Raw genomic sequence first — 215,174 nt, 5'->3', positions numbered from 1 at the left:
GTTTAAAACAAGTCGTTCTTATTTCATTACTGTATGTGAAAGCAAACCAAAAATTGCTCATAGACTATTTTAATAGCTCAAAAGCAAATACAAGGAAATGGAAAGTAAGTTACAAAAAATTTTGTAATGGAACAAAAAATAACAATAAAAAATAACAGCAATTCAAAATACTAAAGAACATAGCATTAAAATGATAATGCCGAAAACTCCCCCACCGCCTCTAGGTTTTTTTGACATCTTAGAAATTATCTTACAGTTTGCACCTAGAACCATTGATATCTTTCAAATAAATCAACTTTGTGTATACCTTGACTCACATCATTGATTTATGTAAACTAGGAATACATTCTTCAAAAATCTTGCACCCTTTTCTGCTCAATGTTGGAAATTCAGTAGGAGATTACTGTTACATGACTGCACTGGTGAGTAAAATACTAATTAGGATTACTATAAGCGCCTCTTGTATAGGCTTAAAGAAGACCCAACTAAATTATTTATGTAATCACTTTGCTCTGGTATTACAAGTGTATCATTTGGTTGAGCAGTGCCAAGCCAGGCCTGGGTGATGCTGGGGATTGGTAATTGGATATGGGCCATTTCATAACTTGAAAAAAGACTCCATTCCCACTCTAGAGAACTGTGACAGCTGCTCAGTAGGTGATGTTAGAAGTGATTCAGTGTGTGTGTGTGTGTGTGTTTTAACCCTTCCTGTAAATGGCTATCTCATGTTACTCAGTGACTTCATAAACCCCCTCATATTTACCATTAGAAACCAAGCAAGAGTCATTGGATGAATCTACCAAGGAAAGTAACAGGTGAAATCAGACAGTTCGAGTTGTAGTCTCATTAAACTGAATTATCAGGTAAGGCTGCCTCAGTTTCCTCATCTGCTTAATAAATCTGATAATTCTGATCTGGAAAGAATGAAAACAATTTTTAAAACTACACATTATTAGTTGGATAATTACAAAAAACAATCTGGATAATGAGAAAAAGAAATATGGATTCATGTCACTCCTAGGAAAAACTAGAAATAGGTAATTATTTACTGTTTTCTAGATTTATTTAGATACATGAATTACACTTGCGTGGAAAATAGCTGTTTTTATTTTTGAGGAATTTCTAAATAAATATTAACTACCATGAAAATAATTACAAAAATAAAGACCAACATAACTTGATCAAAATAGAAAAAAACTCACTGTAATAGCACTTAGGGAGAGTTGAAATTATCTTTTTACTCTCATTTTACTATGATACAAACTGTATCCCACTTACATTTTAGTCAGTGCTTAACAGTATATATTTCTTTCAAGGTTTGGAATTCACAGAGTATATTCTTGAAACCTTTTAATTGAATGAATAAATGGCAATAGAGAAAAACTATTCCAGCCTTTGAATTATATTTGGTTATTCTGCTTGTCAGCCACCAGGGGGCACTTGAAGCCTGTGTTTTTTATTTTCTCTGGGCCTCACTGAAATGTGTTAATCATTTCAACAGGACCCAGCTGCAATTTAGGCCAGCTTTTTCAAGATGGAAGTGTAATTGAATTAAAACTTAACTTGAGGGCCTCAGAATGTGCTTCTGGTAAAAATTAAGATGAAGCTATAGTGAGATATTATTTTACTGGAATAATAATAATGTAGATATTATTTTACTGGTATCATTTTCTGAAACCAATTTAGTAATTCAGGCAGCAAGTTGATTTAAATAGCATATACAACTGAAATAATTCTATTTAAGCTATTTTATCAAAAAAGAACAGTATGTAAGTTCTTAATAAATAAAATTATTTCCAGTTTCTATTTTCCCTGTCATTATGCTCCTCTCTCAGAAAGCCTTTTAAAAGGGAATAATAGTTTTATTTTGCTTTTTCATACTATGTCACTTTATATATATGTATATAGAACATTATATACTGCCATACCCTGTGATCATCCAATGAACAGTGGCTTATAATGACAGTGGTGGAGAAAGCCAGTGAATGAAGGCAGATAGAATCTGCACTCATGGTGCAATGTTGCTCATAAAATAGTTTTGAGTAAGGAGCTGGTACATACCACATCCATAAATGCTTTGGCTCTGTGCCTGGGATCACCAGAATTAAGTGATAATAAATACCTTTCAGTTACTGAACACCTTTATATTCTAAAATTATTTGTGAAGGGCACAGCTTTGAGCTGTTTATCTTTTTTAAACAGCTACTTATATCAAAGTTGGGCTTTGATGGGGTTAGAGGCAAAAAGTAGAGTAGTCGAAATAAAGAAGTCCATTAAACCACAGCCTGTGCAATGTGTGGGTGATTCTGGTAGCGATACACACAGTGTAATTCGGGGAGTATTCAGTTTGGCTGATACAGTATGTAAGTGAGGGCTCTGGGCCTCTTAGTTCTATCATTATTTGTGCTTACAGACTTCACTGATTACTTAAATGTTCTACATGACAGTTGCCGATCAACAACACATCTCCTTTCTGATGGATAACGGGAATATAATCAAGTATGAGAATTATGGGCACTCCTCTTAGGAGGAGTGACAGAAAGTCAAAGTTACAGTAAAGGACTTTACAAGTCCTTATATATATAGTTTAATTTTCTCCTAGTAATGGAGCTCATAAAGCAGTTTGTGTATGGAATCCATCTCCCATATTTTACTCATCCGTAAACATCAGGGCTTCAGCAGACCTAGTTCATGAAAAAGCACAGATGATTTCACTGATCAGCTGCATTTCCTTTGTTCCTAATATAATTCTTTCACTTCATAGAGACTTTGTAGAGACCACCAGTCAATCAACGATGCCTTTCTCATTATTATCCATCACTCCCTTCACTATCTACTTAGATTTTGGTTTATCAGTCAAACTCCCTTATAATCACTCTTCTCTCTTCTTTTATTCTAATTACACACAGTCCTGCTTAAACCTAATTACCCTGAGAGCTTCCTTGCTGCACGCACCTGACCACCTGAACTTTGTTGAGGAAAATCACACAACCCTTCTGTAAGTCCCATTCTAAAATAACAACATAATCAAAAACTGGCATGAATTTTTCAAAAAATGTTAATGTCAAGAAAGGATGAAAGACTGAAAAAAAAAAGGAAAAAAGGAAAGAAAGGTGAGGAAATGTTCTTTGTTAAAAGAGAATGAAGAGACAGCAATTAAAGCAATGTTTAAATAAACAAACAAACAAAACACAACTATTGAAAACATTATTAGGACAACTGGAGAATTTTATTTTATTTTATTTTTTATTTATTTATTTTTTTATTTTGTCTTTTTGCTATTTCTTTGGGCCGCTCCTGCAGCATATGGAGGTTCCCAGGCTAGGGGTCGAATCGGAGCTGTAGCCACTGGCCTACGCCAGAGCCACAGCAACGCGGGATCCGAGCCACGTCTGCAACCTACACCACAGCTCATGGCAATGCCGGATCGTTAACCCACTGAGCAAGGGCAGGGACCGAACCCACAACCTCATGGTTCCTAGTCGGATTCGTTAACCACTGCGCCATGACGGGAACTCCAGCTGGAGAATTTTAAACATGCACGGTGGTATCCCTGCTAAAAGTCCTGCGTGTTACTGTTTGTACTCAAGAAGACTTACCTTGTTCCATGGTGATTTAGGGGTGAATTGTCACATTGTAACTAACTCTCAAATGGTTCATCAATAAGAATGCATATATTAAATATGGAGAGAGAAAGAAATATAGAAAATGAGAACCTCAGAATAGAAGATGTAGGTGTTTATTTCAGATACGATTGAAATTTTTCAAAGTAAAATTTTGAAAAGTAATAACCACAAATCTCAATGAACACTGTTCACTGCCCGACAACTCTGGTATATACATGTTCCCACTCCCCTGAAATGCCTATTTCACACTCCTCTCCTGCATTAACATCGCCTCATGTTTTATTAAGGAACAGCTGCAATCACTCAAGAACCCAGCATTACCCCATCACCAAACCTACCACTCTTCCCGAATCTGGACTCACAGGTCCAGCCTTTCCTCTACCTGTGCTCTGTGCTTCTCTCTTTCTCAATGATTGCCCTCCTGCAGTTGTTCCCCCCTCTCTTCTATCATAAGTTTCTCCTTTTATTGCATCAGCCCTAGCAGCATAATCACTTAATGCAGTAGCTCCCCTCTTTTATAAAAACCATGTCTTGATCACAGATTTCTCTCAAGGGACCACCCCATTTCTCTGCTCCCATTCAATGCAAGGAAGGCTTCATTTCTGAAGCTATGATCTCCACTTCTTCACTTGCCACTAATTCATTCATGGAAATTACATTCCAATGAAACTATTCACGTCAAGGTCAAGAGAGATGTCACTTTCACCAAACTCTTGTCAGCATTTTAACAAGTGGCCACTCTCCTTCCTTAGACACCTTCTTCCCTTGATTTCTGTGCTACAAAACTATCCAACTTCCCCCCCCCCCGCCGTCTTTCAGTCTTGTTTGCTAACTTCTCCTCTGCTAGACCCCGAACAGTTAAGAGTTCCTCAAATCCCATTCATGTGACTTAATCTTTTATCCATTTGGACTCTCTCCCTAAATCAAGGGTTCTTAACTCTTAGCATTACTCTAGCAGTAAAGTGAAACCTATGAATTCTCTCTCAGAATAATATATTTAAATGCACAAATTAAAATTCTTAGAATTACACAGGAAACTATCATAAAATATAATTATAAAACAATTCAAAATAAACGCATAGTATTCCTTTTTATTAACACAAAAGTAAGCAATGAATTGCAATTACAGGTAAGCTTCATGTCTTTTTTAAAAATAGTGTAAATGTTTATTCAAGTTACCTACTACTTGCACAAGAACATTAAATTTTGGGGTGGTGTTCAACAGGATATATTCATATATTGAACTTTCCACCAATTTAAAAGCTTTGTTTTAATGGGTACAAGTACCAAAACTCTTGATTGGTTAAGGGGTGTGTGTGTGTGTGTGTGTATCTTTAACTCCACATATATACGCAAATGGAGCTAAAGCTTCTTTACCTCACTTTACAAGTCCAAAAAAGACTTGTCTTAAAGAATACCAGAATTCTCAAAGGCTTTTTGAGTTTAACTGTAATAAAATTTGGTCCTAAGATCAAAGATCATAAGCTAGGACAAAATCTTTGATAGAATTTATATCAGAAAGAAAAGGTTTACAGTTCTATAGTCCAGCTTTAATACCATCAAGATAGAAGTAACTTCATACACAATGGAATACTACTCAGCCATAAAAAAGAATGACACAATGCCATTTGCAGCAACATGGATGGAACTAGAGAATCTCATACTGAGTGAAATGAGCCAGAAAGACAAAGACAAATACCATGTCATATCACTTATAACTGGAATCTAATATCCAGCACAAATGAACATCTCCTCAGAAAAGAAAATCATGGACTTGGAGAAGAGACTTGTGGCTGCCTGATGGGAGCGGGAGGGAGTGGAAGGGATCGGGAGCTTGGGCTTATCAGACACAATTTAGAATAGATTTACAAGGAGATCCTGCTGAATAGCATTGAGAACTATGTCTAGATACCCATGTTGCAACAGAAGAAAGGGTGGGGGAAAAATGTAATTGTAATGTATACATGTAAGGATAACCTGAACCCCTTGCTGTACAGTGGGAAAATTTTAAAAAATATTTAAAAAAAAGAAAAAAGATAGAAGTAACTTCAGAAGTAACTTCTGAAATAGTTTCTAGGTGTCCATAGGTTTCTCTTTTTAAAGAAATTGATAGTCAACACAGGATAAAGCATTCAAAGCATTTCAAAGTTTGGAAAGGATGTCAGCCTCTACTCTAGTTTTCCCTTTCAGCTGTTAATCCTAGAAAGCTTACAATGTTTTAATTTTAAAGTAGAAACCATAATTGGCTTGCAATGAAAGATTTATCTTATTCATATGGTTCAAAATAACTGACAGGTGAGCCAGCACATGGATAAATTATTCTTTTCAAGGAATTCTGAGTGTGGAATTTCTTTTCTTTCAGAAAAATTACAGCAACTGTCTTTAATTCCAACAAGCATTTAAGTCTTGTTCTCTGAGAAAGCCTGTGAACTATTTGGTAACGATGTATTTCATGTCCTGGTCCTCTTACTGACAATTTTTTAAATGCAATGATTCAGAGGAATCATCAGAGGACAATGCTGATGACTCATGATTGTTGGCAAAGCTTCTCTCAAGATTGTAAGAACAGTCTTAATTCCTGGTGCATGTCTGTGTAAAAAAACAAGTGAAGAGATCATGAGATGCTTCCTTGTCCATTAGGGTAGCAATACCAGACATATTACCAAGCATAGCTGGGATTAATCTTGTAAGGAGTATGTGGCTTTTTTTTCCAGTTGAAGATTTTTTTGAAAAATTAATTTTTAAAACAGATCAATAAAACAGCTTTTCACCATTTCCAACATGTCCACAGCCATGATGGTTTCCAAAAAAAAAAAAAAAAAAAAAAAAAACAAGACAGACTCACAAAATAAGAATCCTTCTTCCAGGTGCATACTTAAGAGGAATGGTGAGGCTATCAATTCCTCCATTGCTTGTTTCAAAATGCTAAGATATTTTGATAATTCTACAATGAATCAAAACATTTGACATTATAACTTTCCTAAATTTCTATTCATGTCAAACTTTGGGAGCCACTATATATATATGGCCTTAACTAGATTCAGTCACATATTCAGTCCAGATGGTCTCACCAACACCTTACTTTCTCAAAGCTGCATCCTTGAAAACGGCTCCCACTGTGAGAACACTGGGGAGAATGTATATTCCAAGGACACAGGTAAGGTGAGGAGCCTCTAATTGCTCAGGTCCACCTTGAGGGTCAACCACTGGTAACCAGTGATCATGTGTTTGATTCGATGACCTCTTCCAACAATTTCTGCTCCGTTTCAGTCCAAAAGTCAACTTAAACATTTTCAGTGCACATGGTTGAACTAAAGTCTCTCCCACTTTATAAGGTATTAGAGAAAAGAATTTCGTTAAATGGCAAATCCAAGTTTTGGGAGTATCTTAGCTCTTCACCTTGAAATCTTCTTGCATGAAAAAGCCTGGTATTTATTTACAAGAATATTTAAAAGCATTGTGGTGACACAAATGATAAAAGAACTAATATATGACCTGGAATTCATTCAAACTTAACATTTCTGCCCTGCAAAAGACACTGTCAAGAGAATGAAAACATAAGCCACAGACTGGGAGAAAATATTTGCAAAAGTTATTTCTTATAAATTGTCTTATATTTTGGATTCCAAAATATACAAAGAACTCCTAAAATTCAACAATAAGAAAATGAACTGGAGTTCCTGTCGTGGCTCAGTGGTTAATGGGCCCAACTAGTATCCACGAGGACGTGGGTTCGATCCCTGACCTTGCTTTGTGAGTTAAGGATCCGGTGTTGCCGTGAGCTGTGGTGTAGGTCGCAAACGTGGCTCGGATCCCGCGTTGCTGTGGCTGTGGCTGTAGGCCGGCAGCTACAGCTCCAATTTGACCCCTGGTATGGGAACCTCCATATGCTGTGCAGGGGCAGCCCTAAAAAGACAAAAGACAAAAAAACCCCAAAGAACTGATTTTAAAATGGGGCAAAAACCTTAACAGATGCCCCACCAGAGAAAATATACCATTGGCAAATAAGCCTATGAAAAGGTGCCCTACATCATATGTCATCAGGAAAACAGGTTAAGACAATAATGACATACCACTACCCATCTATTAGAATAGCCCAAATCCAGAACACCGACAATACCAGATGCAGAGGAAGATGTGGAACAACAGAAACCCTCAACTTATTCCTGGAAGGAATACAAAATTGTACAGTCACTTTGCAAGACAGTTTGGTGATTTCTTACAAAACTAAACATACTCTTATCACACGATCCAGCAATCACATTCCTTGGTATCTACCCAAAAGAGCTGAAAACCTACATCCACATAAAAACCTGTACAAAATATTTAGAGCAACTTTATTCGTAAATGCCCAAACTTGGAAGCAACTAAGATGTCCTTTAGTAGGTGAATGGATAAATAAACCATGGTACATCCAGACAACAGAAGATTACTCAGTGCTCAAAATAAATGAGTTATCAAGCCATGAGAAGACATAGAAGAAACTTAAATCCACATTATTGAGTGAAAGAAACCAATCTGAAAAGGCTGTATACTATATGATTCAAATTATATGATATTCTGGCATATGCACACTGTGGTATATGGAGTAACTGGCCAATGGGAACCTACTGTGTAGCACAGGGAACTCTTCCCAATATTCCATGATAACATATATGGGAAAGGAATCTGAAAAAGATTGTATGTGTGTATATGAATAACTGAATCACTTTGTGTACAGCAGACATTATCACAACATTGTAAATCAAATCTCTTTCAACAAAATTTTTAAAAATGAAAAAAAAGATATGATATTCTGGAAAAGGGAAAACTATGGAGAGAGTAAAATGATCAGTAGTTATCAGGGATTGGGGGAGGGAGGGATGAGTGGGAGTACAGTGGATATTTAGGGTAGTGAAACTACTCTGTATGAAACTTCAGTGGCGTATATACATGCCATTATAAATTTGTCCAAACCCATAGAAGTACAAGAATGAACCCTAAACTATGGACACATGTGATTATGTGTCCACATAAATTCATCAATTGTAACAAACGTATTACTCTGGTGGGGAATGTTGATAATGGGGGAGGCTTTGCATATGGAGGGGCAGGAGGTAAATGGGAAATCTCTGTACTTACCACTCTATTTTGTGAACCACAAACTGCTCTAAAAAATAGTCTTTTAAAGTATAATACCACTGCAGCCTTTATGTTCCATCACATTAACTGACGAACAAGTGTCTGAGGCAGGACTACGCTTGCGGTCATGTGTGGTCTTATTGTGGGTCTAATTTCCGTAAGTAGGGATGAGCGTAACTGATGTTTCAAGATATCTCCAACAAATGTAATATCATATGAAAATATCTCTGCTTTCCTCAGGTGACAAGTCACACATACTGATAACAGTACCACAGTTTGCCGTCTATGTTAATAATTGAAGGGAATGCAAATTTCCACTTAGAGGCAAGAGAAGATAAATCTGTAATTTTTTTTCCCATCCAAGTATATGCACATCTGCCCTCAGGGTCTTGGCCATTCTAATGGGTTTAAGATGGGTAACTCTTCCATTTTATTTGTTCACTTACTTGACATTTACTCTTGGTTTGTAAGAATAGTTAGCATTTGTTGAGGGCTTACCATATACAGGGCACTACTCTAAGAATTTTACATTTACTAAGTTTTACATTTACTTCTCAAAGCAACATTATCAGGTAAGTTCTGATATTCTCATTTTGCATAAATAGAAACTTAAGGCCCAAAGGTAGTCAGTAGCTTGTCCAATGTTTCTGGCTGCTGAGTGGAAGGGTGAAGGATGCAGCACGAGTCTGCCTTTCAGATCTGTGCCTTTAGTCTCCAAGCAACCCTTCTCCTAACCAGTGCCCTGAATTCAAGATGGACAAATCAGGAGTTTGGATCCCCTAACCCAGCAAAGAACCTCCTCCAGCCTTTCCACATCATAGCAAATGGCACCACATCCATGAAGCATTAACACTCAGAACCTACAACATCCTAGTCTTCACTCGCCCTGTGAATCCATTCCCAAATACAATTCCAAAAGTTAACAGCAGTGCTATCTCCATTCCACTGCCCATTTCTTATCAATTCCAATATTGCCGTTCTAGTTTCATCTTCACCATCTCTAGTTCTGACCCCCACAACAGCATCCTAACTGGCCTTATTTCCACCCTTATCTCCAATTTAATCTATGCAGCCACAGTGCATTTTCTGAAACACCAATAAATTAAGTCACCCATCTCACTTAAAGCTGGACAGGAGTTCCCACCGTGGCAGAGCAGAAACAAATGAGGTTGCAAGTTGATTCCCGGCTTTCCTCAGTGGGTTAAAGATCTGGCGTTGCGTGAGCTGTGGTGAAGGCTGCAGACATGGCTCGGATCCTGTGTTGCTGTGGCTGTGGTGTTGTAGCTCCGATTTGACCCTAGCTTGGGAACCTCCATATGCCACAGGTGCAGCCCTAAAAAGCAAAACAAAACAAAACAAAACTGGACAATTCCTTTCTTCAGTCCTAAAAGCTTTCCTCACTCAAACTTAGTTGCCATTTATTTTAAAAGGGAGGGAAGAGGGCAATCAGGATAAATTTCAAATCATCATATAAAGTCAAGATTAAAAGCCTTTTGTCTACTTCAAAACATCTGTGTATTACCCTTCGACAAGGGCTCATGGCATGTTGACTTGACTCAGTTCTGTACTAGGAAAAGTTTTCTCAACTAGGATTACCATGTAGACAGTTATTTGAGGAAGGGAGGCTTAATAACTTTGTGTCTAAGAAAAGTTGGGGGTCAATATAGCTTCCATATGTAAATTTACATAGGGTTTTGGAAAAATGAAGAATTACCAAGTGATTCAGCCCACCAAGAGTTAAATCATTTAAATGAATTTGTGCCACCTTATTAGAACATTTTACCCATTGTTGCATTTTTCAAAATGATCTGTCTCATTTTCCAGGTCTTTCAAATAAGTTATACTGCAATAAAGTGATTTTTTTCTTTCAACTTGTATATAATAAAAAATAAGCATGCACAACAAACTTTTGAGCCACAATATAGGACTAGTTTCTACTATTGGTCTATGCAGCTAGGTACCAAAAGGGTTCATTCATTGTTACAAATGCTAATTGGTTTTCCAAAACTTAAGAAAGTTGTATTTTTGCTGTAGAAGACAACAATGATGACATTGCTTGCTACAAATATCAAGAACATGTATTTATATCAAACATTGCATCGTGGATATAATGGCAAGCCTTTTCCATCCTGCCATTAACAAAATGTGAAAATAAGAGAAATAAAGAGAGGAGAATACAAAAATGCCCCTCCCCCCTCTAAAAGTATGATTTACTGATAAAAATGTTTCTAACTTTTGAGGGGCTACCAACAACAACTGACTGGCAAACTAAAGCAAAAGGAAATTTATAGGAAGAATATCTAAAACTCAGATTATCACTGGGAAACCTGGCAAATTGAAATCTGGGACACTAGTAGGAACAAAGGTACTTCCTAAAACCACAAGGAAAGAATCTCGGAAACAGTCCCTGTGTGAACAGTTTGGTTAGGTCACCTCCAAGGCAATGAACACACTCCAGAATTCATGCTCTCTTTGTTCCTCTGTTCAAGATTCACTGTCCAGGGAGAATAAGATTGTCCTAGGCTGGGTCACTCTCCTCTCCACCATTCCCACATACATACCTTCACTCAACAGACTACATCTAATGGGGAAGAGATTATTCCACAAAGGAGAAGTGGGGTGATATCAAAAAGGAAAGAGTGCCCCCCCCCAAATAACAACTGCCTACTACAAACAATGGACACAAAAATCCCCAGGGCATCAAAAACCAAATCCAAACCCACAGGCTTGCTTGAAAACAACAGTTTGTTCTATCAGTAGGTTTTAGAACTTCTTTACCCCTTCTTTATTTCCTGACTTTTTATGTGAAAATGCTGCTGCTCACAGTGTCATCTTAGTGTAGGCAAGTGATTTTAAAGTCTGGTGAGTAAACCACTAGTTTCCAAAAGCTGCCTCCTCACGTGACTGCAACTGCACGCCTTAAGCAGCTAAGGAAAAATGCTACCATTCTGATTTCACTTTAACTCAAGATCACCACCCTTGGTTCCCTGCAGCGACTTGATTTTTTTCTGGGCTATTGAGCCTCAAATTCTGCTGGTTTATCAAGATAGGTAGATTCTAGGACGATCGCCAAATATCTCTGCCTATTCTTTCAGCAACCCACTCCAATCAGGATTTCACCCCACCACTTTACAAAAACTGCTCTTAACAGTCTCCAATAAATTCCACGTTGTTAAAGCCAAAGGCAATTCTCTGTGCTCTTCTTGCTTGACTGAGCAGCAACAATCGATGGTTATTTCTTCTTCCTCTTTAAAATACTCCTCAGCTTGGCTTCCTGAATTTTCTGCACTCTCTTTGACCACCCCTACTCAGTCAGCTTTGCACATTTTTCTTCATCTTTCCTACTAGTAAATACTGGAGTTTCCCAAGGTTCAGTCTTCAGATCTTTTCACGTTTCCACCCATATGCTACTCTCAAGGTGATCACATTTGGTCTCACTGTTTTTAAGATGTATGCTCATGATTCTCAGATTGAGATCTCCCACCTGGATTTTCCCCTGAACTTCAGATTCAAAAAACAAACTTGCTATTTCACATCTCACTTGATGTCCTAATAGGTCTTAAGCTTGCTATGTACAAAAGTGAGCTCTTGACACACTCTCCCAAATCCACCCCTTCAACATTCTTCACCTGCAAATTGCCCCCATACTTCTGAGTATAGAAGCCAAATCCCTGCAGTAGTGACTGACTCCTTTTTTCTTAATCTTATCATCCATACTCCTCGTCAGCAAATTCTATTAACTCAGCTCTTAAGTATATTCAGAATCTGACCACTTCCTACTACCAATACTCTTACAATCCTAGTCCAAGTTATTAGTATTCTTGCCTGGATTATCTGCACTGGCCATCTAATTGGTCTCCCTGTGTTTTCCCTTGTTCAGTGCAACAAAAGAGCAGCCAGTGTTTCTTTGAAAAGATAAATTGGAGTATGTCATATTTCAGCACAATATCTACAGTGGATTCTCATCTCACTCAGAGTCAAACTCATGCTACAGGATCTTCCCCTCTTCCCATTACTTCTCTAACCTCACATTGTCTAACACCTGCTTGTTCTCACCACTCCAACCACAAGCAGCTTTCCTGCTTCTCACACACCAGGCACACTCCCTCCTCACTCACTGGCCTTTGTTCTTCCAGTTGCCTAGAATGCCCTCCTCCCAGATGCTCACCTGGCTAAGCAATTCACTTCATACCTTCAGACCTTTACTCAATTCACCTTCTCTGGGACAACTTCCTATTCACCCTATCTAAACACATCACACCCCTCCCATACACACACTCATTTTTTTCCCTATCTCTCTCTCTCCTAGTATATATTACTTTCTAACATTATATTACTCATATTTTGTTTATTGTCTATTTCCACTAAAAATATAAATTCTATGAGAAGAGATTTTTTTTTAAATTACTGCCATCTCCCGAATGCCTAGTACCCTGGATAACTGTTGAAAGCAAACTGTTGTTTTGCAGGTGCTTCATTTTGTTCACCATCTCTTACAATTAGGTCTAGATTCAAAATCAGGCCTAGACAATAGCTCATTTTCCAATTTAAGTGAATTCAGTAGCAAATTCCTTATTCCTCCTAGTTCTGCAAGAGTTATTACTTTTTCTTGTGACTTGTAAATCAAAGGATTAACAAATTTAAAACCTGTCTCTTTCTTCATCATAAGGGCAAGCAGGACTAGCTATGTAATTGTAAGATCCCAGACAAAATGAACATAGGGATTCCCTCATTCAAAAACTATTGAGGATTTCAAGATGATGATAACAGAGCATTATATCAAGCATGGGGCTTTATGAAACTGCAAGTCATATTCCCCTTATGCTGGTCCCATAGGCAAGTTTTTGTTAGAGGTAGACTGAAAAAAAAAAAAAAAACTTACCAAGGTTTGGTAGGTGGGGTTCTCCTTTCCATGTTTCCCCATGTCCTTTTGTTATAAGCAATATAGATTCTTTTTATAAGTTTGCTTAGTTCAATGATTCGTGATTAGAAATCACAACTTCAGGAGTTCCCATCGTGGCTCAGTGGAAACAAGTCTAACTAGTATCCATGAGGACCCAGGTTCGATCCCTGGCCTCGCTCATTGGGTTAAGGATCCAGTGTTGCTGTGGCTGGGACTTAGGTTCACATCTGGGGTTTCTGTGGCTGTGGCGCAGGCCAGCGGCTACAGCTCTGATTGGACTCCTAGCCTGGGAACCTCCATATGCTGCGAGTGCGGCCCTAAAAAGACAAAAAAAAACCCAGAAAAAAATCACAACTTCAGTATATTATATGGGACAAGATTTTTCACTTACTTCCGACTTCATAATACTTTTGAATGACATTTTCTACTTTTTTAATACTAAAAGCATTTTAAATATTCTTTTTAGTATCATTTAGCTTATGCCTCATACTCCATTTAAATTCATAAATTTAAAAGCATCTGAAAAAGTCAGCATTTTGAATAAAATTTCATTTAAATTATTTTTAGTGATGTCATCTGAAATTTAATTAAGTTTAATTTGAAAGCACCAGAAAGAAATCAAAACAACTACAAATAGAAATTCCCACATATAAATTTTATTTTTATTGTTGATATTGAAATATATACTTTTACTCATTTCATAGCTAATAATCTAAAGTGAATATTTCCGTAATGCTGCTAAATTATTATGACATGACTATGATTAACCAAATCTCACACAAAAAAATTTTAACTCCAATGAGATAGATATAAACTCCTGAAAAACAAGGAACTAATTTCATTTATTTTACTCATTTTAGTTCTCTTTTCTATTTCTCATCCCCCCACCAATTAGAGTTGTCAGATTTAGTAAAATAAATAAATAAATAAATAAAATACAGAATGCCAAGAGAAATACGAATTTCAGATAAATAATGAATAATTATTAGTGTAAGCATATCCTAAGCGTTGCACACCCTCACTAGAAATTCGCCCACCAATCTGGGCAGTGGAGGGGATCAGAGTCCCCTCCCCGTAGTCCCCCTGCGCTTAGGTGTATGGCCTTAGGCAAGTTACTTAACCTTCACCTTAGTGTAGGGCTTGTAACAATGGGGATAATAAGAAGAGAAACAGTCCTTTAAGTTTGGGAAGGTGCCCAGAGATCAATAAACCTCAGTATGATTGTCAATTAAAGGGACGGCATGAACTTACATGAATCTGAACGGGGTAATGTGCAGGGTTTGTGTATTAGGTGGACCTTGAGGCCCACCTGGGGATGACTAATAACCAAGGCAGACAGGCAGATGAAAGTACACAGGTCCAGCAACGGGGAAAAAAGAAAGAGGAAGGAAAGAAAGGAAGAAGGAAGGAGGGGGCAGAGATGAGGGGGGAGGGAAAAAAAGGCAGAATTGACAGAAATGTTGCCCATGGATGTTTTACAAAAAAAAGAGGGGGTGCTGTTACACCTTTGAAGACAGGTTTGGGGCATTAGCACCAAAGTTTCAGTGTGGAGGTTTAATACAGAGTGGCTGCGGCCCGCGGGCCTCCAGAATGGAGGGGTGTGCGTCTGCGCGCAAGCCCGGGGGCGCAGCGGCTGGCGGGGGCGGGGCGGGTCCTGGGGCGGCAGAGTCTGCGCGCGCGTGGACCAACAAGGCGAGGCGGACGCGCAAGCTAGCGGAGACCGGGCGCTGGCAGCGGACACGAGCGAGCGTCGGGCGTGGACTCTGTTGAACTGGCGCCGCGATGGAACACCTGTGGCTTTGGGGAACTTGGGGCCTTTGGGGGCTGCTGCTGTGCGTCGCGTACCCCCGCACAGGTAACCCAGGTGGGGCGCCAGGGAGGCAAGCAGAAGTCCGTGTAGAAACAACCCCTGCTGCTGGGGTCCCGGTAGAGGCGGCACCGCCTGGCTCCAGCCCTGGAACAGGGCTGCGGATGCGCTGCATGGAGATCCTGGGAACCTGGGGATCAGGGGGCAGGCTAACACTGAGACAGACAGACCCATGCACACAGTCATAGAAAAACAGAGAGATAACTGCTCTTGCCACCAGGGTTGCTGCTTGAATTATGGAACCTCACCCCCTCCATCCCAAGTGACTCAGTTGAAAAAGAACCACATTTGGCTGCGGGTGGGATACACAACCGAAGTCCTTTTCTCACTCTTCTTGGGTCCCTTCTCCACTCAGGGAGGACAACGTCTCCAACTAGGACAGGAATGGAGCTTTGTGGCAGGTGTCAGTCATTTCCAGGGGCAGCTGTCCTGTGCCTTCAAAGTAATACCCAGGAGAGGGCTGGGGAGACACTGATAAGATAAGAAATTGGAGTTGTCCATGGAGATAACAGGGAGGATAAACCTGAGATAGGTGAGGAGCAGTGTCTATGAGATAGGATCCAGCTCCCTCGCTGGAGTTTCCTACTCTTGGCTGTGGGCTGCTCATAGTTACAAATGTGCGCCAAGCAGGAACAGCCTTGGAGCTCTTGGCAAGGACAGACCTGAAGCAGCGTCATTGGGTGTGTGTGTGGGGTTGGGGGTGGGTGAGGGCAGGTAGCCTTCTTTATGATGGAGAGCTTTGCCATTGTAGGTGAAATCCACCCTAAGCTTTTCTCAGGCAAGAATGAACTAAGTCATGATTTCTTTATCTCATACATCCATTGCAGTTTCTGTGGCTTTTCTTTGTGCCCCCACTTAAATTCTTCCACCTATTCTGAGAATTTGCTGCTGGGTTTAATAATTACCACATTTGCATAGTTGAAGCAGAAAAGTCCTTCTTTGTTTTAGCCACTGTATATCTTTGTTTTAAAGCATTAATTTCAGTTTTTCAGAGAAGCTGCTCACTCAGCAGAGGCTTCCCTTTAGCTTTCCCACAGTGGGTTAGGTCTAGCTGATTCTTGTTTGCTCTCCAGATGCAGCAAGGACACCATTCTTTCAAAAACCAGTATGACCTAAGCAGTATGGGTGAAGTGTCCTTTCTTTGTAACCTATGGCCCCATGTGGTCTCTTCTATCACTCTGTACTGTCTAAGCTGAGCTTTTGGAGAGTCGAGGCTGTTACACATTTTTATATCCCCAGGAACCTAACACTGTTTGTTGAATGAAATAGGACCCTTGCATTAAGAATCACTATCATTCAGGAGGCTAAAAAGGTCCCAGAAATGATCTTTGTCACAGAAAACAGTTTTTTCTCTAAACACAACATTCTTTTTTGTACCTGGACTGTCTTTCAACTTACCTGGGTTTGCATTTCTTAGAGGCTTTTACAATGACTCTTCTCCACAGAGTTATTTCTCCAGCATTGTCTGCTGCTGTGTGGGCTGTTAGCTGTAGTTGTGGAACTACATGCAGCTAGTACAGTACTCATGAAATTAAGGGTTTAATAAATGTTTTATAATATTTAAGAATGACGAATAATCATGCATTATTCCTCTTCTTTGTAGCACATAAGAGAGTGCTTTGCATGATGCCAATGAGTATTAACTGAGTTAATGACTTAACTCCTTGTCAAGTCATTGGTTAGCAGTAGAACCAAAAGTAAAATCTGGGTGTATTTCCTTCAGTTCTATAATCTTCATGATGTTTGTCTTACATCATTGTAATTTGTGGTACAAAATATGCTGCTTAAAATGAAGTACTTGATGCTTTTACTTCTACTGTACTTTAATATCTTTCAGATGGCTCTAAAGTAATTCCCAAAGTCACAGAAATAATACCTAAATATGGCAGTATAAATGGAGCAACAAGGCTGACTATCAAAGGAGAAGGTATGGTTGCCTTTTTTTTTTTTTTCCACCAAGGTTGAGGTATTTTAAAGACTTTAACATTTAGAAATTAATGTTTTTTTTGTTTTGTTTTGTTTTAATACGCTAGAGTTACTTCCCCATTTGGCCAAAGTAGCTCTTTGGTAGTATTCTCTTTGGTAGCTGAGGGAATCTCTTTGGTAGCTGAGGGAATCCCCAATAGTTTCTATCAACCTGACCATCTGAATTTGTATTATAATTACTTGCTTAACTCTAAGATTTAGACAATAATGACTGAACTGAAAGGAACATCTTTAACCAAACCCTGCAATTACTTTGTTCTTCATGTGTCTAATAACCTTTATCTTTATAATAAATAGAACTTTTTGGGAGGTTGGGGAGTTGGATGTTTGTAAGAGGGTGTGATAGAGAAGTAGAATGATAATGAAAGGAGAAAGACAATTGAAAGCTAAGCTTTGGATCACTTCTGCCACCCACTCCTTATCACATGCTTCATCAAAGCATGGGTTATGTATGACTCCTTCTCTTTGCCTGGTCTTGGGATGAAAACAAAGTAGGCAGTAAGGGGATATATTTAATGAGCAACCGTTCCTAGGATTCAACAGAAATATGTGGTTCTTGTAGCTGTTAGGCCTTTACAGTATAAATGATAGTAGTATTGAGATACTTACGAATTTTTGAAGGATGAGAAAGTAATTTTAAAGAATATTGATAAAAGCTATTATTTAGTCTTTAGGAAGAGCAATGAGGAGTTTTTGGAGTCAGAGAATGGACAAAGCAAGATATTTAGTAATTCTGTCATGTATATTGAAATGTCTTTTAATACTTCTCAGTAAAATTTCTATCGAATTTAAACTCTCAATGATGTTCTTGAAATGGTGTGTGCCTCTAAACTGTAAATGATATGTTTTGGATTAAAGTGTTTTGTTTGTTTGTTTGTTTGTTTTTACAGTTAGACACCTGGTGACAATGTATTTGTTAAAGACTGTTTTTTAAAATTTCTTGGAGTTCCGTCGTGTGCAGGGTTAACGAATCCGACTAGGAACCATGAGGTGCGGTTCGATCCTGGCTTGCTCAGTGGTTAAGGATCTGGCGTGACCTGTGGTGTAGGTTGCAGACGCGGCTCGGATCCTGCGTTGCTGTGGCTCTGCATAGGCTGGTGGCTACAGCTCCAATGAGACCCTAGCCTGGAACCTCCATATGCCGCGGGGCGCCCAAGAAAAGGCAAAAAGACAAAAAAAAAAAAATTCTTTATGCAAAATTCCCTTATATTGAAAATTGTTCCTAAGATTTTTTGTAGAGTGTGCTTGAAAGCTATTGGGTATTTAAAATAATTTTTTTGAAAATAGTTGACTTACGATGTTGTGTTAGTTTCAGGTATACAGTGAATCAGTTATACATATACGTGTATCCATTGTTTTTCAGATTCTTTTCCCTCATAGGTTATTACAGACTATTGAGTAGACTTCCCTGTGCTTCTATCCCTTCCCAAAGCATTTCCCCTTTGGTAACCTTAAATCGATTTTGAAATCCAAGTCCATTTCTTTTTTGTAAATAAGTTCCTTTGTATCAATTCTTGCCCATATATAAGTGATATCATATATTTGTCTTGTTTGCTATTGGGTGTTTAAACAGAGATTTAAATGCCATGAGAGAAATGCCCATATCAAAACAAAACAAAACGGTAAAACCATTCAGCTATTTCCTTCTGCCTCAACATCTGTACCTTTTCTGATCCAGGAGTTATGGCTTGAGTTTAAGTATGTAGACTCAGATCATCCCTAGTTAGAAATAGGAGAAAACAAAACAAAACATTCCATTTTTTAAGACAGTTTGGAAGAACAGCCTTCTTAATATAGCTATAACCTTTGCTCTTTTGTGGACTTTCTGAGGTTCTTAAGCTCAGGAGTAATCCTCTTACTTATGAAGCAAAAAGTGTCATGGTGAATTTCTAGTTTTTCTATCGTTCTGTATTTCTGGATGCTTTGGGCAGAGAATTTTAGGATAATTAAATCCTACTTGAATTGCATATACCTGCACCCCCACCCTGATCTATCTTCTCTCTCCTTGCTTTTACCCCTGCTGTAGGTGTCTAAAATTATGATAGCTTATTCTTTCTCAGAGGCTGAGTCTAAATACCTTTTTATATAGGTTTGGTGGGCCCATGATATATACAGAATGTGTATAAAGCAATGATAATGAATTTACGAAACACGCCAGACCTCCAAAGCTGCATGAATGTGATACTTTGACAAAGTTTATTTGGAGGAACTATGTTTGCATAATTTGTCAGTGCTGTCTCTGACCCATATCTGCGTTTAGAATTGAATACAGGAGTTCCCGTCATGGCTCAGTGGTTAACGAATCTGACTAGGAACCATGAGGTTGCGGTTCGGTCCCTGGCCTTGCTCAGTGGATTAAGGATCTGGCATTGCTGTGAGCTGTGGTGTAGGTCGCAGATGCGGCTCAGATCCTGCGTTGCTGTGGCTCTGGCATAGGCCGGCAGCTGCAGCTCTGATTAGACCCCTAGCTTGGGAACCTCCATATGCCGCAGGAGCGGCCCAAGAAATAGCAAAAAAAAAAAAAAAAAAAAAAGAATTGAATACAGAGATAATTTATTTAAATCACTGAACACTTTCCAAGTGGAATTGTAAATGCTGGATTTCCTAAATGTTGGTCCCATATGACTTTTAAAATGTTTTATTTTTGTAAAAGTCATAATGAAAAATATATAGAAACGTTTGACTTGCGTTCTCTGAAATTCCACCCTCTGCAAAAATCTAGTGTTAATATTTTTGTGTTTCCAAATGACTTTTGTCTCTTTCCACACATAATGAACTTTATCAGCAAACATTTTCTACTGCATTTACTTTGCTCTAAAGGCCGTCTTCAGGAGCCAAAGATATATCATTTTACAGTTATGCTGCCCAAGGAAAAGTGTTTTGAGCCATGGCATGATTGTGGAGATAATTGTATCTCCTTCTAAGATGACTCATTTGATGAGGAGTCTTATCATTTCATAACTTCTTATTCTTAAGTAACATAAGTTCTGGGGTGTTTTTAACTTTATTGAGTTGATTACTTTATATTCATACCTTGTATTTCTCAATTGTCTTCCTTGATTTTTCTCTTTATTTAAAAAGATAAGTAAAATAGAGGGAGTAACATTTTACTTTGCACATATATTTTTGTTTAGTTGGAGTGGTAAATTATATAATTTTTATAATATTATGGAAAGCACATAGACTTTAGTTGGGTCTAACTGGCTTTTAGCTCCATCTTTGCCATTTCCCACTATGGGACTAGGGCAAGTGTCTTCTTTAAGCTTCAGATTATTCATCAGTGAAATGGGAGTATTAACGCCTAGCTGTTGGGGCTATTGTAAATATTGAAAAAGATGTTGTATCTAAGGTATTCATATAGAGTATCTGCTCCATCAGTTAGAGCTATTTTTTTTAATTTATTATAGTTGCTTTACAATGTTTTGTCAGTTCAGTTAGAGCTGTTTTATTTTCATTATTCTTTTGCATTCATGTTATAGGAATGGCTTCATTTTTTCTTCCTTCATCACACTGTACCTTTTTTTCCAATAGTTTTCAATATTACAACTTTTCAGTAGGTTTATACACTCTCAACTCTTGTGGGTTTTTTTTTTTTTTTTTTTTGGTTTTGTTTTTAAACTAGAGAAACCAAAACAGCCTGCATGTACATGACAACTGCTGGTTTTAACAACACACATTTTCTATGATAGCAGCACAGGCTGCTATCAGGAAACCCAGGTCTGCGTGCCTGGCAAGACTTGTCTCCAGTTTTTCTGCAAAAAACAAAAAAGTACATCAGCATGTCAGGAATTTCCATCTGAAGCCTCCACCTTTTCTGTTTCCAGGGTACACCCAACCTTTCCTGTAAGCTTTGTGCAGTGGAATATCTCCAGAGGAATCTTCTTTATACCAAATTTTTTATTTAGAGTATACTTTTAAACTAAAATTCTTTTTTAAAAGGTGATTCCTTTCTGTTTCTTTTCTTAACTCTTCAGAACTAGCTATAAAGTTAGAAATATTCCTATAGTTTTTTCGGCAAAATTTGTAATGAGAATATTTTTGAATCTTACTGATTTGGTTTTCCCATAGATTTTACTCCTAGGGTATACATATAAACATTAAAACAACTCTTAAGCTGGAAGTTCCCTTATGGTGCAGCGGGTTAAGGATCTGGTGTTGCCATAGCTGTGGCACAGGTCGCAACTGTGGCACAGGTTTGATTCCTGGCCTGGGAACTTCCACATGCTGCGAGTGCAGCCAAAAACAAAACAAAACAAAACCCCTGAGCTGAAAACAATATCATCTTTTGTTAGTATTTTTTTTTATAATTGTGTTTGTCTTAGGAATGCTGAAGAACAAATCTGTGTTATTGTCCCATCATTGATGTGACATGTGCCTAATGGGGAAATAAATACATGTATCACATCCTGAGCCACACCACAAGTAAACCTTCTATTCTTAAGTTAGTTGCCAGCAGCCCTTCTGTATGTTCCAAACTCAACATGAATTACAGGGATAAGCAAAAATTGGCAAAAGGAAGGAGTGGCTTTACAAATAGTTTGCTTTTCTGTGTTTTCATGTATCTTCTCACAGTTCCATTTGAGCAGTAACTGTCTTCCTAGATTCAAGACTGCAAACTCAATGCTAAAATCTTTCACATGTTAAATTGATATGTTCAGGCTTTAGCCTATGCTGGATGACTCCTGTTTAGTTAAGTTTTAAGTTTCAAAGAGGAGAGGGAGTATTTTTTAAAATCCCTACCCTTTGTTGAATTTTGCTTACTTTTTCTACATATAAAGAATAGGAGGGGAGCTAAGAACATAGGGTCTGGAGGAAGTTACATTTAGTAATGGAATAGCTTTGTCCTTAAACCTACTGAGCGGAGCCAGGGATAGAATTCGAATGCTCATGCATACTAGTCGGGTTCATTTCCACCGAGCCACAATAGGAGCTCTGCATTTTTTTTTTAATGCACCTGCATCATATGGAAGTTCCCAGGCCAGAGGTCAAATCAGAGCCACAGCTGAGGCCTACACCACAGCCACAGCAACATTGGATTCCAGCCGCATCTGCAACCTACACTGAGCGAGGCCAGGGATTGAACCTGCATCCTCACAGAGACAACACCAGGTCCTTAATCCACTAAACCACAATGGAACTTCTATAATGTGCATTTTTAAATATTATTTTTCTTTAGCGTTCCCGTCGTGGCACAGCGGAAACGAATCCGACTAGGAACCATGAGATTGTGGGCTCGACCTCTGGCCTTGCTCAGTGGGTTAAGGATCTGGCATTGCTGTGAGCTGTGGTGTAGGTTGCAGATGCGGCTCCGATCTGGCGTTGCTGTGGCTCTGGCATAGGCTGGCGACTACAGCTCCGATTAGACCCCTAGCCTGGGAACCTCCATATGCTGCGGGTGCGGCCCTAAAAAGACAAAAAGACAGTATATGTTAAGCATTTGTGATATTCAGAGAAAAGTTATACTTAAAAATACATATATTTGTACAACTCAGAATTTGGGAATTTTAGATTCCCTAAGTATCTGGGCAAAAACCATTTGTTTACTAATTTGACTTTGTTCCAAAAAATATAACCTGGACAACTTCATAGATTCACTCTACCTACTAAAATAGTATTTAATACCTTTTAAACGTTTTCAGAAGAGAATACTTAAGTTTAGGATTTAATTAATAGAACATTATTTAATCTTCAGGTTTATTTCAAAATGGAATGTTGTTTCAACAATATGAAATTCTTTCATGTGGTATTAAAATACTTGATTGATGTTTACTTACAAACCTAGTTTGAATTTTCATATATTTATAGTATATTAAAACAATTTTCTGCTCTGTTTCACAGTATCCATTCTCTGTTTGTTGGCTCATACCTGTCATCATGCAAAGATACTGTTATTTCCCCCACGTGAAAAAAAGCAAAAGCAAAATTAACTGTCCCCTTGATCCACACACCCCTCCAGCTACTCCAGTTTTCTGCTTCCCTTTCCAGTAAAATTCCTCAAAAAGGTTATCAATTTGCCCTCCATCTTCTTTTGAACCCATCCATGTCAAGCAACCATTTATTCATTTTTGCTCATCGAATTAGCATCTTCACGCCAGCCCCCAATCTATTCTCACCTTGCTCCCATTCTGTTCTTGGAATAGCAGCTAGTGAGTCTTGAAAAAGTGTAAGTTAGATAATAACCATTTCTCTGTTTTAAAGCTTCCAGTGCTTCCCCACTCATATAAATAATCTAAATGCCTCCACTTCTAGTCTCAACTCCTGCTACTTCTACTCACTCATACTGATCCAACATACTTGTTAATTCTTGAGTCCACAAACATGCTTCCCCCACAGGGCCATGGAACATCCTGTTCTGTTCTAACTAAAATATTCTTCCCATAGATATTCTTATGGCCTATACCCTCTGAAAAGCTTCCATGACCATCTGTGTTCCATGCCTGCTGTGTCTCACTTCACATCTTCTTGGCATCACCTCTGATTTCATAAATGTTGCAGTGTATTCCCTGGACTCTTGACTTACTTTCCATCATCAGCCTCCCTGGTAGGCAGAGCTGTGTGTAGTCTACATGGTTGGTAACTTTGTAAGGAGGAAAATGTGGGCCAAGGTAAAGACAGCCATCAGCTCCTGGGCTCTGCACATGACTTGATTAGTGGGTCAGGGGCTGACAGAAACAGCATTAGAAAATGAGAAATAGGGAGTTCCCGTCGTGGCGCAGTGGTTAACGAATCTGACTAGGAACCATGAGGTTGCGGGTTCGGTCCCTGCCCTTGCTCAGTGGGTTAACGATCCGGCGTTGCCGTGAGCTGTGGTGTAGGTCGCAGACGCGGCTCAGATCCCTCGTTGCTGTGGCTCTGGTGTAGGCCGGTGGCTACAGCTCTGATTCAACCCCTAGCCTAGGAACCCCCATATGCCGCAGGAGCGGCCCAAGAAATAGCAACAACAACAACAACGACAAAAGCCAAAAAAAAAAAAAAAAAAAAAAAAAAGAAAATGAGAAATAAGAAAGTCTTGGAAAGAGGCCTGTGAATACACAAGACAGTGAGGAAAAAACATGGAAATCTATAGGTCTCAAGCTAATTTCCACAAGGGAGTATCCCTGTCAGAGGAAACAGAACAACTAGATTGACTGGACAGGTCATTCAGGAGCTTTTCTGCTTAGCCACCCAAGTGCTTGTATGGTGAGCCTGTGAACAGAGGGCCATGGGAGAAGGCTGTGCCTGGGCCAATACCACCAGCTCCCTTCCACTAACCCTAAGCTACCCCTCACTGTTGCTGAAGGCTTGCCCTATCAGTAGCAGAGGCCAACACTGAGCTCTCAATAAGGACCGTCCGTCAAGAGGTCCACCCAGCCACTCAGTGACAAGTTGACTGCATCGCTCTCCTTTCCTCCTGGACAAGCAGAGATTCATTATTGCTGGAACTGACACCTACTCCAGGTGTGGGTTTTTCCTTTTTCCACAGTACCTCTGCCAGCCTCATCCTCTGGGAATATATAGAGCCCGATTTACAGCTGAGAGATTCCACAAAATGGTACCTCAGAACAAGAAACACATTTTATAGTGGAAAAATTGTGGTGATGGGCATATGACCATGAATCCTGTGTCATCCTGAAACATATGGCTTAATGGAGTTATGGGCCAGCCTACAAAAGGCAACACCAACAGCCCAGCTTGCCCTGTAGAACAGGGCACTGTCCCCCATCATATGCCATGTACACTGAGCCAATGGCAGATCCATACTGTTTCCAAACAGATGGAATACATGGAGCTGGGAACGAAGTGTTGCTCCCTGTCATTATCACTCCCAGGGATCCAAAAACTGAATCTGTTCATTCTGTCTTTGCAGTTTTAGGTTCTGCTGGATTCTGGGTCTGAATTCCCAGAGAGAGAATCCTTCTGCCAGGGGGTCCAATATGGGTTCCCCTGAATTGACTCCCACCACTAGTTCATCAGTTTGAATTCAGCAAACATATGTAGTAGGTTGCTAGAGATAATCAATTCTGATGATCATGAAGAGGTAGGGTTGCTTTTCCCTATGCAAATGAGAAAGAATTTGTCTGAAATTCATGGTATTCATGGGACAACTCTTGGCTTCCATGTCTAGTGATGACTGTGAGTAAGTAATAGGGACAAACACAACAAACATGGGCAAAGCAACTAAGGGCTCAGATCCTCAGGACAAAGGTTAATGTCACTCCATTAGCCCAAGTGCCAGCTAATGCTTAGGGAAATTGAGAGGGAACATGAATAATAATTATGGCCTCAGGAGCAGTTGCTTTACTCGTAGCCTGTTGCTTGTCCCGCTAACCCTCTTGTATTAAATCTTTAGTGGAGCTCTTAGTTGTCCACCGTCTTGTAGAACTGATAATGGATTGTACCTGAAAGGTAGGGCTTGAGCATGTTTGTATGGTACAAGGAGTCAGCTGTATCAGAGGCCTTTTTGCTCAGCCTCACATCCTCATTCTCACCTCTTAATTCTTCCCCAGCAGTGGCAAAAATTTCCCTATGGACTTTGACTCAGTCTGTGCTTCCAGCTCTAGCCTCCAGTTCTCACAACATACCTTTGTCCCAGGGCTTCTCTGATGCAGTGGCTTGGAATATTAGAACCCAGATGGCATATACCTATGTGTGGACTAAAAGTGCAAGAAAAGTCATTTCGTCCACAGGGAACCCTCAGCTAATGGGACTGGATCTGAATGCATTAACATTTCTTCCCATTGATTCTTTGATTCTGAGAGCCTTGTCTATATTTTCTTAGACATTCTCAGCAAGACTGAGCCCCAGCTGTCTTTAGGGTACCCAGGTTTGCTTCTTCAAGTTTTCTTCTCTCTATCCCTAATGGATCACCACCCAAATAAACTACTTGCAAGTCCTCACCTCAGATTTTGCTTGATAGGAACTGAAAGTAAAGACTCCATGCCTTATAAAATCCCTTTGTCTGCTCTTCCTATGCCCTTTAGCCTGCTGTTTTCATAGTAGTTATTCCCACCAGACACAGCATCTGGTGGGATATATTTGTGTATTGTCTTTTTCCTCCACCCCACCTCACCCTATCCTTGGAATATAAGCCATTTGATTCCAATGCAATTAACAACACCTGACAGATAATAGGTTCTCAGGCATTGTTTTTACGAAAAAATTTATTAAAGGCTAATTTTTATGTTCTAAAGAGGACTACAATCATAGAGATGAATATGAAATAGGTTAACTTCCTATATCACTACTATTCCTTAGTATTTATTCAGTGATTCAATACTAAATGATAATTGTTAGGTCTTTGAAAACAGGATTCTGTTAATAATAATTGAGGTTTTTTTTTACTCTTCCAGGTTTTGCTCAAGCAAACCAGTTTAACTATGGAGTTGATAATGCTGAGTTGGGAAACAGTGTGCAATTAGTATCTTCTTTCCGATCAGTTTCTTGTGATGTAGAAAAAGATTCAAGTCATTCAACTCAAATTACATGTTATACTAGGTATGTTTTAAACTATCTTTAATAACATCGTTTTCTTCATATCAGAATCATAGTTATGCTTATTAGTGTTGTAATAGTTTTATCATTCTGGCTATTACAATAATGTTTTCTGATTAAGAGCTATTATTTTTAATTTCAAGATATTTAGACTATTATATACCTTTATTATATTGTTATAATACTCTTTCCACATATTGACATGATCAAAATATATTCTATATCCTTTCCCAGATTATTAGAGCTATTATTTTATTATTATTGATCTCTTTTAGGAGATAAATGGCCACTATTAAATTGTAATGATGCTCCTCAAAGTATGAAAATTATGCTTTCCTGTCCGGTTTGATTAATTTGGCTCAGAATCTTGACATAGTCATTAAGATTAAAGATGATCGCTTCGTAGATTGACATTTCAAGTTCTTTCCCATCAGTCCAAATTGATGTTTGTTATTAGCAACTTAGGGGGAAAATTAATCATTTTAAATGGCAACTTTCAATGTTGAGACAGGCAGCACATGTTCCAGAGGATTCCATATACATTAGGCTTGTTGGCCATTTTTCAGCTTATTTAGGGAGAAATTTGATTAAAACTTTTGAAAAAACAAAGCATAGAATAATTGTACCACGGTGACATGTTACTGTCTTAAATGATTATTATTAATTTGGTTTCCTTTTCAACAAGTACCAATGGATTAGTCAGGATAAGCATTTGCCTGGTGTCCATGATGTTAGAATTTGCAGTACAGAGTTCACAATGGAGATCATCCTTTCATAATATAAAATGGTATTTAATTATACCATGATTAGGTTTTTAGATACTTCTTTTCAAAAATGCCATGTAGTCTGGGGCAACATTTTTCACTAATGCTATACATTAAATACAAGAGTTTTGCACTCCTGATGTGTTCTTCATTTGCCTTTCAGAGCAATGCCAGAAGATTCCTACACTGTTAGGGTCAGTGTGGATGGGGTTCCTATTACAGAAAATAATACCTGCAAAGGTCACATCAACAGCTGGGCCTGCAGCTTCAGTGTATGTAGCATCTCCTCTCTAACTTACATATAAATGATCTTACACTTTCTTTCTTGCAGAACTGTGTTTATATTTTTTAATTTTACAGGTTGTTATCTATTTCCACATTAAAAATTTTACTAGCTGGAGTTACTAGTGGATGGTCTAATGGTTAGGATTCAGCTCTTTTACCACTGTGGCCCAGGTTCAGTCTCTGATCTGTTAACTGAGATCCCACATCAAGCCACTGCATGCCACAGCCAAAAATTAAAAAAAAAAAAAATATATATATATATAAGAAATAAAGATGTTAATATATATAAAAAGTCACTAGCATGTAGCTAAGGATAATTTCACCCAGTTTTAATTATCTTCTATAGTAATGGAATTTTTTATCAATCCATGTGTCACTTTTTTAATTTATTTCATTAATGAATTAAACTTTTATACTTTCAAATTATTTTCTTGTTTACACTATTTTTTCTCTTCATTATTATTCTTAGTTTGATTTCCCTTTTTCTGTTTTCATCAGACTTAGCTTCATTATAAATAGAAACATAACTACTTTCCCTTTCTTTGTACTTTCTAATGCAGTTGGAATAAATGTAACTTCATGTAGCACAGAGTCATTCAAATTTTAGTTACTCTAAGTGTAAGTATTCACAATAGTTCATTTCCTTCCAAGGACCATCCCATATATATTTTAAGATATATTTGTGTTTTAAGTTGTCAATTACTGAGTGCTATGATATTATAATGTAAGAAGAAATGCTAAGGAAATTAGTAATGACTTCCATCCTCAAGAAGCATGTATGATTCCTCAATATCTTGGCTCCCTTCTCTCTCCCTAAAAGTGGAGCTGTCTTTTTTTCCTAGAATAATACACCTAAATGGACCCAAAGCAACTTAAATTCAGCAAATCTCACACTGGACTTCTCATAGTCCTCTGTAAGCCGACTTGTCTGATATTTCTCATGCATCTCAAGCCAGAAACCTGTTATATCCTTGGTTTCTTCCTTGACTTCATCTTCAGCTCCCCATAGCTATTCAGAAACCAAACCATGATGATCCTACCCTCTAATTAGCTCTGAAGTTCGTTGTCCCCTTATCTTCTTTCAGAGCCTTGGTTTTGATTCTGGTCTTATCATTTGTCACCCTTTATCACTGTAGCCTGTTGGTCTCTCTACCCTTCTTCATTGCACTGTTCAGATGCACCATTCAAAACCATACATATTATGTCTTTCCCCTGCTCAGTATCCCTCCTTCACCCATCATCTAAAGGTTCCCTTTGTTGTATCACAGCCTGGACTCAGATGTTTCCAGCAGTGTCTTCTAACACTCTCCCTGACCAAGGACCCATACTTCTTACTCATTTCTGCTTAGTGAATAAATCCTGCTCTTTGCTCAGGACTCTTTAAATTCCCCCAAGCAGAGCAAAGTGATTTCCTCCACTGTGTTCCTCAGTTGTATAGTGACTTAGTGCTAGGATTCAGGCTTCATATATAGGCTTCATCATTTACTCTGACATGGTCTCAGTGAAACTGTGCTTCAGTTTCTTCATTTTCTGTAAAATGGAGTTTATTTCATAGCATCATGTAAATGGAGGGTTAAATGATATGAATAAGAACGCAGCATACAGGAATTACCATATTTTAGTGTTTTTAATCTGTATATTCCATTTATTACTAATTTAGCACCTAGTCTACCATATAGTGATTATTTTTAATGTGTTATTTAATGCGTTCTGAGTTAGAGAGTTTTATTCAACTTTGTGTCCCTAGGACAAGCTTAACATTTAGCATTAGCAGAAGCATGGGTTTTATTTGCTGATTGATGCTCTATGTTCTTTCTCCAATTAAGAGAAAATTAAGGAAAAAATGTAATGCCATGCAATTGAATCTTCTTAAGTTATTTTTCTCTTTTAATAAATTCTAATTTTAGTGGGATATGGTATGAAAATATAATATGGAAAATTAAAATTTTTTGTTTAATGAAGTTATACTTGTACATAATGAAACACCGAACTGGTTCTACAAATTAAAAAAATAAGCAGCACCTCCTTGACCACTCACTCCATCTCATTCTCATTCTCCAGGGTCCTCCACTTTCAGTAACTTTAGCTATTTATTGTGATATTTCTAAAGAAGAAATATATTGTTTCTAATGTATGTACAAATAACATTTTATGTGATTTATTGTGATATTTCTAAATAATAGGCTTTTAGATAGAAATATATTTATTGTTATTTCTGAATATTTATAGTTTAACTCTTATCTGTTTAATTTTTACCCTGGAAGATGAGAATTTAGCACCTATATTCCTACATTTGTTAGCTAGTACTATGTACTCCCAAACTTAGTAGTTTCAAGCAGCAACAATTTATATTGCTTATGTATCTGTGGATCTGCTGTGTGGTTCTTCTGTTCTGAGCAGAGCTAGACTGATCTCTTTTGGGCTTCTCATATGTCTGTGGTCAGCTGGTTAGGTGGGAGGCTTTGCTGTTCATGGCCAAGTGCTTTTACACTTGTGGGGGCTTCAGCTGTTACAACCAAGCTGAGTAGGCTTTGTTCTATATAGTATCTCTACCCTCCAGAAAGTAGTCCAAATGTTTTCACATGTTGGAGACAGGGACTCCTCAGGAGAGCCAATGTAGGGAGCCTTTAGGCCTGTGCCCAAAATGTCATGCTACTTCTTCCACATTCTAATGGCTGAAGAAGTTCCAAGGCCAGTTCATATTCAAGGCTCCATTTCTTTTTTTTTTTTAAATTTTTAATTTTTTTTGTCTTTTTACCTTTTCTAGGGCTGCTCCCACAGCATATGGGGATTCCCAGGCTAGGGGTCAAATTGGAGCTGTAGCCACTGGCCTACGCTAGAGCCACAGCAATGAGGGATCTGAGCTGTGTCTGCAACCTACACCACAGCTCACGGCAATGCCGGATCCTTAATCCACTGAGCAAGGCCAGGGATCGAACCCACAACCTCACAGTTCTTAGTTGGATTTGTTAACCACTGTGCCATGACGGGAACTCCAAGGCTCCATTACTTGATGGGAGGAGCTACAAAGACATGTTACAGGTGAGGATTCAGGGAGGGGAATATTACAGCCATGTTTGAAATGAAGCTGCTACCCCTTCCACCTCTAATACTCACAGATATCTTCCCACCCCTTCTCTAAATTAGATATGCCCCAATTTTTGGTTAGATTATTGTTCATAACATGACTGTGTCTATATAAGTAATATTCAAAGCTAAATATTGTACTATGATTACATATTTCTCCTATGATATTTTGTTTTTCTTGGAGTTAATAATAGGCTTTTTATATGTGCATGTATTTGCCTAATTATCTCTGTATCAAACCCTCCACCAGAAGTATGATATTTTTTCCATATGATCAAACCATTAGATAATATATCAAATCATCTTTTCCTAGAAGACATCACTCCTGAATCCCTCTCTGTACTTGGACACGCTGTTCTCTAGATATGTAACACAGCAGTCATTCATCATGGGATCTCCCTTTATCAGCTTTCTGAGGACTTCCTGCCTCTCTTCTTCATTTAACTACTGCTTCCTAAATCCTATTTCTTCCTCTTTCTTTATTTTCTGTTCCCTCATATTAGTGGAGCAGTGTGTACTTAGAAAATGAAGTCCTTCTACTAATAAATTAAAATCCTTCCAATATTAAAACTTCCATGTGTTTGGTTGACAGTTTAGTTGGGTATAGAACTCTGGCTTGGAAATAAATTTTACCTGGAATTTTGAAATCATATCTCCATTTTTTTCCTGGCCCTGTGTTTTAAACTACCCATAGTTAAGGATCAGCTTTTTAAAAATTCCAATCTGCTTCAGATCAATATCATGTAAATTACAATAAAAGCTTCACAACAATGTTCAGTTGCTTTAAAAGTTCCTAAGTGCTTAGTTTTATTTTTTGTTCTTATCAAGGACCAATAATTGACATTTTGCACACTTTCATTGCATTGTTTAAAACCCTTTACAAAATTACATACCTGTAGTATCTAATCCTTATATAATTTTCTAATTTTATATTTAATACTTTTTATCATTATTCTTGACTGCTGCTGTTATTCAGATTAAGTATTCTTAATTTTAAGAACCATCCTCCTCCTTTTTCTATTTTCTATGAAATAATTTGCTCCATCATCTTCACTGATTCTTGTCTTCTTTGAAAATGAGATATTTAATTAATCTGCTTCTGATCTGGTTCCTCAAATTATAATAGTAAGTAGTGTGTTGTTTAATCTGCAGTCTTCAGTTATTTTGGGGCCACAGGTATAATTTCTATGAGGACGTTGTGTCTTAGATTGATTTGTGCACAACTTGTTAGTTCCTCTACATTTTCTTTTATTTTACTTTTAAAAGTGATATTTTGTCCAAAATCTGTTTGACTCTATGTTTACTTTTACGTAGGTTATTCATTAAACATTTCTAATGAGTCTGAAATCATTCTTAACCTCACATGTCAAAGTTTATCTGTCTTCTTGATGGTATGTAAAAATTTGTCCTTTGAAGTAAAAATCTGGACATCTTTCTTTTAGGTTGTGCCTGAATGAAAATTGGAGGGATAGCTGACATTTACTGAGAATCTACTTTGTGCTAGGTTATTTTGCTTATATAATTTTTGTATTGAGGCACAGGCCATCTTTTTCTCTACCAGCAACCTTCCTCCTTCAAAAAACTTCAGTTATTCCTTAAAATACTGCTCATGCTTCTGGCCTCTTTTGTTTTCTGAGGCATACTTGTGTTTCTGCAGATGGACTGTTCTTGATCTGTTTCTACTTCCTTTTCTCCTACATTATTTGTTTTTAGATGTAGATGTTGATCTGCATGTATCCCAGTTATTGAGGAATCTTTACTTGCCCATCAGATCTGCTTTTTACCTTTTTAGAATCAATTTTGGTTTTCAATTATATTTCCCTTCTGTGGTAATTATTTCTCATTTTGTCTTTAAAAAGAAAAGTTGGCATATGTTTAAAAAATAATATCCAAAGGTTAATATAATGTTGACTATCAGGTGTTGGTGTATTTTTTTGTATAGTAATGCTAGAAAATTATCATTAGCTTAGTTACTAAAGCTTACTTTGATGACCTCTTTCCAAGTTTTACTTGTATGTTTTTGAAAAATGATATTTTTTTCTTTATAAACTTAAAACTCAAAATAGGGTTTCTTCAATTTATTTCACCAAATTCTTAAGTCTTTACTAGAGATCCATTTATTACTGTGGTTTGATTTACATTTATCACAAAAGATGATGAATTTTAGAATTCTAAGTAGAAACACTTTGAAATGAAAGAGAATTTTTAGAGAATAAGGAAATGATTTTGAATAATTAGAGTAATTTTCTAAATTTTATTTCTTATATGTGAAAAGGAATATTTTGAGTCATATTATGGATATTGTTTAAATATGAATAAGAAGCAGAGATTTTCATAAAATTAGGAACAAAATAGAGATAAGACTGCTTATCAACAGTATTATTTTACAGGCAAAAAGTTTCAGAACTCCAACAATAAGGAGCATTACACCTTTATCTGGAACTCCAGGTCTGTTATATATGACAGCTGAAATATCTTTTTTGGTTTTTATTAATTAATAATTAACTTTTAGTATATAAATTTGTTACAAATTCTGTAAATTTATAAATAGCAAATTCTAATTCTAAAATAATCAAAAGGAAGTTAAAATGCTTTTCAATAACTGCATTGAATCTATTATAATATATTTAATTTGCCCTTTGTCAGACTTTGGCTGGCTTCCAGTGGTTATTACAATAACTATAGTTATATCAGTTTATGGTTCCAACAGGCACATGTGAAAATGCCCTTTTCTGTAAACTTGACAATTCTAGGTACTCATTTTTTTAAGAATTTATGTGAAAAATATAGTAGGGGTTTTTCCTATTTTTTTCCAACTTGATTTATGTAATTAATTTTGTATTTATTAACTGTTTGTATTTCTCCTTTTTGTAAATTACCAGTTCATCTCTTTGGTAATTTAAGGCTAGTCATTTTTTTCCATATTAAGTTATAAGAATTCTTTGTGTTTTAAGAATATTAACCATATATATGTCATGTAGATGGGAAATATTTTTTGAGTTTATTATTTGCTTTTAAAACTTATTAATGATATTCCTGTGATTCAGACAATTAATTGTTTTTATCAAATCTATAGATCTTAACCTTTGTTATGTCTCCCATTATTTTTAATGCTGTGGAAGATCCCATCATACAAATTATATGAATATTATATAAATTTTCACTTACTTTTCAAGAGTTTTTATAGTTTTATTGTTTATATTTTATTTTTATTTCACCTAGAATTTATTTACATTTTTTCAATTAAATCATCCAAGGACCAATAAATATTTATTGAATAATTAATCCTATCTTTTATGAAACACCTCTTTAATCTATAAGTACTTATAGATACCCCTTTTATGCTCTAAATATTTATTTGTGGTTTGTTGTATTTGTTGGAACTTTCAGAACAGTGCTAAGCAATAGTGTCAAACACAAGATATAAGTGTCTGGATGCAGGTTTTATTGCGAAAAACCTCTGAAGTTTTAATATTAAATATTAATATGGATAGATATTCTTATACAGAGCTTTTTCTTTTGTGTTTAGGTACATTAATAACAATCCAAGGCAGAATCTTCACTGATGTCTATGGAAGTAATATTGCACTAAGCTCAAATGGGAAAAATGTTAGGATCTTGAGGTAAATTTTTGATGTGGAAACATATTCTTATAACTCATAGATGAGATATGATATCTCAAGAATAAAAACCACTGCATACAATAGGTGGGGTTATCTCAGTCTGCCTTAAAAGACCCAAACTCCTGTTCACTTCCTATAGAAGGAAGTATAGCATCAGTATTATACCTTTCAAGGTGTTTCACGCTTATTGAATATGTATAAAATGGATAAATGGATGAAGTAAATAATAATTAAGATAGCACACATACATGTATCTATGAATTTTATAAGACATGTAATTTGAAATATTTTACTAAATGAAATAAAGGTGATTTATCAGGCATTCTCAATTAAATGAAAATAGAGGTAGAACTCAATTAAATCACATTTGTGTGCATCTGTAATATTCTGAAAATATTTATATTGATTCCTTATGTAAATAAAAGAACTACTACATAGAGAAACAAATATTTAACATTTTATATGGACAGTTTAGTATAAATAAAGATTTTGGGAATTCCTACTGTGGCACCGTAGATTAATGATCTCTCTGTAGCGGCTTGGGTAGCTTCTGAGGCACGGTTTTGATCGTAGGCCCAGTGCAGTGGGTTAAGGATCCAGCATTGCCACAGCTGTGAATGGGATCCAACCCCTGGCCCGGGAACTTCCATGTGCTGTGGGCATGATCAAAAAAATAAATAAATAAAAGAGATTTTGTCTATAGTTGAGTTTTATGAATAGCATATATTCTAAATCTTAGATCCAGTTTTTGAAGTCATCCTTTCCATAATGATGCCAGGAAATAGAAAGTTAACTTTCACAGTGATTCCTTTTTTCCCCACTGTAGCTGAAATTTACTTCTGTTTAATACAAAGGGGTGGATAGAAATTATTTCATGGAATCACAGAATCACAGTCAGAAGAGACCTTAAAGGTCAGGCTACCCAGCCATTATCCTCTAGGACCCCTGAGATACCGTGTATAAATATGGGGGGAAAAAATCACAAACCCATTAGCAGAGAAGGTGAAGGTTTTAGAGCTACACTAATCTCATTCTACCACATTCATTGTGACAGTAGAGATCCCAAGTTATCTCATTGTACCTGAATTCTCTTAACAGAAAGCAGGGGGCTATACCTGGGCAGGAAGTCAGGAGACCCAAGTGCTCAAGCTTCTTCTGCTTCTCACAAGTCTTGTCAATTTGGCCAGATTTCCAAATGCAGACTAGATACAAATAATAGAGGACATGAAAATTACTAAAGGACCAAGTGCCTACTGAGGAGCTTTTGGTCTAAATGATTAGTTGAGAAAACATTAAAATATATGTATTTAAGGCCAAAAGATCATCCCAGACCGCCGTGGAAATTATTGGATGTGGTTAAGAGCATACACCAGAGCAGAGGTGTCTTAGTTTGAATTCCTACTCTACCCCTTATTGGCGGCAAGTTTGGGCAAACTATGTAACCTCCCTGCCTCACTCTCTTCATATATAAAATAGGAGGATAATTGTTACTAACCCATAAATGTAGTTAAGTGCCTGTAAATGTCGGCTGGTAAATTTATTATTTAGTTGCAGTGAAGCAGGAGGTTAGGAAGAGGATATGAATTCGTAAATCTCTATAGTGGGCTCAGTAATTCAGTTTACATTTTATACTACCTAACATAATGATCAACGGAAAGAATTTGTGTGTGAAAGTATATTAAAAAGTTTGGGAGTTACTGATGTGACTCAGTGGGTTAATGATCTGTCATTGTCCCTGAGGCAGTGCAGGTCAATACCTGGCCCTCCACATAGGGTTAAGGATCCTGTGTTGTCACAGCTGTGGGGCAGGTCATAGCTGAGGCCTGGATTTGATCCATGGTCTGGGAACTTCCATATGCCATGGGTGCAGCTGAAAAAAAAAAAGTTCAAAGTTCTCTGCAAATAGAAGTTTCTATTTTTTTTATAATTCAGCTTTGTTGTCTGGCCTTATTTTATTGGGGGGTTATTCTGGGGTTGCAAAGAATGCAGTACCAGTCAGTTACCAGCAAGCCTCCAATCTCATTGAGTTCTAGCCTTAAAGCAGTAGGTTGACCTAATCAGCTGGGGAAATGGGAAGGCAGATTTTCTTCTCAGCTTCTAATCCTTTTCAGCTTCTTGTTCCCATTTCATTAGTACTGATGCTGTTAAACATTCTCTTCATCCTGATTACTTTGTTGGACCTCTTCTATGGACCTTGTTTAACCCCTTATGGCAATTAACTATAAAATTCATTGAACTCCAGATAGAAGAGTTTATCTACATTTTCTATCCCTCTAGTATTGACCACATTCTGACACAACAAATGTGTTATGATTATCATGTTTATTGTCATTTTCCCCCAGTTAAAATGTCAGTCCCATAAGGGCAGGGATCTTTGTTCTGTTCACTGATGTGTTCCAGTACCTAGAGCAAGAACTGTAACATAATAAGTAATCAATAGATGTTTGTTGAATGGGTGAGTGATGTATATTAATAACTGATTGATTGGGAGAAAAAAAGGTAAGGTGGCAATAAGCTTAGTGGGAAGAGACTATTTGGAATCTATATATTAAGTACGACTTGATCTTTTCCAATAAAATATTTATACAGAGTTTATACTGGAGGAATGCCCTGTGAACTTCTCATACCACAGTCTGATGATTTGTAAGTAATTCAAACAATTTGAAAGCTTTATAATACAGTATGAATTACAGTATTTTCTGTAGTAAATTATCAATCATTTATATAGTTAGATGTAACCTGATTCCCCCTTTCTCTGGTATGGTATGATATGAACTATTGTTTTCATCATTATGAGAAAGACATTAGAGAAATATCTTTATCAAATAATTGTTCTACTTGGTGGTGGTTTAAATTCTTTAAAAGGAATATCAATGGGGATAGCCAAATTAATTACAAAATACTTAATTGTTAAATGAAGTTTTATTCCAATAACTTCAACCAAGGCTAGGATATCTTTTCATTTTATAAAAATTTAGTTGTAGCAACAGCTTCTATCCTGATATATATTCTGAAATTCGTAAGATATTTTTAAGGGAAACACCACATTTTAAAACTTTAGCATCTATATAAATTTTTAAAATAAGCAAATAGGAGTTCCCGTTGTGGTGCATCATAAGCAAATCCAACTAGGAGCCGTGAGGTTGCGGGTTTGATCCCTGGCCTCGCTCAGTGGGTTAAGAATCCGGTGTTGCTGTGTGCTGTGGTGTAGGTTGCAGATGCGGCTCCTATCTGGCATTGCTGTGGCTGTGGCATAGGCCGGCAGCTGTATCTCCAATTAGACCCCTAGCCTGGGAACCTCCATATGCCGCAGGTGCGACCCTTTAAAAAAAAAAAGCAAATATATTTTATTAGGTATGGACTAAAACTGGATCACCCAAATGGAGACATGGGTTCTATGGTTTGTAAGACGACTGGAACTTACATTGGTAAGTGCTGATCATCATTCTTCACAGTTCTCAGAGATCCCTGACTCTCTTTTCCTTGTATTTTACTCTCTTAGACTTTCCAGTAGCCTCGTCCCTTTTTTAAAAATTAGCATTTCCTCTTTATCTTCACTTATTTTCAGTGTCAGTTAAGCATGTATAAATTACCTTTTTCCTTAGGTTTACATTGAAAGTAAGCATCTTCAAATTTCTTTTTCTTTCCTTCTGTCATCTGGGTGATGCCATTACTAATTTAGCTGTTTTCCCTTAGTCTTAATTTTACTGTTTGGTTTTTTTCCCCCTTGCTCTATGTACTTGAGACTCATAAACCTTTTAGCTATTGAATGAATTTTATTCCTTCTGTCTCAGGGCCTTTGCAAAAACACTGAGAATTTCAGATAAAATGACATGTCTTCAAATAAGCCGTCCTTGATCCCCAGCTTTACATTCTCAAAGTTCATTCTCCTTTTCCTTGATAGCTTTATCGCAGTGTTCAGTGCTCTGTGTCATTGCTTTTGACTGATTCTGTCCTCCAGTTGACAGTGTGCTCTGTGAGAAGAGCAAACTGTCTGCTCACCCTGCATCTCTCAAACCATAACCAAGTGTCTGACCCAATTAAATAGCTATTAAATGAGTGAAATAAAATTGAGGGCAACATGGTTACATATATGTACTTTTATTCTTCATTCATTATTATTTTTTTTGGGGTTTTCTTTGTTATAACCTTGAGACATCTTATTTTGTATATTTTAAAGTACTAGGTACTTCTTTAAGAAATTTCAATTTTCATTCTTTGAGGATTAATAGAAGTTGTATAATTACAGTTTAATTTTATATTTCTTCTCCTTGTTTTTAAATCAGCTTTGCAATATATAGTTATTGCTCTCCCGTGATTGAGAATTTAATTGATTGTGTAGTTTAATTAATTCCAGGTCATCACAATGTCAGCTTCATCTTGGATAGTGATTATGGAAGGTAAGTCATTTTGTAAATAATAATTTTCATAATTGATTCATCTGGGTAAACAAAATTAAAAAATGTATATTTACCTTCTGCTATAGATCTCAAGATTTTAAAATTAATCACTTTTTCCCCTGTATTAATATTTAAGAGGTATGTAACTCCCTTTCACTCATCTGTGCCTCAGGCATGGCCTTTCAATAGCTGGAAAATCTAGCATTACCTAAAATAATAAATTAAAAAAATATTTAATTGTAATATTGAAAAGTGTCATTTCATGTTTCATGGCTCTTATGTAATTAAAATTGTTTTGATAACTAAGTGATTAAATTTTGGTTTGAACTAAGGTCAGAATAAATAAAATCTCACGGTTACTATTACCTGATAATGGTTTTCTTTTAAAGTATCAGAGTTTCATACAGAGTTGTGAAAGATGGTAGTTACAGCTTTTAATTGTTCATATTAACAGCAGTGTTAATTGACTTGCCTTTATGATTTTTAATAAAACTAGAATTTATTTCCAGACATCCTACATCCAAATTTCAATAAGAAAGGCCATCACACGATGTATAAAAATATCAGAATATGCAAATCTTAACACATGTTGCATATTTCATAGATAATAATAATGAACAGTTAGTGGCAGGCATGGTGTTAAGCACTTTACATATATTATCTAGTTTAATACTCCCACAGAACCTATAAATTAAATGTTATCATCCACTCCGTATCACACATTGGGAAAATGAGTCTTAGGAAGATTAAATAATTTGCCCAAGGATATTCAGCCAGTAGGAAGCAGAGCTAGAATGTGAACCCATGCAGTCAGACTCCAGGGCCTGAGCCTTTCATTCCAGTGCTCTGCCATGACTGATGGAGACTTTCAGTCACAGAACCACATCTCATCACTGTTTACCATCCTGACCCAGGATTCTCTACCATGGTGGGATCACCCGCCTCCTGGGAGCATGTGCAGCTGTGGTGGGGAAGGGCATTTGTTGGCTGTACCAATAACTGGGGCATGTGAATGGCCTTTTATGGGCAGGATCACAGTGTGCCAAACCTAAGTGAATTGTTTTTCCCAAAATGTTATAGCCTCTCCCATTGGAAAAATGAGCTAGTTGATAGAAATCTGAATAAGTCACGTTATTTAGCCATCCAAATACTAATATATCTGTAGCAGATCAACAATAAAATAGGTCTGTTGATTTCTTTTTTGTCTCTGAAGAGAGACTCAGTGGTTAGAAGTTTGGAAGGAATGGCAATATTAATTAATTAGCTTAATTATCAAAGTAAATGTCATCCCTGTCCAGTGTTTGTGGACTGCAAGAGAAGGATGATATTTGGTCCCTGCATGGATGGAAATGCAGTTGAGCTGGTGAGACCAAATCCATTATCATTGTATTTATAGATGAGCTAATTCTAGACACCTAGAGGCAATAGCTTTACAACCAACCTATAAACCTGGGCTGGATACTTTATTATAAAACAATATATACTGTACCAAAATCATGAAGAATATTATAATCCAAGGAAAGCCAGAGTGGTGATATGTAAATTGTGCTAAGATTTACCTTCATGATTTATATGGGGCAAATGATTCAGAGTCCAATGACTTAACTGTAATTTTCTGCAGACTGCCTACTTACATATATCTTGATGAGAGAGGAACATAGCATTTTATTGAAAATATTAGAAAAACATGTTAGAAGCAACAATGATGGAGTTTTAAATAATTTCCTGAACTATGTGTAGTTCTTTTATACTCTCAATGTTATTCTTCCTAAGGTGAGAAAAACAAATTCTTAGTTCTGAGTCTGTACGAAAGGTACTAATTGCCAAATCCATCATATGTCTCTCAGAGAAATAATTATCCAAAAATAGAAGATCTGAGTGATCAAGCTAGAATGTGATTGATAAGTATGCATAAATCAATTTGCAGCATTAACATGCCCCAAATTTTCAGTTTTTAAAAGTCAGCAAATTTGCACATACATAGGCAAAATATTGCATAAAGTTGTTAATTATATGATCCTAAGTTATAATCCTTTTTTTTCCTTTTTTAAACCAATGGTTTTCCTTTTGTATTAATGTCTCAGAATTGAAGAAATTGTGTTTCTGTATTAAACAATCTTATAAATTTTACTGTTAAAAGTATGACATTAACTACCTAAAAGCCTAGTTTTCAGATTGCATGGCATTTTTTAAATGTAAAATCATTTTATAAGTTATAAAATCCATATTTTACAAATTTCAAGAGCATTCTTTAATATCAGGTGAACCAGTTGAAGACCATTGTGGCACCCATTCTGTGTTTCTTTTAATAGTTAACCTTCTTTCTTCTATTATCCCAAGTTCAAACAACAGCTGTTCCAAACTGATAAGGTTCAGATGAAGCTGCCTTAATTGAGAAATGCCTAGTCATTATCAATGAATTAGTGAAAATCACCTTAGTGTCATACAAAATAAATTACATTTAAATTTTATTTCTGGAGGCAATTTGCTCTCCAATTTAAAAAGCAGTTAATTTTTCAGATGCAGAATCTGTCCACAGACAACATTGTTGGAACTGGCATCATTTCAGATCTTTGAGAAATTGACTGAAAAGCCTATAGCATAAAAATATAAAATCCAGTATGAACTTCTTAAATAACTAATAAGCATAAAATATTGTATAGGATGCTTTAGTTTTGCAAATGCACATTATAATGCCTGCATTAGATTTTCAGGGAGTTAACTGTCTCCATCACAAGATTTGCCTTATCCTTTTCAGTTCCAGTTCAGGGCATTATAATTTGAATTTCTTAACTTTTCTGGTGATGAATTTCATGAGGTATTTTAGAGAATAGCATTTACTTTCTAGGACCAGTTTCCTTCCCTTCCTAACCCTCCAGGCTATGGAAGTGCAAGTATGTATCTATCAAAAATACAATAGGCTCTGTGTTTACTGAAGATTGTTGTGAACTTACTTACCCTCATGCATTTGTATTCTCATGCAAGTTAGTGGCAGGAGAGGAGAACTCTAGTACCCAGGGCTCTGGACTCACACTTCCTGGCTTCAAATTCTGTTTCTGCTACTGCTTACTCTCTTTATGATCTTGAGTAAGATAGGAAAATTGTCTGAGTTTTATCTACCACATAATGTAAAAATTAAATAGCATAATAAATTAAAAGCTTTAAAAATCTTAGCTTCGAAGATTAAACGACTTAGCATGTTACCTGATAAGTGTTCAGTGATGTTAGTTATCCTGATACTAAATGGGTTATAAGAGCATAAAGAGCCCCAGACTGGTCAGCAGAAGAGCCTAGCTTTTATGAAGGGCAATCCTCCTGGCTGTTTATTTTTTTATGTTAATATAAATTCTTACATTATTGAAGTATAATTTGCATATACGAATGCACAAATTTTAAGGCTGCAGTTCAGTGAGTTCTGACAGATGTATATTTGTGAATATGTCTATTTGTGTAATCAATAATCAAATCAGGATATAGAACATTTTTATCTTCCTCAGAAGTTCTTTCCTGCTCCTTTGTAAATTATGATTTCTATCACTCAAAAAAAAAAAAAAACCACCAATTTCCTAAAATAGAGGTCATTTTTAAAGCAAGAATTTTTACTTTTAACAGGAGTTTCCCAGAAAAAATGGCATATTTTGTTTCTTCTCTCAATAAAATTTCAATGTTTCAAACATATGCAGGTAAGTGACCTGTGTGTGTGTGTGTGTGCGCGCGTGTGAGAGAGAGAGAGAGAGAGATCCTTGATTTTATCAAATCAAATACAACAATGAGTGTAAAGTGTACTATATTATTTTATGTAATTCTAAGAAAGGAAAAACACCTAAGTTGAGTGTAGTAGGAAGCCCTGACATTCAGCTGGGATCCTTGAAAACTACATTTCTGGTGTAAGGTTGATTGAGAAATAAGCTTACCACACTAAAAGAGACAGCAGGGAAATATGTGCATCTCAACTTGAGCTGTTGGTCGATGGAGGGAAAAAAAAATCTCTGCTGTTAATTTAAACCAGAAGCCATAACTCTCTGAGATTTGTCCTCTCAGTGGGGTCCAAAAGAATCCTCAATCAGATCATAATTTATTTTAATTTAAAGAGATCTCAGGGTGAAAGGCAAGTGTCAAAAGAAAACCCAAATCCTCCTGTAAGAATTGTACTTCATTCCAGGTCTGAGGTGAATCAGATTTCAAAGATGTTCAAATGAGGGGGAAAAAAAATGTATGTCCTGAATTCAGTCAAATATTTTGGATTTTTATTTGGGTTTTTCTCAAAATTTACTTAATGTAAAACATATGTAAAATTACATAGAACTTTGATAGATTGAACTAATAAGAATAAATTATAGAATCTACCCATATCATTCACCAGGCTATTTTACCAATATACCTAAGACTTTTATATATAAAAAGCCACAAAGAATTCCAATCATGGTTAATGTATTGTGTGAGAAATATGTAAATATAAGATGTTGGCCCATAGATACAAGGTTCATTCTTCAGGAGCAGAGAGGAGAAGAGGCTATTCTGTCTTCCTGTTTTCTTTTGGAACCAAATATCTATGTTCAGCCCAGGTTTTCCTTATTTCCTGCATCCTTCTGTTACCAGTGTCTTATTAATACCAGTTATCACTAATGCCTGGTCCGCAGGAGATGAAGTCTCTGTGAAAGCCATGTTTATTGTCCTCTTTGCAGGACTGTATCAGAGACAAAAATAAGGAAACACCTGATTCATTCATTTGGTAATCCAATACCTATGCTGTGCTATGTACTATGGCTAGGTAATTTGGAAAATTTGTAAAAATCAAACATTTGGGGAGTTGCCATTGTGGGAAACAAATCTGACTAGGAACCATGAGGATGCAGATTTGATCCCTGGCCTTGCTCAGTGGGTTAAGGATCCGGCGTTGCTGTGAGCTGTGGAGTAGGTTGCAGTTGCGGCTGGGATCTGGCGTTGTTGTGGCTCTAGTGTAGGCTGGCAGCTGTAGCTCCGACTAGACCCCTAGCCTGGGAACCTCCACATGCCGTGGGTGTGGCCCTAAAAAGACAAAAGAAAAAAGGAAAAAAAAATCAAACATTTGGGTTTGTGTGCAATATTCATGACATTTTATTTCATGTGTTTCCCCTCCCTGCCCTACTAGAGGTCACTACGATTTCACCTTCACGAGGGAGCATTCAAGGCGGCACCATGCTAACAATAAGTGGACGGTTCTTTGATCAGACAGATTTCCCAGTCAGGGTTCTAATTGGAGGTATTTTTTGTGATTTTTTAATGTATTAGTTTATAAGAACAAAGTCTGTCTTTTCTTTAACAATATGTAAGGAGAATAAGTCTTCTCAATTAATGTCTTAATTTAAAATTAGCTTGGTATTTTCAGGTGGGCATTTGGTGCTTTTCCCACTGCAATTTACCAGTTAGGACCATTCCTTGCAGCTTTATGTGACCAGGATTAGAGCTCTGAGGTCAGCACCAAAGGATGGTGCATGGCAGCATCGTGGCTGCCATCAACAAATTCCTCACCGCACTTGCTGACACATGTACCTTCTGTTTAATACACTCTTAAATGCCCTTTTGAACTGTCATTATTTCTCAGTGGGTTAGCTAACTTTGGGGAAATTTAAAGTTGTTCTTAGGGATACTCTCTTCATCCTCTTGTCGTATACTGTGCCTTGTCTAGTTATCAATAGTTACTGATGACACTGGCCTTGGAAAGAGCATTAATTAATGTGTTAGACGTTCACAGATGCACTTAGGATTTGATTCTCTGGTTATTCATCAGTTTTGTAAGTCTGGTCCAGATCTGTTCAGAGGTAGGGAGCTAGGCAGCTCAAATGGAAGGTTGGGGATGAATGTAATAGTGGAGATCTTCCCACTCAGTTACAATGACCTTACCTACCTTGATGGGCAGGGGACAGAATGTCTGCCCAGGCACCTGGCACATATTTCTTCTGATAGAGCCCTCTGCTCAGGTACTTTCAAGTTTTAAGGAATCTTCCCATGAGCTAGCCAAAATGTGATTTCAGGAAAAGAAATTCATATAAAGCAACCTCATGTAACATTTATACAACATCTTTCCTATCCCCGTGAATCCTTGCTGGCCACCTGCATAAATATTAAAACTTAGGTCAAAGATTTTAAAATGTCAGAGTGCCCGTCGTGGCGCAGTGGTTAACGAATCCGACTAGGAACCATGAGGTTGTGGGTTCGTTCCCTGGCCTTGCCCAGTGGGTTAGGGATCCGGCATTGCCATGAGCTGTGGTGTAGGTTGCAGATGCGGCTCAGATCCTGTGTTGCTGTGGCTCTGGTGTAGGCCAGTGGCTACGGCTCTGTTTCAACCCCTAGCCTGGGAATCTCCATATGCCGCGGGATTGGCCCTAGAAAAAGGCAAAAAGACAAAAAAAAAAAAAAAATTTAAAAATGTCATATAAGATGTTATTCTGATCAGATATTATAAAGTATTAAAAGCAGGGACATAAAATATTTTAAATTTATAGGATGTGTTTTATGATCTCATATTATGATACAGCTGATATGTAAAGAGGCATTTCATTGCCATTAATGTGACAACCAGATTTGAAATTTTAAATCCTCAATAATTTCTTGAAAATAATGCTTGGTTTATGTATCTTTTCTTTGCTCCAAACAAAATGAGCTAAGTTGGTTTAATATACTGTTCAAATGTACTGTTTTCTAGTTCAGTTGTCTTGCCCCACAAAGCATTCACAATAGTGAAAGGAAGTGTCAAGGTATAAATGTTCCAGTCCACTAAACAAAACTTAGCAAAAATACCTTTCTCCATTTCTCTTGCTTCACTCTTCGTGGGCTGAGATTTCCATTTCAGTCAATAGTCAATGAGGGCTGACCTTACATGAGGCACTGTGAGGGACACAGGGGGCCTGAAATGTAGACTCTTCCTCAAGTCTAATTTGCTTATGTAGAGGTATAACCATTCTTCTTCAGACCCTTGTCTGTTTTGGTTTTGATCTTTCTATGAAAATACCATTTATAAATTATTATCCCTTTTATTTCCATTTGAAAAACTTGGACAAAAACTACCATTAACCTAAGAGGACTCTGATCATCTACTTCTGTAAATTCTGAACGTCTTGGATTATTCAGAAACTTTTCTCCAAGGAACAAAATATAAGGCTTCACTATGAACCCAGATAAAATCTTTTACAGTGACATCATTTAATCAAATTTTTAATTTTTTTTCTCAGAAATTATGAAATATTCTAACTCAGACTTGTGAGATTTTGCCAGGAAAAATGTTGCCTTGTGAAAGTACAACAATTAATGTGTGATAAAATTTTATATAAAAGAAATGAAGACCCAACTTTGCCTCTTACTTGTACAACTTGGTTTTAATTGAAAAAGCACTTCAAGATAGGCTGGAATGATGTGCATTCTGAAGCTCTGTAGTAATAGTTCTGCTCTTGATTCTCTGTAGGTCAAGACTGTGATGTTTTGAATGTCACAGAAAATAGCATATGTTGCAAGACACCCCCTAAACCTGATATTCTCAGAACTGTATACCCAGGTAAGTCACTGTATGGGAGGACCATTTCTATATTTGCATCAGAAGAATACTATTGATAGATATCTTTTTTTGGCCTTGCCTGCAGCATGTGGAAGTTCTGGGGCCAAGGGTTGTACTTGTGCCACAGCAGTGACCCAAGCAACTCCAGTGACAATGCCAGATCCTTAACCCACTGAGCCACCAGGGAACTCAAGTTTTAAGCCATTAATTGAATAACTTTTATTAGAATAATTAAAGCGAAGGTAATAATTATTATCTTTTTAAAAGCACTTACTAAGTACTATGTATTTTACATGATACCTAATCCCCATAGCAGCCAAGCAAATCACAATATTACTCTCATTTCATATGTGTAGAATCTGAAGTACAGATATGTGAAATAATAAGTACCTTGTAGGCTGTCTTAATAACACTCTATCCTCTAGGTACAGATAGAAGTAGAGGTATGTGTAATTGTTTTGTTTATACACATGCTTTAAAAATGTGAATAGAAATATCTATAATCACAATCCAAGTAAGAGGCATTGAGATACTGCATCAAAATTCCAATGAAAGTCTTCTTTTATTTTGTTATGTTCAGGTGGGAGAGGCCTAAAGCTTGAGGTATGGAATAATAGCCGGCCATTACATCTTGAAGAGATACTTGAATACAATGAAAAAACTCCAGGGTACATGGGTGCCAGTTGGGTGGATTCAGCTTCCTATGTTTGGCCAGTGGAACAAGACACATTTGTTGCACGCTTCAGTGGATTTTTGGTGGCTCCAGATTCTGATGTTTATAGATTCTACATCAAAGGTGATGACCGTTATGCTATTTATTTCAGCCAGACTGGACTTCCAGAAGATAAGGTATGGAAGCCACAGAGGACTAACTGATATTATGGAAACAATATGATAACCTTTATATCTATCCCATTTATTCCACACTAAAACCAATGAATATATTAAAAAATTTATGTGGTAAGTTCTTGGCTATTTTAATACATGTGATATGAACTCTAAAGTCATTATTATAGAAAATCCAAGGCCTAAAAGATAACACTTTCCCATTTTCTAAATTTTCTCTAATAAAGAAAAAAAAACACATAACACTTCAACATTAAAGATTGATTTTATTATGAAAGAATTATAATCACACATAGGAAATTTGGAGAAGAGTGCAAATATTTTACTAACTTACTAGATCTGTTTCACTGTTACTTGGCCATGAGATTAGTCTATTATTTCCTTTCTATATTTTGTTTTTTACACAAGTAGGGTCATGCATCCAATTTATAGTCATTTTTTTGTCATTTATTAGTATTTTCATCTATTATTAAATAATGTATATAACACCATTTTCATTGACTGAATAGTATGTTATTGCATGAATTTAATAAACTTAGGTAACTTACCCCATACTGATAAGTTTTTAACTTACTTCTGGTTTTTTTTTTGGCTGCACTTGCAGCATGTGGAAGTTCTGGGGCCGGGAGTCAAACACACACCACAGCAGTGACCAGAGCCGCAGCAGTGACAACGTCAGATTATTAACCCACTGAACCATCAGGGAACTGCTACTTCTGATTTTTTTATGACCACAAATAATATTCTGTTGAACCTTTGTGTTCATTAAATTATTCTGTATATTTTATGTTATTTCTTTAGAACAGTTTCACAAATATAAAACTAATGGACCACATCAAAAGAATGTTTTATGACTCACTATATGTATGGCAAGGTTGTCTCCCAAACTGGATGAACAAGTTTAAATTCCTGCCTGTAATATATGAATTCCAAATTTACTGTAGCTTTTCAGCATGTTTCCTTTAAAAATGGTATAGTCATTTCTAATGGGAAGCCCAAAGTCTTTTCTTTCTAGTATGCAGACCCATTTGGTGATCTTTATCATCTTTCAGACCTCCTTTTAATGACCTCATTTGGATTAAGTCCACGGAGTAAAAAGAATATTTTATTTAACAATCACAACCTTCCTCCCAGTATGCATCTTTAAATTTCCCATTTTCAGTGCTAATTGTGGAAGAGCTATGCTCTATGTGTATTCATGGAACAGTGAGGTTGATGTCAGTTAAGGATGGAAGAAGTGAAATGAGTTTTGATAACTTTTTAAAATTCCATTTCATCATGAATAACAGTTATCAGAAGAAAAATATTAACTATTTTTATATTTTTCTATTCATAAAATTCTAAGACTGACAAATAGTAAATGCTATAAAGTTTTACTAATGAGTTCTTTCTCCCCAACCCCACCCCTGCCTCTCTCTCTTTGTCTTTTTGGGATAAGGTAAGGATTGCTTATCATTCTTCCAATGCCAACAGTTATTTTTCCAGCCCAACACAAAGATCAGATGACATTCATCTTCAAAAAGGAAATGAGTAAGGTTTTTTCTTTTCTTTAAATTATTGTGTAGTATTTTAAAACTATAAATTTATATCTAAAATACTTCCAATTTGAAAAAAATTTTTGAAAAAAAGGAGTTTGCCTAGTGGCTTAGCAGTTAACGAATCCGACTAGCATCCGTGAGGACACAGGTTCTATCCCTGGCTTCACTCAGTGGGTTAAGGATCCAGCATTGCTGTGGGCTGTGGTGTTGGTCGCAGATGTGGCTCAGATCCAGCGTTGCTGTGGCTGTGGTATAGGCTGGCGGCTACAGCTCTGATTCAGCACCTAGCCTGGGACCTCCATATGCTGTGGGTGCGGCCCTAAAGAAACAAATAAAATAAAATACTTTCCATTTGTTTTATTGATAGAAGTAATATTAGTTTATTGGTTTAATTTATAATTGGTCATTCTCTATAATTTTTTTAAGTTTTGTTTATGTATTTTAAAGAATAATGACATTGAGCTAGCTAGGAAAATTTGAATCTAAATTATTCCTTTTGCAGAAATTACAATTTTGTGAAATTTACTTAATTCTACTTTAGTTTCTTACTAGGACCTTTTAATCAAACCAGCCATCTTGTTTCTCTGCTCCTATTTTCTCTATTACTAGAGAAAACTCATAAAACCTCATGAATTGGTGACACAGTTAATATATATTTAATAGTCACTAATTTATTTTAGATCCTAGGCCAGGTACTGGAAATTTAATACACAGGATATTAAAATATATTCCTTGTCTTTAAGAAGTACATTGTTTAGTGCTGAAAGGTCAATTCCAGGGAGAAAATGTAGATATTATTGAAATAGCTAATAATTGCATTCAAAAAGCCATTCAGGATTCCTATAAAACAAGGAGGTAAAAGACATGATATATGCAAAATAGCTAAGTTACATGGAGAACATCAAAATATGCATTGAAATAATCTTCCATTTACCATTTATGTCTGTTAGATTTTGCTGTATAAGAAACCATTCCCCCAAATTTAGTATCTTAAAGCAACCTAATTTTTGATTGGCTGGATAGTTCTTTTAATCCTGCTACTTTAGGTGGGGATTGATGGTCTAGGATGGCCTAATTCTAGAGCCTCCATTGTTGTGGTGTGACTTAGATATCTGGAATGTGTCACTCCACATGCTCTCTCATCTTCAAGGAGGCAAGCTAGCCCAGGCTTGTCACAGTATCCTAGCAATCAGGAAGGTGATTCCTATTGCACAAGTAGTTTTAAAACTCAGCTTATATCACATTTGCTAATATCCCATTGGCCAAAGCAAATGGTTGAACTTAGATTCAACAGGTGAATAAATAGACTTCACTTCTTTTTTTTTTTTTTTTTTTTTTTGGTCTTTCTAGGGCTGCACCCGCAGCATATGGAAATTCCCAGGCTAGGGGTCGAATTGGAGCTGTAGCTCAGATGTGAGCCATGTCTGTGACCTACACCACAGCTCACAGCAACACCAGCCAGATCCTTATCCCACTGAGCAGGGCCAGGGATTGAACCCGTGCATCCTCAAGGATACTACTTGGGTTTATTTCCCCTGAACCATAACAGGAACTCCAGACTTCACTCTTGATGGGAAGTTTTGTTTTGTTTTGTTTTAATTCTGCCACATCACCCTTCCAGATATTGATTAGATTATACTTAGAGTCAGCACCATGAGGATCTGATGGAGTTGGACAGAGAGGGTTGGGATCAGTGCTACCTGAGAACAGTCACACTTAGTGTCTCATTTAAGTCTTAAGAGTAATAGTATAAGGAAGGGATTCCATTTCTTTTTTCTTCTGCCTATTCTCACTTCTTTATGTATTTAAGCATTTTCTTTTTTAACTAAGATCGCTGGGCCAATTCAGAGTAAATGGAGTACCTTGTCAATTCCTTATTGCCATTGTTAATACACCTTCAGGCTTTGCTTTGACCTTGGAAAGTGAGTTCAGTTTACCTTCTTGGGGAGAGCACAGAAATTGCATGAAGTTGACTTGTGATACAACTGTTGCCTGGCATCTGTGCTTCTGCAAACTAGCTTGGAATTTACACTTAGAATGATGGCTGTGAGTTCTGAAATTGAGGCCACTCTAGCTGGTTTATTGTATCGTGGTCCCTGGAGCCTTTTCAAAGGTAGCTCATGTTGCCGGTTCATTCTACTCAAATAATAGAGCCCCACTTCTAAGTGCATATCTCTTTGGTCACCCCCTTTCTACTTTGAATTCTATCTCAGTTACTGATTTTTAAATAATTTTCAGTCTTTAAAACCTTAGTCTCTGTTATTCATATGAACAACCATAATACATATTTTATGAAGATTAAGTAGAATAATGTTTGTGAAGTGCTCAGTGTCTAGAACACAGAAAGTGCCTTGAACTATTTTTAAGCTGTCAGTAAGGATACAGAATTTAGTGGTTCTTCTTCAAATCCTGCTCTCCCTAATTAGTATTTTCCACCTTGATTTGACAGAGCTGGCAAATATGCCCCTAGAGCAGCCAAAAGCCTGATGTTATCCTCCAGTATCAGTTCTGTGAAGGGACTGACCCAAAGCCACATCATCCTTGCCAGATGGGTGGTGATAAATACCCCTCATTCACAGTCTTTGTGAGCTGTGGGTACTTATTTTTCATATACAAGAATATCTGTTGAGTGATGTGAGGCAGTTTAGAGGAGTTCCCAGCTGGCTCTCCAAAGATGGCAGCAGTGGTGTTATTGATAGAGATTTAGGTAGGGAAGCAGGAGCACCTGCGTTACTGTACAGGTAGTACACCTGTAGCAGCTGGCTAGAGAACATCTTATCCTGGATAGGGAGTTGGATGATGGACAGGGAGCCTCAAATCAAGAATTCCAAATATAAGGTGTGAATCCCATCCAGCTTGTTGGAGGGCTATAGTCACTAATCAGTAAAAGTTTCTTGAGTGAATGTTTTATTTCCTAAGTTACAAATGAAGACAGTGTTTAAGGAACATATGGTAGGGACTTTCTTCCCTGACAGGTACAACCACTCAGATACAAAATATATGATATGTCTAAGTTGGTCTGACATTTTCTCACACATATTAAAGTATTTAACCTCTGCATGTGCTTTGTGGTCTTATGCCAGGGAATTTGTATTATAAGCTACAAAGTCATTTTGTTTTAAGCTCCTTGAAAATAAAGGGTCTTATTTTTTCAATCAATATTTATTGACAAAACAGTGAATTAATCATGAATGGAAACAACTCTCTATCTCTAATGCAGATATTTTACACAATTCACTTTATTTTAGCAAACTGCTATGAAACTTTTGATATTTTAATGGTTAAAATCAGGGAGACTAAAATATTAATCATTTAATAGGCAGGTGTTTTATATAGTGTTGAAATTTGATTCACTGAAAGAAAAATTTATGAGAAGTGCTCTGGAGAAAACCAGTCACATTCTTTAGTTATTCTGTTTTCCAGATACTACATTGCAATCTTGCTGCAGGAGTACAGACTAAGTGCTTTCGTTGATGTTGGACTGTATCAGTATAGAAGTGTCTATACTGAACAACAAACAGAGGATGCAGTAAATGAAGAACAAGTGATCAAGTCCCAGTCAACAACTGTCCAGGAAATACAGGTTGGCTATAATTATAGATCCACTTTAAACCAAGTAAAAGTCAAAGGTAGGAGCTCTCTTTGGTTATTAATTTTATTAGGTAAGATCATGTTTGGAAGGGAAATGGCCATGGAAAATTATTGAATTGTGGCTTGGAATATTATTAATTACAAACTAAAAAAAAACACCTGTTATTTGATGACTTACACTTTAAAATAGTTGATCATTTTCAGTAAAATAGGGCAATATGGAAGCATGGAATAGCTGACTTTTGATGCTTTTAAAACGTTTTTTTCCTCCATATAATAAATATATGCTTTTTAAAATTGGGGAATAGGTTATAACATTGGAAGGCTGGGAAACAACCAGTGCAACTAATGAAGTCCAGAAGATCATGGTAACCAGTCCATGTGTGGAAGCTAATTCATGTTCACGTTACCAATATAGATTAGTTTATAATATGGAAAAAACTGGTAAGTTGTAAATAATAAAGGAGATTTTATTTTTCTTCATGTATAGAAAAAATATTAACAAGTATTTGCTCTAGTCAAATTCTACTACCTGGAAAATATAATTTTAATAGTATGCTAGACAAAGTAGCAAAAAATATGTATTATGAAGGAAAAATCTTCAGACTGGGATAGAAAATGCATCTAAAAAACAACTTTTGGGTATATACTAACATTTTCTTCTACAAGGATCATGGTAAATGCATATCTAAGTACATACAAGGAATTTACATATCTGTGACTCACAGTTGTAAGTTAATAGGAGTTAGATTCATCCTTATAGAGAGGTAAACATTTCTTTCAGTTTCTCAAATTGATAGGTCTGTGAGACACTAATTGATCTGTTAATAAAGACATTGTATTTCTATATTTTATAATAAACCCTGAAAAGATAATTTTTTGCTACTTTTTCTTTCAGTAAATAAATATTGATCCGTGCTTACTGTTCGCCAAATACAGTGCTTATTACTATGGAAACATTAAAACAATAAAATATGAACTCTATACTCAATAGATCACAATCCAATTAAATAGTCAATATTATTGAACTTGAATCAATTTCAGAACATAATTTCATTAAGTGATAACTTATGGTAAAGACTATAGGTGCTTTAAAAAATTCAAATGTAAGACATCAGTGCTGACTGTGGTAGTACAGGAATTTCAACCTGATTTTTTTCTGATTAAAGCCCCTAATCATCTTATTTTATTTTTCTTAATTCATCCAAAAGTCTGGCTACCTGCCGATGCTTCTGACTTCATACTGCAGTCAGCCTTAAATGACCTCTGGTCTATAAAACCGGATGCAGTTCAAGTAGTAAGAACACAAAATCCCCAAAGCTATGTTTACGTGGTAACATTTATATCAACTAGAGGTAAGCATGTATTTCATTTTGCAATTCTGTAAAGCTTTTTTTCTAGGAAACAAATCTGTGTCCTATTCAAGTCCACTGAAAAAGGTGAAGAGTTCCGTAAAATGACAGAGGAAAGGAAATGGATTCATAGCCTTGATCAACTTTAGGAGAAACATATGTAAATGGTTTATTTTTTTTCTATTGTAATTTAAATTTCAGTAGTATTTCAAGGAATATACAACTCTAATTCAAGAGATAAATACTACTATATATCTATGTGTTGTATGTATAGTAGTATATATACTACTGATGCACAAGCAGTATGATATCCTATTTCACATTTAGGAAAAATTTGTGAAGGTGTTAATTCTGGAAATGAAATTGAAGTAAATCAGTATTTCTCAGGAGACATTAGTCTGGCCGGATCTTGCCTGATGAAAGGATTCACTGGTCAAATCCATGTGGGAAACACTGCCTACCACAGCTCTCCTTGAAAATTGATAGAGCTCATTAGAATATTAAAATCCCCAAGGAATCCTGCAGAGAGGAAACAAACAAAAACAATAATAAAAACAATAACAACAGAAAAGCAGTGTACCTGTGTTTAGTGCAGTGTTTTCCAAAATTATTTGACCTCTTTACCCTTTTCAAGTAGTAGCTATTAACTTGTTATATTTTCAAGTCTTAACATTTTTAAGTTTTGGAGCTAAGTTTAGCAACCAGTTTAGGTATTTGAGATATTTAGCTCATGAAATAGGTCCCTGAATATGTGTTTGCTTTCTTTGAGCAATCACTATTTTCCTATTCATATAAGTAAAATGTTTTTTCAATGTTTATGTCTCATTCTATGATATTGTTAATTTAATTGTTGAGTGAAGAATGAAGCATATTGTTTAACATGAATTGGAATTCTATAACTGCCAAAAGTTTAGATTGTCAGAATGCTTTATAAATGAAGAGTTGGTTATCCTTGTTCTCCCTGAAACATGTATTTACATCAGAGGGAAAATTTAAGGCTTCAGCAGAGACCTTGAGAAATATGGTACCAAAATCATAATGGGCAGTCTAGGACTTCACCAAACAGAGAAGGTCAAGGAGATTCCACTGTTAAAGCATCCTCCCAAAGAAGAGAAACATCTGAGGACAAGGCCTTATTTCTCTCAACGTGAAATTATATAAATAAGTCTCACAGGCATGGGGTGGTTTCCTGGAATTCATCTATTTATGTCTAAAGAAAATAACAGATTCCTAGCCCAGCCCTTTACTCTTAGATGATGGAACTGGAACAAACCTAAAAGAATTTTTGTAGTGTTCTGTTGCTCATTGATCTTTACCTCATGGTCCCAATACTAATCTCGATTTAGCTTATAATACTTCCTTTAAGCCACAAAAACAGAAACTTAAATGTATAGTACTTTATCTGCTGTTTTGTATTTCTGCTATAGCTAAATCTCAAGTTCAAGGATCTGCATCTTCCCCATTCATCCTTTTTTTTGTTTGTTTGATAATACAAACTCCAAATAAAACCAATTTTGTTAAATCTGAGTTTCTTCTCTTTCTTTCTTCTTTCTTTCTTCCTTTCTTTCTTTCTTTCCTTCCTTCCTTCCTTCCTTCCTTCCTTCCTTCCTTCCTTCCTTCCTTCCTTCTTTCCTTCTTTCTTTGGCCTTTCAGGGCCACATCTGCAGCATATGGAAGTTTCCAGTCTAGGGGTTGAATCGGAGCTGCAGCTGCCAGCCTATGCCACAGCTGTAGCAACGCAGGATCCAAGCCGTGTCTGTGACCTACACCACAGCTCAAGGCAACGCTGGATCCTTAACCCATTGAACAGTGCCAGGGATTGAACCTGCATCCTCATGGATACTAGTCTGGTTCGTTAATGGCTGAGCCACAATGGGACTCTAAAACTGAGTTTCAATTGTGGATATATTGGTATTTAATTAATTATCTTCTTCGCATTCTGCTTGGTACTTCATTGCAGGAGACTTTGATCTGCTCAGTTATGAAGTATTTGAAGGGAACAATGTCACACTGGCTGTTACAGAGCAAACCAAAGGAAAACCCAGTTTGGACACATTCACACTGAATTGGGATGGGATCATGTCCAGACCTCTTATGCCACAGTCATCAGAAGCTGAAGTATGCTGTTAATTTTTTAAACAGAAAGCCATCACCCTTCTATAAAACACATTTTAAGGAGTAGTAATTTATCTCTTCCTTGGTATGGTGGGTTGAAGCCAACTCATAGAAAGTGCGGAAGGGAGGAGATACCACAGTGACAGAGGAAATGAAAGGGGAATTCTCAGGTCTGTGCCAACAGGACGCAGGTATCTGCTTATGGAGCCACTGTCCAGAAGGAGTGTTTGCTTGTGAGTTAGTGCATTTCAGCTACTACCTGTACAATGAGTATGAGTTAATATTTGATGACTAAAGATCATGTGCTTTCTCAGGTCCTTAATTCTAAACACCAATTGTAGTTGTGCTTTGCCAGAGAAGTAGATGTGGAAATTACAGACGTCATCAATGTGTATTATTTAGTATTTCTTAATAATGAATACAGTATTATAGTAATGTATCTCTTCTTTTGAGAAACAGAATGCAGTGGAGTATATAGTTTTTCCAGTTAATTTTGCATTAATTGGAAAAACTATTTTGAATCTGTTTAATTAGGTGTGGATTCATTTAATTTTGCCTCATTGCTGTCTTAAAAAAACTACTAAGCTAATATGCCTACCCTTTGTAATAATAAACAAGCTAAGATCAGCCAGATGGATGTACCTATTATCATTCTAAAATAAGTCTTGAAACAGTTATTAAATGCTGAAATTATCATATATTAAGTTAAAATTACTTAGTAAATGACCTTATAATTATGCTAACATGAGAATTAGGAAATTTTCTTTTAAAACTTACTAATAGACTTAGTAGTAAAATTACTAAATGTTCCAATTCTTCATAAAGAAGTTACTAAAGCTGATATTGTTAACTTAGTTTCAGGCAGCAGTGGAAGAAATGGTTAGTGCCAAGTGTCCACCACAAATTACAAATTTCGAAGAAGGATTTGTTGTGAAGTACTTCAGAGATTATGAAACTGATTCTAACCTGGTATGGAATGTTTAATGAACCGTGAAGCAGCTCAAATAAGAATTCATATAAATGTTTAGAATTTTGTCATTTTTTGGATTTAGCATTAATTCCTTCATTATTGAATGTCAAGTTGCAAGCATAATTTTGTTACACATTTCTTGGTAAAGCCTGTTCTAGCATCTTTTTGCATTATAAAATGATTCATTTGTAAATTTCTACCACACATGGATTTTCTAAAATCGAAAGAAAGTAGCCAAGACTGTGAGATCTGTTGGGGTTTTGTTTGTTTTCTTCACTTGGATGAAGAATATATTTTTCTTCCTCATTGGCTTCAGAGAATACAGTTTTTAGTAGAGCATTATATAGTGAATTTACTTCCCTTGCAAATAAATATGGTCAGTATGTATTGACATTTTTCATACAAAATGTACCAGGAAAGAGAGGAAGGAATGATTCATTTCAGACAATTAGGTGCAGAAGGATTGAGGAAGATTTCATAGAAAACGAAATTAGTATAATGCCTAGTCATTATTTATTTCTTAGTGAGATACAAAGATTTTTTTTGCTGTACAGTAAGAAACACTTAAAATACCCTTATCTTCCTAATTCTTATTTTGAAGACTTGAGGAAGCCAGATAGTCACCATTTCCAAGTGAATACCCCAAGAAAAAGAAATCTATAGTCTAGTTATTCAATTCAGATCAATACCCCAGAAATAAATGAATCTTTGAAAATATATATCATGTCATGTTTTGTGTGAACAGTTTTGTTAGTGAGGAAAAAGGAACATTATTTAAGGGCTCCATTTCAACTTTATTTAATAAATATATGTGTATTGGGGTTCTCTTATCCTGAGAGAAGGGACTTGAATGAGTAATTTACATTATACGCCTTTGCTTCTTCATCTCCCATCATCATCACAGCACACATTCTTGGCTCCACATTACCTTGAACCTGCATTTTCCAGAACCACTCTCTCAGTCCCTGCTTCTTTGCATGTATTTTACCCAATGCCCCTTGACTCCCTTTTCCTTTTAAATAGCTCCTGTTTATTCTTAAAGACAATTCATTTGTCGCTTTCCCCTGAGTCATCTTTCCTGATGCTTTATGTGAGTTAGATGCCTTCTTTCAGCTTTGGTTTTATAGTCCTTGGTTCCTTTGTCCCAAGCCAGTAGGCTCCTATGTTTAGGAATAGGGTTCTTCACTGCTTGAACCCTGAAGATTAAATGAAAAACAAGTAAATGAGCAAACAAGTAAAAACCTCTCATGGATTGAACACTAAAAAACGTTTGTGGAAGGAATGAATAAATATACTTAAGGAGTTTGTAATAGAAGGGGAACAATGGGACTTGGGAAATAGTCATATACAGGGACAAGGGATTATATGAGTATGGATCTAAATGAATGATAGAGGATGAGAGCCTTAGAATTTTAAAGAAGAGAGAAAACATTTCAAGTTAAAGTGGCTTGGGAAGCAATGAGATCTGAATTGGAACTTGAATGACTTAGGTGAAGATGTTGGGGAATGAAGCAGGGCAATAAATCATGTTTCCATTTGAATTATAATTGTTTCCGTAGGAACATATTAATAGAGGGCAGAGGACAGCTGAAACTGATGCTTACTGTGGTCGTTATTCCCTGAAAAACCCAGCTGTTCTTTTTGACTCAGCAGATGTTAAACCAAACAGACTGCCATATGGAGACATTTTATTATTTCCTTATAATCAGGTAAGCTCAACAAAATGATATGCTAATTAAATTTATAAAATACCTTGGTAATAAAATTTCATGAAATTTTAAGACAAGGAAAAGTGCTTGTCATGAGAAATCACATCACGTTGGACAGGCACCATGGTTCACATGCTGGGTGCTTACAATTTCCTCTTCTGTTGATTCTCAAAAGAAGAAATTAAAAAAATAGTAATATTTATAATATATGTAATATAGCGCCATGTATGTGTGTCCTGTTTTATCTCATAATTTCTGAAAAAAAACGATTTGGGTGCAAATATAAACACTAAAACAAATAAAAATATATAATCTCATCAATATTCCTTCATTAATTAAGAGGAAACAAAAACAACCATTATAGGTTGATCTTGTGTATCCAGTCAGGGGAAAGGAAAATCAAGAGTAAAGGAGGTGGCAGTTTTAGGATAGGTAACTAAAGCTAGCAGTTGTAGATTTACCCTTTCTCTTGTTTCGAAATTCTCAAATTATAACATATATTCTAATGTTCAAAATTCTGAACATATCTGGCACTCTTAACGAGTTGTGGGTCGTTAAAATTGGTATTTAATGACTATTGTATGATGACATCACCATACCTAAGTGCTCAGCTGTGGGTCACGTCCTGGTTAAGCTACCTGAATGTTTATCTGTCTTCTCTCTCTTTGTGTAATAGGATTTTAAATAACTGAAGAGTCCAGTTAGAGCTGGCCTTAATCCTTACATAGCTCCACGACAAGAGGGAGTGACTTAAGTCCATTTTTAAAGAAATCATATCTAAGAAAACAATAAAAAAGAATTAGTCATTAATTGTATGATCACACCAACGCCACATCCTCTTCTATAAAGTCTTCCCCCACTCTTCTGCACCTAATTGTCTGAAATGAATCATTCCTTCCTGTTTCCTCCTATATTTTGTATGAAAAATGCTCAATAAATATTTATTGGGTTGGATTGAATTCATTTGAATTGCTACAGAACAATTTAATGGTGAGATATTGTTACTGATTTTTTTTAATATGTATTCTCCATGTAGTTATGTTTAGCATACAAAGGATTCCTGGCAAAATCTATTGGTCTAAAATTTCAGTACCAAGACACAAACAAGATTACTAGAAGCACTGATAGACAATTTACATATAACTTTGCATATGGAAACAAGTAAGTTATTCTATGAATTTGAAAACTTTGTATTATTGTATGCAAACTGTGACTATAAATTTCTTGTTTGGTTTTGAGAATCATGTGCATTATGGATCTAACTGAGGTTTTTCTACCTTCTACATAAGCTTCCAAACAAATAGTTGTGCCAAAGTAAATCTATAGATTGTGAAAATAAAAACTGGTCTAGTTTCATTATCACCATGACCATTTAAAACACCCAACAATGGTAAGCTTTAGAATTTAAATTATATGTTATTAAATCTAGTAATGTTCTGAATTACTGAAGGAAAGTAGAAAGAGACTGCCTTATCCAATATTCTCATTAGACATTGATCAGTGAAAAAAAAGTGCTTGTTCTGTGTGATTGGAGAAAATGAAATATTTTAATGAATATACCAAAATTAAGGGAGAAAAGGTATTTTTAAATACTGGATTTGCCAAAAGTTAGAAAAATGCAAATAGAGAGACATAAAGGGAGAAACTAAATGAGCCTAGCTGTTTAATGACCACAGTTGTCATACCCTCAAGCACAATGTAGTTCTGCATAATGTTTTGGATTTTATTAATTATATGCTCTGAAGTTTATCAATCTTGACTTTGCCTTTATAAGTACAGTATATGCAAACATTTTACCTACAATAGAAATAATCATGAAGACACACACATACACATACAGTCTTATTTTTTTTAATTTTCCCCCAAAATTTTAAAATTAAGCTTATTGAAGTATAATTTACATAATGTTATATTTTCTCTTTTTAAGGGCATAGTTCAGTGAGCTTGACCAATGTATTCAGTTAAGTAACCCTTACCCCCTTAAGGATAGAGAATACTTCCTCTCCACTGTTTTAGAAAGTTTTTTTCTGTGTAAATTTGATGTCATAAAATACTTATGGTATAATTTCCATGTCTTCCAAAGATTTCTAATATGTTTCTTTTGTGGGGTTTTTTTCCTGTCATAGTTACATAAAAATCTTCTTTATCTTGTATCAATCTATGCAGTTTCCATTGTTCTTTAATGCATATCATTTAAGTTGTCATCAATCTGTAGTATATAGAGAGCACTATTCTCTGTGCCCTGTGTGATGTTCTCATCAGAAGAGTGGGGCTGTGAAAACTCAGAACTGCTATGTATGGAGCACGTGTGAGGCAAAGTCAGTGCCTCCTCTCAACTATTCGGACAGAAGGGAAGAGAAAATAATCCAAAGTTAGAAGTAAAACCAAATGATAACCATAAACAAAACAAAAACAAAGGCAAGATCAGAGCCATTACACTGCTGTGTCAGTTTGAGGGGAATGTCCTCCCCCCATAAAAGAACAGTAACCTAACTGAATTAATTCTTTTTTCTTTATTTTTTTTAAGGACACACCCATGCCATATGGAAGTTCCAGGGCCAGGGATTGATTCTGAGCCACAACTTTGACCTACGCCTCAGCTGCAGCAACACCAGATCTCTTAACCCACAATGCTGGGCAGGGGATTGAACCCATGCCTCAGCAGCTAGCCAAGCCACTGCAGCTGCATTCTTAACCCACTGCGCCACAGAAGGAACTCCTAACTGAATTAATTCTTTAAAAAAAATGTCCTTCTCTTGACAGTTCGGATTTCACCCTCCAATGACATTTGGTTAAACGGAGTGTGACTCCTATGTTTGCCCTTTTGACGTTTTTTAAATTTGTTCCATCTTTGTTTCACACAGAGATGAAGAAGATGAAGAAGATAGGCAGAAAGAGAAAGAGACAGAAGAGTGTAAGAGTACATATTGGATTAAACTGTCCAGTAGCCTCAAAGATGCAATAGCCTCTATCTTTGAGGCTATTGCACAGTTTAATCCAATATATAAAATGGGACCAAAATTAGCTTCCAGAATAGATGAAATGAGTGGGGACAGTTCTGGAATTCCCTAGGATTGACTCAGAAGAGGCCACAATACTCTGTTGGCTGTCACATAGGAAGGAGCAATGCCAGGGGTCAAAATAGCCCTCTCCATGTTAACAAGCAAAGAACATGGAATGTCTATGCACAGAATGAGTATATCCCACTATCTCCTGCCCAGTTTGATTCACATCAGGAGTAATCCCATGATGGATCAGTATGAAGCAGAAGCCCTTCTTGAAGGGACATTAAAAGGTATATTTTGCTATAACTGCTCCTTGCATGCTCAAATTGAACCATGGAATCACAATTTTTATTTTGATCACCACCACCTGTGTGCCCTTCATTCTTCCACTGCAATAGGATTTTGGAAGATTTTACAGATCCCAATTCTTCCATGTTAGTCAAACCATCACTTATGAGTAGGTCCTACTTTTAGCCTATAGTTTATTTGCTGTGCAGTAATTTGAAGATGGAGGATATTTGATGGAACTAATGGGCTTCCTTAACTGTAAATGCTACAAGATTTTTCAACAAGAATATCACAATTTTTAAAAGAGGATGATTCTCTAGTTAAAAACTATTACCAATCAAGGCAATTTAAACTTTTCTGCTCTTAGCTGGTATTTCTAGACCTGCTATTATAGGTCAGACAATCCATTTAGACCAAATGGAAGTGTTAGTGTTAGCTTACTTTCGGTACAGTGTTTGTGTCAAAAGTGTCAATTTTTTTCTCAGTGACTATTCTATAACTGTCCAAAACCAGTGATGTTTGTAGTTGTAAGTCAAGTTTCAAAATCCAAAAAGTTCTTTCTGGTTTTCCTTTAGAAAATGAAATTATCTAGCTTGGTGTGCAGTTCACTTAAGTTCTGGTAACATTTATAGACTCCGTTTCTTTTCTAAAGAGACCTGCTCAATGTACCATTTATTTTCTAAGTAGTTTTTAGAATTTCAGAATCATGTAATTAGTAGTAGAAGTCCACTTAAAGGGCTGAAGTACTTTTTAAATTTGAAGAGTAAATTAAGAATAGTTCTGTGTATAAATGATGTCAGACTAAGCTTTGATACCCTAGAGGTGGATCCCATGATGAGTTTGCAAACCATGAAGTTTCAAAACGGGCATAGGTGCCCAAACTGGTTTGTTACTCAGTACAGTGGTAGCTGATGCAAAGATTATTGTTAAACTGTATTCAGTTATTTGAATGGCAGTATTTATCTTTTTATTGCAAACTCCTGTAACTGAATTGCTCAATGTAATTTATGAGATTCCAGTGTAGTTAATATTTAATGGAAATTACGAATCTAAATTTTACATTTAGAAGGTACTGCACAACTATTTGTATCTATAAATAACTTCACCTTTTGTCACTTAGTTACAGTGAACAGTGCAGCTCCACTGAACTCTTCTGGAAGCATTGTCAAGTTCTAGTTTTGCTTCTTAGTATTGGACTGAATTTGCTGTTCAATCCCTGACATTTTTTCACTAAAACAGTTTATTTTGTTCTTGCGTCTGTTTTCTATATGCTTTCCACCAAGGTATATGCTCCTTGGTTTAATTGCCTGTCACTGCAGAATGTTATTTTACATTTTTAAAAAATTTTTATTTTATTTTTGTTATAGTTGATTTACAGTGTTGTATCATTTTCTTCTGTACAGCGCATGACCCAATCATACATATATATGCATTCTTTTTCTCGTAATATCTTCCACCATATTCTATCCCAAGAGATTGGATATAGTTCCCTGTGCTGTACAGTAGGACCTCATTGCTCATCCATTCTAAGTGTGATAGTTTGAATCTGTCAACTCCAAACTCCCCACCCATCCCACTTCCTGCCCTTTATTTTATATTCTTATGGCTACTGCTAAAGCTATAAATAAAAGAAAACCTATCTCGTATGCAGCGTTAAATCTTTCACTGCCAATGTAAATTTCTGTCTGCTCCCACTATGGCTGCTTTTCTGTGCTAATAAAGTATGCTTATGGCTTTGCTTGTGGGGGGAAAAAAAACCCTTACTTTTACTCTTTAAGATTGTAATACTTTTTATAGTTGTTTCCATTAAACGTTATAATTGATCTATACACCTAATTAAAGCACTGTATTTCAGCTGGACCTACACTTGTATAGACCTTCTGGACCTCATACAAACCAAATACACTGGGACCAGTTTTTCTCTTCAGAGGATTAATTTGCAGAAGGCATCAGAATCACAGTCTTTCTATGTGGATATTACATACATTGGACAGACAGCTACAGTTGCAGCATTGGGTGGTATATTGTATTATTTTATATCTAAAATTTAAATCTTCTAAACCTGTTTTGTACTAAAATCTTACCATGGACATCATTTACATGTATCTTAGAAACATTAATTTCTAAATATTGAGTCATTCATCTTAATAATATTCTGGTTTAAATCATATTTTAATGAATAGGGCCAGGTGATTAGTCTAAAGGTAAATGCATCTTTAATGTAAACATTGTCAATAGCAGGAATTAGTCTTATATTCCTGGATTCTGTTTACAGATAAACTATGGCAAACATTCTGATTTTGCCTTATTTGATTTGAGAAATCAGCCACCAGTATAGAGATCTGTTCTTGAAAGGCAGCTATTGACACTGACATCTGTCTAGTGAGAAGAGCGGGACCTTTCCATGGATTTTATTATGATAATAAGTAATGTTCAAAATGAAAATTTTATTTCTGATAGTTTTAGTTGTTTTTTTTTTTTTTTTTTTTTTTTTTTTTTTTTTTTGTCTTTTTGCGATTTCTTGGGCCGCTCCCGCGGCATATGGAGGTTCCCAGGCTAGGGGTCTAATCGGAGCCGTAGCCACCAGCCTACGCCAGAGCCACAGCAACGCAGGATCTGAGCCGCGTCTGCAACCTACACCACAGCTCATGGCAATGCCAGATCGTTAACCCACTGAGCAAGGGCAGGGACCGAACCTGCAACCTCATGGTTTCCAGTCAGATTCGTTAACCACTGCGCCACGATGGGAACTCCTAGTATTTTTTTCTAAACATGTTAATAAACATATATGTGAGGTACGATAACAAAAGTTGCACTAATAGTTTTAAAATCATGGAGTTCTCATCATGGCTCAGTGGAAATGAATCCACTAGTATCCACGAGGAAGCAGGTTCAACCCCTGGGCTATCTCAGTGGGTTAAGGATCATTGCTGTGAGCTGTGGTATAGGTTGCAGACGTGGCTCAGATCTGGCATTGCTGTGATAGGCCAGCAGCTACAGCTCTGATTTGACCCCTAGCCTGGGAACCTCCATATCCTCTGGTGTGGCCCTAAAAAGACCAAAAAAAAAAAAAAAAAAAATCAGCTAACTCCAAACAGTCATCTCGATAAGTTGATAAGTGACTATTACCATATTTCAGAGGCGTTTTGGAATCCTCTACTTTAGAAATGTTTTCAACCGCAATGTCGTGATTCAACTGGTAAAAAACTGGATGTTATTGTTCCTTTTGAATCTGTTATAACTAGATCTACATTATGATGAGTAGAGCACAGAAGACCACTGATTTGTGCTGGGATGAATGTTGTAGTTTACTAAACAACATTCATTTAGTGCCTACCATATGGCAGGTACTGGGTTGGTGCAAAGAAGGAGCAGAGAGCTGGATAGTCCTAGTCCTGCCCTCACGGAATATCCTTGTAAGTGCCACATTCAGGGTCCCACAGCAGAGCAGAACTAACTGGCCTGCAGAAGGCTGCATGGAACCCAGGGCTTGGTGGCTTTTCAGTATTTTGTTTTACCGAGTGAGGCTCATATATCAAAAGATTTTGAAGCTTCACATTCCAGAAGTGAAAGTTTGCCAAGCTTCACAAACTACTTGCCTTAAGGTCTTCTTTCTAAAATTTGATTTTAAATGGCTTATTCCATGACACATGGATATTATTCAATGCTTTTCTTTTTAGCAGCAGAAGCTATGCAATTTTAACTCTCATTTACTTTTTATTCTTCAGAAATGCCAAAGAGAAGACTTCCAGCACTAGCAAATAAAGGAATATTTTTAAAGCACTTTCAGGTGAATCGAACCAAAATTAATGGATCAAGTATGACCAACCAATATTCTGTCACCATGACATCATATAATTGTGGTTATAATATACCCATGATGGCTGTGAGCTTTGGGCAGGTATGCTTAGAATTTTACAAGTAACTACTTTCAACTTATGAAAAATTAACTTTGACTAAGTAAATTTTAAATACTTTTTTTTTCTTTCTTTTTTTTTTTTTACAAATAGCTGATATAGAGATTGGATATCTTTTAATAGGACAAAACAGTTATTCTCAGGATAAAATGAAAATTTAGAGGCTTGTTGAAATTGAGCATGAAAATTCACTTTAAATATTAAAAATTTTTAAAAGAAGTATATCGATGGGAAAAGAAGTGGGAGGAAATAGCCTTAAGAATGAGCTAGTCAGATTTAAGTAGCATTTTCTATGTTGATGTAAAAGAAAAATTTGTGGGCTCTTCCAGTAAAGATCTTTGAACAGAGATTATTGAAGGAAAATTTGAGATTCTGCATTATGTTTTAAAATAGTTTCTGTTATAAACACCATTTTTTTCTTGTATCAAAAATTATACAAGAAGAAAAAAGTGGTTTTCCACAATTGCAAAAGGATCTGAATAATATTTGTACTGCTTGAGTATAAGTTCTATATTAAATATTAACAATTATAAGTATTTTTACATTTAATTTGCTACAGAAATATACAATGAGTTAATGTAATTGCCTACAGCAAACCAAAATCAAGTATAGTAAGTCCAGTATTAAAGGTTAAACTATAATTGAATGTTACAATTTGAGTCTCACAGAGAACTTTGTGCTAACAGTTTTAAAAGACTGAGATGATTTAAAAGACTGAAAAACTATGTGTTCCACAAAAATTGCTTTTCCTTATCCAGGACCAGTGTTTTAGTCTTAGAATAAAGACAAATATCTAGTAAATGTCTTTCAGTCTTTTAGCCCTATAACAAAATGTAATAGTGTATGTGCACATATGTTAAATATCCAGATCAAGGAATTGTCTTAAAAACTGTAACTTGGAGCTCCCATCGTGGCGCAGTGGTTAACAAATCTGACTAGGAACCATGAGGTTGCAGGTTCGATCCCTGGCCTTGCTCATTGGGTTAAGGATCTGGCATTGCCGTGAGCTGTGGTATAGGGTGCACACGTGGCTCTGATCTAGCATTTCTGTGGCCCTGGCGCAGGCCGGTGGCTACAGCTCCGATTAGACCCCTAGCCTGGGAACCTCCATATGCCATGGGAGTGGCCCTAGAAAACAAACAAACAAAAAAAACCAAAAACAAAAATGAAAAAAACTAACTTTTTTTTTTTTTCTTTTTAGGGCCACACCTTCAGCATATGGTTGTTCCCAGGCTAGGGGTCTAATCAGAGCTACAATTGCCGGCCTACACCACAGCTCTCTGCAAAGCAGAATCTGAGCTGCGTCTGCCCAGATCTTTAATCCACTGAGCATGGCCTGAAACCTCTTGGTTCCTAGTCTGATTCATTTCCACTGCGCCACGACGGGCACTCCTGATCTAGCTATGCCTTTTATGAATGGTGCTTTTGGTTTCGAGTCTAAGAACTCTACTCTTAGCCCTAAATCTTGAGGGTTTTTTTCTTTTACTGATAGTTTTATAGCTATATATTTTACATTTAAGGCCGTGATTCATTCTGAGTTGGCTTTTGTATGAGAAATGAAATTTTAGGTCCAGATTCATTTGTTTGCCTATCCTTACAATTGCTCCAGCATCATTTATTGAAAAAGCTGTCCTTGGAGTTCTCATCGTGGCTCAGGGGAAACGAATCTGACTAGCATCCATAAGGATGCAGGTTCAATCCCTGGCCTCGCTCAGTGGGTTAAGGATCTGGTGTTGCTGTGAGCTGTGATGTAGATGGAAGACGTGGCTCGGATCCTGCATTGCTGTGGCTGTGGTGTAGGCTGGCTGCTGCAACTCTGATTTGACCCCTAGCCTGGGAACCTCCATATGCCATGGGTGCAGCCCTAAGAAGATAGATAGATAGATAGATAGATAGATGGATGGATGGATGGATGGATGGATGGATGGATGGATGGATAGATGGATGGATGGATAGATAGAAATTGAGAGATGTCAAATAACATTCCAAATTTTTACTATTTGAAAAAAAAAAAAAGAAAGAAAGAAAAAGCTGTCCTTCCATTGAACTACTCTTATACCTTTATCAAAAATCAGTTGGGCATGTTTTTGTGGATATATTTCAGGATTCTCTGTTCTGTCTCATTGCTCTATGTGGTGATCCTTCCACCAGTACCATACCGTCTTGATCCCTGTAGCCATGTAGTAAGTCTTAACATTTGGTAGAGTGATTCCTCTAATTTCTTGTGAAAAGTTGTTTTAGCTATTCTAGGTCCTGTGTCTTTTCCATATAAATTTTGAAATAAGCTTGTTTATGTCTACCAAAATCTTACCAGTATTTTTGAAAAGAATTGCATTAAATCTATAGATTATTTTGGAGAGAATTGACACTTTTATCATGTTGCATCTTCCAGTCTGTGAACACAGATTGTCTCTCCACTTATTTAGATCTTTCCTTTTTTTTTCCAACATACTTAGATCTTATTGAATTACATTCACCAGCATTTTTTGATTTCAGATGAGATGCAGTACATGTTTTATTAGTTTTCTGTATAAGTATTTAATTTTCTTTGAAGCCATTGTAATGGGGTCTTTTGTTAATTTCAGCTTATGCATGCTTGTTTTCTGTTTATAAAAATGTGATTGGTTTTTGTGTGCTTGTCTTATATTCCACACCCTTGCTGAACTCTGTGAATTTTTTTCTTTTTGTATAATTTTTATTTTTTCCATGAATTTTTAAAGTAAATGTACTCATGTAGTTACTACCCAAGTAAAGAGAAACTCATTAGCCCCCCAAAAGCCTTCTTTGTGCTTTTACCGTGTCATTAGATTACTCACCCACACCCCAGATAATGACTGTTTTGACTTCTGTTATCATTAATTTTGCTTATTCTTAATCTTCATATCAATGAACAATACAATATCCTTTCGCATCTAGCTTTTTTAATTTGATATCATGAGATTCATATTGTTGCATATAGCTATAGTTCATTCTTTTCTGTTGCTATACATTATTCCCTGGTATTAGTATACAACAATATATCCATTCTATTGACAGGCTTTTGCACTATTTCCAGTCAAGGGTTATTATAAATAAAGCTGCTCTAAACATTCTTGCATAAGTCTTTTGGCACTTACATTTACTCATTTACGTGGGCAATGGGGCTTAAAATTTTAAATACCTCGGGATTAACGGGGATAAGAAACAGGAGAATATCATTTTCACTATTAGAGTTACAGTCTATGAATTTTTATTACTTGTGTTGCTTTTGTCAGTTGATTGCCATTAGACAGGTATTTCCTGGGTCTGGAGCAGTCAATGTACTGATCATATACTTCCTTATAGTAGTAGTTAAGTTTTGAAGCCTCCATACATTATTCCTCCAAAAGGGTTTTTAGGTTTTTGGCAGCCAAGACCGGATCTCATGTTTCTTTGCCTCCCCACTGTGATTAACACTGTAACTTGAACAGAACGCCTGCTCCATAAATATTTGTTCCTTGAGTGATGGAGGGTACACCCTGAATTAATGAGGTATTACTGTGGTTCCAGCTGATTGCTGTGCAGATGACTGAGTTGACTTGGGCCTCATTATCACAGCTATCTAGGTATGGCCTGTGCTGATTTATGTGACTCTCCTTAATGTTCTAAAGAGTCCTGAATACCTGAGGCTCATTTATGTCATGTCACAGGATTGTACCCTGGTGAAATAGAAATCATGTTAGCCACTGTTATGTTTCATCATTTTATCAATATTTATTTTGGAAATTAGATAATCCCAGAGTCGACAGAGAATGAGTCTGTTTACAGAGGAAATAATTGGCCAGGGGAGTCAAAGATTCGTATTCAAAGAATTCAAGCAGCATCTCCACCTCTAAGTGGCAGCTTTGACATTCAGGCTTACAGACATATTCTCAAAGGTATATGAGAAAATTTCCTAACTTTGGTATACGTATCGATTGGATTGTACTCATCTAGAAAATCATAATAAACCTTTTGATGTATTTCTTTTTAATATTATTTCTTTATGCAATTTATAGAATTGGGATTTTTGAGAGTAACACAAAGCTAAATTATTTGGAACAAATGACATTTCACATTTTCTTTACCACCTCACCCAATATACCAAGTTAAATTCCCAAAAGTTTGTTTCTCTTATGTCCATGACTTACGGGTTATCTTTAAAGTTAATTGATATTTTTTTGAAAAGACTTGAGCCATGGCTCAATGTCTGATATATATTACTCTTGTAATTTTTGTTTCTAAGAAGTATATAAATTTGTTGTGTAATAGTATGCAAATTTCATTTTTTCCGTATTGAAGGAGGACAGTTGGTATACAGGTGATAAAATACATGTCATGTATCTTAAGGGTGACCACTGGTTTGTGCATTTTTGACTCCTGCTGTTTGCCATCCCTCTGTGAGCACAGGCATCCCTGCTGCTGTGTCCGCTGCAGAATTGCAGTTTGCTCTCCAGAGTCTAGAAGAAATGGGACAAGTCTCAGTAACACGAGAGGGAACCTGTGCTGGATACTCCTGGAACATCAAGTGGAGAAGTGCATGTGGGAAGCAGACTCTCCTGCAGGTTCTCTCCTGTAGCCTGGTTTCTGTGTTCTTCTGTGTGTTCCTTGCTTACTTGCATCCCGGCTGTATCCACGGCATATATGCGTTTCCCAGGTTAGGGGTCAAATTGGAGCTGTAGCCGCTGGCCTGAGCCACAGCCACAACAATGCCAGATCTGAGCAGCATCTGCAACCTGCACCACAGCTCATGGCAACACCGGATCCTTAACACACTGAGCGAGGCCAGGGATCGAACCTGCATTCTCATGGATACTGGTCAGATTCGTTTCTGCTGAGCCACAGAGAGAACTCCTGAGACTGTATTTTAAAAATTGCAAACTATAGACTAAACATTAAAACAAGGAATTTGAGTTGAAGAAGACTGTTCTAAATTAAGTGGACCAGGTATTCTCTTTCATGGAGAACTGCTATTGATGCTTTATTTCTGATCCCCTGTGGAGAAAGTACAAAAACTAGGCACAGGAAGTGCACAGGCAGAGCTAGTCTCGGGACTAAATCTGGGTACACATTATGGAGAGCCAAGCAGAACCAGCCTCTCTGTCTATAATTCTACCACTGTACACTGCAGCTATATTCTGGGACCTTAGATACTGCTCTGGTTTCAAAGATTACCTTTTCAAGTTCCTAACAGAGGTACACCTTAAGTTCTCATCTAATTACTTTTTCTTAGAATGTGGATGGAGACAAGCGACAGGAGTCAAGCTCAGAATATGTGAAGGAGAAAGGTCTAGAAAAGACTGGGGGCTCAGATGTTAAAAATCAAAAAGATGATGCTTTCTAGTGATGATGAGAATGTAAGGTGCACTGTTGGTGAGAGAGTAAATTGTGACCTTTTGGGAGGATAATTTTGTCCTATCTAAATATAGATACCTTATGATACAGCAATTTCAGCTCTGTAATTCTATTCTACTGAAATAATAATACAAATAGAGAGTGAGACAGGCACAGAGGTAGTCCCTGGAGCATTATTTGTAATAGTAAAAAACCTAGAAACCTAAATCGATATAAATAGAAAAGTGGTTGTTAAAATGACACAAACTTAGCATGAATATCATGCAGCCATATATAGACCCCCTGGAAAGATGTCCTTGAAATAAGGAGGAAAAAATATAGAACTCTATTTATAAAAATCACGTTGAAGAAAAAAAGAGGTGTTGGGGGGAGAGGAGACCAAAAAAAGGTATATAAACATTGAATGTAAATAGCCATACGTAGACTGTCATAAAGATGTGGGGGTTATTTTAAGAAAACACATGAACTGAAACCAGAATTAGAAGATTCTGCAACTGAGACAGCTCTCAGGACTGATCTCCCTCTTGGTACCTCTGCTGGTGTCTGCACTTCTACTCTCTTCACTCTTTCCCGACCAGTCTCCTCTGCTTATTCATCATTTCTTCTGCTCCTTGTCCCCTTGGCCCCCTTGGCCTAGCACAAAGGCTCTTTGCTATCTCTTTGCTAGCCCCATATGCATCAGAAGACTACCATATTGGCAGCACAGTTTTGGAATGACTAAATTATACATATTCACCTGAATTTGGTTTCATTTTTACCATTGACAGAAAATATAATTCCATAAGTGGATGAAAAATCAAGGGTATTCAGAGGCCAAAAATGCTAAAGTGGGAAAGGTTGACAGTAAGGTGGAAAGAGGACTGCATTTTTCAGTTATTTAACCATCATTTATCAAAACGGTCATATTCAGAAAGAGTATAGAATATTTTGAGGAAATTAAGTAAATTCATATTCCTTAGACCTATTTTAGTCCAAATATTCAAGTTCATTTTAGTCATTTTAAGTTGTAAATGATACAATATATGATAATGCAATGATATCATTTTCTTGGGTAGATATTGATCTTTTTTGTTTGTTTGTTTTTCAGGGCCACACCCATGACATATGGATGTTCCCAGGCTAGGGGTCGAATTGAAGCTGTAGCCACTGGCCTGCACCACAGCCACAGCAACATCAGATCCAAGCTGTGTCTGCGACATACACCACAGCTCATGGCAACGCCGGATCCTTAGCCCACTGTACAAGGCCAGGGATTGAATCTGCATCCTCGTGGATGCTGGTCAGATTTGTTTCCACTGAGCCACGATGGGACCTCTGCTATTGATCATTTTTGAAAAGGCTTCTTTTTCAAAAATGTGACTAAAATGATTTTGAATTTTTTTTCATTCTTTGGATTCTTTCAGCCATGCTTAACTTTAGAAAAACTGGTGTGTTCATGTTTATCATAGCTTTTCTAGTAAAATAATCTTGTCTAAAAAATAGATCAATGATTCCAACATTTTTGGAGAAAAGGCTAATATGACAGTTAAAATGATAAAGGAAGGTGGCTTATTCAGACAGCGCATCCTTGGAGACCTACTTCGTACACCCAGTGAGCAGCCACAGGTATTTTTTAAAGTTTCCTCATGATGTTTAATGTAATTTTAAATGTGTGGCTAGTTGGTAATGCATTAAAGACCTGGTAAAACAGAAGAGATGACATCTTTATTTTCATGTTACTATTTAACAGATGATCAACTCAATAATATTTTATGACTTAGGGGTAAATTTCCTTATAATGAAAGAATGGGTTTTAAGCTGTACTCTTAGTATTTGAAAATATATTCTTTCATTTAATCTTTATAGTAACTCTATAAAGTAATTATTAATGCTACCACTTATTGATGAGAAAAGTAAAGTACATAGAGTTGAGGTGACTCTCCTGAGAGCAACCTTTATTTTTCTTCATAGCACTAATCACCCCAGGGTGGAGTATGCTTTTACCTTTTTTTGTAAGTTTAAAGTCATGCAATTCTCTCCTACCTCCACTTGAATATAAGTTGGGTGATAGCAGAGATGTCATCTGTTTTGTAAATGTGCTTGGTACATTTACAACCTTGTCTGATCTATAATGGACATACTCGCTGAATGAATGAGTAAAGTGTCAAAACTGAAAAATTATAAACTGAATAGACTAATTTTTGAAAACCAACAAACCAGCAAAGAAGGAAAATTCCATTACTTTTTCTAAATCCTCTGCATATTCTACTTAACCACACTATCCCTGTTATGTCTGTGTTTCTTTACTTGAAGGTTGAGGTCTATGTCAATGGAATTCCAGCTAAATGTTCAGGTGACTGTGGATTTACATGGGATTCCTCAGCTACTCCTCAAGTCTGGACCATAAGTCCATCCCAAGGTAATATCTTACTTAGCTTGGACTATAGCTTAGAAGACAATTAGAAAAAATGTAAACTCTGATAATTTTTTTTTTAACATTCTAAGGCACCAATTAAGGCAATCAGTTCTACATAGTGAAAAATCTTTCAGACCAGAAAGGTATGAAAGATCATTAATTATCTTTTGGGAAAAAAGTCACTGTTAATGTTGGACTCACTAGTCTTTTACTTCTCCAGTCTCAGCAAGTTAGACTCAATCTCTAAAATTTCTGATATTGAGGCGTTTTTGTTAAACCAGCTAGGATATTAATGGGATTCTTTCATCATTATTCTTTTCATTATCAAGAAGTGAGACTACTTCTTCTAGGAGATATAGTAATTAAAGTCTAGTAACAAAAATGCTGTTTAGTAAAAGAAAATAATTAGGCCCTAGACTGAGAATAATAGAATAGTTATTGCCAAGAATTCAGTGGGAGAGTGGTGGGGAAACACATCATAAAGTATCTTCATAGTATGTGATTGCTCTAAAAAACATGATTACACTTCATGTCTGAACTCCCCAAAATTGAAATAAACAGCATGACTAAGGATTCTAAAGGATAGCTTTTTTTCCAGTCAGAATGATAATCTCAGATACTATAGTCATATATTTAGTCTTGGTGGCTAGGAATAAAATACACCTGGTAATTATGTATCAGAAAATATTGAAATCTTTAAAGTAGCATGTCTTTGCAGTTGAAAGAATGTATTATTCAGACTTTTTAACAGTAATGATACTAACTTTGGGATAATTCATGTTTTCCCCAAATTAATATCATTACTGTAAAATCTTCAAAACTCTCAAGAATAAGGGTTTGATGAACTTCAATTTGGTTCTAGCCCTTTAGTATTCTTATTTTTGAATCCATTATTGTAGTTTGTAATGGATTTTCACTTGTATATGCACCTGTGAAAAAACATTTCTTACTCAAAATAATTAAAAACCTGAATCATCTCTTTGCCACATTTTGATAAGTGTGAAAGTAATGAAAAGATAAGTATAAATAAAACAATAAAATACACATATTCTCCTTGCAGAAAATTTAACAGCTATTAACACTTTGTTAACACTTTATTATATTTGCTTCCAATAATCAGTTTCAAAAAGAAAATATTATAGGAACAGCTATGGTTCTTTCTAAGCACCATGCTCAGTGCTAGTCCCCTACCAGCTTCCCCAGAGGCAATCACAGTAATTAATTTTGTGTGTATTTTTCCATGCCATTTTAATACATTTTGTATATAACCCAAACATATGGTAATTTTGTCGGTTTTTAAGTTTGCAAATGAGATATTAACATTGTAAATATCATTTGCTTCTTAATTTTGACATTCAGCATTCATTTTGAGAAATATTTACATGGTTTTATGTACATCTGATTCATCATTTTAAAATGCTTCATGGATGAATACTTTATTTGTTCCTCTGTTGATGGACATTTAGATTGTTCACAAGTTTTTTGCTTTAATGCATGATTGTAGTGAGCTTTCTTGTACAAATCTCCTATTGCATACATGCTAGAGCTTCTTCAGAGCTTATACCCAGATGTGGAATTGCTAATTAGTAGCTGGGAAAAATGTGAGGCAGTTTATTAGATGACCAAATTGCTCCCCAAAGTAGCTGTACCTCCAGCTAGTATGGGAGCACCGAATTTCCTGTATCTTCACCAGTCCTTGATATTGTGAGCTTCCTAATTTTGGTCAGTCTGATGAGTGAAAGAAGTTGTCTCATCACTGCTCTCATGCTGTCTCTTCCCTGATTAGTAATGCACAGGAACATCTTCTCGTATGTTTCTTGGACATTTAAATTGTTTCTTTTTCTGCATATTGATCATTAACATCATTTATGCATTTATCAGATTGTCTCTTTTCTGTTGACTTGTGCTGTATATTGTATATTATGTTTGCCAGTCTTTTGCACTCATCTTCTCCCAGTATATTGCTTATGATTTGTTTTAGTATCTAACTCACGCAAATGTTTAAATCACTGATTTATTTTAATGTAATGTATCTTTTCTTTTGTGGTTAACCATGGCTTTCTATATCTTATTTAGGAAGTCTATCTTTACATTAAAGTTATTATGATATTTGATTATATTTTCTTCTAAAATTTGGAAATTGTTTTTCATTCTTTGCCCTTTAAATCCATGTAGAATCTATGTTATATGTGAAGTTATGTAAGTAAGGTGACTGTGTCATCTATTGATTAAATCTGAATACCTTTAAGGGTGAATGGAGAATATTCATTATAAGATGCTGAGCCAGTAAGTGTAAATCTGGACTAATCTAAGCACTTTAGGTTGGTTAAAGTATCAGCTAAGTAAATCTTATTCTGTTTCAAATGCAAAGTGGCCACACTTATTGAACAATTTATCCTTTTCTCATAAATTTGTGATGGCAGTTCCGTCATAGTCTAAGTTACTGTATAGCGATGTTATGTTTAATTTATTTGTCATGTTTTCTTTCTTTACTTCATTCCATACTTTATTAGTCAGATAATCTTTCCATTAATCTCTATCAACACAGATTCAAAACATGAAGCAACATATAGTAATTCAATGGGAAAAAAGTACCATTGCTATATAAATATCTTTTTTTCTTCTTGGCTTGCTTGTAGGTTTTTATGTTCACATCTTTTAGAAGATAGACTTATTTTTCTCTGATAAATGTCTAATTTTATAACAATGGATTCTGTGTTTTGTCATTTTAATGTTGTTGTTTAAATGTATCATTTTCAGGGTCCTATGAAGAAGGCACAGTTCTAACCATATCAGGTTCTGGATTTTCTCCTAGTTCAGCTGTGTCAGTCTCAGTTGGACCAGTAGGTTGCTCTCTTCTTTCTGTGAATGGTAAGTTCTTTTAAAATGATTATTTTTGAGCCTAATTGTTTTTCTTTAAGAGAAAATAGAATCAAAGAGTAGTGTTACAGTAATGATTATCATACGGATTACCTTTGGAGTCACGAAATCGGCAAGCTGCTCTGCATAAATGTCTTATCTTTTAAATCTTTAGTTACGACCACAGACTAATTCTTTCACTGTTGTACAGTGTCTTTATCCCATAACAGTTGATTTTTGCTCTTCTTTTTCACTTTGTAAAGTGATTACATGAAATCCTTCCTTCTTTGGTATGTCTGTGGAATATAAAAATACATTATTGCTGCTCTGGTATTCCTTGGTCCCATGCTTTGAAAATGTCACATTAGTCGCAGCAAGAGGACATAGTCACTTTCTGGGATATCTAGTCCAATAGTTCCTTATGAAAAAGTAAGGACCATAATTATTTATTTCTCCAAAAATTATCTTTCATAATCCTAGATATTTTCCTTAATTTTAATAAGTTGGAATTGCATAAATAAATTCATCTTCCATGTAATTTACATTGTTTATTATTTAGATCTTCTACGTATTATTGAGATCTAACAGTCAGTATTTCACTTATATTGTAAGTGCACACATGTTTTTCTAAATGAAGTGAAGAATATGTTTTTCACTTAGATTTGATCACTTTCCTTGATGAAACCTACTATTTTACCCAGTGTGAGGCATAATATATTGGACCAAAATAGTTAGAATTATTGATATAAATGATCTTATAGATTAAGATTTAAAATTGTTGTCGTAGTAATTTTTTACCGTGCTAGTAACAGGAGCAAATTGTTTACTCTGATTTCATTATTATATTACCTTACCCTTTTCTAGGAGTGTCTGATCCATAACATCACGTAGTTTGTAAAAATTTTCGTCCCATTAATACATGAGTAGTTTTCCTTAGATATATTTCTTTGAGTATAAAAATGAAGGCCACTGTTTACATTTGCGAATATCAAGTTTCAGTAATTTTATCTAACAAAACCATTCCTTGACCATTTTCTTCTTTTATCACAAGAAAATGAGGTCAAGTGCCAGATTCTTCATGGAAGTGCTGGACATTTCCCAGTTGCTGTATCCATAGCTGATGTTGGACTAGCATGGAATGTAGAGGAGGAATTCCGCTTCATTTATCAGAGTCAGATCTCACACATCTGGCCTGCTTCTGGAAGCCTAGCAGGTAATAGTTAATTGTTCTGAACAAAGGAAATTGCACACATTTCCATCATTTCATTGAACTGTTTCTAGAATAGGGTGAAGGGGAAGGACCCCAGAGCTTCTTCATATTGAGCAAAGGAGACTCCCCTTTTAGAAGGCACAGTGATTCAGTGGATGACTAATTCTTTGTTTCTTATGAAGCACAAGTCAGGGTGACTGCTTATACTTACATCTTAGGTTATTGAATTAATATCATCAATTATTACATGTTTCTATAACAAGCTCATCAATTATGTCAAGATAAGATTTATTAGTTATTATTCTGCTTACCAGCTGTTCCATTTGTAACCACAGTCTCAGTGGAGCTACTTGACCCAGAAAAAGTTCTGGGAACAAATCAGAGAAAGGAGCCTGATAGAAAAGAGAGAAACAAAATAACACATTTTTCCTGCCCTGCTTCATTTCCTTTGTGTTTGTTTAACCATGCTTAGTCTTGGATTTTGTGCTTTGGCCTTGATCTTGGTATGATCCGTGTTTTTATTTTATGTTATTTTTATTTTGTTGGGATTTTTTTCTTAGTTTCCCTTTTACTTAAAGGTATTAAAATTTACAATTTTATGAGTCTTAATTCACTCTCATTTCCCACTGGTTGAGTAAGTGTGAATAGCATTTCTCTTTAGGATGAAGGAGACACTATGGAAAATAGCAGTTACTACTGGTAATGTCCAAAAGCAAATGTTAGTTGTGAATCTGCGTTATTTCACTAAGTCTCTTAGCCCAGCCCCTTTACAGTTCCAGATTCCAGGGCTCAGGCCCTGGTATGGATGCGTGGTGATTGTGTATATCTCAAGTCTGGTTCTTGATCTATCGGATAATTGTTTTGTTTTGTTTTTTACTTATGAAGGTGGTACTGTTCTGACCATATCTGGATTTGGCTTTAATAAAAATTCAAAGGTATTAGTTGGAAATGAAACCTGCAGCATAATTGAAGGGGATTTGGATAAGATAACCTGCAGAACACCAAAAGTAAGGCATCTGATTTCAGTTATTTTTTTTCTAAGTCTGATATCTGATAAATTAAAGAACATCTCAGTAGAGGGTTAAAAAAAAGTCTTATTGACCTAGCAAGTACAGAGTTTCATGTATGCTCCTTAATAATTATTTCTTCAACATCTTTCTACCAAGATCCAAATACAAAATATTATCTCCACATTCTCGATACTTAACGTCATTAAAGAAGACAGACATGTAAGCACTGTGTTCCACTCAAAATACAGAAATAGATACAAAGTGAAGATAAATACAGCAGGAGAGAGTTTCAGGAAAAGCTTCATGGAAAAGATGATGTCCTATTAGAGCTTAAAAGGTGATAAATGGGAATTGACTGGGTAAATCAGTGGATGAAGAAAAATACAGGAATAATAAGTAGTCTAAAAAACTAGGGAAGAAAATTTATACATTTTATGTTTTTTTTAAGGAATATGTATTTTCATTATGTTAAAGTTTCAGTTTCTTGACAAAACACACACCGTGTGAAGTTTCCGATAGAGTATTTCATTCTAGGACCATTGTTATTTATTTTTAAAAATAGTGTTTAAATTTAAACTAAGATTCTGTTTTACTTATTATGTGCAAATGGATGATGAAATCAGTCACTAATATTAAAAAATGTAGCAGATTAAGTGTAGATATTATTAGATAGTTTGTAGGGAAAGTGAATTTGAGCATGTGTTGGACTGAATGATGGAGATGAGAATCTGGGGATCCAGCAAATTAATGCTTGTTGAAATTATGTCATTCAGTGAAACACTGAGTGTGCAATAACTAAATATAAGATGCTAGAAAAATTGTTTTTCCTAAATTGAAATTGTATAAGTGCTATATCAGTGAAAGCACTGAATATTTTTCTGAGGTTTTGGTCCTAGATTCTGGAACTATGTCAGCAAAAGATATAATAATGTCATTTTTCCTGAAGAGGAATAAAAGTTACAGTTGAGCCTATTTTAAGAGCAAAAATATCAAAACTTTTAGTATTGTATGCTTTATTAGAGAATCACTTGTCTAGAATATCTGACCTGTATTGCAGAGCCCTTAGGAATCCAATTCTTTTTTTTTTTTTTTTTGTCTTTTTTTTTTTGTCTTTTGTTGTTGTTGTTGTTGTTGTTGTTGCTATTTCTTGGGCCGCTCCCGAGGCATATGGAGGTTCCCAGGCTAGGGGTTGAATTGGAGCTGTAGCCACCGGCCTACGCCAGAGCCACAGCAACGCGGGATCCGAGCCGCGTCTGCAACCTACACCACAGCTCACGGCAACGCCGGATCGTTAACCCACTGAGCAAGGGCAGGGATCGAACCCGCGACCTCATGGTTCCTAGTCGGATTCGTTAACCACTGCGCCAAGACGGGAACTCCAGGAATCCAATTCTAAATGCATTTAAATTAAATCATAAACATCTACAAAATCACTGTATGATATGCCTTTATCTAAAAAACTCAGGCATGTAACCTACTTTGACACCACATCTTTCTAAATAGCTGATAACTGATGCTGATTCATGACTTCAAAAAAAAATCTTCGGAAGTTTCTTTTGAATAATTCTATTTGCCTTTAGTCATTGAATTTCTCTATCTCAACATTTAATGTTTTCTAATTATTTTTTCCTCTTATTTCAGAGATTTGAGGGTACAGTTGATATTTCAGTTATTACCAATGGATTTCAAGCTATGGCAAGGAATGTTTATAGTTATAATTGTTTACAGACTCCAGTTATAACAGATTTTAATCCAAAAGTACGAACAATACTGGGTAAGAAATTCTTCAATGAAATTAGTCTTTCAAGATATATATGTGTGTGTGTGTGTGTGTATACACATATATATATGTGCATGTGTGTGTGTATATATGTGTGTATACATATATACCATTTCTAGACAGCCTTCTGCGGCAATTTCTTGTGCAATTGTGTTTCTTTCTTTCTTTTTTTTTTTTTGTCTTTTTTTTTGCTGTTTCTTGGGCCGCTCCCGCGGCATATGGAGGTTCCCAGGCTAGGGGTCCAATCGGAGCTGTAGCCACTGGCCTACACCAGAGCCCAGCAACACGGGATCCGAGCCGCGTCTGCAACCTACACCACAGCTCACGGCAATGCCGGATCCTTAACCCACTGAGCAAGGGCAGGGACCGAACCCGCAACCTCATGGTTCCTAGTTGGATTTGTAAACCACTGCGCCACGACGGGACTCCTGCAATTGTGTTTCTTAAAGCAAAACCTGTTGTGTTTTTGTTTTTAAAGCATAAACTGGTCTGTTTATTATATCACTTTGAACTAGTGCAATAAGAACAAAAATATTAATTTTTTAAAAGTTCTTTGCCATATTTTTCCCCATTAACCAATTATATATGATTTTTATCTTCGTGTGACAGCTATCAACTCTCACTGATTTTCTTTTACCTCTAAAAGCGTTAAGATTTCCTAAATCCGATAAAATGAGATGAGTTGGTTTGCTTAATATTCAAATTTAGCACTAGATAATAAGTTGACTCTTTTTTGTAAAACTTTTTCTTTAAAATAATAGGAGAAGTTAATTTAACGATTAAGGGTTATAACTTTGGAAATGAACTCACACAAAACATGGAGGTATATGTTGGAGGAAAATCCTGCCAAGTCCTTCACTGGAACTTCACAGATATTAGATGCATTTTGCCCAAGTTGTCTCCTGGAAAACATGATATCTGTGTCGAAGTCAGAAACTGGGGTTTTGCATCAACAAGGTATGGTAGACCATAAACTTTGATAGAGTTGTGGACCACATGGTGCTAATGTACTGGGATAGGAAAAAATAGTCATTAATTTTATAATATTTCACTTGCGTTCTTCACCTTTTATAACTCCTTTTGCAAAAGGTTCTGAAAGTATCCCAAAAAATGCAAGATGATACATAAGTTTGAGACAAATACCATTCAGATTATGTTGTAAGATTCTCTGCAAAACTAGGTTTATGTATATGTCACACAATTTTCATTCCTTCTGGAAATATTCATCAAGCAGTTACTAGGGGCCAGACACTTGCTTAGTGCTGGATTTACAGTGGAGAATAAGAGGGACATGTCCCCTACCTTAGTGATGCCCACAATTTTATTGGGGAGGCAGGTTTTCAAACAGAAGATTATATCAATAACTTGATTATAAATGTGAAAGAGGCTATGAATGAGAGGCCCCACGTGCTGCAAGAGCGTATAATAGAGCTAACTTTTCCTATGGGACTGGGATGAGTTCTCTCTTAGGGTGACAACAGAGCCAAGAAATGGGCAGGAACTGCCAGGTGAGGGAAAGGATGGAGAGAATCCTCCTCTAACTTTCCTTTAGGTAGCTGTTTATTTATCCCTTCCCCCAAGCTGTTTGTCAACTAGTAAAACTTTAGTTCTGGCATAAGGGAGTTAATGGTTTAGAATACTCAGAAAAAGAGGAAACTGGAATTTAGGGATTAAGAAAAGGCAAGTTAAACTAATGTCAGAGTAGAAGGAGAGATCATTGCAAAAGAATCTTGTGGGAGGTGAAGGCACATGAGCAACAGTAAACCTAATCACCAGAACTACACACGGTGTTTGTAAATTCACAGGGCAGAGTTTTGGTTCCAGAAGGGCTGTTGGCTTGTGCTCTGCCTTGATGATATAATGGACAGACATACAAAACCATTGACAGCATACAAAACCATTTGGGCGGTGGTTCAAAAACTACATCAGTTTTGATGAGGAAGTTAAATAAAAGTAAAGGAGTTCCTATTGTGGCTCAGGTTAAGAACCTGATATAGTCTCTATGAGAATGTGGGTTCAATCCCTGGCCTTGCTCAGTGCACTGAGGACCCGACATTGGTGTGGCTGTGGCATAGGCTGGCAGCTGCAGCTCAAGTTTGACCCCTAACCCAAGAACTTCCATATGCTGCAGATGCAGTAATAAGAAGAATAAATAAGTAAATAATAAGTAAATAAATAAATAAAAGTTAACAGAAAGACTCATTCGAGTTGTGGTGGGAGCTGGAATGTGGAAGTCAACTCCATGTGTCAGATGAGAAAAGCATTGTACATTTTGATGGTCTTCTAGTGTCTATAACAAAGCAAAAAAAAAAAAAATTAAAACTCACTCTTCGAAATAGTGGGAAGGGAGAGCATGACAAGTTTCCAACAAATATAGCATGATAAATTCAAATTAATTGCACAAAACTTTAATTATATTAAATGTATTTATTTTGCTATTACTGTTTTTTTTCCTTTTTTTTTTTTTTTTTGACCATACCTGTAGCATGCAGAAGTTCCTAGGCCAGGGATTGAACCTATGGCATGGCAACGACCCAAGGCACTGTAGTGACAATGCCAAGTCCTTAACCATTAGGCCACCAGGGAACTCCCAGTAGTCTTTTTTTATGTTTTACTCTAGTAAATATATAAAATATTTTATTTTTTATTTTTATTTTTTGCTTTTAAGGGCTGCACCTGCAACATATGGAAGTTCCCAGGCTAGGGGTCAAATTGGAGCTGTAGCTGCCAGCCACAGCCACAGCAACATGGGATCCATGCCACATCTGTGACCTACACCACAGCTCATAGCAACACCAGATCCTTAACCCATTAAGCGAGACCTGGAATCGAATCCACATCCTCATGGATAATAGTTGGGTTTGGAACCCACTGAGCCACAACAGGAACTCCCAGATAGAAAATATTTTTAAGGATTTCCTGTATTTCTTGTGACTGCAGTTTTTATAATCATATTTTTCCCATAATATTTTAAGATTTTTCATCTAAAATTCTGCCAGGACACTTTCAGAAATCTAATTTTAATATTTAGGGAAATAATTATTTGTATGTATATGATCCAACCAAATTAAATTCATGACAATTATCAGATTATCAGTTAGATAATCTGACTCATTTGAGTTGTGGTGGGAGCTAGAATGTGGAAGTAATGTAAAAAGGTAATGTCTAATTAAATATTCAATTACTTCCTCTTAAGTGAATCATATCCTCATAAGAGTTTAGTGACATGACCCCATGGAAAACTTTTTAAAATATCTATTGATTTTTCTTTGCCAGAGACAAGTTAAATGCTTCTATACAATATGTTTTGGAAGTGAGCAACATGTTTCCACAGAGAGGCTCCTTATATGGTGGAACTGAAATAACCATAATGGGTTTGGGATTCAGCACGATACCAGCTGAGAACACCGTGATTTTAGGTACGAGTTTCATCCTCACAGGAGAGCTGTTATCATTTTTTTTTCATCTTAAAGGATGTGCTCTAGGTGCTGAGTTCTTACACAAATAGTCTCAATAATTGAAGCTTTTTTTTACTTTTAGCGCATAAAAGCTAAGTGTATTTGGTTAGGCAATAAAGAGAAACTAAATCACTGCTTTTGATTTCGGTAAATAATTACTGAATATTTAATGTGTATAGAACACTTTAAAAAGGACAGATCTCATTTCTAAAACTAATCAGTACTTGAACATGATTACTATCAGAAAAAATTACCAAAGATCCTACTATGTAACGTGGAGCTTTTGCAGGGCCTTAACTGTTTGCTAATTATGCTTCTTCTCTACAGCTCACAAAAAATATTTGAGAAAATGTTTTCTTCCCTCCCATCTTTATTTTTTCTAGGGTCCTTCCCTTGCAATGTGATATCATCATCAGAAAATGTCATAAAATGTATTCTTCATTCAACAGGGAATGTGTTCAGGATTACCAACAATGGGGAAGACTCAGGTATCAGACAACATTTATATATTGTAAATAATGGAAGCACATTATCTTGAAATTAATTTGATTTTTACTTACTGCACTTCCAAGTATTCAGAGAATAAGTATTGTTATTTCTTTGTATAATCTGTTAATAACCTGTCTAGCACTTACTCACTTGACAAAGGGGGCCACAGGTAGACTGAATCAGTGGTAAATTTGAGTCTAAAAGGCTAGACTTAAAATTTCTAGTTTGAGGAATCACTGTTTGGTTTTACTGCAGTACAGAACCTCCTGGATTACTATTGTTTGGTTTTGGTTGTAGGTTTCTATATAAATATTAAAATTGAAATTATATAGATTTTTTGAGTGACTGGATGCCTGAGAAAATTTTTATGTTTGAGGACTTGATCATAGCTTTTAAAAATATTCCATATAATATTGTGGAACAACTTGTTTATTAACTCTGATTTTTTTCAAATTATCTCCCAGTCAGCAGTTTTGGAGTTGTGTGGCTTATCTTTTCCCTAGCTTCTTATTATCTTACTTTCCGTTATTTCTATTTATTTTTATTACATATTTAAATTAGGTAGATAACAGTTTTACAATGGTAATTTAAAGGTTTTTTTTCATTAATGACTGTAAATAAGCAATATTTCCAAAGATAATTATTAAGAATTTTTACTCCTTTTCCTTTTTTCTCTAAAAATATGACTCAATTCTTGCTCCCAGTACATGGATTAGGTTATGCCTGGTCACCATCAGTCTTAAATGTATCTGTGGGAGACACAGTGACATGGCGTTGGCAAGCAGATCCATTTCTTAGGGGAATAGGATATAGAGTTTTCTCTGTCTCTAGTCCTGGAAGTGTAATTTATGATGGCAGAGGATTTACAAACAGAAGAGAAAAATCTGCATCAGGTACGTTTCTACTTTGTGCATTTTGCATCATGCTTCTTTTCCCCAGTATAATAAAAAGAGATTTTGTTTAGATTTGAAATATTTCTGCATAAATAATATATACTAGTACACAAAATGGTTCAGTTGGCATTTGATTGCTATAGTAAACATATTAGACACTTTTTAAATATTCTGAATGAATATCAGCAAGGTATGTTATACTTCAGATGAGTTCTGTTATCAGAAATATCTTTATTCATTCTGGAATAATTACCCAACTGAAAAATATATCAAAACAAACAAAATACAAAGAAAAATAGAATAATACGTTTTCATCATACCAATTTGGCAGCAAGTAATAAACTTTTGTTGATTGGAGTCAGCTTTAAAAATCAGTATTTCTCCTGGGACAACTTAGTGTAAAGCATGCCTTTTAGACTACCTGTCTTGTTTTACACATCTAGCAGTTTGAACTTTTTACTCATGAACACGAGATATTGTTTATTTTTCATTGCAGGGTTTTTCTTTAAGATTCAGTGAGTTATGCCAGACTTAAGTCCATTTTTCTAGAAAAAATAACTCTAGATCTTGTCTTCTTGGAGTGTAATTTCATTATCCAAAGACAGCCCTTTTATAGCCATTTTATAGTCATTTTATAGTCATTTCCTTACCACTTCCTATTGAAATGTCACACATGTGAGAAATAAGGAACTTGTCATCTGCCTGTGCATTTGAATGATCATTTCAAATTTCTTTTTAGGGATGCATTAATTGCTTGTATTTATTATGTGCCATCTCATTTTATGGCAGGTTCATTTTCTTACCAATTTACTTCACCTGGAATCCATTATTATAGCAGCGGGTATGTTGATGAGGCTCACTCCATTTTTCTCCAAGGAGCCATTAACGTTTTACCAGCTGAAACCAGGCACATTCCCCTGCACCTGTTTGTGGGTGGCACTGAAGCTACATATGTTCAGGGTAAGAGGGTTAAAGATGGAAACCCTGTCACTTCGGTGACCCAGGGAGTATGTGGTCTTTCTGGAGTAGGAGGCAGCTAACTGGGTCTGACTACCTCTTAGTAGCCACATGACCTTGAGTAGGTCTGGACTGCTCTGAGGCTGGAATTTGTTCTATAAAATAGGGATTGTGTTGATGTTGTCCTGCCAGGCTCCCTGAATTGTGTACCTCAATGAAGTATAATGTGAAAAAGTTCTGATACTCTGTATGTGCCTGAAAATGTATTAAAATGTGAGATGATGTTATTGTTTTATTTTTCTCCTGGGATCTGGCCTGAGATAAATTGAAAAATATATTAATTTTATATTCACTCTTTACTGTATCATCTTTGGCTAGCCCTTAGCTTTTTACTGCCTGGGGCTCTTCTTGTCATTTAAAAAAAAAAAAAAAAGGCTTACCAGCATATAAGAACCATCATCAAAACAGAATAATGCAGCCTGGAAACAGTTCTTGTTTTGGAATATTATCCATGACTTACAGGCAGTTCTTTTGTCTAAAGGAGGACCTGTGAATTTGCACTTGGGAAGCTCTGTGGCAGGCTGCCTAGCAACAGAACCCCTGTGTGGCCTGAACAATGCCAGGGTTAAAAATGCAGATAGATTGCTCTTTGAGCTTTCAAGTTGTTTTTCACCAACTGTAAGCAACATTAGTCCATCCACTGGAACATTAAATGAATTGATAACAATTGTTGGACGTGGCTTCAGTAATCTCACATGTGCTAATAAGGTGAGAATATAAATATCTCCTATTTACTTATGTATACTCAATAAACGGAAGATGTTTCACCCATAACCTCATACTGTAATTTCTAACATTAGAAATTTATTATGATGTAATTCACACACCATACAGTTTACCCATTTAATGTGCACAATTCAAAAGCTTTTGCATAGTCAGAGTGTTGGGCATCCATCACGACAATTAATTTTAGAATATTTTTATTATCCCAAAAGGAACCCCATAACCCTTTGACATTGCCCCAACCCTTCCATGTCTCCCAGGCCTAAACAACCACTAATCTTTCTGTCTCTGTGGATTTGACTATTGTGGATATTCTTATAAATAGACTCATGTAGTGTGTGGTCATTTGTAACCAGCTTTATTCACTGAGCATAATGTTTTCAAGGTTCTTCCGTGATTACCACATAGCAACATTTCATTTTTTATGTCCAAATGATACTCCATTGTATGGGGTATACAATTTATTTATCCATTCATTAGTTTGTGGACATTTGGGTTGTCTTCACCTTTTTTGGCTATTATGAATAATGTAGCTATGAACATTCATGTTTGTTTTAAGATTAATCCAAGATATGGCTCAATCGGCCTCCCCAAATTAATTTAATGAATAAAAAGTTGCACATGATCCATCTTTAAAATTTAGTTGTTGCTAACACAAAATTTATGTTCATACAAGAGTAATGTACTGACTTGTTTTCATATTCATTTTACTTTCAGGTTACAATTGGTAGCTATCCTTGTGTTGTAGAAGAAAGTAGTAGCCATTCCATTGTGTGTCATATTGACCCTCAAAACTCAATGGATGTTGGCATCAGGGAACTTGTCACAGTAACTGTCTACAACCTGGGCACTGCTATCAACACACTGTCCAATGAATTTGATAGGAGATTTGTACTTTTGCCCAGCATTGACTTGGTATTACCAAATGCAGGGTCAACTACAGGAATGACAAAAGTGACCATAAAAGGCTCTGGATTTGCCGTTTCTTCTGCTGGTGCGCAAGTCTTTATGGGTCATTTTCCATGTAAAGTTCTGTCGGTGAATTATACAGCCATTGAATGTGAAACATCTCCTGCTCCCCAACAGCTTGTGGAAATAGAGCTTCTGATCCATGGAGTGCCTGCCCGGTGTCAGGGGAACTGCAGCTTTTCATATTTAGAAAGCATCACTGCTTTTATAACAAGAATCACCCCAAACTCCATCAAAGAATCTGTAAAAGTTCTTATTGAAGGAGAAGGTTTTGGCACTGTCTTAGAGGACATTGCTATTTTCATTGGAAACCAACAGTTCAGAGCAATTGATGTTCATGAAAATAACATCACTGTACTTGTGACTTCTCTTCCGGCTGGACCTCATTCTCTTAGGGTTGTGGTGGGAACAAAAGGCTTGGCTCTGGGAAACCTTACTGTCAGCAGCCCCGCAGTAGCATCTGTCACACCAACTTCTGGAAGCATTGGTGGTGGAACCACTTTGATGATCACAGGAAATTGCTTCTATCCAGGCAATACCACAGTCACTGTTGGGGACAAACCTTGTCAAATCATTTCCGTCAGTTCCAGTGAAGTCTACTGCCTCACCCCAGCAGGGACAGCTGGAAGGTCAGCGTGAAGATCTCTGTTAACACCGTTGCTTATCCACCTCTGTCATTTACATATGCCTTGGAAGATACTCCACTTCTCAGAGGAATTGTCCCAAGTACAGGTACTCCAATACCTGCCTTTTTGTTGTCTTGATATCATATTATCAGTAACACCTATTAGCATAGAATTGGAGTAATGTTTACAAATGATTATGAGGATGTATTTAGACAGTCCCTCTTAATAGTGGGATTTGAGTTTTGTGTAATCTCTATTTTGTGATTATTTTTTGGACATCTTGGGATAAAATTATTTAGTCCAATTCTGACTTCTTTTATGACAAAATCCGCATTAACTTGACCTAAGTTTCAAAATGAAGAAGAAATAGATGAATATCTAACGACTGAAATTGGTCATTATTTTGTGTCACTAATGTTGAATATGGCACAGGATATACCTATACCTATTAAAATTCACAAGTGCTTGATCTTACTAACATTGAGAATTTTTTAGAGTATCTTGTTTCCGTGAAACTGCAATTGATTATTAACACAACAGAATTATTTTTAAGGTGGTAATTGTCCATTCAGATGGAAAAATAATATAAAACAGAATTTACTTAAAATTATTTAACATGACTTGTTTTTCTAAGCTAAGAATAGATTGAGATGTCTTCTTAACCTTTTTTTTTTTTTTTTTTTTTTTTTTGTCTTTTCTAGGGCCACGCCTGAGGCATATGGAGATTCCCAGGCTAGGGGTCTAACTGCAGCTGTAGCTGCCAGCCTACGCCAGAGCAACAGCAACGCGGGAACCAAGCCGTGTCCTTGACCTACACCACAGCTCACGGCAACTCCAGATCCTTAACCCACTGAGCAAGGCCAGGGATCGAACCCGCAACTTCATGGTTCCTAGTTGGATTTATTAACCACTGAGCCATGAGGGAAGCTCTGTTTTCTTGATCCTTTGTCATTATGTTATGCTGTTTCTGGTGGAATGCTTTTCATCTAGGTAATGAATTGTGGAGATGTAGCTGTAGAGTAATGGCTGGGAACTTGGCCTTGATCCGTGGGTTCCCATCTCGGTTCTTCTCTCCAGTGGTGAAAGTTTGGACAAGTTGTTTTTTTGTTTGTTTTTTTATTTGTTTTTAATTACAGTTTCCTTTGCAAGCAGATACCTACCTCAAAGGTTAAAGAAGTTCATTAATATAATGCAACTTAAAATGATACTTTTTAATAAAGAACTCATTAATTGTTGGCCTTTAAAAATGTCTGTAAGTGCCAGGTTTGGGTAAGATATGTTCTCTGCCTTCAAGAATTTTGCTAGGGAAATTTTCTTTCAAATGTCTAGTTTTCTCATTTAGGATTTTAAAAAGCAAATATGGAAATTTGGAACATATGCCAACATATTGTATTATTATAATAGCAGTGCCATAATTGCAAATGAAGAACTAGATATTGGCATATGTTCCAAATTTCCATGAACCACTTCTGTCTCATTTCTCTTTGAATTATCTTTCAAAACAATGTGTTTGTAGATATACGAGATTTGTAGATAAGTGAGAACTGAGCTCTTTTATTACTAAAGAGACAAAGCAATAGATCACACTTAGAGCAACACTTCCATTTGAAAGGTGAAATGCCAGACAGAATTAAAAGTTTAAGAGCCCAAGACCTTATTTTACCTTGTATCTTAAAACTATTCCTAACATGAAAAATCTCATTTATATCTATGATCTTTAAAATGACAACTTATATTTCAGTGATTCTTATTATATAATCAACTCTATGGTTATTTTTATTATTACTACTTGAAATAAAGCACACTAGTACTTAGTGACTCTGCGTTTGTAACGTGTTGATTAATATCTATTCACTTATTATGTAGGTATGTAGCTATGCATTTGGATGACCTATGGAAAATTTCATGTGTGTAATGCCCTCAGTGCATTTTTGTCAAAAAAAAGAGAAGAAAGGAACAGCATGATTGAAATTCTTTATTCTATGTACATTTATTCAAGGCATTAACATCAACATTCATCTCTAAGTCTTAAAATTTATCCCTTATTTCTGTAATTACTATATTACACTTATTTATATATCATAATTTCTTTATCAAGTCATACATGTTGAAAATATTTGAATTAAGAAAAATCATCATTGGAGTTCCTGTCAGTGGCGCAGTGGTTAACGAATCCGACTAGGAACCATGAGGTTGCCGGTTCGATCCCTGGCCTTGCTCAGTGGGTTAAGGATCCAGCATTGCCATGAGCTGTGGCTCCTGATTAGACCCCCAGCCTGGGAACCTCCATATGCCGTGGGAGCGGCCCTAGAGAAGACCAAAAAAAAAAAAAAAAAAGAAAGAAAAATCATCATTCCTCAGAACAGTTGCAAATATCAGGAAAGTACAAAGTTATTAGAAAGTAAGCTTTATCCCTAAAATATACTCTAACCCAACACCTGCTGCTCAGGCATTCATACTCCCTTCCTCTGTATCTTTTCCCTTTCTCTTTTCCACTATCCTGAATCACTAGAAACTTACAATACAGTAGAATGGACAGATGCTCTGGAAAATAATAAACATTGAGATAAATATCTTATAGTTACTATACCATAAACAGCATACATGTGTTGTTGATGTTTACATTGGTTTGAAAAGATTGGACATTGTTTATGGAATTAAATAGATATATCTTTAAATGCATGTGTAAGTATTGAATTGAGATATGTTTATATGGTCTGTTTTTTTTAAAAGGTCCTCCAGGAACTGAAATTCAGATCACTGGATTGAATTTTGGTGTTGATATCCCGGACATTTCTGTGATGATCAATAGCAGTCCGTGTAATGTGACCATGGCCAATGATACTGCACTGCAGTGTGTCATTGGAGAGCATGCAGGTGGCACTTTTCCTGTTACAATGCATCATAAAACAAAAGGCTGTGCTGTGTCCGCAGTTGTATTCCAGTACCCACTTACTATTCAAAATATTCATCCAAGCCAAGGTAATCATGAATGAGCCAGAACCTAGAAATTTTATATTGTTTCAGTAAACAGTAAAAAAAAAAAAATTCTTCAAACTGCTAAAATTTGTAGTTTCTATAACACATATTTTTATGCATCAAATAAACATCAAAGAGAACAATTATTTCAAAATATTTGTTTATTTCTCTTTGTGATATATAATTTATTTAAAATTTAACCCTTTCAAAAACGTCCAGGTTATATGCGGAAATTTTTTTTAAAAATCATGTTTAGACATCACTGTCCTGTAATTATGTCTACATAAATAAGTCTTTTTTCTGTTTGAAAATTATTTTAGTAGTTAAAAACCTTAAGAAAGTATAATCAATGTACTTTTGACTAGAAGAGTGATTTTACGTTTGTTTCGACTACTCTGAAATTCTTTGTGACATTTCTTTTAAATAACATTTTAGTTCCTAAAAGTAGTTTAAATAACTGACATTTCTTTGAATGTGACATTTATTCAGTGAGGGTTTTAAAATACTCCAATCACTATAATGAAAAGAGATCCTTGCACTAATATAATGTTATATAATTAAAATATGATTTCAGTTCTAAGAATCATTTCATTTAATATTCCATTTCAGGTTTAAAAATAAAGTTAAACATATGCACAGAGGAGGTTTTCTTTTCATTAACGTTGTTTTTCCCTTTTATATTTCTTCACTAGGAAGCTTTGGTGGTGGTCAGACCATGACTGTGAGAGGCACTGGGTTTAATCCGCACAATTCAGTTATATTAGTGTGTGGCTCAAAATGTGCAGTTGACAGACTTAAATCTAATTATACAACATTATTATGTGAAATTCCACCTCACAATGGTAAGTCGTCAGAATAAAAGAATGGCAGTCTTGGAGCACTGTTTAACTTTATAGAGATCAGCCTGAATTTCTTTTTCCAAGTTTTTGTGTTCATTAGGGCAATTGAATCACCTTTATGAATTTCCTGATTTTAACCAGTTTCTTTAGAATGTTGTTTTCCAGGTTTATATGTTTTCTGAGATTCATAACGTTTGGGTTAGACTGAACTGTTGATAATAAATTGCAACATTTCCTTTTATCACAGAAACTGAGCATGCCAAATGGAGAACATGTTGTTAGTTCCTCTTGGAGTATTAGCTTTTCCTTGAAGGTAGGCTAGTATAATGGTTATGAGGGTGAACTCTGGCAATGCCTTTCACGCATTACCTTTCAATGCCAAGATACAAACCCAAGCTGTGTCCATGGGCAAGTTATTCAACCTCTCTGTGCCTTAGTTTTCTCATCTGTAAGATGGAAATAATCACATTAGCCTACTTTATAGGATTATTTTGAGGTTTAATAAGCTAATGTATATAGAGAATAGAATGATATCTGAAACATGATATGTGATTTGCTATTATTATTATTACTCTTATTTGCTTTTAATTAGTGGTTAAGAGCCTGGGCTCTGGGGAGCCCTGAATTTGTTTTGCCACTTAACTGTGTCACCTCAGCTGAGTAACTTCTCTCTGTTCAATTTGTCCATCTATTAAGTGGAGATGATATTGGTCCTAATTTGGTAGGTTACTTTGAAGTTTAAATGTCTAGTATTTTAAGTACACAATAAATTTTAATTATCTAACAACATTTAAGAAGAACCAAAGGGAATAATATAGATAAATAAAATATATGGTTTATGTTCAGACATTTTTTAAAAACTTAACAAAAATTGTTTTTTTGTCTTTTGTCCTTTTTAGGCATATGGAGGTTCCCAGACTAGGGGTCAAATCGGAGCTGTAGCCACTGGCCTATACCACAGCCACAGCAACACCAGATCTGAGCCTCGTCTGCAACCTACACCATAGCTCATGGCAATGCCAGATCCTTAACCCACTGAGCAAGGCCAGGGATCAAACCCACAACCTCATGGTTCCTAATTGGATTCGTTTCCACTGAGCCACGAGGGGAACTCCAAAAATTAGCAAAATTTGATGACATTTTTCTAAACATTTTTGCTTCTCCTGACTTTTTAAACAAGAAATGTTGAAGAAAATATAACATTTTTCTGACTGGGCTTAACTATCATTTCAGCATCAGAGTTTGTATTGCGATTAAAAAAAAAATGCAGCAATGCTGTCAAGATTTTCAGGTTGTTGGTTTTAACACTGGTGTCTTTTCCTTTTTCTTTTTTTTTTTTTTTTGTCTTTTGTCTTTTGTCTTTTGTCTTTTGAGGACCACACCCACAGCATATGGAAGTTCCCAGACCAGGGGCTGAATCCGAGTTACAGCTGCCGGCCTACACAACAGCCATAGCAAAGCCAGATCTGAGCTGTGGTGCAACCTATACCACCATAGCTCACGACAACGCTGGATCCTTAACCCACTGAGTGAGGCCAGGGATCGAACCCACAACCTCATGGTTCCTAGTCGGATTCGTTAACCACTGTGCCACGACGGGAACTCCTGGTTCTGCTTCTTTATGCTATGTTTTTGTGTAGAGTTTCTGTATTTTTTCTATCTTTTACCTTGCTTTCAGGTATCACTCCTTGCTGTTGTCAGCACGCCTGCCATAGGCAGTTCTTCCTTCCTCCCTCTAATTTGCAATGTTGAATCCTCTAGGACTGGAAAACCAAACAGGCAGGTTTGTAGACTAGCCTACAATAAGAGGCTCCAGGGGAGGGTCCAAAGGTTTTTCCCCTGTTGATAATGTGTGTGAACTTTGTGATATTTTTGGCTGTTGCTGGAGATCTTTATTACTTCAACTATAGCCTGTGAAAGTGACTTTGGGAAAAGAAAAATGTTATTGTAAATGTTTGGTGTGTTTGGAAATCAGTAAAGGCCTGATGGAAGAACTGAATCAGTTTGATCCTCTTATAGGCAGTGGACCCGAGCAAGCCTGTGATGTGAGTGTGGTCAATGGGAAGGATGTGTCTCAATCCACGACTCCTTTTACCTACACCCTGTTGATGACTCCGCTCATCACTGAAATAACTCCCAAGAGAGGCAGCACAGCAGGGGGCACCAGACTGAGAGTCCTGGGATCAGGCTTCAGGTATTGTCTTCATAAGCACATACATCAGCGTGGGTTTCCAGACTTCAGCCTTTGCATCTGCTTTCTCGTGTGCCAGGACAGTGTTGAATATAGTCATGGAATATGTGTGCATCTGCCAAAAGCCACACTACCTTTACTGACTAACACTCTGTGCCAGTAACCTTTCTACCCCACAGAAACTTTCTGTATTACCTTCTTAGATATTTGTTAATCCTATTTTTTGGTTAGAAGGCTAACATTACAGAGGCTAAATAACTTTTCCCAGATTCTAGTAAGTAACGTCACAAGTATAAATCACCTTTTGTTATACGTTCCCCCAAATCTCGCCTCCAACCATCATCTGCTTCATTGGTTCAGTGAAACATCCCTTCTTTCATTGGGTCCATTTCATTTAACTGTTTATATTCCTTCTTCCTAAACATATTCATTATTTTGGCTCAAATTTATATACTGCACTATCATCTTTCAGTGGATAAGGCGGGATGTTTTTCACAGAACTAGAACAAAATATTTTAAAGTTTATTTGGAAGCCCAAAAGACACAGAATAGCCAAAGCCATCCTGAGAAAGAAAAAGGAAGCTGGAGGAATCAGGCTCCTTGACTTCAGGCTATACTACAAAGCTACAGTCATCAAAACTGTATGGTACTGACACAAAGATAGAAATATAGATCAGTGGAACAGGATAGAAAGCCCAGAATTAAACCCATGCACCTACAGTCAACTAATCTATGACAAAGGAGGCAAGAATATGCAATGGAGAAAAGACAGTCCCTTCAATAATCGATGCTGGGAAAACTGGACAGCCACATGTAAAAGAATGAAATTAGAACACTTACTAACACCATACACAAAAATAAACTCAAAATGGATTAAAGATCTAAATATAAGACCAGATACACTATACTCTTAGAGGAAAATATAGGCCAAACACTCTCTGACATAAACCACAGCAATATCTTCTCAGATCTACCTTTTAGAGTAATAACAATCAAGTGGATAAGGCTGACTTTAAAATCCCAGATCATTTAAATCATAGAAGGTACTTTTCATTCCTCAAATATTTATAATTCCTTGGACTTGCATTTTTATATGAGATTAAGTTCCAAAGTCTGTGAATGGGGCAAAAATGTCACAGAGACAAATGATCAAGGAAAGTCTCTTATGAAGGTGCCTGTTTGGAGACCAACATAGAATCCTCAATAATTTGAACCCAAGCAGTTTTTCTCCAATACTGCAATACTTTGCTAGTTTGTACAGTTTTATTTCCTGACCTCATAATCTCTTTACTTTTTTACTTCAACAAATGTGTTGAAGTTTTACTACTGAAAAAAAGTGTCAGTCTGCACTCTGATGACTCACAAAATTAGATCATTATTTTTACAATAATGCATATGGATCATAGAGTTTGACAATGTGACCTAGAAATTTGAGAAAAAAAAATGTTTTGTTTCCCTTTTTATATTATAGTGAAAACATACAGGATGTTCTCATTACTGTAGCTGAAGCCAAATGTGATGTTGAATATTCCAACAAGACGTATATCATCTGCATGACAAATGCCCACACTCCTTCAGGGTGGGCTCCAGTGCATGTCAACATCAGAAGAATGGGCATGGCCAAACTGGTAATGGTGCTGTTGGGTAGACTAGTCTGAGCAATAGAAAAACTAGCTTTATGGGAGGTGAAGTAATTAGCAATAGACTTTTTACCTCGTTAATGTCTCCCCCAAAATTTCTGAGATGTGATAATAAATTTAAGTGGGTTATGTTTTTTTATTTACTACTAAAATTTTATTTCAGATTTCTAATTATTTTGGGTTTCAGGGTAATTGTTAATGGTTTTTTTCAGCTTTTTATTATTGTGAAATTAACCAATAGGCAGCTCAAACATATTTAAGGTAGGTTATGCTTTATTATTAATGAAAATGTTCATTGTTTTATATTTCTTCATTCTGAGAAATTAAATGAAGAATCATGATAAAACCTCTAAAGTCTGTACTGTTCTATTGCAGGATAATGCAGACTTCCTGTATGTTGATGCTTGGTCCTCCAACTTCACATGGGGAGGAAAGTCTCCCCCAGAGGAAGGCTCACTAGTTGTTATTACGAAAGGACAGACAGTTTTGCTGGATCAAAATACCCCTATCCTGAAAATGTTGCTTATTCAGGGTAAGTTTCTGAAAATCTGTTTATTAGACTCTGCCTATGAAATATTTCTGTAAAGTTAATTTAATCAAAATTCATGATTATAACATCCATGATTGTATCATATTCTGAATGCAATGTGTAGTACTGAGTTCTTTAAATTGAGTATTATAATCCATTTGTGGTTATAAAATTATTTACTTTGTTAAAACCCAAATCTTTTAATGAAATAGAATAGAAAATATTGGCAAGTACTACACAGATATGGATAAGCATCTTTTAAAATTAAATGTTTTCATGAAACTTTTGTTTCAGTAGTTGTGTGTGTGTGTGGGGTGTGTGCCAATGCACATGAAGCGGATCACAAAAGGTATTTCCCACTTAGAAAAACACTATTATAGTGGGTCCCTGGGGTTATACAATCAGAGGGATTTGTTAAATTCTTACTAAATGACCCCCTAGACCCCCTTGGATGCCAGCTTGTGGTTTAAACTTTGCTTGTGAACCTGCTTTCAACTGTCACCTGAAATTCTCTCTACTTTGTTTGTTTGTTTGTTTTATTATTTTTTTAGCCATGCCTAAGGCATGTGGAAGTGCCTGGGCCAGGAATCAAACCCATGCCACAGCTCTAACCAGAGCCACAGCAGTGACAACACTGGATCTTTAACCTGCTGAGCTATGAGGGAATTCCATTAATAATCTATTTTTAATACAGAAAGCTAAATTACTAAAAATGTTAAAACTGTGTGTAAAAGAAGCCATAATTGGCAAAAGTGAAAACGCTTAGGGCTTTAGTGTATAAATTTTGCCATAATGGTTTTATCTGTTCAGAGATATTTGTGTTTTGCTTTTGTTTTAACTTCTGGGATAATAGCAGTGTTTCAGTTATTTTAAGTTACTAACTATTAAGCCTTTGGACAAGTAAAGTTTCGCTGTCCAAAAATTTATATCAGTCTCTTAAAAAGTGATATCTCAGCACATTCTTTAATAATGCAGGGAGTTCCCTTGTGGCACAGTGGGTTAAGGATCTGGCATTGTCTCTGTAGCAGCTCCAGTCACTGCTGTGGTGCAGTTTTGATCTCTGGCCCAGGAACTTCCACAAGCCATGGACGTGGCTGATAATAATAATAATAATAATAATAATAATAATAATAATAATAATAATAATGTTAATCGGGCTATAGTTGTTATAATGCAAATTAGTGGACAAAAGTTTAGAGCTAATGTTGACATTTTACAGTTTCTATAGAAGGTGTTTGTTTAATTTTTTGTTCTTAATTTATATTTTAAGGTCCTGTGTTTATAGAAATAGAACTTATATGGTTGCACTATTTAATAGCATTTAAAGTAACAAATGATCGAGGGAAAATAATCTGCCCTTAGATTTGATTTTCTATCAACTCCTTGGGTCTTGTCTGAAGTTTTTATACTTTATGTTGCAAAAGAGTGAAGAGAAGGGATATGCATAGTGACTACAGACAGAAATAAGAAATTAAACTTTAAAATACAATTTAACAAATTGCTTTTAATAAGAATTTTCCTCGTGATATAGCTCATAATTGTATGGTTTGTAGGTGGAACTCTAATATTTGATGAAGCTGACATTGAACTCCAGGCAGAAAATATTCTACTTACAGATGGAGGCATTCTTCAGGTATCAGAGAATTTTTCATTGCTAACTTCTCTCCATTTCTTTTTAAAATACTATGTGTAAAATGGACAGTTAATGGTGCTAAACTCTCACAAGTTTATCTTTGTGTAGGTCTCCTTTCTTAGCATAAAATCTTTTTTTCTGGATTTTGAAAGTTTCCCAGAATATTCTTGTGCTTTTAATTGGAAGTACAGTGTATTATCATAGAGCAGAATTTTAAATAGAGCATAAAAAATCAGCTCTGAGATGTGGCTAAAATCAGTGTACTTTCCAAAGTTCTGGCATGGTGTATTCGGCTGATTGGAAAAATGTAAGGTATATCTTTTGGAGGGAAAGACACTGAGAATGTAAAATCAATGTTCAGAAGAAAGAATATGATTTTGAGTAATTGGAATTGTGGATAATGAGCTTTAACTTTCTGAATGATGCTTGTGAAATCCCTTGCAGATTGGGACAGAAGAATCCCCATTTCAGCACAAGGCAGTCATTACCTTGCATGGGCACCTGCGATCTCCTGAGCTCCCAGTATATGGCGCCAAAACGCTGGCTGTGCGCGAGGGAATCCTGGATCTGCATGGTAGGGGGTAAAAGGGCTTGGGGAATTGGTGTAGGAGAGACTAACCAGGAAGCCAGAGATAATCCTCCTGATTACTCCCTCTAAATGAAACCTTGCCAAGCTTCTCCTGTCTTTACGCATTTCCTCTTTTCTCTTCTTTATCTTTTCCCTCCCTTATCCAGGCCAAGCCAGCCCCGTTCACCAAGCCACCAAGGTCACAACCTAGGTCATTCCTGGGAAGCCCTTCCACCACATCTTTTGCCTAATTTAGCACTTAAGACAGTTTATACTTATTTTTTTTCTTTGTTCACATCGCTAAATAAAAAGGCATTAAGTCTAGAAGCAGAAATTATGACTGCTAACATTTAAAAAATTTTTTTATGGCCACACTTGCAGCATATGGAAGTTCCCAGGCCAGGGATCAAATCAGAGCTGCAGCTACAGCCTATACCACAGCCATGGCAACATCAGATCTGAGCCACGTCTGCGACCTATACTGCAGCTTATGATAATGCCAGATCTTTAACCCATTGAGAGAGGTCAGGGATTGAACACACATCCTCACATAGACAACTTCGAGTCCTTAACCTTCTGAGCCACAATGGGAGCTCCTAACATTTGTATTTTAAAATGGGCTCTTTCTAATATATAACTATAGATTTATAGTTACATTTTTCTGTAACTATATTCTGGAGAATTATTATCAAACAGAAAATCATTTTATATTTGAGTTATCAGGGTAACATTATTTAAAGGTAGTATGGTGTGAGTCTTTTTTATATGACATCTTCTATTGCAATAATCTACCTTTTTTATAAGTTTAGGATATATAAATATGATACCCCCTTGTGATCATAAATGTCCTGCACTGTTCTAAATATATGCACTAATGGAATTTTTAGAAATTTACACATTTAATTTCTCTCCTTTTTATCAATTTAAGCAATTTCTATCAACAATGACAAAGATAATAGGGTTCTGCCCATTTCATCAACAGTATCACACCATTTATATTGAGTTCATATAAAGAAGATTGTCATAAATAGAATATGTCATTGCAGAAGGATTTTTTTAAAATTTGTAGAACCATACATGTTATTACACATCTTTTACTTTTATAAGGCAAGCACTCTAAAAGTTTCATTTTTGAGAAAGGTACAATGAACCATCTAAGCTAAAGTAAAATGAACCATGTCAAAACTGTTTCAACCCAGAAAGGGATTAAAATGCACAAAGTTCTTAATAGCCAAGCAAACGCAGCTAAAGAAGTTCTCGGGTTGAATGTTGGCTCCAGGTCTGCCCGTTCCTGTGATCTGGACTCGTTTGGCTCATACTGCAAAGGCGGGGGAAAGGACTTTGATTTTACAAGAAGCAGTAACGTGGAAACTTGGAGACGAGATTATAATTGCAAGCACAGGACACAGGTATGATGTCTTCTGGGCTCAATAACTTTGATTTAGAATAGAGATTTTTTTTATGTAAAAAGCAAATGATTTGGAAGGTCCACAACTATTTGATTTAAATTTGAAACCTAATAAAGAAGCATGAAAGCCAACTACGTATTTGCCAAATATTAACACTGGATTGATCCTCAGTGTACTGAGGTTTCACGGATTGAATTTACAATAAGAAGAAGTATAAATGTATACAAATAAAAGATTTTAGTTGTTTTTCATGGTTAGGTTCCCATGTAAGATTTTGTTTGATAAAAGCATTCAGCTATTAAAAGTCATTTGAAAACCTCTGAGTGACTTTAGCTAAGAGCAGGAATGCATGTAAAAATGTAAATAAACTTCTTTGTTTGGGGTGACCAAAGAACATGGTTGAAAGCAGCTCTCGTGAACTCTTTTATCTTCCAGTCTTGGCCGTGGTTCCCAGGGAGCAAAATTGTTAGTCACGATTAAAAATAAGGGGAGAAATTATGATGATTAACATGACATTTTACAATCAAAACTGCTTATGACCCCTAATTTCTGTTTAATTGTATATTTTAGCAAATAAGAAATAAAAGAACAAAACTAATATAGCTACACCAAAAATATTGGTGAGGAGAGAATCAAGAGGAGCTTTATTTTTGCTTTATGGCTCAAATTATGAGTAATAGCAAAATTAGATATAGTTATACCAGTCAGGGAACAAATAGTAATTTATGGCAAGAAACGGCTAAATTATATTAAGGTCGTGATTCAATTTAGAATTAAAATTCGGGATGGTATTTTGAGTTTTCACTTTCCAAGTTAAAAATAGACTTGCAGATGTTAGGAAGAGTTAAATATATACTTAACTTTATAAGCACCCTTTTTTTTTTTCCCTCTGCCCTTGGAATTACATAATGCCAAAATTAAAAAGCAGCAAAATGACAGGGCTTACTAACAGAATAGAAAGTCCTGATTTATAGCTTTTCTGGAGGAAATAAAACAGTAAGTTTAGAATTTAGTTTTAAGAAACATGACTTAAGGACTCCCCCCCACCAAAGCTAACTCATTGTTCACTATTTCACTGGTAAATCCTATTTGAGACTTTGTAAAGCAGGTGGTTAAAAACCCTACTTTCTTATCAACAATGTCCTACTGTTTAGCACAGGGAACTGTATTCAATATCCTGTGATAAACCATAATGGAAAAGAATATGAAAAAGGATATACACATGTATAACTGAATCACTTTGCTGTACATCAGAAATTAACACAACAATGTAAATCAGCAATACTTCAATAATTTGTTTTTAAAGAGTACTACTTCTAAAGGCAGTCTGCCTAGGTTCAACCAACTAGCAATACCACTTATTAGGGCTGAGGCCGTATTTTTTCACCTCTTTGTACTTCACTAAAATTGGAATGTCATTAGTATGTATCTCAGAACTATTGTAAAGATTGAATGAGTTTACATGTGTAAAACAGGGCAGAACTTGACTCAAAGTTATTCAACTGCTTAAATATTATGCCCATTTCTTCCATTTCATTTTCACTGTCCATTTTTCTCTTTAAACCCTACAGTCTAATTTTGATCTTCACAAAGACTTTCCTAGTGACCTGACTCTCAGCATTCTTCACTTCCTTCACATCACCAAGTTCTTTAAGTTCTCCCCTTGAAGTGCCTCTTCTACCCGCTTCCCCTGCTCTCAGTTTAATTTAGACTCTCAGTCCCTCACCCTGGAAGAGTCCATCAGCTTCTTATTTGGGCTCCCTTCCTCTACCTTCTTCCCTCAGGAATTCTTTCTGCATGGATTTGTTCAACCCATCAAAAACTGTGATTGGGTTGTGATAGGTACTGGACCAAGTGCTCAGCACACAGAAAGATTCAACGGGTGCCTCACCTAGAGGGACAGACGGGCTGTGGGAAGGAAGGAGTAGTAAATGTGTGGTGGGACTGTAACGTGGTGATGATGAGTGCCGATGGGACTTTCCTTGTGCAGAGCTTCTTGCAAATGCAGGAAAAGGGCTGGGAAAATTGAGAGAGGTGCCTTTCAACCTATTTCACATGCGACTTTGAACAGGTATGTAAAGGAAGGGAAAGATTTGCCAAGGGAGAGAGGAATCAGAAAGGAATGCTGGAAGATAGAGGTAACTCCCCTACGGGCACCTCTGTCAACGGCACCAATTATGCTTTAGGAGATAATACATAGTCAGCCACAGCAACGCATGTCTCTCTAAACTCAGGGACACTTTCTACTTGGTATCACCAGTACTTAGCTCTGTGCCTAGAAAACAAGCTAAACACTCAAAAATGTTTGCTGAAGGAGTCAGTAACATGAATGTGTATATTATATATTTGACCAGTCCTTTTGCTAGAATGTGGGGTGTATTGAAAGAGTAGGTAGAAATAAGACCTCTTGAACTCACCTTAAGCATTTCTTCTCCCTGCTCAGGAACCTCCAATGGATTCCCTTTGTAAGGCTTTCTCAATCTCAGCACGTTTGACATTTTGGACCGAATAATTCTTTGTTGTATATCGTAGGATGTTTGGAGACTTTTCCTGTTTTACAGATGTTCAAAATAGCATAAAACAAATGCACCAAAACAATGTTATATTAATTTATATTAATTTTGAGAGTTTTTTCTTAAAAACTTTTACAGGCATAGCCAGCGAGAGAATGAAAAAAGGACCATTGCATCTGTATCTGCTGATGGCCTGAGCATAACATTAACTCATCCCCTGAATTACACACACTTAGGAATCACTGTCACTCTCCCAGATGGAACTCTGTTTGAAGCAAGGGCAGAAATTGGAATTCTTACAAGAAATATTTTAATACGAGGGTCAGATAATGTGGAGTGGAATAACAAAATTCCAGCATGTCCTGATGGATTTGACACAGGTACTTTTAGCAGCCTTAGCATGTCAACTTGAAATGTTTCCAGATACTGCAAATGTATTAAGAACTAATGGACTTGGTTGTGCTCTAGCAATAAATAAGCCTAAAGTTTTAGTGATTTTAAATGATTTCGCATTTATGCTACATGTGTCCAGTATGGGTCAAGAGAGGGCTCTGCTCATTGCAGTTTTCCAGGTCTAGGCTGATAGAGACTTCATCTCAACATGGGTTTCCATGATCACTGAGACAGGAGATGAGATCGCTGAGGAGTTAAGCACCAGAAACTGGTTACTTGGTCCTAAAGTGACATTTGTCTCTTCTACTCAGGTGTCAGTAGTTGAAATTCATTCAATGGCTATCCTTAACTAATCAACTTACAGTTCTCATGAATTATATATAATATACATATGTACATGTGTAGTTAAGAAGCAGTGCATTTTACAAGTCTCTTAAATATTTTATGTAATCACTGCTACTTTACAATCCTATAAGTAGTTGAATAATAACTGATACAGCCTTTTCTTCGATGGAATGTCTAAGACAAAGCTCATTTAATTCAATGGCAAACGACCTGTGTTTTGATTCCAGTTAATCTGCATCAGGTCTCACAATGTCCATTGCGAAACCTAGTCTCATCCTATTTAAAATAAAAATGCTTCCTCTTCTGCCAAACTACTGTAAGAATTTAGTGAGATAATGCATGTTCTAGTGGTATACTGGTATAAGAGTGTATTAATTATGTTCATCTCAAATCTTGAGGAAAATAAATTCAGAGATAATAAAACAAATACCCTTATCAGTATTCCCTCGACCATCCAAATATTTATCTAGTATCTTCTCTGAAAAGTACTGTGGTAAGTACTTTCGAGGATGCAGAGATGAACAAGACAAAGCATTTACCTTTCTTACTGTGCAGAGATGATGTGAATGCAAATAATTATGTTCCAGGATGAGATTAAAATTATATGCAAATAAAAAGATATAATTAGGTGTGAGAAACAGTCTTTATATAATTAGAGGATTTTAACATGGTTTTTCTTTATGAAGTCTTAAAAATATTTTTAAAGGTGAATTTGCTACACAGACATGTCTCCAAGGAAAGTTTGGAGAAGAAATAGGAAGTGACCAGTTTGGAGGCTGCATTATGTTTCATGCTCCTGTACCTGATGCTAACATGGTAACTGGAAGAATAGAATATGTAGAGGTAAGGGGTGTTGTTATAATAGTTTGTCCAAGGTTGTTTATACAATGAATGTGTACTGAGTACCTGCTTTTGCTAGGTGCTGCTTATAATCTGGTAGAGGACACAGATAAGTAAAGAGATGATTTTAATACATCTGAATATTTATTCATGTAAACATGCTAAAATTTTGTTACTGTTTTTTCATACCCCACATCAAATTCATCAACAAATTCTATCCCCTCTGCCCACAAAATATTGTATCAGAATCCACTTTTTTTCCCACCACTCCACCTGGTCCCTAACCCACGCAACCATCACCTTTCATTTGGACTATTCTGCTTTTCTCCTAACTGGTCTTTCTGCTTCCGCCCTTTCTGCAGTGGAATCTCCACACCACAGCCAAAGTATAGTTTTTAAAGTGTGAATTAGGTCTTGCTACACTGTTCAAAACACTTCAATGGCTTCATATTACACCTAAATGAAAAATCCATCCCCTTCACAAAGGACCCAAATGATCTGATTCCTAACTAGATGGACACTGACTTTTTGTTTGATTCTTCACTTGGCACCTGCCACACCAGCTACATTGGCCACTCCCTGTCCCTTGACCACATTGAGCGCATTCCTTTCTCAAAGGTTCTCTGCCCTTGCTTTTCATTCTGCTTGGAATGCCCCTCCACCAACTACTTAAATGGTTCACACTCTCATTTCAGTCAGGTCTCTTCTCAAATGTTATTTAAGGGAGACGCTTCCTACCATCTTTATTTGAAATAGCTGCCCAAACATCTATTTTTTCTTTATTTTTTCGTAACTTCTGACAGTATATCTAGTTTTGATTTGTTTTCATCTCTTCCTCTGGAACAAAAAAAGCCATTTCAGAGATATTTGTCCTTCTGGTTTTCTTCTGTTTCCTCTGTAGCTGGAACAGTGCTTAGGATATAGCAGATTCTCAATTGACTATTCATTGAACAAATATATAAATAAAAGAATAAATATGCTAGTTCTGTCCAAGAGGTCAGGAGCTTCTCTGTATCTTATTCATATTCAGTCTATATAATCAGGGTTTAGTCCAGTTTTTATCAAGTATTCAAAAAAAGGAGGGAAGGAAGGAGAGATAGTAAAATCCATAAATCCATTAAATTGGGAACACCTCCACTGCAGTGAGGGTGGCAGAGTCAATGATTGCATTTTGTAAAACTACCCCCCTCCTAGGTTATGTTATGTACATATAACTCCTGGATATAGAATGAGTGAGGGTAGATCTGTATAGTAAATATTAGTAAGAGTTAAGTTTTTTAAAATTTTTTATTTTTGGCCACAGGCATAGCATGTGGAAGTTCCTGGGCCAGGGATTGAACCTGTGCCTTGGATGCAATTTGCACCACGCTGTGGCAACCCTGCTGCACCACATGGGAACTTCCTTAGCTTTTATTTTTATTTATTTTTATTTTATTTTATTTTAATTTTTTTTTTTTTTTGTCTTTTTGCCATTTCTTGGGCCGCTCCCCTGGCATATGGAGGTTCCCAGGCTAGGGGTTGAATCGGAGCTGTAGCTGCCAGCCTACCCCAGAGCCACAGCAACGCAGGATCTGAGCCGCATCTGCGACCTACACCACAGTTCACGACAACGCCAGATCGTTAACCCACTGAGCAAGGCAGGGATCGAACCCGCAACCTCATGGTTCCTAGTCAGATTCGTTAACCACTGAGCCATGACGGGAATGATGAAAACACCTAGATGCCCTAACATTTTATCTCCAAAAATTATGAAATCCTATCATGCACAACACACACAGAAGTATCTTCTAAATTGGATTACTTGATCATAGACCTATTGAAAGTATAATAGATTGTTAATAAGATCACCAAATCTACAATCAGGGCAGTGGGTTTCAATGGAACTTTGTGACCATGAACAAGATTCTCAGCATTTTTAACTTTCACTTTCTGTAAAATGAAGCTTATGATAAGTGGCTACTTCCTAGGATTGTGGTAAAGCCTGTGATCATGCATATAAGACATTTCGCACAATATCTGGCACAGGGTAAGCATTCAAGAAATGTTTCTTTTTATTAAGAAAGGATAAAAAGGAAGGAGAAAAGTTTTTTAAAAGGTTGTATTTTGCTAAACACAAGTTTCATAACTGAGCAAAGATGAAAAGCAGAAAAGACAAAGATGGCTTTTGTTCATTCATTTATTTGGTAGCAAGTATGGGCTCTTCTTATTGAATAAAACAAGGTGGGTTGGGAGTCAAATAACATTTAAAAATGATAATAATATGGGGGATATAAATTCATTAGTAATAATTAATGTAAAGTGAATACTATTTTGAAACAAGAAGTATAAGCCGTAGAAATTCCCTGGTGCCACAGTGGGTTAAGATTCCAGTGTTGTCACTGCTATGGCTTGGATTACTGCTGTGGCATGGGTTCAATCCCTGTCCCGGGAATTTCTGCATGCTGTGGACATGGCCAAAAAAAGAAAAAAAGGAAGTGTGAGCCAGCAAACTCTGAGTCTGTGTATTACTAAAAAGCTGTGACTTCTGGGCTTGACAGATATTCCATGCTGGCCAGGCATTCCGGTTGGGGCGATATCCGATACACTGGCACCTGCTTGGAGATTTACAGTTTAAATCTTATGTAAGAGGCTGTGCGATTCACCAGACATACAACAGAGCTGTTACTATCCATAACACACATCACCTTCTGGTTGAGAGGAATATTATATATGATATCAGGGGAGGAGCATTTTTTATAGAAGATGGTATTGAGCATGGCAATATCCTACAGTATAACTTGGCAGTATTTGTACAGCAAAGTACTAGTCTTCTGAATGACGATGTGACTCCAGCTGCATTTTGGGTAACCAACCCAAACAACACCATCCGACACAATGTAGCTGCTGGTGGCACTCATTTTGGCTTTTGGTACCGAATGAACAACCACCCTGATGGACCATCCTATGACCAGAACATCTGCCAGAAAAGAGTTCCTCTTGGAGAATTCTTTAACAACACCGTTCATTCTCAAGGTTGGTTTGGATTGTGGATATTTGAAGAATATTTCCCCATGAAACAGGATCTTGTACTTCCACAGTGCCAGTGCCTGCAATATTTAATTCACTTACTACTTGGCATTGTCAAAAAGGAGCTGAATGGGTCAACGGAGGTGCCCTTCAGTTCCATAACTTTGTGATGGTAAATAATGATGAGGCTGGAATCGAGACCAAGAGGATCCTGGCTCCTTATGTTGGAGGATGGGGTGAAACCAATGGAGCAGTGATTAAAAATGCCAAAATAGTTGGTCATCTCGATGAACTGGGAATGGGGTCTGCATTTTGCACAACAAAAGGCCTGGTCTCCCATTTAGTGAAGGCTTGACTGTGTCTTCCGTACACTTCATGAACTTTGACCGTCCCACCTGTGTGGCTTTGGGAGTGACGTCCATCACCGGCGTTTGTAATGACAGATGTGGAGGTTGGAGTGCAAAATTTGTTGACATCCAGTATTCGCACTCACCAAACAAGGCTGGCTTTCGATGGGAACATGAAGTGGTGCTGATTGATGTTGATGGTTCACTTACAGGTAATGTGATGTTTTATTTTCTGAAAAAATACTATGGAAATATATATTTTTGTTTGCTTGAACACAAAGACTGGGATTGTCAAAGCAGACTCAGGTGAGTCACAGGTCTTACTCAGTACAAAACTTTACTAATTCTTAAGGTTGCAGGTCAACACTAGGCATAGATAAGACTTTTTTTTTTTTTTCTGAAAAAGCCCCCAGCTATCAGATGCAGCCTCCAAATATGTTCTTTTCCTCCTGTGTTTGCACTTTGGTTTTGAATTGGCAGCAAATTTTGAACCATATTTATGGGACTATTGATCACAGAAGAAGCTGTCTCAGTTTGAGAATACCTCTATTTTATACTCAGTTGATTAATCACACAGATAGGAAACAGTTTACATGACTACACAAATTCTCCAGCCAATCATGCCCCATAAATGTATAAATTCCAGGTTTATTTACATAAGCAGTGTAGACAGACTAAATGTATCCTGCTTAAGTACCTTAAATCAAAGTAGTTAAGTTACAGACCTACTGATAACCTTTTTCTTGTCAATCTAAATTCCAAATTTAGAGATGCAAACTGTTGCATTTGGAGTGGATAAACAATGAGATTTTGCTTTATAGCACAGAGAACTATACCCAGTCACTTGTGATGAAACACGATGGAGGAAAATGTAAGAGAAAGTGACTGGGTCACTTTGCTGTATAGTAGAAATTGACAGAACACTGTAAATCAATGATAATGGAAAAAATAAAAATCATAAAATAAAAAAACAAAAAAATAAATTCTGAATTTGGAATTGGTTCAAGGAATGTGAATTCTAGCATAAAATTCAACAAAGTTAACTTTTTTTTTTTTTACCATTTTCAGCTCAGAGCATGTCAAAATTTTTTGTAAATAGTTATAGTTTCTAGAATTTAGCATTTTTGTAAAATTTTAATCACAAAGAATTGTCTAAATAAGATAGAAAGGATGTGTGTGTATTTGTGCGTATGATTCTACATAATACTTTATGAGAGAGACAAGTTACAAATAAACCTATAGATATTAACATATTTATTTTTGAAAGACTTTGAGAGGGAAGAAGGTTCATCTCAATATTCAAACAGACTGAATTCTCACCCATGGTTGTTGACTTGTCTCCTGCTCTAGTTGTGGCTTTAAGAGGGAGAACATTTGGATAGTTCTAATAGTCAAGGCTTTATGTGACCGTTATTTATTTACTTAATTCAACTTAGATTCATTTTTTTTTTTTCTTTTTAGGGCCACACCTGCAGCACATGGAAGTTCCCAGGCTAGGGAGCTGCAACTGTGGCCTACACCAGATCTGAGCTGCATCTGTGACCTTCTCTGCAAATTGCAGCAATGCTGGATCTTTAATCCACTGAGCAAAGCCAGGGAACAGACCTGCATCCTCTCAGAGACAGTTGAGTCTTTAACCTGCCAAGCCACAATGGGAACTCCTTTCTCCCTTTTTTTGTCAGCTTAATTTGTTGTTGTTGTTGTTGTTTTGCTTTCTGCAGCAAATGGAAATTGCTAGACTAAGGGTCGAATCGGAGCTGCCGCTGCCGGCCTATGCCACAGCCACAGCAGCACCGGATCCAAGTTGCATCTACAACCTACACCACAGCTCTCGGCAACAATAGATCTTTAACTCACTGAGGGAGGCCAGGGATCAAACCCGCATCCTCCTAAATGCTAGACAGGTTCATTACCGCCAAACCCACAATGAAAACTCCCTCAGTTTAGATTCTTAATGTTAGTTGACTGTCCATTGGTTGAGAGCACCAGTTCTATGGTCAAACTGCCCAGATCTACATCCTTCCATGAGTCCTTGACTAAGGTATTTATCCCACATCCCATCCCCTTTATGGGTTCTCATGGATACTTCAGATCCCACGTTTCAGCTACTTCCACCACAAGCTCTCCAACTAAAGAGTCATGCAAAGCCTTTGTGTGAGGTCCCCTTACCCCAGGTCAACAAAAAATGAACCAAGAGTTTTAGATTGTATTTGTGCCACCATGGATCATAGTAAGTACATGTAGATAGTCTGGCTTTTTTCGTTTTCTGACGTGAAATAGGATGTGTGCTGTTTGTGTTAATTTCCTAGGTCACAGAGGACACACCGTTATTCCACACAGCTCACTGCTGGACCCTTCTCACTGTATTCAAGAAGCTGAGTGGAGCAGAGGGTTCCCTGGTTCGGTCTGTGATGCCTCAGTCAGCTTCCACCGGTTAGCATTCAACAAACCTTCTCCAGTATCTCTGCTTGAAAAGGATGTGGTTCTCTCAGACGCTTTCGGTAAGTAGAATGCAGTCATTTAAACCGCCTATTTAAGTATGTTTTCCTCAGTTTACATCATCTCCTTGAGTTGTCAGTTACTGTTTAGAACATTGGAAAAAGCATAATATTTATATCATTCAGAAGCCAGGCTGGAAACAAATAACACACCCAAAATGGGCTTGAGGGGAGTACTGAATAAACGTGACCAGCATCACATTCTGCTGATTAAGGAACCTCTAGCCAGCATTATGACAGAGAGCAGGAAAGTTGACATAGCTTTTGGATCAAGACAGTAAAAATATACCATTGTTTCTGCTACTGAAGGAAAATTACTTTGAATATCTTTGTTGATTGAACTAGGTTTGGGTGGAGCACCTGCTAGGTCGATAGCTGCATACCAGATGCCAGATTCTGTTGATTGACTGATTTGTTTCAGTAAAGATACTGTACCTGGAACACCGGATGTGCTTGACATCATTGGACTAGATTTCATTAATTTCCTGCTGTTATTCATGATCCATCTGGCATTTGCACCAGCCAGACAGACAAATCAAGTGGGGATGTGGTAGGAATCCTGATCCTCACATCTCTCAGGTTTTTCACTGTGGCATTAATATCTGCATTTTTGCCCTCAAGAATTTGGAACTGCTTTTAGTTTATTATCTTGGAAAAGGGGTGAGGAGCATGGTTCCTAAAGAGTTCACTCAGTCCTTCCTACCTGATTTTCCCTCCCTTCATTGGTTAGGGGAACCAATGTGGGCATTTCTCCAGTTACTAAATGTATCTCTTCCCCTCATACTGGACCTGGCTTCTCATGAATGGCTCAGATCTATGTATCATTCCATCCATCCATCCATCTATGAGTTATTAGTTAAAATATCTATCTACTATTAATTCACGCTCATGTACACTGTTCTGATAGTTTGCAGATTTTGGAACATAAGAAAGGCATATTGAGGGAGTTCCCATCGTGGAGCAGCAGAAAAGAATCTGACTAGGAACCCTAAGGTTGCAAGTCCAATCCCTGGCCTCGCTCAGTGGATTAAGGATCCGGCGTTGCTGTGAGCTGTGGTATAGGTCGCAGACGCAGCTTGGATCTGGCATTGCTATGGCTATGGTATAGGCCAGCAGCTGCAGCTCCGATTCAACCTCCAGCCTGGGAACCTCCATATGCCATGTGTGTAGCCCTGAAAAGATAAAAGAAAAAAGAAAGAAAGAAAAAAAGAAAGAAAGAAAAAGAGAAAGAAAGCCATATTGATTAAAGATTTACTAAACCAATGATTCTCAAATATAGTTTTCTAAGTTTTCTGCATAAATCTAAATAATGTAGTTTCTTGATGATAGTGTTTCCAAATTTCCACATTTAATGGTATGTACAAGGTGAAGACTTGCAATTGGAAACTAAAATGATGAACCTCAGTGTAAGCCAAATGAACTTTTAAAATGTGAAGCATGATTATACCAGTCAGACTGTAACTGCTAAAATTATAGCTGTGTCAAATCCATCAGGCCATACTGGAGTTTCATTACTCTACTCCATGTTATCAGATCGTCTTAAAATATTTCTTATGAGAATTTCAATTTCTGCCCTCCTTCAAACAAAGTTCTGTATCTCTTTTCACCATACATTTTGGAACTGGAAAAATAACTATAAGGTGAGCCTATAGCCACACTGGACCAGCCATGAAACTGAGCAAAGACTCAGTCTTTCTCTTGGCCTTCATAAGCTCCCATTCTCAGCTGATAGACCACGGTAGCACTTAGGGTGTTTGAGGGTTAGTATCAGTTCAAAGCCAGGCTATAACGACTCTTGGAAAGTCTGGGTAGTTTCCTCTTTGGGTATGCAGTAGCCTGATAAATGGCCATAGGTTTCTCCCACTCAGTGGAGGTGCTGTCAGGCTGTGAATTGGCTTGGATCTAGAAAACAGGAAAGAATTGGCCAATTTCCACTTAGATAACTCGAATTAGATTTCTGTCCCCCAATGTCTATATAATTTTTCTGTCCAGGTACGCCAGACATCACCTTAGTGTGCTACCCACTATTCCCCTGGGAGAGGCTGTTGGCATTGCAGTAACAGAGGCTCAAGAGCGTGTTCTCACCCAGCAAACGTTTTTCACAGCCTTGCAAGTGTCAGTTCAGCTAGTATCCTATGGGCCAAAGAAGTCACCCAGTCTCAACAGAGCGGGGAAGTCTGTTTCCCTCTGGATGGGAGAGGAGTGGATATTTGCTGAATAATCCAAATTATCATAGTTCTTCTCATACACTGCAGGTCTTCTGAAACTTGAGTTTTTAGTGCCTCTTCAAAACAAATGCTAATTCAAAGCCTAAGAATTTGTTCCCCCATATTAGAATTTGTTTTGCTTTATCCCTGAAGGAAAAGAATGACAGTTTATTTTATAATCTTGCTTCTAGCTTCTTCCTCCTAAATTTGTAAGGGGAGAGGTTGCAAATTTAACATAAAATTTAAATCAGAGATTAAAAAAAGTAAGAGAGAAAGGAGAGGAAAAAGTAGAATATGGGCAACTAGTCACAGATTTTTTTTCTTTATATTGTGTTAAGAGATCATTTCAAATTTTTAACATGAAGTCATCAGGCACTCTCTCAAATTAAATCTTTTTCTCATAACAGCTAGTTCAGGTTCCAAGTTCGTCATTCACAAAATTTAGGGTGTCCTGGTCAGTGTCAGTGGTAGGTCTTCTTACAGTCTAGTTCCTTAAGAGTTTTAAATCAGAGCTTTCAATTCATACTTGTTAGGCTGATTTTTGTTAACACAGCAAATGGGGAGAATTTAATAAAGTTCAGAACATATGTTTGCATACTCTGCAAATCAAGGATTATGAAGAATTAAATCCTTAGGAATTAAATACATTTTAGATCAATGATATTTAAAGAATTATATTGGTATCTTTAAGCACTTTTGTCTTAGCGGTTGTAATCACCGTCATATTTCGATTTTATTTTCCCTAAGAATTAAAGTCTCCATCTCAATTCAAAATTCCAAGTGAGAAACCATTTTATGTTTCAGTTAAGTGTGATGGGAAACACTGGGGCCTTCAGGTAAACTAAGACATTTGAAACATAAAATAATGAAATGCTTTACTGACCTCTTTGAGACACCCATAGACTAGACTAATATTTACCTTTGTACTTGTTCAGAAGAGAAGAAATAGGTAGAAACTACAGTTTTTTTTTATGTTCTTCCTCAGGCACAAGCATTGTTCCCTTTCAGAAGAAACGACTGACCCATATGTCTGGATGGATGGCTTTGATTCCAAATGCAAAGCACATTAACTGGTATTTTAAAGGTGTAGATCACATAACCAACATATCGTATACATCCACATTCTATGGATTTAAGGTAAACAAAGAGCTGCATAATCCATCTTCTGTTAACTGTGATTGCATATTCCTCAAACGCGGCCCCCACACTCATCCATACACCGTTTGTGAGGCCCAGAATGACCTTGCTTCTGTATTGACCTAGCGACGTCCTGCACACTTTTCATAACCCATCCTAAATCTCAGAAGCAAACAAAAAACCCTTCTTTAAGAGTCGGAAGTAAACAATCTTTCTGCCGCCTTTCCATAGTACAAGGCTTGTGCCCATTGTTATTACCATGATGTTTGGGGCATATTAAGGGCTTTATTATTTGTATTATGAAATATACCAAACACAGAAAATTATAGAAAATAACAGACTAAGTCCTGTATGCCCACCACCTAGCTCTGAATCTAACATTCTGTGACTGTTTACTTTAGATTTTTTAAAGAAATAAACATTTTAGATGAAGTGCAAGCTCTCTATATAGCTTACTCTGCTATCATTCTCCACTCTCCACCTCTCATGGGCACCAGAATCCTGAATTGGGTGTTTTCACCCCGTTCATGTTCTTCTACTTGTACTACATATGGGCAACCAAAGAGCAATACATAGCACTGTTTTAAATGTGTTGAGACATTATATAAATTAAATGTTCTCTGAATGTATACATATGTATGTGTGTGTATGCATATATTTAGAGAGAAAGACTTTCATTGCCTTAGTGACAGAATTAGGATTATCGCCATAGACAGGTAAAATGTTAATAAACAAAACACAAGTGTAAGATGAAAAATAAAACTGAAACTTAAGCTTTAATATAGCAGTTAATTAATGTCATCAAAAGTAATATGCGGGAGTTCCCGTCATGGCGCAGTGGTTAACGAATCCGACTAGGAACCATGAGGTTGCGGGTTCGGTCCCTGCCCTTGCTCAGTGGGTTAACGATCCGGCGTTGCCGTGAGCTGTGGTGTAGGTTGCAGACGCAGCTCGGATCCCGCGTTGCTGTGGCTCTGGCGTAGGCCGGTGGCTACAGCTCCGATTAGACCCCTAGCCTGGGAACCTCCATATGCCGCGGGAGCGGCCCAAGAAATAGCAACAACAACAACAACAACAACAAAAAGACAAAAAAAAAAAGTAATATGCGGGATATTAACATATAAAACAAGTCACTTTGGGGACAAACTTTTATAGGAAGAAGATTATGTAATCATCTCTCATAACTTCACTCAAAATCCTGATATGTTTAATATTATTGATATGAGGAATGGCTCCTCAAATCCACTGAATTGGAATACTGGCAAGAATGGAGACTGGCACCTTGAAGCAAACACTAGTACTCTGTATTACCTGGGTATGTATTCAGTAGGCAGAAGGGATTACTTTATCTATTGCTTCATTTAAATGTGTTATATAGTGCCTTGTATATAGCAGAAGTCAGTAAATGTTTGTTGGTTAAAGAATGGAGACTAAATTTATGCTGGAAAATCTCTTGAGTTGAATTGAGAACTTACATTTTCTGTTTGGAGGTGGCACAGATACTCATAATTGGCCCCAATGCTTATCATCACAAAATTAAATGAAATGAATGCAACAGAAGTTGTCATATGTTTTGTTTCCATTTGTATTATTTAATTATTTTTTGATAATGAAGATATTTAAGAATAAATTTTGAGTTCTAAAGTATTTGTTTTTGTCAAGATGTTTTGACTGTACTTCTTAACAAGACATCATTTTGCTGAAATTGCTTCATATGTATTTCATAACATTTGAATTATACCAAGTTACTCTCCAAAAAATATTTTCAGGGAGTTACCTGGTAGCCTAGCAGTTAAGGATCCAGCATTGTCACTGCCATGGCGTGGGTTTGACTCCTGGCCTGGCAACTTTTGCAATGCCTCAAAAATAAAGAGAAATAAAAACTAAAAAAAATTTTCAAAAAATATTTTCAAATCGCCATGATTTTGTTGACATTCAAGTACTTTGATCATCGTATTATTTTAAACTTCTTTTACTTCACTTTCAGTGTCAGGCAGAAGTGACCTTCATCAGAGCCCTCCCACTTCTGGGACCCTGGATCCTGATGTGAAGGATGTTATTATTAATTTCCAGGCTTACTGCTGTGTTCTCCAGGATTGCTTTCCTGTTCATCCTTCATCAAGAAAACCAATTCCCAGGAAGCGACCAGCCACATATAAGTATATAGGCCTTTTATTTGTTAATAGACTTCAGTATCTTTTGACAGCATCCTTTTCGCATGTCACCCTGGCTGAGATCCTGATGCTCTCCTCCTGTACAGTACCTGTAGATCCCAAAGCACTTCCACACTCATTGCTTCACTTGAGCCTTACAACCACCCCGATGACAAAATGGAAAAATCTCACAAAAATTATGTGTGAAAGTTACTGGGACTCTCATACTTGCAGAATGTTAGATCTGGATTATTAGATCAACTCCCGTGTTATATAGGTGAGAAAGCTGAAGCCCTTAAGTGAATTACCTAAGATAGCAAAACTTCTTGATGACACACCCAGAACCAGAAACTGTCTCCTCGTTGAGTCAGTGCTTTCTTAGCAGGTGGCATTTTTTTCTCTAGAAAAACTGTCCTGGTCAAATCTCATAATGTAACTTATTTAATTTTATTTCAAATGGTTGGTTTCCTAAATGCATGTTTATTCTTCTGGTTGAAAATAATTTTTCTATCTTTGAAACTTATGTAGCCCTTTACTTTTATTTGTCATGTGAAACATCACTTTCTCCCTTATATTATAGAGATGATGGTCCAAGATGGTACTAGTGCATATCAGTGCTAGTCTTAGAGATGATGGAATAATCCTGATTTGATATAAATTTGTCTCCCTTATGGGCAAATAATAACTCTAAAAATAATGATGGTATAGTAAAAACTAACAATTAGTGGGTCTATGAGAGCCCACTACTGTGCATTTAAGTATAAATCACAGATATTTATTAAGTGGATTATGATTTCAAAATATATAGATACTGCAGTAACTGTAGAACAAAACAGTAATAATTGAATTTGTTATATATTCATTCAGTCATTAAAAAATATTTGCTGAGCACCTGCTATGTGCCAGGCTCTGTGCTGAGCTCTGGGGATTCAGTTGTGAACAGCATAGATGTGATCCCTGCCCCCATGCACTCACAATCTGTCCAAGGAGACAGACACCAACACAAGCCAACAAACAAACCAAAAGAGCAAACAGAAAATAAAGTACATAAGGGTGAGTTGTGATAAATGTTATGAAGGGAATGGTTAAGGGGCTGGAGCAGAAAACAACATGGCAGGGGCCTCCTTTGGGTGGATGGTTGCGACAGAGTCTCACTGGAGGGGGCATTCCAGCTGAGACCCAAAGGATGAGGAAGAGCTGGCTGCGTGGAAGGTGGGTTCTAGGCCGAGGGAGCAACTTGGGCAGAGGCCCTGATGTGGGAAAGAGTGTGGCATATCCAAGAAATGAGAGAAAATCTGCATAGCTGAACCCTGCTGAGCAAGGGAGAGGGGCCTGGAGATAGCATTGGAAACAGGTGGAAATCAGATCATTTGGGTTGTGCAGGCAGTTAGTATTAAGAAATATGAGAATCTCTTAAGTAATTTTCAGCTGATAAGTGACATTACATTTTGAAAAGACCCCTTTTACTACCCCGTGGTATAGAAGGACAGTGGAGAAAGCCAAGAGGCTCATAAAAAGAGTCTAGAGAGCTTTCAAAGAGATGTGGGCCATCAAAATTATTGAATGGGGAGTTCCCATTAAGGCTCAGAGGTAACAAATCCGACAAGTATCCATGAGGATGCAGGTTCTATCCCTGGCCTCGCCCAGTGGGTTGGGGATCTGGCATCGCCCTGAGCCATGGTGTAGGTCACCGATGCAGCTTGGATCTGGCGTTGCAGTACAGGTCTGATTCAACCCCTAGCCTGGGAACTTCCATATGCCTCTGGTGCAGCCCTAAAAATAATTACTAAACAGTTACTTAATATTTATTATAATTCAAGTATAGATTTAGATTGGTAAAGGCCAGGAAATGATAGTGGTATGGATTGATACACTACATGTCTTGTCATAGGATAGCTTTTTTTTTCCTTCACAAAATGAGTTCTGCTCCCTGGAAATAACTATAATTAGAATTATTAGTTTGTGTTTTGCAGATGCCTATTAGTGAGACAAACAGGATCTTGATCCCAAACTGGTACCTCAGGAATAGAATATAAAGTTCTAGCTACACAGCCCACAAATGCTTAGTTCAGGAGGCACTGGACTTTGTTGATCATAACAATGGGCAAGAGGAAGAAGAATGTATACCATGCACGGTACAGTGCTGCTGGGGATAAGAATGAAAGGCTTGAGAAAATCTACATAAAATCAACTCTTGAATCTGTGCAATACTGCTCAGTTTATTTAGTTAGATAGATACCTTTAAACAAATCTTAGTTGAGATTGCTTCATGAAAAATGTATTATTGTGAGTCTAAATAATCCTTTAACTATGCCTCTTTTTTAAATTCATGAAAACAAAATTTTTATACTTGATCAACAGATTTTTTTAGTAATATTATTTAGTAAATCATATGTGTAATTAAAAAAAAGAAACTTTTAACCAAACAACTGTATTGGTTCTTTTGTAGACTCCCTGCATTAACTATCATAGATTTTTAAAAATTTTTTACTTAGGTCAGGAGAGCAACCTCTGATAATGAATATTTTTAAATAGGAAAATATTAATTATATAGTAATCTTCTTTGTAACAGTTTTCACCAAGATACTTTCTAGCAGGCATGGGTGGTTCACTCTGGTTGTAGACCTGCCATCTGTGCCCGCAGCCCAGGAACTGCCCTCACTAACCCATCCTTGCCAATTCAGAGACCATTCTTCCAACCCTCCCTTCACAGAATCTTGCCAACGATATACCCTCCTCTCCCTTTCTCCATGAAAATAGCATCATATGTGAGGGTCTTTCAGTGGACAAATGATGGTTTCTTTTCACTTTGCCACCATACAAAATCCTATAAAGAAATTAAGTTATTTTCATGTTAGACAAAATTAGGGTTTCTGGATTTAGTAGGCAAAAAAGTGATTCCGATTGTGGATGGAAAGGAAGTTTTCTTCAGTGGGAAAAAAAAAAACTACATATGTATTTGTGTGTTGAGTATTTTACTAATTGCATATATTAGCTTGTCTTTAGCAAAATACAAACTATCTAATTTGCATTCTGTCATCCCCAAAAACATCTAGTATATAGCTATACCTTAAGGAGATGCTCATAAAATATACAGAGATAATACTTTATGGAAATATTTCTTTTCTCTTTTCAGCTTATGGTCAAATGATTCTTTTTGGCAATCATCTCAAGAAAATAATTATACCATACCTTACCCAGGAGCAAATGTTGTTATTCCTGAAGGTAAATGCGTAAGTGTAAATAAATAAAAATCTCGTTCTATGCTCCATTAGGATAAATACCACAACAGTTAGTGTTCCACCTTTATGCAGCACACCTTCGAGAAAAAAGAAAATGTGAAGAGATGGATTCAATTATTGTGTCCTGGATGCCAGACTTCACTTCTGGGTTTTATGTGGATTTAAACCTGAATATTAAGAATAATAGATTTTCTGAGAGAGACAAGAATTGGTCATTGCGTGGAAAAAGGCTCACAAACCTTAAAAACGAGACTCGCTGATAAGGCTGTCAATTTCTTATCCATAGACTGTAGTCTGTGGATTGTGTTACATTCCTTACATTGAAGTCTTGTGTTATAGGAACATGGATTGTGGCCGACATAGATATTCCACCTGTGGAAAGACTCATTATTTGGGGGGTTCTAGAACTGGAAGATAAACATAATATGGGAGCTGCAGAGTCTTCTTACAGAAAAGTTGTTTTGAATGCTACCTACATATCACTGCAGGTAAGAACGAGGATCTAGTAACTTATACCCTTATGAGCCAAATGCTAAAATGTTGGAGATTTACTGAGCAAATTATAAGAAAAAATATTCAATTGATGTGAATTAAAAACACAACTGGATTTACCCTATGAAATTCAAGCTTCATGTAAGTTCAATGTATTACTGTTCTGCTTTAAATTTTTTTAATGACACCTTCCTTAAATAGTCATTCTCATGCTACCTTTTAATGTGAGGTTTGCTCATTTTCAATCCTTTAGATTATTTGTATTATTATTAGGTAAGGCTAAATTTACAGGCTGCTCCAACAAACAGAGAATCCCTGAAGTTCTGGGAAAAAAATTAAAAGATTATAACCCTTTTTTTTCCTAAGAAAGCAAACAGTATTTCTTAAAATGAATGGATGTGGATAGGATTATGAAAACCAGAAGCAGACTAATTAAAGTATTTCAGTTGTTTGGAATAATCACCTCATTCTCTCATAAACCCCAGATGGTCTTGAACATGTAATAGTTTAATCAGTTTAATTGTTCTGTCAGTCTTTTATTGGTGTTCATTTAAAAGAATGGCTTAGCCAGAAAGCTATTAAGCACCACTAAAAAGTAAGTGGTAGCCTTTCTTTCATAAAGCTAGGCCTTTAATGCTTTAAAGGTGTGTGATATTTTGGTTAGCTGCAGGGCTTAGAGATAAATTAAAGCTACAGTTGAATCTTTGCCTAACTGTTTGATAATTGGGTAATTGATTAAGTTACTTGACCTCTTTTAGCATCGGTTTTCTCACCTATGAAATGAGAACAATAATTCCAATTCACGAGTTTAGTGTAAAGGTTAAATGACATAAAATATGTAAAGCCTTGCATTGCATGTTTTACTGAGCATGGAATCAGCAAGCAGTTAGTAACATATTTTTATTAACAATGATGGCTCATAAATAGCATAGCTGGGATATAAGTAAAGAGTATATTTTATATATGCCACAGTATGTTAAAATAACGTGAGACCTATTCAGACAGCCCTAATTTAGGTTTTAGATGATCGCAGTTTTAGGTCCAATTCTGACAGTAAGTAGATATTGAATTTGACCTTGGAAAAATCATTTAAACTACCCATCCCAAAGTGGATGGGTTAAATTAAGGTCACTTCTAGTTACAGCACTGTTCTTTGTAAAACAAAAATTCTTTCATTTTTATGAGGAGAGGCTGCCAGTCTTCCTAATTCCTTTTTCATAGGGGAAATTTTTCCTGCTAGGTTTTAAAGTATTAACAATTTTCTGCTTCACTGCAGGGAGGTAGATTAATTGGTGGCTGGGAAGATAGCCCTTTTAAAGGAGAGTTACAGATTGTTCTCCGAGGGACTCATTCTACTCCAGAGTGGGCTCTTCCTGAAGGACCGAATCAAGGATCAAAGGTCTTAGGTATGTGTTTCCAGAGACCAAAAGAGTCATAGTAGTTTTGTGACTGTACTTTAAAACATGTAGCCCAAAAAGACTTATGATGTTCCTGATGTTATGGTACCCGAAGTTTTTGTTTTGTTTTGTTTTCGGCCACACCCATAATACATGGAAGTTCCCAGGCCAGCAGTCAAACCTGCACCACAGCAGTGACCTGAGCTGCGGCAGTGACAAGGCCGGTCCTTAATCTGCTGTGCCACAAGTAAACTCCTGCTATCAAAAGTTTTTACAGATATTTATTTGTAATAACAGGTTATAAAAGTTACCAAGATTTAAAAAAAATTAAATCATGTTACATTAAAAAAATATAAATGTGAATATTTTAAACCAAAACTAACATAGTTTCAAAACTAACATTGATGAACCACTCCATATGTATATTGCTTCTCTAATCTGGTTTTCTTCATGTTTCTTTTATATAAGCAATAATATTTGTCATATTTTAGTGTTTTTCATCTAAAAGTCTACTTCCCTACTCTTTATTCCATTTAGGGTGTTAATAATCTGCAGATCAATTGATCTGCTATCAATTATCCAGTCACAACTATTGCTAAGTTTTAATTTTCCAGTTACATTTGTTTGGCTGTACATATTCCTGTTCAAGCCCCGAAAGCAAAGGACCTTAGAGGGTTTAATTTAGTGCCAGTAAATAACTGCTTTTATTAATAGCATTGCATATTTTTGTTTGTTTTGTTTGTTTGGCCTCCACTAAGAAGGGCGATATTTGATTTTTTTTTTTTTTTTTTTTTTGTCTTTTTGCCATTTCTAGGGCCACTCCCGCGGCATATGGAGGTTCCCAGGCTAGGGGTCGAATCAGAGCTGTAGCCACCGGCCTACACCAGAGCCACAGCAACGCAGGATCCAAGCAGCATCTGCAACCTACACCACAGCTCACGGCAATGCAGGATCCTCAACCCACTGAGCAAGGCCAGGGATCGAACCTGCCACTTCATGGTTCCTAGTCGGATTCATTAACCACTGAGCCACGACGGGAACTCCAATACCATTGCATATTTATTTAAAACATGTAAATGCGCTGCAGTTGCTCCAGTGTACAATTTCTAAATCGGTGACATAAATAAGGGGATAAAAATAGGGCTTAAAATTGAATTTGCTCTCCTGAGACAGACAAATTCAAATCTTACAGAAAAATATCCTAAAGCAGACATACTCAATTAAAAAAAAAATTCACTTTTATGTGTTTATTTTTTTATTTCAAAAATAACATTTCTAACAACACAGAACAATAACAAGAAAAAATATACCTCTTCCCAATGCTACTCTCCCCTTGAGGACACTAGCATTAGTTAGTAATTTTACATGTTTTTTTCATGCTTTTTATCTATGACTATATTCATATTACATAAAATGACTTGCAGTGGTAGTATTGTGCCTTATACAAAAACATGGTCAAACTAAACACATTACTATTCAATTTTCTTGTTAACATATTATGGATATCTTTTCAGATCAATACATATATATAATGCCCTTCCTTTTTATGGCATATTGCATTACAATATTAATACTATAATTTATTCCTTCATTCTCCTATTGCTATACATTTGGATTAATTCTAGTTTTCTGGTATTTCCAAATATTGTTGTAGTAAGCATACTCATTCATGTACCCTGTGTACAGGTTTTAATTTCTATGGAACAGATTCCTAGAAGTGGATCAGAGGGCCCAAGCCCTCCATAGCCCTCAGCAGATAACCCCAATTCTTTTTCTTCAGTTTAAATTGTTCACTTGCTTATTAAAATATAACTACTGTTTCATTTTATAGTAGCATCTAACTCAGTTCTGTGTGGTGAATAAGAGTGTGTTTTTCTCCCACAGGGGTGTTTGGAGAGCTGGATCTTCATGGAATTCCACATTCAATATATAAAACTAAGCTCTCAGAAACTGCAAGGCAGGTTCCAAAGTCCTCTCTCTGATGGATGCTGTGGATTGGCAGGTAGAGGAATTACTATGTGGTGGAAAGTGAATACACATAGTGGGTCAACTTAGAAAAGTTTCTATTTTATTCTTCTGGACATTAATTTTTCCCATGATTAACCAGATGAGAAATGTATATTTTGCCATTAGCTTGCACCCAAAAAGCTGACCTGCTAGCAGGCATTTAAAAATTGTGGTCTCAATCACTAAGCAAAACAGAAGAATAAAGTTACTTCCTGGAGTAGAGGATGATTTCGTGCCAACACAGTATTCTTTAATTCAACAAATATTTAGACAGTGTCTATGATATAACAGGCACAGCCCCGGATGTTGGGGAAATAAAGAAAGCAAAGTTCTCTAACCTTACGGAGTTTACAGTCTAGTGGGGAAAGGCACTAAACAAAAAAACAAAAGAACAAATAAGTAGATAATATAATATTGGGTATCTCTCAGATTCATGAAAAAAGGCAAATGAAAGTAAAGGAGAGCATAAGGCCATGCTATTCCCATGGATGGCCAGAGTCCTCCAAAGCTGACATTTGAGCAGAGAACTGGAGGAAGCCAGGCTTCTGATTTGCCAGACCTTCTCAGGTGGTCTCCCCTCCATGGATTTTCTGGTAGCCAGAAAAGGCAAGTGAGGCTTTTGAACAGTAAGGAAGGTTGGCTCCCTTGGTCAGCTGGACCCATAACTTTGGACCTTGATCTCAGATGTTTTGACCTTCCATGTCTAGCTGACCACAGATGAAATGTCCAGCCACACAATTCACCTCCAGTGCTGAGCTGAACCCCAAGAATTATTTAACAATTGCTTTAACTTCATCTCCTGGTCACAACTTGCTCTGTTGGATGCATGAACTTATTGATCTTTTTATTTAACAGCACAGTTGAGCCTGATCAAATGCAGGGCAAAACCAATACTGCAGCACAAGCATGTTATAGCAGTGTATTGCTGAGATGGAAATCTGGTGATGTAAGAGGCATCTGTCAGGGAGCAGAGTCCGGGGCTTTGCTCATTAATCAGATGAGCAAAGTCTGATGACATCAGCTATAGCCAGAAAAATAAATAAATAATAAATAAATAAGTAAAAATTGTGGTCTCAAAGGTCCTTCTGAGTATATAAAGAACATTATATATTAGTTATGAAAGGAAAATATTGAAGTTTGGTAAAAACTTGAAAATATAAAATATTTGGTAAAAAATATTTATTTACAAATTTTTGCCAAACAGGAAAAGGAATTACTTAAAATACATTTATTGTTACCTTGGTTATTTCTTTACTTCTAACTTGTGATTTTACATGTTAAGCATTTGGAAAGAGAAGAAATCTTGATGCCCAATAATATTCAAAAAATGGCTGTGTTAAATGAGAGCTTTTGGTGAAACCTGAATGGCGGCAGTTCAGATCTCCGCTACACTCACAGGCTTGCATAGGCCATAGCCTCACATGCTTTACAGATACTCTTTTTATGCTAAAGGTTAGGGAAGTGTTCTCAGGTCTCAGCCAGTTCCTTCCTACTGAGAATGAACCCTAAAGTCACAGAACAAGGAGAGGCTTAGTCTGAGTAAAGGAAAAAATATCATCCAAACATACAAGGTTGGCTCTCTTCATGTAGTGGAAAATCAGCAAATAGAGGAGGATTTTTTGGGCAGTGTCATAATCTACTTACAATATATTCTTATTTGTGATAGTTGATGTGTAATTACTTTCTAAAAGGTTATAAATGATTTAAATGCCGCTGTTATTTATCCAGTTATTTATCAAATTAATATTTTATGCATATTGTTTATACAATTAATATTTAGCTGAGTGTTAGACACTTACTAGGCACAGAGGACTCATTTGAGAAGAAACTGGTTGGAAGTTCCCATGTGGCTCAGTGGTAACAAGCCCAACTAGTATCCAGGAAGATGTGGGTTCTATCCTGGCCTCCCTCAGTGGGTTAAGAATCTGGTGTTGCCTTGAGCTATGGTGTAAGTTGCAGATGCGGCTGGGATCCCTTGTTGCTGTGGCGGTGGCGTAGTCTGGCAGCTACAGCTCCGATTCAACCCCTAGCCTGGGAACTTCCATGTGCTGTGGGTGCGGCCCTGAAAAAAAGGCAACAACAACAACAAAAGCAAAACAAAAAAATTGGTCAAGCTCTAGGGGAAATCACATTGGGGTGGGAGAGGCAGACGAAGTGAACAAATAAATGTGTGTTAATTTCAGGTTAGAATCTTCCTAAGGAAGGAAATAAAACAGGTATGAGGGAAACTGCCAGGGTAGAGGGTGGCAGGGAACATTAAATAGGGTGATCAGAGAAACCCTCTCCCAAGGGTATGACAGAGTTCAGGCCATGCTACTCCAAAATATTGACTGTTTGAAGCTTAAGAGACTTCTGCGCATGCAGAAGGACTTTCTGAACTTCCTCTGAAGCAGGTCATAAAACCTTCATATGAGAATTGCCCTCCTGTACCTGGAGGAAAGGACCATCTTCACCTCTGAAGACAAAGGGACCCAGAAAGGAATCTGAAAGGACAAGCCTTGCTGTACCCCCCCCCCCCCAGCCCCGTTTACTACACTTAGCTCATACCCTGTCACATTGTCCCTCTACTCTCCCACTCTGCCTCTAACCCAGCGTAAAAATATTCAGGTTCAGCATAAAAATTTCTTCCGGTCTTCATTTCCTTATGAAGATCCCCATGTCAGGTAAAACTTATATTGAATAAATTGATGTGTTTTTCTCTTGTTAATCTGTCTTTTGTTACAGGGGTCCCAGCTGACAACTTGGAAGGGTAGAGGAAAAAAGCCTTTTTCTTCCCTTATAAGTATATTTAAGCAGAGACTTGGATGACAAAGAGGAGATTGTCATATACAATACACAAAGATTCTCAACTTGACTTTGCTCTTTAACTTTCTCTGCCTTTTTCAACTTTCAGGAATATTGAGTGATAGTTAATTGTGTAAAAAAATATCTGGGGGAATTTTTTTTAAGTCTGAAGAATATTATCCTGGTCAATTCGTAATAAAAATACAGTTATATTTGCCTTGATCTATCTAATTTAAAAAATGTGTATTGCTTGTGATTTTAAGTGACTGAATTCAGTTTAAGGAAATGTTGAGATAATTCAAAATATAGAATTCTTACTATCAAACAAAAGCAAATTTATTTTAGGCCTAAATGTATGTTTTGTTCTCTCTCATAATACCATGGTTGGAACTGAATTAAGTGAAATTAGAATTAATAGTTGTTAAGAAATATAAACCTATTTTTAAATTGTTCTTGAATTTGGCACCTGAATTCTTCTAAGGAGGGAGACGAGATTGTGATAACAACCACAAGCTATGATTTCCACCAGACAGAAACTAGAAGTATCGTTAAAATCCTGCATGATCACAAAATTCTCATTCTCAATGATACCCTTTCCTACACTCACTTTGGTAAGTGGCTGTTCTTTAACCAACTAGATATATAATTAAAATGTCTTGAAATAGTCATACTTTAGTGCTCCACTCTGTAGTTACAATTATTTGATAAAAACAGAGGAGCATTTCACTCAGATTGCACTGGTACCCAAAGAGTGCTCTATTTGTGTGCTGGCTGTAGGGAGTCCCTGTATATGTTTTAATTCATTTGGCAAATATTCAACAATGACCATTACTTTCTATGGGGTAAGGCTGGCACTATCTGTTTTAATCATGCTTCTAAAGACTTTATGTACACTGAAATTTGAGAACTCTTGATCCAAGAGCATCTTGTCCTGATTTGGTTTTTTGGGTTTTTTGGGGGGAGGGGTTTGAAGGTTTTTATTTTTTCTATTATAGTTGATTTGTAATGTTCTGTCAATTTCCACTGTACATCAGAATGACCCAGGACACACATACACACACACACATTCTTTTTCTCACATTATCCTCCATCATGTTCCATCACAAGTGATTAGATATAGCTCCCTATGCTATATAGTGGGATCTCATTGCTTATCCACTCCAAATGCAATAGTTTGCATCTACTAATTCCTCTGGCTAACTTGCATTTAGATAAGCTACAGCAAAAAATGGTACAAGCTCTAATTCTCAACTAGAGAAAGAATTAATCAGAATCATCTGAAGATGATCTTTCACCTTGTAGAATCAGGGCCTTCCCAGCACCCCAGCCCTTCCCCATTTGACATGCTACCGTCATCAGAATTCCAGGAAGTGGAAGCTGACAGGAATGTAATGTTAGAAAAGCCATTCAGATACTTCTGATGTTCCTGAGAACTCCAGTGAAGGCAGCGTGATACACTGGTGGATATTTGACCTGCACAAAAAAGAACTTCTTAAAGCAGTATTTTGATAAAAGCACGTATCTATCATTCTATAACACATTTTTTTCTTTAAATCAAAAGAAAAAGATTTCTTTGAAGAACATTTTAATTGTACAATAGTTTTTGACCTTTGACATCATAGATTCTTTCATTTGAAGTACCAAACACCTCTCTGTTTGAAATGTACTTGTTCATCTTAAAGTTTTGAGTGAGATTTCTAGAAGTGTCAAATATAATTTAGGTTACGTTTTAAAATCATGAAGATGTAAACGTACAGACTATGTTTGATATATCACTGTGTATTTATGAAGAACCATGGTTGGTACAAAATATGTCACAGAAAAAGTGGAACCAAGGTTTAGGCATCAGGAGCGATAATATTATACTTTACTGATTCTCCGTATGGCCTTGGGCAAGTTCTTTTACTTCTCTTTCTCATTTCCTCATCTATTCAAATTACAATAAGCTTCCCAACTTGTCTTGTAAGGGTCTTTTTATATATACTTTGAGGTGATTTCAAAATACCTGTGAAGCAATAACTTTGTAAGTTCTGATTGTAATAATCATTTTGCTGTTAAAAGAATAAATATTTCTGATTATATTTTACTTTATAAATAAAAAGGTATTATTTCTGACTGCCATCTGTGTACGTTTAAGCATGTAACTAATCAGTTCATGTATTTGTGTTGACTTTGGGCATATTCGAAAGTTATGTGGCCTGTGAGTTGCAGAGAAACTAATAAAGACAAGTATTTCTCAGCATTGGTAATAAACCAGCTGTCCTTCTGCTGCAGCTGAAAGATACCATGTTCCTGGAACCAGTCAGAGCTACACATTAGCAGCTGATGTTGGTCTACTGAGCAGGAACATCAAAATACTCGGGGAAGATTATCCAGGTTGGTTCAAGGAATCTTTTGGTGCTCGCGTCCTAGTCAGTTCATTCACTGATAATATGGTGACATTTAAAGGTTAGTACAAATTCAGTTTATTTTTCTAAATGAAATAGAACATGGTCTCTTCTATGTTTAGTTTTTAAATAATCCTCACTCCTTTATAGGATTATATGTTAAAAAACAAAATCCAACTAAGTAAATATTAAAGATCTGGAATTCTTTTGTGGTGTAGCAGGTTCAGGATCTGGCATTGTCACTTCAGTGGCTTGGGTCACTGCTGTGGTGCAGGTTCAGTCTCTGGCCTGGGAACTTCCACATGCCCTCAGACATGGCTGGAAAAAAAAAAAAGAATAAAAATCTTAATTGGCTTTACTCAGTGATTCATGAATTGGGCAGCATACCAGTCTAGCAGATGGAAAGGAACGTCAGAGCTGTACAAAATAAAAGACTTTTATAGGCATACGGGAGCAGGAACAAAGTAGTTATACTACACAAAACAACAGATTGCTTATTGCCAGGTTACTTTCTTATACAGGGAAGCAAAGATTTATCAGGCAGCTTACCTAACCAATTCTGATCAGGCAATTCCTGACTGGTTTTAGATTCCATTCCTGGAATTGCTGAAACTGTAATTAAGTCTCTGCTTGGTGATGTAGGGCTTAGGATAAGTGACTCTCTTTGGGGTCTGATGTCCTGTTTTAAACACATAGAAAAATAAAGCCTTGAGAAGGATTAAATAGTCTTGGCACCCTCCAAAACCAAATTCCTCACATTATTTTACCTATTTAATCTGCATAGACAAAATAATTATCACATTAACAATGACCTTAGGTAACAGCTAACCCAGCCTCTCACCCAAACAGAAATCATTTCATAACAAAGCCAACTGATCAGTTATTTTTGTTTGAAGGAAAATTTCAAATGTGTATAAAAAATAAAGAAATATATATTGAATCCCAATATTATCATCACTAAATACTACAGGTGTCAACTTTGGCCCATCTAGTTTCATGTCTGCCTGCTCACTTTTTTTAAGACACTGGTTCATTTTGAAGTAGCCACATATGTTTTTAAAGATATAATTGACCTGCAATGTTGTGTTAAGTTGAAGGTGTACAATATATTGATTTGATACATTTGTATGTCACAATATGATTAACCACTGGTAGTGTTAGTTACCATCTTTATCACTTCATATAATTATTATTTCTTTCTTTGTGTTGAGAACAATTAAGAGTTAGTCTCTTAGTAACTTTGAAGTTTATAATATGCTTTTTTCACTGTGATCTCTATCCTGTACATTAGATCTCTGGGACTTACTTATCTACCAGTTGCAAGTTTATATTCTTCAACATCTCCTTATTTCTCCCAACACCCCTCCCTCTTAGCTCCTGTAACCACCTTTCTACTCTTTGTTTTTATTTAAGATTTAAGATTTTATTTAAGATTTTTAGATTCCACATATGAGATCATACAGAATTTATCTTTCTCTGTCTGACTTATTACATTTAGCATAATGCCCTCAAGGTTGATCCATGTCACAAATGGCGAGATTTCCTTCTTTCTCACTCATGGCTGAATGATATTCCATTGTGTGTGTGTGTGTGTGTCTGTGTGTCTGTGTGTCTGTGTGTGTCTGTGTGTGTGTATGTAATATAATCTCTCTATATAAAATATATATAATTTATAGATAGAGAGATAGAGATCTCACATTTTCTTTATCCATCCGTCCATGATGGACATTTAGGTTGTTTCTATATCTTGGCTATTGTGAATAAAGCAACCACATATTACTTCATCTAGAAATATTTCCGTTTGTAGCTCTAAAAGACTTCTTTAAAAGCATCTGTAAGAACAAGATTTTTAAATGTTAAAAATAATTTCTAGACCTCAAATGATTGATCAAAATCCCCCAAAGAAAAATGAATGTAATTTCTGTGAAAAAGTTGAAAACAAACTTGTAATTTGCAAAATTACAAAAACTTTTATAGCTTCTCATTAAATTTTGTTCTGTTGTAAAGACAAAAAAAATGTGCAACTCTTTTCCCCACTAGGAAATGCAAGAATAAGTAATGTGGAATTTTATCACAGTGGTCAAGAAGGCTTCAGGGATAACACAGATCCAAGATATGCTGTAACGTTTCTTAACCTGGGACAGGTTTGTACTTTAATTTTTGCATATACTCAAAATAAAATACTTTGATTTTGATTTGGTTTTCATTTAACTTTACTCAATAGCCATATCTTAGAATTGCTAAGACTGTAACTTAATAAACTGTCTTAGATTTATTTACCATTAACATTTTTTGGTTCCAAGAGCATTTCATTCCAACTATTTCATGCATTTATTTAAGGTCAGTAAAACAAACAAGCAAAAAGCATAGAAATGGGAAACAGAAGGTCAAAGAATTAAAGATCTATAATAGTATTTCACATCTTCACTTTTTTTTTTTTTTTTTGTCTTTTTTAGGGCTGCCCCTGTGGCATATGGAAGTTCCCAGGCTATGAGTTGAGTCAGAGCTGCAGTTGCTGGTCTATAAGACAGCCACAGCAACATGGGATCCAAGCCGCATCTGCAGCCACAACCTACATTGCAGCTCCATGGCAAAGCTGGATCCTTAACCCACTGAGCGGGGCCAGGGATCAAACCCACATCCTCATGGATATTAGTTGGGTTCATTACTGCTGAGCCACAGTGGGAACTCCCTTCACTTATTTTATAATGCATAAAAGTATTTCCAAATAGTTACTGTTAAACAATGGGAATGTTGCTTAAATTTCTCAAATGAAAAGCATGTCCATATATCCATGCCTTTGTCAAAAGTGGGAAAATAAATATGCTAAGAGGGTGGTGAATTGATAAAAATGAGAATGAACATATTTCTTATATAGAAATTTTTTTAAAAGTCATGTAGGTTTGAAATTGAAACCCCTTAAATATTCATTGGCTGCTTCCTACAGACATTTGAATTGTAACCCCTTGTAGAATATCAATTCTCATGGTTAAAAAAAAAAAATCCTTGCTCATCATATAATTATTCTGAAAAGTAATTTTTAGTTACTTAGCATAAGTAATCATAGAAATATAAATGCATAAAAAATCACTTCAGAATTTTAAAAGCACTTTTAAAGTAAGCTTTTTTTGCTTTATTTAATTGTAAATCAAAGAGATATGGAAATGTCCCAGGATTAAAAGATCTACTGGGAAATCATCTCCTTTCTTGGAATGTAAATTGAGTGTTTTATTTATCAAGATTTGTTTCCTGAAAATTCACCCAGTTCAATTTTTTTCTTTAAATATAATTTTATTTTTAAAATGCTTACTGAATCCTGATAATCTATAGATTGAAGAACATGGCTCATCTTATATTCGAGGCTGTGCTTTTCACAATGGCTTTTCCCCTGCAATTGGTGTATTTGGGACTGATGGATTGGACATAGATGATAACATCATTCACTTTACCGTGGGCGAAGGTAGTATAATGATATTTTGGTTCAATAACATGTCTTTCTGGGACAACTCTTACCTGCAAACTCTAGAGCCATAGTGTGCAATTGATTTTTCTTTGAAAATGGAAATGGGCGGTGTTTGTGCTAACACAGTGACTACTAAACTGCATGTGGCCACTGAACCCTTGAAATGTGGCTAATGTGACTGAGAAACTGAATTTTTCTTTTTTTTATCTTTTTTTTTTTTTTTTGTCTTTTGAGGGCCGCACCCACTGCACATGGAGGTTCCCAGGCTAGGGGCTAGGGGTCTAATTGGAGTTGCAGCTGCCAGCCTGTGCCACAGCCACAGCAATGCCAGATCTGAGCCACGTCTGCGACCTATACCACAGCTGATAGCAAAGCCATATCCTTAACCCACTGAGTGAGGCCAGGGATCGAACCGCAACCTCGTGGTTACTGGTCAGGTTCATTTCCGCTATGCCATGACGGGAACCCCTGAATTTTTTATTTTAATTGTACTTACTTTATATTTAAGTAGTCACATGTGGCTTTGGCTGTCATATTGGACAGCACAGCTCTAGAAGATTTGCCAGACCCTGATCTTACATGAGTTATCTAATCATCATCGATAGTTTAAATTACTATGACTTTAAAAATACTTCTCACATATAAATCAAAAAGATTATTCACAAATAAAGGTTATTATTTTATTTAAAATATATTTGATTTTTAGGGGGCTATTCTTTCTTGAATATCAATCAAAAGCATAATACAAACTCATGTAAGGTTATAAAATTTGTGTATGTTGTTTGTTAAAATCTAAGATGGAGCCTATGAACCCACATATTTAACCATCACCCTGGAAGATTCTAATTTAGGTAGTCTGTTAAAGAGGCAGAGTATCAAAGGGTTCAGAGGGTTCACTCTAAAATCAACGGGGTTCATTTGTCAGGCTCAAACCAGAAAACTAATTTCATGGAAGAAATAAAGAAGACATTCCCTGTAGTACTCACTACAAATTTTTATGTATTTGATGGGATTTTTTTTTTTTTCCAGGCATAAGAATATGGGGGGATGCCAACAGAGTCCGAGGAAACTTGGTTACATTTTCAGTTTGGCCGGGAACCTATCAAAACAGAAAAGATAGGAGTTCAACTCTCTGGCATGCAGCGATTGAGGTAGTGTGAACACATTTAAAATTATAAGTATACAATATTATAATTTGTAATTTCCTTTTTGAAGATTATAATTTCTGTAGAACTTGTAAAATCTCAAAATGTCATTGAAAACTCTTTCTTAGATAAAGATTGTGAACCAATAAAGAGAGCTGATTAAAGGAGTAAATGAACTTTCTTTAAAAGGTTTGTAGGAATTCCTATTGAGGCTCAGCAGTAATGAACCCAACTAGTATCCCCGAGGACACAGGTTCCATCCTTGACCTCGCTCAGTGGGTTAAGGATCCATCAGGTGTTGCCATGAGCTATGATGTGGGTCACAGATGAGGCTCAGATCCCTTAGATCCTGAGTTGCTGTGGCTGCAGCATAGGCCAGCAGCTGCAGTTCCAATTCCACCCCTACCCTGGGAACTTCCATATGCCTCAGATGTGGCCTTTAAAAAAGAAGAAAGAAAAAAAAAAGATTTACAAACTCCAGTAGCCAGTGGATTTTTCTTTGTGTTGTCATCCGTTAGTTTAAATAATTCTCTTATTTTCTTGCTTCTCCAATGTTACTTATTGTTTTCCAGTTCCGTTATAGGCTCTCTCTGCTGTTAATTTGAGTACCTTATCCATATTACTATTTAACTCTCAATTTAGTTTCCTTCCTCATATGAAAAATTAGTATGATAGACTATAGATAACTCTAAACTCCATTTCTCATCTAAAATTCTTATGATTTTACATGCAAGGTTATTTGCTCTTATTTGGTATTACTAATTGGATCCTTTTTACTTCCCATGGAGTTTCTTCAGTTACTATAGGTGTGTGTGCAGATGTAGAGTGAGATTGTAAGCAAGAAAATAGAAAGTGCAGAGAAAGATTTGGAAGAAATGCACCTTCCTCCTGTTTTCATTTTACTTACTTATAGTATGGAAGGAAAAGGAATTAAAAATAGCTCTTTGAAAGATGGGATAAGGATTGCATTTTGTTTTTGTACAACTATTAATAATCACCTTAAAGCAAAATGTGAAAGCCTGGAACTCGGTGTACATTTATGAGGTAATAGTGTTCTCTTTTCATCTATTTATAAATGCTAGAATGTAATCAAATATCAATTCCAAATCTTTAAAGTTATCTATATTTTTTGAAAGACACTTACTTTTATGATTTTATTTGACTCTATTGTATCATAATCTTTAAAAATAAGGATGTTTAATATGCCTTAAATATTGAGATTTTTAATATTTTGGTGATACTGTATATGCAAGAACAAAACCTTCTGTGCTCCATACTTTTCATTTTCTACCACTCTGATATAGCTCATAAAATAAAATTGTTTATTAATTACCAAAAACTTATTCTAACCCAATTTTTATTAGAGCATATTTTCTTTAATGAATGCCTCTGCTGAATGTATTATCCATGTAATTGCCTTAGTTGTCTTTTTCTTAATAAATCAAATTGATAACAGAATATAACCAAAAAGAGTGATAACATTTTTTTAACCTTGCTATAAAATTGGAATTTTGTCTGTGGCTTGTTAATTGGAACCACATCTGTGGATTTTGCTACCGAAACGAAAAGTAATCTCTTTAGTATACTTTTCCAGTGAAGTCTAAGGTATAGTATCTAGTGATAGGTTTATACCAAGAACCTAGGGAAATTCTAATACTTCATTTGCATTATAAATTTGAATGGGGTGATTAAATTTTTTCTCCTGAAATTATTGACATAATTAGTTTTCTGTGTATGCTTCATATCTGCTCTCATTGCATAATTATGTAAGAGCCTGACCCAGAGCGTTTTCTTTATCATTGTACTAGATAAACAGAGGGACCAATACAGTCTTACAAAATAACGTTGTGGCTGGTTTCGGAAGGGCAGGATACCGCATCGATGGTGAACCCTGCTCAAGTAAGTCTTTGGCATAGAATCACTAAAACTAGGAAATAACTTGTCCAAATTTGTTAGAAATAAATTATTGTTCATTGAATATGTAACACTGTTTCTCCCAAGGTACTGAAAGAACTCAACAAACTAAATTATTTCCAGATAATATTGGGTTTAAAGAAAAATTAAAACTGATTTTCTTCTCACCCTTCACCAGGGAGCCATGCTCTTCCTGGTTCTGGAATACTGCAGATCCACATCCTCTCCTGAGCCCCCTTCCCACCCTCATCCTCCTGGGACCAGACCTTGCTGCTCCCTAGGTCTCCCCTTCACAGTCACTGCCTCTGGGAGGTCCGTGAGCCCAGGCTGGACAGCTGACCAGGCCTGTGCCTGTGATACTTCATGTCTTCTGTCCGAATCCCAAGCCATTAGCTGTCCCTGCCTCAATGTGTTTGCACGCTTGATCCCACAGGACATGAGCTCTTCCTAGACAGGGAGTGTCTTTATACTATCCTGTGTCTGTGGAGGTGGGTAAGAAGGAAAGAGAGAATCAGAGGGATAACCAGGGAGACAGTGAGTCAGGAAGTATAAGGGAGAAAAAAGGAGGTAAAGTAGAGGACGGGGACAGTTGGATCCGATGGACTTGGAAAGACATGATGAAAGTGGAGAGTAATCTTGGCAAGAGGAGTGAGTGAAAATAGACAAAAAGGGGATCAGCAGAGGGATGGGGGAGGACAGAATAGGACAAGGAGTGTTGACTAAGAATATCAAGGGAACAAAAGCAGGATAGATCCTTTAAAATAAGGTGGTGGTTTTTTCGGTCTTTTGTTTTTTTAGGACCACACCCACAGCATGTGGAGGTTCCCAGGCTAGGGTCAAATCGGAGCTGTAGCTGCCCGCCTACGCCAGAGCCACAGCAACACAGCATCCGAGCTGCATCTGCGACCTACACCACAGCTCACGGCAATGCTGCATCCTTAACCCACTGAGCAAGGCCAGGGACCGAACCCTCAACCTCATGGTTACTAGTTGGGTTTGTTAACCACTGAGCCTTGATGGGAACTCCAAAATAAGGCTTTTAAGGTAACTGTTTTCCATGTTTATAATCCAAAAACTCTAACAGCAACTTCAGTTCTTGATTTGGCCCGTATTGGAATAGTGAGTACCTTATCCAATCACCACTTTTGCAAAAGCAACTTCTAAGCACAGAGCTACATGCCTGTAGGGAAATGCCACTATTTCTTGCTTCTGCTTCAAAGCAATATGTGCTCACTATTCACATGGTAAAGCCTGCAAGGGTGAAAAAAAAAAAAAAAAAAACAGAAACAATCTAAGGACACGAAGAGAGGGATCTCAGATACATTTCTATCATATTAGTAAAAATCAAGAATTAACTGCACAATTGTTTTCTTGGCAAGGCTGTAGGGAAATAAGAACACATATTCATCGCTGGTTGAAAGACAAAATGATAAAACCCCTACAAGGAAGAATCTGGCAATAGCTACCAAAATTATAGAGGCATGTACCTGTGATTCAGCATTTCCACTTCCTGTAATCTAACAGTTCCCTCTGCAGCTGTTAAAGATTTGTGAACAAGGTTATTCATCACAACATTGTCTGAACTAGTGGAAAACTGAAAGCTACTCCGTCCAGTAACTGTGGGCTAGTTAGAGAAGGCCAAACATTGGCACACCAGGCCCCTCTAAAAAAAGAAAGAAAAAGATGCATATCTATGTATTGATATGGAGAAATCACCAGGCTATGCAAAAGTGATAAGTGGAGGTTGCAGTGTAGTATTTATAGTACTCTTTTGTGTATAGATGTTTTGTGGAAGGAAAAGAAAGGGGAGAAAAGAATATGTATTGTATATGTGTTTACAAAGATGCTGAAAGTGTAAAAACAAAAAGTTAGCAAAGGTAAGTAGAAACAGGGTGACTGGTCACTTATTACTGTATAACTTTTTATAACCTCTTGATTTTTCAACCAGATAAATTAATTATCACACTGGAAAAGTAAAAGAGTAATAGACCAGCAGGCTTTACATCTTGAGAAACTTAGCTAAAGGAAATGGAATTTTTCTGAAAAAATGTATAGCCCTTCTACAGTTCACTTTTTAAATCTCTGTACTTTTTTTTTAAGATTCTTTGAATAAGCATTTTTCTGTAAATTTAAAAATTATTGAACTTCAGCCAGTTTTATTCTTGTGCAAAATACATTTTGCCACAGATTTAACTGATTCTTTGATGTATACTCTTTTTAAGTATTTTAGCTCCCAACAGCTTAAAGTGGCTTTTACTGGACTTAACATTTTAAAATATGTAATTTCTCCACAACTTCTTTGAAGTGTTGTTGTGGTTTTGGGGTTTCGGTTTTGTTTGTTTGTTTTTAAGGGCCACTCCTGTAGCACATGGAAGTTTCCAGGCTAGGCATCTAATCAGCGCTACAGCTATAGTTGCCGGCCTACATTACAGCCCAGCAATGTGGGATCTGAGCCACGTCTGCAACCTATGCCACAGCTCACGGCAACACCGGATCCTTAATCCATTGAGTGAGGCCAGGGATCGAACCCACATCCTCAGGAATACTAGTTGGGTTTGTAACCCACTGAGCCACAATGGGAACTCCTGGTTTTTGTTTTAAATCAAAATATGACCCGTGAATATGAATATTTACTCATATGTATAAGGCGATGTAATGCATTTTTCACTGACTATACTGATCTTTGTAAATAATCAGGAGTGTTTATAAGGCAGTTTTGGATTGATAGCAGTTGAAATGTGAGACCTCGCAGAGGAATTGAGGGTTTAAGTTCCTGGAATGGGACATCAGTGTACACATTTCATCTCCCAGACCACTGAGAGGCTAAGATGCTGGAAAGAGAAATCTGACATATGGGCCCAAAGGTGGAGCCCTGCTCCTCCATGGAGCTACTTTTTTTTTTTTTTTTTTTTTTTTTGTCTTTTTGACATTTCTTGGGCCGCTCCCGCGGCATATGGAGGCTCCCAGGCTAGGGGTCTAATTGGAGCTGTAGCTGCCAGCCTACGCCAGAGCCACAGCAACGCGGGATCCAAGCCGCGTCTGCGACCTATACCACAGCTCACGGCAATGCCGGATCGTTAACCCACTGAGCAAGGGCAGGGATCGAACCCACAACCTCATGGTTCCTAGTCGGATTCGTTAACCACTGCGCCACGACGGGAACTCCGGAGCTACATTTTTTTGAAACCAAGGTATAGATATGCGAAAAATTTCTTAGGGAGGAAACAAAACAGCAACCAGACAGATCAACTGACCATGAATGAAATATCAATCTCAAAGGACTAGGAAGGAAAGGAAAACCAGTAGAAGATGGAAGAAGTCAGATCCTGGGGGACCTGGATGAGAGCTAGTACAAAGCAAAATTTAGGAGACAATGCTGCTCTTTACAAGGACTCCTCAAATGTATGCAGGGTTGGGAGGGAGCTTTTAAGGGTATTGATCTGGTTTGAACACAAGTAAACCTTCATTAAAATCCACTTTATCCTGTACATTAATAACGGGTATAACTTCCACTTATTGAGGCACTTTATGTGGGTTATTTCATTTCACTTTGAAACAATCCTGAATTAGGCATTAAAACTTTTTATGTATGAGGAAACTGAGGTTATAAAATGCTAAACATTTTTCCCAAGATCATGCATACATTAATTCAAGAAATATTTAAAGAGCACTCACCTCTGCATTACCTTCTAGGCTGTAGGAATATGGTGGTGAAGGAGCTATGCAGAGCTTCTTCTCTCATGAAGCTTACATTCTAAGAGGAGAGAGGAGATGAATAATTCCCATAAGTAGTAATTAAATATCAAAGTGAAAATTTTTAATTGCTCTGTATAATGACTGAGGTGCTACTTTGAATCAGATAGTCAGAGAAGGCCTTCTAAGGAAGTAACACTTAACTTGAAAATGGAGTAAACTACCCAGTACTCTGTGATAATCTATGTGGGAAAAGAATCTGAAAGAAAATGAGTGTGTGTACATGTATAACTAAATCACTTTGTTGTACAGCAGAAATTATCACAACATTGTAAATCAACTATACTTCAATAAAAATTTAAAAAAGAAAAAAAATCATTATGTAAGCAAAAAAAAAAAAAAAAAAAAAAGGGAGGGTGAAGAGAAGGAACCAGTAACATTTATAGGCAGTAAGACATATATATCATCATTGTGATTTTCAAATTTAGCCTTATTTGAATCCAAACTTCATGATCTCTCTGAAGAAATTCGTATTTAATCAGATGTAATATGTTAAGGGTCTAAAACTAAATCAAACTTTTGCAAATGGTATACAGTTATTTGGAATAATAGTGAAGAGACAAATTAGCTAAGAGAAATGCTGGAGTAAACCATAAGTAGCTGAGCCATGCAAATATTCGATCACCTTGTTAAAATTTGCATCAGAATTACATATTTAGCTTTCACAAGAACTTCCTCTTTAACCAGTACTGCTTATAACTCTATGACTTAATTCATAATATTAATTCTCTGGTTCTATATTTCCCTCAAAGGTCAGTCTAATTCCCTGGGAAAGTGGTTTGACAATGAGGTCCATGGAGGTTTATATGGTATCTACATGAACCAAGATGGCCTTCCTGGATGTTCTCTTATACAGGGATTTACCATTTGGGCATGCTGGGATTATGGAATTTATTTCCAGGTAAATGGATCAAAAATATTTTTTATTTTTTCATAATAGTATTTTGTGCTGTATAACCTACAAGTTGTTATTACAGACCACAGAGAGTGTGCGTGTCGAAAATGTGACTCTGGTTGACAATGGAATGGCCATTTCTTCAATGATTTACATGCCACCTGCTATATCTCACAAAATTTCCAGTAAAACAGTGCAAATTAAGGTAAGAATTGAATGCCGCCACACAAAAGAGAAAGAGCAGCTCTGAGAAGGGTAAAATTATTGAATACGAATGATTTTCTTGACTTCTTTGCCCTGCTAATCCATACCTCCTGCCTTCACTCTCATTTCTTTCTTCAGGAAGCTTTCTATCCTTCCCTCTCCTTCCTCCGTCCCTCACCTATTCTTGCTTATCACCTGCTAATCTTGCCACAATTAAATTTTCACTCTCTCTCTGAAGTCTTTCCTGAACCAGATTAGATAGTTTTGACACTCTCTCCTCTTTTTAGTCTTGCTGTTCCCTGGACATGTTTCTATCATGGAAACATAACATGTCATTATATGTAATTATTTACATGCCTGTCTTCTGCCTCCCACTGTGAGTGTCATCCACTTGAGGCAGAAATCACATCTTTTTCATCTTGATTTAATGAAGTGTCCATTTCTCGAAGTTATATAGGTTATGTTTTGCTACTGTGGGATTCAGCATATTCATTATTATGTTTCCTTTTAAGAAACGTTATTATTAAAGCTATACTGTTTGAACTTTCTTTTACTAGAACTCATTAATTGTTGGAAGTAGCCCTAAATTTAATTGCTCTGATGTCCTGACTAATGATGATCCCAATATTGAACTTTCTGCTGCCCATCGAAGTTCTAGACCTCCATCAGGTGAACATTTTAGAACTTTAATTTGGGGGTTCACATGGGTGCATATGAAAATTTCATTAACTTTCTTATTTTTGTAAAAGGTGGGAGAGGTGGGATTTGCTGGCCTACCTTTGCTTCAGGGCATAACATGGCACCGCGGAAACCCCATGCAGGGATCATGAGTTACCGTGCCATCAGTGGCCTCTTGGACATCTCAGGCAAGTTTAAACATAGTCTTTGAAGGTCTTCTCAATTAAGTTCTATAAAGAATATGTACAGTATAACTAATAATGTTTCATTGTTAGTTTAAAAATAATTATTTAGGAGTTCCCATCATGGCTCTGTGGTTATCGTGGAACCCAGCTAGCACCCATGAGGACACAGGTTTGATGCCTGGCCTCACTCAGTGGGTTAAGGATCCATCGTGGCCCTGAGCTGTGGTGTAGGTCACAGACGCGGCTCGGATCCCATTGCTGTGGCTGTGGCATGGGCCAGAGGCTACAGCTCCAATTCAACCCCTATGGGAAACTTCATATGCCACAGGTGTGGCTCTAAAAAAAAAAAAAAAAAAAAAAGACCACAAATAAAAATGATTTAAATTAATCTGCTCAGTATGACAAGCAAAGAAATTGGACATTAGAGTCAGTTTGAAGAATGGTTCTTTGGCAAATTCTGTATATATTTTAAAGAATTGAGGAGTTCCCCTCATGGCCCAACAGTTAACAAACCCAGCTAGTATCCACCAGGACACGGGTTCGATCCCTGGCCTCACTCAGTGGGTTAAGGATCCAGCATTGCCATGAGCTGTGGTATAGGTCACAGACACAGCCTGGATCCCACATTGCTGTGTCTGTGGCATAGGCCTGCAGCTACAGCTGTGATTCTACCCGTAGCCTGGGAACTTCCATATTCCTCAGGTGTGGCCTTAAAAAAAAAAGACAAAAAATAAATAAAAATAAAAATAAAAGAATTGACATTTAATTTTCCTTCTCGAACCACAGTAAAAACACTGGTATAGGGATTTAATATTAATTAGTTTCTCTAATTGTAAAGCCCCTTTATCTAATTAGGGCTACATTTCATTAGAACCTCTTAATGAATGAAGAAATTTTAGTTCACAGAACTTAAACGTTTTGCCAAACTCCTGCAGCTATTGGCAGAACTAGGATTAGAATCAAGATCGTCACTTGACTTAAAATACACTATTTTTTCACTGAACCAGGCTGCCCTCTTAAAAATGTAAATTAATTATATACAAATTCATATAGTAACATAGCAAGTATTTTCACTTCACCCATTAAATACACTGAGCCATTCCCTAATTCAGTTTAGCAAGTCTCCCGTTCATCGGAGTATTAACCAGCGTCTCCTCAAAAAAAAAGTAGTACAATAAATTAGATATCTAAGGCTTTTTTTCTTTTTTTTCCCTTTTCTGTTTCTTTTTTTTCTTTTTTTGGCTGCCCCAGGGCATATGGAGTTCCTGGGCCAGGATCAGATCTGAGCAGCCTATGCTGCAACCTATGCTGCAGTTGTGCCACCACAGCAGCCTTTAACCCATTGTGCTGGGGCTCAAACCTGCATCTTGGTGCGGCAGGAATGCCTCTGATTCCCTTGTACCAGGAACTCCAGTCATCTAAGTTTTGACCTATTACTTTTCGTAACTTTAATTCTCAGAAATGGAAACAAATTATCATCATTTTCAGTGTTACTTGTATAATGATACCCTTGACAAAAATTATTGAACATGCAGCATTGGTTTAGAGCCAATAAAGAGGGTCTGCACAGAGTATGAACAGCATCTGTATTTTCTTGATACTCATCTACAGGCTCATATTTGTAGTATAGAATATTTTCTTAGGAGAAAATGAAATAATAAGAGTAGTACATAGCACATAACTAATTTAGAATTTGGGGAGTCGCTTTTTGCTCTTTTCAGTTTTGAGTCATTGGATTTTAAGTACAAGGGAGAGGTTTTTGGTTTTTTATGGCTGCACCCACAGCATATGGAAGTTCTCAGGCCAGGGATTGAATGTCAGCTGCACCTGCCACGTACACCTCAGCTATGGCAACTTTGGATCCTTTAACCCACTGTGCTGGGCCTGGGATCAAACCCGAGCCAGTGCAGTCCAGTTCTTAACCCACTGCACCATGGTGGGAACTCCGAGATTGTTTTTTGATTCCATCAGTTTTATCTTTTGTCCACACAATACATGCAATAAGGCAAAGAGAGCAATAATGTTTCAGTTAGCCTTTGCTGCACAACATGGCAATCCCCAAATTCAGAGCCTCTAAACAACCCTTTATTAGCTCATGATTCTGTGACTGACAGTTTGGGCTTTGTCCAACTGAACAATAATATTATCTGCGATTATTCACTGAGCTGCCATCACTTTACAAGATGTCTAGGGGTTGTTGGTCTAGGATAGTCTCACTTCTGTCTGGTAGTGGGTGCTGGCCATTGTCTGGGATAATGAGAAGGACTGAGCCACATATCTCCCAGGCTTATTCACATGCCAGTAATCACAGAATTCCCTAAGACCACCAAGAGAGAGCAGGCACTAAATGCAAGTGTGTTTCAGATCTGTTTATTCCATACTTGCTCTTGGCCCATTGTCCAAACCAAACTGCAGAGAAAATATGCCAAGCCTAGGGAAAACATGGGAGCAGACTACTCAGTGGCATTGGTTTAGGGAGGCAACAATCTACTACAAATAGTGAGAGACATATCTACTGCATAAGGTAAGAGCTCCATGGTTAAGGGACTGTTAAATGATGTGTTGGGTGGAGTATACATGAAATGAAACTGATTTTACCACTTTCTCTATAGAAAATAATTATGTTGCTATTGTTTATATTTTAGGTTCAACATTTGTTGGATTTAAAAACGTTTGCTCGGGTGAAACAAATGTGATATTCATTACTAACCCGTTAAATGAGGATTTACAGCATCCAATTCATGTGAAGAACATACAGCTGGTGGACACTACTGAACAATCAAAAATATTTATTCATAGGCCTGATGTAAGGTAAAATCTAGGAAAACTCAGTTTGTTCTTTCCTGTCGTCACAATTTACCATTATTTCCTCCCCTGCCATAGATCTGAGAAAGTTGCTATATTTAAAATAACTGGAGTTCCCATCATGGCTCAGAGGGTTAAGAACCTGACTAGTGTCCAAGAAGATGTGGGTTCCCTGGTCTCACTTAGTGGGTTAAGGCTCTGGCGTTGCCGTGAGCTATAGTGTAGGGTATCAGACACGGCCCCGGTCCCACGTTGCTGTGGCTGTGGCATAGACCAGCAGCTGCAGCTTCAATTTGACCCCTAGCTTGGGAACTTCCGTATGCCACAATGTGGCCCTAAAAAGAAAAATAAAATAAAACAAAGTAACAGTTCATGTCTATAAAATTTTAATTGGCATTATGCAAGTTATGACTATTTAATATATCTGTGTCTTTAGCTAAGTTGAACAAGCTAGGCCTTAATATATGTATTTTCTCATGGTTTTTCCCCAGGTATCCATAAATAACACCATCATTAAACATAAAAGATAGAGACCGGGCCAGAAGTGTATCTGCACATTAATATCTCTCCATTTATAGTCATTATGAATGAAAGTCATCTCTTTTATTTCTTCCCTTTTCCTTACCTCTTTTGTTTCCTTTTGTTTCCCAAATATCTTATTATATGCACCCCAACATGTACTTGGAAATTAAATGGGAGTCAGTTCAATCATTGTGACTGAGAATATGCAGAAACTTAGAATGATTTTTCAATCACAAAGGTTAGTTGGTGTCAAACTGTTTCTAGCAGCTGAACCACTTAGATTCTAAGTCTTGAAAGAATATAGCCAACAACTGCTACTCTTCATAAAAGGTGCAGACCAGGAATTTAGATATAAGACAATACTGGAGGAAAGATAGAGCTCTTTGACCATTTTCACTATAGAGAGAAGATAAGAAATAATGGTGATTAGATAGGCATTTCTTCAGAGAAATGCAGTGTTTCATAAATAGTTTGATTTCATCTGATCTTATCTTGATGACAACCCCACACATCTTCGTTTAATCATTGTAGAACTGAAGTGATTTTTGGCTCAATAGAGTCTTCCCCCTCTAGAAAGCTACTAGCTCCTATTTAGTTATCGTTGTATCTTTCAGATTTAATGTCTAATTTTAATATCTAGGTTATGAAGAAAATGTTATATCTTAATATATGTCTGAGTTCTGTGCTTTTATTGAGATGCTGTTGGCATTCCCAGATCCCTTTTACTAGGTAGCTCACCCAGTCCCCAAACACTCTAAATGTTGGTCAGTTGTAACCTACATTTGCCCGCTTTTCCAGAAGATTGCTCTTAGCCAAATAGGAATAGCTGTGAGAAGCTAAAACACTCCCTATTACTGCCTTCTTGTGGGCCACAAGAAAGGACTACACAGGAGTGCAAAATACCAGCCCCCTTGTCTCAAGATGGGAACAGCTCTGCGTGCAGTTCCTAATCAGAGGTTCTCCTGGGATCAGATTGAAGCTAGTCCACAGACCATGGTCATCTCCCTTTTCTTCCCATACCCTATATGGCTTCTCTCCTTCCCTTTTGAGAGGACCCCCTTGATAACTCACTTGAACAAAAATCCACATCTCAGGCTCTGTTTCTTTGGAACCTGAAGTAAGACATAACCCTAAGCCATAGTAATGTAAGGATGCCACTGGGCACTCTATTTCCAGACTTTCTCACAAAAACACTGCACCAGAGTTCCTGCTGTGGTGCAGCAGGTTAGGATTCAGCATTGTCTCTGTAGCTATACAGGCATGGGTCACAGCTGTGGCTCAGATTCAGTCCCTGGCCTGGGAACTTCCATATGCCGTGGGTGTGGGGAAAAAAACCTGCACATACTTGAACACAAAGAACGTAAGATGTACAAAAATATTTATTCAGATCGTCTCCAAAAATAATACAGTAAGCGATAATTTATAGCTTCGCAACTTTTTTAATTTTTTTTTTATTTTTTGCTTTTTAGGGCCAAATGTTTGGCATATGGAGGTTCCCAGGCTAGAGGTCGAATCAGAGCTGTAGCCACTGGCCACAGCCACAGCCATAGCAACTCCAGATCTGAGCCACGTCTGCAACCCACACCACAGCTCAGGGCAACACTGGATCCTTAACCCACTGAATGAGGCCAGGGATCGAACCTACATCCTCATGGATACTAGTTAGATTCGTTTCCACTGAGCCACAACAAGAACTCCTTCACGACTTTCCTAACAAAAACCTCAGATCTACTAGGTGATAGTTTGTTGCTATACCTCTGGAATAAATCATATTTCCCCATGGTATATATCATATAATGTAAGTATATTGTACCCTGCATATAGTGTACAGTGTTTAGTACATTGCAAATTAAGCAGCCATTTTCTTATTATAACCAATAACAGGCAACACTCCAGGTGACTCAGGAAGAAGATGCAATACTGTCTCTGATTGAACTGCATGATGAGTTTATAATATTTTATCTCTTTTAGTTTGGGTATGTATAGAATGGTTATTAAAATATATAGCACAAAAATCATAATTAAAGTATACATTTGTATAACCACAGGCAAGAGTCCATAAGAACATATACTAATATGCAATTGGTGGTGAGCCTAAGAGCTTAGGACAAAAAGGTGAATGGGACTGAACTTACATTAAGTATTGAGATTATTTTATACAAGCAGGAAATACCTTTATAATTTTTAAAGACTCATGAAAGAAGGAGGAGGAAGGGAAAAATATAGACTTTCCTGCCAACACAACGATTTTGTATGTCTGCACAACTGAGTAATTTACCTGTTCTTTAGGGCAATATTAGGATATTTTGAACAATGCACAAATATGAAATCTATCATTCAACAAAATATGGAACAGCAAAATGGAATTCTAATTTTATTTCCCACAGGTGTAAATTGTCCTTTTGAAATGTTAATTAGTTCATAATAATAGACCAAATCAAGACAATGGAAAAAAACAGGCCTTATTACAATGCTAATTACATATGCTACTAGGTCCCATTTTGAATCCTTTCTGAAATGATTCTATTAACCAGTTCTTTTTTTGATACTCTTTTATCAAATATGCAAGTATATTCAGATGCTCTCTAGAAATAAGGGGATATGCTAAATCTAAGTAATCATGCATTTCACCTTTTTTCCACAGTAAGGTGAATCCATCTGATTGTGTAGACATGGTTTGTGATGCCAAAAGGAAATCTTTGCTTAGAGATATGGATGGCTCCTTTCTGGGGAATTCTGGTGCAGTGATACCTGAAGCAGAATATGAATGGAATGGAAATAGCCAGTTTGGAATTGGAGACTATAGAATTCCTAAGGTGATGCTCACATTCCCAAATGGAAGTAGAATTCCTGTCACTGAGAAAGCACCTTATAAAGGTTTGTTGGATCTTATTCTGTTAGTCCTCATGTTCATGAAACAATATACAACTTTTATTTTTAATGATTGACGTACTCATAACAACTTACATTTTCTGCTTAGTAATCTTATATACAACAAGCAAAGAGAGTATGTGAATGCTTTTGTAAGGAGATTCTGTTGCATTTCTAAATGTGTATCCTGTGTTTCTAGGGATCATTAGAAATTCAACCTGTGAATACATTCCAGAATGGCAAAGCTATCGGTGCTTTGGGATGGACTATGCAATGATGGTTATTGAAAGCTTGGATTCTGACACAGAAACTCGCAGACTCTCACCTGTGGCTATAGTTGGCGGTGGTTATGTCGATCTCATTAATGGTAGGTACTCAATGTAAACAAACTAGAGTTACTCAGCATTCACTATCTATTACCTTGATGGACATATCTCATAAATTATCTGTCATATATAACTGGCAGACATCAAGATTTCCTTGTCTACTGTGTGTAAGAAAGATCTTTTTGCAGAAGAGAGGCTCTTCAGCAGCCCTCACGTTAGAAAGCCAGGACAGGTACTCAAAACTCTTAGAAGAAGAGGGGGGAAGTTCCCATTGTGGCTCAGCAGTAACGAACCCTACTAGTATCCATGAGGATATGGGTTCTGCCCTTAGCCTCGCTCAGTGGGTTGAAGATCTAGCAATGCCGTGAGCTGTAGTGTAGGTCGCAGACGCGGCTCGGATCTGATGTTACCATGGCCATGGCGTAGGCTGGCAGCTGTACATCCCAACCTTCAGTAATCCTTCTAACACTTTCATAATTTTTGCCATGCTGCTATCATTTACATTATCTTTAAGTTACATTCTCATTAAATTGACAGTCTCTCTCTCTCTCTTTTTTTTTTTTTTTTTTTTTTTTTTTTGGTTTTTTGTCTTTTCAGGGCCGCACCTGTGACATACAGAGGTTCCCAGGCTAGGGGTCTAATTGGAGCTATAGCTGCCAGCCTACTCCACTGCCACAGCAACACCAGATCCGAGCCGTGTCTGCAACCTATACCACAGCTCACAGCAACGCCAGATCCTCAACCCACTGAACAAGGCCATGGATTGAACCTGCCACCTCATGGTTCCTAGTTAGATTTGTTTCCGCTGCGCCACAATGGGAACTCCAACAGTCACTTTTAAAATTTAAATTTATTTAAAGGAGAAATGTCATATCACTATTGTAAATGGAAAACTTGTATTGCGTTTCAGAAAATGTAAACATAAATAGAATTGAATCTTTCTCCACCACATAAAACAGAACAATTCAAAAACATGTTCATTATTCACTGACTTATCTGAAATTCTTTCCAAATCTGTATGTTTTATAAGAGCTGAAAGGTAGCATTTGAAATTGGGTTGATTTGGGGTTGATTTATGGAGGTTCCTGGGCTAGGGGTTGAATCGGAGCTGTAGCCGCTGGCCTACTCCAGAGCCACAGCAATGCAAGATCCGAGCTGCGTCTGCGACCCACACCACAGCTCACAGCAATGCTGGATCCTTAACCCACTGAGCAAAGCCAGGGATTGAACCCACAACCTTATGGTTCATAGATTCGTTAAACACTGCGCTATGACGGTAACTCTAAAATCATGTAATTTTGAGACACTCCTGATTTAGCCCATTCTGTTCTCTTTAGCAAACTGAAAAATAATGAACTTGTAGGGTATGGGCTATTTTGGGAATCTCTGAATATTTTAGTACATGTCGTGACCTTGTCAGGATACATAGACCTAGGTGGGAAAAAAATCTCCAAGATAAAAATTGTATATATCACTAAGGTGTCCCTTTAAATTTTAGTACACAATTTTATTTATTTTTAAAATATGGCTTTTGTCACTCTAAGTTTTTCATTTTATTCGTAGAAATTTCTATTCTGAAAACCCACAAGGAAAGGTTTATTTAAAAGTAGGATATATGTCTTTGTAGAACAGATGATAACTCACAGATATTGAAAAACTTACAGTCTCCGGAGAAGACAGTTTGGTGGGGTGGGGGGATGTGCTTGGGCTGTGGGATGGAAATCCTGTGAAATCAGATTGTTATGATCATTATACAACTACAGATGTATAAATTCATCTGAGTAATAAAAAAAAAAAAGAAAAAAGAAGTAGGATATATGGAGTTCCCGTCATGTCTCAGTGGTTAACAAATCCAGCTAGGAACCAGAAGACTGTGGGTTCGATCCCTGGCCTTGCTCAGTGGGTTAAGGATCCAGCATTGCTGTGAGCTGTGGTGTAGGTCACAGACGCAGCTCAGATTCTGCATTGCTGAATCTCTGGCGTAGGCCAGTGGCTACAGCTCTGATTAGACCCCTAGCCTGGAAACCTCCATATGCCGCTGGTGTGGCCCTAGAAAAGGCAAAAAGACAAAATAAATAAATAAATAAAATAAAAATAAAAGTAATATATATGTCTTGGATGCTAAGGGATAGGTTATGCTCTCCTTGAGCTTTAAGAGTTTATATTGGCTTAAAATTCAGTTGATGTTCAACTGTAAATATTGATGATATTTCTAAGCAAGCTAGGAAACTGAGCAAAACTAATGAATAAATACATCAAGAAAATTCATCATTCCATATCTCACTCACTGTTATGTATTTGTGATCCCAGTCAACCTAAAACTATGAAATCTGAAGTGAAACAGAGAAGTTTGCTACAGCAGTTACGTTACATGTGTTCTGTTCTGGAAATGTCTGGATTCAGATGAAAAGTGTCCACTTTCTATTGGCATGTTATTTCTCAGATTGCTTTGATTCACTAATGATGTGGACTCTGCAGTAGTACCTATGATCATGGTCTTTAACAATAATTTATTAAAATAGCAGTGGAGGAAAGTCGAAAGCAAGAAAAAAAAAAACCTTGAGTTTATTGAATTTGCAAATTAGAGAACAAATGAGTGAGTGAAAGAAACAATAGATCAATGGTTCAGATATACAAATATTCATGTTTTCTAGGTACAGGCTCTATTTTTAAGAAATTAATTCTGTGATAGCATATTTCTCAGCAAGGAATCTGAGATATTTGGTTCCCCAACCAAATTCACATTTGATAGATCAGAAAAAGTGTCAGCATTTTCATCCTCACCATCTGGCCTGGACTCAAATATGATTATTAAAGTAAAGATACATGTAAATCTGCTGTTTCCTTCCATGACCGTCCAGTACAAATCCCCAACACAATTTATCCTTCTGTCCTTGGGCAATCTAAACGTAAGGATAGTAGAGAGGGAATTGCTTCCCTGCCTTCCTCTTATGTTAAAGTTTGAGAAAATAGCTTACATCACTAAATAGATGCGTGGATAGATAATAGCTATAAATTCTGAGCTTGACCACTGCAGTTTATTTTAATACAATTGCTCTTCAGGCTTTGCATTGATACTATTCCTGATACAAAATATGAACTTTCATTTCTGTGGATGTAGGCCCACAGGATCATGGCTGGTGTGCTGGGTACACATGCCACAGAAGACTGTCCTTGTTTCACAGTATCGTGGCCTTGGGCAAATCCTATGAGGTTTACTTCACTGGCACCAGTCCTCAGAACCTTCGACTGATGTTGCTTAATGTTGACCATAACAAGGTAAGGCAAGGTGGAAATAATTTCTTAATAGTTATTGGTGTTATTTGCATGTATTTCTATCTGATAAGAACTTTATGTCTTTCCCTGTCCTCTGGAACATCATCAGCCTTACAACTCATTTCCAAGGACCAGTAGAGTATTACTAAAGACACTGCTAGTCTAGACAGTTGTCCTCAGTCTGAGTTCTAAACACCTCTCTGCCGTATGCACTTGCTTATGCTGCTCCATCTGAAGGGCAACAGTGATTTCTAGGATTTGTGTGCTTAGCAAGAAAACTTGAACTTTTACATAAAAATAGTGTGCAACTAAGGTCAGTCACTTGGAAAGATTCCGTAGTGGCTCATTAGTAACAAACCTGACTAGTATCTATGAGGATGAGGGTTTGATCCCTGGCCTCACTCAGTGGGTTAAGGATCTGATGTCACCCTGAGCTGTAGTGTAGATTGCAGTCACAGCTCAGATCCTGTGTTGCTGTGGCTGTGGTGTAGGTCAGTAGCTGTAGCTCTGATGCGACTCCTAGCCTGGGAACTTCTATATGCTGCAGGTGTGCCCCTAAAAAGCAAATAAATAAATAAATAAAACCAGTCACTTGGAATTACATGTTCATTCTTCCATGCTGCTATTATATATACATCAGAAATACACCTTTGGAAATTACTTCAGAGATCATAGCACATTATCTAATATGCCTTCAGTATGTCAGTTGTTTGTTATAAACTGAATTTATCTGGGATAATTACATGTATATATGCTGTGTCAGTGGGAAAAGAGTATGGGGTTAAACAGAAGTCTTATAATGTAGATTTTCTTTTCCAAGAGTATGAGACTTGAGAGTTCCAGAGAATTAGGAGCATGAAGAAAGGACACAGATAAGTTAAAGCAGAAAGACGAGTAAGGAAAAGAGACACCTGCCCCTTCTTGGGTGATAGTAATTCTCTTTTCAGTTGCTCAAGATAAAAACCTTAGAATCATTCTTGATTCCTGTCTTTCTCTCATATTTCTCATCCAGTCCATCTGCAAATCCTGTTGGTCTTCCTTCAAAATATCCAGAATCTGACCACTTCTCACCTCCAGCCACCATCCAGTTTGGGCCAACATTATCTCTGACCTGGATTAAGACAGTTGCCTTCCAACTCCTCCTCCTGCTCTGCCTTTGCCCCCTCTTGTCTGTTCTTACCTGAGTAACCACTGAGATGCCTTCAATGCATAAGTCAGATGAGGCCACTCCTGTGCCCCGGCCCTATTTATACAAGAGCCGGAGTCCTCATCATGGCCTACAAGGCTCTGTGAGAGTCTCCCCATCCCTTTACTCTCTGACTTCTCCTCTTCCAACCACACCAGACATGCTACTCACCTGATGAGTCTGCCTGGAACATTCTACCCTGAGTGGCTGACTCCCCCACCTCCTCCCCTACCATCTCCTGAGTAGACCTGTCCTGGTCCCCCCTCCCTGCTCGGCTCGCCCTATTACTCATACTTGCATCTACCTTTTCTTTTTTTCCATAGCACTTATTACCTTCTAACATACTTCACGTTTAATTTTTATTATTTATTGCCTTTCCTCATTCAAGAAGGTAAGCTCAAATAGGGTGCAGACTCTGAGAGTTCCTAGAATTATACCTAAATCACAGAGGCACTCAATGTTTGAATGAAAGAGAATATTTTTAATTTTAAAAATAAAAAATGGTAACCACAAAATAATGTAACTGTTAATATTCTGAGCCTCTGTAAACAATCTCAAAAGAAGATCCAAACTATCTATAGCTCATTAGATTCCTTATAAATTCTTCCCCATCCTCGTGAAACCAATCTCCTTATTTTAAGATTGTATCTTATAGCATGAAACGTGGGGAATGAACATGAGGACATGAAAAATGACCAAAATTGAATCAGGATAGTTCTTTTGACTGATTTTTATTTTAGTCTTACTATCAAACTTTTCTCAGAAGTATTTTTTTCAAACTAAGTACCTAACTTTGTGTGATTGCATTGTACAGAGCAATGCTAACTCTGTCTTTCCCTGGAGTTGAAAGCCCTTTTGGAAGATTGTTATCTTCTAAAGGAACCTATTCTTTAACTTAGAGATTGTGCTCTAATATTTTTTTCTTACATTGAATTCTTTTTTTTTTTTTTTTACTGAGAATCATTAAGAGTTAAGCTGTAACATCTGTGTGAATGGTTGACTATAAATCTCTTTTTAAAACTTAGCTCAATATTTATCCTAAATCCATAAAACTTAGTTTTCATATTTTACAGAAGGCATGTATAGTTGAAGGATATTTTTAAAGTGCTAAATTCTAAATGCTCTGTTTCACAGTTCTCTTAAGAAACAAAAATATTGTTTATTTTTAATAGGCCGTTCTGGTAGGAATTTTTTTCCCCACACTTCAGCGTTTGGATGTCTATGTGAAGAATGCATTGGTCTGCCCCCAGAATACAGTATGGAACTCCCAACAGAAACACTGTGAACTTAATAGACATCTGAAACAGGTATTTCCTCAGAACAATACAGCATACATTGTATGTTGTTTAATTATGTATAAAATTCTTTGTAATGTTTCATTATTAATATCTTTAGTTCCTTAGCCCTTGAAATAATGCAAGAGAAAATAAAATCTTGCCCATGGTCCACCAGACTCTAAAATGTGTTCATTTATAAATGTGTCCTGAAAGATCACTCCCGATGGAAGTCTTATCTATCTGCACACGTGCAGATGAAAGTTTGTGTGTACGATGGTTATTCCTCTGCCCCCGAGAACATTTCCATTCTACATATTTAGTTCAGTTCTTTGTACAGAAGAGATTTTTAGAATTTTTACCCTATCTTTGCTTTACTTCTGTTTCATAGAAGTCAGAACCTGAATTCATTGGCAGTCACCAGAAGTATTGCCCAGAAAGCTAACATAACATCAGTTGAGCACAATGACATAAATATGATAAAGTAAACTCTGAATTTAAAGGAAGTAAATGGAAGAAGCTAAACTTAATCATTTACCAGTATTTGCAAAACCATGATTTATCTCTGCTCATTGAAGTCTCTTTGTTAAACAGGATACTAATTAGGTCAATCCATTCTATTCCACATGCACTACTTATCATCATTTCTAGCTGTGCCCCGAGGTGGCTAACAATTATATAAGTATGTGCAAGCCAGACAGTAGAGTATGAGCAAGTGGGTAATCCATATTCATTACTATCTATGAGAAAGTACTTCTGCTTATAACATGAATAGCTAATATTACCAGAGACATTACTGTGTGTCAGGCACTGTTCTAAGCGCTTTGTCTATAATAACTAGTTCTTACTATATCCTAATGATAACCCTATGAGATAGGCACAGTTGAGTAAACTGAGACACAAGGGCGTGAAGTAATTTTTCAAGCTTCCTGTCTTAGTTCAGGCTGTCATAACAAAATGCCATAAACTAGGGCTTAAAAACAGGAATTTATTTTTTCACTGCTCTAGAGGCAACTAGTATGAGGTCAGGGTACCATATGGTCCACTTCTGGCGAGAGTGCTCCTCCTGGCTTGCAGATGGCTGACCTCAGAGAGAGAGAGAGAGATCTCTGGTGGCTCATCTTATAAATGCATCAACTCATCATGAAGTCTTCACCCTCTTGACTTCATCTAAACCTAATTACTTACAAAGGCCCCATCTCCAAATACCATCATGCTGGGGGTTATGGCTGCAAATATGAATTGGGGGGTGGCGGGAGGCAATTCAGCCCAGAGCAATAGCAAAGCTGGTAGGAGAGGGCAAGGTACTGAAAGAGAGAGTCTAGCACTAGAACCCACATACTTGACTATTAGGCTAACATTGCCCTCTTACAAGCTAAGAGAGTTGGTATTATTCTTATACACAAATGATTGCACATTTTTACAGCTGAATTTTCATAAATTTAAACTTTTTTTAAACAACAGTTTTAGTACTAAGTGCTCTGTCATTCAAGTCAAGAAAATAGAAACTGTCTCAACAGGCAGAATTTAATATAAGGATCCATTTTAAACAGGACTGCAAAACAATAGCACCACTGCCCTTTTAGAATTTTTTTTTCTGAAATAGCATTGCTTTAGATAAAAATTTTCAGATAAAATTTTGCTTTGATTTTAGAATGGAAAATAATACTTTGGGGTGTTTTTTTGTTTGTTTGTTTTTTTGTTTGCTTTTTAGGCCTGCACTCATAGCATATGGAAGTTCCCAGGCTAGGGGTCAAACCAGAGCCACAGCTGATGGTCTACACCACAGCCACAGCAACACTGGATCCTTAACGCACTGAGCAAGGCCAGGGATCGAACCTGCAACTTCATGGTTACTAGTCTGATTCGTTTTCACTGTGCCACAGTGGGAACTTCCTACCTTTGTATTTTGAATCTATATATATATCTTTTTAGATTACCCAAAATGTTTATCATTATCTATGTCTCTGCTTTCTTCATCACTGTGAAGACATGAGAAAGTAACTTAGGATATGTGGTGTACCTGCCTTTAATGGTAGCTTGAGAGCAGCTGCAGTTTACAGTACGAAAGCACATTCCTCTGATTCACAGAATGGTTAAACCAAATTGCATCTAGAACTAGTAGATAGTAAAGAAATACATAGTAATAATGAAATAGCTTTTTAATGCCGTTGCTGTGAATGTCTATTACATTAATAAGAAATACCTTCTTTCTAAGAGTCTAATATCTTTTTTTTAGTAAGCCTCACTATGAAATGTAAAAAGCTACATGTCTCATTCAAGTATTATTATACAGTTAGTCTTTGTCTGGGCTCAGTGTGTGATGGTAAATCTATTACTTCTTGGATATTGTTGATGCTCTGCCATTAAATCATATATTCCTTATATCTATATCTATGTATCTATCTATATATCTAGATATATATATCAATCACTTCTACAAAATTCAGTGCCCTAGTAAAATTTGTTTTACATTTATGAATGATTTTTCAGCTGAAATGGTAAACCCTTTTTTTTGGTGTAAGATCCTTCTGAGATATTTTAATATATATTTCATTTGTATTACATTCTTTTGTCCTTAGTAAAAATAGAAGCACTGAATTGTAAATTTTCCTTAAGAGTTGATATATAACACTGCATATGCTAGGTGGCTATTAAATTTACATTTTTAAATTACCAAATGCCTTTAGTCAAGGCTTTAAAATTCTGAAAATGTAAATAAGTTACAAGTACAACATAGGCTCCTGGCTCATGATTAGATTTTATTTTTCATTTGTACATGTCTGTAGCTAATCATTTTTTAAAATAAAGTTAATATGTCATGATTATTGATGGTATTTTTAAAAGTTGACTTTATTTTTGCATGTCAGTTCTATTATAAGTGTTTTTGTTTTTAGTATGCACACTTTCCTATGAAAGAATGGTAACATTGAACTTTTTCAGAATTTCCTCAATTTAAACAAATAGTGCATCGTAATTATGATAACATAAATAATTTAACTGTGAAATTTTGTTTTTTTCATTCATAGAGAAATTCCTTCCTAACCTGAATTCCACTGCCCTTGGTGAAAACTACTTTGATAGAACCTACCAGATGCTTTACCTTTTGGTTAAAGGAACTGTACCTGTTGAAATCCACACCACTGCAGTCATATTTGTCTCTTTCCAATTACCTGCAGTGACAGAAGATGACTTTTATAGCTCTCATAATCTTGTTAGAAATCTTGCCTTGTTCCTAAAGATACCGAGTGACAAAATCCGCATCAGCAAAGTGATGCGAGGGGAGAGTCTGCGGAGGAAGAGATCCACCACGGAACTCACAGTTGAACTGGAGATCGGAGATCCTCCCCCTCGGTTCATAAGCAATAACACTGCAGGTAATGAAGAAAGGACATTTGAGAGAGTAATGTAATGACCAAACCCACACCCATAAATAATCCTATCAAGGCTTGGTAAGCCAGGCCTCAGGAAATCCCATTAACCCCACATCCTGAAAGTATAAGGGCCTAGAGACCCTTTTCCCTGCTCCATTCCTGTAGTCCCAAACTTTGTTGCATTACGAAGGAACTTCAACCTCTGTTTTGTCGGTGTAGCAATTAATTAATCCAAGAAAAGGATTCGACATAAAAGATACAAGAAATGACCTAAGGAGGTGACTTTATAGCTAAGAAAGGGGGTGGTCAATGAAAAGTGGGCAGTAAGAATGCTGGAGGCTAAGCAAATCGTTGGCGAGAGTTTGGTGCATTTGAAGAACTGGAAAGGGTCCATCCAGTAGGTCTGAAGCAGAAGGAGCCAGGAAGGAAAAGCTGCTGGAGACATGGTTGAGAGGTAGGCAGGTGATCAGTCATGGAAACCAAAAGAAGTTCTCCTCTTTGTAAGCCAAGCGCAGGGCATGGACATTTTCCTAAGGGATGTAAAAGACCCATGGAGATTCTGCAAGGTAGAGTGGTAGGTTAGGTTTCCAGAGTAAAGTCACATATTTACACTAACAAGTGCAAATGTGCGAGGATATATTCTGTCTTTAATAACTATGACTGATCTAATCAGCCTTACCAGCAGGCGACACTTCTGTGTCATTTACATATCCTGTTTTCTAGGTAGCACAGATAAAAATAAACTCAACTATCCCACCAGAGGTATCTTTGCTGGCTCAAATTATAGTTTCCTTAGGGTGACTCAGTTTGGTTGGGCTTTTGGGTACATGTTCAGCCCTTTAGTTTTTATTCCTGTCCATCTGTTCAAGTTGATATCTGAATACAAAGGTGCTTTCCTGGCCTCAGACCCTCATGTCACCCTCTTGTCTTCATAGTCTCTGCGACAGGGTGGGTAGTCTTCTCTGCTGTGTACAAGCCTCTCTTGCGGTGCAGCTGAACTTTCCTGGCCTCTTGGGATACAACAGCATCCCCAGGAGCTAATTCGCAACCATGCCATTGTCTCTGACGGTCAAGCATGGGTACTCTCACCGAGGCATACCCCTCTCCAAGAAGATGAGACCTATGTCTCTGTCAGAGGAAGATTACTATCCAGCTAGTGAATTTAAGCTTCAAGGCCCTTTACTTGCACAAGTCCTAGGAAGGGCTTTTACTTTCAAGGCCCTGGGAGAAGGCTTAACTTAATATGGTCAAATCATTGACTATGGTTATAAAAGTTGCACAAGTAAAACTTTTTTGCATACTTTTTCTTAAAGAGAGCTTCTACATTGTATAAGTTTCAGACTCAGAAAATCCTCATCTATCCTATTTCTGTCTAGCATCTCTTCATTAAATCCCAGGCTGTCTTTTGAGTAAATTTAGGCACTGGCTGAAGTTCTCACTTTCTGCCACTGGGCGTCATCACTTATTTCCTCAGGAGGTTTGTTTCTGAGCTTTGACCCCATGCACCTATCACACTGCTGTTCTGGAATTCTGCCAGTTAGTCAGGAAAAAGTTCTTCCTTGTGAGGATAAGCCTGTGAGGATAAGGCTTATATGAATGGAAAGAGGTGCTGATTAACTCTCAGGAAACAGGTTAACTTTCCTTCATCAACCTTGTATTTCCTTATACGTACAGGATCAGGGCTTTAGATTCAACATGGGCTGTAATTTAGTCTAGGAGTTGTAGCAGGTTCATCTACATATACAGATTGCTCACTGTCTTAGAAATCCCTGGTAAGCCCCTACATATATTAGGGTCCAGTATTTACCACACAAACCACTCATATATCCAAAGACACTGTGATTTATTTCCTGAACGTCTTCACATACAACCTCTCCCACCCTCCACCCCCTTAAAGTAGTTTTATCTTATTAGTCAGACATGTATCCAGATTTAGGTATATTGCAGTCTTAGGAACATGGAGATAGGGGCAGGAGGAAGCATGGACCAAGAGCATATGTCCCTGACCTAGACTGGGATAGGATCTGAGGTCTGGAGGAAAGCCCTACAACTTGGCAGGGAGCGAAATCACCGCCAAGTGTTGGGAAGTGGCAAGAAAGACATGCATGTAGTGAAACTCCTGGCTCCCCACAGCCTTTGCATGGTGTCAGGAGATCCAGAAGTTCCCAGATGTCCTAGGAAGTGGTTACATAAGTGCTGAGGGGGCCTCTGGGTAAGGAGTCAGGTCAGGAATAAGAGCTCTTCAAGTTGAGACCTTTGATTTCTAGATAGCAGTCAGCAGAAATGGATGTCTTCTACACGTCAAAGGGCCAGAGAGAACCTGTTCTCGGTGCAGACAGATCAGATGTGCCACCCTGCACCAAAAACCAGTAAGGAGAGCTGATAGTAGTCATGCTGGCGTGAAGCGAGGCCACGTGAGCCTCCTGCCTGGGACGCCGTCTCATAGGAGAGTACATGAAGCAGGTAGCAGGGGAGAGAGGAAGCTGAAAGACTGACATATATCGCGGAGGGTCTGAATCAACCAAAAGAGACCATTCAAATGGCCAGGAACTGAAATTCCTTAAGATGGTGATTTTTAAAGTGTTAAACTTGATCCCCAAGAGCATTGCCTCCTGCTTCCCAAGCACAGTGAGCTTCAGGGCTTAGCCTTCATGGAGGAAACTCAGTGATCCAACTCCTCAAGGCATGGCTCTGGATATGGAAGATGCTGATAGTGGGAATAATACACCAAAACACCCTGGCTGCAGTTATTTCTTAAAGGATCACGCTGACTACAGAGTGTAGAATGGGGTGCCAAGGGAAGAATGGATACAAAGCCAGTCAAAAAGCTGTTTTAGTATCTCTGCTGCTGATGGGTTAACTAAGATTTGGGCAGTGGTGACAGAGAGATTTAGATATTGAAAACTGATCATATGGTGTGGGAGAGGTGAAATAGAAGAAGGGTTCAAGCAAAAGTTTCAGGCTTCTGGCAGAAGGCATATGTTGTATAAAGGTGCCACTTCATAAGGTAAAGAGTGTTAAAGTGTTAAAGAGTGTTAAAGGTTTAAGAAGACCTGCCAAGCTAGAAAGAGGGAATAGAAGCTATCTACAGTGTTAGAATTAACCTTGAAAATTGTCAATGTCCAGAACAAGTAACATTTTAGTTAGTAATTTAATAACATTAACGACTAATTAATACATACCATGAATCTGATGATGCTAATTATTCTTTCATTTCACAGTTAATCCTTTTTTTTTTTTTTTTTTTTTTTTTGTCTTTTTTCCTCTTAGGGCTGCTCCCTCGGCATATGGAGGTTCCCAGGCTAGGGGCCCAATCGGAGCTGTTGCCGCTGGCCTTCGCCACAGCCATAGCAACACCAGATTCGAGCCACGCCTGCGACCTACACCACAGCTCACGGCAATGCCGGATCCTTAACCCACTGAGTGAGGCCCGGGATCGAACCCGCAACCTCATGGTTCCAGTCAGATTCTTTTCTGCTGTGCCATGATGGAAACTCCAATACCCTATTTTTTAAAAATGATGATAGATATGCATGACAGTGTTTCACTTCTAAACAAAGAATGACATAGGAAAGTATTAAATTAAGAGACATATTTTTCCCACTAAGCTCTGGCTCATTTTTCTTCTATTTATTTTATCTACCTTTGTTTTTTTTTTTTTTTAAATTCCAGCTCCAAAACATATTCTACTGAGTTTTTCATTTTCCTGACCTCCTTAATGTGATTTTGTCATGTTTAGTTCATGTACAGTTAGAAAGCGGTACAATTCTATAATGTTGATGGAACAGCACAAACAAAAACTAAAGGGAAATATTCTCACGTTCTCACTTACATGTTTTAGTAATCCACATGTTTCCTCATAGGTCAGATGCAGTTTTCTGAACTCCAAGAAATTGCTGCTTCTCTTGGACAAGCTGTAGTTTTAGGACAAACCACTAGTATCCTTGGATTTAATATCTCTTCCATGTCTATTACCAATCCTATCCCCAGCCCAAGTGATTCTGGCTGGATGAAGGTAGGAAAATGCAACCGGAAAAATGCATTTTAGCTATTAAAAATTGCCTATTTTTATTTTAACTATTATTCTATTTCAATGCAATGATTTAGAGGGCATAATTTTCTAATTTATTTTTGGCCATTTTTTTTAACAGTATTACTAAAGTGATAAAGTAGTTGAAAATGGAGCATATCTTCTAAAAAAGTATTTCTTGGTATAAAATGTGCTTTACTTTGAATATTTATAACAATGCTTCATGAATTTGCTCTAGAGGAAATATTGTAGTAATATTGACTTCACATATTAAACATTCTTTTAAACAAACAATGAACATTACACTTACCCTGGCTAAGATGAGTTTGCTCCTGAATGCAGTTTATCATGTGAGAACCACTTCATCATTCATGACCATTTACAGGTGACTGCCCAACCGGTTGAAAGGTTTGCATTTCCCGTTCATCATGTGGCCTTTGTGTCCTCGCTGTCAGTGATCACTCAGCCAGTGGCAACACAGTCAGGACAGCCATTTTCTCAGCAGCCTTCCGTAAAGGCGATGGATTCTGATGTAAGTTATAACTCAAAGATGTATTTAAGTGGAAGAATTAAGCTATAAATTCTGGAAGGTGAACTAGCTCAAGAATCCTGGTATGCTGGCAATCTGAGGATGAAACTATCTTCCAAGTTGGACTAATATCTATGAATATCATCTTGTACTGTTTTTGAAATGTTCCTTTTCAATGAACTTGCTCCTCTGCCCTATCTTGAATTCTTTGTGTAGGAAAATGGGCTTCTACAGATTTAAAATTTGAACTGAGGCATTTAAAAAATAAAGTTCATGTATCTTTTTTTAAAAAGCATGAGAACAGGGCAATTGTTATAATTCTCCACTGCCTTTTTCTTTAGGGTAATTGTGTATCAGTTGGGATTACTTCACTGACTTTGAAGGCCATACTAAAGGATGCCAATAATAACCAAGTCAGTGGTCTTAGTGGAAACACAACAATTCCATTTAGCTGCTGTTGGGCCAACTACACAGATCTTACTCTTCTTAGAACAGGTGAGTGTACTATTTTGGATCTTCACATATATACCCATAAATAGGGATAATTATAATTTTCTTTTAATGAACAGATTAGTCTCCACTACTCTGCTCAATAAATTATAGAAAACAATGTCTAGCTTACAATTTTTTTTTTTTTTTTTTTTTTTTGTCTTTTTAGGGCTGCACCCATGGCATACGGAAGTTTCCAGGCTAGGGGTCAAATCTGAGCTGTAGCTGCTAGCCTACACCACAGCCACAACAACATGGGATCTGATCTGTGTCTGTGACCTACACCATAGCTCATGGCAACACCGGATCCTTAACGCACTGAGCAAAGCCAGGGGTCAAATCTGCATCCTCATGGATGCTAATCAGATTCGTTTCTGCTGAGCCACAATGGGAACTCCACAAAAATATATTTAATGTGCAAAACAAAGCACTTAAAGGAATTAAAACAGGTAATTTGAGGGTGTACATCAAAATTATATCATGATTCATATTTTCTTCTTTATTCATGTGTGTATTTTTCTAAATATTCTCACTATACATTTATTACATATATAATAAAGATATATATATATATATTTCAAATTCAAGAAAATAAAGGAGGAGTTCCTGCCATGGCACAGCAGGTTAAGAATCCAGCATTGTCTCTGTGGTGGCTTGGGTTGCTGCTGAGGCTCAGGGTTGATCCCTGGCCCATCATGTTAAGGTTAAGGATCTGGTGTTGCTGCAGCATGGCATAGGTTGCAGCTCCTGCTCAGATTCAGTCCCTGGCCTGAAACTTCCATATGTCTCATGTGCAGTCAATAAAAAGAAATATATGTGTATATATTTAAAAGGAAAGAAAGAAAGCAAAAGAAAACAAAGAATAAAATAGTGTCTTATCATTTTAATGGCCCATGCAGGAGTTAAGAGTTGGGCTGGAAAGTAAGTTCTAGTTTTTCTGAATACCAATGCAAAGGAGAAAATTTGAGCATTTTCATGATTCACAGGGCCCATCAGATAGACCAGTTGCTGTAGAGAATTACAGCTTGCTCTGCAGTCAGAACAAATGGTTTCTCTGAGTTCTTATGAAGTATACTCATGACATCTTCAACATGATTACAGTAAATACAGTCATAATTTCCACAGTGAGGTTTCTTACATTATCTCCAAGTGGGTTGATGGCATAATTTCAGGTGGTAAAAGCCTTTTCTACCAAGGCACAAATAATATGTCCAAAACCAGGTCTCCATTGATGATAGATTATTCGATATTGAAAGGAATGAAATGGACTCCTTGTACTGAGAGAGGCCTCCTTTAATGTGTTTACCTTACTCTGGGGTCTATTTAAGATGTTTATAGGCCCTAACTGCTGAAAAAGTTTTATAATGGCACTTCTCTCTTCTCACCAATGGTATTTCAAACACACACAGAATAAAAGCAAAGATAATAAGAGAAGCAAAAAAATTCTAGCAGTAGTCTGATTTTTTTTATAATAATGAAATATGAGAAGCTAAAGTCATTCCAGAAGAATTTTTTTTTTCCTTACTCATGCTTTGATGATGCCGTGCACCAGATAAGTTTTATCTGCCTCCTGGGTGGCATTATCCTAACCTAGAGTTTCACAAGAACCCAGTGGCAATGAGTTCAATTTTGTGCTCTGGGACATGTACCTGGAGTTTCCTGTAAGCTTAGTGGTTAAGAACAGTGTCAAATTCTTTAACAGCCAGCCTACATGGTAGTAGGACTGGGACCTTGTTATGGGAAATGAGGCTCTTGACAAGAACCTTGCCTGAGAGAAGGTTGCCCAACTCCCCTGGAAGGTGGACTCAAGAGGTGCCCAGTGGCAAAGACCCAACCTGAGGATCAAAGTCTTCAAACTACCACTTCCAAAGGCAATGTTCCAAAGTAGATGGGATCACTGGAGTGCTAAAGCAATAATGCGGTTTCAACATTTTTTGTGATAACAAATAGCACTCTCCTTTTAGTCAGTAAATTTTCTTTTAGAGTTGAGAGCTTGCTTGGAGTGTCTATCTGTCCTGCGATGGAGAAGAGTCACTGTATCTGATTCCTTCCCTTTCTTCTTCCTTCCTCCCTTCCTTCCTCCCTTACTTCCTTTCTTCCTTCCTTCTTGTTTTCTTTCTAGCATCAAATGTACAGTTTTAGTTCCTTGGTTGTGTATAGGAAGGAAGGTCAAGGGTAGTCATCTCTTTATTATTTTTAGATCAGTTAACCAATTCGTAGATTAACCACTGTAAAACTGTAATAACAACAAAGCATATGCAAGAAAATTAATAAAACATCTTCCTTGTAACACTTTCTAGCAGGTACTGCACTCTGTTACCACGCTATGGGAAATCCCCTTGCAGATTAGACTGTAGCCCCGGCAGCATGACACCACACCCTCTTGTACTTATAGCTCCACAAAGAACAAAGCTGGGGCCATGAGGGTAGAGGAGGTATGGGTTGTAGTTACTCACTCAGAAAATGAGTATTGAGAATTAGGTTTAAAAAAGATGGGGGGAGAAGAAAGTAAACAGTCAAGACTGAATCTTTTGAGCAACCTGGATAAAAATAATATTACTGATGAATAGTAACATATTTGACCTGTTTATTTAGCAACCGATGTGATATACAGTGCTTGTTCAGTTTCTGCTGCTACCTGACAAACCAGCCCCGAATCTAATGGCTTAAAACAACAACCATTTCATTTGCTCACAATAATTTGGGTCAGGAATTTGTGATTGCTCATCTCTGCTCCACAATTTCTGGGCCTTCATCTGGGAAGGCTTGATTGGAGTCTTGTCACTGAAGTTTTGATCTTGGATTTTGGTTGAGTTCTTCACTTCTCTTCCATGGAGTGGACTCTCCACTAGCCTCAGAGTACTGCCGGAGAAAAAACATAAAACAAACAAAAAATCTAAAAATTTTACATATAAAAATCATTAAGAAAAAATATGCCTACTACAAAAATTCAGTTTTTTTCAACCTGAAAAAAGGAAGGACTTAAATACCATTGTATGAACTGTAACAGTGGCAGAATATTCAGTCCATCCATCTTGAAAGTTACAGAATGCATTGCTCTAGAAAGCCAATGGGATCAATATATTCTCTCCTGAAAAAGAAAAGAATGAAAACAGAAATGATTTTTTATAATAGAAAAAAATAGAAGAATGAAACCTTTGAAATTATAGAAGTATTGCACATTAAGCATTATTAATGATAGCAGTGCTCAAAGAAGAAATTATGTCAAGAAAAACTATATTGGTTATCTGATATTCAAAACTGTGGGAAGATTTAACACAGAGAAAGAAATATTTAGATGAGCTTTTTATGTTTCACACTTTAAATATATCCATCAAATGTTTCTTCAAGCTTGTCTGCCTTGGGAAAAAAGAAAGGGATTACGATCTTCCAGCACAAAAATAACATCTAACTTAAAGCAAAAGTGAAAAGTGTTTAAATCCAAGTGGAGGGCATATGGGTATTTGCAGTGCTATTCTTTCAACTCTTCTTTATGTTTGAAATTTTTCACAATAAAAATTTTGGTATCCATCCCCACCTCCCCTAACTGAGGCTGTGGCTTCTTCATTCCTTGGTCAAGTGTACAGGGCTCAGCCGGAGGTTCAACACCCTCACCTCCTTCCCCTACTGTCTTTCATTTCAAACAGCATCTCTCCAGAACTGGGCCCTGGGAGTCCTTAAGAAGGAGGCACTGATGCTGCAGAAGGAAAATCTGCCCAGAGTCCGCCTGCCCCTGGTTGACCAGCAAATAGAACTCTTCTAATTCTGGGCCCCTCTCCATACTTGTTTATACTTAAACTAATTCATTTGACTTAGTTTCCAAAAATATTTTGTTAGGGATTATACAGTCCTTGTAAGTCAATAAAAACCCAGTTGAAAGTGTATGAAAGCAAATAGTAAAAAGAAGTCAAACGCTATGATGATTTTTTTCCCCAGGAAAAAATTTTAAGATTGAATTTGTCCTGGATGACGTAATTCGGGTGGAATCCAGGACTTTCAGTCTAGCCGTGCAGTCTGTCACCAACGGCAGCAGTAGCAGCAGCAAAGGGTCCCCTGTGGGCACAGCTGCCCAGATAGTGACTACAGTAATTAGCTGTCTGATGGGAAGAATGTTGCTCTTGGAAATATTTACAACTGCAGTTTTGATTTTGAACATAACTCTAGGTAAGCACACTTCACTTTTTCTTTTATTTTTTAAAGCTTTATTTATTTATCTATTTACTTATTTATTTATGTTTTTAGGGCCACACCCATGGCATATGGAGGTTCCCAGGCTAGGGGTGAAATCAGAGTTGTAGCTGCTGGCCTACACCACAGCCACAGAAACTCAGGATCTGAGCTGCATTTGTGGCCTACACCATAGCTCATGGCAACACTGGATCCTTAACCCACTGAGCAAGGTCAGGGATTGAACCTGCATCCTCATGAATGCTAGTCAGATTGTTTTTGCTGAGCCACGACGGAAACTCCACACTTCATTTTTTCAATGTTTGTCTCCACCTACTGAGGAATGAGAAAATGTTTACAAAATAAAGACGAAGTGCATAGCATGGAACCACCATGGACACAAAGACATGGATGGTCTCAGTCCTTGAGAAAGTAATTGCTTCAATGGTAGAGACTAGAGCACCCTATAGAAATGCTATTTACATTATGTGATGGCATATAAAAAGTACAACTTGTCTATTTTATAATAACATGATAGGTATTGCTTAAGTTTGTTTCTTCTCAAAAGCATTAAAATATAAGGTATAAGTACTGCTTATTATAAATTTGCACATTTTGTGTTTCCTCATTCAATGCATTTTTTTCCTAATAATCTTCAGAGACTTTAATCCTCCTTGTCCTTGACAACTTTGGAATTTTATAAAATTTAGAAAATTCTATTTCGAGTCATTAGTAAATGATATTGTTCTTGGTGTTTTTTAGATTTTTTTCCTAGATAAAAAAGTTAATCAGCAGCTTAGTCTTTGCTACTAAATAATCTGTCATTCTTTAAATAAAGCCACAAGTTGACTTAAACACTATTAGTCCTTTCAGGTTGCTGTAACAAAATACCATAGACTGGGTGGCTTATGAAGAATGGAAATTTATTTCTCACAATTCTGAAGTCTGGAAGTCTGAGATCAGGGTGTCAGCATGGTCAAATGAGGGCCTCTTCTGGGTCGAAAATCCCTTTACATGGTGGAAGGGGCTGTCCAGTTCTATGAGGTCTCTTTTATTAAACCCTAATCCCATTCATGAGGGCTCCACCCTCCAGACCTCAGCAGGGTACCAGTGGCTCTGCCTCCTAATACCATCACATTGGACAAGTTAGGTTTTAAAACATGAATTTGGGGCGGAACAAATTCAGATCAAAGCAGCCTTTAATGAAATGAAATTCTGTTGTTGTTGTTTTTTTTAAAACTTTGCACTGTGAATTAATAATGTTTTACTTTTAAGGGACTCATAAAGTTCCACTAAATAAAATGACAAAACTTGAATGTGAAAAATACAATGTACACACACCACTATACTCTCTCCACGGTTCCACACAAGAGTTATTGATTCTAACATTAAATTGGTAAACTTTGAAATACTAATTTATATATACTACTTTTGCCCTATTAACAGTACCATGAAGTATTAGAAAAGCCAAAATAAATAAAACACATTTTAAATCATATTCTATGTTACTACTACTTTAAAAAATTGTATTATTTTCACTTTTCAGGAAGCAGCTGAAATGCTATTCTGAAGAACAGGTTGAAAATACAAATACAAGAACTGCTTAAGAGCTATTTTGTTGCACAAGAAAAAGTCTATAGCATTTTCAAGAAAATATGCTAAAAATATTTTTGTAATATATAAAATGTATTAATTAGCTTTAATCACAAAATTCAGATGTCTTCAAAATATAAATTTCTTTTGATTCCTTATGTTTGTATGTTCTTATTTCACTTAAAAATACTTTTAGAACTCTTTGATTTGTAAGCAGATATGTCACCTCCAAGTTACTGTACCAACAAATCCTTTATATAATTGAGAGAATTTTCTAGTTTTGATTTAACTTCTTTAGATCAGATTGAAAGCACTTTGAATTTCTGTATGTACTAGAGGATCTATTTTCTCTATCCTTTCCCAAGGCTCTGATTTCCAATGATCTAAGCCATTTTAAATTCTAAGGATTTTTGGAGAAAAGAGATTGTTTTTGACCTTTTTTTCAGACTGAGTTGCTGTTTTTCAGGTCCACAGCAATCCCCCAAATTCTAGATTATCCAAGACTTCTGGGCCTTGCCAACCCTGGCCAGTATTCTAAAAACAGTTTTCTTGATGTCCCTGGAACAAGCTTTTGCTATAAGTCCAAACTCATCTTTTTACTCATTCTTCCCACTCAAAACTGTCACTATTGAGAATGTGACCTCCAGCAACCCAAGGCTGGAGATATTTATTTTCCAGAGGATAAAATTAGGGAATGCAAAAAAAAAAAAATTAAAAAAATTAAAAAGCCAGACATTAATGTAGCTAAATTAAACAAAATCTCTTAACTATAAAAAAATTCTAAAGTAAATGCTTAATTTAGAGAAATAACCCAATGAAGGCCTTTGGCTACATCCAGAGCAAGTCAAGTTAATGCTCACAAAGTTACCTTCCAGTAAGTGACAGGAAGCAGTTGGAATAGCCGAGGGAATTCAGCAAAGCCCAGAGGTTTTTCTTCTGCATACCATTTCTTGGTATTCTCACCCCAGGTTATTGTTAATCTTGCTTAATTAACAGAAAAATTATGAACATTTACCATGTAGTAAATCTAAATATCTTTGTGTATATTTAGCATTTAACATTTACTTCATACCAGATGTTGTAGTGAGAAGACTACAAGGGCTAAGATGCTGTCTTCACCCTCCAAGAGTTTACAAGGTAATTGGGGAGATAGTAGTGGCAAAGGTGACACAGAAAACACAAAGATACAATATGGTATGTGAGAGGGAGAGACAGAGGGTGCTAGAGGGGCTGGCGGGGGGTGGGCACTTGCCTTGGGGAAGGACATCTGGTGAGGATGGAGGTGGATGAGGGACAGCTTCCAAAATCAGATGAAGCCTGAGATGACTGTTGAAGAATAAAGCATGACACTAGTCAAAGAAGAGTGTCCTGACAGAGGGTGTGGTGGAGAGAACAAAGGCTGGGAGTCCACTAGATAGCAAGTTCCTCAAAGGCAGTAAGGCTCTTCCTTACTCAGCATTTTTCCTGCCATCTTACAAAACGTCTGGCACTAATAGATGCCGACTCACTGCTCATGGAGCGTGGGGAGGTCACGAGCTCTCTGATGTTACTGGAGCACCAGTACAGCCCCTTGATGAGGAACATCCTTCATGTTCAGAGAACCCTGATACCTGATTAGACCACACCACCTGTTAACTGAGGACTCTCCCACTTCCTTCAGTTCCAACCTTGGAAGAATGAGAAACTCTACCACTAAATGGGGAATAGGAGAGAGAGAGAGACACCCAACAAAAAAGACTTAAAAATCAGGGTTTCAAATGCAAATTCGGTTTACTCTCCATTTCAGAACACTTAGAAAACCAAATGCCAAGAACTACAGTTGTAGCACCTATGGAACAAATTCCTACGTTGTGTTTCTGGAAGAGATGCAAAAGTATTCTTCACATCAGAATGCTGTGAAAGCCACAGAATTGGCCACCATCTGTAGTCTTTCCTTACCTCAAGTTTTAATTCAGTCCCCTGGAAATTTTTTTTGTCAAAAATTTAGCACAGATTTTTAACAAAGAACTTTTCTAATATAACCCAGCAAAGTCTCCTTGTCTTGCATCATGAAAAGCCAAACTGATAGCCGTGTCTGCAGCAAAGTAAGGGTTTATTTGTAGGACTCCAAGAAAGGAGAAAGGGCAGCTCATGCTCAAAAGACGTCTGAATTCCCTGATGGCTTTTAAGCAAGGGTTTTTGAAAGACAGTGTTAGGGAAGAGGGTCTTAGGATGCCTGATCAGCTCATGAACATTCTTCTGATTGATTGATCATAAGGTAACAGCGAGATGTTTCCAGAATGTTAGTCATCAAACTTTTGGTTCCAGCCAGATTGGGTTCTGTGTGCTTGTGGCCAGCATGTAGAAGTTGTACTCACCTTCCTCCCCCAGATGAGAGGGTCTTAGTTTTTGCTGAACATCTAGATATGCATCAGATTAGTATCTATCTCCCTTCAGGAGGAACCAGGAGTCTTGGGACTCTGTTGTTCTAATCATGAACTGCCCTGCATCTGTTCATTGGAACTTATGGAAGCCCTAGGAGGCTCAACCCGTTTTTTCCTACAAATAAGAAATGAGGGACTGGAGGGGCTTTTTTACCCAGGAAGGCCCCACAGGGTCCTGCTTGGTTTCTGTCCCCACTTTTATTTGATACCTCTCAATCCTCAGGGAAGCAGGAGTGGGACAAGAAAGGGAATGAAGTTTGAGATAAATTAACCATAATCTGCACAGGGGAACTCAGTTTTGGGGAACTGGATTTCACTAATACAAGTCGTTTGAGAGTAAAAGGAACTTCTAAAAACTTGCTTCTTAGACACAGGGTTTGTTAAAAAGTTCCCGATTTGACTTTTCTAGGTTTCTGACTGTTAGCTTTTAAATTTTTTTTCTAAAATTATTATGGTACATACCCAAAATTATTTTTTACCAGATAAATTAACTACTACTCTTTTAAATGCCTCACTGTTAAAAATCCATAGGCAATATGGCTTTGCATAGCCTTCATTCATAAATTGGCCATTTTTTACAGTAATGTTTCTCTGAACAAACCTGTCTTAGAAATTTGTGTTTAGGTTTTTAAAAAATACTTTTTAATGTTTTAAGGCCTATTTAGCTGTTGTGTGAGCAAGTCATTAAAAATACTTTGTGAGTTAGTACTATTTCTCCAGGATCTGAAAAATTCATAAAGTAAAAATAGCATTCCCACTTAGTCAATGTAAGGAGCAGAGAATAAGGAGGTAATAAGAATATTTTCCTGTATTTCTGATAATCAGTGAAACATTTATATCCTGTACTACTGTCTCTACTCTTTGCTAAGCTCTATCACCTCCTGATTATTGCAGTGATTTCTGGATGATACATGTACTTTTTATCTCTTCTCCATTTTATCCTCTGGAGTGCTATCTAAAATACTAATACTACTAATGATAATTAAAATAATAATAATTAAAGATTTACCACATGCTTACTAAGTGCCAGACGCAAACTGAGTGTTCTACGTGAACTCTTTGCATGTATGCTATGAGATTATTGTCCCCCTTTCCAGATGAGGAGATGAAACAAAAATATTAAGTACTCCAGTTCGCAGAGCTTTTTATCATAAAGATGGGATTCAAATCTAACTCCAGAGCCCAGCTCCAACATTTAATTGCCTCTCACTTTTCACCAACTAGGGGAAAATCTTTCACTGTGAAGAGAATTTTTAGAAAAACGTATTCCTGTTCAAATTCTAAGTCTATACTTTACCACCTCAATACCCTCAGGCAAGTTCTTACTCTCCTTTATTTTCAGTTCCTTCACCTATGAGATGTGGAAAATATCTACATGGTAGTGTGGTACTGGAAGACCAGTAATATCATATGTAAGGCACCTAAGCCAGGCCCAACAAGTGGTAAGCCGTCAGTAAAAGGTATCCTTTCCTGTTATTGTACTGACTATAATATTGCCTACATTATATTAACCATTGGCCCAATAAGCCATCATTAGCCTTCTTACTATACCAGAACAGTGCCTTAGCATGTAATAACCACAATGTGAGTGTTAGTTATTGGAATCATTGGCTGAACACAGGGCCACATAGAACAGCAGTGAGTGCAGTGAGGAGTGACCAACTTGTGTACGATAAGTTATAAAAACAAAAGCATATTCTAGGAACTTTCCTTAAAAGGTGGCTGTCATGCATCCCGTGCCCTTCTTCACCCTTTCCTGTTTTTCCAGCTGCAAGGAGCAAGATGCCTCCTTGGACCAGGAAGACAAGGGCCAGGCCCTTTGAGAAGGGTAGAGAACTCAGTCGAAAAGAGATTGGACCCCTGACAATACCGCCTTTGCCCTTTCGGGTTTCATTGCTGCTTGGCTAGAGTCCTAATCCTGACTGAACGTGAAAGGAACAAGAGATTAGGGAATTCATCCTTTGTACAGGGGAAGGTGGGCAGAGACAATGCTAAGACAAGGAAATTGTTCCAAAATAGCACATATATCTGTGAAGTTTTTAGCTGTATCCTTCAAAATAGAAATGCTTAAATCATCTGAATCTCTGGTATATTTGGTATGGGAAACCATCAGAATCAGTTGGGGGTTCACACCCTTCTTCCATGCTCATCAGTGCACATTTTCAGCTTCCCCAGGTTGGCACCAGTCTCCAGTGAAAGAAACATAAAGATGTGTTCCTCCAACTTCCCATCCCCAGAGAATAGCTACAGATACAACACGAAGGACTGAAAAAGAAGGGGCCTGCTGTCAGGGTTATAGTAGGTATTGAATACTTGTGGGCAGTTGACCAGCCACGACATAGTCTCTCACCACATCACTTGCAGGCTCTGATGCACTACTCTAGTTATTATGGTCAGACCATACTAAAATTAGAAAGCTCCTTAAGAAAAATTGTTCTTCCAGGAATTCTGATTACCTGTGATCAGACGATTTTATTAAAGTTCCTTTAGGCTAAGGGCTGTGTGCTCTTTTGAGATTTCTCTAACATGATTAGCACACATTATGCCCATGGTAAGTGTTGAGTTAACTCTTTAATTAAACAAATGAAAAGACAGCATGATGAAACTTTTCCTCTATGAGATTTTTGAGATAAATAAATCCTACCAAAATATTATGGAAATTGCACTTTATCCGGACTTACTGCCTTAACATTTCAAATAAGATGGCATAAAATTCACACCCATTTAGAGACCCCTAGTTGCAGTTGCCATGGTAATGGGTTCAGTGCAAGATACTTACGGGCATGTCTGGCTACGTGGTTTTTCTTTAAAGTAATTTATGTATTTAAGCAGATGATCCTTTTTACATATGAGTTCTCCCCAAGGGAGTTCCCATTATGGCTCAGTGGTTAACAAACCCAATTAGAATCCATGAGGATGCGGGTTTGATCCCTGGCCTTGCTCAGTGGGTTAAGGATCTGGCGCTGCTATGAGCTGCAGTGTAGGTCGCAGATGCAGCTCAGATCCCGTGTTTCTGTGGCTATGGGCGGCTGCTACAGCTCCAATTTGACCCCTAGCCTGGGGACTTCCATGTGCCACAAGTGCAGCCCTAAAAAGACCAAAGAAAGAAAGAAAGAAAAGAAAGAAAGTTCTTCCTAGGAAGAGAAAAATAAATGAATTAAGTTCTTTATACTGAAAATTTAAAGGATGATTATAACATAGATTTACTTCTCACTTACAAAGGGTTTAATTTGAAATAAAAATTAGAACAAGAAATATATATTCCAGAAGTTTCCGTCCTGGCGCCACGGAAATGAATCCGACTAGGAACCATGAGGTTGAAGGTTCGATCCCCGGCCTCACTCAGTGGGTCAAGGATCCGGCGGTGCTGTGAGCTGTGGTGTAGGTTGCAGACACAGCTCGGATCCTGCGTTGCTGTGGCTCTGGCGTAGCTGTAGCTCCAATTAGACCCCTAGCCTGGGAACCTCCACATGCCATGGGTGTGGCTCTAAAAAGAAAAAAAAAAAAAAATATATATATATATATATATTCCATTTTGAGGAGGTAATCATCGCTGTATGAAATGTACATATATGCAAACAAACGCCTTTAATAAGAACTGCTGATATGTCTAATATTTTAAAGGGCCAGAAATGGTCAGAGAAGGATCCACCAGCAGTGGTTTGAAATTAACAGATTAAGGAGTTCCCTGGTGTCTCAGAGAGTTAAGGATCTGGCATTGTCACTGGTGTCACAGGTTCGACCCCTGGCCTAGGGAATTTCCACATCCAGCTGGTATGGCAAAAAAAAAAAAAAAAAGAGAGAGATTAAAAAACCATTAAGTGAGTTCCCATTGTGGCTCAATGGGTTACAAACCCAGCTAGTATCCATAAGGATGCGGGTTTGATCCCTGGCCTCACTCAGTAGGTTAAGGATCCGGCATTGTTGTAGCTGTGGCATAGGCCAGCAGCTGCAGCTCTGGCCCCAATTCAACCCTTAGCCTGGGAACTCCCATATACCACAGTTGTGGCCATAAAAAAAAAAAAAAAAAAGCCTAATAAAAAACAAAAATCAGTAATCAAAGCATATATTCTCCTAAGTGAATTTGAATTAATGGACAATAGCATGTCTCTATTTTGAACAGGAGGGTTAGCATGAAGTGTGTGCTTAAAAAACATTTCTATTAATTGTGTTTGAAGTACTGAGCTGATTAAAAGAACTGAAGATCATTATGATAATCCTGGTTTGCTAAAATAATAGACACTGAGAATTGGACAAAATTTGGCAGAATAAAAAATGGAAAAAATTGGCATCAGATATTATGAGAAAACTATCCCGTGAGTAGTGAGAAAAAGTACAGAGAGGGAAGAGTAGGGTTGTAGGTGCTTTTGTTCTAACAGCTGCTCTTTCACTCTATGTCTTTAAAGCAAAAGAGACAAAGAAGGTGGGGGTGTACTCAGAGCACAGCTTCAAAGCTGAGTGTTCCTTCTTTTCCCCCTTTTAACGGGCTATTAATAAATATATCTATTTCTGGTTGCTGATGACAGAAAATTTACCTCGTTTTCCTTGTAAGCACTGTGCTCTACTGTGAATGAAGAGAAGATTCTATGGCCTTGAAGATGATAAACCTGTACGCCTAAAAGCTTTCATTGATTTTACTGCTTTGTTTCCAACACATTTCCACATATGTTATGCCATGTACTTTGCAAAATAAATCCGTAAGGCAGGAATTATTGACCTAATTTTGCAGATGAAAAAACCAAGGCTCACACTTGTTCAAGAGCAAAGCCACAATGTCCTCATGCTACTTACTATAGCTAAGTGAATTTGGTTTTCATTGTTGGTTCAGTGTTGTTTTTTTTTATTTATTATTTATTTTTTTATATATATATATTTTTTTATTTTGTCTTTTGTCTTTTTAGGGCTATACCTGCAGCATACGGAGCTTCCCAGGCCCGGGGTCGAATCTGAGCTGTAGCTGCTGGCCTACACCGCAGCTCACAGCAATACCGGAACCCCAACCCACTGAGCGAGGCCAGGGGTAGAACCCACGTCCTCATGGATGCTAGTCAGATTTGTATCCGCTGAGCCACAATGGGAACTCCAGTGTTGTTCTATTTTTAAGTTTTCAGTTCACATATAAGATTAATTGTATTTCAAACCATTTTATTGTTTGTAAAAATCTCAACACATTTACCCTTAGGAATAATAAATGGCATCAGATTGTCGAACTTGCTCAGATCAAGTCTACTTAGCTCATAATACTAAACTATATTATAGCTCTAATAACTATATGGGTAGTAGCCAAGAGGTATTATATTGCTGAACCTCACTACTGGAACATAGAGTAAAGAGTTCACCCAATTTTTTCATTCAAATCCATCTGTAGTAAAAGACATGGATTATTTTTCTTCTTCCCTATCCAGGGCTCTTCTGAAGGGACTTGGTTAACTCTAACTTGTTCTTCAGAGTTCCCACTGTGGCACAGTGGGTTAAGGATCCAGGGTTTCTGCAGCTGTGGAATGGGTCGAAGCTGCAGCTCTGAGTGCAAAACTTCCATATACCATGGGTACGGCTGAAAAAGAAAAAAAAAATTTTCTTAAACTTTGTCTTCCTATATTTAGCAATAACAGTAACAATAACAATTGATGATATGCTAGAGCAATAATTATGATGAAAAATATTTATTTAAATGATTCACAGAAAGTTAATTTTCTTTTAATAGAAAAGAAAATTAAAAGTTGTTTCGGGGTTTTGGGTTTCTCTATTAAGAAATTTATCCTAACTATTAAATGGTGATTATGGATATTAAAATAAACTGTGATTTTCCATAATATTAAAATGTATTATTTTGAAAGCAAGAAGAGAAAGATCAATAAAACAATCCATTAAAATTATCACCAGATAATCCTTTCCTTTCAAAGGTTATCTGCTCAAAATTCTTACTCTGTAAGCTGCAAGGCTTTGTTTTGCTTAATCAAGAAATGAATGTGACTTTATGATCTGTATTCAACTGGAAACAGCTACTCATCAATAAAAAGCTATTAATGTATTAAGCTATTAATGCATAGAACAGCAAGTCTAAGATTGTTCTTAAGGAAAAAAATATATATCCCTTTAATGAAAAGCCAGAGAACTGAGCTTGGGAAGATCTGGAAGCACTGCCCTGTTTTTGCAAGGTCTGCACTACCTCCCAGGCAGGGATGGGAGGTCAGTTGATCCAGCTGGAGAACTCAGAACAAGAAAGCCTATTCAGGCTTAAACCTGAGAGAGTAAGTGGTAGGTTGGAAGCTGATAGAACAAGTAAATCAAGCTGGTGATCGGGATTGGGCAGGGGCAGATCAGAAGCCTTGAAGTGGGCAAATGGTCCTGACAGAAAGCAGGTAGAACTAACTGTACCCCATGACGTAGAGGCAATACAAAGAGAAATCTTTCATACATCAGGGTCTATCCTTTATGCTCCACCCCACTTGACATTTGGTGGTTCCCATCCCCATACCACCCAAGAGGACAGAACTTCAAATTGCGCACTCCCAAGAGGTGGTCCCCAGTAAAGACCCCAAATTATTGGCACTTATGATCCCCATTATAGGATTACTACTTGACAACTAGAGTAGAAATGATTTTTAAATATTCTTTTGTATGTATTTTAAAAGCAAGTTTTAAGTTTGCAGTCTTAAGCAAGCTTTGTTTGTTTCACTGTTGTGCTGGAAAGCAAATATTCACCATTTGTTTCCGGAAAAAGGTAACCTTTTGTTTCATTTGCAAATGGAAAATTTAATAAAGAAAACTGAGGAATAATTTTAAAATAAAATATCATAGGGATATAATAAATAACTTGAAGCAAAAATACAAGTCACTAAGGAAAAGCATTATGAACACCTGTTCATGTGAGGATGTAGGCTATTTTAGATTATTGGATTTTTAAAATCCAAAAAAATTCTGGAAATTTTGAATTAATTGAATTTAGGTATTTGAAGAGATTAAAGATTAGAACAGATCTGCTGAAGGTCAAGTGACCCTTTAAGGGACTGCAGAGGGTTAAGTGGACTTAGGGAGGTGTAGTCACTGGGAATGATCTAGTAGTAACATAGCACTACTAGCAGGTGGTAACAGGTTTTTGTTTTTTTTTTTTTTGGTAATAGTTCTTATCTGTGAATGTCTGGTCTGTGTCAGACTCTGCCCTAAAAGCTTTGTAAACATTACCCATGAAGTAGACCGACCCTATTGTGGCCATTTTACCAAGGAGGAAACTGAGGTTTAGAGATGGAATAATTTATCCAAGTTTACACAGAATCATTCCAGAGCAACAGTGAGAAACATTCTTTCTTCCCTTCTTGGGGATGAACAAGTTAAGTTATTAACAGAAAGGTGGTACAGATTGGGGTGGGGTGGAGTGGGGTGGGAGTGGGAGTGGGAATAGAGGTACTAGAAAGTTAAGTGGGTAGGTAAGGGCTGATCAGGGTGACAGAACAAAGGTAACTGTAACTAAAAAACAGGTAGAAAAAGTCTGGTTAAGGAACAATTTGCATGAACAGCTTTCAGCCTTTGATCATATAAACTTTCAACCTCTCTCACCAGTCACAATGCATCAATAGAGCAGATAAATTTTATGAGGGCCCTTTGCCCACAATAGCAAAAGATGTCTGCCTTTTAATAGCACAATGTTTAAGAAGAAACAAAAAAGAATCAGATTTCAAAAAGAGAACCACAGAACTTCTTAGTTTGGAACCCAGTAACAAACGCAGAGACACGGTGAAGTGCCACTTTTTAACTTTCAGTTAGAGGAAATCCAATTTCCTTGGATTACTTGGAGGAGTAAAAAAATTGCTTGAAGGAACATAAATCCTGAACTGAACTCTTCCACCCTAAAGTGGTGGAATGATTGAGATCTGGCCTACTCAGACTCATCATCCTAAGACAGCGGGGGTGCCCTAACTTTTCACAGTCTAAACACTGATTTCTCTTGGTCCCATATGGCAGGGGGATTCTGTGGGTTTAACGAAAATGGGAATGGTTGGAGCAAAAGCACTCTGTATAGAAAGTAGGACACCACCACATGAGCCCAGGAACTCCGCAACAGAACAGCCTGTCCAGCCAGCACCGGTCACAAAAAAACTACTCTAGACTGAGCCGGGGCTGCTGCCACGCCAGCCGCAGCCACTTGCCCGCTCCCGCAGCGCTTATTGGCTCTCAGCTCCAACGCCGGACCCACAGCCTCTCGCCTATTGGGCAAGGCAGGATTTGGGGCGGGGTGCGGAAGTGAAGGTTTGGGACTACGGAGAGCTGCCTTAGAGGGCAAAGAAGGAGGGGCAGGGGTGGGACAGGGGGAGGGTTTCCCAAGGAGGGGGCGGCTATGGCAGTTGCAAGGCGGCAACGGCGCCAGAGACGGAGCGCGCGCCCGGCTTTGAATGAGCGGGACTGGGACTGAACGGCAGGAGCGCGAGCTCGAGGAAGAGATCGGCAGCGCGCGTGCGCGCGCCTTGTGTGCGCGCGCGGCCCGCGGCAGCTCGGAGCCTCCGCCGGGCGGGCGGGGAGGGGGAGGGGCAGGTGAGTGTGTGCGGCTCGCGCGCTCCCGCGAGGGGCTTCCCTCCCCCACCCTCACCCCGATTCTGACCCGGGCCCTGGGGGAGGGGGAGTGTCCTTTGCCCTTCCTGGGTTAGCCCTCCTTTCTGCCCTGCACTTCGCGTCCTTCCTCCTCCCTTTCGCCCCTCCGCCCAGTTTCCCCCCACCCTAGCCGGCTGCAACTCTGGGGTACTGTTTCCGGGTCAGGTTGACCTCTGGGGTGAGGGAATCGCGACCCGAAGCGGCCGCTGGCGCGCAGCCCTCACCATGCCACGCTCACGCGTGGGGGACTGGCCTGCGGTGCGCCGGCCCAGAAACCCCGGAGCCCCTAAATCTGCCCTCCACAGGGAAATTTTCCCGTTCTTCCTGCCCTTCCTCTACAGGCCTTGCTCCTTCCCTGGCAGATTTTTTCAAAACCCTACTCCCAGCCTTCTGGGCACCCACTAGGAGCAATTAAGAGCGTTTCACAAAAGGCGGTGCGCATGGCGTCGGATTGTGTAACCTGAAATCGCTCCTGTCACTTTTCTCATCTGTACAGTGGGCATGATTTTTTTTTTTTTTTCATCAGACAATTTCAGGTGGGTAATCTGAAGTTAAAGCATTTTGGTTCTAAAACTCCTTACGTTTGAATCTTTCAGGAGACTTTTCTCTGCCTTTGTAAGAGCCTCAGTGGTGTCACGTATTGAGGGCCTGACTGAGTTGTCAGAGATGATCCGGTGTTCCGACTTTACAACCCTCTCTCACATTCTACTTCTAGTTCCCCTTCACTTGCCGCTGCCGAAGTCAGCTTTTTCAAATTTAAGTGAGTTTGGGTAGATTTTATTTTTGGAGGCTTGTAATACACCTTCGCTTACCTCAGAGAGTTACAAGCTTAATTTGAGGATAATCTGTATTGGATCAGATAGTATGGTGTTTCAACATTTTCAAAATCAAAAATACGTTTTAAAGATACAGCAGTGAATGACCTATTTGGTATGTAACAACATAGACCTTGGTTTGGTTTATTTAAGGAATTGTGATGTAGGAACTGTACTCAAAAGATGCACAGTTTACATGGAATGATACAGAAGAAAGATAAATTTAATCTTTCCGTTTCAAATGCAGCATTCTTTAAAATTTTAGGTGAATCTTTTTCACTTGACATAGCCAAACTATCATTACTGTTGATTTCCTAGAGACGTAGTTTGTCCAGAAGGCCTGAGATTAGGTTGCTTCATGGTTCTGAACCTTACTTCTGCTATATGTAAAGTTTTTGTGTTTTTGTAGTAATTTTTAAGGAAGTTTTATTATATTAGCATTTCTCAGTTCTAGAAAGTACTTTGAAGCAGTTAAAATGCAGTAGTTTAAGATGTGTACTTCTCAGATTGGTGATCTAGAGAGCATTTCAAAAATCAAGTGAGGCACTGAATGTAAAATTAAAGAAGAGGCTTCTTAAATGATATGTGGTATGAGAAGAGCCTGGGCTTTTGCATTTAGGGGTCTCTTTAAATTCTGGGTGAGTGAATCTGGGCATCATTAGCAATTGAGGTCAGCCTCATCTGTTAAATGGGAATAGTGAAACTTACCTTTTTCGTTTTTAGGATTCCAGTAAGGCCATAGAACATACAATGTCTAGAACTTATCGCTCAAGGAATGACATTTTCCCTTCATTCAGTAAATATTTGAGTACTTACATGCTTACTTAGTGCTTGGCATGGCTAAGGCCTAGAAATACCAAACTAAGCAAAATTGATGGGGGTCCTCCTGCCCTTGTAGTGTAGTCCCTTGTAGTGCTTATGACCATTGAGCAGCAAACACAGGTTTTCTCTGTTGGTTGCGTTTCCTATCACCCAGGGCAGTACCTGTTACATAGTAGGTGCTAAATATATCTATGTGTATATATATATATATATATATATATATATAGTGAATTGAATTGGAGCATTAAGTAAATATGGGTCTCAAAGAATATTCCTGCCTTCAAATCAGTGTAATTGATAAAAATTCAAAGTGTTGCTTGGTAGTTAACTTGATTACATTTTCACTAGGGTTCAGTGCAACTGGATAGTAATTTATCTTGGAAATTATAATACCGTGACTGAATTACCAGGAAATTTATTATTAGTGAGGTATTCTTGGCTTTTGAATTACATAGACCTAGGTTTGAATCTAGATCTTTGGGTGAGGGTACATGGAAACATAGGCTTACTTTCTGTGCTTCAATTCTATGAAATGAGAATAGTAATATCTCATAAGATGGTTTTATGGGTTAAGTGAAATAATACTTAGTGCTTGGCACATAGTAGCTGATCAATGAATATTCGTTTTTCTCTTTCATTAATCACTAAAGCAAATTTTCCACAGCATGAGGATATTCTTTATTGCTAGGGAGAGAATTCTATTCTGCTGGCCATAATAGATTTAGTGCTGGAACAAAATTTTAAATTTTATTTTTAGTTACCATTGAAGTCATTCAAATTGACAAATACTTATTGAACACTGACAGCACTATTTGTGGCAGGATGCTGACCATTACTACCAAGGCTTTCTATGGAATTTATTCTCTGCATTTGAGTAAATCCTTATCTCCGTCCTTCTCTATTAAATGTCCTCTCCCTTCAAAACATCCTGATAGAGTATCTCCTCAACTCTGTCCCCTTCTCCTCTAGTGCTACATACTCTATAGTTTCTTTCCTAGCTATCTTTTTTGTTTGTTTGTTTATTTATGTCTTAAAATGTAGCCTAAATCTTCATTTAGGGGAGTTTGTTTTATTTTGGTTAAGAGTTTTATTCTTGACAAATCAGCTTTAAAAATCAAGCTCTTATTCATCATCTTAATTGTTCAGCTCATTCTACTCACAATAAAGCAATCAAACCTTGTTTTCAGGTCTTATTTTGCAAATGATAACTGGAGGTAACAGGTGAATTAGATGCTCAAGGGAAGGATGAATAAGGTATGTAGAAATAATTACTGTGCAAAATAAAAAGTAAAAGTGCAGCAAGAGAAAAATGTTGGAATTAGGACTTTGCAGTAGTTCAGCAAGAACTAATAAAGGCTTATGCTAGGGAGATTGCAGTGGAATTGGGGAAGATATGAGTAGTATTAGAAAACAGAATAAGGTGTTTTTGGCAGTTTGCATGTAAGGGGGTGAAAGAAAGTGGTCAAAGTTACTGCATTATTTGAATACTAGTAAATTGCTGATGATTGGGGATGCTTTTGACTGAAGTTTGTTTTTTTGTTGTTGTTGTTTTTTTTTTTTTTTTTTTTTTGTCTTTTTAGGGCCACACCTGTGGCATATGGAAGTTCCCAGGCTAGGGGTCAAATCAGGGCTACACCACTGGCCTATACCACAGCCACAGCAACCCAGGATCTGAACCTTGTCTGTGACCTACACCACAGCTCATGGCAACACCAGATCCTTAAACCACTGAGCAAGGCCAGGGATTGAACCTGCCTCCTCATGGATAAGGAGTCGGATTTGTTTGCCCTGAGCCATGGCGGGAACTCCTGACAGAAGTATTTAAGTTAAACAGTGAAATTCTTAATATTTAGTTTGTTCATTTCTTTTAGAGTCACTTTTTTTCATTCTCTCAATTAATAGACTGACTTCAAGCATAGGCATTCAGAAAATCTTTCAGTTCATATGACGAGACAGCCTGCACATGCACAGAATGCATGCGCATTGCTAAAAGAGAGCCTTTTGGAACTCTGTTACTCTAAAGAGTCCACTTGCCCTTTTACCCTTCTAACCCTAGAAGTAGAAAGTATTTTGCTCTGTTTAGAAGGCAGTAGTGTTAGTGGCTCTACAGAGCTGTTAGAACTAGGTACTGCAAAAGTTAACTGTGTTTTCCTTGCTTTCTGATTTTGATTTGTTTTTATTATTTATGTTTTGAAATTTTACATTAAGGTATAACACACAGGCAGTGTATATACAGTAAAGCATACTAATGTTGCTACTACTCAGATTGAGGTATAGATCTTAGTTCCCTCATACCATCCCCCTTTTGGAGGTGACCACTCTTATTTGCTGTATAATTTTTAACCTACTCAATGTAATATCTTACTAGTTGAGAAAACTATTACATGCTATTTTCAAGACTTTAGGAGGTTATATCTAGTAATAAAAATAAAATAGTCCTCTCTGCTTTAATCTACGTGAAATATATTTTGAAATAGCACATTATTAGTACAGTGATAATGTATTTATCCAGGGAGTTTTTTTATTTTTTGGTCATCTCAAGGCATATGGAGCTCCTGCGCTGGGAATCATATTCACAGTTGAGACCTATGTTTCAGCTACAGCAACTCAAGATCCTTAACCCACTGTGCTGGGCTGAGGATTAAATTTGTATGCTAGTGTTCCAGAGATGCCGCTAATCCTGTTGTGCCACAGCAGGAACTTCCAGTGAGATTTTAATATTTATAGTATATTTATAAATTTTATTGCTTATACTCATGTATATTAATTTTAAAAAACAAATCAGCATTTTAATTTTGATTAGATGGGACATACAGCTGTCCTTTTAATTTGGCTCATGATAATTAAGTTACTTCTTATTCCTTTTTAAATATGTATAGAACTGAAATCCAGATATACTGTTTGTTTTCTATTTTGGGAAAAAATATCAAATTATATTTTCCTTTTTTTGTTTTATGGAATCACTCTACTTCATATATTGGTATTAACTGACAGTAATGATTGCTTGGAAAGTTGTTCCTAATGGACCAGGAGTAAGATGAGTTTTAGTTGTGACCTTTTTATTAGCTTCTTGCCTCACATTGAGCAGAAAAGTTAATTTCAGTGTATCTTAGTTTGCTGGTTGAGAAAACTAAAAGGTTGGATGATGTATTGATATATTCAAATTATTCCAATATAAGAATCATGATTCCAAATGCTTACTAAGTAATTTTACTCCTTTGATAAATAAAAGCTGAGGAAAAGCTAAAACATAAAATTGCATTGTCAGAAACATCATTCCTCTGTGTGTGTGTTTATACCTGTAATTTCTTATAACTTAACATGTGATCTACTCTCTCTACAGTGGAGAAATGACCATTTCATGAATTAACAAATTTTAGGTTCCTTTTCCCTCTTGTGTATTTATTTTGCGACTCTGAATGAGGAAATTTATGACTACTTAATATATTTAAGTCTAATGTATTCCAAAACTCATTTTAAGAAATATTTAAGTTAGTGACTGTTAGGATAATATGTGTAGTACATATAGATGGTATAGGTGACTATAATACATAAAGAAATATTTGAAAATAGTACTGTTTTTAAAAGGCTAGCAAAATAATACCTTTTTTATCATTTTTGAGAATTTCTTATCCTGAGGTTGTATGGCTTTAAGTGGTTCCCAATTCCCTAGCATTTCTTTTATATGGAATCATATCTTTTGATTTAATCAGGGGGAGCAGTATGAGTGTCATCTTTCAGGACTCAAGCCTTAGAACCAGACTCCCTGGTTTCAAGTTCCACTTTTTTTTTTTTTTAATATGGAACGCTTCATGAACTTTCGTGTCATCCATGCGCAGGGGCCATGCTAATCTTCTCTGTTTCATTCCAGTTTTAGTATAGGTGCTGCCAAAGCTAGCACTCAAGTTCCACTTCTGTAACTTAACAGCTTTGTGTCTTAATCCCTCTGTGCCTTGGTTTCCCTATGTAAAACAGGGATAAAATAGTACTTGCCTTAAGTCCTTCATAGTGTTGTTCTGAGCATTAAATGAGTTATTACATGTAAAGCACCAAGAAGAAAGCCTGTGTTAGAAGAGTTAACTATTACGGTATGTTGAAATGCTATTGTGAAATCAGAGTTCTATTCCTAGGGAAATTCTGTAGTATGTTTCTTGTCACTAATTGACTAGTTTCCTATTAGAAGGAGTTAAAATTAATTCAAGATAATGGTGGGAGTTCCTGCTGTGGCGCATCAGGTTAAGGACCTGGCGTTGTCTCTGCAGCAGCACAGGTTTGATCCCCAGCCTGATGTAGTGGGTTAAAGATCTGGTATTGCTGTAGGTCACAGCTGCAGCTCATATTTGATCTCTGGCCTAGGAACTTCCACATGCTGTGGCTGTGGCAAAAAAAAAAAAAAAGAAAAAAATAGTATCAATTACTTCTTTTAAGATTCTAACCAGAATCTGAAAACTTTCATAAGTGACATAATATTTTTTTAAAAAGTAATATTGGAATAGATTGTTTTTACTAGGTTTTTGAGCTAAATTGACATAGAATAATTTGCATCTATTTAAAATATAAAATTTTATCAGTTTTGATGAATATATACATACCTGTGAAGCCATCACCACAGTAAAAATTGTAGGTATACCCAGGACTTTGAAAAGTATTTACTCATGCTCCTTTGTAATCCATACTTCCCACCCCTTCCTGCCCCATCCCAGGGCACCACTGACCTATTTTTCATAACTATAAATTTTTTTGTATTACCTAGAGTTTTTTTAAATAAGTGGGATCATATAGTATATATTCTTTTTTTTGGTCTGGCTTCTTTCATTCAGTATAATTATTTTGAGACATATCCATGCTATTGCTTGCAATAGTAGTTCATTGTTTTTTATTACTGGTTAGTATTCTTTCATGTGTATATACCACAGTGTGTTTATTCACTCACCTGTTGATGTATATTTGGGTTTTTCCCAGTTTGGCACTATTAAAAATAAAGCTGCTATTCAAAAACAGTATGTTTTTGTATGGCTGTATGCTTTCATTTACTTTGGATAAATTCCTAAGAGAGAATGGTCATATGGTACATGTTTGTTTAACTTTGTAAGAAACTGCCAGTTGTTTTCCAAAATAGCTGTACTATTTTACCTTCCCACTACCAGTGTATGAGAGTTATAGTTGCTCTATATCCTTAACAGTACTTGGTATTTTTAATTTGAGTCATTCTAATATGTGTGTAGTGGTTTTTTTAAGTTTTTTTCTCTTCTTTTTTTTGGCTTTTGAGGGCCACACCCGCGGCATATGGAGGTTCCCAGGCTAGGGGTCCAATCAGAGCTGTTGCCACTGGCCTACGCCAGAGCCATGGCAACGCCAGATCCAAGCCTCCTCTGCGACCCACACCACAGCCCGTGGCAACACCGGATCCCTAACCCACTGATCAAGGCCAGGGACTGAACCCAAAACCTGGTGGTTCCTAGTCAGATTTGTTTTCACTGCACCAGGACAGGAACTTCTTTTAAGTGTATTTTTAATTTGCATTTCTTTAATGATGAAAGATGTTGACCATTGTTTCATGTACTTATTTACCATTGTATACCTTCTTTTAAGTGTTCACACTTTTTGCCCATTTTTAAAAATTGTGTTGTTTCCTTATTGAATTTCGAGAGGTCCTAACATATTCTGCATACAAGTCCTTTGTCAGATCAATACTTTGCAAAGATTTTCTTCCAATCTGTGGCTTGTCTTTTTGTTCCCTTAAAGGTGTTTTGAATCATGTTCTTAATGTTTTTTCATTTAAAAAATTTTTTTGAAGTATAGCTATTTACAATGTTGTGATAATTTCTGCTATACAACAAAGTGATTCAGTTATACATACTCACACATCCATTCTCTTTCAGATTCTTTTCCCAGTAGATTACAAGTTTTTAATTTCAGTGAAGCCCACTTTATCCTTTTTTTTTATCTTATGGATTTTGCTTTTGGTGTCACATCTAAAAAAATCTTTACATAACCCAGGTGACAAAGATTTTGTCCAGTTTTATTTTTCTAGAAGTTTTGTAGTTTAGGTTTTGTATTTAGGTTTAGGATCCATTTTGACTACTTTTTTAAATGGTGTGAAATATAGATTGAAGTTTTTTGTTTTTGTAGGGTTTTTTGGCATATGGATATCCAGTTTTTCTAGCATTATTTGTCAAAAAAGACTATCCTTTCTCCACTGAATGACTTTCACATCTGCATCAAATTTCAGTTGTTCATATTTTGTGGGTCTATTTCTGTAACTTACATTCTGTTCCGTTGATCTATTTATCAATCTTGACTCCAGTACTACACCATTTTGATTACTATAGCTTTATACCAATCTTGAAATCAGGTAGTATTAGCCCTTTTACTTTATTCCTTTTTAACATTGTTTTAATTGTTAAAAGTCCCTTGCATTTCAATATGAATTTTATTTTTTTATTTTTATGGCTGCTCCCACAGATACGGAAGTTCCTGGGCCAGGGATTGAATCAAAGCTGCAACTGTGACCTACACCACAGCTGTGGTAACACTGGATCCTTTAACTCACTGTGCCCTCTGCTGGGCCAGGGAAGGAACCCTCGCCTCCACAGTGACCCAAGGCACTGCAGTCAGATTCTTAACCCATTGTGCCACAGTGGGAACTCCTCTATATGAATGTTAAAGCTAGCTTGTCAAGTTGTAGAGGGAAGAGGTTGCTTTTTGAGATTTTTGATTGGGATTTCATTGAATCTGTAGTTAAGTTTGGGGAGTTTTTTATCTTAACAGTATCAACTTTTTGAGTCCTGAAAGAACTTTTTACGTTAATGAGGATCTTTTAATTTCTCTTAACAGGTATTTTATAGTTTCCAGTATACAAGGCTTTCATTAGATTTATCCCTAAGTATTTTATATTTTCCATATTCTTATAAATATTTTTTTTTTTATTTTGGTTTTTTTTTTTTTTTTTTGTCTTTTTGTCTTGTTGTTGTTGTTGTTGTTGCTATTTCTTGGGCCGCTCCCGCGGCATATGGAGGTTCCCAGGCTAGGGTTCCAATCGGAGCTGCAGCCACCGGCCTACGCCAGAGCCCCAGCAACACGGGATCCGAGCCGCGTCTGCAACCTACACCACAGCTCACGGCAACGCCGGATCGTTAACCCACTGAGCAAGGGCAGGGACCGAACCCACAACCTCATTGTTCCTAGTCGGATTCGTTAACCACTGCGCCACGACGGGAACTCCTAAATATTTTTTTTAATTTCAATTTGTGATTGTTGCTAACAAGTAAAAATACAGTTGATTATAGGTTCCATTGAATTTCCTATGTAGAGAGGCTTTTCTTTTTCCTTTCCAATCTGAATGCCTTTTATTTTCTTTTCTTGTTTGATTGCACTGGCTAGAAGCTCTGCTACAATGTTGAGTAGACGTGATGAAAGCAAATGTGCTTTTGTTGTTCATTATCCTAGGTAGGAGGTGTCTAGTTTTTCACCATTAAGTCTCATTTACTATTGACTTTTCATAGATGTCCTTGATCAGGTTGAAGAAGTTCTATATCTAGCTGGTTGTGAATTTTTAAGTTTTGGGTCTGTTTCATAAAATATTAATCTCCATTTTTCTGGTAATGTCTTTGGTCTGATTAGTATAATGTGTAATGTGTAATGCTAGCCTCAAAGAATGTATTGGTAAGTAATCCCTCTCCTTCAGTTTTCTGGCAGTTTGTTGTAGAATTGGTATTGCCTTATAAGCATTTGGTAGAATTGACTGATGAAGCCATCTGGGCTAGGGGGATTTTTAACTACAAATTCAGTTTCTTTAATAAATTAAGAAATTTTCATGTTATTTATTCATGCTGTGCTTCTGTATAATTTGTTTTTTTCAAGGAACTGCCCATTTCATCTCATTTATCAAATATTAGTATAAAGTTCTTATCCTCTTCATTTCTAGACTCTCTAGTAATGTCACTTGTTGTTCATGATATTGGCATATATATATATAATGGCATATATATATATAATGGCAACTTTTCAAGCTGACTTTAGAACACGAGTATAGCTTATGAAATCACCTTAATGCATTTATTTTTGTGCTTTTTTCAACAGGTTATAGGCATATATATATTTTTAGGGCCATACTTGTGGCACATGGAGGTTCCCAAGCTAGGGGTCGAATCAGAGCTGTAGCTGCCGGCCTCTACCACAGCACGGGATCTGAGCTGCCTCTGCAACCTACACCACAGCTCACAGCAACTTCAGATCCTTAACCCACTGAGTGAGGCCAGGGATCAAACCCATGTCCTCATGGATACTAGTCAGGTTCATTAACCACTGAGCCACGATGGGAACTCCCTATTAGGGACATACATATTTTAGATTGTTACGTACTTTTGATTAACTAACCTCTTTATCATTATGAAATGAATACTTTTATGCCTGTTAATATTATTTTCCCTAAAATCTACTTTCTGCACTAAAATAGTCACTTTATAGTGTTAGCATGGCATATTTTCCCCTTATCCTTTTGCTTTTAACCTATTTATGTTTTTACATTTAAAGTACACTTTTTTTTTTAAATTAATTTTTGTTGTTGTTTTTTTAGGGCTGCACCCACAGCATATGGAGATTCCCAGGCTAGGGGTCCATTCAGAGTTATAGCCACTGGCCTACACCAGAGCCACAGCAACACAGGATCCGAGCTGCATCTGTGACCTACACCACAGCTCACGGCAACACCGGATCCTTAACCCATCCTCATGGATGCTAGTCAGGTTCATTAACCACTGAGCCATGACTGGAATTCCTAAAATACATTTTTAATAGGCAGCATATAATGATATAATTGCTTTATTTATTATTTATTAATTTATTTTTGTCTTTTTAGGGCCATACCTGTGGCATATGGAAGTTCCCAGGCTAGGGGTCGAATCAGAGCTATTGCTGCTGGCCTATGCCACAGCCATGGCAATGCTGGATCCTTAACCCACTGAGTGAGATCAGGGATCAAACTTGTGACCTCATGGATGCTAGTCAGATTCGTTTCCACTGAGCCATGACAGGAACTCCTAATTGCTTTTTTAATCAAGCCTAGCCATCTGTGGCTTTAAATTTGCATTTAATGAGATTATTGATCTCATTGGGTTTAATTCTATCATCTTTCTATTTGTTGTCCCATCTAATATTTGTTCTCCTTTATTTTCTGCTGCCTTTCCTTTTGAGTATTTTTTATTCTCTCTTTTAGTTTATTAGCTATAATTAGACTTTACCCCTTAGAAAATATGATTTAATTGATTTACTAAGGGTGACTCCAGTTATCATTATTTCTTTAAATATATGAATCACTGGACTAGGTAAGCTCTATAGTTATGTTCAGTTTACTAGCTATGTGCCTTAAGTATTTTTCCTCTCAATTTCTTCAGCTACAAAATGGATATGATAAAATGTATCTACCTAGAAGTTAAAAATTTAAAGATTCTTTGGGAGTTCCCCTTGTGGCTCAGCAGGTTAATGACCTGATGTCTGTGAGGATGCAGTTCCTTACCTGGCCTCACTCAGTGGGTTAAGGATCTGGCATTACTGCAAACTGCAGCATAGGTCACAGATACAGCTTGGATCTGATATTGCCGTGGCTGTGGTAGATTCCAGCTGCAGTTCCAGTTTGACCCCTGACCTGGGAACTTCCATATGCCGCAGTATGGTCACAGAAAGAAAAAAAAAAAAAAGACATTTCGAATAGTACTATTAATGTTCCTATGATTCAAATTTCAAAAGGTATAGAAGACAATATATACTGTTTTATACTTTTTGATTTTTCATTTTTATTAGAAATATAAACAGATAATTTAAGTACAATTACTTTTAAAAAATCATTCAGAATATTTTGAAAAGATTTTTTCCACTCAGTTATTGAAAGCGCTTCAAAACTTTCTTTTCAGGATGATTTACATTTAAAATTTACTGTGTTATATTTGTGCTTTCTAAAGGAAAGTAAAAGATATGTCTGATTTTTACAGTTCCTAATAGTACTTTTCAGGCTGACTTTAGAACATGAGTATAGCTTATGAAATCACCTTGATGCATTTATTTTTGTGCTTTTTTCAACAGGTTTTTGATTCCCACCATGGCTATCACACAGTTTCGGTTATTTAAAGTTTGTACCTGCCTAGCAACAGTATTCTCATTCCTAAAAAGATTAATATGCAGGTAAACAAATTTTATGTTCAAATTGATCTGGTTATCTTCTTGCTGATTTTAGATACCTTCATAATTACAGAAAGGCAGAGATACTATATTTAAGCTAAATATCTTGATCGTAGCATTCATTTCATTAATCTCTAGTAAAACAATACTAATAAAAATATACTTTTTTTCAGATTTTTATTTACTTTATATATTTTTTCAAATATAGAAAGTAGAGGTTCAATTCGTTTCATTCATTCAGATTCTTATATCTTTCCTTAAAATGACATCCTTGGTACTATATAATTTCAGAGATAAGCAAACTAACTTTCGGTATTACAGTCATCAGAAAGATTTTATGTACATAATTGTTTTATTATCAAGATGTTTTGAGATAGGTGGAATTAAGTATTTCTTTACGTACTACATCATGAGTATTATTTTTATATTAAAAAAAAACTTGAACAGAGAAACCCCAAACAAAATTGTTTGTTTTTTCTATCTCTTAAATAATATTCCAGAATGTACAGGTAGTCCCAGGTAGATAGGTCCTTGTGCTTCAGTAAGTCATTCAGAGACTCAGATTCCTTCTGTTTTGTCATACTGCCATATCATAGAGTTGTAGTTCCTAAACTGTATGCTAAGGTGCTTCAGGGCTCATATTACCACTCACAGGGGTACCATAAGATACTTTAAATTTTCCAGTAAAACACAGTGAATGTGATAGTCCACTTGTATTAAACACTGTACAAACTGTTGGCTCAAGGCAGTTCACATTTGCACTATTAGATCCTGCAGTGTTGATTTGGATGATGTTCTTGAATGTTTGAGATAAGTTTTTGCTTGCTTGTATTTGTGGTGACCTATCTTTGCAAAGCTAGGATTTTAGGTTGTAATTAAAAGCAAGTACTGAACCAAAATTCACATGGAACAGAAAATGAGAATGATGGTTTCTAATCTGATTTCAAGTATTGAGAAGCTCTTCCATATCCAGTAGGCACATCATTTCCCTAATAAGTAGTTGTGGCCATTAAAGAATGAAATAAAAATATTTTTTCTTTAAATTCATGAATTTTTTTTTTTTTCTAGTGGCTACTAAGTGGAGAGGACATCCATAAGTATTGAATTGTTTGGGCCTAATTAATAATGGAACTGTTAGGTATTTCTTTTGGCTTAGGGGTACTGTGAAAAAGGTACCAACACAGTGAGAATAGGGTAGAGTAAAGGAGGAAATGCAGGGTAGTCAGCTCTTTTTTTAGTGGGCATGATTTAGAAGTTGCCTACAATTTTGTTAACAGCCTCCTGTCCAGAGCTTAGCCACCTATCTGAAAGAGAGACTCGGAAATGTATTCTCTGACTAAATGGCCATTTCATAACTACTAAAACTCTGAGGACTAAGTGGCTTTGAATTTATTGTTAGAAGTAGCATGGTGAGAAATTAACTAGGTGAAAGCAGGATAAGAATAAGTATTAATAACCAAGAGGCTGAAGGTTAAAAGAAGTAGTTGTGTTAACAGTGGTGATAAATTTTAGGTGTTTCTCTCTTTGCAGCTGTTATTTTCTAAAACTTTTGTTGAATACAGATTACTTTTAGTATAAGATATTACATTTGATTTAAAAATATTGACATTTCTAATGTCACTATAAATTTCTCTTGTCAATGCAAATATATTTAGAATTGATTATATATTCAATTTTAAAGAAAACTGACCCTTTGTTAGAATAAGCTTTTCTTAAGTGTCAGAAGGAACCTAGATCATATGTTCTAAAACACCAGGTTTACACCATAAATTTAATAAATTATTTTTTATTCATCCTTTAAACAAAGTATGATTTCTAAACTTAGCTGACTTTACCAACTGGTTCTAAGCAGATGCTTTATAGATTATTTGAAATAAAGCAAGTGATTAATCATTTATAATAGCTACCATTTTTTAATGGCTCATTATATAGCAGGCAGTCTAGTGTCAGCTACTTTAAATATTACTTAAATTACTTTAAATATGTAAGTTACTTAAGGAGTTCCTGCTGTGGTGCAGCTGGATCAGCATCATCTTGGGAACACTGGGACTCAGGCTCAATCCCTGCCCTCCACGCTGGGTTAAGGATCTGGTGTTGCTGAAGCTGGTGTTGTCGAAGCTGCCTCTTGGATCTAATCCCTGGCCCGGGAACTCCTCAGGGCAGCCACAGGGTAATGCCTCAGGGCAGGCAAAAAAAAAGGAAAAAAAAAAATGTCAGTTATATCCTTATGACAACCTTTCGAAAGTAGGTTTGAATTAGATGAGGATATTGAGGCTGAGAGGTAGGTAATTCTAACCAGAAGGAATAGATGTAACATTGAAAACCATGGTTTATACAGATTCCATAGCCCATGCTCTTAACAACTGAACGACAATGCTTATCTTGTTTAATACAGTACTTTTTCCTTCTGATTCTTAAAACTTATTTGGTACAGTTTATAGTTCAACCCAGGGATTTTCAAACTTTTGAATAGTTTAATAGGTAACTTAACAAGAAACCAACTATATAAAACAAACAAAAGCCAGGTTACCCTGGTTAAAACAGCCTAAGTATCCCAGAGCTTCACCTATAGAATTCACAAGTGCTCTCAGGAATATTGTTTGCATTTTTGTTTTTGGCTTTATATTCCTCCTGAGTTTGACTGTCATTCTGAGTCCTCAGCCAAAAAGCAGTTGTATTATCCTGCCCAGTATTTTAAAAAACATTTGAAAGACATCTGATACATGCTTTTTTCTTTTCATACCCTAACAAACAACTGTTAATTATTAAAATAAATAATTCAAAAATTGAAAAAGACCTTCTCTTATAAGACTCTAATTTGTTGTCTGTAGTGCTTTTACCCATGCTTGTTTTGATAGTTCTCGAAATAAGTGATTTCATTTTTGTAGATCTGGCAGAGGACGAAAGTTAAGTGGAGACCAAATAACTTTGCCAACTACAGTTGATTATTCATCAGTTCCTAAGCAGGTAATTTTTTTAAAGGTTGAATAAGTGTTTCAAAACCATATTTTTCAAACAGGATTGCAGACCATTAGTTTGTCATGAAATTAATTGGTAGTCGTTGTCAGGATTTTTGTTGTTGTTATTGTTAATTTTTTTTATTCTAAATTTTTAATTTTGTTTTTTATTTTCTATTTCTTTGCTGAGATTTTCTAATTTTTTTCCATTAGTTTTAAGAGTGTTTCGTGTTGCCTACTGGAACATTTTAAAATTTATTTTAAAGTCTTAGATAATTCCAACATTTATATCATCTTGGGGTTAGTGTCTGTTGATTGACTTTTTCCATTCAAGTTGAGATTTCTTGATTCTTTGCTGAATAATTTCAGATTATATCATGGATATTTTGAATATTATGTTTGAGACTATCTTATTAAAATCCTATGAAGAATGTTATTATTTATTATTTTATTAGTCAGTGAACCTGGTTAAGCTTAGTTTGCAAGCTCCAGTACTCCTGTGGACTGTAGTTTTAATGTCCGTTCAATTTTCAAAGCATTTTGTTTTGTTTTGTTTTTTAATGGATAGAACAGACTGTGTAACTCACAGTAGGAGTATTTTTTAAGACTTTTGATCTAGTTTTGGTATGTGATGTAAAATTTATGTTTCAGAAAGGTTTGAAAACCAGCGTTTTAGAAAGCTCATTTTTCTAGTAAATGATGAATGAGGCATTAATTAGGTAGCTGTTTTGTGGTTGACAATATTGATCATTTAAATTTAGGCAGATGTTGAAGAGTGGACTTCCTGGGATGAAGATGCACCCACAAGTGTAAAGATTGAAGGAGGGAATGGGAATGTGGCAACGCAACAAAATGCTTTAGAACAACTTGAGCCTGACTATTTTAAAGACATGACACCAACTATAAGGAAAACCCAGAAAGTATGTTAAAGATTTGTGCTTTTGGAGATTAAATAATTAAACTAAATCTTCAGATTCCTATAATTTAAATTAGTGTACTTAGTATTTGTTAGAAAGCCTATTTCTAATTATCAGTTGTGTTTTCTGTCATGTTAAACAAGTTTATACACTCAAGTGATTTGAATATAGATCTAGTAAATTGTACCCTAAGTCTTTTAAAATTGTATCTAAGCATTTATAGAACTCCTATTGCAATGTCAGATTCTAGACTCCAGTCTCTGCTATGGAGACTAAGCTGAATAAGATACAGTTCCAACCTTAAAAGAGTTCCTAGTTTAGTGATGTCTACAAACTGAGTAGTTTTCATTGTTTCATAACCATTATAAAACTGTAGCAAGGCTCTGAGAACTTAAAGTAATTGTGGGTTTGTATAGTCATCCACACTTGATTTTATCCCTTTTGAGTCAAATATGGACGGTCACTTAAAGATGCAAGGAATTATTAGAGAAAGAACAATGGCTGTTTTCCTTTCTTTTTGTCAATGTAGTACTTAGAATTTTTTTTTTCAGGGCTGCACCCACAGTATATGGAGGTTCCCAGGCTAGGGGTCAAATCGGAGCTATAGCTGCAGGCCTACACCACAGCCACAACAATTTGACCTACGCCACAGCCCATGGCACTGCCAGATTCTTAACCCACTGAGCAAGGCTAGGGATAGATCCTGTGTCCTCATGGATACTAGTCAGATTTGTTTCTGCTAAGAACTCCAGTTCTTATACATTTAAAAAAATTTTTTTAAGTCAAAGAATATAGAAAAGCTTATAATGAAAAGCAATGGACTTCTGCCCCATCATTCTTCATACCAATTCTACTTCCCAGAAGCAGCCACTCACAGAACTTTTTGTGTTTGGGCTTCTAGTATTTTTTTTTTATCATATTTGTACACAGTATTCTTGTATTGCTGTGTCTTGATCTACCAATCACAGATATTGTCCACTGACTGCATACGATGGTAAATGGGGGTTTATTTCATACCATCCTTCCCCTCTTATCCCTCTTTCAAATACTGTAATGTTATTATTCCAATCTACCTCATCAGTCTTTCTGTTTCAAAAAAATACTCTTAAAGTTCCATTTTTTATTCAATCAAGCATAGAAAATAATTTTTATAAATACTTCATAAAATGAAGACATTATCTATTCCACAATTTACTTACAGGGTTGTTCACCCTCTTCTACCTCCAGCCAGTTTCAGCTATACATTTATTTTTAGATTTTCAAGGCTGATAACATTTACATATGCAATCATAATTGTTTTTGTTGAATTGCCCAAATGTCTCAGTGCTGAAAAGCATTAAGTTGTTTATTTTTCAAGGAGTTTTAAGTTATTTTCTTAGTAGATGAGTACCTTTTATTTTGAAAGTCTGTTGCTGCTCTTAACAGGAACTCAGGATATTACAATAGTACCTTAAATTAGAATGAAAATGCTTTTTTTTTCGCCTTTTCTAGGGCTGCTTCTGTGGCATATGGAGGTTCCCAGGCTAGGGGTTTAATCGGAGCTGTAGTCACTGGCCTATGCCAGGGCCACAGCAACGCGGGATCCGAGCTGCATCTGCAACCTACACCACAGCTCATGGCAACCCACTGAGCAAGGCCAGGGATCAAACCGCAACCTCATGGTTCCTAGTCGGATTCATTAACCACTGGGCCACGACAGGAACTCCTGAAAATGCTTTAAGTTACAAAGCTAATACTACAGGCCTGAAAGAGTTGATGTATTCCTAGATATCTACATGCTTAGAGAACTGGTTATACTTTTGGTAGGATCTGATACATGTTCTTATTTAATACAGTGACTAAAAATGCCTAGTTATATTTTAGGAGTCTAGGGAACGTAGGGAAAAAAGGAGGAAGAGGAAAATTTGTTTTAGAAAAAAGTGAAATGTAATTTTTCTTAGAATATAACTGATTTGTGTGATAGTTGCCTGAGAATTTTGGTGCTCTTTATAGAATTTGGGGAAAAAAAATTCTACATTGTAAATTTTAAAAGAAGAAAGGTAGCACATTTTAAATAATTATAAAATGCTTTTGTCAGTTAATGCATTTGTCCGTTTTTATGTGTGATGCGTAAAATATTCCTGTAATTCTCTTTCAATTAATCTTTCAGATCATTATTAAGAAGAGAGAACCATTAAATTTTGGCATCCCAGATGGTAGCACAGGTTTCTCTAGTAGGCTAGCAGCTACACAAGATATGCCTTTTATTCATCAGTCTGTAAGTATGTTCATGCTATCTAGGCAAGAGTTTTTCTTTTTCGTTTCTCTTTTCTTTAAAGAAGAAAAAAATTAAAATGAATTGAACATAGTATTTGTATTTGTATGACTTTGAAACAGGCTTAGCCTATCAAGAGAGGTTACCAATCCTAACCTTTTGATATTATAAATTACATCAGATACTAAGATCAGAGTTCGTTGTATACATAAAAGGTAGAGACAGAATGTTATTTAAAAATACGACCTTTAAAGGTATTACCACTAAAATTTAACTTAAAAAGCAGGGTTTTTTTAAGTATGTTATGAATTTTTCCCTAGTAGAATATATTTACATTTAAAGTGGGGTTTAACTTAAAATGGATTTGACTTAAATACAACACTTTAAAGAACAAAAGCAGTGAGGACAATATATAACTTTTTTAGTCTTGGAGGCTATCAGAATCAGCTTTGAATTTTTTAAAACATACCCTGTCCTAAACCCCTCCCCATACCCCAGCTTTTAAGTATGTTTTGAGTGATTAATTATTGATTAGTAATTGTTGATTGCTTGATTATATAAGTTATCTACTGTTGTATAACAACCTTGCATTTAGTGGTTTGGACAACAATAAATGTTCTTATCTCTTATAGTTTCAGGAATCCAGGGGTGACTAAACTGGGTGGTTCTGGCTCAGGTTTCTCATGAGTTTCTAAGCAAGTCATTGCTGAAGCTATGGCTGTCTGGGGGCTTGGCTGGGATTGGAGGATTCATTTCAAAGGCGGCTCACTTACATGCCTGGTAGATTAATGTTCCTTAACTGCACGAAGCCTTAGTTCCCTGCCATGGACTTCGCCATAGGGCTGCTTGAGTAGCCCTTATGATGTAACCACTGACTTTCACAGAACAAATGATCACTGAGAAAAAGAGTGGAAGGCATGCAGGGGTGAAAAAATGCCTGTTTATGACTTAATCTTCTAAGCGAAACACTGCCGCCTCTACATTATTTTATTCATTGAAAGCTAGTCACTAAATCCAGCTGACATACAAGGGGAGAGGAATTAAGCTCCACCTCTTGAAGAAGGAGTGTCAAAAAATTTGCGTAGTGTTATTTTTTTCTTTTTACGGCCACACCTGCAGCATGTGGAAGTTCCTGGGCCAGGAGTCGAATCAGAGCTGCAGCTGCGACTTTTGCCTTATCTGTGGCAATGTTGGATCCTTAACCCACTGAGTAAGGCCAGGTATCAAACCTGCATCTTCACAGAGACAACATCGGGTCCTAAAACCACTGAGCCACAATGGGAGCTCCATTGCAGACTTTGTTTTAAACCACCACTTCTATTTATTTTTCTACCTTTTTTTTAAAATTTCACAGGCACTTCCTAGGCCCCTCTTCCCAGGAGGCCCATGTATATGTATGTTTTAATTCATTTATCAAAAATTTTCCTGCTAATGCCAGATGCTGTGCTAGGTGCTGGTAATATATTAGAAAGTAAGCAAAATACGTACTCCTTGACTCAGAAGAATGTATTTTATTGGGAAAGACACAATACTAATAAGTAAATGCTCATACACATAAATATTACAATTTTTTTTTTTGGTCTTTTTTTAGGGCCACACCCATGGCATATGGAGGTTCCCAGGCTAGGAGTCTAATTGGAGCTGTAGCTGCTGGCCTACACCATAGCCACAGCAGTGCCAGATCTGAACCGCATCTGTGACCTACACCACAGCTCACTGCAAGGCCGGGTCCTTAACCCACTGAGTGAGGCCAGGGATCAAACCTGAAACTTCATGGTTCCTCGTCAGATTCGTTTCCACTGCGCCACAATGGGAACTCCCAATATTACAAATTTTGATAACTCTTCTGAAGTTACATGATGTTATGAGAGCGTAATAGCACTGCAGATAATTTCTGTAAAAGAGCATGGCATCATAGTATTTAGTTTTTCATTTTGTATTTCTGAATTTTAAACTTCATTTATGTTTGATCCATATTGGAGAAGTGGTTCAAGCTTTCTCACTGAATTAATACATTTGCCACCTAGCCATAATTGTAAGTAATTATAATGCTGATGTAGTAGCTTATTATTAGGTTAAAAATGTGAACCGCTTACAGGGTTTAGAAGAGGTAGTTTCCAATGCTGTTCCCAGATATTTCCCTACCAAGCAGGCAGGATACAGGGGCATTACCTACAAAGAATGGGAACTTACTGCACTTTGTGCTCTACACCAAAAATACCTTACTGCCCATTCCACAAATTATATTCCTCTTTAAATTGCACATTCTTCCTGGAATTCATCATTTGAACTGTTGTGATTGCTCTTTTTAAAACTAAGGAAGTTAACTTTTTTTCTGTTAGTTTTACACTTTTCAGTTTTTTATCAGCTTTATAGTTTGGTTTCAGAGTTTTTGATGGACAGATGTATTTAGTTTTACGTAGCAAATCTGTCAACTACAGCTTTTTCTTTTTTACTTAAAAGACCATCTCTACTAAAGGATCAGGCACTCTTTTTTTAATAGGCTTAGTAGTTACACCTTTTTTATATCAAATTGTTTTATACATTAAAAGTCAAACACCTCAGTAGAAAAATGGGTAAATTTGCAAATAAGAAATAGACATATTCTGATAACATGAAGAATCAAGTTTGATCTTATTATTTCTTAAAGAAATTCAAAGTAAAATAACAAGACACATTTTAAACCTTAACATATTAGCAAAGGTGGAAAAGAAGGCAATCAGCTACTCCTACTGACAAAAATACAAAGAAACTAGACTTCCACCTCTTGCTGTTAGGAGGATATGTCGGTGTGACTTTTCAAGAGAGTCATTTATATTTTGTCTCAGTGACTTTAAAACCCTTTTTCTTTGATTTAGGTGATTTTCTTTTAGAAATTTATATGAAACAGATAATCAGAAATAGTTTAAAGATAATTTTAACAGAGATGGCATTTCATTTATGATTAGGAGCAGAAAAATTCAACACATTTTATTTCGATTTTAGGTGTAAGTACTCAAACGAGAATATAATAAATCTGTTCACAGGTTAGTGCCAGTTATTTTGTGCATGTAATCTTTTCCCCACCAACTTAACATTCCAGGATGAGCATTTTCATTGGTTTGTGGAAGTAAAAGGTGAACTTTTAGAGATCTGGGGAATAGTGGGAGGTAGTGTGGCCAACCCGATGGTGTCAAATAAGTAGGACAGGCAAAAAGAAGCACAATATAGAAATTGCCCTTTAAAGAGTAAATTTTGCCTGACTTATCATGTTTGCTTGGGACCCAGACAGTAAGTGCCACTGAAAAATCTAGAAATTACTTGTGCTTAAATGGAAGTGACTATGCTAGTTGGGAAACTTTGGTTCTTCCAGTTCGTCTCCCCAGAACAGTGTAGTCCAGTCAAGCATTTCTAATCCAGTCTGAGACCAGCCTGTCTCTTTTTCCTCCACCCCTACTCCTCCTCCTTACTGAAAAGAGAAACAGAAAAAAAAAAAAAAAAAAATGTTCTACTCTTGTCTATTCCAAACTAAAGTAGGCAAAAAAAAAAAAAAAAAAAAAAAGTTAGTATAAAAGGAGTATCCTTTAAAATGTAAAATAGGAAGAAAGCTGGACTTGCCAGGACTGTTGAGTACCAAGGCCATGCGTTTCAGGAAGCCCCTCTTCCAGGTAAAACCAGAGGCAATCATTTGAGCCTGTGTAGCATGTGATAAGAAAGTGGAGAAGACAGAACAGTGAGAAGGTCTGAGTTATGCTTTAAAAGATACTCTTCTTAACTGGTGAGTAGAAAAAGGATGGCTTTTGACTATCATAATTTTGTTTTGTTTTGTTTTATTGTAGCCTGAATTAGGTGATTTGGATACCTGGCAGGAAAATACCAATGCATGGGAAGAAGAAGAAGATGCAGCCTGGCAAGCTGAAGAAGTTCTGAGGTATCTGAGTAATATTTACACTGCAGCCTGAGTAGAACTGGTTTTGTTCATGTTACATTTAAGGTCAAGAAACTTTATTCTGCCAAATGTTACATTTTTCTTCATTCTCATTGGAACCTTAGGTATTGAAACTTACGGGATACTTTTTTGTAGTTCAGACTACATATGCGACTTTATATAATTAAAACCTTACGGAAACCAAGAATTTAAAGCATTATAGATAAAAAGAATAATTAATTAATGGAGAATGAGATGTTTTACATGTATACACCATATTGCACTATAGGCTTTATACATCATTCCCTTATAAAATATACTAATCTCTTGGAATATCCTACTATGAAATATGAATCACAACAGTTTATGTTCTCTAGGTCAGAAATTATACCTTTAGTTTTATTTTCCCATAGTCTAGCATGGTTCCAGCACCGCTCATTTGAATATAACAGTGTATAGCACTGATATTTGAAAATTACTTGTATTGCACTCCACATTTGTATGTGTAGCTCAGCTGATATACTTGAAAGCCCTGAGGTAGGTAACGTAAGTCAGGAACTTACTGCACATTCTACAGAAAATATTCTAGAAGTTTTCAAGTTTGTTTTTGTTGGTTATGTTCTTATTTCTTTGTTTTTGTGAGCAAGAAACTTAATGCTTGCTACTACTACATTAAGTCAAAGGATAGGAAGAAATTTACTTTAAGAAAGTCTGTGACTATCATCACTAATGAAAATTTAGACCTGAAATGTATCTAAAATACTTTTTCATTTTTAAAGATTATAAAGTTCAGTGATATTGTTTTTTCAAATATTGGTTTATAATTGGGAAAAAAATGAATTACCCTTTATCTGATTATCTTAACAAAATAACTGCTTTCATTTTTGTATTTTCCTTTCCTGTCTTTACCAATAAATTGCAGTTACCTTGAACAAGCAGCAGAGGGTGCAGTTAAATAACTGGGAGGCTGACCTATTTTTGGTTTTGCCCTTAACTGTTTTCTGCATATTTTTTTAAATTTTTTGCAGAAACAGGTCACATTATAAAAGTCAAAGTTGTGAGTGTTTTAAATATTTAGTTTATGTTTGATAATTAGTCAGTGTAAAGGAAATGGTTTTAAAATTTGTTGTGGAAATTTTGTAAAATTTGATGTAAAATCCCATTGTGATTCAGCAGTAACAAACCTGACTAGTATCCATGAGGATGGTAGTTCGATCCCTGGCCTCACTCAGTGGGTTAAGGATCCACCATTGCTGGAACTGTGGCGTAGGTTGCAGATGCAGCTGGGATCCTGCAATTGCTGTGGCTGTGGTGTAGGCCAACAGCTGTATCTCTGATTTGACCCCTAACCTGGGAACTTTCATATGCCACAGGTGCTGCCCTAAAAAGACTAAAATAAAATAAAATTTGTTGTAAACAGCAGTATTTATGTTGCATGGATCATCAGAGATATAACCTATTTTCTTTTTTCATCCTGTTTCTTTTGGATAAACCATAGCTATAGAAGTCTGAATATTTAGGACATTTGGGGAATTCTAGTGATTATTGGTGTCATCAACCACAGGGATAAAGGAATAGCCCCACAAGGGTATATTCATTTTGAATCCACTAATCTTAATGACAGCACTGTATAGTTTATGAGTTCACAAGTAGTTGAACATTGACTCTACAAAACCCTTTTTCAACTGTGTCTCTTGATCCTGAGCAAAACAAGACCAAAAAACTCAAACTTAGTGCTTTTGACAAGACAGTTTGAGAGAGGGAGCCTGTTAGTAATAGACATGTTTCATTCTGCGAGTTGCCAAGTAGGGCCAAAGACACCTGGAGGCTTCTATATGTTGTTACAGCCCCCAGAATTTTAAAAGTGAATCCATAATCCATATTCTCTAACCCAGCCTGCTTCCCATTGCCACTTTATTTGTTTTATAGCATAGGGGTTTAGATCTAATCACTTGTGATGGAACATGATGGAGGATAATGTGAGGAAAAGAATGTATTTATGTGTATAACTGGGTCACTGTGCTGTACAGCAGAAATTGACAAAACATTGTAAATCAACTAATAAATATTTTTAAAATATTTATTTGTCTTTTTAGGGCCATACCCATGGCATATGGAAGTTCCCAGGCTAGGGGTTGAATCGGAGCTGCAGCTGCTGGCCTATACCACAGCCACAGTAATGTCAGATCCAAGCTGCATCTGTGACCTGTACCACAGCTCACAGAACGCCGGATCCTTAACCCAGTGAGTGGGGCCAAGGATCAAACCTGCATCCTCATGGATACTATTTGAGTTCGTTACTGCTGAGCCACAGCAGGAACTCCCCGTGTTGCCACCTTAAATACTACCAGTACTGTGATCGATATCATTAAGGAAAAAGATTCTGGTACAGTAGAGCGATTCTAGACATGTATCTGGAAGAGAAATATATTTTGTCTGCAGTAGTGTTGCCTCTTGTGCCAGAAATATTAACTGTTGATGTTTGTATTTCAGCCAGTTACTAGGTCAAAATTTGATTATCTTATTTGTTTGTAACTTAGCCAACTCTTTATAATTCTCTTTTTGTTACTGACATTTTGATGTTTTTAGTTCAGACTACCAGTTTTGCTTGAAAGTGAGCAGAGCTAGTGAAAAGTAGGGTTTTTTTTAATATTCTTTTGCAACTTGAGTTCGTTGATAGTGATGGTTAAAATGTTGCCTAAGATAAGCCTACTTTCTTGAATTCTGTTCATCTATACCTCTGGTTACTCCCATTTATAAGTGTGATTGAAAATTGTATATACATTTCACTCACTGTATTTGAACTGCCCATATATAGTAATCCACACTAGATTTTTCTGTATATAAGCCATTGTTGCCTATCTTGTGCCAGCTGTGCCCTGTAGCTGAGCTTCCTTCCTCAGCCTTGCATGCTTCTTGACTTACTTTCTCATACCCTGAACCTTCATATCCGGACTAACTTCTGTTCCTCTCCTTTTTCATACTTTATCACCCCACTCCTACTCCCACTCACCGTACAAATCAATCAATAAAGATAGAGGGGTTTAGTGATTCTGGATCAGTGGAGTTAAGGAGGGACTCGGGAGAGGTGTTTCAAAATGTGTAATTAGTAAATATCCACCATTCTTCTGCCCCTTTATTAGCACAGCTGGTCAAATTTTAATTCTTAAATAGATTTCTAGTTCTGTTTAGAAGCCAAGTCTTAAATTTCCATTTTCCTTTTGCATGTGTTCTGCACATCTGTTTTCTGGACATCCTTTAGCTGACTGTTTTTTAACTATTATTATAATGGAAGATTTAATCCTAAATATTAGGCTTTTCTGAATGGTATCAAAAAGAAGGTGTGGACTAATGGAAATAGTGTTTTTGTGAAAATAATATGAAGAAGAGAATCAGGAGATGTGGGTTCTTAAAATCCTTGTGTTTAATCTGATGGCTTTGGGCAATTCACTTAGCCTGGATGCCCCATTTTACTTATTTTTAAAACAGAGATAATACCTTTTTTTATTTTGCAAGTCATGTTCCAAGAATTAAAAGACGTACTGTTTTTGAAAATCTCTGAAATTTTCAAAGCAGTGAGAAGAATGAAGACTTTTTAAACTTACATTTGATAATAGTAAAAGGGCAGTGCTGTTTCTGGAATTTACTTGCCATTTTACCTCTGGTATTTTCTAAAAATTAAAATGCAAATACGTTTCTTTTCAGGCAGCAGAAGATAGCAGACAGGGAAAAGAGAGCAGCAGAACAACAAAGGAAGAAAATGGAAAAGGAAGCGCAGCGGCTAATGAAGAAGGAACAAAACAAAATTGGTGTGAAACTTTCATAACAAATGTTCTTCAGTTGTCATAGTGCCAGTGGGAGAAATAGGAGCTCCACAACCCAAGCAACATTTGTGTGGATCTTATAAGAGTATTTTCAGAATACAAATACACTGCTTGATTTTAACACATTCATCAGGCCATCCAGGATTCTCTCACAGTCCCTTGAACTCTTAGTGAATGAGATTCAGAGAACAAAACAGACTCATGAGACAATATTTTCTTCAACATGCTCCAGCTATAAGACAATTGTTTGCTTAAGAGAATTATTACAAATGGAATATATCAGTACCTCTTTAAGCTAGTACTACTAGCTTAATAAATGGGTGTAAATAATTTTATGGTGGGAAAGAACTCTGCTATCTGTAATGCTTTCCTTCATTATGCATAATGATAAATAATTTTAAATATTCTTTTGTTGCCATGATTACCTGACCTGAATCAGACAAACTTGCAGGGCTTGAACCTTTTATTTTTGTTGTCAGAAGCTGACGTTGGCATATATTTCCTCTAATTTGAATTGGTATTGTTCATCTTTGATATGATGTTAAGAAATTTGGTAATTTTGGTTTTCAAGAAAATGATATTAAATGCAATAATTTTATTTATCATAAACATTTTGTACATCATTTTTTGTTTTAGATGGAATTTTAATGTTATACATATTTGTAATTTATGTTGCATGTATAAACGGTGTAAATCTGCTAAAATGGCAAATTTGTTTTACATTATTATAACTTGTGAGTTTTAAAACCTATGATTAATAGTTTTTCCCCATCATTGTAGATTTTAAGATGTTATGGTATCTTTAAGTACCCTAGTTCCTCTTGCCAAAGCCATTAATTTAAAAATGCATAAAGCCTTCAGTTTCTACTATTTCAAAGCATTTAGATGATTTCTGTATCAGTTTTATATATCTGACATAATGCAGGTTATCTGTGTTGTTGACTAAGGTAACATTATTGATTCATTAAATTATAAACCAAGATAGGAATAATAATACTTCTATTTTTGAATGTTGACTAGCTCCGAAATAATTTTCAGGAAGTAGGTACAGACTGTGTTCATAAGGAAAAATGTAGATTTGATAGTTTAATATCTCATTAATTTTATTTCCATAATTAAAATACATCCAGCCTGATTTTCTATGGCTTTAGAATTTTTATATTTTTACTTTCTTAAAAGTTGTGCCCCAAATTAACATTTTCTAGGTTTTTAAAAAGTCATAAATACTCTGCAGGCCAAATACTGCTAATTTTTTTTTTTTTTTTTTTTTTAGGGCCACAGTTGCAGCATGTGGAAGTTCCCAGGAGAGGGGTCGAATCAGAGCTGTAGCTGCTGGCCTACACCATAACCACAGCAACTCCAGATCCGAGCCATGACTTCAAGCTACACTGTGGTTCACGGCAATGCCAGATCATTAACCCACTGAGCAAGACAGGGATCAAATCTTATAGATACGCATTGGATTCATTACCATTGAACCACAACAGGAACTCCATTTATTTGAATTAAAGTAATATTACTTGGTAAAATTACAAACTATATAAGCTCCCTAGGTCCTTAGCTTAAGCTACTAGATTAAATGCAGTTGTGAAATTAGTTGAAATTTAACTTTGGTAAAAACTTTCTGTTATATAGCCCCAACCCAATTTTCAGTTACCATGTTTGTTAGAGTTTTTGCCAGTAAACTCCAAATTAAACAGAATTAGACTAAAATTTTTAATACTAAATTCTCTTGTCATTTGTATTTATTTTTAGTTATTATGGGAACGCTATATGATTTCTCTAAATTGAGGGTTCATAAAGGATAATTTATCTGTTAGTATAATAAATTTTGCTGCTTGTCTCCAATAGTGGACCAGTATTGAAGTCTGCATTGGTCATGATTTTCATGTGTGAGATTTTAGTTTTTGTTTGATTTGTTTTTAAATTATTTTTTAAATTATTTTTTTAATAGTTATTTTCCCTGATTTTTGATTTTTACTTAGAAATAAAGACTGGATAGAAATTATAGTCTATATGATTAGTTAGGAAGAAGGAAAATTTTCTCATGGAAAGGATAGTAATTCTTGAATTTTTTTGACCTCTGTTGGTATGTAAACTAAATTCCTGTATTAAATTGGGTATATTGTCCCAGAAGAAGTCATGGAGTTAAATATACGTGGCAAACCCTTTAAAGTAGCAAGCTGGCTCCTTTAGCTTCTAAACTTTTGGTTTCTGGTTTTCTCAATTTTAGCAAAGAATTATCAGTTTTAGAAGCTTATTAGTAGAAGTAAAAAATGTGGACAGGCATAGATAGAAAGATGAAGTGCTATCCATCCTCTGAATTGTGCCTTTTATGTACTGAGATAACAATAATCAGAAACACAGAAAATGTATTTTGTGTTTTTGATACATATATTCCATGGCTTCTAACCATTTCCTCGTATTAAGCTTTAGCTAGGAATATCCTCTACTTGACTCCTGGCTTTTTTCGGTAGCAATTTATTTTAGTCAGTGTTCATCATCTGAATTCCTCAGTTTTGACATGCACTCTCCCCTGGCCAGGGCAGTGACTACACCTGGCTAAAGACTGGTGGTAGCTATAGAAACCTGCATCTGGAATTGATCTTCAAGAGCACTCTACAAGCTACCACATAGTAGAAATCTCACCTCAACCAATGTTCCAAAAAGGCTAAAATTTTCCAAAACAGGTATGCTTTATTTATTGCACTTGCTTTATTGTCCTTTGCATATACTGTAGTTTTTATAAACAAGATTTGTGGCAACCCTGCTTGGAGCAAATCTATCAGCACCATTTTTCTGACAGTGTTTGCTCACTTAATATTTTAGTATTTTTTGCAGTATTTCAAACTTTGTCATGTTATAGTAATCAGTGATTTTTAATGTTACTTTTATAGTTGTTTGGGGCTATGAACCCATATAAGACAGCAAACTTAACTGATAAATGTGTGTATTCTACCTGCTCCATTGACTAGCTCTTACCTCCTCTTTCTCCTCTCCTCCCACATCCTTATTCCCTGAGACACAGCAAAATTGAATGTAGACCAATTCATAACCTTACAATAGCTTTTTGGTTTTCAAAAGAAAGAAAGTCACATATCTCTTTAAATCAAAAAACTGGAAATGATTATGCCTTGTGAGGAACACATATTGAAAGCTGAGAAAGGCCAAAATCTAGGCCTCTTGTGGCAGTTACCCAAGGTGTGAATGCTAAGGAAAAGTTCTTGAGGGAAATTTAAAGTGCTACTTGAGGAGTTCCCATCGTGGCACAGTGGAAACAAATCCGACTAGGAACCATGAGGTTTCGGGTTTGATCCCTGGCCTCTCTCAGTGGGTCAAGGATCTGGCATTGCCATGAGCTGCGGTATAGGTCACAGACACAGCTTGGATACTGTGTGGCTGTGGCTGTGGTGCAGGCTGGCAGCTGTAGCTCTGATTCGACACCTAGCCCGGGAACCTCTATATGCTGCAGGTGTGGTCCTAAACAAATAAAAATAAAGTGCCACTCTAGGAAAAAAAAATGATAAGAAAACATTACTGAAGACATGGAGAAAGTTTTAGTGGTCTGGATAGAAGGTCAAACAAGCCATAACATTCCCATAAGCTAAAGTCTTATCCAAAGGGAGGCCCTGAAGCTGCAGAAGAAAAATTTGAAGCTATTAGAGACTGATTCATAAGATTTAAGGAAAGAAGTCATTGCTCTAACTTAAAAGTGCAAGGTGAAGCAGCAGGTGCTGGTGTAGAAGTTGCAGCATGTTATCCAGAAGATCTCACTCAACTAATTAATTAAGAGGTGGCTACACTTTTTTAAAAAACAGATTTTCAATGTAGATGAAACAGCCTTATGTTGGAAGAAGTTGCCATCGAGGACTTCCACATTTAGTGAGAAGTCAATGCCTGGCTTCAAATCTTCAAAAGATGGGCTGACTCTCTTTTTAGGGGTAAATGCACCTGGTGACTTGAAGTTGAAGCCAATACTCATTTACTGTTCTCCAAATCCTAGGGTCCTTAAAAATTATGCTAAATCTACTCTGCCTGTGCTCTAGAAATGGAACAGCAAAGTGTAGATGACAGCACATTAATTTACACATAGTTTATTGAATATATATATATATATATATATATATATATATATTTTTTTTTTTTGTCTTTTTGCTATTTCTTGGGCCGCTCCCGCAGCATGTGGAGGTTCCCAGGCTAGGGGTCGAATCGGAGCTGTAGCCACCGGCCTACGCCAGAGCCACAGCAACGCAGGATCCGAGCCGCGTCTGCAACCTACATCACAGCTCATGGCAATGCCGGATCCTTAACCCACTGAGCAAGGGCAGGGACCGAACCCGCAACCTCATGGTTCCTAGTCGGATTCGTTAACCACTGCGCCACAACGGGAACTCCTAGTTTATTGAATATTTTAAGCCCACTGTTGAGGCCTACTCCTCAGAAAAAAATATTCCTTTCAAAATGTTACTGCTTATTGATAATGTACTCATCCAAGAGCTCTGGTAGAGATGTACAATGAGATTCATACTGCTTTCAAGCCTACCGACACAACATCCATTCTGTAGCTCATGGACTGAGTAATTTCAACTTTCAAGTCTTATTTAAGAAACGCATTTCACAAGGCTACTGCTACCATTGATAGTGATTTTTTTGCATGGATCTGGGCAAAGTTAACAACCGTCTGGAAAGGATTCACCCTTCTAGATGCCATTAAGAGCATTCATGATGCATGGAAAGAGGTCAAAACATCAACATAACAAGGATTTGGGGAGAAGCTGATTCCAATCCTCATGGATGACTTTAAGGGGTTCAAGACTTCAGTGGCGAAAGTAACTGCAGGTGTGGTGAAAATGGCAGGAGAATTAGAATTAGAAATGGAACCTGAAGATGTGACTGAATTGCTACAATCTCATGATAAATCCTAAACAGATCTAGACTTATTTCTTATAGATTAGACAAAGAAATCTTGAGATGGAATCTGCTCCTGGTAAAGATGCTATAAAAATTGTTGAAGTGACAACAAAGGATGTAGATATTACATAAACTTAATTGATAAGGCAGCACAAGAGTTTGAGAGGATGACTCCAATTTTGAAAGTTCTATTCTGGTAAAATGCTATCACCAGCCCTGCATGCTACAGAGAAATAGTTCCTGGAAAGGAAGAATCAATCAATGTATCAAACTTCAGCATTACCTTATTTTAAGAAATTTTCACAGCCACCCTAACCTTCAGTAACCACTACCCTGATCAGTCAGCAGCCATCAACACTAGGCAAGACCCTCCACCAGCAAAAAGATTACGATTTACTGAAGGCTCAGATGATAGCATTTTTTAGCAATAAAGTGTTTTTAAATTAAAGTATGTACATTTTTTCAACATAATGCTATTTCTCACCTAATAGGCTACAGTATAGTGTAAACGTAACTTTTATACACACTGGGAAACCAAAAAAATCTGTGTGACTTGGTTTATTGCAATAGTCACTTTATTGTGGAGGTCTGGAACTGCACCCACAGTATCTCTGAGATACATGTGTAGTGAGGTATTTACCAAAGGCATGCTCTGGGTCAGGTAGAGCTAACGTGTACTTTCCTTAACTCTTTGTAGTTTAGCTTTGGGATTAGCTACTGCAGTTTTCACCATCTTTAGTCCCTTGTTCAAAGGAAACCTTTTATAAGGTATATAAGTGAATACAGCGGTTACCAAGGTGAGTGGTTCTGGGTGAAGCCAAGGTAGGAGGTTGTGGTGCTCTGGGGCCTAAAGATGGTGCCAGAGGAAGGAGATTCTCCCTTCTCTTTCAGGTGAACTGGAGAGCTGAAAAAGATGGTGGGTCCTCATGGATCCACCATCTTTTTTTTTTTTTTTGTCTTTTTGCCATTTCTTTGGGTCGCTCCCTCGGCATATTGAGGTTCCCAGGCTAGGGGTCGAATCGGAGCTGTAGCTGCCAGCCTACGCCAGAGCCACAGCAACGCAGGATCCGAGCCGCGTCTGTGACCTACATCACAGCTCACAGCAACGCTGGATCATTAACCCACTGAGCAAGGGCAGGGATCGAACCTGCAACCTCATGGTTCCTAGTCGGATTCGTTAACCTCTGTGCCACGACGGGAACTCCCCACCATCTTTTAGTAGATAATAACTTGCTTTTCCTATTTATATGCATTTTAAAAATTTGAGTTGCTCTCTCCTAATATGAAAGACACCTTTTCCTTTTTTTTTTGCTTCATGTAACTTACTTCCATTTTCTTTAACACAACTAAGGCTGTTCCAAGGTTACAGCAACACCTAGAAACTGGGTTTTTTACTTTGTCTTCTACCTTTTATCTTCAGTGTCCCTAAATCATGGCCATTGGACTGCTCAGTAACCAGAGGATGTTTTCAGAGCAGTAAGCTGCTTTTTCACCAGAAGCCTCAATCTTGTAGAGCTGGAAAGAAATACTATTCTAGAAGCCCCCTCATCCTCCACCTTAGACAACAGGTTTCTACTTTTTCGTAGCTACCGTGGACACTGCTAATCCACAGACAGGAGTGTTACAGAGAAACTCTCACTGGAAGTCTGTGGCCACAGAGACAATCTCAGCCTTCTGCTTTGGGGCAATTCTTCATATATTTATGTAGGTACTTTATATATTGATCTGATCACACCAATTTTGAGAGCTTCTCAGAGTTCTCCAGCTGCTGCAGAGATGGGGCCATGTTAAACAAATTGCTTATGTTTGCCAATCTTTTTTTTTGTTTGTTTGTTTTTTTTAGGGCCATACCTGCAGCATATAGAAATTCCCAGGCTGGGGTTGAATTGGAGCTACAGCTGTCGGCCTAGGCCACAGCCACAGCAACATGGGATCCATCTGAGCCACATCTTCAACCTACATCACAGCGCACAGCAATGCTGGATCCTTAACCCCCTGAGCAAGGCCAAGGATCAAACCACATCCTCATGGATACTATTCATATTCATTTCAGCTGTGCCATGACAGGAACTCCCTGTGTTTGCTAGTCTTTTAAATGGAGATGGTGGTTTTAAGGATTAAAGGAGGCCGAGTGTTTAGTATGATACCTGGCATATATATAAATGCTCAACAGTGGCAGTTGTTTTGAGCCCCTGTACATACTTTCTCATGAGATCTTGTACACAGATCTCACCAGGCACTGATATTCCTGCCCCTTCCCTGAGAAGTTGACTGATCTTACAAAATTAATTTTTAAACACCTTTAAGTTGAACTTCAAGTTTAATAAGAAAGAGAATCAGCATTTACTCTGTGCTAATCACTGTCTGAATTTTAACTCTCAGTGACTCTTCACAATCCTGTGAGGTGGACATTATCCCACTTCACATGTAAGGAAACCAAAGCTTAGAAAGGCAATTGTGTGCTAGATTTGAAAGCAGATTATGTTAGTGGTTAATCAGCATTCTAAGTGGGCTATGATTTTCAAGGCTGCTCTTCACTTGATGGAACTATGAGCTGCCAAAGAATGAGACTTTAGGAATTTCTGTCTAGTGTTTTTGTTTTTGTTTTTTGTCTTTTTAGGGCCGCACCCATGGCATATGGAGGTTCTCAGGCTAGGGGTCTAATTGAAGCTGTAGCCACTAGCCTACACCAGAGCCACAGCAATGCAGGATCCAAGCCGTGTCTGCCACCTATACCACAGCTCCCAGCAACGCTGGATCCTTGACTCACTGAGCAAGGCCAGGGATGGAACCCCCATCCTCATGGATGCTAGTCGGTTTCATTAACCGCTGAGCCACGATGGGAACTCCCCTTTCTAGTTCTTAAAGAACTCAGTGACGATGATATTACAAATTAACACTATTTGAGTAGATAACACCTATTTGAATTTCTAGGAATTAATTTAATAAATATTAAAGAAATTAGCTTGGCTTTCATTTTCATATAAATAACAATTCTGGTTGAAGTTCAATGCCATGTAATTATGTATTCCCAGGTTACTTGGGTCAGATGTTATAATTAAGGAAAAATGAAATGTGGTTTGAATTTATACATTTGCATAGGCCAATTAGCTCACTAAATTAAGTCATATTTCAAATGAGGCCAAGGTCACAGTTTTCATGCATGCAGTCTGTATACAGAGACTGTCCTACTATAAACTGTGTCCTTGACTTTGTCCAGGTTATCTTCCTAACATAACTGTTACAGAGAGTGGTTGGTATAGAAAAAAATCTCCATGAATAGGAGATTCAAAGGACATATTCTGAGTTGGTGGTATCTTGAGAGAAATTGGTATGGTTTCTTAGGTCAATTTTGGCTCATTATAAGATATTAATTTCTTCCCATAATTTGTTTCATTTGTTAAAATATTCAGATCTTAATTTGAATCCTTAATTTATATAGCAAAGCAATTTCCAAACCTGTTGAATATTCCTGAATAAAATGGTTACTTATTTTACAGGGAAAATGACATCATCGTTAGATATATTGGCCTCAAATAAATTTAAAACTTTTTTTAACCTCAATATTTTATTGTAGTGGTAAATAAAAGTAAGCTTGCGTAAGAATGGAAATATATTTACCTTGCCCTATTTAAGTTTAAATCACACAAGTGATTTTGATTCCTTTCTGAAGCTCTGCAAGTGCACCTGAAATCTCATAATTGCCTATCTGTCATGATTCGAAGGAAGCTTTGCAGAGTAAGGTGGTACGTGGGTGATCATTTTTAAAACTTTTTTCCATGTACAGCTTTCAGTGTGAAAATTACTAAGGCTGCTTTCGTTTTTCATTTTCTCCCTACAACCAACAAGCCAGAAATAATGTGCTGGTTCAGAAGAATTAAAGGTCAATTTAAAATGCCAGCACCTATTGTTTACTGTAGAAAGTGAGGCTGGCAAACCATTTCAAGCACTGTGAGCTGCTTGATTGTAAGGAAGGGGAGGAAGGATCTTACTGTACCATCAAATTAGAAAATACTGCTGTTGTTGATAGTTTTTATATTCCAGCCCATTAAAGCTATAGTCTGGCAAAAATTTAATTTTCTGTTATTCAAATAACTGATCAGAAATGACACTTTCAAGGAACAAGAGTGAAAATATCTCTGAAGGTGGGTCAGATAAAATTACCATGAGGAGGAACTCTAGGGCCAGGAGAGCAGAAAGCTCTGAGCCTGCCTTTAGTAGCATTTACCAGGGGAGTCTGGACCGTGGCTTTTACATCATCATTCACAGCCATAATCCCAGATGCCTCCATGGCCTCATGGAGTGAGAGACCCTCTTCAAAGTCAAATCAACAAAACAGAGGCAAACAAAGTTTTGTGAGAAGAGGTTAGAAAACATCTCCATTTAGCATTCATTTTTTAGTACAGGACTGAGTCCTTCGGCATTACCCAGAGTACTTATTCTTCCAGTGACCTGGGAGTCACCACACAGGAGATCTTACATGAACTGAAAGTTTTCAAAGAATCTAGTATATAGAAAACTGGTTTTCAAGCTCTTTTCAGAGGTGACCCTGGAACCACTGCAGGAGATGAGAGGAAAGCCATTGGGAGGTCTCCAGGCCTGGTGCCCTGTTGCAAAAACTTCACTTTTATGGGTTTTGTGAATTGGATTTTCTATGTTGAAAAATTATTTTGAGAGAGATACACTTTCACAAAACTTAAATTCAGCTAAAATAGTCCAATCTTTTAGCACAAACTCTTTTCAGCTAAAGCATTTAAACCTTTAATTTTAAAATTCTTTGGAATCATTGTTAGAACTGTCAGTTATCACAATCATTGTGATTGAGGGAGAATCAGTAGTCAAAGTGGAGCATGTTTTCCAGTGGTTTAAAAATAATTACCCAACATAAACATGTTGTATTCTATTTGGACTTTCTAATTGTTTTTTTTTAGGACCATTGGGAGTTTGTTGACATTCTTTCAAGATTTGATTGCTATAAATTGCTATTTTTAATTGCCCAAGTTATTCCTTCATTGTGCACACTTCACCTGGTAAGACTGGGAATAAAAGAATTTTGTAAAAATTCTCGGTGAGCCAAAATGGAAGTCAGAAACCACTCCAGAACTTTTAAAATGAAAAACCCTCAAGAGAAAAACATATCACACCCAACCTCTACTTAGGCAGGGCCTATGACAAATGCAAATCACAGACTTCCTTTTTCTCCTGCCACAAATGTCAGAAACTCTTGGCATCTGAGTGTATTGCATTTTTTCCCCCTTTCTGAACAGCTCAGCTTGGAAAGGTCAGCATATCCCTCTGGGAAAAATCTTTTCTTGTAAATTGGAATGTTTGCACACATAACTGTAGGAAATGTTTAACATTTGCTTTGATGGGACAGCAGCTTTGTTCAATAGAGTGGAATTGTTCTTTTTTCCATTTTCCTGCCTGTTTGTACATCACAGACACCCAAATTACAGAAAGCAACTTTGAGGTGCTTCTTTCTATGGGATCAGATCATCCTGTCCACAAAACCAGCCAACGCCTTGGGCTTCCGGAACGCAAGCTATGTTCTATCTTTTATTGACTCCGAGGGACTTGTTTGTGAAGGACTTTGTTCTGAATAAAAGGAGTAATTTTCCACAGACTATACACTTTGAAACCCTGGAAAAGGAGGAGGCGGAGAAGGTGGGGGAAGGGAGGGAGGAGAAAAATGGAATGACTGCTCCAGGGTCTCTAGTTTTACCTTTGCACAAATTTGTGTTTCCATGGGTATAACAGGTGTTATACAGTGTCCAAAGTTTCAAGTGGGTTAACTTTCTTTGAGTCTTCTTGTTTACATAAAGAAAGATAGGTCATTAAGACAACAAAGAAAGTTGCTGTTTGTGATCATCGGCCAACAGCGTAATAATCAACATAAACATTTGTGGAGTTCCCTGGTGGCCTAGTGGTTAAGGATCCAGCATTGTCACTGCTGTGGTGCAAGGTTCCATCCCTAGCTCAGAAATTTCTGCCTGCTGTGGGTGTGGCCAAAACAAACAAAGAAACAAAAACGCCCCCAAAATAAACATTTGTGGTTGACGGAGAATTCTTTTTGCCTTTCCTAGGGCCGCTCCTCTCGGCCCTATAGAGGTTCCCAGGCTAGGGGTCAAATCAGAGCTGCAGCTGCTGGCGTATGCCAGAGCCAATGCAACGCGGGATCTAGCTGTGTCTGCAACCACAGGTCGTGGCAACGCTGGATCCTTAACCCACTTGCTCGGTCAGGGAACGAACCGCAACCTCATGGTTCCTAGCCGGATTCGTTACCCACTGTGCACCACGATGGGAACTCCTGGTATGGTGACCTTTTTACAGATAGTAGAGTTGTAGCCTCTCTTACTTCGATGTCTGCCCCACTCAGGGCTGAAGTCAGTATGGGGGCTTGCTGCAGGCTTCCTGATGGGAGGGGCTGATGCCTGCCCCCTGGTAGGTGGAGCTAATTCTAATACCTCTGGTGGGTGGGCTTAGTCTCCAGATGGGATTAGAGGCAGCTGTGAGCCTGAGAGGTCTTTAGGCAGCCGTTTACTGAAGGGTGAGGCTGTGATCCCACCTGGATTGTTGTTTGCCCTGGGGCTT

The 215,174-nt window shown here is 36.9% G+C and overlaps 2 protein-coding genes across 5 annotated transcripts; both read left to right on the top strand.

Moving 5' to 3' along the window:
- On the top strand, positions 15,338-168,221 carry PKHD1L1 (PKHD1 like 1). The gene is given in 82 exon segments (XM_021089012.1): positions 15,338-15,505; positions 17,355-17,444; positions 26,833-26,977; positions 27,902-28,010; positions 33,501-33,558; positions 34,640-34,733; positions 37,323-37,376; positions 38,088-38,161; positions 39,091-39,133; positions 42,746-42,816; positions 44,265-44,375; positions 46,575-46,664; positions 47,245-47,513; positions 48,949-49,040; positions 52,472-52,631; positions 52,948-53,083; positions 53,851-53,994; positions 55,952-56,109; positions 56,962-57,075; positions 58,636-58,785; positions 59,822-59,946; positions 63,934-64,097; positions 65,807-65,979; positions 69,744-69,891; positions 70,403-70,557; positions 72,830-72,952; positions 73,640-73,745; positions 76,503-76,613; positions 77,653-77,814; positions 78,697-78,818; positions 80,463-80,595; positions 81,363-81,558; positions 83,878-84,020; positions 84,443-84,547; positions 85,253-85,441; positions 86,231-86,401; positions 86,940-87,166; positions 87,899-88,775; positions 88,778-88,882; positions 91,510-91,758; positions 92,448-92,597; positions 94,614-94,788; positions 96,257-96,413; positions 96,801-96,957; positions 98,508-98,587; positions 99,032-99,161; positions 100,435-100,564; positions 103,216-103,457; positions 104,522-104,658; positions 107,193-107,706; positions 107,709-107,990; positions 107,993-108,220; positions 110,318-110,509; positions 113,699-113,850; positions 115,006-115,165; positions 115,838-116,009; positions 119,140-119,228; positions 119,585-119,733; positions 121,014-121,143; positions 123,019-123,087; positions 123,090-123,136; positions 126,407-126,536; positions 128,200-128,373; positions 130,353-130,456; positions 131,643-131,772; positions 132,805-132,926; positions 134,729-134,819; positions 139,340-139,488; positions 139,565-139,687; positions 140,244-140,355; positions 140,436-140,552; positions 143,195-143,360; positions 146,521-146,753; positions 146,947-147,114; positions 150,195-150,352; positions 152,708-152,842; positions 155,841-156,186; positions 160,047-160,198; positions 160,599-160,745; positions 161,084-161,237; positions 165,168-165,395; positions 166,945-168,221. Coding segments are annotated over 82 exon segments (12,711 nt in total). The 5' UTR covers positions 15,338-15,432; the 3' UTR covers positions 166,956-168,221.
- Positions 177,699-205,399, top strand: EBAG9 (estrogen receptor binding site associated, antigen, 9). Of its 4 annotated transcripts, XM_021089010.1 has the most exons (8): positions 177,755-177,943; positions 178,342-178,536; positions 189,718-189,816; positions 192,702-192,780; positions 193,532-193,690; positions 195,837-195,944; positions 199,760-199,851; positions 203,554-205,399. In XM_021089010.1, the coding sequence occupies exons 2-8, from the start codon at positions 178,502-178,504 to the stop codon at positions 203,672-203,674; spliced, it is 693 nt and encodes a 230-aa protein (XP_020944669.1). In that variant the 5' UTR covers positions 177,755-177,943; positions 178,342-178,501; the 3' UTR covers positions 203,675-205,399. The 4 variants fall into 4 exon arrangements, with proteins under 4 accessions (XP_013843502.1, XP_001925549.2, XP_020944669.1 ...); XM_013988048.2 differs by lacking the exon at positions 178,342-178,536 and having other exon boundaries at positions 177,699-177,943; XM_001925514.5 differs by having other exon boundaries at positions 177,748-178,536.

This window comes from Sus scrofa, chromosome 4 (genome assembly GCF_000003025.6).
Source record: "Sus scrofa isolate TJ Tabasco breed Duroc chromosome 4, Sscrofa11.1, whole genome shotgun sequence".
In the NCBI taxonomy this organism is placed as follows: Eukaryota; Metazoa; Chordata; class Mammalia; order Artiodactyla; family Suidae; genus Sus; species Sus scrofa.
Note: the sequence above shows the minus strand (reverse complement) of the source record. Positions and strands in the feature narration are given on the sequence as shown.

What these genes read in the sequence shown, in the direction of transcription:
- EBAG9 (XM_001925514.5), top strand. Translation starts at nt 178,502, where the DNA reads ATGATTTTTTTTTTTTTTTCATCAGACAATTTCAG. An exon ending in TTTTCATCAGACAATTTCAG is followed by an intron (nt 178,537 to 189,717) that starts GTGGGTAATCTG and finishes TTTTTTCAACAG; the next exon opens with GTTTTTGATTCCCACCATGG. An exon ending in ATTCATCAGTTCCTAAGCAG is followed by an intron (nt 192,781 to 193,531) that starts GTAATTTTTTTA and finishes ATTTAAATTTAG; the next exon opens with GCAGATGTTGAAGAGTGGAC.